At 43.6% G+C, this 288,358-nt stretch overlaps 2 protein-coding genes and 1 long non-coding RNA gene across 3 annotated transcripts; 1 reads left to right on the top strand and 2 right to left on the bottom strand.

Annotated features, from left to right (window-relative positions):
* Positions 1 to 62,820: 62,820 nt before the first annotated feature.
* On the bottom strand, positions 62,821 to 70,330 carry LOC123462802. The gene is made up of 3 exons (XR_006638534.1): positions 70,160 to 70,330; positions 68,604 to 68,724; positions 62,821 to 63,526 (listed from the first exon to the last, which is right to left on the bottom strand). It is a non-coding gene; the product is annotated as an uncharacterized LOC123462802 (long non-coding RNA).
* Positions 70,331 to 70,648: 318 nt separating this feature from the next.
* On the top strand, positions 70,649 to 83,909 carry Rcn1 (reticulocalbin 1). Its single transcript, XM_012949258.2, has 6 exons — positions 70,649 to 70,884; positions 75,219 to 75,412; positions 76,834 to 77,012; positions 78,491 to 78,551; positions 82,044 to 82,243; positions 82,766 to 83,909. The coding sequence occupies exons 1-6, from the start codon at positions 70,649 to 70,651 to the stop codon at positions 82,871 to 82,873; spliced, it is 978 nt and encodes a 325-aa protein (XP_012804712.2). The 3' UTR covers positions 82,874 to 83,909.
* Positions 83,910 to 89,627: 5,718 nt separating this feature from the next.
* LOC101605134 lies at positions 89,628 to 284,231 on the bottom strand (the record flags this gene model as incomplete). Its single annotated transcript, XM_045156986.1, has 3 exons — positions 89,628 to 90,911; positions 190,807 to 191,048; positions 284,169 to 284,231. Coding segments are annotated over 3 exons (690 nt in total), but the record flags the coding sequence as incomplete, so codon positions are not given.
* Between the last annotated feature and the right edge of the window lie 4,127 nt (positions 284,232 to 288,358).

Genomic DNA, 288,358 nt, shown 5'->3' with positions numbered 1-288,358 from the left:
GAGGGGGATGAAAGCAGAGCCCCTCCCAGGAAGAGAGGGTACTTAGCGCCTGAGGCGGGAGCCTCAGGGTCCAGCAGGCGCTCTTGGGACAAGAAGACCAACAAGCAGCATGGTTGAGTCAGGTATAAAACAGGAAGTTGAGAGCTGGCAGAGAGATGTAAATGCATAAGGGAGGGGGCTGTGTATCCAACAGGGTAATAGAACTAGATGTCCTCTAAGAACTTTCTAGTAGTCAGAGCATGGAACGCGTTTGTAAGAACAATGTCTAAAGTTGTACTTTACGTTCCTTTTTTTTTTTTTTTTTTTTGCTGAGCTGTGTAATTTTTCTGCTCATTACCTGAAACAATTCAGGGGCTCTAGCAGCTTCTGGAGCCTTAGATCAGGAGGCCTCTGGGGTAGAAAGAAATTGGAGTTGGTGCCCAATGGGACATCCCAGAGCAATAAAGGAATGGTAGTTGTGAAAGATAAACCACAGCCTCACGGTGGAATCCAGCTGAGATTTGACTATAAACAAAGAAAAAAAACCTGAGTCACCCCAAGAATCACCCCAAGATATTGAAAATACTCTTTCTTTCTGAAAGTGGATAAAGGTTTTAGACAATTAAAAAATAAAAAGCCTTCAAGGCTAGCCCACCAGGCTGCATGACTTGAGAGTATCCCCACGCCTGATATGTGAATAAAGGATTCATGACTTGATTCTTCAAAATTCTCTGGTAGTTCTTTTTCCTTTTAAAAAAGACACATATGTTTGGGGGATTTCAATAATTCCAATTCCTAGGATTCCAAAAAGCCCAGGAGCAGGTTCTCCTTGAAGAAGATCGAAAGCGGTTCAAAGGAGGTTGTTGTTTTTTGAGATAGTGTCTCCCTATGTACATCAGGCTGGCCTTGAACTCACAAACCTCCCACCTCTGTCCCCTGAGTGCTGGGACTGACAGGTTTGTGGCAGCATATCTGATGCTAAAGGAGAAATTTTGTCTGCAGAGGACGTTGGTTATTTGTAAATTGTGACACATTCAAACCTGACCAATCTCACCTCTTTGCTTGTATGGGTGGCAGGGGGGCAGAGGAAACAAACCTTGGGTTTACAAGCCAAACAGCCAAGGTTCCTGGCCTAGAGAGGATGGCCCTTCGTCGTATTGTGGATGGAGAGGGTCTTGCTTCCTCAGGCCCCTCGGCCTCCTTGGAGATCTGCTGCTTTCCTTTCTTCCTCAGTGGCCTTTTCTGCCTGGGGTTTGGGTGGAATCTATGTTTAATGGGGAGGCAGGAAAATAAGGCGTTTAAAGACAAAATTATACACCTTGAAACGAGCTGCCTCTGAGAGTTCTCTCATTCAGGAAACTTTGGGAGTGAAATGAAAAGAGAGATAACTTTCGGGAGCAGGTTTGCTCTTCTCTCCTGCCCTCCTCACCCCCCAAGGTCCTCTCTCCTTCATTCCCCACCAACCGATTCTGCCCACGTTGCTGGAAGCTTTTGAGTGAGTGTAGAATTCTGAACTAGCCCAGGCTGACGACGACAGGAGACAAGACACAATAAGCATTTCAGAAAACATCTCACAATGTGATCATCAATGTGTAATATGAGCTGGGGGTTAGTTAAATAAAATGTGAAAGTCATATTAATGAGCCTTTCGGCTGTCCAACATAGCATTTCATTTTCCTTTCCAAAGAGGCAGAGAGTAGGGCCAGCAAATAAATTATAGATGAAACCTCCATCATATGTTTATAAATACACTAACATTAGCATTTTACTTCCTCATAAATCTGCAGCAAACATTCAGGCACAAGATAGAAAGCCCTGTAAAACAATGATATATTCTCTGCTCGCAGGCATTGACTTGTGGCCCATTCACTCCTGGTGCTGTTCTTTAAACATGCTCCCTCCACTCATGCCCCCTCATTTAAAATCCATTTTAATTTAAAGATGCGCAAGGCAGTGCTCGTGGTACATTTACTCATCCTAGTTATACATCATGGAGCAAGGGAAAGAAAATTGTTTCATCTAGAGATACGGTTCAATGTGGTCACCACTGAACAGTGGAGTAATTACCATATCAGGCCCACTCAAAATGCACTCAGGGTGTTCTGTGACCTATCATTTGCTAATCTGCATAGTGAAGTATAGCTTCATAACTATAAATTGCTGACTTAATTAAAACCAGGACCTTTCTGTCATTTAATTACAGGGAGAAAGGTTATTGCTTAAATGCAATTTTCCAAATGTGATTTCTTAACAGTTATTAACTGCTTCACCATCATTTATTGTTTCAGATTTTTCAATTTGAAAATACTCCCTGTGACAGAAGTAATGACTTCATGAAAAACGCAATCTAGAGAGAGGCCAGCCAGCCCATTTGTTTCTCATAAGTGGAGCCGACAGGAAACTGGAAAATGTCACCAGAGGATCCCGGGATGACTCTCACTTTTAGAGAGTAATTAAAACCCAGGAGGTTATAGCAAAGATGGGGCAAGGTTTGCAGACATTTAAAAGGTGATACCTCCTTCCACTCTGGCCTGACAGGTGTGTTTGTCTTTTTAAACAGGGGAGTGGTAACAGGAAAGCTCAAGCCAGCCTGCAGCAGGGTACCAAACACTGCACCTCTGGTCTGCCACATACTAGGCACCAACTTGAATGCATAGGTGATCTTTGTAATATTTCTACAGCTCTCCTCCCAAGAATGCACTGCAAGTTTGGATATGATAGCCACATTATGAACAGTTCATAGTTTCATTGATCCCATGTCTTGCTTTAGTCCTTGGCTGGGTACAGCTTCTCTTTTTTCTCTATGTTATATAATGGGTAGCCTGGAAGTTACATAAGTGAATTCAGTGGCCAGTGGAATTGGTCAGTCAGCGAACCTGGACAGTTTAGCACCCACCATTGCTTGTTTGATGATGGGAGGCTTACTTATTGTCTTCCCTCCTTTGAGTGACAAATGGAGACTTGTAACATTGACAGACAGCCCTTCAGTTTACATTTTCGCTCTACCTCCAGTTAGAGCCAAGAAGTTCTCTGTGATAGAAGATGTGTTCCTGCCCCGGCCCCGCAAAGGCTAAAGTGAACAAATGCTTTCTGCCTATATGGACAGGACCAGCGCCACATAAGAACTGCCCTGCTTGCTGGCTGAAAACACCCTGAAGCTTAACTTCTGCTATTGAGTAGGCTTAAAGTTGATGTTGTACAGTTGAAGATGCAAACACTCTCCCAACTTCAGTATCTTTTAGCCATTTCTCTTGGCTTTATTCATTGTGGCAGATACATAGAATTGACTAATGGGGACATCATAAAATCTTAACCAGATTATTAATAATCCTTTATGCTTTCCATAAGCAGTGTGCTTTGCAATTTTCAAAATGTCTTCACATACTTTAACAATTTCACTTCAATTAAGCAAATATTTTAGTAACACAAATATTAGAAAGGCAGGGCTCCTTGCCCATATTCCATCAGGAGCAGACATTTGCTTCTTAATCTAGGTCTAGATAAGGCTGTACGCACATCTCTCTCACAGAACACATTCAAACTTGATCAAAGTGAGTAAAAATGAAGATGGTGTAAATATTTAGAGCTCTCAGAGAACCCAATACCAGTAATCAAACTCCATCCCAGTGTCAAATGAACTAGGACAGGAGAGCTAAGATCCAAGCTTCTTTGTCTCCAAGGACAAAATGGCATATCTTGTTTCTGTTTCCTCATGGGTTTTCCTCCCTCTTTCTTGGCCATTTCCTTTTCTTCCTCCTCTCATACATGCTGAGGTATGACCGCCATCTTGGATCTTCATTTCTACCATTGACTACCAACCAACCATCTCACCCACTTCTCATTACCTGAAGAGCTCATTTTTCTTAGTGTCTATTTAGGAAACAGCAAATCATGGGCTAGTGACTAGGAGCATCTTAGGATGGGGCAGGTGATAGCAAACCAGATAAGGGATTATAACTGGGGCTGGAGAGATGGCTCAGTAGTTAAGGCACTTACCTGCAAAGTCTAATGAGCCAGGTTCAATTCCCTAGTACCCACATAAAACCAGATATACAAAGTAAACGCATGCTCCTGGAATTCGTTTGCATTGGCTGGAGCCCTGGCACACTCATTTTCTCTGGCTCTCTTGTTTCTATCTACATTTCTGCTTGCAAATAAATTTTTAAAATTTTAATAAAGAACTATAACTGCTCTTTTTTTTTTTTTTGAGAAAGCAAGTAAACTAGCCCTTGGCAATTTGAGAAGACTGCTGAGGGTCATCAAAATTTATGAGACAATCAAACCTGCATTCTCTCTCAACCAGCACCTCTCCCAGAAGATGCAAATCTTGAAGTCTTAAGCAAGACATTATGATCATTCATACAGATATTCTAATACTTACATTTCACTTTCATCATAAACAGGGATGATGTCCATCCCTAACAATTGATAAGGGAACAAATTTAGTCAAAGGAGAAATTCCATTACTTTAAAATCAAAGAATTTTTTCCTTGGGGTAAATGGCTAGAGATCTCATTTGTACACTATTAGCTAATTAATCGATGATTAGCTATTAATATCACTTAACAGAAAGATGGCAGAAGAGAAAAGCAATGACTAATACATATCCAAGATTTTAATTTGGAACCTGAATAGTTTTTTTAATGTACCAGATGCACAAAAGTAACAATTAATTTCATTCTTGGTGGAATTGCTTTATGTGGTAGTGTCCTGTTTGGCCTGAGTCTGGTTCTGACAAGGATCAGAACCACTGGGCAGAACAATGTCCTAGAGACTAGCTTGAGAACTGAGCAGAGGATAAGATTTGAATCTGTCCTCACCATCACATATTACCATTTTAGAGAATGGCACTCTATATTTCATTAAGTAACTTGTTATATTAAAAACACCATTGTCTAAGCTGGTATATGTGATGCACAAAAAGATAAGGGAAGAGTACTGCTGGGTGTGGAGGGCGCTGGTTCTTTCTTAGTGGACACCTCAGTTTGGTTAACCACATCATGGCCTGTAGCAGCAATAACATCACACGGAAAACTCAGCCCAGCCTTCACACACAGATGAGCCCTGCACAGTCCTCCAACGCAAAAAGCTGGTCTGTCATTCATACACACTGCACTTACACTAGGCCAACTCTGGACCCATTCCTTCCTCCCACCTGTCAGCTTTGTCTTGTTTTTATAACACCTTTATTGAAATATTACTCATGCACTGTAAAATCCACCCATTTGAAGTATATAATCCAACGGTCTTTAGTAGGTTCAGAGTTATACAACAATAGATTTTAAAACATTTTTACAAATCACAAAGAAACCCTAAGGTCTGTATTAGCATTCATTCAGTCCCACTAACCCTACACAGATATGAATAATCCATGTTGGTCTCTAAATATTTGCCTAAATATTTAAATAGCTAAATATTCTAAATATTTCATATAAGTGGAATCATATAACATATGGTTTTCAGTGAATGGTTTCTTTCACATGACATACCATCCTGCGGGTTCATCCATGGATCAGAATTTTATTTATTTTTATTACTAAATATTATTCATTTATATGGAATACAACACTCAACTTACCATTCACTAATTGATGGACAATTTAGTTGTTGCTTTGAGGATATGAATAATGCTGCTATGAACATTAACAAACAAGTTTTTATGTGAGCATATTTTTTTTCTAATTTTTATTTATATTTATCTTATTTGAGAAAGATGGACAGATAGACAGACACAAAGAGAGTGAACATGGGCAAATCAGGGCCTCCTACCTTTGCAAACGAACTCCAGATGCATGTGCCACTTTGTACATCTGGTTTTACATAGGTACTGGGGAATATAGAACCTGGACCATCGGCTTTGAAAGCAAGTGCCTGTAACCACTGAGCAATCTTTCCAGACCAGTGAATATAAGTTTCCAACGTTCTTGACTATATACCTATGCATAGAACCATCACATTATTCTATGCCTTAGCTTGGATTTTAATCATCAAATTGATTCATTAGTAAGCAACAGAGACTTATTTTTCAAAAAATGCCTTACAAAATTTTTCAAAATTTTGGAGGCTGGAGGTCAGAGATCTTGCTACCAACATGCTAACATTCTGGTGAGGTCTCTGTCTTACATTTCACTGTATCTTCACAGGCAGAGAGAGAGGGAGATAGAGTGAGAGAGAATGAATAGGTATGAGCCCTGGTACCTTTTTATCAGGATGCTCATCATATTCCTGACCCTTCTCATGATCCAACCAGTCGCAAAGGCTCCACTTCCCACTACTAACACCACGAGTGTTAGAATTTCAACACAGGACTTTCAGGGGAACAAAAACATTCAGTCCATAACATATGGCAACTTACACTTGACCCTTCAGGGAGCTGCCAGACTATTTTCCAAAATGACTGCAGTATTTTATGTTCATCAATCCACTGCCCTTTGAATAAACTTTTTAAAAAATATTTTATTTTTATTTATTTATTTGCCAGAGAAAGAGAGAGAGAATGGGTGTGCCAGGGCCTCCAGCCACTACACATGAACTCCAGACACATGTGCCCCCTTGTGCATCTGACTAACATGGGTCCTGGAGAATCAAATCAGGGTCCTTTGGCTTTGCAGGCAAACACCTTAACCACTAAGGCATCCCTCCAGCCCTGTGTGGTGTGAGGTCATGAATACAATAGCCATGTCCAAAAGATAGCATTCCCCCACACTCATCCCCATCCTGTGGCTTTTACATTCTTTTAGCCCCCCTCATCTGCAATGTTCCTGAGCCTTGGACGGCATGACTACTGTCACTTTATAAGTGGGTTTTAGAGGCTCACACGGCATCTCTAGCCTTTGGTCTTTTCAAACCTGGGAGGATAAAACAAACCTCCACAGGAGCCTGACTCCTCTTGTGAAGAACCTCCAGAATCCTCATTTTGATGGCTCCTCTGAAACTAAGTGTTGGGAACTATGAACCAAACCTCGGCCATGTTAATAGAAACTGCCATATAGCAAGTTAAGTCTCTACTTCCTCACCTAATATTCAACTACCAGAAACAAAGACTGCCATATAGCAAGTTAAGTTTCTACTTCCTCACCTAATATTGAGCTACCAGAAACAAAGGGAACATATGCTTGGCTGATTACTCCCCCTGCTGCCGGTAGCTGATGAAGAAACAAAGGCATTGCAGCTTAACCAGTAACTCTGTGATCTTTGGCCTGATTACGTCCCCTTCCCCCTACAACCTTATATAAACCTACATGTAAGAATAAACTCTCGAGGCTTTGACAAACACCTAGCATGGTCTCCTTCTTGTGTCTGTTTGCCTTTTTCCACTCAGGTTAACTTCCCCTCAGGTCCTTGTTCAACTCCCCACTGGCCGGGGCAACTAAGGAATGTGTTTTGCCTTGTTCTCATGGATTTGATGCCAATTTAAAATAAGGACTGGGTCTGGAGGGATGGTGTGGTGGCTTGATTCAAGTGTCCCCCATAAACTTAGTTGTTCTAAATGATAGGTTCCCAACTGATGGAGATTTGGGAATTAATGCCTCCTGGAGGGAGTGTATTGTTGGGGGTCGGCTTATGGTGTTATAGCCAGTTTCCCCTTGCCAGTGTTTGGCATACTCTCCTGTTGCTATTGTCCACCTTATGTTGGCCAGGGGGTGATGTCCATCCTCTGCTTATGCCATTGTTTTCCCTGCCATTGTGGAGCTTCCCCTGGAGCCTGTAAGCCAAAATAAATCTCTTTCTCCAAGAAGCTACTCTTGGTTGGGTGATTTCTACCAGAAATGTGAACTGGACTGCAACAGTAAAGTGGTACCAGGAGTGGGGTTGCTGCTAGACACTTGACTGTGTGGCTTTGGCCTTTTGGAGCTGATTTTCAAAAGGAATGTGGGAGGATTTGAAACCTTGGCCTAAGAGATGCCTTACAGTGCTGTAAGTACAGCTTGATGGACTATTCTGGTCTGAGCTGAAAGACCTGAATGCAGTAAGAACTATGGACTGTGAGGTTTGGCTTATGAGGGTGAGAAAAAGCTTTGCCTGGACTGGGCCAGCAGTTTGTGTGAGAAGCTTGCTCTTGTGCCCACGTCCTGAGAAGTTGTGCAGGGTTGCTTTGCATAGAAATGAACTGGTGTGTGCAGAGGGATATGGCACAGAAAGAAAAATCTTTGGGTAAACTATTGCCTGTTCAACTGCAACTGAAAGATTACAATCTTTGAGACTGGGCTAGCTGACCTGCACTGGGGCAACAGGAAGAATGTAGAGTCTTTTGAAGGAGCCTGAGTGCTCAAGGAGTCCTGTTCTTCAAAGTCTGCTTTATTCCCCCCCGGATTAACAATTTGGCTCCCTACCTGGTATCATGGAGTATAAGAAATGCTGGGAAGAGGGTAATTGAGTTTGCAACACAGTCTTGTGTTTTGCAAATAGCCATGGGCAGTGTAAAGCAGGTTTTCTGGATGCCTGCATGGAGACCCCATGGGGCCATGAGAATGAACCATGGCTTACAGTGGAGACCCAGTGGAGATGCCAGGACCATGAGATGGCTGCTAAAAAGCTGCCGGCCCCAATGAAGCTTTCTAGGACTGTGAGTAGCCTAGCTGGAGGGGTGGAGTTGGAATGCCAGAGAATTATTGCTGGTTAGAATTATCGCCTTTGATCCTAGCTCTCGGGAGGCAGAGGTAGGAGGATTGCCATGAGTCCAAGGCCACCCTGAGACTGAATTCCAGTTCAGCCTGAGCTAGAGGGAGATCCTATCATGAAAAATCAAAAACCAAACCAAAACAAAAAACCAAGAATAAAAACACTTCTAACCCCCCCCCCCAAAAAAAAAAAAGAATTATCGGACTTAGAGATTTGTCACTGGCTAGAGTTTTGGACTTGAAGCTACAGATGTTTTCCCTGGTTGTTTTAAATCTTGTATTGGTTGAATGTTTCTTTGCTATGCCCAATGCCATCTTTTGCAGTGTGAATATTTATTCTGTGCCATGATGGGTTTTTTAAGGTTATTTTTTGGTATTATGGCTCAGTTAAAAGATCATGAACTATGGGGATATATGAACATCATTGGAATTGATAAAAAAAACTATGGGGACTTTTAAAGTCAGACTGAATGTATTGTATTTTACATCATGTATGGATGTCAGTTTATGGGGGCCAGGGGCAGAATGTGGTGGTTTGATTCAGGTGTCCCCCACAAACTTAGGTGTTCTGAATGATAGGTTCCCAACTGATGGATATTTGGGAATTAATGCCACCTGGAGGGAGTGTATTGTTGGGGGTCGGCTTATGGTGTTACAGCCAGTTTCCCCATGCCAGTGTTTGGCACACTCTCCTGTGGCTATTGTCCACCTTATGTTGGCTACAGGGTGATGTCCACCCTCTGCTCATGTCACCGTTTCCCCTGCCATCGTGGAGCTTCCCCTGGAGCCTGTAAGCCAAAATAAATCTCTTTTTCCCAGAAGCTGCTCTTGGTTGTGTGATTTCTACCAGCAATGCGAACCGGTCGGCAACAGATGGCTTCCTCAGGACCCACATAAGCCAGATGCACAAGGGGGCACAAGTATCTGGAGTTCACTTGCTGTGCCCGCTCTCTCTCTTCCCTCTTCCTGTCAAATAAATAAAATAATAAGAAAAAGATAAGGACTGTATAAGACACAGCACTAAATGAGTGGTCACAGTAGAAAACCAAATGAAACAATCAGTAACTGATATTATTCTCAAGAGATAGTCTAAGTGTTGGCAAGACTTTTCATGTCTTTGGGCTTATGACTTCTTACATATGTACCAATGCATGCCAGTGTGTGCACACATAAGTGCTTGCCTTCCTTCCCTCCCTCCCTCTCCCCACCTCCTTCTCCCTCTCTCTCTCTCTCTCATCACTTGGGCCAGTTATTGTTGTTGTTGTTGTTTTTCAAATAGGTACACAATTCATAAGTGCACTTTTTTTTCAACAAGAGTGAAAATTAAGCACTTGAAAGAAGTGGAGACTTGAAAATGTAACCACATCAAGTCCAACTGAAAAGATACTTTCACACAGAACAGCACCCCGAAGTAGGATGGACAAGGCCTCTGTGAGTATGCTCTGAGGAAAGACACCTCATTTCTGTGGATGGCAGTTGCCTCATGTTGTGAACTGTAGAAGTCCAAGCCACCATGTGGTCCAGTATCTGCAAAGAAGCACAAATCAGTTATTTTTTTAAAAAATATAGATGTAATTTTTTTTTGCAATATCTTGAGGAAAACACAAGAATGAGAGGTTTTGAATTAAAAACAAGTGCTAGGGCTGGAGAGATGGCTTAGCGGTTAAGCTCTTGCCTGTGAAGCCTAAGGACCCCGTTTCGAGGCTTGGTTCTCCAGGTCCCACGTTAGCCAGATGCACAAGGAGGCGCACGCGTCTGGAGTTCGTTTGCAGAGGCTGGAAGCCCTGGCGCGCCCATTCTCTCTCTCCTGTCTGTCCTCTCTATCTGTCTTTCTCTCTGTGTCTGTTGCTCTCAAATAAATAAATAAATAAATAAAATTAAAAAAAAAAAAACAAGTGCTAAAGCATCTTATTTTCCTGATTCCCTCTCCTGCTTCCTATACATACAAAAGGGTCCTCAGAGGTCTTTCCCTTTTATCAGGAAGGACCCCAAAATAAACTGGAACCCACAGCTCATGGAGCTTTTTTTCTTCTTTCCTATTTTCTTGTCCATTCTTTACTTGTGGACTGCAGTTCTGTCTTCCCCAACTCAAATCTTGCCACCTCTCTGGCTTCTCCCTGTCCCTCTCTCCCCACTTGCATCTCCTCTGTCATTGGTGTGAGTTCCAGAGAAGAGTGGTGTGTGTGTATATGTGTGTGTGTGCATGTGCATGTGTGTGTGTGTGTACTTGTCTGCCTGGACGAGTGGGGAGAAGTCAGAAAAAGGGCCACAGAGCCCATTATCAGGCTATTTAGATCACTGCTAACACTGATATGTCTAGACACACAGCCCACTCTCAACAAATTACTTGAAAAAGTAATATACATATTTTAAAGATCAGTAGGACCACCAAAGAGAGAGAGATGGAACATGAACTGCAGTCAATGCCCCAGTGACTTTCCATGAACCTATCTCAGCAAGGCCAGCCTAGAATTACAGTGCTTCTGATACTGGCTCCCAAAAGCAAAGCCCATATACTCTTACGTAGGAATGTCTTGAGTCTTGGTGCGTGCATAAAATAATAGCACTGGGTGAAACTGCCTCCTGGATCTGAGAACCAGTGATGAAGTCTATGAAATTTGTGTTTTGGAGTACATTGTTTGAAAGAGGAAATCCCTTCCTACCTGAGCTGAGCTCTAGGAAGCTAGCCTCTCTCATCTCTCCTGTACATAGGTGCCCTATGATCAGGACAGCCTTACATCCAGGGGAAGCAAGCATCTTCCAGGCTCATGAGCTCTGACCTCAGACCATGTCTAATTTAATTTGTCTCCCCTTGGGAGGGAGATGCTATGGTTTTCTTTTTATTCCCATCCTTCCTTTTCTTTTCTTTTTCTTTTTCTTTTTTTCTTTGAGGTAGGGTCTCACTCTGGTCCAGGCTGACCTGGAATTCACTATGTAGTGTCAGGGTGGCCTCGAACTCATGGCGATCCTCCTACCTCTGCCTCCTGAGTGCTGGGATTAAAGGCATGCACCACCACGCCCCACTAGAGATGCTATGGTTTTTATCTAACATCTCACCTGCCTGATCCTGTCTAGTAATCGGTCTCATTCCTCTTAGGTCAATCTGAGCCCCTCACTGTGTGTTCACAATGACTGGCCAGAGAGATGGATTGAGACTAAAGCTAATCATAGTGTGTCCTTGGGGGTTTCCCTAATACCATAAAGACATGCCATTCATTCTTGTATTTGCTTAGACTATCACTCTTCATTCCTGTGACTCTCCTCTTTTTTGGAGCTTAAATATAACACTGAATAGATTTACTGTCTTCCATGTCATTTTTAGGTTTTTGTTTGTTTGTTTTTTTGAGACAGAGTCTCACTATATTGTCCATGCAGTCCTCAAATTTGTGATCTAATTGACAACCTCCTGTGTGCTGGGTTTGCAGTACTTACCACCATGCCTAGTTATATCTATTTTCCTGAAAGTGACTCATGTCTGGTTGTGTTGGGAACAACTGTCTTTCATTGGCATGCCATGCCATCAAAGCATCCTTCATCTACAATTAGGGCTTTTGATATAGCCACAAAATTCAAATTCACATTGTATTCTTTTTCATAATTTCATTCAACATTTGTGTTTCTTAAATTCAGTCACAAGAAAGACAATACTTTTGTAAGTTTTGATTGAAACAGGGTCTCAAGTATTCCAAGCTGGTCTTGAGCTTACTATGTAGTTCAGGATGACCTTGAACTTCTGATCCTCCTAGACAATGAGTTTTTAAAAAACAGAAACAAAGTAACATTTTAACATCAGGTGATTTGACAATTCAAAGACATCAGTATACACCCTTGCTGTTTTTAAAGCATATATCCACACAGAGTTGTTTAATAATAGTATTTAGAATTATCAGCACCCAAATAATTTAAGTGTTTTAAAACCTGAAAATATTAAATTCTCTTGTATTTGAGGAAAATGGCAGTGCCCAAATATGTATCTTCTTTTCCCCTTTGACCTCAGCAGTATGAAATGAGGCATAGAAAATTTTCTTCATCTCCCATCATAACATGGGGACAGAGCAGAAAATGGGCTCAGACTATGCTAGCATTCCAATACTGAGTGTGGAAGGATAGTACAGTCATACTCAGCACCACTGTGGTACAGTACCTGAGTGGATCTATACCCCCAATAAAAGTACTTACTATGTGCTATCTCCTCATAATGCTTCTACCGGATTATGCACTAGCTTCTACAGCTTGCTTTCTTCCTTTTAATTTGCTAATTGATCTTCACCTTGTGATCTTCCCACTGTTACTTTGCCTTGAATGTTTTTCATCCCTTGCTTCTTTCATAATAATAGGCTATCAGCTCCAGTGGCACCTCCTCTAAGAAGCCTTCTTGGACAGCCCTCTCCCAGTTCTCTGAGACTGTGTAACAGATCATCCCAAAACAGTAACTTAAGATAATATTCACTTGACTCAGAGTCTAAGCAACTGGTCAGCAAGTTAGTTCAGAGTGTCTCAACTGGTCGCTATTCACTGAGCACCTCAAAGGCATCGCATGCATACCTGATGTCTTAGCTAGAAAGACCCAGGTATCTGGCATCCAATGCAGCTAGCTGCCCAGGTAGGTCTTTCTCCATGTGGTTCCTCAATGGGGTCTGTCCACACATTGACCTGAGATAGCTGACCATCTTACATTCAGATAAAGATGTCTAGAGTGAATGTCCCAAGAGAAGCCAGCCTGGCATGTATGATGCTTTCTGAGTATCACCTCCTCTCTATCCTTCCATGACAGCCACAAAACCCAGCCAGATGCAAGGGAAAGGGAAATTGACATCAACTCCTAATGGGAGTTGTAGATTAAATTTAAAACCACCATACTCTATTAAAAAAAAATCACTTCCCAAGCACTGTGCCATAATTCTTTGCACAGCATATTATTCTACTTTCAGAAAATGAGCTTAGTTGTTTACTATTGATTAGTTATTATTATTAATTTATCCTAATGAGGTTAAGTAGCTGATTTCAATTATTACCTCATATGACCAATTAGCGAAATGAAGTCAGTGCACATCCTGCCTTTTCTTGTTGCTTTTGTGTTTTTTTAATATTTTATGTTTATTTATTTATTTAACAGAGAAATAAGGTGTGAGAGAGAGAGAGAATGAGAATGGACACACAAGGGCCTCCAGCCACTGCAAATGAACTCTAGACGCATGTGCCCCCTGGTGCATCTGGCTAATGTGGGTCCTGGGGAATCAAACCTGGGTCCTTTGACTTTGCAGGCAAACACCTTAACTGCTAAGCCATCCCTCCAGCCCTGCTTTTGTGTTCTGAAATAGGGTCCCACTAGATAACCCAGGCTGGCCTTGATTTTCAGGTCCTCCTGCCTCAGCTTCTGAAGTTCTGGGGTTATACATGTGTACTACCACAGTAAACTTCTACCTTATTATCTCTTTAACCCCTAAAAGAATGCACCTTGTGAGGACAGGCACCTTCTGTGTCTTATTCACCACTGTATGGCACTTAGCAGGCAATAAACACCCAGCAAGTGAATGGATGCAAAAGAGCTATTGTGAAGAAGTCACTCAAGGAGATTGATATTTGCAGGCTCAATTCTGGATAAAGCACAACATCTTTCCTTCCTCATCCTCCTATTTCTGCTTCCCTCTTTGTATTCTTTCTCCCTCTCAAAATAATTAAGAGGCTATTTCAAGCCTATAATCCTCAGCATAATTATAATCCAGCCTTTCCCACCTTATCTTTGAGAACAAGTGAATTCAAACACACTGACTTCCCCATTCAGAAAAGCGGCAGATAGCCAGCCCAGCTTTGTTACAGAGTGTAGCTTGACTCGCGTCTGCCTTTTGAACCCTGAATCCTGTCTGTTTTTGCTTGCTTTGCCCTGCTTCTGGCGTTCTCTGCAGCCATTTAGGGGTGTTCATTAGCCTGTTCTCGATATTTCTGTCTTTGAAATTCAGCTCGAGACATCATGAGCTTTTACGTTCTAACTACATGTCATTGCCACCATTGTCTCTTGTCACATTCCTAATTCTATGTTCCAATAATAAAACTTCATTAGTGTCTGCACCTCCTTCCCCTTACCTTTGAAGCCCTGTCTTCTGGTGAAACAATTAGCCGTGCCCTGCATCCTATCACTTGGCTGGCTGACAGCCATGTGAGTGAGCTAAAGTGTGAGAAAATGAACATTTTTGACAATTTCCATTATCATCAAATGGGGATATTTACTTGTACAAATATTAAAGGTTATTTAAAGGTGTACACTGACTTCATTTCATTAGTGGTTTGTATAAGATAATAATAGAAAACAACTACCTAGCCTCCTCAGAATTAAATTACCAATTCATTTTCTGAAAGAAAAAAAAAATGCCATTTCTCCAGGCTGTGTTTATAACTGCTTGCAATGGTAGAAGAAGAAAACAAAAACCCATGAATATTTCAGATGTTCAAATGCTCTCATTGTCTGGCATAAATCAGACAATGGTCTATTGTTCTGATACCCTGACTGAGAGATGTCCAACCAGAGGAGACAATGCAATAGCAGTGACATGAATATAGGTCTAAGAGGGGAAGCAGAAGCAACTGTGGCTAAATCTTCTTAACTCTTCTAGTATACATAAGAATGTATGCAAATATTTACAAGGATAATCACTCTTATGTTATAATGACTAAAAATAAGATTAAAAGACAATGAAAAATTATATGTATCTAAGACTAGAGGCAATGTTTTAGAATGTTGCTAGATGAGGGTTTGAAGTAAAAATGATTTAAAAATATAGTGTGAAAGAAGTTTTAATGCCAAGTGAAAAATGTTCACTCTGTAATAAGGGGAAAGACCAAACCATAAAGAACATATATATTATGATATATTTTTTTAAAGGTTCCATTTATTTACTTACTGCAAGACAGAGGAAGGGAGTGAGTGTATGGGCACACCAGGGCCTCTTGCCAACACAAATAAAGTCCAGATACATGTACCACTTAATGCATCTGGCTTCATGTGGACACTGGGAATGGAACCCCAACCAGGAGGCTTTGCAAACAAGTGCCTTTAACCGCTGAGCCATCTCTCCAGCCCTATAATATAATATTATTTATCAAAGTTAAACATATATATTTGAATGAAAATGATAAGAGGCCCAGGGAAATGGCTCAGCAGGTAAAAGCCTTGCCACACAAGTCCAGAGGCCTGAGAGGGTAGAATTTGATCCCAACGCGCACATGAAATTCTGGGTGTGGCCACACATGCCTGTAACCCCAGACCTGTGGGGGGGCAAGGCTCCCAAGTGTTACAGAAAATGGCAGCTCCAGGTTAAGTGAGACTGTCACAAGGAAATGAATCAGAAGAGTATTAGAGAGGGAGAGGGGGGACACCTGATGTTCTCCTCTTGCCTTCACACATGTGCCCTCAGGGTGCAGCCCTCTTCATATACACTGCACACACACACACACACACACACACACACGCCATATGCCACCCTCCACCATACATACTACACACACACTCAAAAAGAAAGAAAGAAAGAGAGAGAGAGAGAGAGAAGAAAGAAAGAGCAAAAAAAGATAATAAGGAAATAGATCAAAATAACTTGGTAGTGGGGTGGGTAGCAGTCTCATTTTTGTGCTTTTATATTGAGAGGAAATTCCAATAATCCCACCTCATTTGAGCATCATCCGCAATGCTGCTGGCGGCATGTTCTCTTGCTGGGCTGCATCAGTCATTTCTCACAGGGCACCAGAGAATACCCCAAGGCAATTCAGCACATCAGTGCTAGAGCCGTAGGTATAAGTGAAAAGAGATGCCCATGAAGGTGGTTGTAATGCTCCCCAAGAAACTCTTTGTGATTCCAGGATTTAGTGCTTTGGAGTTAATCCTTCCCACTTGTTACCTTTAATGTTAAACCAGCAAAAAATGTTCTCAGTGAATTCAAGCATCTCTTAGAAAACTTGTAAACAACATTATCTTCTGTAAAAATATTGTTAATTTTTTATTTATTTATTTATTTGATAGAGAGAGAACAGGCCGGCCAGGGCCTCCAGCCATGCTGCAAACAAACTCCAAGGGCATGTGCCACCCTGTACATCTGGTTTATGTGGGTTCGGAGGAATCAAACCTAGGTCCTTTGGCTTTGCAGACAAGCACCACCTTAATTGCTAAATCATCTCTCCAGCCTGACATTGTCTTTTTTGAGACGAGGCTGCAAATTTGTTACATTTTTGAGGATGACCTTGTACATTTGATTCTCCTGCCCCCATCTTCTGAGTACTGGGATTACAGACAGGTTTGTGCTACCACACTTGGTTTAACGCAGGGCTGGGGACTGAATCCAGGGCTTTGTATCCCCACCTCCAGCCTTTAAGATATTAGCTTTTAAAAGACTGTGAATTGGCAAGTCTTAGTTCAGCCTATAAATCACAACCTTCCTCTACCTCCTTAATCTCTACACTCCCCAGAAAGCAGTATCTTAAACAACACAGAAAATTCTCAGAAGTCCAGGGCTGGTAAGGTATTCCAAGGATCAGTGATTCCAGCAGCTTTGATCCTGATGCTTCACTGGCAGCACACTGATTCATCCTGATAATCCAAGCTCCACCCACCATAGGACACCCCATCTTGCAGGCGACAGAGAGGAAATGGGGCCACGGAGTGTGTTCCTTGGGAAAAGTCATTCCATGGCACAAGGAAAAGTCCAGAGTCCTATTTTTCAGGAAGAAATAGAAGAGGACAGGGAGGGTGAGAATCAGCCATCCCTCCAGGCTCACAGGGAGACACGAGGTGGAGTTGACAAACCAAACGTAATTATGTCAATTTTTTTTTTTTTTTTTGCATTCTTTCTACCCAGAAAGCATTTCCTGGTGTTCACATTTATTTGAAAACAGTCTGCAGCATTCTGAGATACAGTCCCTCGGGAAGAAATACCACAGCTGCAGCAAATAAAGCAGATGGGAATTAAGCATGCTGGAGAAGCTCCAAAACACGGTCCCATTGTCCACTTAAGTGCCCACCCTACAAAGAATGTGGGCTCCAAAATAGAAACTTTATGAAACTTTGAAGCATTCAATTAATGTAAACCTTCATGAATAATGCAAGGCTGTGCACTAGGGTTTGATGCGCAGCCGAGAGAGAAGAAAGATTAGCATGTCCATCTTGGCTTTAAAAAAAATTAAGAAAAATTCAGAGGGAACACGGGCATTTTGGGGTGAGGCATGTGACTATTAAAAATGGCTGCTGCTGATGCATCTCTTGGCTGGGGGATGGGGCTCAGAACAAAGGCCAACAGGCTTGCCAGGAATATTCCTTGCCAGTGGGTGGGGGCTGTTTACCTAGGTTCAATTCTCCATGCAATTGAATAGGACAGATCAGGCCAGTCATACAAAGGTCACTTGCAGGTGTCCTGAAGACTCCTTTCCCCAAAGATCTCTAGAATGTGGTCTACCTCTGATCCCCCACCAGAAATCTTTCTTTAATGTTAGTGATTTGTCCTCTGGGTGCACAAAGGTGTCTGGGAGGGGCTGTGCAGAGAGATGAGTCCAAAATATAACCCCTTCCATTCTTCCTCTGAAAATGTCTTTGGAAAATTTTGCCATGAAATATTTCAGACTTACAAAAGATATAGTTTCCATGATATGAAAGATAAAAAGACAGTTTCACAATTGCCTGAGTGCACATCACCCAACTGAGCACACTATCAATAAGGCTGAGACCACTGTCCACAGCCACAACCCTTTCCTTGTCACTAAATGTCACTACCATCTTGGATATGACGTACATCATTCCCAAGCACTGGACGTTGCCTGAATGTATGATTTGCAACCCCTCTCCTCCATGCATCCGGCCTTTCTATTGGTTCAGGCCATCATCTTTTTCACCAAAACCATTCATTCAGCACACACAGAGTGCCTTCTTTAGGCCATGTGCCACGACAACAGTCTTCTGTGTCCTTGCCTCGAGTAGCCCACACTGTCCAGTTCCTCTACCCGAAAGCCGTCACAATAGTCTACACCTGCTCGGGAGCTTCAGATGGTTTCCTGTTGCCTGTATGAAGTTGTGGACAGTTATGTTCTTGACGCTGGGACAAAATGCCTGTCCAAGAGTAGCTTATTGATGGAAAATATTTAATTTGGCTTACAGTTTTGAAGAGGTTTCATCATGGTGAGGAAGGTGTAGCAAGCCGTAGCAAGAAGCCAGAGTATATCTCATCTCAAGAAACAGGAAAAAAAAAAAAAAAAAAAGACCAGCAAGTAGGGCTGGGTTGTGACATCTCAAGGCCCATCTCCAGTGACCCACAACCTCTGGAAAGGCTCCACCACCTAAAAGTTTTAGAACCTTTCCAGCTGGGGCTTAAGTGGTCAAACACACGAGCCTCTGAGGAACATTTTTCATACAAGCCACCATAGATGTCCCAGCTTTTTAGCAAAGTATCCAATGACCCCCAGAGAAGAGTTTGGATGAGGACTAAGTAGAGGTCTTCTCACCTTCACAGGAAGTAGGCCTGTGCGCGTGTGTTTGCATAGCTGCCACATGAGATTTTTGTGTGCTGTGTCTGCTCCTTTTAGTAGAAAGAAATTGACAGACTCGTTAAAATCCTATCTTGAAGCTTCTCTTCTTGGAGTTCTTATTCCTGTTATAGATAAAGATTTATCTAATCACTAAATATCTTTTTCTTTAAGTTTTAAGTAACAGAGTTTTGGTGTGAAGGTAGCCCAGGCCCACCTCAAACTCAGTAATTTTCTTGCATCAGCCTCCCAAGTGCTGAGATTGTAGACATGGCCACCACATTTGCTCTTCTCTAGCCTTAGAATTATTGCTGGGTTATTGTTACCCAGCCAGGGACCACATTTCTGCCTACCCAGTCTACAGTGTGATTTTTCGTTAAGTGAGTATGTTAACAGAGATAAGATATAAGTAAGACTCCTAGGGCAGCGATAAAGGAATTTCAGCTCTCATGATGCAACAAGAGCATCAGCACCAAGAGATTTGCTTCAGTGCCCAGGGTCCCAGGTTTCATGGGATCCCCAATGCACATGCTGCATGTAATGGGCTTATGTTGCAAGTGAGAAAAACCAAGCTTGAAAAACCCATGACTTTTTTTGTGACAGGGTCTCCCTAGGTAGCCTAGGCTGGCTTTGAACTTGTGATCCCCCTGCATCAAACTCTCTACTGTTGGGATTATACAGTCCATTGTTTCTAGCAAGCCATCTGAGAATTTATTTGTTTCTGGTGGTGTGTGTGTGTATGTGGTAGGGGAAAGAACAGGCCCTGTTTCATCTAATCCCCCTTTCCCCTCCTCTTACCTTGATAGTTGGAGTGGCAGCCATCAAGTGGAGTCCCGGAATACTTATGAACAGAAGAGTTGCCCACCAGCTTGGTGCAGCTAGCTGGAACCCAAACCATGGAATATTCACTTCGGGTTGCCATGTAAGGGGGAAATAAGCTTTGACTTTACACACCATCCAAAGAATTCATTTGTTACAGTGGCCCAGTCTACCTTTCACTAATACAGCATTTAACTGAAGGATTATGAAGACTTGATGAAATTTCATGGCTAATATTTCCGTGAAGTTTCCTGTAAATTAGGATCTAGATGAATGCTGTGTTAGTTCAATGATACTCAAAGGACACACTCCCAGTAACCCACTTCCAATGAGACCCCAATTCTAATAGCCTACTAAACTGTGAACTCATCAATGAGTCAACCTACTGCTGAGATGGGCACCCTTCTGATCCAGTTACCTCTCAATAGCCCAGTAGTTGAGAGCTGAGCCTTTAACATATGCACCCTTAAGGGGAACACTTCAGGGCTGGAGAGATTGCTAAGTGGTTAAGGCACTTGCCTGCAAAACTAAAGGACCTAGTTTGATTTCCCCAGGACCCATGTAATCCAGATGCACAAGGTGATGCATGTATCTGGAGTTTGTTTGCAGTGACTGGAGGCCCTTGGTGTGTCCATTCTCTCCCTTCCCGCCCCTTTCTTTCTGTAATAAATAAGAATAAAAATAAAATGTATTTTTTTAAAGAAGAATACTTCATATCCAAACAACCTTGGAAAAAGCAAATAAATTTCTCTGAGATCACCAGCTAGTACAAAACCTTGTCCCAAACTACGCTGTTAAGTAACTCCAGTAATCTTTAAAGATATACCTCATAATCTCCATTTCACAATTGGACATCAAAGATGTTTATTTTTATTTTTTGTTTGTTTTATTTATTATTTATTTAGTTGAAAGACAGAGAAAAAGGCAGAGAGAGAGAGAGAATGGGCGCACCAGGGCCTCCAGCCACAGCAAACAAACTCCAGATGTGTGCGCCCCCCTGTGTATCTGGCTAATGTGGGTCCTGAGGAATCAAACCTCGAACCAGGGTCCTTAGGCTTCACAGGCAAGTGCTTAACCACTAAGCCATCTCTCCAGCCCAAAGATATTTAAAAATAGTCTCAAGAGCTGGAAAGATTATTCAGTGGTTAAGGGTGCTTGCTTGCAAAGCCTGACAGCCTGGGTTTGATTCCCTGATGCCTATGTAAAACCAGATGCACAAAGTGGTGCATGTGTTTGGAGTTTGATTGCAATGGCAGGAGGCCCTGGTGCACCTACACTGTCTGTCTGTCTGTTTCTCTCACTCTCTCTTTCTCTACATCAAATAAATAAAGTAAAATGATAAACACAGCATAAAGGTTCAAGGACTAGAAAGTGGCTGAAGAAGGCTGAACCTAGGCCTGACTAGCGTCAAGGGCCTGCACAGCCTCAGTCTCCTCTCAGGCTTCCTGCTCTTCCGCTTCCGGTTCTCTCTTTTCTCCCACTGGATCATCATCTCTTCTCACCTTGTTTCCTTGCCACTGAACTCCACTTTCTTGCAGGATAGCACAGTGTTATGCAAAAAATACTGCAGCTAGGAGATTTGAGGTTTGGTTTTAGCTTAATAAATCATTTTCTCTCTGAGCCTCAATTTCGTCAGAGTTTCTTACCTATCTGATACAATTATTATGAGGTTCAATTAAAATAAATTGCATCATATGTCTTTGCACACTGCAAAATATTCTAGAAAGAGCAGATGTTACTTTGCCTGCATCTGATAAGCCAGCAGGTCACAGCGTCACAGGACAGCATCCTCCAAAGTGCATGCATGGGACGTAGTGTGGCCAAGTGATCGGATGTGCTGGATTTAGCAATGCTTATGATTGAATCCCCCCCAGAATTGCTGTATCAGAACATGGGGGTGGGCCCAGCATACTGTGCTCACCATGTCCTGCAAGTGATTCTAAAAAAAAATAGTTAAGTTTGAGGGGCTGGAGAGATGGGTTAGCAGCTCAGGCACTTTCCTATCAAGCCTAAGAACCCAGATTCGATTCCCCAGTACCCACATAAGCCACATGTAAATGATGACACATGCATCTGGAGTTCATCTGCAGTGGCTGGATGCCCTGGCATTCCCATTCTCTCTCTTTCTCTCTCTCATAAATAAATAAGTAAAATAAATTTATGAAATAGTTAAGTTTGAGAACCATTGGCACACATGCTCACATACATGTGCAAGAATGCACATGTGTGTTCAAACTCAGATGAAATCTGGTTTACAATATTAGATTTTGAAAAAGCCATGTTATAAGTGTATCTCTCCCCCAAATTTCATGTGTTGGAAACTTTACTCCCAACAGCACTGTTCAGAGGTGAGAACTTTTAGAGCCTCCCAAGGGGGCCAATCTCCTTTGGGTGATGTTGCCTCTGTTTAATAACTTCCATGTGTAATGAGCCTCCATGGGGATTCTGATGTCCTGGGAATATAGTCGCTGATGTAGTCCAGAAAATAACCTCAGTCAGAGAACACACATCTGTCCTCCTTCCCCTTTTCCTAAGTGATATCCATGGACATGCCTTATTTTGACTATTTTCTAAGGTCACAGAAAGTAAGAGAACATTCTGAAGAAACAGAATCTACTCTAGAAAATGTAATTTACCTACCTTAAGCAGTTCAACACTGATATTTGTGTCTTGCTTTCTTGGATACTCTGGCAGATAACAGCATACCCCACAGAGTGGCTGGCAGTGGTCATCCTCTGTTGTAGGAAGAATAACTGAAAGGTGAGCTGCCCAGCCCAAGCTGGTCTACCACAGGCGTGGCCCCGAGACTGCTCCAGAAGATGGTTGTGTATGGAGAACGCCAACTCCAGTTACCTGTTCCTCTAATTTGCCATAAGATGGTGCAGATACAGCTTTATTTTGTTTCAAATACCTCATCTCACACTGAAGTTTGGGACTCTACTTGCTTTTTCAAGTTTTGATATCATCCACTGTCTGGTGAGAAGAGAAATAAAAAGGGTGGGTCTTGCCAGGGTTTGGTGGCACTCCTGAGGGAATCGTTCATATGAGGCCTTACCCTGTGCCAGGAACCAGGCTGGAACCGAGAGAGCCGCTATTGTTAGCCTTTTCTTTCTGGTGTGGGCTTGAACTCACACCTCATCTCCCTTGTCCTTTGCCACTTGGAGGGCACAGTATCCTGCCTTCCTCAGTGGGGTCAGCAGAGCAAGCCTGGAAGAGAGATCCAGTGTCTAGTGGGAAGTCTCTGGGGCTTCTTCTAGAAGAGGTGAGGCAGGCAAGATATACTGTAGGGAATCACCCCAAAAGATATACTACAAGTTGTTACAGGTCTTTTATAGTGGAGAGAAATAAAGACACGAGAAAAGAGAAAATAAAGCAGAAAGTAAGAAAGGCAGGAAGGAAAGGGGGCCTGGAGAGATGGCTCAGCAGCCTAAGGACATGGGTTTGATTCCCCAGTGTCCACATAAGCTGGATGCACAAGGTAGCACATGTGTCTAGAAGTCATTTGTAGTGGCTAGAGGTGCTCTCTCTCTCCCTCTTTCTCTCTTTAAAATAGATAAAAATAAATAGAAGAAAAAAGGAACAAGGATGAAAGAAGAGAAGAGAAAGTGAGACTGAAAATGTAAAAACATACATACATTGTGATTAGTATCGAGGCCAAGACCCTGGAAATATGACATGAGGTCTAAACATGTTGAACCCACGTAACATGCATGTTAAAATTAATGACTTGAACAAATATTTAAGATGTATGAAGTTTTAAAAGCAAGCCTCGATCATCTGTGGTGTATGAAATTGCATATCACTAGAAAAAAGACTGTAAAAAAAGCAAGCAAGATATGAACCATAATTATCTCTAGGTGATGGGATCATGGGTGATCTTTGTATTTTCTTATATGAAGCTTATAAATTGCCTTAAATGGCCCTGGGTAACTCTTCTAGTAAGATAAAACGAGGCCGGGCCTGGTGGCAGATGCCTTTTAACCCCAGTGCTCAGGAGGCAGAGGAAGGAGGATCTCTGTGAGTTTGAGGCCAACCTGGGATTAGTACAGAGTGAGTTCCAAGTAAGCCTGGGCTAACGTAGCACCTTACCTCAAAGAAAAAATAAGGTAAAATGACAACTATTAAAATCATGATAATCCTGTAAAGTTCAAAACATAAATCTGAGACTTTTTCAGATTTTCCAGCAGGTGGCGCACTGGCAATGTTAGTGTCCTGGCCGTCACTCCACAGCCTACAGAATGTGGACGGCTGTGGAGTGGTCTTGCTGTCTGAAGGTGGGTGAGAGTCCTGGCCTGGACCGTGGGTGGGGCACAGGATATGTATCCTGGTGGGGAGGAGGTGCTTGGAAGAAGCCACCAAAACTAGATGCTGCCCACTCTCAGATTGCTAGAATCAAGGTTCATTTTTTTTTCCCCATCACAGAGGCATAAACTCAGAGATATAGGCAGACAGGTATTTTCCCTTCCCTGATTGATCCACCTAGTTTTGTCAGAAGAAAATTCAAATGAGCCTCTCTGGTGGGCATTTCTGGGCTGAACTGGCTTTGCGGTTTAACCAACCCCTGGTGGTGAATGAGATTTTGAGGCGGTGAAGAAAAATCAGGAAGTTTTCTTACCCACGGTGCTCTCTAGTCAGGGGCGTTACAATGAAGAACAGTAGGGAACGAGATGATGGGCATTTTAGTCAACCAAAATGAAAAGTAGAAAGGCAGAAAACTTAGCATCCAGGGTGGCATGACTTCCTGGGACTGGACAGAGACTGTCCCGGCCTCCATGTTGGTGGAGAAGAGGAAGAGATGAAGAGAGGGAGAAGAAGGGGCAAGGGAGGGAAGGGAGGAGGGAGGGTGGAAAGGGAAAACATCACAGCTCATCGTGGCAGAGTGAGCTGTCAGGGTCCCCTAGATTGCGGTTTCTAATTCTTATTCCACATCATTTGCATGGTGACCTAGATGCTTCATGGGGCTGGGGAGGTACTGGCCTGCATGTGGCACGCTGTAGATTGTGACTAAAGTGAACCCCAGCCCTGACAAACAACAGCTTTCAATCTCACACAGTGGGAAGAAACCACATAAAATGGCAGGGAGCCAGAACCCATGCCTCTCTCTCCACCTAGCAAATTCCTCTTCTCCCCTTCCTTACTCCTCTCCCGCAGTCTCCTTCTGCCCTTGTCTCGGGCTCTCCCTCTCTCTCTCCTTCTCCCCACCATACACAAACCTCTAGGCCCTTATGGGGTGTGGAATCCCATAACAGCAGCAACAACACAAGACTATCACACGTGAGGCCACACGCCAAACAGTTTGGCTCAATCAGTGTGTTTAGGCTTGAATTCCAGCCCTGCCACTTCCTAGGGTGCTAGCTGTACCAGATTACCCAAGTCCTCTGAGTCCACCTTGACAGCGGTCACACAGTGGCAATGGCAATGAAGATAGCACAAAGCCGGTGAGACCTTGCACGTAAGCCCTCAGCCTGGTGCCTGCTGTGAGCCGTGGTCAGGACACGCTGGCTGTACCTGCTTTTGAAAAGTGGCCGGGACAAGGTGCGAAGTGTGAGCACCAGGCTGGAGTTCCCTGACTGAGAGGACATTTCATCAAGGCCAGTTCTGTCCATTGATGAGATTTGAGCAACGAAGTCATTTTTGAAAGGTGTCAGTCTAGCCTTTGGGTTTTCTGTTTTGTTTGTCGAGGTAGGGTCTGGCTCTTGCCCAGGCTGACCTGGAATGCACTTTGGAGACTCAGGCTGGTCTCAAGCTCACGGCAATACTCTTACCTCGGCTTCCTGACTGCTGGATTCAGTAGGCTTCTTGGAGGGACTCTCTGAAGAGATCTGTGTAAATGGTTAGCAGAGACACCTAACCTTCTAGCTAATCAACAACCAGCATATGTGGTCGAGTAGCAGCCAATCAGAACGAAGGAGCATGGTTTTGGAGACTCCTGAAGTGCTAAACCCCTTCTGTTGGAGGTCAGGAAGCCAAGAGGACAACCAACTGTGTTGTTGCATTTTATTATTTATTTATTTGTTTGTTTATTTATTTTTGAGAGAGAGAATGCAGCATATCAGGACCTCTAGTCACTGCAAACGAACTCCAGATGCATGGGCCACCATGTGCGTCTGGCTTACATAGGTTCTGGAGAATCAAACCTAGGTCCTTAGGCTTCCCAGGCAATCACCTTCAATGCTAAACCATCTCTCCAGCCATGTTGTTGCATTTTGATAACCAGGTACATCACTACTGATGGATCCTCATTAACCAGCAGCTCTGGGTCAAGTTATGAGGTCAGTCCCACCTCTACATGGTCATTCCTTTGTCCAATGGATAAAGAAGACGGTCCATTTGTGAATATGGCTCCCTCAGTGAAAGAGAGCTGAGGAGAATGTGTGACTTGGTTCAGTCAAATTCCTCTTATTTGGGCTGGAGAGATGGCTTAGCGGTTAAGCACTTGCCTGTGAAGCCTAAGGACCCCGGTTCGAGGCTCAACTCCCCAGGACCCACGTTAGCCAGATGCACAAGGGGGCGCACGCATCTGGAGTTCGTCTGCAGTGGCTGGAGGCCCTGGCGCGCCCATTCTCTCTCTCTCTCTCTACCTGCCTCTTTCTCTGTCTGTCGCTCTCAAATAAATAAATAAATAAAAATAATTTAAAAAAAAATTCCTCTTATTTTTGGAAAGACAACTCAATGTGAAAATGGTTCACAGCTGATTCCAAGTATTAGGTAACTGGTGGGGGCTAAAATATCCAGGGAACCCACTTTGGGTGTACACCCATTTTGAGAATTCCTATCCAGCAAAATGTCTATACTCTCCCCAGAGTTTCCTCAGAAAGCTTGCAGGGACTTCAAGGAGGGAACCAGGGGTCTGCAGGAGTGTGGAAGGGTGTCAGAGCTTGCCCTCACACCCAAGGATAGTGAAACTCACCTCTGGAGAGCGTCCTGCTTATTCTCAGTGTGAATGGAAGGAGAATGCACAGGGCGGCGTTTTCTGAGGTAGGCTTGGTGAGGCTGGCAGGGCGTGAGCACGCATCCCTGACTGGGGGGCACACCATGCTCTGTGCGTACGTCAAAGCGGGCATTACCTAGTCAGTTCCTACGGTGGCCACATTTAATCATGGAGCCTAGACGCTTGATGGAAAGAGTGGTTCTGAAGCCGAGGCAGGGCTCACAGCGGAGATGAGGGAAGGAGAGAGTGCATGGAGACAGAGGTCCTTTGGGACGGATGCAAATGGGAGAGGCAGGTCGAAGAGATTTTACTCCTCCCCTGCCAAGCCAGCAACGGAGCTCCTGCAGCAGGCACACGTTAGGCTGAGAGCACTTGTTCCCAGGGTTTCCTTAGGAAGCTTGCAGGAGCGTTGAGGAGGGAGTCAGGGGTCCTGCAGAGGTGTGGAAGTAGTCAGAGGAAGGCACACCACTCAGAGACAGTGACTAGCCTCTAGAGAGCATGCCACCATTCACAAAGCTCCTCTGCTTCCCTAATCTTCCCAGCAGAGATTATTGTTCTCGTTTTGTAGGTAAGCAACGTTAAGACCCAGAGGGATCAACCCAAGGTCAGTTGTGGTGGGAACACGGTCAGTCATGATGGAGCCTGGGCAGGCTGGGTCATCATGTCAACTTTTCTGTCAGTTCAGATCAAGCAGGTGAGGTTGCTGGAGTGGCCCAAGTCCTTTGCCCATATCCATACCATGCTGTCAATACCATCAGCCCATTTACTGCACTTTCCAGAGGAGCCGTGGCCAGCATTGAACACTATAGCACACGCTCACACGCCCGCTCACTCACTCTGCATGCGCCAGTTGAGCCGGGTGGGGCTTCTTCCACAGGCTGCCTCCTTCTGAGAAACTACTAGAATCTCAGTCTGTTCTTGTCATTAGGAGAGGGGCAATGAAAGGCAAATGTTGCCTCCAGATACGAGGACACCACAAACAAACAACAGAAAAGATTCATGTGTTCAATGGAGCTGAATTTTAATTGATACTTTCTGAAACAGTGTTCTGAACCAACATCCATCAGCCCCCAAAGATGATGAAGGGGGTGTGGTTTAACGCCACAATTAGCAGACAACCCCACAACAAATACAGTAAACATTAATCATATTAAATATCGAACACAGGCTTTGGTACGCTTGAAGAGCAATGGGTTTTTAAATTTTTATTTTACAGAAGACAAAGCAACGATTGTGGAAGAATTATTGTAATGTCAGTACTGAAGAGAAATAATGTAACATTCGGAAATTTATATAAAAATTACAGCTTTGTTGTGTTTCATACTATATATAGTAATTTAATCATTTGCAGCTGATTAATTTCAGTGAAGGAAAATGTAACATTATGCATCCCTAATGGAGTTCCAGGATTTGAATTCTAATTGTGAGCTGGGAGCAGTTTAAGTCTAAATTAGCAATTAGCTTGAGCAAGGGACATTTAGGTCTAACCCGAGTCATCTGTTGACATGTACTAAGTCAACACAAGGGCAGAAATGAGCAGTCAGAGAATGCTGCCCACAGAGCCCTCTCTGCTGGCTCATCAGAATTTCATACGTTAGCAGAGTGCCACACTTCTTTAGAAAAGGCTCTTGTACAGTTTCCTCATCTCTCTGGTCTTGGTCAACATCTGTTCAGTGGGTGTTTGGGTTCTGTTTTACAGCAAGGAAACTGAGGAGCAGAGAAAGTAAGATCATTTTTTAATTATTTATTTACCAAGGAAAAGAGAGAGAGAAGAGAGAGAGAGAAGAGAGAGAGAGAGAGAGAGAGAGAGAGGGAGAGAGGGAGAGAATGGACACAACAGGGCCTCTGGCCACAGCAAATGAACTCCAGATGCTTGTGAATCTGGATTTATGTGGGTACTGGGGAATTGAACTTGTGTCCTTTGGCTTGCAGTCAAGCACCTCATTGCTAAGCCCTCTTTCTAGACCTAGGGTCATAGTGGAAAAAAGAAAAAAATATCAAAACATTTTGTGGCATGATTTAAGTCCAAGTGTCCCATCTTCCAAGTCAGTATTCTCTTAACATCTTCTCTGGAATGCATTTGGGTCTATTTTTTTACAGTATTTATTTTCTTTTATTTGCAAGCAGAGAAAAAAGTGAGAGAGGGAGGGAGGGAGGGAGAGAACAGACACACATAGTCTCTAGCCACTGAAAATAAACTCCAGATGCATGTGCCACTTTTTGGGTCTGGCCTTATGTGGGTACTAGGAAATGGAATGCAGGTCATGAGACTTTACATACAAGTGCCTTAATTGCTGATCCATTTCTTCAACCAACAGTTGGTCCATGTTGAGCTTCTCCAGAAGTGCCAAGATTATAACTGACAGGAGCAAATTATGATGACTCTATGAATGCAAACAGCCAAGAGCTTTCTTTACAAGTATTAGCTCTAGCAGGCTGTTTCTTTTCCAGCCCTGCAATTGGTACTGAAAGCCTTGCTCTTGGTCACAATACTTAGACCTTCTCTAAGATTGGCTCAGATGCCAGGCTTCTCCATGTTGTAGTCCATTTGGGTTTTGTTGTGGAGCTAAGGAGACTGAAGCCCTTCTCCACTCTGGTCTGCCTGGGTTGAAGCCTGTGACTTCTTCAAGTGTGCCTGTTCTGGGAACAGGGTTGTTTGGCTCTGTGTTTCAATGTCAGGGAGCCTATAGGAGCAGGGTCACATGTGGCCAATAACATCCTGGTGAGAGTGACAGAGTCGCCTCTGTGTGACAAGTCAAGGATCAAGTGTGGCACTCAGCACACTTGAGTTCTCCTCTCTGCCATGACGGTTGGCAAGGCTCCAGATGGGATCTGCTCCAACTTCTGGGTCTCCAACATAGAATGACATGGAGTAGATCCTCAGTCAGCTCACAGCAGACCTATAATGTGAATGGGAAATAAACCATTGCTGTTATCACCACCAATGTCCCTGGCATTGTTAGTACTGCTGTAGAAGTCACCTCTGACTTCTAATCCTGGGACTATTGTGGCCACTCATCTAATTCACTTTCTCCAACAGCCCTTAGGTGGTTTGAGTGTAGAACATCTCCCACAGCGTCACGTGTTTGTGATTAAACCTCACACTTAACCCCTAGCTGGTGGAGCCTTTGGGAGGAACACGTTGCTGAAGGAGATGTTTTGCTGAAGGGACGCCTTGTGGTGCTATAACCCAGCCCCACTTGCCACACTCAGCAAGCACACTGTCTCTACTTCCTCTCTACTGATGTGTTAATGTGTGAAGATGTGACACACAGCTCCCTGCCATGCTTTCCCCGTCATGATGAGACTTCCATTCTAAACTCTAAGCCAGACACAAAAATAAGTTGCTTCTGGCCAGGTGTTTTGTCCCAGCAACAAGAAAGTAACTGTCCCAGGTCCTCTCAGTGATAAATTCATATTTACGTCTCTATCTGCCTGGCTCCTGCTTTCCTTGCTCAAATTCTGATGGGATAGAGGTTGCTATTATTTATATAGCCTCACACTTCAAAGGGGTCCAGCCTGCAAAACTCCAAGTAATGATTAATCTTGCATCTCGGTCTACAGAAAGGAAGGTTGGAAGCAACAATGGAGAATGTATTGGTGAGTTCTGATGTTGTGAAGTGAGTGGAAGATTATTTAGATAAACGGATTAATCTGATTGAAATGGTTCCCAGTTGTAAATGTCAGTGAACCAGACGTGGTAATTTCTTGCTCATGAAGTAGTGTTAGTATGCATGTGATTTGAAGTTTATGTTAAAACACAAGCTTGGGCTGTGGGTAAACAGGGCATGGAGCCACCATGAGTGGGAACTGTTTGTGTCAAATATGGTTAGCCCAAGCAGGGTGATGGGCCAGAATCAGGTCCTACAATTTAGTGATCATCAGCAGTAAGGCAATGCCAGAAATGTTTTGTGAAGAAATTAACATCAAGCTATCTATAAACAACAGCCAGGCAAATTCCAGTGGCCTGTGTGCCCAAGGCTCTGCTTCAGTGCTTCAGAATAGCAAGTGTCACCTTCAGGGGAACAATTGCCTTCTGAAAATATGTGTGGGATTCTAGCAGACCGTTGCTGAGTCGCTTGCAAAACGGGTTGCTGTTAAAATTATTGTTCAAGAAAATGATTAAATAATGGGGAAACATCAAGTTAAAGTTTTTCTGTTGTGTTTCTTTCTTTCTTTTCTTGTTTTGTTTCTTATTACAGAACTTCTCAGAGACTCCTCCATAATCATGTTCACTGTGATTCTGTAGACAGGCTTACAGCATGCAACAGTGACTCAAACGTTTTTGAGCATAAAACTCCAGATACATAAGTGGATGGATAAACAGATGGGTGAGTGGACGGATGCATGGAAGGATTGGAGGCTAAAGGGATGAGGGTTGGATGTGGGCATGTGTAGACATGTATTTGTCTTCTCACTAGAATATCTGTAAATGGCGTAGGGCTGTCATGGATCCTTACGTATCTTGGACTGGATGACTACACCTCCCTTGATATGTACTCTTAGGATGCAAATTAAACCAGCTGATGAATGAAGACTTTCTGGAGCATAGAAAATACCCTTCCAGTCAAGTATAAAGGTCCATACCTATAATTCCAGCAGAATTCAGAGACTGAGATAGGAGTTTGAAGTTAGCCTGGGCTACTTATCTCACAAAAGGAAGAAGGGGGAGAAGAAGGAAGGAAGGAAGGAGGGGAGGAAGAGAGGGAAGAAAGGAAGGAACAAAGGGAAACACCTCCACATGAAAGAGGTTTAGCCGGGTGTGATGGTGCACGCCTTTAATCCCAGCAGTTGGGAGGCAGAGGTAGATGGATCACCGTGAGTTCGACGCCACCCTGAGATTACATAGTGAATTCCAGGTCAGCCTGGGCTAGAGTGAAACCCTACCTAAAAAAAAAAAACAAAAATAAGTAAATAAATAAATAAAATAAGAGGCTTAAACAGTAAGGTGGTCTCTTATCTCACATAAGAAGTTGCCAGGTAAGGTGATTTCAGGATGTTAATTTATTTCTCTTTGTTCTGCTTTTCCTCTACACAAAAGCAAATTTTGCCTCCTGGTTGCTAAATACTGCTGGAGTTTCCCACAGTCCTCCACTAAGTTAGAGGGAGCATTTCCTCCTGTGAGATCGGCTAGAAAAGGAGGTCTTTCCCAGTAGCCCATAGCCCCCAGGAGACTCCCCCAAGGTTTGGGTTGCACACCTGTGCTCTGACTCTAATGGAAGCTGAGAGGGGAGTGTTTGTCATTTTACGTCACCTAAGTAGAAGGCAAATCCTGCCAGCCAGAGATAGTGTGGTGGAGGAGCCTCAGGGGGACAATAGAGCAGATGAAATGTGATTGTGTGATCGTAGGGATTAGTTTGAGTTGGTAGTGAAGGCAGAGCTAATATCCTTCCACCCATGTAGAAGGGACTCATGAGGTTCTACAAGCTAAATCTCAGTGTCTTCAGTATGCAAGCCAAGGCATAGAAAGTAGATGGTATAGATTCCATAAAGTTCAAAGACTAGAGAGGACAAGGGTCCAATCTCAGAGTCAGTCAGGCACAGACAGTAAATTCTTCCTTGACCTTTTTGCTCTATTCAGGCCAGTTGGACAAGGCTCATCCACAGGGAAGAAGGCATTCTGTTATTCTTAGTCTATTGATTTAAGTGTTAAACTCACCCAGAAACACTCTCACAGAAACATCTGGACTAATCCCAGCCAAATACATGAGCATTTGGTAGTAGCCTTGTTAATGTGTAAAACTGACCATCACCGGCTAGAGAGATGGCTTAGTGCTTAAGACACTTGCCTGAGAAGTCTAAGGACCCATGTTTGACTCTCCAGATCTCATGGTAACCAGATGCACAAAGGTGAGGCAAGTGCAAAGTTGCACATGCCCGCTAGGTGGTGCAAGCATCTGGAGTTCAATTTCAGTGGCGGAAGCCCTGGTGCACCAATTCTCTCTCTCTTTCTCTCTCTAAAAAAATAATTTTAAAAAAGGTTTATTCAGTTGTCAGTGGAAGGCTGAGGACTTGGGGCTAGGTTCTATGTCTTCCCCACCCCCCCCCCCATGTCACTGGGTCACAATGCCTGGGCCTCCCAAAGCCTCACAGTGGTGGTAGTTGGGGGGGGGGTGTGGTAGGTATAAGGATTTTCCAGCTCTGACCTTTGAGAATAATTGCTGCTTAGTGCACCTGATAGCTACATCAGATTTTCTGTGCTGGCCTGTGGCCAGTGTGCCATTTTAGGTCAGAAGTGAACAAAGAGGAATACATCTTTTTTACCCCTCTTTGTCTGTTCTCTTCTGGAATTTTCTAGCCATGCCTAGGAGCGAGAACATGAGAAGAGATGGAGCTGAAGGGTTTTTCTTCCTTTCATCCCCCAAAGAGTGTGCACTTTAAAGGGAAAAGAAGATTCTGGTGATGACCAGCATCGCCAGTGATCACAGCTGAAGTGAATGGGAGCTGAAAGTTAGCATCACAAAGGCGGTGAATGCTGCACCAACCCTGGAGAATGCAAACCCCAGAGGTCCAGTCCCAGGCCACAGCTTAGTATGAACAGCGCAGCAGCTCCTCCTTCAACATGGGAACAGGTGTGCCACTTTGGTTGGAACACCAGATTTGGTTTGTGTTTAGCAATCACAATGGATGCAAAATAGCTTTCAGTTGTTCTCCATTAGCAAAGCGTGAATGGCTTGCATGTACTTAAATAAGTATATGAATGATGTGAAATTTCTGTAGAGGCACTTACTGATATATATATTCTATAATAAATCTCAAACCTAGAGAAGAATTAAAGGAATGAGTAATGAATATCTTTATATCCGGCACTTACCTTCACCAATTGCTGATGTCTTGCTATGTTAATGTTATCCTTCTCTTTTTTAAGGTTTCATTTATTTGCAAGGAGAGAGAGGGGGAAAGAGAGGGAAAATGAGCATGTTAGAGCCTCTTGCTGCTACAAACAAACTCCAGACACATGTGCTACCTTGTGCATCAGGCTTTACATGGTTACTGGGGAACTAAATCCAGGCCTTCAGGCTTTTCAAGCAAGTACCTTAACTGCTGCCCCATCTCTCCAGCCCTTATCCCTCTCTTTCTAGCACCCCAGAATTTCAACTTGGGTTTCTTCCCTGCCATCGATATAGTGACATCTAATGTTGAAATTGGGCTTGTATATTTTGAACTTTGTGTAAATAGGATCAAACATATATTCTTTTTAAGCTCCAGCTTCTTTTGCTTAACATTGTACTTGAGAGTTTTATTCAAGTCAGCCTGTGTGAATGCATTCTGTCTAGCCCTGTACTTGTGACCATGACCACATGGGACAGTGACGTTTTTGAAGTGTGCATTCAAGTTGTCTTCCTGAATGCTCTGTGATCTGGGCTCCTCTGATTGTTACCTCTTTATTGGTCTTGGCTGAAACATTTTGGCAAGACTATGACAAAGGCGCAGACATCAGTGAGACTTTGGTGGTTCCCACAACATCCCCTGAGGGTGCCATCATTGAAAATGCGATGTGCGAGTGCTTGGCTAAGCCAGACCTTTATAATTAACAAGCCATCTTTAGAAGGGTAAAAAGAGACCCTGTCAGTGTCCTTTAGTCATTGACTTTGCACTCAGTGGTTTCAGCATCTCTTGATATCCTTGCCCAAGCCAATTACTTCACTGGGGTTTGAATTCATTTTTTTAACCTTTTGTTGACAACTTCCATACATACAGAAAAACCATGACCATAACCCCCCCCCATTACCTTCTCCTTTCCCCCTTCCAAATTCCCCCTCCAATGATCCCTTCTTTCCAACTAGTCTCTCTTTTATGTTGATGTCACCATTTTTTTTTCTTTCTATTATACAGGTCTTGTGTAGGTAGGGTTGGAATTCTTAAAAAATTCTCTTGGGGAGATGGCTCAGTCAGCATGGGTATGAGGAACTGAATTCAGTTCCCTAACAGCTCTCATGTAAATGACAGGCATGTTGCTATGTGCCTGTGATTCCAGTACTGAGGAGGAAGAGATAGGGGTTCCCTAGGGTAAGTTCTAGGGTTAATGTGAGACCCTGACTCATTAAACAAGGTAAAGAGTGATTGAGGAGACAGGAATGTTGACCTCTGATCTCCACTTGCACATGTACACACACACACACACACACGTACACTCATACACACATACAAACACCTATACACACATGCATGTACACATATACATGCAAAGAAGGATTGGAAAAAACACTTCTTGGAAGACTAAGAAACTCTTGAGTTTCTTTTTAAAAATATTCTATTTATTTATTTAAGAGAGAGAGAAAGAGGCAGATATAGAAAGAGAGAGAATGGGAGTGCCAGAGCCTCTAGGCACAGGAAACAAACTCCAGATACATATGCTACCTTATGCACCTGGCTTATGTAGATACTAGGTCCTTAGGCTTTGCAAGCAAGTGCCTTTCTTTGAGTTCCATATTGGCATATCCTAATCCCCAGCCACAGCAAAGCTATGGGTGAGTGTGTAAGCATTCTTTCTTTGTATGTCAAGTTCCACTTTCTGCCTCATCTGTTCTGCACCCTTTTGTCCTCTGTGATGCGGACCCTATACTCTGAATTACAGCTCTGGAAGTGGGAGGTTTTGGTTGGGTGAAGCTCTCAAAGGTTACTGCTGTCTGAACTTCCAAGGAGGGTAGGAATCAGGAGCCCTCTGCCACTGCAGCCCTCATTTCTGGCTGAAGAGGTGTCTCTTACCACAGATGACTCTCCATGGTACGGCCCTCCCTGTTCTGACCCTCTGCTTGTTCCACGCCCTGGAAAATTCCATTTTGTTGTTGTTGTTGCTTCTTCTCTCAGCCCCACCCACACCTCTATGATAGTTTGTTTAAAAACATATAACTTTTAAATAAAACATCTGAAAAATTGATTGCTGCCAGGACTCCGATTCAGTGGCTTTTTCTCTGTATCATCTGTATCTCTGAATGGTGGGGTCTTAGTTTTACTTCTGTCAGGAGATTCTAGCTAGAAAGCAGGGCTCAGCCATAAGGAAATGACAGGGGCATGCAGCACTCCAGAGCTGTTGACGGGGGCCCCATGTCCACCTTGGGCTGCAGGGGGAGGGACAAGAAGAAAGGACAGTTATACCTGCAGACAGAGAGCATGTTAGAGCCTCTTGCTGCTACAAACAAACTCCAGACACATGTGCTACCTTCATTCAGAGAGGGCAGTAAGGCCACTTCACAGGAGCCATGGCCTTCAGGTAAGACCCAGAAGAATAAACACTGTGCCCACTGCCTCTCTCCTTCCCCTCAGAAGGGATAAAGATGGTTATCTCAGGACCCTGGTTAGTTAGTTCTCACATTATATAAGAGCTTGTGAGATTTTTTGGGGGAGAGGTTGCTGTTGTTGTTGTTGTTGTTTTGCTTTCTTCAACACTGTTTAACAGACAAAGAGATAAGTTTGAGCCCATTTCTTGCCAAGTGGTTGTGCTTCATATTGGCTTGATATCAATGACACTTAGTGACATCTCAGTGGTAAACAGGTTCTCTTGCCTAAATTACTAGATATGCCAAAAGTATAATATAAGAATAATATAGCCAGCAACTGTTCCCAGAACTTTAGTTGTATAAAGTACTCTACAGCAATAGGGATTATGAATGTCATTATCCTAGAGATTAGGAAATGGACTCACAGGGAGACATGCCTCTTGGGTGGGTCTGTGAGGATATTTCCAGGAAGGCTTGATGGAAGGAGGAATGCCTACCTTCAGAGAGAGGGCAGCCCTTCCACTGATGGAAATATATATATGATCCAGGAGAACGCAGTGCCTTTTGCCTGGCTGTCCTCGCTGGTCACTGATGTGTGCATCTACCTTATTGCTGTCATATTTTCTGGACCTTGGAACCCAGTTTCTTTACCTTTCCAACATAAACTGAAGACCAGCAGCTCTCTAGGGGTCCTCCAGGCCTTCAGAGCCACACTGGGACTGAGCCCTGTGGACCGAGCCACTGCCTGGTTCTCTAACTCTCCATCCTGCAGACAGCTATTGTTGGACATCCTGGACTATGTCTTGTAAGGTAACCTAATCAATCCCTTTCATGTTGATTCTAACCATTCTGTTCCTGTAGAGAATCCTGATCCGTGCAGAAGTTAAAGGAAATTAACCTGTAATAACATAGAAAGTGGTAGATGTTTGGCAAATGTTTGGTGTAAATTTATTACCTTGTTTCTTCCCCTTAAAATCAGAATCTCTCCACCAAATCAGACTCTACTTCACATATCCTCTACTCTCACTCAGTCCTGTTGCTGCAAGGCCAGGCAACATTTTTAAGTACCAGAGGAAAAACCATTTTGAGGCTGGCTGAGCAGTGCCTAAGCCACCAGGTACCTCTGTCCAACGTTCACATTTCCCATGCGTCATCTGGGCCCCCTAATTTCAACTAGGAGGAAAGGCTTTGGCTGAGAAGAGAGCCAATTCTCTGGACGTTTGGTATTTATCCTCCTGAAGTGCCTTCCTCCAGTCTTCATCCCAAGAGCTCAGATTTGGTAAGGACGTGAAGGGGCCTAGGACTCAAGCTGGAGTCCACTGACAGCTGCAAACTGCAACTAGCCAGCATTCCCACACGGTTGTTTCATTAAATGGCCAGCACCTGGCTCAACTGTGTGGAGGGCTAAGGCGTGTGTGGTAGCTTAAACGTGTGTCTCCAATAGACTCAAATGTTTTATTAAAGCCTGCAACTTGGATTTCCAGCCACCTGACTGGAAGAGGTGTCCCTGCGGGACTCTGAGGACCATCCCTAAGGGGTCTGGCGAGAGCAGAGCTGATTCCAGCCTAAGGGTGTACAGAGAGGTGTGAGTTCTGTCTGGGGCCCTGCTGCTTGCAGCATTTTTTGCTAGCTTCTGCTGCTGGCTGCTTGGTGGCATCTCTGCTTGCGTCTGTGAGAGGGAGCTAGCTTCTTCTGCCCATTATGGAACTTGCTCTGGATCTGTAAGCTTCAAATAAATCCCTTCTTTCCATAAATAGTGTCAGTTTGGATGTTCATCTCAGCAATGTGGAACTTACTACAAGAACTGGTTAACAGTTTTTGCCTCCAGAAATGTTCAAAGCAATCTATTAGTTTCTTGAATAGCCATATATGGATAGCAAGTTGTTCTCTTTCCTGATGTTGACAAGGATCTTATTCTTTTCTTTTTCTTTCGTTTTTTCTTTTTTTCGAGGTAGGGTCTCACTGGAGCCCAGGCTGACCTGGAATCCACTATGTACTCTCAGGGTGGCCTGGAACTCACGGCGATTCTCTTACCTCTTCCTCCCTAGTGCTGGGATTAAAGGCATGCACCACCATGCCCGGCACAGGATCTTATTCTTGAAGGGTGTTATACCCTCAGCAGGGTAGCTGGCGATTCAGGTATGGGCTGGTGAGAGGCACCTTACGCTTGCTATGTGCTCGTGGGCAAATCATGCCCACTCAAATGTTTCAGGTCCTCATCCTTAAAATCTGTGTATGTTACCTTATATATAGTACAGATTTCTTATGGAAGTTTTGTGTTCTTGTTTTGTTTTGTTTCAAGATAGAGTCTCATGTAGCCCAGAAGAGTCTCAGCTAGCTATGTACCCGAGAATGACGTTGAACTGATCCTTCTGCCTCTACCTCCAAAATGCTGGGATTATAGACATGTGCCACCATACCTGATTTATACAATGCTGGGGAGTGAACCCAGCGTTCGATGTATGAGAGTCAGGCACCCTTCCAACTGAGCTACAACCTCACAGGTATGATGGCACTAAGGATTTTAAAGTTTTTTTTTTTTAATTTTTAAAATTTATTTATGAGGGAGAAAGAGGCAGAGAGAGAGAGACAGAGACAGAGAGAGACAGAGAGAGAATGGGCATGCCAGGGTCTCTAGCCACTGCAAGCGAACTCCAGATGCATGTGCCCCCTTGTGCATCTGGCTTACGTGGGTCATGGAGAATTGAACCAAGATCCTTTGGCTTTGCAGGCAAACACCTTAACCACTAAGCCATCTCTCCAGCTCTGGCACTAAGGATTTTCGATAAGGAGATGGTGTTAGATTATCTGGGTGTGTGCTCAGTGCCACCATGAGTGTTCTTATGGAAGAGGGACAAGGGGAGATTTGGCAGAGAAGGCAGAAGGAGGAGGCTAGAGACCCTGGCATGCCCATTCTCTCTCTGTCTCTCTCTCTGCCTCTTTCTCCCTCATAAATAAATTTAAAAAATTTAAAAAAAACTTTAAAATCCTTAGTGCCATCATACCTGTGAGGCTGTAGCTCAGTTGGAAGAGTGCCTGACTCTCATCCATCAATTGATAGGAGTGGGGAGAGAGAAGTGAGCTGTGACATTGCTCCCTCCAGGAGACAATGTTTCAATTCAGAGGAAATGGCTATAGAGACCATAAACAGATTACTTAACCTTTCATGAGCTGTAAATGGATTAAATGAGATAACATTTGTTAGACAAGCAGAAGGTAGAAAACTTACAGGGGTAGATTGCAGCATCAGGAAAATTTCTTGCCTTATTTATTTATTTTAAATTTTTATTTTATTTTTACTTACTAGAGAGAGAGAGAGGATGGGTGTGCCAGGGCCTCTAGCCTCAGCAAACAAATTCCAGATGCATGCGCCACCATGTACATATGGCTTACGTGGATTCTGGGGAGTCAAGCCTGGGTCCTTAAGCTTCATAGGCAAGCAACTTAACCGCTAAGCCATCTCTCCAGCCTCCTATTCATTTTTTTAAAGACTGGATCTCTTGCTGAACCTAGAGTTCACCAGTTCAGCATGCCACGCCAGCCAGCAAGCCCTAGATAGGAATCCTACTTTCTCTGCCTCCCCAGTGTTGGGATTACAAGCATGTGCCCCCATGCCCAGCATTTTACATTTTACATGGGCACTGGGGATCTGAACTCAGGCCCTTGTGCTTTGCACACCAGGTACTTTACTTACGGAGCCCGGTTTCCAGCCCCTGGACATTTTATTGGCCCATAAAATTAAAACTTTTGGCAGGGGCTAGAGAAATGGCTCAACAATGAAAGGCATTTGCTTGCAGAGCCTGAGGTCAGGGTTTGATTCCCCAGTATCCTTGTAAAGCCAGGTGCTCTAAATGGTATGTGTTTGGAGTTCCTTTGCAGCAATAGGAGGCCTTGGTATGCTCATACTCTCTCTGTGCCTAATAAGTAAATAAAATATATTTTAAAAATTTGGCAACCAAGGCCTGGGGATGTAGTTCAGTGGTAAGGTACTGACCTAGCATACACAAGGCCCTGGGTTTATCCCCAGTAACCCATCCCATCTCCCATTAAAAAAAAAGAGAAAGGAAAAAATTGGCAATCGCTGGCAAGGAGGTATAACACAGTAAGAACAGTTTAAGCAAACGGAAAGTCACAACAGCACAGCACAGCTGCAGAGCCATGTTAAGGTCCGTGTCGTGTCCCCCGGCTAGGGTGATCTGCATGGCATTATGACGCAGACCCTGCCGGGTTGCTATGGTTATTTCCTCTTACCTATGTAATTATCTAGGAAGTTGCTGTCTTTGTGACACACCAGGTCCACGTGATGCAGATATTCAGAAAAGAGTGATTTTGTTTGTGTGTGGGTAACGCACGCACTAGCATTTAGCACACTGTGTGAATGCAGCTGCACGCACATGTGAAAATGCCTGTGCACACTGGAGAATCTCCGTTTCTCACATGTTCTGGTGCTTCAGCTAAAGCCCACACAGCTGTGGGGTAGGCAGATCTTGGCTGGGGAGCCAAACTTGGACTTTCTTTCTTAGCCAGGATCCTGCCAGTTGCTAGAAACAGAAGATCAACTTTAATAATAAAAGATGGCAGGGGGGAGGGGGAAGGGGGGAGGGTTGGGAATGCATCGGCTTATGTAACTGAGAAAGAAAGGTGTTTGTTCCAGGTACAGCTTACCCATGGCTCAGTAACAGTATCCGGCTCTGGCTTCCCTGACTCCCATTCATTCTGCTGAGCATGGGCTCTCTTGCTGTGAGGGATCCCTCATTCCCAGGTGGCTGCCCTCATCCTAGCTTTGGATCTACCAGGAAAAGGAGACATTGTCTTTCCTAACAGTTCAAAAAAGAAATCTGAATGGGTGTCACCATGGCCTGAATTTATGTCCGAGGCCTGACATGTGAGGGAGAGGGAGGGCTTCAGAATGAAGTCAGAGTGCAGAACTGAAGCCAAGGAGCGAGGCTAGCTAGGCTACTACTGCCATTCCAGAAGGAGAGTGTTGCTAGGAAGTTCTTCCCCACACAGGTAGTGTTCGTTCTTTCTCTCCTTTGGCTCCATCCCAGTTTGCTCTGGCCCACTGCTCTGTGATCCGAATGTCAATATCATCACCAAGACTTGCTGGCAAGCCTGACCAGGTAATAGGAGAAAGGAGGCAAGGTGAATGGGCTTAGGGGGAACAGGGCCCCCCAAAAGTAAACTAAAAGTGGCCAGTGACAATAAATATTTTTGAACCTATAGGGGGAGAAATGCCCCAGAGCCTGTAAAGAAGGAAGCAAATCTTCCTTATCTCTTTTTCCTCAAGTAGTCCTCACAGCCTCCACCTTGCTAGAGACCATAAAGAACAAAGGGAGAATCCAATTTTTCCTTATCTCTTACTTATCTTTTAAGAGATGCAAATATTCCCTTCCCTTGAAACTTGGAGGTACTTGGACACTTTGAAGGTAGGGGCTGGACTGACCAACTCAGCAGTACCACCCCCCATACAGTAAATTCCTACAAAAGACCCTAATCAGGGTCTCCAGGTGGGCTTTCCTGGTAACGCCCTCCTATCCCTTAGGTAGGAGCCCTGCCTTCTTTCCTTCTCTTAAACTCTAGAATCTGCATAATAAGATCTTTCTAGACTTTGCTCTCTATGGTCTTTGGAATTCATTCTTTGAAATTCATAACACTAGAACCGCTGCAAACTTGTAGATCAAGTGACTTCCTGTATTTCCAGTAATTTCATAACATGTGCCTCTCCCTTTTGCTATGAGATTGTTGAAACAATGATCCCCAAGAATTAGAATTTCCCTAGGAACCTTATGCTGGGGAAAGGAAAAGCCTAAAGCCCCAGTGTCCAACAGATGAGGAACTTAACAGTTCTCAAACTTGCCAGACAACCTTGCAGGGTAGGCTGCAGCCTAGACAACGATGGGTTTGCCATCTTGATCAGGACTGCTTAATTATGCATACCTCTTGCTTCTATTAAACCTAAACCTCATGTCAGGACCTGAAAGATAGACCAAGGGTGAGGGAGCATTGGGACCTCTTTGTTCTTTCATCCACTATATCCACATTGAACAAATCTTCTTTTTCTGTTTTTCACTATTTCTTGTTCTCTTGAAGATGGACAGCTGAGACTAGCTTCTAGTGGCTTCTAAGACCTAGGCTTGGAAGGCTGAAAGAACACCAAATCCTCCCCTCTCCCTGCAGCCTCTCAGGGAGTAACAACTTCCTGCTGCTACTCTGCCAGTCTCTGAGCAGACTCACGCCCCCTCTGTCCCCTTGACTCTGGCTTCATAGCTGTACTTGTCCTTTAGTCTTTCTATTTAAACCAGGAAATCAAACATATCCTAGAAGCTAAATGGAGCCATGATCCCCCATCATTAGCCACAGGGAACTTGTTCTAGGAATCCACTCAGATGCCAAAATTCTTGGATCCTAAAGTGTCTTATATAATAAAATGGTGCAGTAGCTGGAATGAAACCCATGAACAACCTTTCATATACTCCCAATCATCTGTATAAATAAACCTGCAATTAGTACCTAATAAAATATAATGTTATCTAAAAAGTCAACATTGTTTACATTGCTTAGAGAGTAATGATGAGGAAAAGAAATTTCAATGTAGCTGCAATAGTTTTTGACTATTTTCCATTGATGATTTTGGTATTCACAGATAAGGAGTCCCAACTGCATCCTCCTCCCAATCGCTTTTCATAAAAGTTCCATTAATCACGTGTATATGACTGAAGTGAGAGAACAGGAGCAAATTAGGCTCCTTGCCACCCCCCCCCCCCCCCCCACCGGTAGCTATTTAGCAAGGGACAAACCCTAGGAGAACAGATATCATCTTGCTTGTCCTGTCAGGCTAGAACCCACATTTGACCCACTCTTATTCTAGATGGTATCCAGCAACACTCCTTAGCACCACTTTCTTCTTCAGGTTTTCCTGGGGTTAGCCCATCTGTAGGCTGGAACTTCCTGAGTCAGTCCCTTGAGTCCATCAACCAACCAGGTCTCCTCCTTACACACCCAAGTCTGATGATGAGGCTCATCCTAATGAGATGTGTGATCCGTAAGTTGGCCTGAGATATATGTAAATCTCTCCCCCTTCTTTGCATATTGTTGGCTCCTCGCCCTTTTGGTAAGGTCTTGGCTGTTTCCCTACTGGGAGGCTCTTGGCCTCCTCTCTCCCTTTGCTAACTCTCTCTAAAGTAAATTTCATAATTCATAATTTACCCCTCTCTGAGTCCATGTTTTCAATTCTTTGTTAACTTGGACAAGGACCCAAAAGTTGGGGTCCAAAGTTCTGGGATCTTTGTGTACACTGACCCCTCCCTGAACTCCAAAAATCTCTTCAGAAGCATTGTCTATGGCTTTTAGCTTTGATGGAGACAGTATGTTACTTGCTGAGTTCAAATCCCCAGCAACCCTGTAAGAGCTGAGCATGGCAGAGCACACCTAGAATACCAGTGCTGGAGAGGCAGACACAGGAGGATACCTGGGGGCTTTCTGGCTAGCTGGTTTAGCTCAACAGATGAACACTGAGTTTAGTGAAAGAACTTGTCTCAAAAACATAGGTGGAGGGCCACTGAGAAAGACACCTAATGCTGACCTCTGGCAAACACATGTACTCTCTCACACACCTGCACAAGCACCCCCCCCCCACACACACACATGCCCACATTTGTGAACAATGCACACACAGGTACTGCACATGCATACCTAAAATTATCTGCAAAATTATTTACTATTTTGCCCTTTCTAGGTAAAAATTGTTAAAACTTTTGGGCAAATCTTCTGACAGATTTGGTTTCTTGTAGAGACCCTGTTTGTTATTTTATCCTAATAATATTTCAAGAGGGGTTTGAGCTTTGCCGTTGTGTGGGTATGTGAGTGCTGGACTGTTCCTACAAAAGCACAATCCTGCTGGTTCAGGAGCAAAACCACATCAGGGAAAGACAGGAGTCATTCGCGCGTTATTTTGTTGTTGTTGTTTTTGTGCAGTGAGCCCTGCTGTCTCTCACCTCTTGAGCTGAGGGCCTGGGACTTCAAATGTGCCACCATGATCCACTTGGATCCACACTCTTCCAGACAGCAGTGGGCCACTCCAACCTCACACCACTGAACGGGAAAATCAATATGTAAAGAGCCAAACCAAAATGCTGCGCCAGAAAGATGAGTATTGCGAGGTTTAGAAAATAAAAATGTTCTAAACAGATAAACAGTGAGCAAAGTGCTTTGATTTGTACTGTTTTCCAGCCCATAAAACCCTAATATCCACCATTTCATTAAGAGCTTCCACGCCACACAGCGCGCGCCTGCTGCGGCTTGGGCAGATTGAACGGAAGTGCTCTCGGAGCTGTGGACCCAATCTCTTGCAATGTTGTACATGGGTGCTAAATGGGGGAGAAATCTGATCCATCATGAATAGGCACCAGTTTAGGGGAAAACTAAATGCCACAGCTAAATGAACAATATCTATCATTCTGAAATGCAGCTCTTCCAGTCAATCAAAAATAGGTGGGTAGAGAACATTTATTGAAGTGAAGAAAAAAAAAACAACAACAAAAAAAAACTGGCAGTGAACACGTGTAACTAGATCTCCCAGCTTGCAGAAACACGGAGGGTTTGTGTTTTGAATAAAAAGTTCAGTGAAATAAATGTTCAAATGTTGTCTGAAAATGGTTCATTTGGACTCTTTGCCCCATCTTTCCTCCAAGCCAAATAGTACTCTGATTTATGATTATGAAACCCCTTACTAATATATCAAAGCTGCTTAGCCTGTTATCACATCCATTCCCATGGTGGCCCAATGAAAGCTTTACTGAGTGACCAGCAGAAGCCAAAGCTCTTGCAGCATTCTTCCTCATGATGGCCTCTGCTCTGTGACTAGGAGGCGGAGGCCCTCACAGGAAGTCAGCAAGCCTAACATGAATTCTGGGCTGTGAAGCTGAGAGGCCATGGACAAATTATGCAACTACTCTCCGAGCCTGTTTAATCTGTAAAATGGAGCCAGGAGCTCTGCTACTTTACTAATTCACATTCGATGACTATCTGCTAGGCACTTCTGATGCGCTGGGAAGGTGCTGGGTAGGGGATGATGTGGTCCCTGTCCTCAGGAAGCTCTCATAGTGGAAAGAGAAGGGTCTGGAAGAGCATCTGCTGGGAAGGGAGCTCTAAATAAATGAGTGAGTGGCAGAGGAGAAGTGAGATGGAGGATATTCTCGCATGGGGTAGGACAGAGGGAGAAAGAACTAGAGGTGCTGAAAGCATTCTCACAAGCCAAAGATGGCAGGTGGGGAGGCCAGAGCCCTGAAAAGACAGTACAGCTAAGTCAGACCCAGCTTCAAGGCCTCTGGATTCCGTGAAGAGTTTGCCTTGACCTTGAGGGTTTGTGTTGGTTGGCAGGGAGGCAGTGGTAGTCAGGTCCCAATAGTCTAGAAAGGCCACTCCCCCTTCCGCCCCAACTGCTCCAGTTGGAGGAGTTTCAAGGGGAGACTGGGGGAGGGGGGAGGGCAGCTATACAACAGAGGGAGAGGTAGGAAAGGTCAGGGACAAGGGACAAGTGGCAGGGGCAGAGGCCTGGCCCTGACAGGAAGATTTGATAGACCAGGAAGAAAAGGAAGGGACTTTCCTACAGACACTAAGGTTCTACCTTATGATACGGAGCAGGTAATAGTTAACTGTGTGAAGCTGGGCATGGTCAAAGATGACGCCTGTGGGGGAAGCACAAAGCAAGGTAGACAGCAGGTACTTGGTAAGTGTTTGCTGGTCAGAACAGAATCCTGTTGTTCTGGCTTCATTCTCCCACCCCCACACAGCTTTATGAAAACCCCGCCACCCCCACCTCACTGTACATCACTGCTGTACATCTTCTGAAATACCAATTTGTCTGTCAAATTTAAATGGCTCATTTAAATGGCTCTGGATTTCCCTAGACGCCACTCAAAAAGCCCCTTTGCTCAGCCTCCCTAATCCAATGTCCCAGAGCAAGCCAGCCTGTCCAGACGGTGGCCTCCAGGCCGTTACGGGGGCTGGCTCCCCCTGACCACATGCTTTCTTTCTGCCACTGCAAATTCAAATCAGAACCACCGCAGAAACCAAGGGAAAGAAAGCACTTCTCTCCTTACTCCTGTTGCTTCTGCTAACACAAGGCAGGGCTTCACCGCCCAACAACCGGGCAATGCATGGGGTCTACAGTTCAGGAAGTTGTGAGAGAGGAGGATCGAGGTAAGTTTATCTAGATTCTGGAAAAACTGACAAACAAGCTGTACTCTATTATGTTGCTGTAGCCGACTGGGTCCTTTAGACTTTGAAATGGTTTTAAAGGCATTAGTGGATTATGATTGTCAGAAAAAGAAGAAAAGTGTTTTTCTTCCCAGCCCTAAGCTATAAAACTACTATTCTTGTTCTCTGTGCAAATAATCCCACGTTAGTTTGTCTTGCTGGGAAATGAAGGTGATCGTTAGGAGTTACCAAAGATTTGCTGGAAAATGCTAGCTCACACGCAGTGGAAATTGAGTCTAAATGAGAAGGAAAACAATTAGTCCAAATTGCCAACCTTAGCAGTGCTGACTGACTGGTTGGCTGATTTTGAAAAACCCATTTTTATTCCTAGACTCAAAAATGCAAAAACACACAAACAAACAATAAGCACCCGTACCCACCCAAAATTATAGCTCTTGGATATGAAGCCTGAGGACATGGGGATTACTGTGGGACCACCACCTTTGAGAGGGAACCCCACCTTGGCGGAGCACCACCCTGGACAAATTGGGCCCCAGAACTGCAATCCATCACGACAAGGAAGCCACAGAGCCACCTCAAAGAGCCACAGCTCCGTGTTCTGCTGTCTGTCAACCATGCTTGTCCTAGGGACATGGTAGGCCTCTAGACCTAAGCTGGCTTCACTCCCCACCTAATACCAGGGCGGCATTTCTCACACAGATCCCACAATCCCCTGCACCTCCCTCATTAGAATCTTCAGATACCTGGTACATCTCCCTCACTTCCTGAGTCCAGTGCTAGCTGGAGAGAGGCCATTCTTCAACCTCAGCGCCAGGGACTCCAACCCTCCCCTCTGGGCTCACTGTACTTTCCTGCCATTGTTCTCAGCACAGGCCCCTGGGGGTATTCTTTCAATAACACTAATGTTCTAAATTTTCTGCAGCATTACTGGATTCCTCCAGTAAATCCAGTCCTGCCTGCCTGAACTCTGTCAATTCTCCTCAAACTATCTCATCACTCAGCACCCCCCCACACTTTTTTCGTTTTGTTTTGTTGTTTTGAGGTAGGGTCTTGCTCTACCCCAGGCTGACCTGGAATTCACTACATAGTCTTAGAGTGGCCTCAAAACTCATAGTGATCCTCCTACCTCTGCCTTCTGAATGCTGGGACTAAAGGCGTGTGCCACCATGCCTAGCTTCTAACACTGCACCTCAGCCCTAGTTCTCTGAGGAGATAGAGGCTACCAAATAGAAATGCCCTCCCTCTCTAGACATCAACCCATCCACACTGTCTACACAGGCCCTACCCATTCTCCACCTTGACTCTGAAACCCAACCCATTTCCTACTGGGCACCTCATTCTCTCAGTAGGTCTCCCCTCATCTATGTGTTCATTCACTTCCTTTCAGTTGAATCCCTCCCCTTTGGATCCTTTTCCCTCTGTAGAGTCTCATTAGAGAAATAAGCTAGTATAAAAATTCTCCCCAATATTCTAGAAGAATCATTACATCAGTGGTGACATATTCTATACTTAGTTGCCACGGTTGATGCTAACCTAATTTTGTGTATAAATCCTTAATAAAATGAGATTAACTTCCAACATAATTTTCAAAATGTATATGATCAGCATTTTCAAATATATCTGAAAATAGAGCAACCAATATAATGAATTCCTATTTATTCATCAGCCAGTGTCAGCAATTATTGCCATGCTCTAGTGTATATGTTTCAAAGAAAACTCCATATGTCCGGTAGTCACAGGCATGCATTTCTAAATGATAAGACCATATTTAAAAAATATATAAAGTTCAGGCCATTATTACCATAATTGCCATGATTAGCAATGATTCCTTAATATCACCTCTTAAACACTACATATTTTGTTTTCCAACTGCCTCAAAGATAACCTTGTGTTGTTGGGTGGTTCAAATTGGGATTCAAACAAAGTATGCATGTTAACCCTCATTGTTCTCTCTCAGTCATTTTCATCCTGATAGTCTCATTACCTCTATGTTGTCTAAATGGCAAAGGCTATTTTCACCTGAGGACTTTATGTTCATAATGCCAGTGAGGATGAGACAGCTTTCTCTTTCTTTCTCTTTCTCTCATCTCCCATCCACCTGCATGACATGCTTGGTGTGGCTGTTCTGGGTCTCTTCCCAGCAAGACTTGGATAAACAGAATTCTTAGGTGGTAGCTGACATCCCTCAGAGTATTTTAAGCAACCTGGTACCAACACATGATGTATCCATACAAAGTTCCTAGCTACTAATTAAAAAAAAAAAAAATTAGGACTGTAAGGAGGGAAAAGTGCCCTGACCCACTTATCATTCTGGTTGAAGCCTCTCACCAACAGCACAAGAATTCCAGCTTACATAATCACTGCTCAAAGGACTTCTCCCTTTTCCTAGGTATAATCGTACAATTTTCCAGGAAATACATAAAGGCACATCTCACTGACAGTAAAGTCATGTCCTATACCCTTGTACAAATGTAGTAGCTCCAGGTTCTATCTCATCAGATTGTGGCAGCTCTGGAGCCAGCCTCTCATCTCAACTGTTGAAGAGGGAAACAGATATAGAGGAGGAGAGGGTCCTCTTAGGAAGGAACCCATTAAACAATGGAATTGCAAACAGTTTCTAAATTGCTGTATAAAGTCACCAGCAGGACACTTGAACATGACTCTCAGAGCCGCCTATCCCCATACTATGGGATATGTTTCACTCTTTCTGAGCACCCTTATTTCTCCTAACCGTTGTACTTAAGCCTGTTTTAATACCTTTACTCAAATCTTCAACTCTGCTTCGTACTGGCTCTTATTGAAACTATTTTTTCCACATTGAAGCCACGTATTCTGAAATTAGCCTGACTTGAGGTCCTTAAAAGTCTAGGGGAAACATCTCAGGCTGCCCAGACTGACGGTGTAAAGTCCTGCCTCAGTCCCCTCACTGCTGACAATAATGCCCTTCCAGCTACTGATACAGACTAGAAGCAAGGCAGCTTTTACCTGGTAGGTAGGTTTAGTTAGGGTCTGGCCCCTACTCACATCTGAATCAGTCTAATCCAAGATGGATGAAGGCAACTACTCCTCACCAAGAACAACTTCCTGATTCTTCTCCAGTTTTGCAGGCTCAGCCCCCATGGGTGGGAGGGGCCCTTCCCAAGTCAATTTTCCTCGGAGACCATCAGCCATCCAGGTCCTTCCTTTCCGCGTCTGAATTTGGTGATGAGGCTCATTCAAACTGGATGTCTGATTCATGTAAATGGGCCTGAAACCCATGTGTGTGTGTGAGCCCCTTCTTTGCCCGCCTTTTCCCTTTCTGTATGTGAGGGCTTTTTTTGCGGTGGGGGGGAGGGGAGGACTTCTTTTAGCTTGGATACTATCCTGCTTTGCTTGTGCTCTTAATCCTCCCTAAAATAAATCTCATAATTTATCCTTCTCTGAGTCTGCATTTCAATCTTTGCTCACATGGATAAGAACTCGAGACTTGAGAGCGGCTTGCATGGGTTTCCAATCTCATAGAGCTCTCTCCCACATCAATACAATCTGTGAGTTGAAACACAGTGTAGGACGGTATCCAAAGGTGTGAATTTCAGGAGACCAATTCACTGGGGCCGTCTTAGCAGACCAGCTGTCATGCTTCTTCTTGAGCTTCCCAACAATTTCCAGCTCCCTTGTGAATGGCCAACTTCTTGAGACACTCTGGTCCTTGATTTTACAACACACCACTTTTCCACCTCTGGCAATAGCCTCTCTTTTGCTCTTTTTTGGCCTCATCTTCCTCTGCCAAGTGCTTCAGGTCTAATCCTAGGTTTCTTCTTCCCCAATGCCTTTTTATTCTGCCCATAATTTCAATTACATTCTAAAATGTACATGACTAAAATACCAATAACTCTAATTCAAACTTTCCCTCAGAGTACCATACCCTGCTTTCTCAAAACCTCACTTAAGTATCTTAAAGGAACACCCAACTTAGCATGTCTGGCTAAACTTAGAATCAACTCCTGTTCCCACCTGGTGCCCCTTGCAGAACTCTTTGCATCATTCAATGATGCCATTATCTAATCCCATTGAAGAGGCTTGAGGGATCATCCTTAACATTTCTTCTTCCTTTGGAATTTTATTCTATCATCAAAATAATCCTCTTAAAAATTTTCTTTTTGGTTTTTTGAGGTAGGTTCTCACTCTAGCCTGGGCTGACCTCGAACTCATTATGTAGTCTCAGGGTAACCTCAAACTGACAGAGATCCTCCTACCTCTGCCTCCTGAGTGCTGAGATTAAAAGTGTATGCCACCACGCCCAGCTTTAAAATTTTTCTAATCCCTCTTCCCCACCTCCACACAACACACCTGCTTCTATCTATACTATTGCTTCTCACCTGTCACCTTCTAGTGCTATCACTAGAAGACTGTGGAATCCAGGCTAAGCCCTTACAAGGAGACCACTCCGTACTGGCATTTCACTGCTCCCTACTTCAAAGTTGAATCTGAATATTTATTTTATCTATATCATTTATTTATAATTATTGCTTATAATATTTAAGATGGTATGCATTCATCAGCTTCCCAGCTCAAGTGTGGAACTCCAGCAATGAGTATTGCCTAAAGGAAATGCCTGCTAACAAGCCTTGCATCCCCTCTCTCCCTTCTAGAATCTGCTTTTCATACAGCAACAAGAGTCATCTTTACAAAATGGAAATGTGGATCATGCTCTGTGCTTTAAACATACTGACTTCCCATTGAGAATGGCTTTAAAAGAGGGGCTAGAGAGATTGCTTAGGGGTTAAGGCACTTGCCTGTGAAGCCTAAGGACTCAGGTTCAATGCCCCAGTACCCATGTAAGCCAGATGTACAAAGTGGAGTATGCGTCTGGACTTCATTTGCAGTGGCTGGAGGCCCTGGTGTACCCATTCTCCCTCTCTCTCTCTCTCTCTCTCTCTCTCTCTCTCTCCATCTCTCAAAAATAAATAAATTAAAATAAATTTTACAAAAGAATTTGGGCTGGAGATATGGCTTAGTGGTTAAGGCATTTACCTGCAAAGCCAAAGGATCCTGGTTCGATTCCTCAGGACCCACGTAAGCCAGATGCACAAGGGGGTGCATGCATCGGGAGTTCGTTTTCAGTGGCTGGAGGCCCTGGCACACCCATTCTCTCCCTCTCTCTTTCTCTCTCTCTCTGCCTCTTTCTCTCTGTCAAATAAATAAATTAATTAAAAATAAAAGCATCTATCACAGCCTCTAACAGAAGTCAGGAACACGTTCTATCCTCATCTTTATAGTTACAGCATTTTGACTATAAGTACAAAAATAGGAACTCAATCTTGTTTCAGCATAAGGAATTATTTTTTTTTAGGCAAGCCCAACAGACTGGCCATTTGTATTTTATGAGAGAGAGCAAGAGCAAGAATGAGTGTGAGACAGAATTGGCACACCAGGGCCTCCAGACCCTGTAATCGAACACCAGATGTCTGCTGTACCTTGTGTGCATGTGTGACCTTATAATTGTGTCACCTTATGCATCTGGCTTACGTGGGATCTGGACAGCATGGGTTCTTAAGCTTCATAGGCAAGTGCTACTAAGCCTTCTCTCCAGCCCTCAGCATAAATAATTTTAATATTCTGTCTGAAAGGATGCCTAGAGGTAAGATGGTCTTCGAGTAGGGTTAATTCAGAAACATAGTCTTTATAAAGGAAAGGGCTCTTCCCACCTCTCTGCTCTGCCACCACAGTTCTGGCCTCATCCTGAAAAGAGAAGATAGCTACGTGGGTTTTATTCTGCACATTCGGAATTGGCAATACTCAGAGGAACAAACAGGGAGTCATCTTTACTTGTGACTTGTTCTTAGGAATGAGCAAATTCTTCTTAAAAGTTCCCAAGAAAAATCGGGTGTGGTGGCGCACACCTTTAATCCCAGCACTTGGAAGGCAGAGGTAGGAGGATCGCCAAGAGTTCAAGGCCACCCTGAGACTACATAGTGAATTCCATGTCAGCCTGAGCTAGAGTGAGCCCTACCTTGAAAAAACAAAATAATAATAATAATAATAATAATAATAATAATAATAATAATAAAGAAAGAAAGTTCCCAAGAAACTTTCCTTCATTTTTCATTTGCAGGAATTGGATCCTGTTCTTATAACTGAACCAATGGGCTACTCCCTGTAATTGGGAGTGAAGTTAGTGTCCCTGACACAGAAGCCTGGATTAGGAACATGAGATATCAGGAAAGGAAGATAGGAGTAGGCAATACTGGGTGGGCAAGTCCAGTAGCTCCCACCTTGTGCCTCTCCAGTCACACCTCACTCTGTATGGCCCTGGCTCTCCCCACACAGATGCGCATGTGTCTCCCATCCCTGAGAGCTCTGGATTGCTTTCAGGAAGGTCTGTACCTGCTTGCTTTTGCTTGGGACTGATTTCCTGGGTCAATACAACTCATCTTTCCAACCCCAGCTGTAGCATCTCCTTCTCTTAGATTCTTTCCTAGCTTCTGTGATAAGACTAAACCTCCCAGCTATAAATACCTTCACACCCGGAGCCCTCCATGTAGCCTTCACCACTGCTGAGGTTTCACATTGACCTGTGTGATGATTTGGTTAACATCTGTGGTGGTGCGAGTTAGAAGGCCCCCATAAACTCATGCATTTTGAATGCTCGGTTCCCAGCTGATGGCAATCTGGAAGTGGAGCCTTGCCGGAAGAGGTGTGTCATTGAGGTCAGGCTTAGGGGTGTTATGTCCAGTTACTCTCTTGCTGCTGTTACCACATGCCAGAGGTGATGTCTAGCCTCTGAACATGCCTTCCATCATACTTCATGCCTGCCATCATGGAGCTTCCCCTTGAGTCTACCAGCCAGAATAAATCCTATTCTCCCACCAGCTGTTTTTGGTCAGGTGTTTTGCCCCAGCAATATGAAGGTAACTGCAACATCTCTCCCCACAACACTGAAAGCCCCAAGAGACAGGAACCTCCAGACCTGACTCTGATCACTGCTACTGCGCCCTCAGTGTTCAGGCAACAGTTGATGCATAATAGACCTTCATAGCAAACCAGGAGTTGTATGAGTGGACTGTGTGGTCAATTAAAGTCACTATGTGACTTAACCTAGGGTGACTTTTACCTGTAACTCATATAAAATATAGATCAGAGCTGAAGAAGTGGTTTATCGATTAAGGCACTTGCCTGTGAAACCTAAGGATCCAGGTTAGACTTCCCACAACCCATGTAAGCCAGATGTACAAGGTCATACTTGAGGACAAGGTGGCACACACGTCTGTAGTTAGATTGCAGTGGCTAGAGGCTATGGTGGACCAATTCTTTGTCTCATAAAATAGATATAGTTCAAAATGAGAAGCTTCTCAGAGTGAATGAGGACATTTTTCATGATTATCAGGACCACAGGGTGAAGAAGAGGTTTCCATGTAAGTCTAGATATGTATGGATTCACCCACTGTCTCTTTTTTTAAAAAAATCTTTTATTTATTCATTCATTCATTTATTATTTATTTATTTATTTATTTATTTATTTAAGAGGGAGAGAGAATGGTCATGGCAGGGCCTCTAGCCACTGCAAACAAACTCTAGATGCCTGTGTCACCTTGTGCATCTGGCTTGCGTGGTTACTGGGGAATCAAACCTGGGTCCTTAGGCCTCACAGGCAAGCATCTTAACCACTAAGTCATCTATCCAGCCAACCCACTATCTCTTAATATTGCTGTAGAGTCTTCAGTCCTTCTAAGGAGAGAGCATGGCATGGATTTCCAAAGGATTACATAAGGGTACCTCTCCTGGGCCTTCCAAAATAATCCATATTTCCTGGTTATACCTATGAAGTTTGGGACTATTGATACTATTTAGGCACAAATTCCCTTATCATCAATAATATAGAGCAGCTGGCTGCCCATGCTTCTGGGCAGCAATTTGGTAACTATCTCCAGAGACTTCAAAAAAGGGTATACTTTAGACCTAGAAATTTTGTGTTTAGAAATTTATATATAGAATAACCAGGTAACTACCAGAGATATTTGCCCAAGAATTTACTGGGAATAAAAAGTTCCAAGTTCCAGGCTGGAGAGATGGCTTAGTGGTTAAGTGCTTGCCTGTGAAGCCTAAGGACCCTGGTTCGAGGCTCAATTCCCCAGGACCCACATTAGCCAGATGCACAAGGGGCGCACGCATCTGGAGTTCGTTTGCAGTGTCCGGAGGCCCTGGCATGCCCATTCTCTCTCTCTCTCTCTCTCTCTCAAATAAATAAATAAACAAAAAAATTTTTTTTTTAAAAAGGTCCAAGTTCCAAGCCCATCCCCTGTATCCAGACTGCTGATCCCACATTTCCACTCTGTTTACTTGACACATGGCTTGCACATGGGACATAACAATCCATACATATTTCTACTTAGCCCTTGCTCCTCGGAACATCCTTGATAATATTGCTGCTAGCCTCCTGGACAGATCACCTGGGAGAGCCAACTCAGTCCAGTTGTCTCAGATGTAGCCAGCAGGCAACCAGCCCAATGCCCCAGAGCCAGCACCGCCAAAATGAGGAGGCCGCTCAGCCACTGGCAGCTGACCACACCACATGAGCCAGCCCAGCCTGATCAGTTGAAAGCCCACAGATCTGTGAGATCACCAAATGTTTATTCTTGTTGGCCATTGAGATTTTGAGTTTACTCATTCAAAGCATTAATACACCAATGGATGGCTGGAAATTTCTATCTAAATTTTCTACAATTAAAGAATATTAGGCAGCCACTTTGCTGTTATAGATGCATATTGACTTAAATGGTTCACAATGGATTAACAAATTGTAGTAGTGATTGGAAACAAGTTACAACATGATATATTTTATATAGGATTGTATATATATATATATATATATATATACACACACACACACACACACACACACATACATACATATACATATACATACATATGAATATATACATACATACATATGAATGTGTTAGATCTGGTAGCCAAGATGCTGACAGTGGCTATTTATAGGTGGTAGGGTTAGGGGTGGCTTTCATTTTTTGTTGATGTTTATTTATGGTTTGCTAATAATTTATAAGAACATGTGTCATTTGTAGTGTTAACCAGCAATGAATCATGCAAGCTATACATCTGACCATCCAGACAAGGTGTATCCACTGGTTAAATAGTGACAAATAAGTTTTGGGGTAACCAACTACTTTCTGATCAAATATGAAAAACACTCCATGGAAAGAAATTCATGCCTGTCGTTGAAAATTGAGTCAAAAGCTTATGGCTTGGAAGGTCGTAGGCCCTGGGGGGAAGCTACTCTTTAGCTGAAGGGATGCATTATCCATCCATCAAATTGTCCTCAACATATTTATGCTTATGTCCACAGATTAGTGATGTTCTCACTTTTGGGTAGAGAAGCATGATTTTGCAGATGGTGGTAACAACTGGGGAGACCAAGGACTCTTCAAGGTGCTGAGAAGTAGTGTCAGTTGAGTGGTAGGTACTGGATGAGAGCTCTCTATCACACCCAACGGGGTTGAAGGAACATTGTGGAGGAGGTTGTGGAAAGAATATTAATGCTGCTCTCACTGCTGGCCAGAGACACTTCTCTTTAAAACTGGTAGTAGATTCTGAGAAGACTCAAATTTAATCAAGGTGCTGAAAATATGAGGCTCTTGAGAGCTCAACCCTAAATGAAACACCTTCATCATACACTCCAAGGCTCAGGGAACATGGCAGAAGGGAATATGGAAAGAATGTGAAAGTCAGAGGGTAGGGAGGTACTTTGGGACACTATTCTCCAGGCATGAAGTGACTGGCGCTTTCACGACCTCACAGTGAAGAAGGATGTTCACATGCATGCACGTGCATGCAAACACACACACACACACACGGAATGAAACAGCAAAATATAAGATGGACTATTTGGAAAAAGGAGGTGATTTAGTGGAATGGGGGGTAGGGAGGGAAACAAAAAGCTACTGGGAAGGAATTATGATCAAATTATGGTATGTCCATATATTATTAAAATTCTTAGTGAAAAGAACAAATGTCATTTGTATAATTTTTCAAAAGAGGAAAACGTTCCCAGAGAATACAATTTGACCTTTGGTTTATCAGAAACAGCTCTGAATGGGGTTCTTGTTCCTGGGGCACCTGTGCAGGGCTGCATCTTATCAGTGCTTCATCAGGTATTCTTGGGGAACCCTGTGCAGGGGGCATGCATCTGTAGAGTATGCTTCTAGCTCAGTTTGAAAACTTTTTGCCCATTATTTCTTTGAATATTTTTGCCTCTTCTTCATGGACTCAGATTATGCATATAAGTTGTGATTGCCTCAAAGATCATTTTTCTGTGTTCATTTTGTCCATGTGCTTCATTTAGGATTGTTTTATTTATTTTTAAGTAATTTTTGGATTATCAGAGAAAGAATTGGGCTTCATTTCATAATATATATATATAATACTTTGCTCTTTTTCATCCATTCTCATACTTCCCAAACTTCTTCTTTTCTAGTCCCCTCTCTCCTTCCCAATAGCTCTCCCTTCTGCTTTCAAACACACACACACACACACACACACACACACACACGTGTGTGTGTGTGTGTGTGTGTGTGTGTGTGTGTGTGTATCCCATTACACTCCTTTGCTGTCTGCTCCTTTTGGATATGAGTCTCATTTAATTAGCTTAACATTATGATTTCTAGTTCCATTCATTTTCCTGCAAATATCATAATTTTATTCTTCCGTTTACCTGAACAAATTCTGTCTTGTATATGTACAACATTTTCTTTATTCACCTGCCAATGGATATCTGGACTGGCTCCATATCTTGGATACTGTGAATTGTGCGTTAGAATCTGTTGTAACACCCCCTTTTTCATCTCTAATTTTTTTCTTGAGGCAAGCCCAACAGACTGGCCTTTTTTATGCAAGAGAGCAAGAGACAGAGTGAGAGACTTGGTGTGCCAGTGTCTACAGCCACTGTAATTGAACTGCAGTCATGTGTGCTACTTTGTGTGCATGTGACCTTGCACACTTGCATCACCTTGTGTGTCTGGCTTATGTATTAGCTGGAGACTTGAACCTGAGTCCTTAGGCAAACACCTTAACCACTAAGCCATCTCTCCAGCCTGTCTCTAATTTTTTTTATCATTATATTTCTTTTGGATATATTGGCTATCTTGTTAATTTTTCAAAGAAGCTACACTTTAATCAATTCTATATACTCTTCTCTTAGTCTTTATTTCATTAATTTCTACTCTAATCTTTATTGTTTATTACCACAATTCCTTTGGTTTTGTTTCTCATTCTTCTAAGATTGTGACATACATGATCAGTTCATTTGTTTGGGATCTCTCTGATTTTTTAATGTAAGTACTCACAGTTACAAATTTTCTTCTTACCTATATCTCAAAGGTTCTGATAAATTTTCCTTTGCATTTTTAGGTAATTCTATGAATTTTAAAGTTTTCTCCCAAATTTCTTCTGTGATACTGTTCATCCAAGAATACATTATTCAGCCTATCTGTGAAGATTCTGTGGTTTCTCTTGCTATTGGTTCCTAATTCCATTTGTGGTCTAATAGATAGAAGAAATTCCTTCAACTCTTTCACATTTGTTAAGACTTGTTTTGTTACCCCAACTGTGATCTAGTTTAGAGAAGTGTTTATGAGTCTCTGAGAAGAATGTGTATTCTATAAATGTTAAATGGAATATTCTATAGATATATGTTAGGTCTATGTGTTTTGTGATGTCATTTTTTAAAAATTTTGTTTATTTTTATTAATTTGAGAGTGACAGAGAGAGAAAGAGGCACAGAGAGAAAGGAGAGAGAGAGAGAGAGAGAGAATGGGCACACCAGGGCCTCCAGACACTGCAAACAAACTCCAGATGCATGCTCACCTTGTGCATCTGGCTTATGTGGGTCCTGGGGAATTGAGCCACGAACCAGAGTCCTTAGGCTTCACAAGCAAGCACTAAGCCATCTCTCCAGCCCCTGTGGTGTAGTTATTTTAAATATTTTATTTATTTATTTGCAAAGAGAGAGAGAATGAGTGTGCAAGGATCTCCAGCTACTGCAAATGTGAGCACATGTGCCACCTTGTGCATCTGACTCTACAAGGATGTTGGGACTTGAGAGGCCCAGGCCTAGGGGAACTTCCTGAGCCTAGCTGAAGTTTGTCTCTGGCCAGCTAGGGCTCAGCAGGGTGCCAAATTGCCTCTGGCCTGCTACCTCCACAAAAATGTTAGAGTCCCGCCTGTGCTTAGAACCAATCATTTCAAAAGTCGCGATATGCTATTGGCCCTTACACTTCATCCTTTCCTGAGATCCCCACCTTCATTCTCAACATTATATAGGCAACCGCCTGTAACAATAAAGCGAGTTCCTGCTTCGACAAGACTCCCGACTCAGTGGGGTTTTCCTTCGGTGACTGGGAGAGGTTCTGAGCCCTCGACACTTCTCCTCCTCCTCAACCCCTTGGGAGGAACCAGCGGGCCTGGTCCTTCCTCAGCACTACCTGCCGGGGGGAGCCTGGCACAAGGATACTGGGGAATCAAACCTGGGTTGTTAAGCTTTGCAGACAAGTGCCTTAACCACTGAGCAATCTCTCCAGGCCCTGTGGTATAACGGGACTGTAGTATCTTTGGTGGGTTTTAGTGTGGGTGCTTCAGGAAAGGAGACAGTGGAGTGTGGAAGTCATCCACTATTATTGTAACACAACTGTCTGCCCTTTTATGGCTATTGGTTTTGTATGTAAAACTGGAAGCCCTAACATATGCATATGTCTTTTCAATTGTTACATCTTCTTGATGAGTTGTTCCCTTTATTAATATGTAGTAGTCTTGTTTCTGTCATATGACTGCTTATTTTCAGCTTCCACTTGCTTGATAAATTGACTTCCTACTTTGACTCTCAACCTTTGGGTGTCTTTCTTGAAGGTGTATTTCTTGAAAACCACAGATAGTTAGATCTTGTTTTTCAATCCAGTCAGCTGGTCTGCATCTTTTGCATCATTTTTTTAAAAAAAAAATTATTTATTACAGAGCGACAGACAGAGAGAGAAAGAGGCAGATAGAGAGAGAGAGAAAGAATGGGCATGCCAGGGCCTCCAGCCACTACAAACGAACTCCAGATGTGTGTGCTCCCTTGTGCATCTGGCTAATGTGGGTCCTGGGGTATCAAGCCTCGAACAGGGGTCCTTAGGCTTCACAGGCAAGTGCTTAACTGCTAAGCCATCTCTCCAGCCCTTTTGCATCTTTTTTTTTTTTTATTGGTGAATTAAGTCAATTTTACTTGAGAAAGATTTACTAATTTTTTTTTTTTTTTTTTTGAGGTAGAGTCTTACTCTAGCTCAGGCTGACCTGGAATTCACTGTGTAGTCTCAGACTGGCCTTGAACACACTGCAATCCTCATCTCTGCCTCCCAAGTGCTGGGATTAAAGGTGTGTGCCACCATGACCAACTAGATTTGCTAATTCTTATAATTTTAATTTTTCCAGTTGTTTTTCTGGTTGATTGGATTACTTTTTGCTTTTTCTTTCTCAACAAAACTTGGTGGTTTATTGGTTCACTGTTGGACACTGTGGATGCATGTTAGCTCTCCTCTGTTCATCTATTCCTCTCATGCAATTTATTCTTTCCAGTGATTCAGTGTTTGAGATTCTTGCTGCTTTCCCTGCATACAGTACTACTGTAAGTGTCTTCCCCAGTGCTGGCTTGATGGTCATGACCGGCCACAGTGTGTGTTTGTTCTGAAATGTCCTTGTTGGTATGTCAGTTGTAAAAGGTAGCTTTGATACATATAGCAATCTTGGTTGGCAGCTACATACTTTCAGGCCTTGAAATATGTCATTCCCTCCGTTCTTGGCGTTTAGGTTTGCTGATGAGAGAACTGATGTTATTCTGATGTGTTTCCTTGGTAGATGAGTTGGTTTATCCCCCTGCCGCTTCTAGCACTTTCCACTGCTTTGTATTTTTTACATCTTAACTATGTTGTAGAGAGGTTCTTTTCTGTTCATATAGATTTGGGGTTCTAAATGCATCTTCTGTTTAGATGTCTGGTTCTTTCTCTGGATTTGGGAAATTTTCTGATATAATTTCATTTAATATGCCTTTAGCTTTTATCCCTTAGGTTTATTCCGTTGAGCACAACCCAGAGTTCTTGAACACTGTGATTATGCCATTTATTTTTCCTTAAGTGATCTTTGAATGTGGCACTTCCTTACCCTTGTTCTCCAAGCCTTTCTTTCTTTTTCTTGGTCAAATCTGTTGGTAATGCTTTCTGCTGCTTTTCACTTCATTCAGTTAGTTTTTCATTCCAAAAATTTGCTTGCTTTTCTCATGAAGTCTTCCATTTTGCTGAATTTTTGTTTCATATTGATGTTTTTTTTTCTCATCTATTTTGACGACTTCCTCATCTGTGTAGCTGGCTCTGCTCTCTTTTTGATTTTTGATTTTGTTACTTCATGGCTATTCCCTCTCTCTATTTCTCTCTCTCCTTCTCTCTCTCTGTCTCTCTCTCCCCTATATTACTTCATGGCTATTCACTCTTGACCCCACATTGATTTTATTACTTTTTTAATCTACTAGTTTGTATCCTCTGTGAGCTCATTGTTTATATTTGCTAGTTAAACTAGCAAACTTTTGAGATCTTCATGTGGCTCTTCACCCATCACAATATCTTCAAATTACACAGTTGATAAGTTATGGTTGGTGGAGACATGCTCATGCTGCCCTGATTTTTCATATTTTCTGTGTTTGTATGTTGTCATATGTGCATATGTCATATATCTTGGTTTGGATGTCTCTTCTGGTTTTCTTTGGTGATCTCATTAGTGACCAGCCTGCTCTTCAAAACTCAATCCACATATTACTCACAGCACCTGATCCCCCTATACCTCAAAGCACGCCATCCCCATATTCCCCACAGCACTCCACCCCGTATCACTCAGAGCGCTCCATCCCCGTATAACCCACAGCACTCCACCCTGTATCACTCAGAGCGCTCCATCCCCGTATAACCCACAGCACTCCACCCTGTATCACCCAGAGCGCTCCATCCCCATATCATTCAGAGCACAGCATCTCTGTATCACTCACAGCGCTCCATCCCCACATCACTCATGGTATTCCATCCCCTATCACTCAGAGCCCTCCATCCCTGTATCACCCAGAGCCCTCCATTCCTGTATCACCCGGAGCCCTCCATTCCTGTATCACCCAGAGCCCTCCATCCCTGTATCACCCAGAGCCCTCCATTCCTGTATCACCCAGAGCCCTCCATTCCTGTATCACCCGGAGCCCTCCATTCCTGTATCACCCGGAGCCCTCCATTCCTGTATCACCCGGAGCCCTCCATTCCTGTATCACCCAGAGCCCTCCATCCCTGTATCACCCAGAGCCCTCCATTCCTGTATCACCCGGAGCCCTCCATCCCTGTATCACCCGGAGCCCTCCATCCCTGTATCACCCGGAGCCCTCCATTCCTGTATCACCCGGAGCACACCATCCCTATCACTCAAAGCCCTTGATCCTCATATCATTCTGAGGGGGAAAAAAAAATCAAACTTCTGTAGCCGCAATACCAATCTGTACAAAATATAGAAATACAACAAAAATCTATTAAACACCACTAATATTCCATCAACTATTATAAAATATAACATGGAAAACAAATGCAGCACCTACTATGAAGTGAAAGGCTATTTTGCGTAAATGTGGAAACAGTAAATGGATGAGTTAAAGGAAGGTGAGAGGGAAAAGTGAATGATAGAAGAGAAGTAAGGTTAATTGTATGAAAAGAATAACAGTGGAGAAAAATGTTATAGAGGGGAGAGAAAAGAACAAGAGGTTTAAAAAAATTAACAACAGAAAACCTCATGAGTAAGAAAAAAAATGACCAATGAGTAAAAATTTGTAACCAATGGAATGCTCTGAGTGATAAATGTAATAAGGAGTATAAAAACATCCATACATAAAAAATTGTTTCAAAGAACTCAATAAGGGGGCTAGAGAGAAGGCTTACTGGTAAAGGTACTTGCCTATGAAGCCTAAGGACACACATCGAAACCCCAGAACCCACATAAGCCAGATGAACATGGTGGTACATGCATTTGGAGTTCAGCTGCAGTGGCTAGGGGCACTGGAACCCCTATTCTCTCTTTCTTTCTCTCTCTTTTCTTTCTCTCTCTTTCGCTCATAAATACAAATTTTTTTTATAAAAAGAACTCAATAAGATAAAACAAAAATACCACAAAAAAGTGTGATAGAAAGAAAAAAGGAGATTAAACAAAGAAAAAGTAAAACAAATTATCCAATAATGAAAAAGCACAAAAGCAAAATTAGGCAAATATGTGAATTAAAATGAAAACCAGACACATGGTAGAGTTTTAAAATGATGCCGGGCCTTGCTAGTGGGGCCAGGTAGTGCCAAGGGAAGGACCAGGCCTGCTGGTTCCTCCCTAGAGGTTGAGGGGATGATGAGCTTAGGATCTGGCCACCGGAGAAAAACCACACTGAGTCGGGAGTCTTTTCGAAGCAGGAACTCGCTTTATTGTTACAGGCGGTGTTTATATAATGTTGAGAAAGAAGGCGGAGACTTTAGGGTGGGGTGAGATGTAAGGGCCAATAGCACACCGTGACCTCTGAGATGACTGGTTCTAAGCACACACCAGCGGGGGACTCTAACTTCCTGTGCGGAGGTGGCAGGCCAGAGGCCATTTGGCCCCCTGCTGAGTCATAGCTGGGCAGAGGCAGTTCGCCAAACTTTAGCCAGGCTCAGGAAGTTCCACTAGGCCTCACGTCCGGGCCTCTCAAGGCCCAACAATGGTAGAGTTTTAAAATATGATAAATGTACCACTGAAGATATAGTGAAAAGCAAAATGGGGAAACACAAGTATAACAAGGAAAAAGAGGAAAGAAAAGCTGAAGTGTTTGAGTGGTTTCTTCCTTTCTGGGTCCTTGAACATTGGAGGCTGCGGGCTATATGCAGGACAGTTGGAGGGTCAGTGTTCAGACTCAGTCGGAGGGTCATTTGAACTCATGGACACCTATCTTTTCAGTGGTTATGTGGTGCCAAGTGGCATCAGAAAGTGCCTGGCGCACTCCAGAGCTGGCTTCACTTCAATAGCTTCGCTTCTTTGCATACCGGGAGCCTCTACAGGTTATGGGTTTTCAGTCTGCAGGCTCCATATGTCTCCATAGTCTTCACTGGTCCAAACACTGTTCAAAAGTCCAAAGGTTCTTTTAAGACTCAAGACAAGTCTCTTAATTGTGAGCCCTGTAAAATCAAAACACAAGTTACATACTTCCAACCAATAATGACACAGAGCAAGCATTCCCATCACAAAAAAGGAGAAATGAAGACCGAGAAAGGAAAGACCAGACTGATTCAAGACCAAAAACCAGTGAGACAAACCTCAAAATCCTTCACCTCGGTGTCTGGTCCCTGGAACTCCAGATGAAATCTTCTGAGCTTGAGAGGGCTTCCTCAACTCTATCTCTCTACCTGGGCTGCTTACGTCCCAAGCAGAATCCACACCTTGAGGAAGCAGCTTTCTTTGGCAACTGTCCCTGTGTCCTGGCATCTTCAACACCCTTGGGTCTCTACTGAAATCCTGATTCATCTTCACGGCCACAAGCCATGGCTTCCATGGCTTCCGTGCAGGGACTACAACACTGCTTCATTCACATCACCTAGCCTTGGTGGCCATCTCCACAGCCGTGTCTCAGTCCAGTGACTGTCTATTTCTTGCATTTGTCATACTTCCAAAAATAGTACCAGGTGTGTGACACTGCCAATTCTTTTCTAATCTAGGCAGAATAAAGCCAGAATTTTTTTTCAACTAACAAATGCATTTTTTCATTCATTTTGATTATTTTTATTATTATCATTAACAATATATTTTGTATGGATACATCATATATTGGTACCCTCTTTTCCCTTGTCCCTGATCCCATTCCACTGGGGCCACTCCTCAGTGGGGTTGCAGGTATTCCCTATGGAATTGTGGTTTATGCTTTGTAGGAGTAGCAATCAGTTATTTGGAGGGGGGAGGGAATGTTTCTGGGTATAATGTCTCAACCTGTGGCTCTTACAATCTTTTTGTCCCCTCTTCTGCAAAAGTTCCTGAGCTGTGGTGGGTGAGTTTGAAGACTACTTCGGTGATGAGCTCTTAGGAGCCTTCAATCTCTGCTTTGGTAGGTGTTGAGCATCCTCAGGCTCATCATTGAAGCAGCACTCTTGCTCCTCTCCCCAGTTATTCTGTGGTTTCAGCTGTGGCTTGGCTGAAGCGGAGGGGTAGTTTATCTCCTCTGGTCTCTTGCTACTCTGCCCTTGCACCTTCCAAAGCACAGGATCCGCAAATTGGGGAACCAGGGACCTTCAATCAGGAAGGTGGAGCAAGGGGCCTGCTTCAGCAGCAAGCTCCCCGGGTCAGGTCCAGGCAGCCCCAAGCCAGCAGCAGGGGAACGAACCAGGAAGGTGGAATCCGTGCACATATCCTCCAGAGCAGAGTATCCTAAAGCCAGACTTTGAGGAGCAAGAAACTCTTTCAGCATTCAAAACAATCTGCACCCCTCCTATTATTCCCAATGCCAAGCCATTGGCCCATCGTGATAATCTCTTAAACAACTGAAGCTGAACCTGCCCAAAATTTGTCTGTGCTAAACTTCACATGGTTCCATGCCTTTCTGCTCTCCACTTTCCTCTGCCAAACATACCAATCCATTACTTTTAAATTCGCTTTGCTAAGTTCTCAGGATACCAGAAACACAGCAGAATATCATACAAACTTCCTCTAGGCTTGTTTCTGATGAAGTCCTTTCTGAAATGTAATGAGCTGAGCCTCCACAGCCCACACTTCTTTAAAAGAAATATTTATTCATTTATTTATTTATTAGAGAGAGTCAGTTAGAGAGAGAATGGGTGTGCCAGGACCTCTAGCCACTGCAAGTGGACTTCAGACACAAGCACCACTTTGTGCATCTGGCTTACATGGGTACTGGGAAATAGAACCTGGGTCCTTAGGCTTCACAGTCAAGTGCCTTAACCACTAAGCAATCTCTCCGGCTGCATTTTGGGCTTTCAATCATCACAAGAATGTCCCATCAAGCTTTGCTGATAGCAGCGTAAGCTTTCTCTAATCCAAAGTTCCACATCCTGCACATCCATATTCTTCATGCAAACCAGTTCCAAAAGAATAAAAATGGCCCCACTCCTTGTAACCAGTTTTCCTGTAGAAGTCATCTTCCCAGGTGTCTTGAATAGTCTCTGACTCTGTGCCTTCAACTTTATTAATATTGTCTTCAGCAATATCTAATCTTTTACTAATTTTTATAGAGTATTTTCCAACTCAGAGAATATCTTTTTTTGTAATTTTTCTTTCTCCAAAACTTTTAAAAATATATTGAAGATAATAGTAATCATCATTTAAATATTTTTCTGTATCCATTCTAACATTCAATTTCTATTGATGATTATTTTTCTCATTATGTTTTTCTGAATTGTACCTTTCATTCTTTTCTTTGTTTGCTGTTTTGTTTTTATTTTTTTATTTTTTGAGATAGGTTCTCACTATGAAATGTGGGTTGGCCTGTAGCTAGCCATCCTTTTGCCTCAGCTTGGGTTACAAGCATGTCTCACCATAACTAGTTCTTTGCTCTGTCTTTGATCCACTGTTAGAAATTGTGAATTTTACTTTATTGGATTCTATCTATCTATCTATCTATCTATCTATCTATCTATCTATCTATCATCTATCTATCTATTTATCTATCATCAATCTACTTTATATATTGCATCCATGTAAGTTTTCCTGAGCTTTTTCTTTGGGACAATATTAAGCTACTTAGAAATAGTCTTATCTCTTCAAACCTTGTCTTTACATTGGTGGGAACAGGTGAGTAATAATTAGTCTTAAATGGATTATTATGCCCCACAATGCCTAGCTATAACACACTGGGATACTTATAGGACTCACTTTGTTTATTTCCAGCATCCTTTATTATCTAGTGTCCACCATCTTGAAAACTATTTTTGCACTTGTCATGTTGGCTTGTTTGTTTCAAAGGATAGGGTAAATGTGGTTCCTACCTTACTTTATATTGATTAGAAACAGAAGTGGATAGGTATCATTAGCTTGTTATGCATTCAGATATAATTGGGGCACCTACTACACATCAAGATCTAGGCTAGGTAGAGGCTCTGCAGTGGCAAACCAAAAAGATAGGGTACCCAGTTGCATGGCGAATCTGTCCTGTTTTGATCAATGACTGTGTTGTCCCTGCATTTATGTGTATGGACATGAATCCGATGGGATCATTCTTCTCAAAGAATTCAGAATTAGGAGAGATTGAAGGAGATTTATTTGCACAAATCAGACTGTGAGAAATGTTATGTGTGAAACTCAAAGGACACTTTGAAGTAGAAGTGATTGATTTTGATTTGCAGCATAAGGGAAAACATCATGGGAAAAAGTGACATTGCAGTTGCATCTTGAAGAAAGACTTCCCATGATTTTGAGTAGTGAAGGGGTATAATAAGGCAGAGATGAACAATAGCTTTCAAACACATAAGCAGATAGTTTTGATTCCTGGTGGCATATTAACCATCTAGTTTGTTCTTTGCCAGTCAGACCCTCACCATGTACTTCACAGGACACTGTGTGTTTCCAAGCCCCATGGAGTGAACCTGAACTGACCTAATTCAACCATGAAATTTCCATTCCATTTGATCATCATCCAACCAGACATAGTCATGTGATCATATACTGGCCAATAAGATGTAAAAATTACTTATTTGCACATGTATTTGGGAGGAGGGAGTCAACAAGGCATGCCAGGGTCTCCTCTTGGTTCTCAAAAGCTTTCTTCCTAATGCAGGAAGGAAATATTCCTTTGTTTTTATTTTTGATATTTTATTTTTATTTATTTATGACATGGGGTGGGGAGAAAGAGGAAGAGAGGGAGGGAGAGAATGGGTGTGTCAGGGCCTCTAGCCACTGCAAATGAACTCCAGACACATGTGCCACCATGTGCATCTGGCTTACATGGATTCTGGAGAATCAAACCTGGGTCCTTAGGCTTCACAGGCAAGCACCTTAACTGCTAAGCCATCTCTCCAGCTCTGTTTTTTATTTTTGCTACTGATGGAAAAACAAAAGCAAAATCAAAGCTCAAAAAGCCTTTTTTCGTGAAAATGGCCTCACATCACTGGAATGGACCAATCTAATTCAGGAATAGTACATGATTTTGGTTTTAGTTACTTTTGGCTTGAGTTTTGAGGGTGTCACTTGAAGCCAATCAGCACACTCTGACCGATCAATTCAACCACTTGAAACTTGCTTTCTCTTTTCACCGGTTCAGGCCTTTACATGTCACTCCTCTTGCTTGTGGTTTGTTAGTCTCATCAAGAATGAAAGTTAACCACTGGGTGTGGTGGCACACGCCTTTGATCCCAGCACTCGGGAGGTGGAGGTAGGAGGATCACCATGAGTTCACGGCCACCCTGAGACTATATAGTGAATTCCAGGTCAGCCTGGACTAGTGTGAGACCCTACCTCAAACCCCCCCCCCCCAAAAAAAAAAAGAATGGAAGTTAACCTAAGAGAGGTCAACGCACTTGATAAGTCTCCCCATGTAAGAACAGGGGAGAAATGAAAAACGCTTTTTAAAAATGAAGGAATGTGGGCTACAGAGATGGCTTAACAGTTAAGGCACTTGCTTATGAAACTTTAGGACCTGGGTTCAACTCCCCAGAACCCACGTAAGCCAGACACACAAGGTGATGCATGCACACAAGGCGGCTCACGGGTCTGGAGTTTGACTGCAGTGCCTAGAGGCCCTGGCGCACCAATTCTCTCTCTCTCTCTCATGGAAAAAAAAAATGAAGGCAAGCAATTATGTAAGCAGAACCTCTCATACTTCTCAGTCATTTGATTGAGAGGACTGGAAGCTCAGGGAGGGTGGAGGGCTGAATATATGAAGGAAGGAAGTATAGGCAAATGGGGGGAGGGGTTACATAAGAGCCTCTGGACTCACCACACTCCTCGAATTCTCTGGTGACTCATTCCCATAGGAGCCAAGACTAACCCTGGAGCAATGTGTTGGAAGACACTAGTGTCTGGCAAGAGACTGACTATAACAAGGGCAAAGATACATCATCTTTATCCTCACAGCCTGGGGTAAGCAGGGCCCACTGTGGCAAAAGTTCTAAGTGGGAGGAATGCCACCCATCCCAACTCGCTTTCCCCTGCCTTTCTAATCCACATCCTGATTGACGGGTGAACAGACAGGGCGTAGTGTAAAGTACTTACACACCCAAAGTAATAGTTTTCTTTTGATAGAAATCCACATACCTCTGGATAGATAGAAGTTCAAATGTCCAGATCCACATGTCTCATTTCAGACACAACAGTTCTTTTCCGGAGCAAAATCTGCAGAGGCACCAAACACTGGATCTCCAGGTCTCACTGACAGCTGAAGAAGATGTAGTACAAGGTCACAAACAAGGGTATTTCCTCAAACTGCACTGTCCCCTGCTACCACAGGACCTTATCATCCCTTCAAATGGCCACATCCCTCTGGCTCATTTATTTATTATCATTTACTTTTAGTCTTCATTGTTTTGTCTTTTTAAAATTGCATTTTATCTTATTTAACTTTTTTTTTCTTTTTTTTTTTAGTAGAAGCTTTGTATGGACAAGTCATGTGTTGGTACCATTCCCCTCCTCCCTGCCCTCATTCCACTGAGGGCCCTCAACCGGGTTACTGGCATGCACCCTGGGGGCATGGGTTATGAGTTACCAAAGCAACAGTTAGTCACTGGGGAGGGACAGACAATGCCTCTGGATATTCCTTCCCACTCTGTGGCTCTTACAATGTTGGGCAATGTTCCCTGAGCCCTGGCGCCTGTGTTACAGTCTCAGTTTACACACATCCCTTACTCTGAGAAGCCCTTCCCTGACTGTCCCACTCTGATCACATGCACAGTTGCTCTTCCGAAACCGTGACTGTTTGGTTCCGCATTATACCTTTGGTGTTTAGCTGTAGCAGGCCCACAGGCATTATTTGCTCATAGAAAATGGTCTCTGTTTAGTACTGCTGATAATATCCTGGCATCCTGATCACACGGACAAGAACCAGTCCAGTGACCTTTTTCCTTCGAGGGTCAGGAAGGTGAGGGAAGTGAACAGAAGAAAACAGGAAGTGTCTGGTTATACAGCTCTCCAGGCTGTAGGGTGTTGGCTTCCCTATTCAACCACAAATTCGGTTTTCTAGGAAACTTCCACATGGGGCTTGTGGGCTTTGGTGGATCTTTCCTTCTGATCGTAGTGATAGTGGAACTTTCATGCCACCAGCTGTGTGATTATGTTTGTGGAAAGAGCCAACAGCTTTCAAATGAGTTTTAAAAGAGGATGGGGGGAGGCTGGGGGGGGGGCAATCAGTCTGGGAGTGGTGCTGTCCGGTATGACAGCTACTACTCAAGGTGTGTTTATTACAAGTTAAAGTTTCGACATTTCAGTTAGACTCCTTGTCAAGTGCCCAATGGCCACTCAAGTAGAGTGGGACAGAGCTTCTCTGACGGATCGCATTCATCCGGATTTAATATACTGATAGGCTTGAGTCATGTAGTGTTTTGTAAACTACATTGCCAACAGTTAGAAATGAAAGCATAAAAATATGAAGTGGGCTTGGGAAACGGGCCTTTCCGCCTCACTTCCCCTGGGAGCTGTAATGTACTGGACTTGTCACTGCACATAGGTCCCGGTCACATTGGAGTTAGGCGCTTGGGACTCCAGGACCTTTGAGATAGTGACCCTCCCGCCCAGTGTAGAGGACCACGCCCATCCCGGTGTCCTTCCAGGCTGACTTGCGTGAAATCAGACTTCAAATTGTCCTGACCAGAGCGAACCTGAGTTTCAGAGCACACGTCGGGCCAGGTCCCGGGCTGAGGTCGGCAGCGGAGGAGGGGCCGCGCTGCCCCCCACACTTCCCCGGGAACTGCAGGACGCCGTTGCATCCTGAACATCTGTTGCTTCCACAAAGAACTTCGGTGTCTAGCAGCGAGCCCTCCCCTCCCCTCGTCCCCAGCCCCGCGCGCCTGGGCCCGCCCCTCGCGATGAGTCTGGCGGGGTGGGGCCCAGGCGAAACCCGAGCCCGGCGCCCACCACCACCAGCAGCAGCGACACCACCACCCCGGCTGGCTACGTGGCTGGGCGGCCCGGGCCTCCCTCGGTGGCGGCCAATGGGCGCCTGAGCGGGGCCCGGGGGGCGCGGGGCGGGCCCTGCTGCGGCGCCGGCCGTCCCCTCCCCCCGCCCTCCCCTCCGCTCCCCGCGGCCCTCGCCCGCCCGCCCGCCCGCCCGCCCGCCCGCCGGCCCGCGCATCCCGGTCCTCCCGAGCATGGCGCGCGGCGGCCGCGGCCTCCTGCGCCTGGCGCTCGCGCTGCTGCTGGCGCTGGCGCTGCGGGCCAAGCCCACGGTGCGCAAGGAGCGCGTGCTGCGCCCGGACTCGGAGCTGGGCGAGCGGCCGCCCGAGGACAACCAGAGCTTCCAGTACGACCACGAGGCCTTCCTGGGCAAGGAGGACTCCAAGACCTTCGATCAGCTCACCCCGGACGAGAGCCGGGAGAGGCTGGGGTGAGGCCGCGGGGCGCTGCGGGGGGGAGCGGGAGATGCACGCAGGTGCCACGCGTGACCCGTGCGCAAAGCGAAAGCGAAATCGCCCTGGGGCAGGTGGGGGGTATCTCAGCGCCCGGGACCCCCGCGAGGAGGTCGCCGCCACGCCCCGGCCCGGGTGGCTCCCCGAGGGGAGGCGAGAACGTGGCAGTGACCGCGGCGGCTGGGACCCGAGGGCCCGCCTCCTCCTCCTCCTCTGGGTTGCATCAGAAGGGAGGGGAAGACCCTGTACACAAGTTCGTCCTCCTCCAGTGGCCCTTGAGTGTCCGAGTTCTGAGTTCTTTTAACCCCTACGCCCCGAGAGAGGGGCTTGAGACTTCTCAGGGTCTCAAGGATGAACAGAAATAGATGAAAGATGAAAGAAGGTTTCAGGCGGGGGAGTTAATTATTCTGGGCTGGGATGTTCTTGCCTTCTTTCTTAATCATGCCAGAATTCTCAGGCAGAGACATAGAACCGTGGTGGCTAAGGGAAATTTGGGGCTGGGCGACTGGGGCGAGGCGCAGGGATGGCCACTGGTTCACGATGTGCCTAAGACACTCGGTTCTTTGGTAACTGATCCGTTCGGGGTCAAAAGGCTGTAGAGAGAAAGTGCTGGTGTAATGTGAACTTAGCTAGGAGTCAGGAAACAAAACCGATGCATCCCATGACGTCCTCCTTGGTGTCCAGGAGACGTTTGGCTATTGTGCAGTTATCTAGAAATCCTTCCAGAGGAATTAGCAGCCTGTGTGGGTCCATGGGGAGGCAGGACCGGGAAAGGACACAACATTTATGCCTGCTGGTCACCAAAGCTTCCAGAACCTGGTTCCTGGGGGTGGCGCACGTTCATGTCCTGCTACAGTGAAAAAGAACACAGCTAGCTCTATACTCCAGGGCCTCCAAAGGCCACTGTGTTCAGAGGTATGGGATAAAAGACACCTATTGTGTTGGTGCACCATCTGTCTGTTGGGATTAAAAAAGATCTTTGAACTTCAAAGTCACCTCCAAAGACATTCCTTTTATTTGGCAAAGAAGTGCATTTTCTTCTTGTTTGCAACTTAACAACGGGAGCCATTGATAAGCTCAGTCTATTGTATTGCTTTGAAGCACTTGGAAACTGATGTATTTGGGGGCCCTGATTGTAGCCATTCCTTATTGCCCCTGAAAAGAAGGGAGAGAGGACTGAAGACTCATGTGTCTTCATGTAATGCTTTCATCATGTTGTTCATTGTTCAGCTTAGTGGCAGATAAAAATCTTGGTGAAGTCACTCTGGGTTTGGTCTTTGTATGAAGACCTTGCCTTCATTAATTTATTCATACAGCGAGCCTTGGGATGACTACTGTCTGCCAGACATCGAGTTTGACAGCTGGTAGGTTCAAAGCTGAACCCTCTTGCGCTAGGCCTCATGGTACTGCTAAACTAATGTGGAAGACTGACAGACAGACAGACACACATAGCTGCTGCAATGGTGGGTGTTAAACACCATGGCCAGTGTGTTCAAGAGAAGGAGTCTCAGAGGTGTTTGGGGTCTTGTGGGTGGCACCTGATAGGAGTTTATGAGTTATTCAAGGGTTGCTGATGTCTAATAGGGGGAGGATGTTCCTAAAGTGACAACAGCCCATTTAATGAAGGTTTTGACCTGTGTGTGTGTGTGTGTGTGTGTGTACGTGCATGCGTGTGTGGCAGTAGGGAAGAAATGGGAAGTGGGAGAAGAGGGGAAAACAAGGGCAGAACTGGAAGGACCTCAGACCTCATGGAAATGGAGAGTAGATGTGGGGTGTGTATGTGGGGAATAATCCCCAAACTTTGCTGGGAAAGCCTGCCTGACTGTAGAGTTGAGAATTGACCAGGGGAGGCTGAGGCAGCTGACAGAGAGGGAGGATCCAGATGTGGCAGTGCTCGTCCTTGACTCAGTGTGGTGGAGGGAGACCCAAGGATGATATCCAGATCTCGAGACCTGGACTACTAATGGTTTGTACTTGGTCCTTCCCCTGTAAGGTGAAATGGCTGAAGGTGGGCTGGGCCTTTTTGACAGTGGCAGGTCCAATCCGAAAGGGCACTGAGTGCGGTAAATGCAGCTCATTGTCTCAGTACCTTCTGAATCTGGGCTGTTGAGGGAGGAACATGGCTGGATCCAAGCAGTTTTGTCCCTGCTTCCAGTCCATCTATTCTCAAGATGTGAGCACCAAGGCCCTGGAAACACCTAAGTCGGAGGGCTGCTGAGTGGAGCCATAGGCTGCAGTCCGTGTCAACGTCGCCTTATACAATCTTAGGAAAAATGTAAGTTACTTGCCAGTATTTAAAATTGGGAGTGCTTTCACATATCTACCCCAGCTCCTGGTTTTTCTGGGCCTCCACTTGGGCAGCCTTGATGGCAGCTGCCAGGGGACTCCTAGCTGCCTGAGGCCCATCCTGAAGGCTTGGCTCCTTCTTGTTCCTTGCTCAGTGTTGGAGTTTTTCTCCACATGTGACCTACATCTTTGACTTGAGTGAGGAGGGGCACCCAGCCTCCCCTTTATTCCTCACACATTCCTTGAGAAGTTGATGATCCAGTTTACAATGGGGAAGCAGGCTCACGGAGTCAGTCACTTGCTAGAGGTCTCACAGATAGTGGGGACCAAAGCCAGGACAAGGAACCAAGCATCTTGGTTGAAGCATTTAGCTTCTACCTGTATGATGTCTGCCTTTCCTGGTACTTGGGATCTTTCAAGAGAGAGGTCAAACTCACATTCATAATCCCAGTGAAGATTTTGGGAACACCTGCTATGTGTCGGGCTGAACTGTGCACTGGATTTATTGGTGTAAATTAAAGGCTGTCCTTTCCTCAGAGGAGGGCTTCATGGCCTGATGTTGAACCTTTGCTAACTTGATGTTCTGCTTTTTGGTGGCTTTGGATAACTGGCGGCCATGTTGCCACTGTGCCCTCAGGACTGGAGTAGCATTTGACACATAGGTGGCCTCAACGCTTCACTGTGCTGAATGAGCTCTGCTGTGTCTGGCTGAGTCTTCCCCAGGGAAGTCAGAAGATGCTTGAGGTTTACTCATTCAGTCTCCACTCCAGTATCTTCAGTGTCAAGATTGTGTGTGAGGGCTGGAGAGATGACTTACTGCTTAAGGTGTTGGCCTGCAAAGCCAAAGGACCCAGGTTCAAGTCCCCAGAACCCACATAAGCTAGACATATAAGGTAGCACATTTGTTTGGAGTTCATTTGCAGTGGCTGGAGACCCTGGTGGTGCACCCATTCTCTTCCCCATACCCTGCTTCTCTCAAATGAATGAATAAATAAAATATATATGTATACATCTATATATTTTAAAGATTGTGCATGAAGGGAGACTAAAGCCATTAGTAGTGTTCACAGCTTCCTGAGACAGAGGAGCTGGGACTCCATGGGTTCATGTAGGAGATTTTGACTTTGTTCATGACATCACCATCAATACCCTCCCCCACAAAGTGGGCAGCTCAAAACTATCAAACTACTTAGGAAGAACTAAGAAATTCATTTCCCACATTTAATTAATCAGGATTAGCTGTCAGTCAGAATTTCTGTTGAGAAGAAAATTTACCACTGGGGTTGACAGAATTCCAGCCTCAAGGACACAAACAGAATGGTAATTGGCTTGTATGACCAAAACAAATGGATGACTAGAATGAAACTTCTTTTAAGTCCCCACACAGAGATGGTGCTCCTAGCTTAGGACCATCTGGCTTAGAGATGGGCAAAAGGTCTGGTCATTGAGTCAGGTTTCTGGAAGTTGTGGCATTGTCCAACAGGATCTGGTTTCTTCCTGCTTTTTACGTTCAAATCTTAAGTCCAAAGTGGTGAGATTTAAAAACTAAAACAAATAATACTGCATATAATTTTCTGTGTTTTCCCATTGGACCTGAGGCCAAGAAATACCCTAGTTGTACCTAACATTGTGATCCTGGAGAAGTTATTTCATTTCTAAAGTCTACAGGGAGGGAGTTAAATGACTTCAGGAAAGAAATAGATTTCTTCTAGAACAAGTCTAGTCAACTAGTAGAGCTTGTCTTCAAAGCACTGTGCTAACAAGACATCTGAGGTCACATATAGATTTTTCAGGATGTAGAGGCACGGTCTATTCACAGTGTCTGCCAATGGCATTAATTAGAGAGTGAGGTGGTGACAGGAATGGCATCCTTAGAAAAGGAAAACTTTAAGGCCTTCACTTATTCTTTTTAGTATTATGTGCAAGCGGTGTATATTTCACTAGCCCAAGGTCATAGAAGCTTTTATCATATCCTTGTGTTCAATTTCTTTTTCTTTTCTTTCCCTTTTTTTTTGTTAACCTACAGGAAGATTGTTGATCGAATTGACAGTGATGGAGACGGTTTTGTCACCACTGAGGAGCTGAAAACTTGGATCAAACGGGTACAGAAAAGATACATCTATGATAACGTTGCTAAAGTCTGGAAGGATTATGATAGGGACAAAGATGATAAGATTTCCTGGGAAGAATACAAACAAGCCACATATGGCTACTACCTAGGTAAGAGGTTCTGTAGCAGCCATCACACAGTGGGGACATGGGTAACGCTTCTTGCGGGAGATGGGGAGGCCTTTCTCAGGGAGGTGTCACAGCCTCCAGAGCAGAATCTGATATGTGACATCCTTCCCAGCCACCTAAAAGTGTACTGAGGTGGTTACCTTACTTGAACTTACATCTCAGGGGTACACAGAGAGAAGAAAGCAGAACATCTGTGTGGCTGGGAGACACTTTTCATATGGCTACTGATGTTTGGATAGCAAGGATTGAATGTGCTGGAGCAGTCAGGGAAGCCTTTCTGGATGAGGGTGGTTTAGAAGCTGGGCCTTGAAGGATGGCTTTCTATTTGGAGAGAGAGAGGGCTTTCTGTTTGGAGAGAGACAGAGCGAGCACTGTGAGGAAAGGTGGGCAAGTTGGAAGGGCAAAGGCCCAGTGCCTTCCCAATGGGCAGGATCTGAATATAGGGTGGAGTAGATGGGAAGACCAAGGGAAGAGTGTGGTACCAAACCACTAGGTTCCTGGCAGATAGCCAGGGGACAGATCTAAAGAGAAGAGCAGATGCACTTGCAGTGTGTGCTGGGACCCAACAAGCCTATATATGTCCTAGATCAAGAAATGGTATGATGGGGGTTGGAGAGATGGCTCAGTAGCTAAGAGTGTTTGCTGCACAAGCATGAGGACATGAGTTCAAACCCCAGCATCCATGTGAAAAGCTGGGCAGGTGGTACACACTTTTAATCCCAGTTCTTGGGAGGCAGATTTAGGAGGATCACTATGAGTTCAAGACTAGCCTGAGACTACATAGTGAATTCCAGTGCTAGTGTGAGACCTCTACCTCAAAAAACAAATAATAATATTTTTTTTAAAAAAGCCAGGCATGGCTAGACATGCCTATAACTCCAGTGCAGGGATAGAGTTGCTGGGGTCTCCTGGTCAGGTAGTCTAACTGAAAATCCACATGAGCTCCAGGTTCAATGAGAGACCCAGCCTTAAGAAAGCAGGGTGGAAGAGCAACCGAAGAGGACACCCAGTGTTCTTTGGCATGTGCACATGGCACACATCTGTACCCAAATGTGCATGCACCACACATGTGCACATGCACACCCACACATGCGCACGCACACACAAAACCTATACACACACACACCCCAAAAGGGAATATGACGAAGTTGGAATTGTGCTCACAGAAGTGTGGCATTGTGTGGTCTCTAGCCTACGCTCCTTAACATTTGTAATAAAGCCCCTCTTGAGGTATTGAGGTCATGGTTATGGGATGACTTGGAGGGACAGATACTGGAGGTATTCTGAATTCACATGTTTTAACAAACTTGGTGGGTCAGGGTCTTTTGAATGTGAGAATTGAGTGATCTAGAAAGCAGGGCTCTCAAAAACACAGTTTGAGCATTTCTGCACACATCTTACAGGAAACCCTGCAGAGTTCCAAGATAGTTCTGATCACCACACCTTCAAAAAGATGCTACCACGTGATGAAAGAAGGTTCAAGGCTGCAGACCTCAATGGAGACCTGACGGCTACTCGGGAAGAGTTCACCGCCTTTTTGCATCCTGAGGAGTTTGAGCATATGAAGGAGATTGTGGTTTTGGTGAGAACAGAGCAAAGCCTCAGTGGGGAAGACCAGGGAGGCAGCTGTCCCTTTCTTCTCAGCAGAGATGCTTTTCAGCCTGAAGGGAATTGGGGAGAGATTCTGAAGCTAAGTGTTGGAAGCCTAGTGACACAGGAAGTCAGTCCAGATAAGGCAGATGCTGTAACACATAGCTCCGACTGAAAGCATGTAACACAACCAGAGCTTGCTTCTTCCTTGTACACAGTCCAGTGCAGATGGTTGCCAGCAGATTGGTCTCCTGGGCAGCTCTTAGCTAGTACCCAGCCTGCCTCCATCTTTAGCCATGCCATCTTATGTTTTCAGAGTCATCCTGGAAATAGCCAAGTGGTGGTCAAGGGGAAGAGGGAATGAAGAGAAGCTATATTGTGTCTTCACTGCTGTAGCCAGAAAAAGACATGTCCCTATTTATGTTCCAGTGGCCCCTCCCAGATACACAGTGTAGACATGTGCCAGAAAAAGCTGATGATTTAGTGGGCAACTAGCTAGTCTGCCCATTTTTTGGGGGGGGGGTTGTTTGTTTTTAGTTTTGAAGAAATAAAAAGGACTGGGGAATTAGACATCATGTTCTTAAAACCTTATGGAAACTTAGAGAAAAACAATGTGGCTAGAAAGGATGGTACTCCTAGCAGCAGTTCAGAGGATGATTGGTTCAGATAGCAGACTTTGAAGCATGACTGTGTTTGTAAGGTCTCTGAGTGTCATCACTTTCTGTAGTGTCCTGCTGGGTTCCACATGTCTTCAGTATTCATGATATTTAAGTGAATGCCATCACCTGTTTCTTGGGCAGGTATCGTTAGCCAGTTCCGACTGCAGGCCAAAGGTGGCCAGAGCTTTTGTTTATAAGTCTCTCTGGCCTACTGAGCTTTCTAGTCCGTGGAGTGTTCCACTCCTGCCCTTGGTTTCTGTCTTCCTACCCTAAGGGCTAGACAGTGGCTCCAAGGATCATTTTTCATGAACACCCAACATCCTGCTAGTGATAGCTAATTTACCAGAGGATAATGATGACGGAATTTGCCACAGGTAGAAGGCATACATTCCAGATTGGTGCTCTGCGCTTGCTTCAACTGCTGTCTTTGTGGATGTCCTTGAGTTGCTTGGGCCAAGGAACAGTAGTAAACTCACTGAGTTGCTGATGCCGGAAAAGAATCCCAGCTACAAAATGACAGAATAGATGCATTCACAAATTAGCTAGACTATTCACATTGAGTTCTATGTGGCTTTGTTTCCCTGATGCTAGCTCAGTGTTCCTAGCCTTCATTCCAGGAATCTACTTGGGTGAAATTGTGGGGAGCAAAGATGGAGATAGAAACCCTTGTCTGTTTTTTGTGATAAACTGATCCGCAGGGCACTGAGAATGAGGCAAGAGTCATAAATCCAGGCAGGGGTGGGTAGAAGCATTCTCAGATTTGCTTAGAACATGTGGCCATCTTATGTTCTGTGTCCCTTGTCCTTCGTAGGAAACACTGGAGGACATCGACAAGAATGGGGATGGGTTTGTGGACCAGGACGAGTACATCGGTGAGTGCTGGCTGTGGTAGCCCAGCCGCCCTCTTTTGCAGCATCTCTCTATGCAGCTTACCCACACTTGGGCTCCTGCCCTCATTTGGACATCTCTCCATCCCACTTACCCTCACTCAGGCTCCTGCCCCTCCCCTATCCCTTTCAGCTGCTGCATCAGATCTGGTGGTGTCTCTGCTGGAACCGCTCAGAGGGGAAGGCCCTCCAGCCCGATTTGTCACATCCGCCTACTGGTGCAATGTAAGGAATTAAGTCTCCTGCACAGGAGGAGATGAAGGGCTGCTGGCCAGCAGCTGGCCTCACAGCTCTCTGAGGCACTCATTGTCACACTGTCCAGGAGATGGTATTGGAGAACCCACAGATTCAGTGAGACTAGAGTGGACAGGATGAGGGGAAGATACTAAAATTAGACCACAGGGTCAGCCTAGCTTAGAAACCCCGAGTAGGCATGGCTGTGATTGATGGAGCTGTTCATATGCCTGAAGAACAATGTCCTTCTCAGAGAGGTAAATTCATCTTCAGTGTGCGTAGTCACCCATTAATTACAGACATGCTTGCTTCTGATATTCCATTCTTGGGTTGGAAGTACCGTATCCAGCATTTTCTCTGGTAAGGCTTCACTTAAGCAGTAAATATCCAGGAGTGTGTGTCCAGTTAACCTTGACTACTGGCTGAGTGAAACTCAGGTCCGCTTTGTGATGAGAGCCCTTCCTGGCAGCTGGTAGTCCCAAAGCTTAAAGGGCCGGAGCCAGCAAGGAGGGAATTTTCATTTGACCCCTACCAACTGAGGTGCCTCATCTTCAGGCTCCAGTGTCATAACAGCTCTCCTTTTTCCACCTCAACAAGTAAAAGCTGGAAAAATCATTCAATTCAGTTTAGCCATTGACCTCTGAAAGAGAAATGGGATGATTTCTTATGTGTATATGTAACAGAGGCAGTTAATTACCTTTAACTGTAAAACTGTAAAACCTTAAATTGCCTCATTCTCTGGCTTGTGATTCTATTTCACCATCCCACACACCAGAACAAGTACCTCTGGTAATGACGATAATGACGAACAGTGTTTCTGCAAATCATTGAAAATTATATTTGGTTCTAGAACCGAACACTTCCATCTGTTGTTGGTAGCTCTTGCAGTAGTAATTAAAGTGGTCTTGGTGGCACTAGCTTTGTAGAAGGATGCTGGCAGCCACCTCCTCCCCGGTGCATGCAGTGGACCTTTCCTCTTGTGGGGCGCACATGGGAGGGGAATGTTCAGAGCCCTGGGACGTGTCATGGTGACAGCCGTGATAGAATTAGAGCGACAGAAAAGGCTGCCTGATAAGTGTAGCGCTTTTTGATTAACAGTGTGTGCTCTTCCGGATCCTCTTGAACTTTACATTGAAATGGTGGGAGTCAGGGGTGAAGCTCTTGAAGTGGCTTTGACGAAAACGTTCTGTTCTACCCACTGAGCGGAGGGAAAGGAAGTGTCATTATGCTTGACAATCAAATTTTGAGAGGTTTGCTGTTTGTAGGTCAGGCGGTGGTACCGTGGAAAGAGCTGTGGCATTAGAAGCTCTGGCTTCTCCACACACACACTGTGTGATCCTGGGGGAGTTGTGAAATCCCTCTGTGCTTCAGTTTCCTCATCTATAACATGGAGACAAACAGTACCTATTCTTTTTTTTTTAATATTTTTTGTTCATTTTTTATTTATTTATTTGAGAGTGACAGACACAGAGAGAAAGACAGAGGGAGAGAGAATGGGCGTGCCAGGGCTTCCAGCCACTGCAAACGAACTCCAGACGCGTGCGCCCCCTTGTGCATCTGGCTAACGTGGGACCTGGGGAACCGAGCCTCGAACCGGGGTCCTTAGGCTTCACAGGCAAGCGCTTAACTGCTACACCATCTCTCCAGCCCCCGCCCCCAAGTCTTTTATATTTTATTTATTTAATAGAGAGACAAGAGAAAGAGGCATCTCTCCAGCCCAGTACCCATTCTTATAGAGGTGAACCAAACTCACATTAACTAATGAATGTGACAGCCCTTTCTCTATTGTGGCACACATGTGAGGCTTGAGGGTACCTTGTAACCACCAGTGCTTTCCTTGTGTTCTTTCATGCACTTCTCTGCTCCTTCCCCCGGCCAACATGTTTCCCTGTATTGAAACTTACCACAAAGAACCCATTTTCTATATTGAAATTTCATTATCTTTTTTCCTTTATTGTATCTTCATTACGGAAAGCTTTATTTCACATTGAAACTTAATTACAAAGAGCTGTTTTTCTATAAGAAAAAAATTTCCCCTACCTATCATTTTTTAAAGATTTATTTATTTTCTATTTATTTAGTTGTTACAGACAGAGAGAGGGAGGGGGAGAGAGAGAGGGAGAGAATGGGCACACCAGGGCCTCTCGCCACTGCAAACGAACTCCAGATGCATGCGCCACCGTGTGCATCTGGCTTACTTGGGACCTGGAGAATCAAACCTGGGTTCATTCTTAGGCTTCACAGGCATGCACCTTAACTGCTCACCAGTCATCTCACCAGCCTCCCCACCTATCATTTTAAAAACTGTACTCCTGGGCTGGAGAGATGCCTTAGTGGTTAAGTGCTTGCCTGTGAAGTCTAAGGACCCAGGTTCAAGGCTCGATTCCCCAGGACCCAGGTTAGCCAGATGCACAAGGGGGCACATGTGTCTGGAGTTCATTTGCAGTGCCTGGAGGACCTGGCAAGCTCATTTTCTCCCCCCCCCCCCCCGCCTCTTTGTCTGTCACTGTCAAATAAATTTAAAAAAACTGTACTCCTATGAAACAGCCCATAGGATCTAAGGCCAGTGTCAAAACAAACAATGTATAAATGCCTCTTTCTTTTCTCTTTCCCTGCCATTATGTAAGGTAGGGATAGCGATCTGTTGTATAGCATTGTTGTAAGGCTCAAATATGGCGATGCATGAAAGCCCTTTGGAAGTGAGACCAGCCGTAGGAATAAACAAGGTGGTGATGACTTTGGGTTGGAAGCAAAGCACATATTCCTCTGCAACAAGCACAGACTAGCTGTGGGTTTCAGGGTAAGGCTGCGCCTCCGTGGTTTCATTTGTAAACAGCAGCACCTACTTTATAAAGCTATTAAGGAAATGAAGTTTAAAAAAATGTATGCTGAACACTTTATAATGTGTCTGGGCTGTACAGAGTGCTCCATGCTTATTATTAGCTTTCACCTTTACAGTGCCAGTTTGGCATAGAGACTTTCCCATAAATAGACCATTTGATCTTCATTATAACAGTGCAGTTTATTGTCCATGATCTCCACAAACTTCCGGCTCCGTCACTGAAGCCTGGTTTCGTCTCCCATCTTCTCATCTCAGTCTTCCTGTTCCACACGTAGCCTTTGTAGTGGTTATATCGTTACGTCATCCCACAGTACTAGCCGCCAGCTGTGAGTTAGTTTTCTTAATGGTTTTTCTTAATGGTTTCAATGTCTTCCATAACCAAGAACAACCTTTCCTTCCAGCGGATATGTTTTCCCATGAGGACAGTGGCCCCGAGCCAGACTGGGTTTTGTCAGAACGGGAGCAGTTCAATGATTTCCGGGATCTGAACAAGGATGGGAAGCTGGACCAGGATGAGATTCGCCACTGGATCCTTCCTCAGGATTATGACCATGCTCAGGCTGAGGCCAGGCACTTGGTGTATGAGTCAGACAAAGACAAGGTACTTTCCATGCTTGGACTGTTAATACAAGACGGGTTTTCTTTCTTCTTTGGAGATAGTTTTGGGTCCGCATGGCCATGTCCCTATCTACTTCACCATAGAGACCTGTAAGTTGAGCTCACACCATGGCAACCACTGTGAGCAAACTGGATCCAGTCATAGGCTAACATCATTTCACCCACTAGTATGAAATCAATTATGTTTGATGTAGACAGAACATGGATTTAAGAAATAAACCCAGTATATCCTGGGATAAGATTATTCTTCCACTTATCTAGTCATCTAGGATAAAACTCAGAAGAGCCCTGTTACTCAGGTTGGGCGGGTTGGGTGCTTCTGTACAAAGTCGGAAGCTGTTGCCCTTGGGGTTGGGATTGGTAGATGAGAGGGGAACCAAGGTGCTTCTGAATTGCTAGATGTAGTATTTAAAACACTGGAGATCGATGAAATGATGTGGGCATCTTGCTAAACAGTAGACTTAAAGCTGCCAGGGCTTCCGTGACAGCTCTTCTCTCTCCACAGGATGAGAAGCTAACTAAGGAGGAAATATTGGACAACTGGAACATGTTTGTTGGAAGTCAAGCTACCAATTATGGGGAAGATCTCACAAAAAACCATGATGAGCTTTGATGGAAACTCATCATGAGGTGGCAGCTGTCAGGGGCTTTACTCTGTTGCCATGCAGGTTACTACGGTTGTCAAATTTACAGTAGTTGTGTCCCCCAAAAGCAAGATTATACCTCAGGTTGGGGTAAAAAAATTATTTTCACTCCATATTTTCTGGAAAATGGTAACACTTTTTTTTCCCAGTAAGTTTTCTCTCAAAACACATTAACATCTTGGAAAATAGCAACGTTCTATGTGGGACACATTGCTATCATATGAGTTTTTAAAGTTTTTACCCCCACTAAATTTAAAGGAAAGCAGGATAAAACTCAGAAGAGCCCTGTTACTCAGGTTGGGCGGGTTGGGTGCTGTATACAGAGTGACTGCTACGTATTTGAACTGTTAGGCGTTTTAAAGTTGCCGCTGTTCCAACAGTTGGTGAAGAAAAATCCTGATGAGGAACATGTGGTTGTGTTCTCATTTTTTAGAAGCAAGTCTGCTGTTTCAGTTTTTTTTTTTTTTTTTTTTCTTGACCTTCTCTGTTGAGTTGTTACTGTAATCAGAAGATAAAACTTCTGTGTGCTTTTTCTGTATGGACCTGCTAATGTGCACAGTTAATCCACATCTTTGTTTTGTTTTTATAAGAAGCAACAAGAAAGATAATGTGAACAAGAAAGGAGTTTTAGAGGTTGGGGAACGATGAATACCAGGTATTTGAAGGACTATAGGAACTTGGTAAACACTTTAAATATACTTGAGAAGGGTTTTCTGACATGGAAGTAAGGTAGGTCTGATTTCTGAAATAGTAATAGAAATACAGCCCGTTTCCTCAGTCTTCCGTGAATGAGGCTGTGGGGCAGTAGGGAATCCAAATGCAGTGGCGTTATCTGGTCAGTCCTGGACCCTTGGACCTGCCCCCACAGTGGCTTGTACCTTGCCATAGGGACAAGGTGATATTCCAAGCCGTTGGCTGAACTGATAGAAACAATTACAGGTTGAAATTCCACCTTGTACGTAGGAAATGAATGAAATAAAGGATACTCTAGTGTGTCTTGTGGTATCTGTTATGTCATTCTTTTTTAAAATATTTTATTTCTTTATTTATTTGAGAGAGAGAAAGAGAGGAAGAGGCAGAGAGAAAGATAGAATGGGCGCACAGGGCCTCCAGCTACTGCAAATGAACTCCAGATACATGCACCCACCCTCTTGTACATCTGGCTTAAGTGGATCCTGGGGAATCGAACCAAGGTCCTTAGGCTTCCCAGGCAAATACCTTAACTGCTAAGCCATTTCCCCAGCCCTGTGATGTCATTCTTATAGACTTCAGCAGCACAGCCATGAATCAGATTACTTTTGAATCCAGTTACAAAGACGTTCAGATTATACCCACATCTAGTCGTTTAATCAGCATACACTTAATGTTCCTCCTTTTCTGTGCAATTAGGGCACCTGCCATCATTTTAACTGGGAGATCTTTCTGAGACAGACATACTATGGCCTTATGAGGTCCCTCCCTCCGTGATGAACAACATCTCTTTACCCCTTTCTTTTAACCTTCCTCCCCCATATTCCAGCCCCACTGACTCTGGTCCTTAAAATTGCCAAGATTAGGGCCCTTTGCACCTGCTGTGTCCTTAGAGCCAAGTCACACATCTCCCACATCCTCAGGTAACAGGCTGTGTTTCTTTCTGTGAGGCCTTCCTTCCAGATCTTCCTATTTAAAGGAACCTCCAGTTAGGTCCCGATCATGTCCCTGTTTAATTGCTTGGTATATATTACCATTTGTATATTTTTATATTTGTTTCTAGTAGCCACTGTCCAGATGACTACAGTGCAGGTGGTTTGTGGTGACCATGATTCTGATGGCCAGAGTGTGAAATGGAAGTGTCAGTGTGGCTATGCTTCCTCCAAAGGCCCTGGGGCAGAAGCTCTGTTTTTCCCACGTTTTAACTCCTTCACTCCTATCTGTGCCTCTGGCTTCACATTGACTCCCTCCCTGTGTTTGAACCATAAACTCCTGTATTCTGAATGTTAGGTCCCCACCTGATGATGGGAATTGGAGAGTCTGGAGGAGGTGTGTTGTTGGGGGCAGGATTATGGGTGTTGTAACCAGTTCCTCCCTGCCAGTGTTTGGCACACTGTCCTGCTGCTGCTGTCCACCTGATGTTGGCAAGGAGGTGATGTCCAGTTTCTGCTCGTACCACGTCCCCCCTGCCATCATGGAGTTTCCCCTTGAGTCTACAAGCCAAAATACACAACTTTGCTCCCACCGTCAGGTGCTGGTCCCAGCACTGTGAAGGTAACGGCAACACTTCCCTACAAAGACGTTTCTCGTTGGTCTTGGAGCCTTTCTGCATAGTCCATATGAGCTCATTCTCAATTCCACTGTGATGATTTTTTTTCTTCCAAATAAGGCTACACAAGGGTCAGATGTGGGCATATGTCAGGGTGGGCACCATTCCACCTACTACAGCATTTGACATCTTGTTCGTGCCCTCTCCCCCCAAATTGGAATACTTCGCAGGTCCTGGACAGTAAAGTAGATACAAAAAACATTTGGTAATTATTGCCAAACAAATGAGAAGCTGGTATTTTGTACTGTCTTTGCATGCATGTGTGTGTATTTGGCATGTGTGTTTGCGTGCATGTTCATAGGTGTGTGCGCAGAGGCCACCTGCATGTGAAGGTTGTAAGTTAACGTTAGTTATCTTCTTCAGTTGCTCTCCGCCTTGTTAGAAACAGGATCCCTTCTCTGAACCTGGAGCTCATTGACTTGGCCAGGCTAGCCGTAAGGATCCTTCTGTCTCCACCTTCCCAGTGCTGGAATTACAGGCAGGCACCATGGCACCTGGCTTTTATGTGGGTGCTGGGAATGTGAACCCAGGTCATCAGACTTGCATGGTAAGCACTTTACCCACTGAGCTACCTCCCCAGCCCAGAAATTGGTTAAGTTCCATCAAAGGGAATATTCATCAGGAAGAAAACTTATTTATTAAAATAAATAGCTAACATCCGCTTTAGCACCTTGCACAGGATTTCATATACTGTTTCAAGGTCAGAACACAAATCTAGGTGTTTCTGGCTCCAAAGATCTCTGATTTAGCATGACATTGTCCTGCTTTATGTCTCTGATTCTCATGTGTTTCCTCTGTTTTTCTCAACATGATGTGGTTTGAAAATGAGAATAACTCCTCTTAGCTAGAGATAAGCTAATGCTTCTCTCTTTGTTTCTCTCTCACTAAGCTCAGGTTGACCTTCTTCAGTTCAACCCCTGATTGCTGCCTCCGTCTCTGAAGTGCAGTGTGTATGACTGTGCTAAACAATCAAAACTGAGAAAATGATATTGTATAACCTGATTATAAGCATAATACTTTTACAGGGTACTCACGTTATTTTTCCCCGCTAAAGAGAATATTGGCTGATTTACGAAGCTGTATATAGTTGGGCACTAGGTATATTTGGAGCATTAAGTTTTTATTTTCAAGTCAATGCACATAGGAAGAATAATACTCAAAGACACTTGAGCTTCTGGGGCTGAATTTAACACTATTTGAAGAAAAAGGAAAAAAAAATCCTTAGCCAGGGGATATAACTGTTAACATGGTGATTTGTAAAACCTTAGATTTCTAATAAGGTCTGACTGTGTCAAGAAAAACATATTTTGTTTCTAGGTAACATTTCAAATCTTATTATAAACAAACACTACAAAATTGATTTGTAATGAGAAATACTGTGATGTCACAAGGCATTACTTAATGCTTAATGTGACTGAAAGCATTAATTGCTAGGAGCCATATTCTGTCTAAGCAAAACCTGAATGCACATTTTGTGCCTCATCTCTTACTATAGGTTTTCAAATGAATTCGAGTGTAAGAAAAGGTAGTTAGAAAATCTGCAGTATCTGAAGGTCCTCTTCACCTGCCTGGATTATTGCAGTTGGTGAGTTGTCAGCAATCACGCAAGTCCTGGCTGATCAGGAGTGCCCGGTAACCAGCACGGGGGCGACTTGTTAGCTGCCCGGCTACAACATCTAGGAGAGAGAATTGGCCATTGACTGACAATTTGTTTTGAAACCTCTCTAGGTTTATTTAGTCACCTTGCTAAAAACATCCCAGTTTCCTCCAAGAACATGCAGTTGAGATTTGGCTTGCTTTCTGTAGTTTTAAAACACGTTTATAGTGCTGGAATTTCACACTAAAATCCAATGAGGTCGTAATATCCACAACTTTGGCTCACACTGAAGCATGAAAAATGTAGCATCGGAAAGAGTATGTAAGCAGCACTTAAAATTGTGAGATTTGCCCAAACCTGAGGTTGTTTCTAAAGAAACCACCCCCACTGTCAATTCTGATGAATTCCAGGGGACACAGGAGGCCTAATGCATCCCAGTACCTCTTCTATCTTCCTAACCACTAAACTTTTCTCACATAAAAATAGAAGAGTCTGATTCACCACACAAGCACATCCCAGAAGATGAATGTAACTTGGAAGGGCTTGTGTAGTAGTCCACGTGGCATTTCAGTTCTCCTGGGATTGTCTCCCAGGCATGGTGACAATACCTAGACCTTTCTTGTGCTAACGTCAGAACTTCCCTATGAAGTTGATATTTATGACAAAGATGGAAAACTGATTTTATGCTGTGGTGACAAACAGCCCTAGATTTTGTTTTTCCACAGCCAGCTGCGGCCTAGGCAGTTGTTCATGGCAGCAACACAGCAATGTTGTGGGGGCTCAGGAGCGCTTTTCCATGTCCTGCCGTATCTACGAGAGAGCCAATCACAGCAAGAGAATGCTGCCCCATGAAAGTGACTCAGGCCACTCATGCCTCTGGCCCAGAGACCAGGGAATTGCCACTCTGCTGCGCAGGGCCTGTGGTCATTACAGCACCATTTCCCCCATTTTGCAAATCAAAGAATTACAAAAGGTAATAATGTCCAAAGCCACACACCTCATAAACAAGGATGACTATATAATTGTCCAGGTCAGGACACATTTACCAGTGAAAGGGGAAAGTTTTGTTTTAGGTTTTTTTGTTTTGTTTTGTTTTTTCGAGGTAGGGTCTCACTCTAGTCCAGGCTGACCAAGAATTCACTATGTAGTCTCAGGGTGGCCTTGAACTCATGGTGATTCTCCTACCTCTGCTTCCTGAGTGCTGGGACTAAAGGTGTGCACCACCATGCCTGGCTTGAAAGGGGAAAGTTTTAATCAGTATCTCCCAGTCCTGGGCCACCTTCCCTGCCCACTTTGGGATTTAGAGCGAGCCATTCCAATCTTCTTGCTCTGCTTCTCCATGGGGGTTGAAGAGTCAATGGGCTAAGGATGTTTGCTGAACCAGACCCAGTGTCACCCCTTCTAGACTACATGCCAAGCCTCCACAGGACTCCAGAATCCATGCCCAAATGACCTCAAACCTCTTCCAGAACCTTGGTGAGCTCCCTCCAGGTAGGTCTTCTGAAGGTCAGGCAGTGTCAGGTGTGTGACTTTTCGTTCCTCAGACTAGCCTGCAGGGCGGACCCAGTTTGATCCTTCAAGCTGGTATGTCTTCACAGCTGCTTTGGTTTAAACATGTCCCTCTAAAATTTATAAACTGGAGCCTAAGACCAAATGTGATGGCATTAATAGGAGGGATTTTAGGACGTGATTAGGTCAGAGGATCAATACTCTTGTAGAAGGGACAGAAGGAACCAGCAGATGGTAGAGTGACCCATCAACTGTTTTTTGCTTATTTGTTTTTTTTTGTTTGCGCCTACCTTAAAAGAGTCCACAGAGGAGGGCCTGCTGTGATATTGGGACAACCAAGACTGTCCTGGGTAAACTAAGACATGTAGTGCCTCAGCTTCGAAGGCAGGTACAGGATAAAATCCAGGTCTTGCAAGGGACAGTCCCCCAATTTCTTAGTCATCCCATTACATTGCCTCTGATTTAAGAACCTCCCAGTGAAACCACCACTCTGATCACCACAGTGCTTCGCAGCTGCTGCAACACAAAAACTCAAGACTCTGAGACTCTGATTGTGACGAGACGTCCCTGCAGGTTACGCTCCTCTTGAACATGTCCTTACTGCCGAGTGGGATAACAACAACCATCATCGTCACCATACCCAATGGCCAGTGATGGTGTAGCAAGGGGAAATGACACATGGGCAAGTCCCTGCAGCACTGAGGTAATGCACAGACGTCACAACTGTTTCCCACTGACCTATCTCAACCAGTCGAGTGCCAGAGGTCGGGTAGATCAGTGCTGCACAACCCAGGCTTCCGGACTTCCCCCATCTTCGAATTATTACAGGAAGTACTTTTAAATCCTCAAAATGCATCTAGGCAAAATCAAATGGACTTAGTTGACACTTGGCCTTTGTTCGTATCATGCATTGTATGGGTACACCAAGACTATATGTATATGTGGCAGGGATTTGGAACTCAATTCCCTAGCACACTTGAGAGTCTGCACATATTTACAAAGCATTCCATATCCAACTGGAAAAGATCGGAGGGGTCTTGCTTTCCAGATGAAGAGGTAGCCTCAGAGACTGACCCTACAATTTGCCCTATCAGTTTGAGGCAGAGACAGACCTACCTTGGACTAGAACCCCTTGCTTATCCTCCAGTCATTACCTTTAAAGCCTCTCCATTCTCATCTGAAAAATGGTGACAAGCCCCTCTGCTTGAATACTCACAGGTATCTGTTAAGGTCATGGCCACAAAGCATGTTGTATGGTCAGCACTAAGCGCAAAGCTAACCATTGCTATTATCACACCAAAGTATGGTCTTCACACAGTTCAGCCCCAAAGATTCACTTTATTCATTTACTTGTTGGCATCACTCCATGACACTAGTGACTGATAGAGGGTTGTTGTTTTAAACATATGAAAGAAAGGTGATTTTTCTGGCACTAAAGCTCACATTAAAAAATAGGGGTTAAGGGCCAGTGTCTACTTACTAAAAGAAGTTGAGGACAATTAATGAATGGACATAACAGATTAATGAACCCATATCAACGAGAAGTATTCAGCCTAGCTGGTAAGATATTGGCAAAGAAAAGTGACATGGGTCTAGAGAAGCCAGCACTGATCTGCTGGTAGTAAGTAACACATAGCTCACGTGTGGAAACACCTCCATGACCACAGGCCGGTCTGGGCTGAGAGCTGTGTGGTCAGGAAGGATATCGGGTTGGAGGTAGGAAACCTGGTTGGCTTCCCTGAGGCTATGGCTTTACTCTGCAAACTTCATTTCCCTTTTTTCTTAAAGAGAAGTTAGAATGGTATCTGCCTCAACTCTGAGAGGAATGCTGGATAAAAAAAAAAAACTTGGCCCATGGCTGATAAGACATCATGAATGGAGTTAGATGATTCTCCTATAAAAAACTGTTAAGGGAGCTAGGGAGAGATGGCTCAGCAGTTAAGGCACTTGCCTGCAAAGACTAAAGACCCTGGTTTGATTTCCCAGTATCCATGTAGAGCCAGATGCACAAAGTGGTGCATACTTCTGGAATTCATTTACAGCAGCTAGAGGCCCTAGCATGCCCATTTTCTCTTTTTGCAAGTAAATAAACAAAAATATTTTAAAAATACTTTCAAGGGACTGATAGTCATTGTCTGGACAGATATATATGCTAAAGAATTAAGTTGCACAGAGAATAATCAAAATTTTCTTTTAGGACATTCCATGTTGCATAAATCACACTGAGGCTGGCCTCATTAGCTTTTGAAGTCCTCTCCTGAAATCTTCAGGAAGTTCTGCTGGCTTGCTGGTGGCTGGATTCACAAAGACATGGACTGAGGAGCCTGTGGTACAGGCCAAAGTGTCAAACTCTGCCAACCTGGGGTGGCCAAGGAAAAATCCGTCACTGAGGTCACAGCAATCTACTGAAGGCGGCTCCTTGGAGAGTTTCGGTGGAAAGAGAGCCAGTCGGTAATGCACGCTGGAGCGCCCCACTTTCTCCACAGCCAGGGCAGCCACTGGGATCTGAGGGAAGCCAATAGGTGTGTGGTAGCTGCACTGATTGGTCACCATGAACCCCACTATGGGGGACGTCAGCAAGCTGGTTTGCAGGCCACAGTACCTAGGAGGTGAAATCACAGTGCTTACTCCAGGTCACCAGGACACTGTCCCGTACCCCAAAGGCAGTGTGCTTCAGCAGCTCAGGGCCTTAGCCCCAAAGAGCCTCAATTCAATCCCAGTTCTGTCACCTACCTGTATTCCTTTGGGCAAGTTATCTAACTTCACTGTACCTCAGTTTCTACAACAATGTAATGCTTATGACCATAGTATTGACTTCACAGGCTAACTCAAGAACTCAAGGATGAATGCTCACCATTTACTATTCCAACAGCTCCTAGACATGCTAAGTTATCATTAAATAGGAGCTACTTTAATAGAATTATGCCCATCTTTTCTTTGTCATGAGGAGTCAGCGGGAAATCTCATTTATTAGGTACAAGTTACTGAATCCCTTATCTCTGTTGCTAGACTCTAATCTCTATGAACAGGGGCTGTAGCTCATTTACTTCTTGTTTGTTGACTACAAATGAATGACACTTGAGATAAACTTGGAGGTCAGACAGAATAGGAAATAAAAAGCATCATGTTTAAGCCAGCCCCTCCCTCCTCTCTACAAGAGACCCATTTGTATTTAAACATTTTCATTACCTTTGTCTTATTGTGGGCTTTTTTTTTTTTAATGAAGATTGAATGTGAAGATTCATTGTAAGAAATAATTATGGGTTATGTAAAGGTTTGACTACAAAGGTGTTCATGGAAGCATTGTTCGCTGGGGATGGCGGGGAGTGACAGAAGCAGGCTCCACATTTCCAGTCAGAGAAGGCACTGCGACCTACCTTTGCTGCCCACCAATGTCACCCAAGGCAACATGTGACATGCTCACTTACTTCAATGGAAAGCTGTCCAACTACCAAGATCAAGTTACAGAACAGTGGAAAGTATACCATGTGCCCTCATTGTTGCATAAGAAAAATCTTAGTTTATGTATAGATGGCCTACAAAAAGAAAATTGGGGGCCTGGAGGGATGACTTCATGATTAAGGGACAGTTAAGGCACTGCCTACAAAGGCTAATGATCCAAGTTTGATTCCCCATCCCCATATAAAGCCCCATGCACAAAATGTCTCATGCATCTGGAGTTCATTTGCAGCAGCTGGAGGCCTTGGTGTGACCATTCTCTCTGTCTTCCTGCTCTCTCTCTCTCTCTCTCTCTCTCTCTCTCTCTCTCTCTCTCTCTCTCTCCCCTTGCATATAAATGAATAAAATTATTTACTTAAAAAAATTTTTCAAATAAACTACAAAGTGTTCTCAGTAATGATATGGCAGTAGGATAATAGAATTCTTTTTTATCTTTTACTTGTATGAATATTTTAAAGTAAGCATGATTTTTTTTTGAGGTAAGAAAATGATCTTTTAAAAGAAAGAGTGAATTTCATTTCATTTTATTTTTTTAATTAGTTTTCTATTCTGCAAGTACAGGCAGTTTGGTACCATTATTAGGCTCACCCGTGACCTACCCCTTCCCATTGGCCCCTCCTTGTTGAGGTATGTGAATTTCATTTTAAAAGGGGGAAAAAATCACTCCAATGGTGAGTGGGCTGGGCAAACGAGGCTCCTTTGGCCCATGCTGGCTCTGCCCCTGCTCTCCCTTGGGCATCCTGAACACTGTGAGAGGTGTTTCAGCGTGTTTAGCACCACCGCCCAAGTGGCTTATAAACATAGATATTTACTTCTCACAGCTCTGGAGCTGGAGTATCTAAAACAGAGACCCCAGCAGACTGGGGTCCGGGAAGGGTTCATGTCCTGTTTCACAAACAGCCTTGATGGGTTCTCACAGGGTGGAAGGGACAACTGAAAGAGTTCTCTGGGGTCTCATGGATAAGGGTATGGATCCTGCTGAGGAAGGGCTGCCCTCATGACTAACCACAATGTCCAAATACCGGGGTAGTCTAATACAGCGCAGTCAGAGCTGGGACACCACAACCAGGGCCTAGCGGAGGAAGGCGGAAGCTGTCCCTAAGATCCAGCGAGAATCACATGCTCCCATGTCATTCCCAGAGCCTCTCTGTTGCAGGTGTGGTCAGTAAAGAATCGGAGCCTCTTACCTCCCGGAGAGTAATATTTCATGAGCTAGCTCCTTGTTTGCTGGGTGAGCCCAGCCACAATGCTTTTAAATAACTGAAACGCAGTACATTTGGACAAAGCTGTCCATTGAGCACCTAGGATGTGACAGGCCTGTATGAGGTATCTAACATTTTCTATTCAGTTTTCAAGTCAACCAACAAGGCAGCACGTGCTTCCTGGATTTTATAGAGAAGAAAGTAAATCAAAGAGTTTGAATACGTTTCCCAAGTTTTGCATGTTACAAATACTGGGCTTCGATCCAAACTCCTGGCTCTACTGATGCAAGTTCACATTCTTTGCCCCATTCCAAATTCCTAGAAGAACAAAAATCTGCATTTTAGGCAGTGGATGAGGCATTTTGTTCAAGTGTTCCTGTGCCTTTGGAACAGTGTCATACACACTTGGATAATATGTGCCACGTTTGCAAATTCAGATGCCAGTCTGACTGGACTGGAAACAATAGGGCTCCCAGTGAGAATTGTTTTCACTGTTGCTTTCATTTTAAGTCTTACTTTTTCCTAAGTTTGTATATGGATTTTTTTAAAAGTTAACTGTTCAAATTGTATTACAAAAGCAAAGCCAGTTTTTCTGGCTGTAACATGGGTTGTAGTCTAGGTGAAGAAGTTCTTGGGTTGGATTCACTCACTCAACAACCTCTATCACTTTCTGTTAGATGCTGAGCGCTGTGTTTGTGTATGCACTTCCCAAAGGCCCAAGGCTTAAAGGCTTGATTCCAGGGAGGAACTACTGGGAGGGGACAGAACCCTTATGAGTTAGGACCTAGTGGGAGGTCTTTAAGTCACGGGAGGTATACCCTCAAGGGAATTGGGAGACCCTGGTCTCTTCCTCTTCTTTCTGTTGCCTGGCTGTTTTGTGGTAAGTGGCTTTTTCTTACCCATGGTTCCACCATTGCCAGGGGCCCAAAACAAAAGGACCACGAACAGGACCCTCTAAAACTATGAGCAATTAACCTTTTTTTTTTTTCTTTGCAAGTTATCCCAGCTATTTGGTTACAGTACTATGAAGCCAACTAATACATTGAAGATATGTCTTTGTGCATGAGAGAATCTATTTCAGAAGTTCTCCTACAGTTGGGAATCCGTCAGCTTTTACCTCTCCCTTGCATGATGCTCCCTTTTGGTCATAGAAGAGAGGAAAGATAGTGATTTCCCTTCCACTCTGTCCTTCTTCTCCACATCTTTTCTTCCTTTCCTCAACAAATATTATTTGGATACCTACTATATCTCCAGCATGTGCTAGACAAGCAGAGAGTGTGGCGGAAAAGCAAGAGAGCCATGTTCCCCTGATACCTGTAGCATCGGCCTCCAGAGGAATCAATGCTGGATGCAATTCCAGAGAGAGTACAGGGCCTCCGACAAGTCTCAGGCATCAGAGAAGTGACAGCTTAAAAGGACATATGAAAACAAATGCAGCAGCTACCCAAGTGAACACGAGGAGGGAATGTCTTTTGAGAGAAAGATCACAGAGGAAAGCCCAGAGGTCATGGAAAGAAGAGCTGTTGTGGAGACAACAGAAGTTTCAGGGGCTGGAACACAGGCTGCAGGAGTGGATCGAAGGCAAAATCCAGACCCAGAAGGGGTTTTACATTAGAGAGTTTGGATTTTCTCCTGGGCAATAGGAAGCCGGCACATGCCTGCAAAGGGGAGGCAAGATGGGAATTTGTTAGTAAAATGATCAGTGGCTTCGGATGGCACAGGCTCCACTGGCGATAACAATGTCTGCGGGAAAAGCAGTTAAGTGTCTTCATAGTCCCAGCAAAGACGACAGTGGCTTGGAGCAGGACAAGAGCAGGGCTGAAAACCACCTGGCTGACTTGAAGAGAGAAGTATAGGTCTGTGGACAGAATGAGTGGACCCGAGGAAGGAGCCAGGATGACCCCCAGACAAGGCTTTCTGCAGTCCACTTGTGGCAGGAGGGAATGGTAGAGAGGCTTGGAGCACACAGGCGAGGAAGGACCGTGCTGAAGAGGCTGAGCTGAGGCATGGGGAGGGCAGAAGGGTCGGCAGTGGGAGGCCTATGACTGGCTCATGTTCATACACGCGGTGCTGCCAGGCTTCCACTGAGCACACAAACGAGCTCATCCCAGGAGGCATTTGGATATGTGGGTCTGGAGCTCAGAAGACAGGTTTGGCTGGAGGTAGAAGTTGACTGCCACAGTTATATCTAGAGTCAGGAAACAGGCAGGTAACGCAGAGCGTTGGAGTTGGCTGTAAATAATCCGGTGAGGTGGGTCTGTGGGGAGGAGGATGCCGGCACCCAGTCTGATACTCAACTGCTAACCCATATCCAGCCCATATTCATACTTCTGAACTGTACTGGGCAAACGCATGTGTGGCCAACATGGGTTTGTCTTTCAAGTTCCTGAGCTGGGTTAATTGGTAATCTCTAATCTCTGGGTTAATTGGTAATCAAACCATGGGAGAAGGAGATACTGGTTTGGAATGTAGAAGGGCTTGAACTTGAGCCCAGAGATTCAGACTCCATATAGAAAACTTCCTTCAAAAAAGCTCCCAGTTAATGCCTTCTTGGGTTACAACAAGTGACTATAAGTGTTTGATTCATGTAAAGTGAATGCTTATCGCCATGCATTTTGTTTCTTGAGCATTTATACATGTGTGTGTGTGATGTGTGTGCATGTAAGTATGCATGTTCACATGTGTATGGGAATACATGTGTATGCAGATGGAGGCCAGAGATCAATGTTGGGTGTCTGCCTCAATTACTCCCAGCCTTACATTTTTAGATATGGTCTCTTGCTGAACCCAGGGCTTGCCAATTACAGTAGCCTAGCTAGCCAGCCTGCCCTAAGGGGTTTTCTATCTCTACCTCCTCAGTGCTGGGATTACAGGCTCATACACCTCACTGGCTGAGCCATCTTCCCAGCTCTCCCCTTCTCTGCTTTTTTTCTTTAATTTTTTTGTTTATTTAATTTGTTTATTTAGTTGAGAGCAACAGAGAGGGGGCGGTAGAGAGAGAATGGGCGCTCCAGGGCCTCCAGCCACTGCAAACAAACTCCAGACACGTGCACCCCTTGTGCATCTGGCTAATGTGGGTCCTGGGGAATCGAGCCTCGAACCGGGGTCCTTAAGCTTCACAGGCAAGCGCTTAACTGCTAAGCCATCTCTCCAGCCCCACCCCCCCTTCTCTGCTATTTTTATCCCTGACTTGGTAAACTTCGGAATAAAGGAAGGTCTGAGTTGTAAGTACACTTGGGAATCATCTAGCACTGGAGGCCTCAATCCTGATGTTGGATCAGAACCTAACAGTGGGGCCCGTGCAATGTGCAGATGCCAGGCACCCTGCCAGGCAAGGAGGGCTGTAGGCAGCCTTGCCAGAAGCTGCGAAGGACTGTGAGGCACGTGGCTAATACAACACCTTCTCCTCTAGGGTTCCCCTCAGGTAAGGAAATAGCCCAGACAAGGAAGTAAGCTGCTCAGTTGCTAGGCTAGAAAAGGGAAGCCCCTTAAGTGAGCCTTCTTTACCTCCTCCCTGCAAGACTCAGCCTCAGCTCCAGCTTGAGGACCCACGAGTCTCTTGGGTATTCACTGTTCACAAAGATGGGCACTGCCCACCATGCTACCCTGAGAATAGTCCCCACTCAAACTATCTGGCTCAGTCTCACTATTTTCCCTCTCACTCAAGTGCCCGTGGATTTATAACTAGGCTCTGCCTGGATCCCTGAGTTGAACTCGTGGCCTCACTCTGGCTTGTGCGAGGACCCAGCCCTGCCACCTACAGAGATTAGAAGAGAAAGTGCCTGTCAGGTGGGAGGCCAGCAGGCAGATAGCATTGCTACACCTTTTAGAAGAGTGTGTCTATTTATGTACTTGCTATAACTAGCATAGGACAGGCTACAGCTTGTGTTCAGTTACCTGGAATGAATACCAGAACAGCAGACTAGCAGGAAGTCCCTCTCCCTCAACTAGAGACAGGCTTGGCAGCAGGAACCCAGGACAGGGCTGAGTCTTCAGGGAGCATCTCACAGCAGCTGAAGATCCAGCAGCCTCAAGAGATTAAGGTGAATTGACACCTAAGGATGTAGTACATGTGGCTCTGTGTAAATAATTTATCCTTTATCAAGCCTATGTGGATCTGCCATCACGGAATAATTTGGGTCTACAGAGCCCAGGAAGACTAACGGCATACCAGCCCCTCCGTTAGCCATGTATACTAATGCATCATGGGAGCTAGACTAGGAGCTCACAGCTTCCGGTCATTAGGTCTGGCTTTGAACAAGAGCCGTGCTGCACATACTAGGCCAGTGCTCTCCCACTGAGCCACCTCCGCAGCCCCTGTTAAACTCTAAGTACTTTCAGGGAGAGCTGGAGGATGTTTCAAAGGGAAGAGAAGACAGGGCCAGCAGTTGAGCTATAGGAAGTTTAAGCAACTAATGTGCATAGTAAATATCACAGAATTTAACAAACATCCACTGCATCAGCATAACAGGAACTTGCTCAAGACAAGCCTAGGTCCCTTGGTGGCAATGATTCAAGCATAACCAATTTATGCTAAGACCTCCTCAGCAGGAACTGATAACACAACTTAAAACGTTCATGTTTCACCAGTTTAACCATACCCGGGAGGCTGGTGCTGGTGCTACCACAGGGTTTCTTCATTAGTGGGTCTCACACTAATCAAATGGGATGATTTGGGCAAATACTTCATTACAAACTGAGTGCGCATTTGCAGGAAAGTGATATGTGGTTGTGTGGGATGCCACAATGAAGGAGCCTGCTCTGGCAGGAGACAGGGTGAAGTGCAGCAGAGAGGACTGGAGGACACAGGAGGCAGATGCGGCTGTGTGACAAGACCACAAGGCAGGCAGGAAGGATGGGGTTGGAGGAGTTGGGAAAGGGAGGCGGGACCCAATCGTATACAAAAGGTGTTTTTATCTTGACAGAATGGAGGAAGGAGGTGGCACATTTGTGTTTGCAGTTCAAGACCAGCACTCTAGCAAATGTAGTGGTGAAGGCAAGGTGAATGCAGACCACTGAGTCGACGGGCAGTAACGGTGGAGGAGGAAGCATGGCTTCCAGAGGTCTGCAAAGGGGAGCTGGGCCTTTGCTGGCCGGCTCCCTGCAGGTCAGCGTTGACAGCAGCAGCACTATGGCAAGAGCATGTGCCTCTACCACCTCCTTTGGGTCTCTGAGGCCACAGAGGAAACCACAGCACCCCCAGTATAAACATACAGCACACGCGTTACGCTCGGCTTCTGGCCCCTCCTCCCGCCTGACTACGCCTGGGCTCATGGCCCCTTTTCATGGGCTGAATTTTAGGTCTAGTATTTTTAAGTACTTCAAGATGAATGTTCTTCCAAACCTAGGGGAAATGACCACATAGATAAATAAACGCATTCGAAATGCACATAAGCAAAGATGGAAGTGGAGGCAACACTTTCTGACAGTCTCATATTTTTAGCAGCCATGATCTGAAGTGTACTGAGTTCCCTCTTTGATTAGTTTCATGTTGCTTTTTAGCACATTCTGGCTCTATTTTCAGGACAAATGATATGCTAGGTAACAAGAAAAATTTCTTAGACCTAAATTCTAGCAAGATGTGAGATTGAGAAAATATCTAATAAGCCTTCAGCCCATGTTATGTTTATCTTGCCACTTGGCAAAATACCAATATAAAAATAAAAATGATGTTTCTAAACCGTGTTGCCTAGCTCTAAACATAAGAAGCTAATAGAATAAGCTAGCCATCATTCACATTAGGAAAGTGTTCAGACCCAGTTGGTTGTAGACAGTAGCTACTGCATTTTTTGGTGCACGTGTAATGGGGTCCCAAAGTGTGAGGAGAAGATGAAGATAATGAAAATCATCTTTTCTCAGAGCTAGACAATTGCTTTGCAATAGTGTTCTCACAGGAAGTTCATTTGGATAAATCAGTATCAAAATGATGAGGAAATCCAACATGTTTCAAGAGGCTCAATCTATAACAAGCAAAGGAAGAAATCCAAATCTGTTCAGAAGCTGAATGTCACAGGATTGGATGAAATGTTCAAGACAAAAAAAAAAAAAAAAAGGATACAAAACAAAGTAATAAAAATGTTTTGAGTAAAAATAAGAAGACTGGACATAATGCTCAATTAACAGGAAAATGCAATCTTCAAGAATGAACGTGGTAGATGGTGATCTGATTTTTTTCAGACATCAAGAAACAGAATCTGGGCTAGAGCAGAATCTAGAGCAGAATCTAGGCTTAGCAGTTAAGGCGCATGCCTCTGAAGCCTAGGGACCTGGGCTCGATTCCCTTGTACCCACCCACGTAAGCCAGATGCACAAGGGGCCACATGTGTCTGGAGTTTGATTGCAGTGGCTGGAGGCCTTGGTGTGCCCATTTTCTTTATCTGTCTCTCTCTCCCTCAAATTAATGAATAAATAAAATATTAAAAAGAAACAGAATCTGCCATGAAAGACGAAAGAGGCTATGGCACACAGAAGCTTCGACCCCAAGCACAAGAGCTGTGTCTTTGCCTTGCTGTAGCTCCTCTCCACATGATGGACTTCAGTGGCAGCATCTCTGAGCAATGATTACCAAGCAGCTGGATAACCCCCAAATTAAGCAAAGCAGGGATCTGATCATCATTCTTGGGACCCACCAGTAAAGAAATGAGAAGCTAAGATGAGTTTGGGCAATGCTTTCCATGCCACAGCAATGAGCCAGGTCCCTAAAGTGCTGCACCCAGGCAATAGTGGTGGGCATGTGTGGAAAGGTACAGCAGTCCCAAACCCTACTCTGAATGCCACCTGGCAGAAAAGGCTTAATACACCTAAATGGTTTAGGATCCCAGTGTAACAAATACAACTGGCTGAAGTCTTTTACCCTCATAAGGCAAAACTAGAGAGGTAGATGACCTAGCCTGTACGAAGAGTAGCATTTTTGTTTCTTTGTCTGTTTAATTACCACAGGGTAATGTTTGAGTTGAAGAACCAGCAGCCTGTACCCCAAGAAGTAACTAAATAAGGCAGGTGCCACAGTTCAGAGGATCTCTACATCTTCTCATGCATTTAGGTATCTTTAAAACTTTCCTATTACAGCCAATTAAAAAATGAGCTATGCAACTAGAGAGTTCTCAAAAGAAGAAATACGAATGGCGTATGAGCATCTAAAAAAATGTTCTACATCACTAGTCATCAGAGAAATGCAGATTAAAACTACATTGGGATTCCATCTCACTCCTGTCAGATTGGCTACCATCATGAAAACAAATGATCATAAATGCTGGTGAGGATGTAGAAAAAGAGGAACCCTTCTACACTGTTGGTTGGAATGCAGTCTGGTCCAGTCATTGTGGAAATCAGTGTGGAGGTTTCTAAGACATCTAAAAATTGATCTACCATATGACCCAGCTATAGCACTCCTAGGCATATATCCTAAGGACTCTTCTCATTTCCTTAGAAGTACGTGCTCTACCATGTTTATTGCTGCTCAATTCATAATAGCTGGGAAATGGAACCAGCCTAGATGTCCCTCAACTGATGAGTGGATAATGAAGATGTGGCACATTTATACAATGGAGTTCTACTCAGCGGTAAAGAAAAATGAAGTTATGAAATTTGCAGGAAAATGGATGGATCTGGAAAGGATTATACTGAGTGAGGTAACCCAGGCTCAGAAAGCCAAGCATCGCATGTTCTCTCTTATATGTGGATCGTAGCTACAGATGATTGGGCTTCTGCATGAGAAGGAAAAAACTCAGTAGCAGAGGCCAGTAAGCTAGAAAATAGATATAAAGAGAAGAGAAAGGAAGGGAGGGGGTACTTAATAGGATGGTATTGTATATATGTAAGTGGAAGAATAGATTAATGGGGATGAAAAGGCCCAAAATGAGGTCTGGGGAAGAGATTGAGTAAAGGAAAGGTGGAGGGACAGCTAATCAAAATCTAAGAGGATATAAATAAATTATATGTAATCCTACTTTTTTGGACAATGGAATAATCAGGTGCCATAGGTCATTGCTAGAAAATTTTCAGTGCCAGGGATGGGATATATTCCAGTGAGTTGTTGGCCAGGGAGGTTCCTGATGCCCCCAAAAACATTATAGGCCATTGCCAAGGCCCTTGGTTTCCCACCAGGAATAGATGATAATACCCCATTGTTGAAGACTCCACACACTTAGGCTGCAAGGCCACTGAGAAATCCTGCTGGAATTGAGCTGATAACCTCCTCCATGTAGACCAGCTGACAGAAAGCTGGAAGAAGCCATTCTGCATGCAATTCAATGGGAGAAAGAGAAATCACCAGCGAAGATACTCAGTGTGGATACTGCAAGCCTTACATTTGACCAGCCAGGCCAAATGGCCCAACGGGTGCAATAGTGGCACATCTGTTATGGGGGAAACCAACTACCCTGTAATTGGACTGGAGACCTGCTCCATGGGAGGGAATACATCCCTGATACTGAAAACTTAAAACAGGGGTAGTCATGAGCCTTAGGGGTGTAGCATCTGCTGCTGTCTAACTAAATGTATATACTATGCTTATCAAACTGCTCAGTAAGCACTTCTGTTAATGTTCCCACCTTTATATTAATGCTACTCTCACTTTTGGTAGAGAATCTTCTTTTTTCAGATAGCAGTGACCTTGGGACAATTTAGAAGGTATCACGATGATGGAAGGAAATGGCCACAGTGCTCTATCACACCTTCCAAGGCTCAGGGTCTATGCGGAAGAGGTGGCAGAAAGAATGTAAGAGCCAAAGGAAGGGCAGGACTCCATACACATGCTCCCTCCAGACACAAAATGGCCTGGTTATCCATGTCCTGACACTACCTGCCTAAGACCATCATAAGAGGAGGAAAAGATCATGACATTAAAAGTAAAAGAAAGACTGATTGAGATGGGGAGGGGGTATGGTGGAGAATGGAGTTTCAAAGGGGAAAGTGGAGGGGAGGGAGGTTATTACCATGGCATATTTTTTATAATTATGGAAGTTGTTAATAAAAAGAATTGTAAAAACAAAACTTTCCTGTTACTTTTTTCTTCCCAATTTTTAAGTAATTAACTGTCATACAATGAATTCATGCACACTGTAGAGTAAGTGGAAAATACAGATGAAAAAAAAAGATTTAAATTCTCCTTTATGGCACAACTAAGAAGTAACCAGAATTAGCATTTGTGTGTATCCATGCTCATGTGTGTGTGCACACACATGTGTGCATGCACACGTGTGTGCCACAGAATAACCTCAGGTGCCATTTACTTTTTTTTTCTTTTTTCTCTCACTGGCCTGGAACTCACCAAGGAGGCTAGACTAGCTGGTCAGTCAGCCCTAGTAATCCACCTGTCTCCGCCTTCACAGGGCTGGTATTATCAGCATGCTGAGCTAGTCCTATTGCGCCAAATTAACATTTTTGATGCATGTCTTTTCAGGCATTTTAAAGAAAAACTCATATTACCCCAATGAAACTGAAATCACACTGCAATTGGCTTTCTTCACACAATTACATATCACGAGACTGTTTCCATGCTAATAAAGCACATTTCTTATCATGGCTGCCAAGTATGTAATTCTTTGGGTTTATCAACATTTATTTAATGAATCCAAAGGCAATTTCTAATTTTCTTCATTCTGAAATCATAGCAAATGAGCAGAAAAGTTTGTAAGCATAGTACACTGGCTCTTGTGTGTCTTCTATACAGAGTAGTCCAGGTTTGACATCTGTCACGTGTGCCTTATCACTAACTTGTCTTATTGAGAGTAGGTCATACCTAATCTGTCACTTGCCCCTGATCAGTTCCATGTGTATTTCCTCAGAGCAAGAAGAGCCTCTTTCCATGACCACATGGTCTTTAGCATTGGTTGGATGCTTGCTGTTTAATCTACAGTTTGCATTCCACATGTGCTACTTGTCTCAACAATAGGCTGTGTATAAAAAGGAAAGAAAGAAATATTTTTTTTCAGGGAAAGGCCTAACTCAAACTGGTGATTCCATTTAGTTGCCACAGCTCTGTCTAGTCTTCTAATCTCGAGCAATCCCCGAGTCTCTTCTAATCTTTATAATATTGACTGTTTTAGGAACACAGAATAGTTACTGTATAATTCTTTCATGTACATCCACGAGAGACAAAGAGAGTGAAAAAAGAAAGAGGCACTGCTAGGCAGTAATGGAAAGTTCATTTTTCCATGATGTCAAGGTCTATTATTTCTGGGATTCACCCAGGACTAAAAGGATTAAGGAATAACCTAATGTAATTAGCAAATGATCCTGATTACATTTCCTTAAAAAGAGCACATATACAAGCGACACCCCAGAGTCCTATTCTACTCTGTCTAAATATGGGTAAGTCTCCTGAATTTGGGATTCTACTCTTAGAAATGACTGCCAAATCTGTCTTTGCAGAGCTGACCATTTGCTATAAAGTTTTATTAATAGTGAAAGTGGTAATTTTTAAAAACATTCATGGAACATATTTAACCTACTTAGATGACAAAATATTTTTGAAGTACACAGTACATTAATTATTTTAATGTCAAGTATTCAGGTTTGTTAAATAATGTTCTGTACTCATTTATTCAACAAAAAGACACCAAGTGTCACTAAGTCTCAGGACACAAAGGAACCAACACAACCCTATGCCCTCTTTGAGCTCCTGGTCTAATGACTGGGAATCCTGTAACCAGGGGCTGGGCTGCTCTGATGGGCCAGGCCTGGGTAATGTGCCCAGGCCCAAACCAATCATCACTGTAGCCAGAGGCCCAGAGCTCTTTGGTTGTGCCTTCTTCCTGTTAGAGGTGAGCCAGCCCTACCTGAACCACCCATGGGAATGAGAGAAAGACTGCAGGTTTTAGAGATTCATATCTTAAAACATGTCCATTCTAGCTTCCCTTCTGTCTCTTCAAACCAGTTTTCTGTCTTCAGTCAGCACAGCGGAACAAACATTGCCACAACCACCTGAGATTGCATTCGCTGTGAAGAACTAGTTGTTTCGGTGGACATGGGAGGCAGGAAGACTAATCACAGGACACAGAGATGACGCATCACACTTGTCCCTTGACAGGATCAGCAGGTGGTGACATCACTCACCAAGACTAAGACTGTACAAGGAATGCCTGGCTTGGGGGGCAGGTAGGAGAGAAATGTTTCCTTCAAGGTTGAGCAGCCTTGCCCTGTCTCTGTCCCACCATGTGGTCTCCCACATGTGGCTACCTTGGCTGTTTCCCTTTCCATTTTTATGCCATGCCGTGATGCCACCAAGGAAGTGGGAGCAGAGCTCACCAGATGCCAGACTGTTTAGCCACCAGAATAATGAACAACATAAACTTCTTTACAAATTAACTCAGCTTCAGATATTTGTTATAACAGCTATGATGGATTAAGACACTATCCAAGGGTTTGCCCTCAGGTTGAACTTGGTACAGGTCAGAAATGGCAGCATAACCACCCTTCACTAAGATGGATGAGGTCATAGAACACTATCCTAGCCTTTTAGACCCTTCATGGAACAACTCAAGTGTGTTCCATGATAGCTCTTAGTCAAGTCCCAATGAGCTGAGCTCCAGTTGCCCACAGCAAGGGCTGTCTCACTAATGTCCTCTGTGCTGGCTTCCCTTGCTTAATCATCTCACCTCTCCACTTCTCTCCAAATGTGTCCAAAGATCCTACTGCAGTCAGATTCCCATTGCTGACAGAAATCACTCAACCAAGGGCAGCTTGTGGGGAAACAAAAGAGATTTATTTTGGCTTACAGTCTCAAGGGGGAAGCTCCACAATGGCAGGGGAAAATAATGACATAAGCAGAGTGTGGAATCACCCCCTAGCCAACATAAGGTGGACCACAGCAATAGGAGGAGAGTGTGCCAAACACCGACAAGGGGAAACTGGCTATAACACCCATAAGCCCGCCCCCAACAATACACTGCCTCCTGGAGGTGTTAATTCCCAAATCTCCATCAGCTGGAAATGTAGCATTCAGAACACCTAAGTTTATGGGGGACACCTGAATCAAACCACTACATCTCCCAAACAGACCACCTACATCAACCCTTTGTATCAAGGTCTGCTTCTAGGAAGAGCCAATGTAGGTGCATAAAGAAGGAAGCTACATGGAGAAGTAGAGCAAAAGCACGAGGAAATGTGAAGAAAACTATGGTTTCCAAGGTGCAAGGAAGGAGAGAATTGCAGAGGAGGAGGAGAGACTCCACTGGAATCATTTGAACAATGAGTCATGTATTGTTGAAATAATAAAATTCCAAGTGCATACTCCTGCAGAGTTTGCATTATTATAACTCCAGAGGGTTCACTCAGGAAGACTACTTGTAGGAAAAGAATTTATAATCCCCCACTTCCCAAAAAAAAGGACCCAAATTACCTGTGATGCTTGGAGCTTCAGTAGGACATATAGCAAAGTGCAAAGTGGGCCTTAGTAGGCCTGTCAGGAGCCATGTGTGCCCAGCATGGGAAAGTAGGATGCAGAGGCCCCCAAATATTTAAGTTTTGTGGAAGGCTGATTCATGATTAATGGTCTCCTATATTCATGTCATTGCCTTTTTATAAATGTTTTTTTAAAATTATTTATTTATTTGAGAGCGACAGACACAGAGAGAAAGACAGATAGAGGGAGAGAGAGAGAATGGGCACGCCAGGGCTTCCAGCCTCTGCAAACGAACTCCAGACGCGTGCGCCCCCTTGTGCATCTGGCTAACCTGGGACCTGGGGAACCGAGCCTAGAACCGGGGTCCTTAGGCTTCACAGGCAAGCACTTAACTGCTAAGCCATCTCTCCAGCCCATGTCATTGCCTTTTAATTTCATAGTCCCAGTGTCTATGACTCTGGGCAGGCCTTGTGATACACTTTGGGCAAAAGGATAATGGAACCCACATTGTGCAAGTCCCAAGACTATGTTTCAAGAGACCTCACAAAGCTGCTTGCTCTGGGAGATTCTCCTTCTGCCATAAGAACAAGCCCAGGCTATCCTGCTGGAGCATGAGACACATGGAGCAGGGCCGCATCATCCCTATGTCCCAGCCAAACCTGGCTGAGAGTCTAGCCATAGTCAGTAAAGGCACAGACTTACCACAGGTACAGAAGCAAGGCCAGATGTGACTAAACAAACTATCTAGCAAAGATAAAAAATTCAGCAAACAAAATCAGACATTACTGTTTTAATTGAATTTGGGGGTGAACAAGAGCTGAGGTTCAAGCTTCACACTCCAGCAGTGCTATGTGATTTACTGAGGCTGGCAGCTGTATCTAGAAGGTTGGGCAAGTTAGTTGGGGACCAAGGTGAGAGTGGTTAGGAAGCTGCCTTGGAGGGGCAGAGAAAAGCAGAAGAATGGATAGATGTTTATGAGGTACTGCTTCCACGGCAGGTACTTTGCATATTAAGACTTTTACTTCAGAAGCACCCCAAGAGGAAGTATTTGGAATGACTCTGACCACCATGCAGTGTTCTCCTGAGCCAATGTCTGGGTGGCCATGATGACCAACTTGAGCTGATGGTGTTCCTTTCCTTGTTGGCTGCATTGTACGTAAGGAAGTACTCTGGACTTGATAACCCCAGCATCATTTGGGGGTTCTTCAGCAAAGCAGATGTATCTAGAGCTCACTTAGCTCTTTGTATTGTTGTTTTAGAGACAGGATTTCACTGTGTAGCACAGGCTAGCCTGAACTTCTCCATATAGTCCAGGCTGGTCTCAAATGCACAATTCTACCTCCACCTTCCAAGTGCTAAGATTACAAGTATCTGTCAAAAGGTCTGGCTGCCCTTTCATCCTTTGAGGTTTGTTTATTTCCCATTGTCCCAGGTCAGAGAACTAGAGTGGGGTGGGTTGAAGCCACAGGTACCTGGAGTCCCCACATCCACTCTCTCCACTTATGCTCAGGTTCTGGATGCAGTCACTTCTGGAGGAATTCTCCTTCAAGGGACCTGCACTGCTCCTTTGCTCCTTGCCTGCCATTGGCCTCTGTGGTGGTTTGACTCAGGTGTCTCAAATAAACTTATGTGGTCTGAATGCTAGTTCCCCAGCTGATGGCAACTTGGGAATTGGAGCCTCCTGGAGGTAATGTATTATTGAGGGTGGGCTTATGGGTGTCATAGCCAGCTTCCCCTTGCTAATGTTTGGCACACTCTCCTGATGTTGCCTACCTGATGTTAGCCAGGTGGTGATGACCAGCCTCTGATCATGGAGCCCTCCCATCATGGAACTTTCCCTCCAGTCTGTAAACCAAAATAAACTTTTCACCATCAGCTGTTTTAGGTTGGGTTTCTGCCAGCAATGTGAAGCTAAATGAAACAGCCTCTCACATTCCTTTGCTAGTCCATCTCCATCAAAATCACCAGCCAGGAGAGATGGCTTAGCGGTTAAGTGCTTGCCTGTGAAGCCTAAGGACCCCAGTTCGAGGCTTGGTTCCCCAGGTCCCACGTTAGCCAGATGCACAAGGGGGCGCACGTGTCTGGAGTTGGTTTGCAGTGGCTGGAAGGCCTGGCGCGCCCATTCTCTCCCTTTCCCTCTATCTGTCTTTCTCTCTGTGTCTGTCGCTCTCAAATAAATAAATAACTAATGAACAAAAAAAAAAAATCACCAGCCATGCCTTGTCTATCCAAACTCCAGTAAGGAAATGGCTTCTATTTTCCCCAGGAAGAAGTTCACACCAGTTTGGAAGAGCTAATTTTATTTTCATAACTTTTACCAATTGGTTGTTAAAGATGACTGCTGTATCAGTTACTTTTTTGTTGCTGGGACAGCATGACCAGAATCAGCTTAGGGAAGAGTATTGTAGCTTACAATTGCAGAGGGTCAAGTCCATAATGGCAGAGGAAGCATGGTAGGAGCAGGAAGCCAGAAGCACATTGTAACACCCACGGGGAGTAAGCAGAGAAAGAACAGCAAGTGGGGATGGACCATAAAGCCTCAAGGCCTACCCCTAGGGACAGGCTTCCTCCAGCAAGACTCACCTCCTGAAGGTTAAGTATTTAAACACATGAGCTTATGAGGAACATTTTACATTCAAACCACCACAACAATTTAAAACTTAAATTGCATATCTGTATAATGAAATATAAGTTATTAATACAAAGTAAAAAGTCCTCAAAATTCATCATTCCTAATTATTTTACTACATTTTCTTTTATCTATGCTCTCATGCTGATTCACATCTATTATATCTTTACAGTGTGAATATTCTATACCAGGAAGCTCCTTCCAGCCCTGCCTTTCCTGATAAGCCACAGTACTTGAAACAGGCCACAATTAGAGAGACAGGGAAGGAAGGCAGAAGCTTCTCCTGTTAAGGACCAGGTATTAAATACTGTGGTGTTTGGATCATATGGTTCTTGCACAACTGCTCACCTGTGCCCTTATAGAACCAAATAGCCACTGGTGATTCAGAAGCAAGTAGGCATAGCCATGGTCTGGTGATTGTTACCTATAAAAATAGGCAGCAGGCCAGAGCTGGCAAAAGGACCATGATTTGTTGATCCTTAAACTACAGACATAAGAATACATTTAACATGCACATTAGAACTAAAAGCACACATGTCTACAGCATGGAGAGAACAAAAATAGAGAAAGTCTTCTGGTATTCAAAAACTTACTTTTTCAAGCTCAAAACATAGTTCCTACTCATTAACATAAGCAAAAATATCAGCCTGCATTCAACGCCAGCAGTACATTGTGTCAAATGCAGCTAAAGATTGACTAAGGACAGAAGAATTCAGCCAAACTCGTAAGAACTTTCTCCAAGAGCTAATTGCCTGTATGGAATTTTCAATAAGGAACATTGTAGGCTTCATTATAATTTATAAACTGTGTGCCAAGGGTCTTTTGTTATTAGGAAAATTTGCATTGACTGTATGCACGTACGTGGAAGCTGGTTGTTAAAACTGCACACCAGTCCTCAGGAGGCACTAGGCCCTGACACAGAATGGTAGATGTAAATGGATCCAAAGGAAGGGCACTGTTGCCAATTTCCCAAGCCAAACACATCCGAATCTCCTGTTGGGTCTGTTCAGGAAGCCTCGTACAACTCCATCTTATAGACAAGAAATATGAAGCTCTTCTTGAGTTGTGTTCCTCATTATTTATAGCACTGAAAGACAGACCTAAGTGTTTGGCTGAACAGTGAGTTCATGTTGTGAGGCTACCTCACTAGAAACAGCGTAGTTTGTGCGGAACACAGTAGAGCTGCTAATAAAACTCTGTTTGAAAATGGGCTAGAGTCTTGGCAAAATTCCCAGGGGAAGTCCAGGCAGCCCTTCAGGAAGGGGAGGCTGTGTACACACAGATGCAGGTTACAGATGTGGCTAAAAGCAGATTTTATACATGCAAGGAGAGACAAGGGGATTCCAGGATCAGATCTGTGACAGTAAGCACATTACAAACCATCAACAACAATATATACTGATATGGACACTATGAGTGCAAGCATCTGTAATCCAGTTAAAATGGTTTATGTTAGAAAATGGGCATGCTTTATAAGCAGTCTCTAGAGTTTAACAGGAGGTTCCAGGCCATGGCTGGGACCCTTGTGGGTTAATTGTGAGAGACTTTATTCTTGCTATGGTCACAGCAAAGGGAATAAAGAGAGAAGAGTGTACAGTGAATCTACTTTGTGGAAGACCACTAGCTAGCAGAAATAGAAAATGGCTCAGGCCATACCATTCCTGCCAGGGACCTTGTATGGCCTCTAGCAGCCAAATGGCACTGGCTGGAAATATCTCTGGAACCTGTGTGTACCTCATTGAGGCACCTGATTAAGATCAATAGAGTCTCTCTTTCCCTCAAGGCTCTCCCAGGTTCCAGGAACAGGCAGCTCTAAAAGCTCAGAAGAGGTTGTGGAGAGATGGCTCATTGGTTAAAAACACTTGCTGATACACCTACCAGCTTAGTTCAATTCCCCAGAACCCATATAAAAGCTGGATACAAAGCGATACACATATTACGAGGAGAGAGAAATCTGGAAGCTCACAGGCCAGCTAGACTGGCTCATGTAGCAGCAAAATGAGAGACCTTGTCTCAACTAAGATGGGAGGAGAAGACCAACACCCCGGTGTGGTCCTTAAACTTCTACATGTGCCCCTTCACACACGCACATACATGTAATACACAGCTATACATAATAATTTTTAAAAGCTATAGAGCAAGGGAAGTTTGTATGCAGTTAAGGTGTTACCTCAAAAAACTCCAAGTGTGTGCTGGAGTGATGGGCTCAGTGGTAAAAGGAGCTTGTGTGCAAGGCCTAATGATCTTGGTTCAGTTCCCCAGTACCTACATAAAGCCAGATGCACAGAGTGGCACATGCATTTGGAGTTTGTTTGTAGTGGCAAGAGGTCCTGGTATGCCCCTTCTCTCTCTCTCATTCTGTCTCTCTGCTTGCAAGTAAGTAAATAAAAATACAAAAAAGTTTTAAGTAGTGAAGCAGTGTTCTCAGATATTAGTCCTTTCCTGCTTCCTATCTAGCTCTATATTCCTTTGCTCCCATGGATACTTCCTGCCACATTAAGCAGAAAGTGTGACAGGTGCACCTGGACTCTGCATAGCTTCACATTCCCCTAAGAAAACAAGAGCTCTAGTCTACTCACATCTGAGTATAGTTCCTCATTTTGACCCACTTTTAGTCACATGCACATGAGTACTATGTCAGCTACTTCCTTGTTGCTGAGACAAAATACTCAACCAGAGCATCTTAAGAAAGGAAAGGGTTTACTTTGGGGTTGAAGTTTCAAGAAGTCTACCGGGCAGGGAAAGCAGGGCAGGAGCAGATAGCTGGTGTCTTGTCATCACAGTAGCAGGGAGGAACAATCAACACTAAATGCACAGCTAGTGTCTCTTTTGTATACAGTCCAGAAACCCTATCCATGGGACGCTGCTTTCCAGTTAGGGGGATCCTCCCATCTCAATTAACCTAGTCTAGGAAATCCCTCAGAGATATGATCAGAGATTTATTGCCATAGTGATTCTAAATCCTGTCAAGTTAAAACCCAAGAATAACCATCACAAATTCATCTGTTGTCAACTTGACATTCAAACATAACACTTTCAAGCCATGGCTTTCCACCTTTTGTCCCCTCAGTCTCATGGCCATTTCATAAATGGTATATGAATTCAGTCCAACTTCAAAAGCTGCCCATGGTCTTTTACAGTCACAAAACTATTTAAAAGTGTAAGTGTAGAGTCTCTTCTGGGACTGGGGTGAACGCTTAACTGTGAACTCCTATAACATCAAAACATGAGTTGCAGACTCCAGTATATATGGGAGTATATCCACAGCCTTGGAATGCTAACATCCTGAGATTTCCACTGAAACTTGAGCTCACCTCCATAGCTTCCCATGGTGGCCTTACAGGGTTTCCTTGTAGGATTCCAAGTATTCCTCATGTTGCATATACTCTGTGGCTCTATGGGACCATGGTGCAATACTCCATGGCCTCTGTATTGCATTCTTCATTCTCCCAAACAAGTACCACATGGATGGTACTGCTGACAAATTGGGACGAAACATGATGCCCATGGAACACAGCTGTAGCAGCTTCTAGATGCTGATCTTACAGTCTTCCTTTCAGCCCTTTTCCTTTTGAAAGAATTCATGTTCAGACTAACTAGAACCTTCAATGGGTTAGGACTTGTTCTCAGGGCATCTTTATTATTGTCCCAGTGCACAGTGTTAATGGTGGTCATCTCTTTAATAATTATAATTGAAGCAGCAGTCTCTGAGCCTGGGATAGTAAATTCGTTCATATTTATTTCCCAGCCAAACTTTATATTTTTCATATCTTTTGGCTTTGCATTTTGTTGTCTTTCATTGTAGATTCGAATCAGAGTAGCTAAAAGAAACCATACTAAAAATTCAATGTTATTCTGCCTTGAAATTTCTTCCACCAAATACATTAGTCTATTACTTTTAAATTTAACTTTGCTCAAGTTCACAGGACAGAGGCAGAATACAGCTAATTTCTTTGCCAGGATATCACATGAAATCCCTCTAGCCCAGCTCCTGGTAGTCTATATACTCCCCTGAGACCCCACGAGCCAAGCCTCCACAATTCACACTTCTCTCAGCTTTCTTATCTTTCAAACTCCCAGCAGAATTGTCCATTAAACTTTACTTACAATATTGTAAGGTTTTTCTATCCCAGAGATCCAACTCCTTCCACATTCCTCCTACAAACCAGATCCATGTGGCTAAGAACCACATGGTCAACAGCCCTACTTGTTGGTATGAATTTTCTGTATCAGTTACCTTCTTGTTGTGGGAACAAAATACTCTACCAGAGGCATCATAAGAAGGAAAGGGTTTATCTTCACCTTCAGTTTTCAGAAGTCTATTATGGCAGGGCAAGCATGGCAGGAGCAGACAGCTGTCATTATGTCATCACATCAAGGAGGAAGTTTAGTAAGCCATGGATGCTGGATGCTTAGTTCTCTCTTTTTATACAGTACAGATATCTAGCACAGTGGATGGTGACACCCACTTAGAGTGGGTCTTCCCACCTAAACTAACCTAATCTAGAAAATCCCTCACAGACATGACCAGAGATATATTTCCATGGTGCTTCTAAATCCTGTGAAGTTGATAACCAGAGACTAACCAATGTAGTACCATGCCTACTCAGGTCTGGGGTGGTACTATACTACAGGATTGTTAGAGCCACATGGACAAAAGAGAGTCTAGTCATCCAATAAAAAGGGAGTCTAGTCATGTAATTGAGGGAAAGGATACTAGAAAAATAAAAGCAATAGCTCCCTGATTAGTAGAATTTTCCATGGAATTCTCAGATAAAGAGCAACTGATAACACCAAGGCCTCAGCAGGGCCCTGAGTATCCTGGCAACACAGAAGCAATGCATCAATGACAGTCATGGGATGACTGCTTCATGTATTAAGCACACACATTCAAGCTGGAGAGATGGCTTAGCGGTTAAGGCATTTGCCTGTGAAGCCTAAGGACCCTGGTTCGAGGCTCAATTTCCCAGGACCCATGTTAGCCAGATGCACAAGTGGGTGCACGCATCTGGAGTTCATTTGCAGTAGCTGGAGGCCCTGGCATGACCATTCTCTCTCTATCTATCTTTCAAATAAATAAAAATAAAATATTTTAACTCCACACATTGTTGCTCCAGTGTCTGTGATTATATCATCCTCATTTTACAAGGGAAGAAACAAAGGTCTGGACAGTTAAATAATCTTCCCAATGTCATACCAATGACAAGTGTCGAAGGTGGTAAAGGGTGGCATAGGTGTTTGCTCCAGATATGAAGAAAGGGCTAATTTCTGGTCCCTTTTCTTATCAGGCTTTGCTGTCAAAGCCTGGCAAATATTTTTAAATATTTTATTTAGTTACTTATTTTAGAGAGAGAAAATAAGACATGCCAGGGCCTCCAGCCACTGCGAACAAACTCCAGATGTACATGCCACCTTGTGCATCTAGCTTAAATGGGTACTGAGGAACTGAACCTGGGTCCTTAGGCTTCACAGGAAAGTGCCTTAACTGCTAAACCATCTCTCCAACCCTTTACAAATATTTTTTAGTGAACCTTTCATCATGTATTTTTGGGCTCTTTTCAGAGCTCAAAATGGAGCTTCTCTCTCAACTCTGACCTTTGAGGGCAGGGTATACTATATTTCCATGACCCTAAACAGATGTGGCAAAAGATTGGAGACCTGGGCAGAGGTGGCACCGTCTACACTGCCCTGACAGTCACCAGGTCCCTAACCAATCCACCCCAGGCTTTGGGCATTCTCTGCTCACACATCTGGATAACAACCAGCACAGATGTTTCAGACACACCAGGCCAAAAAATAAAGAGAAATCAAGAGAGGCTGGAGAGATGGCTTAGCAATAAAGGGGTTTGCCTGCAAAGTCTACCTAAGGACCCAGGTTCTATAGCCCATTACCCACATAAGTCAGATGCACTGGGTGGCACATGTGTTGGGAATTCCTCTGCAGTGGCTGGAGGAACCTGGCACACCCATTCTCCTCTCTTTTTTTTTATCTCTCTCTCAAATAAATAAAATAAAATTTTTTTAAAAAATCAAGAGAATGTAGTCAGTCCTATCTTGTCCCCCATTCTGGTTTCTGATCTGTCACCTGACCTCTAACCAACAACTTAACCTCCACTAGCCTTAGTTTCCTCCTCTGTGAAACATGTACACACCCTGTTTTGAAAAACACACTAAACAAATACATAATGTCCATGAGATTTGCTCAATCCACACCTCCTGTTCCTTGTGGTCTGATTCAAGGGTGGACAGCTGTTAAGAAACTATTGGTGTCCTATAGGGAAGTTCAACAAAGAAGGGTAGGGATTGTTGTCATGCTATGGTGGGGACTTGAACTGAAAGGCACTTGGCAAATGGGTCTAGAGCGGCTATTCAGACCCAACCCCCAAAACAAATGAGCAGCAGAAGCCAGCAAAAAAAAAAAAAAAAAAAAAAAAAAAAAAAAAAAAAAAAAGAATGAAATATGGAGCTAGGATGAGGCTAAATGAGCAAGCAAGAAGCAGAAGAATAAACCCACAAAGCTGCCTCCCAAATGATGGGGAAAGAATCAGAGCAAGCATGCCTTTAGCCTTCATGCTTAGCATGTGAACACTGACTGTGTCCTCATAGCCAGCCTGGGCAGTTTTCCTCTCCAGGGGTCAGAGAAATGCATGCAAACCAAGAAGAAATGACTGTTAGGAGAGTTTTTCTTGAACACAGTAGGTACTCAATAAACATAGTTTCTTTCTAAGGCTTGACTGGGGGTCATAAGCCACATGCAAACAAGTCCCACTCGGGTCCTCTCCCTTCTTCCCTTCTATCCCCCAAGCCACAGCCATGCTAACTCCACAAGATATACGGCACAATTAGTGTGCACCTCTTAGCCTTGGCTAATTACCTCTTTTATCAATTAAAAATACTTTCCCGTTAAGCCAAGGAGTTGGGAGGAAGAATGGAGCCTCTCCTCTATTTCTAAAACCTCTGAACATTCCACCAAGATAATGTCACTGATTTGGTTAATTTCAGGTGCACATCAGGCTATTCAACCTAGGTGGATTTAATGACTCTGGACAGGTTGGGCGATGAATGTCCCTGTAAATCATTTATAATTGCAAGCATAAAAATTAAAAATCAGTCTGAAGAGCAAGATAACATAATGCTAATGATGGAGAACAGTCATCTGCAGATAGAGTTTCCCGGCTTTAATCAGGCCCGTGTGGATGACAGAGCACTAAGCCTCTAGGGGACTGTTCTGGGAACAAAAGGCTAGGAACCTACTTCAATCTTTAATGACTTGCTATGATAAAAGAAATTAACTGAATTTTCATATTGTAATTATAAAACTTAATAGGGAATTTTTCCCCTTCATACTTTTTATTTTCTTCCTAGTCGAGATAAACCAATATCCATTCTGTTCTCCTTACAAGGATGACTTAAAAGGCCATTATGTTTAACCCTATCATCCTGAAAGTCCAGTTCATAAATTATACCCAGAAAGAGGCTTCAACAGCACTACAGTGGAGGCTTGAAGACATTTTGAGAAGTCAGCACCTTATCTGGCGATCCTGTGGTCCTCTGTATTTGTTCACGTTGGCATCCCTATGACCAAAATACCTGGACAAAACAATTTAAGGGAGGAAAGGTGTATTTTGATTCATGGTTTCAGGGAGCTTTCAGTCTATCATAGTGGGGAAGGCATGGTGGTAGGAACATCTCATAGCCAGAGCATGAGGCCACAGCTTTTCACATAGTGCCCTGAACCAGAAGTAGGTATAACCTTCAAAGGCCCACTCTTTTTGCCCTACTTCTCCCTACAAGACCCCACCCCCTAACACTCCTATAGTCTTCAAAACCACCGTACAATAAGCTCCACACATGCCTGTGGGGGAGACTCCAGAGTCAGATGATGACACTCTCCAGGTGAGTCAGAATCAAGATGGAGATGAGCAGGGGCTGGAGCAAAGACTCCATGGATACAGTGCCAATGATGCCAGCATGAGATCCTGGGCTCAGATCCCCAGCACCCACATGAAAGCTGAGCAAAGCGGAATATATCTGCAATCCCAATACTGTGAGGTGGAGACAGTAGCTAGCCAACAAGCCTAGCTGAAGTAGTCAGCTCTGGTTTAGTGGAGAGAACTTGTCTCAAAAGAATAAGGGAGAGCTGGAGATATGGCTCAGTGGCTAAGTGTGCTTCCTGCACAATCACGAAGGCTTGAGGGTGCCTGAGGCTGACAGAGTTCAAATCTCCAGATCCCACAGCTGTGCATGGCCACATGTACCTATAACCCAAGTCCTTCAGGTGACAGCCAATATTCTGCTCCCACTACCACAGACAAGCATTCCCCAGTGCAAGCGAGTGTACACAGCACATACAGCACATACACCACACAAAATACACACCTCACACCAAACACACACAGCACATTACAATGCAAAACAAAACAAAAAGAGTACAGGATGGTTAAGGTGGGACACTTGAAACTGACCTCCATGCATACATGGACACACCCCCATCCCACATGTACCCACACACATATATGACACAAACATGCACACACAAACATGGAAATGGGCAAATAAAGCATTAAGCTCATTCTTCATGGTATTTATGAATCATAAATGGCACAACTCTACCCCTTACCTTTTCTGCTGGATGGACACCTCATCTCATTTTCATCTCAAATTGAGATGGTATTTCCTCCAGTAAGCCTTCTCTGATCACCACCTTTTGAAGACCTTTCCTACTCTGAGAGCTTATCGGTCTTACAGGTTTCCTCTGAACTTTTTACTGAGCCTAGTCCTAGGCTAACCACTCTGGGTCCTAATGTAAGAGAATTGTAGTCTTTACTACCAGTCAGTAAGTACTCTGACTCAACAGTGAACCTATGTGAACACCACGGCTCATTAACATCCCAATACTGTCACCTTGCAGACACAGAAATTACATGTAGGGTGATGCAAACCTATCTCAATTCAAGGTTAACTGGGAGAAACCACTGAGGAAAGAGGCAAGAGAATGGTAAACCTGTAACACTGGTAAATACAAACAGGAGATAGGAGCATGGTTGTTTTTGCCAACCGATAAGCTACTTTAAATAGAGACACAATTCTTGCTCTTCATAATAAGAAAAAAACCATGGGGTATTTTCTCTGGAGCTTTTAAATATTTCCAACAGCCCTCGATAAAATTATAGTCTTTTCCTGAGCAGCTGGGGTGATATTGCTCCATGTAATTTCCTCTCCACATGAGTTGTATATATTCACATTGTGAGGTGAATGAGGAAAGGAGAAAACCGACTTCGATCAACTTAAAGCACAACAAAAAAAGTCAGAGGTTCCCAAGAGATAAGATATTGCTGGCCCAAGAGGAGTCAGGCTAACTGCTCTGCCCAGCACCATGCTGCCATGGGGGCATGTGTAGTCATTCCCAGGTAAGAGGAGCTGGGCAGTCAGCCTAGCTGACAGCCATAGGACTTGGATAGCCTGTCACTCTTCCTGGGCTGGTAGAGGCCCTGATGTCCTGTCACTCTTCCTGGGCTAGTAAAGGCCCTGATGGCCTGTCACTCCTCCTGGGCTGGTAGAGGCCCCGATATCCTGTCTTATGTCCTGGACTAGTGAAGGTCCTGGTATCTTCATCACAGTCAAAGCTCAGGCCCAGAAAACTCCTCCCAGCCAGAACTTGGTTACTCTGAGATATTCCTGCCTCTGCAGATTACCTCCTGTCAAGCACCTTGAGGCCAAAAGGAAGTGGGTTCCCCCCCTTATGGAGACACTCCAGCAGTGGGTTGACCAGCCTGGTCCATAGCGATAGTACTTACCCATGGTCATTTTGGACCCATGGGACTATTGACAATTTCTGGAGAAAGTTTGGTTGTGAAAAGGAGTTCTGGTTACTGACATCTAGTGGAAGGAGCCTAGAGATATTGCTAGGTATGCTGCACTGTAATACACAGAGCATCCCCACAAAAAAGGGGGTTCTTCATCTCAAAATGCCAACTGAACTGATCTCAAGACTCAAAGGTTCCTCTCTGTAGCAGAAGCAACCTTGCTTTATATTGGTGCACCTCAGTGCCCCTGCTGAACTGGGGTCCTACATGACTGCTTGCTGTGTTAACTCAAGTGAGCCACAACCCTTCAAGCCTCAGTTCCTATAAATGTAAAGTGGAATAAGTAGTGTACTGGGAGAGAATTCACTGAGTTGAGAGCTGTAAAGAACATAGCCCAGAACGGGGAAATATTCTGTGGGTAAAGTGTTCATAGCATAAGCACGAGGACCTGAGTTCAGATCAGCGGCACCCACGTCGCTTCCAGGCATCATTGTAGCACACAGAATCCCAGGGCTGGGGAGGTGGAGAGAGGAATCCCTGGGGGTCACTGGTTAGCTGGTGAGCTCTCGGTTCAAGAAGAGACCCTGGCTCAAAGAATGCAAGTGGGTAATGATCGAGGAGGATGCCTGTGGTAGTTTGAATAGATGGCTCCCAATAGATTCAGTTTTATTCAAATTCCATACTAAAGATATGCAGAGTGTTGAGCTCTAACTGGGGGGCCTAGAGTATGCTTGCTGGTGTTGATGGTGGATTCTTTCTCTGCATGAACCTGTGAAAGAGGGCCATCTTCCTTCACCATTATGGAACTTTCCCTGGATCCATAAGTTTTAATAAATGACATTGCTCCCATAAACTGTGTCTGGTTTGGAGGTTCATCCCAGCAGTGTGAAGCTGACTGCTACAATGCCTTGAATCAGCTTCCAGCCTCCATACACATGCTCAAATATGCGAACACACACATGAACATGCATACACACATGCATGCACACCACACACACATACACACATGAACCAAAAAAAATGAATACAATTCAAATTATGATCAGTCCATGCATGGCTGTTATATAGTAGCATTCTTATTTTGTTTTTGTTTGTTGGCTTGCTTTGAATCTCATTATGTAATCACAGGCTGGCCTTAAACATGTGCTCTTCCCGCCTCGGCCTCATGAGTGCTGGGATTATAGGTGCGTACCTCCACACCTGGATTTAGTGTTGTTGTTGTTATGATGAAAATTATGTGTCTGTGAACAGAAGTGGGTTGCATAGATCAACAAGTTCAGAGTGAACAAGGAGCAGGGAGGATGGGGGAGTTACTCATCTCTCAAGCCAAAGATTCTGGAACATGTGCTTGCCATCATTCTGTCCCCTTTCTCCATCTCATCACTGAGTGTCTGTATGTTGGCACTTTTCATACTGAATCACAGAAAGTGACTATTAACCTCAGCTGATATTAATCATATATGACAGAAAATTCCCACTCTGATCAAACTTTCATAACATATTAGGAGAAAAAGGCCCTCTCCTGCCTCATACAGCCCAATCTCCATGTTGTCTATAAGCAAATGATAATAACAGCATCTGCCCATCTGCAAAAGGCTCCTTAGCACAGGCCAGTGATAACATGTAAACTGGAATTGCATTCCAAATGATAAGGCTGGCCTCGATCAAGTGATCAGTAGTAACCATAGTGTCCTGGACATTCCTGAATTCTGGCCAAAGTGCTGCCCACAAAGGTACCACATCTGACATTAGATATTGGGATTTTAGAGTTAGAAAGACCTCAGTTCCAATCCAATTCACTCTCTTTTGTTATCTAGCTTGTGGAAAGGACTACAAATATTCCTTAAATTATATAGAATTATGTCCCAAGTACACATAGAAAATATCAAATTAAAAATGCATTGAACACATATAACCTACCAACTGCCCTATTATAGCCACTAAGTGCACTAGCGAATGGCAGAGGTTCACCCTCATGATTGCAGACCAGCCTTGACCTGGGCCTAGACATGTGGCTGTTCATCATGTGAGAGGCGGCTGTGTCACATATCTCAAGCCTAGGGAAGAATGAGTTCCACTGTATGTGTCTCACTTATGCAACATCACAGCATCAAAACTGCTTTTAGGGCTGAAGAAATGCCTTAGCGGTTAAGGTACTTGCCTGCAAAGTTAAAGGACCATGGTTTGATTCCCTAGGACCCACGTAAGCCAGATGCAGAAGGTGGTACATATATCTGGAGTTCATTTGCAGTGGCTGGAGGCCCTGGCTTGCCCATTCTCTCATTCTTTCTATCTCTATCAGCCTCTCTCTCTCTCTCTCTCTCTCAAATAAATAAATAAATAAATAAAAATAAAATATTAAAACCTGTTTTCAAACCATGAAAAATTGGTGTCTCTCTCTCTCTCTGTCCCTGCCTTTTGCTTACTTAATTACATATAGTATCTACACAGCAAATTCACATCACTTATTATTTCCATCTTCCTCCCAAATGTGACATAAATCTTAATTTGTAAAAATTACTAATGCATATTAGCCCTTCACCTTGAAATAATGTATCGGATCTCTAATGGACAAAGCCCAGAGATGTTGCTAGGCATGCTGCAAAATACTTAGCAGGAATTATCTGGGCTCACAGTTTCAGTTTGCATCCATGGCTCCTTGGTCCTGTCACTTTGAGACTGAAGTGACACTGAATGTCACCATGGGAAGCACAGCAAAGTCTAGACTGATGGTTATTTTCCCTTAACACCCCAGTGTCTTCTGGCCTTAAATATTGCTTATTAAAAATGGTACTGTAGCCGGGCATGGTGGTGTACGCCTTTAATCTCAGCACTTGGGAGGCAGAGGTAGGTGGATCACTGTGAGTTCGAGGCCACCAGGTCAGCCTGGGTTAGAGTGAGACCTTACCTCAAAAAAAAAAAAAAAAAAGGTACCATATGCATAAAACTTACCATGATGTATCTGGCTGTGAATCTTTGTTACTGTGCTGTCTTTGGCATGAAGGATCCACCTGAGTATACCTGTTTTCTTTCAGTTTTTCCCCAGATTTTGTTTCTACATCATTTCCTTTGTGGTCTTTGATTTATATTGCATTTGTCTTGGCTTTTAAAACGGAATCACATTGTTTTGTTAAGTTAAATATTCCCTCCATTTATGCTGCTTTCTGGGTCAATCATTTCCATCTTCCAAGCTGCATTATGATATAGTCTATTGGGTTTGGGGTTCATTGGTTATATCTATTTTTTATATCCAAAATTTCTAATTGGTTATATTCCACTTGTCCATTTGGTCTTCCATTTCTTGCTTGCCTTCCCTTGTTATGAAGCCCTCCATTAAGATTACCAGATGCAAGTACATGTCACCAGAGCTCCTCCCACTTTTAATGATGCTGAGGGCTCTGGACAGAGACTGTTAGGGGTTCTTCCCCTGTGACTTGTGCCCCTGCTTCCTCATGTCTTGATGGTCCAGTGGTCATTACTGTATATGGAAACAGATTAGCTCCAAAATGCCTATGGCAAGAATCTCAGTCAAATGAGATTATGGGAGCAGGATATAAAAATAAAAGTCACAAGTTACTCTGCAGTGCTCTGACCCTTGATGGAGAACAGCTGGCATCCAAATTTAGCAGCTTGCTCTCCTAAACGCCCTGGGTCTGAGCACTTTAGGTGAAAGACCAGGACTTAAATACATGCAGCATCCTGTACAGCTCCACTGTATTCCGGTGTCACCACCTACAGTGTCTCCCTGTGTGGATGTATCAGCTCAGGGCCCTGTTGATCTCAGTCTATTCCCGTCACATCACTTGCATGAAGGAGAGACACCTTTCCCAACAAAATCCTTTTCACCCAGGAAACTGAATTAGGGTCAAAGATGTATGTGCCTGTGAAGAATCTAGCTATAAGGTCATGTAGAATTAGGGGCTGAGGACACCAGTTGGGGCAGGGGCAGGAAAAGGCCATGCACAAGTAGGGAATCCAATCGAAGTCACCGAGAGAGCCCTGAAACCCTGCCTGCCAAGCTGTGTGCCCCAGGGGTTGCATCGTCTTCAAATATGCATGAAGATGTCACATGGGTTACGAGTGGGTCCTGTGTGCAAGTGAGAAGATGGTCTACAGAGGACAGAATGAAGGATCAGCTTGAGGAAAGGGGTGGCCTCATAGAGAAAGAAGGAGTTCCTAAGAGTTATGGAGCCCTGTGCTCCCCACAACACCCAGCTCTGCTCCTTACTCTTAGCTTGGGGAGATATGCAAAGAACCTCGAATTCAATTCCTAATCTTTCTCCTTTCTCTCCTCTTCCAGTCCTCCCTTCCTCCTTATCTTTTCCTTCCTTCCCTCCCTTCAGCATACCAGGCAAATGCTCTACCACCACTAACTACATCCCAGGCCCCATAGCCCCCATATATTCAATAGTCATTAATGAGCAAGTTTCGATTGCTTGCAATTACAAATATCCAGTTATGATTCAGCTTGCTCTTGTCCATTACTGTATGCTCAGAGCCAACCTGAGCATTTGCTCAAGAAAAAGGTGCACACCTCTAATCCCAGCACTCGGGAGGCAGAGGCAGGAGGATCGCCCTGAGTTCGAGGCCACCCTGATACTACATAGTGAATTCCAGGTCAGCCTAGGCTAGAGTGAGAACCTACATTAAAAAAAGAAAGAAAGCAAGAAAGCAAGAAAGCAAGAAAGCAAGAAAGCAAGAAAGCAAGAGAAAGGAGAGGAAAGGAAAGGAGAGGAAAGGAAAGGAAAGGAAAGGAAAGGAAAGGAAAGGAAAGGAAAGGAAAGGAAAGGAAAGGAAAGGAAAGGAAAGGAAAGGAAAGGAAAGGAAAGGAAAGGAAAGGAAAGGAAAGGAAAGGAAAGGAAAGGAAAGGGAAGGAAAATCCTACCAAACAAACCCATGATGAGAAAGTTATGACATACATGGCTTAAAAAAGCAGCAGCATCTCTGATGCCTTTCCTGGATCATCTGGGCCCACAGAAAAATGATGGCTTTCTCTGATGAAATAAAATCAGCAACTTCATTTTTTCAACAGAATTAATTGTGAAATTTTAACAGTGCAATGATGATACAGTATAAGCTCTGATATGCAGAGCTGTGATGTCACTTTGTGACATGATTTAGATATGAGGTGTCCATGTCCACAAGGCTCACTTATGGAAGGCTCGGTCTCCAGCTGGTACACTATTTTAGGAGGTGCTAGAAACTTCTGGTTGTGGAACCTACTTGGAGGAAGTAGCTCATCAGAGACATGTCCTTGAACCCGTATCTTGTCCTTGGGGTTCTCTCCCTCCCTCCTTTCCTCCCTCCTCCCTCTTTCCCCCCCTCTCATTCCTGTCTGCTACATCCTTTGCACCATGATGGACTTAAGCTTCTCTAACCATGAGCTAAATAAATCTTTCCTCTTGGGCTGGAGGGATGGCTGAGTTGTTCAAAGGTATTCACTTCAAAAGCCTGATGGCCTGAGTTTAATTCCCTAGTACCCATGTAAAGCCAAACACACAAAGGGGCGCATGTGTCTGGAGTTCATTTGCAGTGGCAGGAGGCCCTGGTGTGCCCACTCCCTTTTTCTCTCCCTCCCTCCCCCCTTGCGTTCATGTCAGCTATTCTGCCACAGCAACGAGAATGCTAACACACCTGGGAAAAATAAAATTTATCTCAGAAGTGAAATAAAACTGAATTTTTAAACAATGTCTTTGAAAATGTTTTACAAAGTAAAAAACACATTAAAGAATATTTTAAATTCTCAGTAGAATCATAGATATTACAAATGTGCCTGTAAGAGATCAGCCCATCTAGAACTATCGAAAGCAGCAGTCCAGAGAGGGGTGCTAATTTGCAGAAGGTCACACAGCCAGAGTAAGAGAAGAAAGTCTGTATTATGAATATTTGGTCTCTGAAGGCCCTGTTTTTGCTATAACTAGTTGCCCCTGGCAACAGAGGTTCTTATCCGTTTCTCATTTCTCTTCTGCTACTAATTGAAAAGATACTTTTTACTACATCCATTGAAACAGTTCTCATTTACTACTCTCGGTCTTTTAACCCCCGTCAAATGGTTGGAATAATGACTGCATTTATGCATTTATAAATTGAGCATACATTTAAGAAACAACAACCCATCGAATACATCAGCTTCACTGCAACTCCATTTAAAAAATTTTTAAATGGCCAGGTTACCAAAAAAAAAAAGTGTAATTTTCTACTGTATTATTGCCTGTGAAATATTGCAAGTGCACAATGTAATTACCTTAATGCTATTTTTGATATCATATCAGCAAATTACACCGAGTCCCCACTGTGACACTTCTCTGAGGGTAAGCATTATCCTGTTGTGAGTGTCGGTCCCTGGGGAAAGCAAACGGCTTGGATGCTCCAGCAATTAGCCACCCTGAGCCTACCAGGAAGGCCTGATTTCTGAACCACTCCTGGAATGTTTAACCTGTAAACATCTAGAACACTTGCCTCCTGTTTGTTTGTTTTTTTCCCAATTAAGCCCCAGAGAATCCTCTTTATGTAAGCCAAGAATCATTTTATATAATAAGAACTTTTTTCCCTCTATTCTCCTTCTTAATCATCAGCAAATCCTCCTCTGCTATTAAAACACACACCATGCATAGTAGAAAAAGAGCTAATAAATGTATGCTGTGCTGAGGACTAATACCCTAATGCCAGGAGGAGAAAAGCGCACACAATGTGATGTGTTCGAAGATTAGCTATCTTCATGTGGAGCTAACAAAAATAATAACTTCCAGCAACCTTTGAAGACCAGTGTTTCCTAAGGTTCAGAGCTATTAGAAGATTTTAAATCATGAAGGGCTATAAAAAAACCACCCACACATTTAAGCTTTGCAAAATTACCCAGATATTCTGGGTTTAAAAACACCACCGAACTTACAGGCTTGGAGAAAGCTAGCTGGGAAACGGCCCCTCTGGGAATTTAATTTTTAGCATACAGAATTTCAAATAGCCTCACTCCAAAACAAAAGACTCAGTCCTTATCTCACTCTCACTGAGCAATGATAAAAATTAGCTGGGAAGACTCTGGGATTTGAATGCAATTGTAACTTGTCAACATAGTTTAGCCTTCTGCCGGAATTCTGTAAAAATTGAAGCTTTGAGGCTAGAAATTGTTCAAAAAAAGGGGAGCTTATTAGTTCTCTTCAACTTGACAGCTTTTCTGAGCTTAGCTGTAAAGGTAAAAACAATAAGGTCAGTTACTAGACCCTGAGCATCCCTGCACCCTTGCCTACTAGACTATCATCCCTGTATCCTCCGTGACTAGACTCTGAGTGTCCCTGCCTCCTTGGTTACTAGACCCTGAGCATCCTTACACCATCAGTATCTATTTTAGGTAAAAAACCATCCCTTAGGCTGCCATTCCATCTGGAAAATGTAATTAATAAATCATCACCTCTCAGTTCTCACACTGCCTTAGAGAAGAAGGAGGAAAAAGAAGGGAATGCTGGAATCTATTATATATCAATCTTTAGTGTTTCTTATGTAGTCTCTGAAGTACTTAGTACCTCTGGCTCTCTAGGAGAGCCAGGTACTTGGATTTGCATGAAGAAACTTGGCTCTCCCCCTCACAACAGAATTCTCCTATTCTTCCTATCCATTCAGTTCCCAAGCCCAGATTTATCACATACACCGTTCAGCTTTCCTCCATGATGCTGGAGGGTGCTTTGGTGTGGATCTTGAATGTTTCTGGTATTTGTAAAGGAAAGCTGACTAACAGAGGGGAGACTGAAGAACAGAAACACTTCACAGAGCCTCCGTGGTCTGACTAAAGGCGCCCTCCTAGCATGTCTTCCAGAAAGCCCAAGGGGAGGAGACCTGGTAAGGACCCTGTTCCAGGGCCAGTGTTGCAGTTACTTTTCATTACTGGGACAAACACCCAACCAGAAGCAGCTTGTAAACGAATAGGTTTGGGCTGGAGGGATGGCTTAGCAGTTAAGGTATTTGCCTGCAAAGCAAAAGGACCCAGGTTCAATTCTCCAGGACCCATGTCAGCCAGATGCACAACAGGGCGCATGCATCTGGAATTCCTTTGCAGTGGCTGGAAGCCCTGGCACGCCCATTCTCTATCTCCCTTTCTCTGTTAAATAAACAAATAAAAACAAAATAAAATAAAATAAAATAAGAATAGGTTTATCCCATGTTTACAGAATCCAGAGGAAGTCCCATCATGGTGGAAGAAGCAGGCCCACTCCCATAGATCCATAGCAGAGAGACCCCCAAACACCCAGCAAACACCAACAGCCAGCATTTCAGCTTTTTACACCCTTTGGGGCTGAACTACAAGACCCATCTGCAGTGACAGGGCACTTCCCCAGCAGTGAGCAGAGAGCAGTGACTGCCCACGCCCAGGCAGTGCTCTCCTTCTTGTGCGCCCGGGGACCCCAGCCCATGGAACAGTACTGCCTACAGTTATGATGGGTCTTCCCACCTCAATCAACCTAGTCTCTCACAGGTATGCCTAGAGACTACATAATCCCTCACAAGTGATTCTAGGTCCTGTCAAGTTGACAGTCAACCATCACAGCCAGATACTGGGATGAGCTTAAGTTGTAAATATGACAAACAGATTATCACGCAAAATCCTTGTGGCTGTGTGAACCTGGGTGAGTGACTTCAGCTCGCTCAACCTCAATCGCACTTCAGAGTAATTCAGTGATGACTGATCAAGAGGAATACATTAGCTGGAATAGAAGCATTGCTGTCTCCCCTGCCCCGCCCCCACTGCCCGGAAACAATGCAAATATTTTTTTACTCATACTTTCTTGTGTGAGAAAAGTGACACATATGAGATGTAAAAGGCTGTTTCATGGTCAAGGCCTTTGTTCTCCACTACAGTTGAAAGTACTGTTCAAGATTTTATCATTGTGAAAGTTCCACTCTACCTAATTTGAATAACCTTTTTGCCACCTTCCAACCCAACTACTTGGCTTCTATATAAAAAGGCTTACCTTTTTATCGCAGCCCTTTTTAGTTTTCTTTTCACATATTTTATTTATTTGAGAGAGAGGGGCAGAGAGAGAACAGGTGCATCAGGGCCTCCAGTCACTGCAACTGAACTCCAGACACATGCACTCCTTTGTACAACTGGCTTACATGGATCCTGGGGACTCGAACCAGAGTTCTTTGGCTTTGCAAGCAAATGCCTTAACTGCTAAGCCATCTCTCCAGCTCCTGTTTTAGCTCTGCATTAACATATTTACTCACTCTGAACGTAGTCCTGACTAATATCTGAATTTGAGCAGTGTGGTTAAACATATACATTTATACATGTAGTTTCATTTTTCTCCATACCAAACTGCATTGTTTGTCCGTGGGTTTCTGTGCCTTCCTGCTTCCCAGTGCCAGGTATTTGGGATTAAATCCAGCCTGAAATGTTATTTGCTCTGTTTAGTGCTTTTATGATGATTCTCTTATTATCTGCATGAGCTTCGGTGCTAATTGTACATTACAATGGCTGTTAGCAGGCCGCCAGTGAGCAAGACAGGAGTGGGGGCTGGGACCGGTGCAGGGCAGGCCTCCTGAAAGATGCCAAAAAGGGAAGAGAAAAGAGAGCAACCTTGCTTTACAATTCTCTGAAAACTAGACCTCCTACTGCCCCGAGGGCCAAACTAACTCTTCAAGGGCATTTAGCAAACTGTTCTTCTATGAGAACGTTTCAAACAGGAAAATGAGTGTTATTCCTAAAACCCAATAACACTAACTAAAATAAACCTGAGTCCTCTCTGGAATCCTCAAGTGACTATGTTCAAGGACTGTTTCAGAAGAGAAATACATAACTCAAATTATGGAGCACTTCAAAGACCTGGATGATAGCTATCATATCAATTTAAGCATAAAGATTTAAAGAGCCAAATACATTTTCAAATTTGAGCTTAAGCAAAAACATTCAAAAATCAGTTTTCTGCTATTTATGCTAATGTAAGAATTCACAGGAACAATTGTGTTCTATCTTCTACAGAAGCATTTCCAGTATCTAAAAAAATCACAATGACCCTGACATCGTGATCTATACTGAAATATTCTACTACATTATGCACAGTTTTCAAGTTATCCTAAAAGGCCCCATATGGTACTAAATTGCATCTATAGAAGTATGATAAATTGTACACAGAAAAAAAAATTATGTAATACTTCCTGGCATTTTTATTAGCTTAAAAATGATTTTAGCATTGACTTTTTACACGGGGTAATGAAACACAAATTATAATTAGAAAACATCTTGGTGTTCATTCTCAAATTCATCTTTTGCAATTCCCAGTTTCTTGACAATTGCTCCACCACTGACTATGAGGGACAATCAACTATCACCAGCCTGACGCTTGCTTTGCCCACCTAGCTCTCGTAGCTCAGTTCTTTCTGCATGTCATCCAGATCACCCAGGGGAGAAGAGGCGGTGACATGAGGCCGTCGAAGTCCATGCTTGGCTCCTTCACTGGTGGGAACACCTTCCAAGGTTCTGGATATAATTTTATCTATAATTTTGCTTGATTTTATGCAAACATGTCCTCCCAAATGCACTAACACTGAGACTGCCCCTGGGTACTGTAGACAAGCATGTGAGCTAAGACATAGTGAGCAAAAGGCCTGTCCTTCCTGAATTCCTTTATGACAGTGCACCAACCAGGACAACACCACCTCACTAGCTTTTTTTTTCCTTTTTTTTTTTTAAATTTTTATTTATTTATTTATTTGAGAGCAACAGACACAGAGAGAAAGACAGAGAGGGAGAGAGAGAGAATGGGCGCGCCAGGGCTTCCAGCCTCTGCAAACGAACTCCAGACGCGTGCGCCCCCTTGTGCATCTGGCTAACGCGGGACCTGGGGAACCGAGCCTCGAACCGGGGTCCTTAGGCTTCACAGGCAAGCGCTTAACTGCTAAGCCATCTCTCCAGCCCTTTTTCCTTTTTTTTTTTTGAGAGAAAGTCTTGCTCCATTATGGAATCCAGGATGCCTCTGAACACTTTATCCATTTGTTTCAGCTTTCTAAATGCTGGTAGAACACGCAAGAGCTATCACACCTGGCTGGTCTGGCTCTCAAGAGTTTCAGAAGGTCTATGTGGTGACAGCTTGCTCACCAGTTTAGAACATGAAGAACAAGAAGATGGTGGTGGAACCTTTGAAAGGTGGGGAAGGTCTGCAAGTAATTGGGGCCTTTGAAAAGACCTGTAAGTTCCAGTTTCTCCCTCCTCTTTTTAGCTTGTTGCCATAAGATAAGCAGTTTTGCTACATGCTGCCATCATGATCTGCTGCCTTGCCACAGGCCCAGATACAATGGGGTCAGTTCATCACGAATCAGGGTAAACCTTTTCTCTGTGTAAGTTAATTATGTCAGGTTTTGGTTACAATAATGGAAACCAAACATGCCAACACAGTCACAAAGTGATAAATAGCTGACCTTAGGTGTCACCAAGCTGGAGGGTGAATCTCCTTAGAAGGTGTTGGCAAATAGTATAGTAAAGGCGGGTTTGATAGAATTTTTTCTTTATTTCAAAAAAAAAAAAAACCACATGTATTGAGGTGCAGTAGCATGGTGACAGCCTACATTCCCAGCACTTGGGAGGCTGAAGCAGAAGGATCTCAAGTTTAAGGCCAGACTGGGCTAAGAAGTGAGATTCTACCTCAAAACAAACAAAAACAGAAAAAGAAGATGTTATCAACACTTTGCCTGCTCTTACTTTTTCTGTGCAATGAAAATTAGCAGATGTTTCTAAAGTGAACCTTAGCATTTCAAAACAATGTTTCCTAACAACTTCAAGTATGTGGGTAGATCTTTACAAAATTTAGACTTGCAAAATGGTTCACAGTTGACATTTTTTGGTTTTAATATTTTATTTATTTATTTATTTGAGAAAGAGAGAGAGAATGGGCACACCAAGGCCTCTAGCCACTGCAAATGAACTCTAGATGCATGTGCCATCTTGTGCATCTAGCTTACATGGGTTCTGGGGTATCGAACCTAGGTCCTTAGACTTCGCAGGCAAGCACCTTAAATGCTTAGTCATTTCTCCAGCCTCACAGCTAACTTTTCGTATAAACATTTGAAAGTTTGAAGAGATTACATTTTCTATTTTACTTTGATTTAATATATTAATTTTTATATCACATTTAAATCCAAAATGGCTTTCAAACACCACAAAAGCGTCTAAAATATCTGGCTTCCTTTTCATTTTTCTTTCAATTTAGAAATCAAAATTCTGCAGGATTCATGAAGTAATTATCTCTGTGCTGACGTAAAGTATGGGGGGTATTTTTTTAACTATTGTATTCTCTAACTTAGATCTTCTTATGAATAGAGTATTAAGGAGCTGGATGAAAAGATTTATTTCATTGATCACCTGTCCTTTCACAAAACTCTGCTAGTAAGAAACTCACATAGACTTCAGAATAATTTTCTTTTTGGAAACCAAGGCTATCAGAGAGGCAAAGTAAGTAGCCCAAATCAAGTTAAGTAGTTAACTACAAACTAAATAAGTACAGAGTCCCATCAGTTCCATTAGTGGAAATTATATTATATATATATATATATATATATATATATATATATATATATATATATATACACACACATATATATACATATACACACACATACATATACATACACACAACTGTTCTCATTTACAGGCTCTACGAAAAGAAAGTAAGGAAAACATCAAATTTGTCATCCGTAGTCCTCAAGAACTAACATATGAAGCTTGACAACTCTACAACAAAGAAGGTGGGAGGATATGAAAGATAAAAAGATGAAAAAGAAAGGCAACTGGGCTGGAGAGATTACTCCGTGGTTAAGGCACTTGTCTGCAAAGCCAAACAACCCAGGTTCAACTCCCCAGTACCCATGTAAAGCCAGATGCACAGAGTGGCACATGCATCTGGAGTTTGTTTGCAGTGGCTAGAGGCCCTAGCAAGCCCATACATTCTCTCTCTCTCTCTCTCTCTCTCTCTCTCTCTCTCTCTCTCTCTCTCTCTCTCTCTCTCTCTGTGTGTGTGTGTGTGTCTACTTGCAAATAAATAAATTATTATATTTTTAATGAAAAGCTATAAACAAGGTATAAACTTTCCAGCTCTGCTCATACACTCAGTTTAATGGGTGTGTGAAGACAAAACAGTATCCTATAAAATGCTGAAGTTTGGGCTGAAGAGATGGCTTAGTGGTGAAGACACTTGCCTGTGAAGCCTAATAACTCAGGTTTGATTCCCCAGTACCTACAGAAGCATGTGCAGAAGCACAAGGTGGCACATGCGTCTAGAGTTTGTTTGCAGTGGTTAGAGGCTCTAGTGCGCCCATTCTCTCTCTTTCTCTCTCCCTATCTGCCTCTTACTCTTTCTCTCTCAAATAAATAAATAAACAACAATTTTAAAATGCTGAAATTCTCAGTCTACAACTAAAAATTGATTAAGGTTATTCAGTCCTGCATCCAATGTTTGACTAAAGTTTGATATCTGAGAAAGCAATAGGAGGGCTGGGGATGTAGCTCAGTGGTAGGGTGCTTATTTATCATGCAGAAAGCCCAGGGTTGATACCTGCACACCTATTCCCTCCTCTCCCAACACACACCAGTGACTAAGAAGGCAAGGCATCTTTTCACAAGAAGCACGGGGCTTGCCACATTCTGGTTCCATGCTGAGTACAAGAAGAGAAGAAAGTGTCGGGGTAAGACCAGGACAACATCACCTGGGATGAATAGAAGAATTCTGGGGCTACAGATCAGAGTCATTTCTTCCAGAAAGTGATGCTGATCAGAGGGATCTTGTGGGGATAGGTAAGTGTCCACTAGTCATAAATCTAGAAACTGACAGAGTGAATGGTGAGTGGACAGAGGCTAAAACACTAAATCAAAACAGATGGACAGCTTGGGCCAGAGAACAAGTCTCTGAAATGAGTCTGGGGTTCGATTTAGGCCTTTGGGCATGGATGAAGAATGACATTTCACTTGATTTGGTCTTGGGAGGTGGTGCCAATTCCTTATTAAACTGTCAATCTTTCTCAATGTCACCCCTAAAGATCCTGATCTGGTGAGTATGCCAGTGGACTAGAAAGCTACAAGTTCCAACAGCTCTCCTCAAGATGTAAACACCTGGCTTGCACTCACAGTTTCTGGAAATTTGGTGCCATTAGTGCTGATTAACACATCAGTGGCACCACAGATTTCCCCACAAAACTACACTGAATTGCTAACTTGGTAAGTAATTTGAAGAAAATGTCCATCTTGAAAAGCACTTATTAAAATAGGTAGTTACTAAGCTGGGCATGGTGGTGCATGCCTTTAATCCCAGCACTCAGGAGGCAGAGGTAGGAGGTATGCCATGAGTTCGAGGCCACCCTGAGACTACATAGTGAATTCCAGGTCAGCCTGGGCCAGAGTGAGACCATACCTCAAAAAACCAAAAATAAAAAAATGAAAGGTAGTTACTGTTGATTAACCAAGCTCCCAAACAAAAAGTCACTAACTTTATTTTAATTGTTTCTTCCTAGAACATCATCTCTGTGCCATCCATCCATTTACTCCTTTGGAACTGCGAAAAAGGTAGGAAAACAATTCAAATGTGACCCCTCCTTTAGGGACAGGACATGGGGAATTCTCACAGTCATGCAGTGGCATGAGCTGTTCACTTATCTGCACCCAGCTTGAGAATACAAGAAGATCCAGTCAACCTAAAGCATTAAGTTCTTGTCTGTGCTCAACTGCATTTCCAATAGTAAGCACCTACACAGGGTCCCAAGTGCAGCCCCTTCCCACCCTGGTTTCAGGACTAAGCATGGAAGACACATCTGCATATGGCATCTCCTCACTCTGTCTAAGGAGGCAGTAAGACAGCATTCCTGTCCCTCTGTCATACTGTATACTTACAACAGGCAGGCAGCTCACCTGGCTCTGGCATAAAGGCATAATGTGTAACATAGTGTGTCAAGTCATAATAGGTAGATATCATCAGCAAAAAGTCAGTGCAACAACTGAAGTAGAACAGGGTATGGAAGACATACCTACCACCATCCGATGCCCTGGAATATCCTGACATTGGGCCTGGGGAACTAGTTTTAAGCAAGTCCAAGAGGTCATTCAGCACAACATCTCAAGCAAACCCAGAGATCGATTGTTTGAAAAATAGCTGCCAAACTTGCAGACCTGTGTACAATGAGCAAGTTTCTCTGCACAGAGAGGTTGAGGGGTTATATTGCCTAACTAGACCTAGACCAAAAGTCAACCAAGGTGTGGTAGCAATATGCCCAGGCCGTGATGTGCTGAATAACATTCACACAGAGTAACACACCTTGGCAACCTGGACCAAGAGCTTTCTCTCTCTCAATCTCAATCTCTCTCTCTTTCTCTCTCTCTCTCTCCTCTTACCATTGGGTTCTGAGTCCCTCCTGAGTCTGTAGGCCCTCCTGAATCTGTAGTCCCCTGCTACTCCACAAGTATCCTTAGGCACAGACAGAACTATGTCCAGATCCACAGAGATGGGGCCCAGGGACAGACAGAACTCCCTTCCCCCAGGCTACTGAAGACTACCTTCCACCTGCTTCCTGTCTGAGCCACCTCTCCTGAACTTTGTCCCTAGGACTGTCATCTTCTTGGGGGAGACAGCACTCTCCTTCCTCAGACCCCACCACGTCAGGATCACGTCTAGATCACGGCCCCTCACTTACAGCAGAAGTAGAGGTCACGGGTAACTGATGACAGGAATGTGAATGGCACTTCTTAGCAGTTAAGCGCTTGCCTGTGAAGCCTAAGGACCCTGGTTCGAGGCTCGACTCTCCAGGACTCATGTTAGACAGATGCACTTGGGGGTGCATGTGTCTGGAGTTTGTTTGCAGTGGCTGGAGGCCCTGGCACACCCAATCTCTCTCTCTGTCTCTCTCTCTCTATCTGTTGCTCTCAAATAAATAAAAAGAAAAAAGAAAAAAGAAACACAACATGGAAGACTCTCTGGGCCAGACAGTAACAAAGCAAATAAAATGTTGTCTCAGTCCTCTAGGGGGTTCTATGTGGTAAAACTCCAATGTGAGCCACATGTTCAATGCTATTTTCTCTATTACTAGCCACATTAATAAGAATAAAAAGAAATAGGTACAATTAATAAGAATAATAGATTTTATTTAACAAAGTCTCCCCAAAATATCCTTGGCTCAACCTGTAACTATTATGAACATTCATGATTGAGCTAGCTCATTTTTTTTTTCATACATCTGGAAAATCCCTGCGGATTTTGCACTTACAGCATGTCTCAATTCACACAAATAACATCCATAGGAAGCCACTGGTCAATGCACTGGGCTGGGCAGTGCCCAAGAATTCCCATCCAGTAGAGCTACTTGTCCCCAGAACCTCTCATTACCTCTACAAGTAAAATGATGCTCAGACCCAGGAATGCTCCTTTGCTCATGGCACACTGGCCCAGGACATTTCCAGGTGAACTGTCTTAGACCGCCTTCACCATAAATTGATTAACTGCTCTATAAGAGGTAATGGAGCAAACTCAAAAGCATGGAAGTGGCATGACCTGTGCTGGGCTGGGTCAGCACTACACACTATGTGATACAGAAAGTATCACCAGCCTGGAGGGTGGGGGGGAGTCTGATGTTTACTGTCGTAGTTTGAATCAGATGTTCCCCATAAACTCATGTGGTTTGACTGCTTGGTCCCCAGCTGGTGGCAATGTGAGAGGTGATGCCTTGCTGGAGGAGGTGTGGGCCCCAGTTTGCCAGTGTTAGCTAGATCCCTCCTGCTCAGCTCACTCCCTTGCTGCTGCTTTCTACCTGCAGTGGCAGAAATGATGTCCAGCCTCTGCTCTGCCATCTTTTCCTTGCCATCATGAAGCTTCCCCTTGGGGCTGTAAGTCAAAATAAATCCTTTCCTCCATTTAGCTGTTTGATCCAGTGTTTTGTTCAAGCAATGTGAAGGTAGCTACAACATTTAATTTTCATAAGGGCTGAATATAGCTGGTACTTCCACTCCTCAGTGGCCCTGCCAAAGGCCTCCACAGATGTCTGGCTAAATTATATTTTATTACTAATTTCTCATTGGTGGTTATAATGTATAAGACATGTTGGATATTACCAGTTAGGGAATCTTCAGTTGCAAATGACAGAGAAACCAGTTTGAACGAACTCACACAACAGGTTATGGGCCAGAGCTAGAAGGCCAAGAGAGAATAAACTGCAGGAGATATTTCAGAGTTTGAGCTGTTTCCAGTCTACATTTCCCTGTGCAGTGTAAGCTCCAGCAGCTCCAGGAAATCACCTTGAGTCTCAGGACAGTTTCCATAGCAGAGGTCTCTCAGCCACTAGCAAAGCTCGTTCCACTAGCTCCCCACAAATCCTAAGATTCACTTTTGGCCTTTGGCCACAACTGGATCATGTGTCCACCCCTGAACCAATCCCTGCAAATGACTCTTAGCATCCCCAGTTGCTTTAGGCAAATCAGAACTCATCTTAGAAGCTGGAGGAGAGGTTGCTTCTAGCCAAACAATATGGGCAGAAAGGAAGCTGGGTGAGTCCCCTGGAGGAAAAATCAAGGTTTGTTCGTAGCTGGGGCTGGATACAGGAGCGGCCTCGACAAATGTCCACCACAATCAACATGACATGTCCAAGCTTGTTCCTTTATCTTGCCTGATGTGTGGGTATTCAACTGGGGAATTGCTGAATTCTCTGGTAGCTTCAACTATGTCACTCAAAATTAATTTCAATCTGTCCAGAGAACTGTCATAACCATGGGATTCCGTGGCAGGGGAAAACTCTGCTCAGTCAATGCTCCTAAGACAACAGGCCTCCCATCTTGGCAGGGTTTCCCCAGACTGCTGCACTGAAAGCCCAACTGTTTACCCAGGGGCAGTATAATACCAATGCCTCATAAAAGTTAAAAATTGCAGGACAGATTTTATGAACAAATTTTAAGTGCTAGTAACCTGAAGACTACACAGGTAAAAGTCTGGTGGAGCATGAGGTTGCCATGTCATTCAGCATCTAGCGAAATGATTTCAGGAAGCTTGGGATGTCAAATTTCTGTGAAGCATTTTTAAAATAATTTTTTCTGAAGCTCCTTCTGGTGGCAAGCCTGTGCCATGTGCATAAGGGATTCTAGGGCCAAGGAAGCAAGGGACACACTTTGACAAAGACTAATTCTGCATACTGGAGTATTCCCCCAGCATCTTTCTGCTCCAGAAGACTTTAAAATACCACATTCATTTACAAGATGGAATGTTCCTCCCAAGTTTATAATCTGTAGCAATCATTGTAATTAATAACTGCTGACATCCACCAAGGCAGGCGCTGTGTCTGCCTATTCTATACATCATTATGTGCTTAAGTCCTGGCACACAGTAGGTACTCAGTACACACTGGATGTAATGAAATGAGAGTGGATCCATTTCATAGAAAGCAAACTGTTAGAAATCACAGGCTCAGTATAAGATGTTTCCACGCGTTCTATAAATCCTCTAAATACTTAGGACTGAAATGGGGGGGAGGTGGAGGTGGTGGCAGGGAAAAAAGTCTGAGAACAGGATACTTAAAGATGGCCGAGTGCAAGAACACCAGCAGCTCAGCAGGGCGGCCCCAGTGCATGGAGCTAGACAAAGCCCCAGAGAAAACATAGGTCTGGTGTTGCTCATGGCGAGGCACCTCAGCAGCACAGCACAGTATGGTCTTACACAACAGCAGGAATGGAAAAATGCCGGGAGCAGAGATGAGTGGGCAGTTAATTCCCCTTCAAGGATTACAGGTGCAAATGTTGCATTGCATCTGGTTCCTCCTGCCATTTCCACAAAGGTCTCTAGAGATGTGGAGGAGGGTGAGTGGGAGGGGAGGAAGATCAGAGGCACACTGCTGGTCCCAATCCCCAGGGCCTTGAAGGGTGACCCATCTGTCTTCATGGACGGCTGAGTCTTCCCTATGCCTTGAGGACCCCTGTGCATGGCCCATCATGAGTTCATGGGTTCCCAGTGTGCCCGATCAAAGCTCCATCCAGGAGACAGCAGAATGGCCCAGGAAATGGGAAGTTAAGCAAAGAGTTAAGGAAGTTGGTTTTTCATCTTCAGTGTTTTGTTCCTGGCCAAAAAAAAAAAAAAAAAAAAAAAAAATTAATAAACAGTGCTGAATTCACAAGGACTGCATCTTCTCTGCTAGATAGATCTGTTTTTGCCACATGGCTTTCAGTGTTCCTAATGAACTGTTAACAAGCTGTCAATTACGTGCACAAATTAGGAGAGATGGCATGGAAAGGGTTCTCTATCAGGATGCATGCCTAGGCTGTAGGCAGCAGGCCCTGACAGCTGCATGGCCTTCAATCTGGGCTTCCCAACGATACCTCTGATCTATACAGGGAAAACATCTCAATTTGGTTCTAGTTTAGAAGGGAGAAATCAGGGTATAAAAGATAAAATAAAAATAAGTTCTTAAAAAAATAGTAAGTACTAGAAATCTGCTAGCAAATCAAATGGTTAATGCTCTACTTCAACTTATAAACCTGTTTAACTTAAATGGGTCCTGATGGAAGGCTTGATATCATACGACTTTTATTGTCATTTCTTTTCCAGCCAATTGGTTCCGTAGGCTTTTTGCTGTTTACTGGATTCCCACTTTGGGCATCGGAGGGAGGGAACCTCTACACAAAGGAAGAAAACTACAGAAACGAATAACTAACAAACTTCAGATGTAATTATTCCTGTGCTCTGCCTGCCACTCTGTCCCCAGAGAGTTGCCAGAAAGTACAGCTCATTAAAGAAGCCCTAAATCTCCCCAGGACCATTTGACTGTCAGAGAGGAGAGTGAACAGGAATCCGGAGCTCTTCACAAGTGCTGAGAAAAGACAAGCAGATTGGCACATTCCCGGTGGCAGTGGGAAGTTCTCTCAGGCACAAAGGGACCTGAAAGGTTTCCTAGCAGAACTAAGAGAGAAAGGAGACAAAAATGAGAAGTACTTCCTGGGTGAGAACCATTGGGAGGATCCCTTGCACAGAAATAAGACAACAAAAAGACCAGTTACTGGTTAACTCTGAGAAAGAGCTGATGGTCTGGGAGGGATGGGCAGCACATTAACAGAGTGAATGAGATGGCCCTGTCCATGGGTCTGTGGTCAAAAGAGTCCCTGGGAGTCACTCTGGAAAGGAGGCTGCCAGGAGGAGCTTCCCTAAGCACATGGGGCTGGTGGGAAGCAATTGTTCCCATTGCCTCCAAAGCCAATCATTCGCTAAGAAAGACCTGGAGGGGCTGGGTGGGAAGATTTGCAGAGAAAATTCTTGGCTGACTCATAGAACTGAGTTGTATGACTCACTTTCTCCAATGCCTGGAAGGATGAATCCAAGCCTAAAATGAAAAGATTCAAGGTGAGGTCACTTGATCCCTTGGGGGCAGGTACTACAGAGGAGCGCTCAGACCATCGGTCAGATCTCTGGAGGCTCAAGGAGGCTTCTTCCCCATCTGGGGCCCTGCTGTCCTGCCTCTTAAATCTTGGGTTTCTCCCTCTGGTTAATCAGACCTTGAAGACTCCTGTCCTTGGGTCACCCGGTGTATGGGCTCAAGCTTGATCCCTTGGTAGCTCTGTTCTTAGCCCTTCACCCTCACCCAGATGGAAGATCCGAAGGGGCAAGCTCATGGCCCTGCTCTGCCTCTCACTGTGCGTGCCTGGACCTCACCCACTTTAGCTTCCTCTTCTGGTAACAAATTAAGGATGAAAACCTGCATGAGGCTCAAGTGGAAACATTATAATCCAGGAGGCAAGAAGCCAGAGGCTGCTTATTTCTCCTCTCTGACCTCCCCAATCCCCACAACACGCCTTTTAGCCATGGAACTATCTTTTTCAGATCTTAAGTGAAGCTCCAAAATGGACAATGGAGGACAGACAGTTCTGGGGCCATGAAGAAGGGTAGAGATCTCATGCCCTTGGCTATGTCCTCTGGGTTCAAGGTTCCCGGCCTCAGAGTTGGAAAACTGCTGCTCTTGACCAATACTTACTACTGAGCAATTGCCTTTTGGGAATAAAATTTCATGTTATTACCTGGAACTGAATGAAGATGCCCTGCACTCTTTGATGTGTGGCTTTTGGTTGGGTATGAGCCAACATCAACTTCTTTGAACACACTTACTCCAACAACCTTACACCCTTCAAGCTCTGTGTTTAGCCAAGTCCATTTCAATCTATCACCCTGCTCCTTCCTTCTCTGACCCTCAGGCTACCAACCTTTTAAAGGAAGTGTTTCCTCACTGGTACACACATGCATGCACACACACTCACACTTAGGAACTAGATAAAGTTAAATTTTCTTAAAATGAACCTAAGAAAAATGGATTACAGATTCACTAACTAGAACTCCTTTCACTTCCTCAATGATCCCCGTTACCAGCCATATTTCCAAGTGATCACAAATAACATGTCCCCTGCTGACTGATGTTCTTGGAGTTTAAGAATGGATGCTAGGTTGCTGCACAAAGGAGGGGCTGAGCAGGTTTGGGCCTGAGCCACGCTGGCTGGCAGAGCTCTGAGCCACACTAGCAGTCAACGGGGCCTGGTCCAAGATTCCACCTGAAGGAAATAGTTCCTCAAGATCTGTAATGGCCTCCAAGTTGCCTGCTATCCACAATCTCAGGCAGACCGCATGAAGCGGCTCTTCTTTTAGATGAAAGTGCTCAGAAGTCATAAGGCTTCCCTGTCCTCACAGTGACATCCATCGTATGTCTTTGGAAAGAGGGGGAAGTGTTGTCTTACCATATCGGTGATCTTCTTGGAAACTCAGCCCTTCAGCACCCTCACCACCTCATCATCATAACAGAAATTTCACGGAAAAGTTATGATTTTAGGAGCAACAATTTTTCTCCTGAAAGCCATGAAGACCAATCTCTGCCATCTCCTCCTGTTAATATAGTCACAAATTGATCCAAGGAACTAGAAATGGGTGTAGCATGGGGACAGGAAAGGAAAGAAAAGAAGAATAATTGGAGAATAAAACATTTTCTATAGAAACAGAAACAGGCCTACAGGGGCCTGGCCTCCATCCATCTCCCAAATTGCAGCTTCCACTGCAGACATTCATGGCTTTCTTGTGCCCTCTAGTGGGCAAAGGCACTCAGTGTCTTTCCTTGAGTGACAGCCAGACTCTCTGATGCACTTGTCGGCCTTCTTATTACATCATGAATTTTGATAAGCCCATTAGCCAGCTAGGCAGCCAGGAGGAGGATGTCTTTCTCACTTGATGACTACACAATGAGGAGTAATATATTTTAATTTAAACACCATAAACCTATTGAGTGCTTAATTAACTTTAACCGTCTTTAGGGGAATGAAGCCAATTTGAGGGGGTCAAAAGGAGTTGTTTCAATATCAAACAGTTTTACATAGTCAATCCATTCATTCGGCCTACAGCTACTGATTAACACACAAAATTAACATGTTAGTAAAAATTCATATTCAGGCCTCTGGGGAAATTAAGATGCGCATGCACAGGGCATGATTAGCACGGCTATTGTTTTCTCCCAACAATATAATTTAATGGGTTTTTAGAATTACAGAAAGAGAGACTCGGTGCTGGTTTGAATTGATTATTTACCACAAAGCTTTGAAATATAGAAACGATAGAAAACATCTCAAGCCAAAAGGGCCAGCGAACAGAGGCAGAGGAGCTCAGAGTGAGTGGGGCTTCCTAAAGAGTCTGGCCAGGGTGGACTGATAGGAAGGCAGCCTGGGCTCAACAGCCAGCCAGGAGCTGGGCCAAGAGGACTGGGGAGAGGTTTGTTGGCTGCATGGAAAAACACAGTAAGCTCTTCCCAGGGAAGAAGAAATTATTTTTCATTTAAGATTTAATCACATCACACAGAAAGCCTGTTCCCTAAGAAGCAGTGTAGTCAGGTTTCATTATTCATGTAACAAGAATAAATTTAAAAGATTATATTATTTTTTTACAAGATGAAGAGTTGATGAGAAAGAGCACAGAGCAAAAGAGTTCGCTGAGCTTCCTGCTAGCCAAAGGGAAACTGCTAAATGCACTGGGACATGGACATCCCATTAGCTTATGGCAACATGTGTTTGACTGAACAGACATCTTTCCCTCTTTGAGCTGAATTTGAGAGCAACTGATTATATGGTCACCTAGGGGAAGATCACTGAGTTAGAGGATTGTCACTGCATTTAATTACAGTCCAGCAAAAGGTACCAACGTGTTCTCCTACCTCTGCCTCCTTATGTCTGTCTCTGGTTTGCTTTCCCTTCTCCTGACTCTTGGTCTCCATTAACTACTTTGTATCCTCTCTCTGTCTTCCAACAGGATTCAGAAGATAAAAATGTTTCAAGTGAGAGACAGGTGTGGGGAGGTTTCCCATGGCCATCTGTGGACATGAGAGCCGATGACCATGGGCTCACACTGAGTCCTTCCGACATCACTCTCTATTGGGCTGACTTTGTTGGTTAGGTGTCTCCCTCTTCCATCTGACAGAAGGGGCTGGTCCTCTCCAAGCATATGCTCTGGGAGTTCATACTATGGCTCCTTCCTCTCCTCTTATCCTAGTTACTGAAAAGTTTTTACCACAGAATACATGCGGGCAAACTCTACTCCATTGGCGAGTGAGGGGCTAGGGGCTGAAGCAGTTATAAATCAACAGAAGGCAATATGGCTGCCCTGGAGGTCTGATATGATCACCCAAAGGCCTTCCTTCAACATTTTGACATATTAGCCAAAAGTCTTCAAATGCCTATGTTCCTTGAACTATATTTATTTTTCCAAATACAGAGTTGTGGATGCATTCATAAATTAAACAATATAGATAGTAAGTGCAGTATTAATTAGTGAAAAGTTAGAAGCATGCTTAATAATAGATTGATAGTTAATGAAATTATGGTCACTATTCATGGAATGCCATCAGTCTAAATTAGACTAATATTTATCAACACAGAAAATGCTCATTCTTTATTATTAAATCAAAAGAACATAGAATATAATCATATCTAACATATGATCTCATTTTCTTTAAAAAAAATACACGTGGGCTGGAGAAATGACTCAGTAGTTAAAGTGTCTGCCTACAAAGCGTAGCAACCCAGGTTCAATTCCCCAGTACCCACGTAAAGCCAGATACACAAAAGGAGTTCATTTGCAGTGGCTGGAGGCCCTGGAGTGCCCATTCTCTCCCTGCTTGCAAATAAATAAATAAATAAATAAATAAATAAATATATATATATATGCATATATCTATATATACATGTATCTATCTATCTATCTATACACACACACACACACACATACACACACACACACACACGTGGATGTACAGAGAAAGATGCAGGATAGTCAGCAAGATGCTCACAATCATATCACTATTGCAGTTGTGCTTTCTAACTGCAGTGTCTTTCTGTCAATCTGAAATTCTAGAATGTCTAACAATAATATTGTTATGCTTTCACAAAATGAAAAGGGTACTAGGAATTATTTTTTCATTTTTCCTCAATCTGAGCCCACACTAAACCTAAGCTGCAGGCTCTTCTCACACTTTCGTACAGACACTGCCTTGGAGCATAAGTAACTACAGCCTTATTTGATTTTCTTCTCTGATCTAAATACTTTGCCCCACTTATCTGCCAATCCTCCTCCCACACCCCAGTCATGGTCAGTTTCTCTGATACCCTTGACATATTCAATCAGTCTGAGTGTCTGGGTTCCATGCGGTATGGGATTCTCCCCCGCCCCACAGGGAAGGTATCTTGAAAGCAGTGTACAGGTTATGGGGCTCTGAAGACATTACCCACAGAGCTCTTCTGCTTCATGGACAGGGGAGTCCAGCAGGGACTGTGCATACAGCTAGGTAGTGGGAAAAGACAGTGGGCTAACCAAGCAAAGAGATTTCTAGATGGTGATACACGCTACAAGCAAAGGGCATTTCCCAGCATTTCTTCAGATAGTGTGGTCACGACACTCAGTGTTGCCCAGTGAGTTGTGTGCAGTATGTTGTGGAGGCTGCAGGAAAGCTTCAAGGATGATTCCTGTGTGGAAATTCTGCCTGCCAGCCCCTACTTCCTCTTTCCTGCCACCATGATAGCAGTTTCCCCCAGTCATGAGTGCCTTCTGGATGAAAGCCGTGTCTAGATGGAAGATGAAATATGGAGGAAGCCCCAACTGCTTACCTCTGGACTTCTTTTATATGAAAAACACTGAAATTCTCTTTAAATCCTGTTAGTTTTGATTTTCTGCTCTATGTGGTCATTTCTATTTCTCCAAGCTAGAGTGGATGCAGTTACTTAGGAGGGAAAAATCAAAGAGGAATAGGACTGGAAAGTTGGGGTGGCCAAGAAAGCAAATAAATACTTCAGATACTCCTTCTGGGCTTTTATGTGCTATTATTTAAAGTCATAAATGCTGACATCCATTCCATGGAGAGAGGAAATACCATTATTTCAAGCATTAGCACACAGCACTGTGGAAAGTTATTTCACTTAGAAGATGTTTAACATGGGTACCATAATTGTCACTTAATGGGGCAGGGTACCAAGAGAGACCCGCCTTTGTATGCAGGGCCTCTTCTCAGCAGAACACAAATATTTCCTTTTATGTTTAGGAAAGGTAATTATGTCTAATGCTGATTACAAGCCTGGATACTACCACAACGCTCATTGCTTTGTGACGGCTTGGTATTTCATTATTTTTACAAAGGCTGTAGCCCCTCAAAGGCAAAGTATGACTCCCAGAGACTCTTTAGTAAATGCTTCATCACATCCATCTCAGGACTGGTTAGTGTTATGCTGGTGTAGGGCAAGGCTTCCAAAGTAGCTTTGTCCCCACAGCCCTTCCTGAACTGAAATTTTCAGCCACCATCCCTTAGGTCTGCCATGTCCTCCTCCTGCCAAAACACCATTAGGGCCCATCTCTGGCCTTACCATACTACTTAGTGCTAACCTCTTTCATAATAACAGTTCTTATTGTTTGAACCTGAAATGTATCTGACAGGACTGTGTTTTAAATGCTTGTTCCCAAGCTGGTGGTGTTATTTTGGCAAGCTGTGGAACTTGTAGGAGGTGGGGCCTGCACGGTGGAAGTGGGTCAGCAGGGATGGGCCTCGGAAGGTGACACGTGACCCTTGGTCCTGTCACATTCTCTGCTTCTTGTTCTGCCATGATGTGAACAGCTTCTGTCACATCTTTCTTTCCTTCTTCCATTTTTAAAATACCACATACTATTCGGATTTTACAAAGTAGTGCAGAAAGGGAAAGGCTGGGAAGTAAGGGGAGATGAAGTGAGAAGTACACCACATGGTGCCCAAAAACCCATGTGGGCCACGTTGTAGCTCAGGAGTCCGTGTGACCAGATACAGATCTGGGGGGGAAGGTGTGGAAAGAAGAGGAAATAGAAAGTTCAAGGAGCTCCCGCCATGTGGGGAGGTGGAGGAGATAAAAAACTCATGTGGAGAGTAAGGGCTAGGGGGCCCTCCCAAGCCAGCCCAGGCCCAGAGGAAGGAAAAACTTGCCCACAGCTCGAAGTTCCCAAGTGATCAGAGAGCGAAAGCCTGCCCTCCCCTTGCAAAGGTATTTAGAACCTTAGGGTGGTGGGTGTCTTTTGGTCCAGGTGAGCCAGAGGGCCAGCTGGTTGGTTAGGACTAGGGGCTGTCTCAGGAGGAGATTAGCTCTGGCACAAGTTCTGGAGGCTGAACCAATGACAGTTTTAAATCCTATGAAAGACCTCCCTCCCAGGAGGGGTCCTGACTGTGGAAAAACAGTTATTTGGAACAAGGCAAGAGGTAAGACAGAATTGGATTGTCACAAGACTGAGCATGAGCTGGCTGAGATTTTCTTCCAGAGCTGTACATCGAACGGCACAGTAGTGTCTGACATAGTCTGAAGAATTTACCTGTTCCAGCATGCTCTCCTTGAAATGATGGACTCTGCAAATCATGAGCCAAAATAAGTATTTTTGTAAGGTATTATGTTATTTCTGAAATATACTGTAATTAAAGTGCAAAACTCTCAAGTACAATAGCTACCATCATTTGATTCCTTATGAGGCCCCAGACTCTGCACTAATCAGTGCTCTGGGTAGATTACCCCACACAGTCCTCACAATTGTCTTAATAGGGAGGAACATGGACTCTTCATTTTATAAGGAGGATATTAGAAGTTAACAACTTGCCCTTAACCTTGCAGTTAGTAAAACATGAAGTGATTCAAACCCAAGCCGTCTGGCTCCTACAAGCCAAGTCACACTGTTGCAAGAACTCATGCTGTTTTGTTTTGTTTTTGATTTTTTGTTTTTCAAGGTAGGGTCTCACTCCTGTCCAGGCTGCCCTAGAATTAACTATGTAGTCTCAGGGTGGCCTCGAAATTATGGTGATCCTCCTACCTCTGCCTCCTGAGTGCTGGGATTAAAGGCGTACACCACCAAGCCCAGCTTCATGCTGTTTCTTATACCATGTTCTTCCCACTTCCTACAGTGCCCGGCCAGCTGAATAACTGGTTTGTCAAGTATCAGTTTATTCCTACCCAACTACCTGGGCTTGTGTTAAAAGTCATCACAGGGGCCTAGAGAAATGGCTTAGTGGTTAAGGCACCTGCCTGCGAAGCCAAAGAAGGTTCGATTCCCCAGGATCCATGTAGGCCAGATGCACAAGGTGGCGCATGTGTCTGGAGTTGGTTTGCAGTGCCTAGAGGCCCTGGTGTGTCCATTCTCTCTCTGTCCGTGCCTCTTTCCCTTCTTCTCTCAAATAAATAATCATAAATATTTTTAAAAATCACCGTAGGAAAGTGAGAACTAGTCTCCATGCCTAGATGCAGCAGTTCTAGTAAGATATAACTGGAGCCTGCTTTTTGTGAGAGTGGCCCCACCACTGTGGCAAAGAACCCGCTTCGAGGTGCTTCTGAGTGCTAAAAGACATGTAGTGGAAACAAGAGTCACATTTGATTTCCTCTGAATTCCTCACAGATACAAAAGAGAACCAACAGTGGCTTGACAATGCATAAGGAACAGCCACTTGGAGGAGGCCCAGCCTAGTGCCCATTCTAGAGGAAGTCAATGGCTCTGGACCATTCCCGATCTAGAGGGTGTCCATGAAAAGGATGGAGAAAAGCAAGGCAAAGATTGGTCCAGGGCTGCAGCTGTGGCCAGGCAGGGCTCAACCAACAAGGAATTTTCTCAGTCGCACAATGTAGTGTTCCTTCGCTGGGCAGGAGGAGCAGAACTAGATAGGACAAGGGAAAGAGCAGCAGAAATGGAGAAATCAGGCCTGTTGTCGCCCTTCCTGAAAGACCTCCAGAGAGAACTCTCCACAGGGTCTCTGTCTCTCTATCTCGTTATCTCTCTCACTCACCCTCTCTCCCCTGCTTTCTTGCTCTCACTCTTTCTTTCTCACTCTCCACCTCACTGAGCCCCTCAGTGCTGGTGGATGTGGCACCCACAGTGGGGAGATGCCCTCTCAGCATGGACACAGGAAATGCCGCCATGACAGAAGGCGATGCCAAATGCAAAGCATGGCTTCCAACAGCAGCACCTGGTCTCCTGGCAACTACTCAGCCAGGCTTGGAGTTAAGCCTGAGCGTTTTTGTTCCTGAGTTGTGACATCTCCCTCACTCTACCCTTCACATCAGTTTTTTGTGGGTTTTTTTTTTTTTCCTCTCCAAATAGTGTCCTCTTAAAAGCTTCCCTGGATGGGGCCAGTCCTGAATCATTGCCCTACAAACCTCATCTCTGACTTCTTAGCCAACCACAGGCTGAAACTGCAAGTTTGATTTGTGAAATGGAAATGAAATCCCCTTTTGTGTGGCAGTCTAACAAGGCTGCTTTTGTTCAGGTTGTGTGATTGTGGGTGGCTATCTGGCTCTTCAATGGACATAAGGCATCAGGATGGCTGATCGTCTAATGAGGAGCCACTGTGAGACTTTCGCACTATAAGGAGCAAGAAGCAGGTTGAGGAACACAAGAGAACTATCCACCAGTCAGGTGCAACTTGGACCACAGTCCCATCCCCTCTCCAAGGTTCTACCTTTCTAGCCCACAGTCACTAATCTCTGAAAGTCCCATGACCTCAATAGCTACTTACAGCGTCTTCTATGTGTCCAGCACCAGAATTCCAACCTTCCACATTCTTTGTCTGAGATGTCTAATGGCCTCGTGTCTCCCTTCCCTACCAGCTCTTTCCACTCTGCAGCCCCCAAACCATAGTGTGAGCATGTCTCTCCCACTGCCTGATTCGTCAGCACCATAACATGGTCAAAATTTACTTTGGCTAGTGTGACAGTTCCTTCATCACCTTCCTCTTTCTTCTTATCCTTTTGTGAACCTTGCACACCGGCACATTTTTGTTTGTGTTGCTGCTCCTGCCTGAAGTCTGCTCCCCACAACCTTGTGTGGCTCACTCTACATTCTTTGAGTTCTAATTCAACACTATCATCTCAGGAATGAGGGTCACCAAAGGCTCAGCCTGCTCCAGCATGAGTCAGTTACACCCTCCTTTGAGTTTTTATCCTAATTGTTCTGGCGTCTCCTTGGTGTGCCTATGTGTTCTTTGAGTCCACCTTCTGGGTGTGAATTCACCTTTGTATTGCTGGCACCATGTATGGCATCAGTCTTATACAGGGTTCAACAGTTTTGAGCAATGAGTTGTAATGAAGGAGAATGGTAGACTATAGTAGTCTAGGAGCCAGACCTAGGTAAAGAAGAAAACCTCTCCCACAGTGCCTCCAGAGGTCCTCATTCTCAGGACTGTCCCCTGCCAGAGATAACTTTTGATTGCCAAAGTGTCATCAATGAACTTGAAATCTAGAGCCTTCTCATTGTGCCTAATCCTGTCTTGCACATCCTGAACCATCCATATCCTGAACCATGCCTCCTTGACGTCTGAGTTTACTTCTTCAGATGCCCACGCCCGAAATTACTCACGTGGACCTATTCCCAATTCCTCCCCTGCTTCTGGTTTGGCACTGATAGAATTCACCTTTGTCTTAAAAGCCCTATTCACTCAACTTCTTTATCAGTTATTCTTCAAAAGACAGTTTGAATGAGTTGTTTCGTCTATAGCTGTGTGACTGCAGGCTTCTACTGAGCAATGCTATTGAACTGGGGGAAAGATAATGAAATATGGTCATGCCACTGCTTCTCATCACTGCAAAACCAACTCAACAGAAGCCACTTAACTCAGTTCTGTTCATCCATTCCCACTGTCACTGATAGCTGATCAGCAATAGGGTCCTGATAGTCTCATTCACACAATCATCTCCAACTCCCCTTTCCTTTATCCACTTCCACTGTCCAAAGCAGGAACTCCTCATCCTCCACACGGACTATGGAAGTAGTCTCCTAAAAGATGCTGTCCCAGAAACCAGCCTCTTTTCCCAGTCGCACTGGAACCAATTACCTTACTAAAACACAAGCTACTATCACTCTCTGACACAAACCCTTAGACTCCCCTCTTCCCAGCTGCCTACAAAGGGTAATTCAACTCCTTCAACTGACATTGAAGATATTCTTAACAATCCACTCCCAAGTGAATTTTGTTTTCTCACCTGCCTGCAAGTTCCTTGCCCACCTTCCCACTGATATTATCATTGTTCCTTTCTTTCTTTAAAAAATATTTTTTAATTTATTTGTATATAGACACAAACAGAGAGACAGAGGAGAGACAGACACATAGAGAGAGTGGGTGAACCAGGAGCCTCCAGCCACTGCACACAAATTCCAGATGCATGTGCCCCTTTGTGTGTCTGGCTTTACATGGGTCCTGGGAATCAAAACCAGATCATTAGGCTTTGCTGGCAAGCACCTTAACTGCTGTGCTATCTCTGTAGCCCTCATTTCTCCTTTCAATCCAGACTAAATAGTCCCTTCTCTGCAGGCAAAAGTAATCCTTCCCTTCACAACACTGCCGCAATACAAAGTTCATGTCTTAATGTATTTATTCTGCCTGGCATTGCATTTAGTTGTTGCTTTCACAGAAGATTGGCCCTGCTAGATGGCAAAATCTCAAGGGTAGAAAACCTGCCACATCTACCTTTGCCATCTTCCATGTAACCTTGCCAGAATAGATGCTCAGTATATTCCTATTAACTGCAAATAAAACAAATGGATCAAAGAAGTTATGACTTCCACTTAATAGGTTCATATGGGTTTATAAGCCACAGTGGTCAGATCATGGCACAGAGCTGCCCCACATGAGAAAATGGTTCTTAAGGAATTTATAGTGTGTTTGAGATAATATAAGTGGATGTTCAGACAATAAAATTCACATAGTAATATAAAGGGAAACAATGTGCTTCAAGCAAGCATGCTAAATGAAGCAGAGCCTGCACACAATTTATGCAGCATCTTGAGGTATTCTCATGCCATGACTCTGAATCACACATGTGGGATTTAGAATGCATGGTGGAAATAAGAGCTTCTGAAAGCCCTAGAATTATGGTATGTGATGGCTGGATTGCACCCTCATGATCATCTCTATTGAGACTCTCCAGAGACAGCTCATTCCAAAGGTAATGAGGGCAGGATTAAGCAGAGAAGACTCTGCCTACATTATGGAGCCCTGAGGGGTCAGCTCTCACACATTCAGAGCCCAAGACCCTGTCCAATGTAAAATTCAAATCTTCTCTCCTTAGGTTGGCATTCCAGACATATCAACCAGAGTACCAGCCATCGTTATATCCCTTGATGTGGGAGGCTGTCCAAGGCTGAGCCACAGGACAGAACCACAAACTGGACTGTGGCTGGGCACTCAACCCAAAGCAACCCAATGCTAGGCTGACCATGAATTTTGAAGTGGCCAAGACAATAACTCGACTTAGCAAGGTTAACAAGAACCAGATGAGCCACTAAAATTCTCTAGAATATACATAGAATACTCAAGAGCTAATCAGAATTGGGAGCAGATTTAAAATAATTCTCAGAGATGCAGAGAATGCGAGAGCTGTTGTGTGACTTTTCCTAGGGCAACCGTTCCACTTAAGTCTGGCTTGGTGACCCAAGGAGTTTACTGAAGGTACTTACAGAAGCATGGGTGACTCGAAGGCAACTGATTCACCAAAATGTCCACCTCAGCAAAGGTGACAACTCACAAAACATGTGTCCCTATGACTCCTAGGCCAACACAACAAACGGAGATTTAAGAACTCTAGGCTAAAGTCATAAGAAAATGAACAAGATCTGGGGCACATAATTGCAGTAATAACACGTTACTGGACATAGAATGACTTAACAGTTTCTCTCTGGGCACCGCTCAGGCTTCTAGATATACTACAGTGGAACTCTGAGGTTCTAAGACCTAGAATGATGCCAACTTATCCAAGGCAATTAACTATTAACAGCAAACATATCCCAGCCTTCCATTCCTCTGAAATGTCACAATATGACCATGCATTTTACAGGGTGGAGTTTTTTTTTTTTAATCACCGATTCTAAGTACTTTGGGGTTGTTTGATTATAGTTTCAAAGTGTTGGTAGAATTGTGAGCATGCTCATGGCATTCCAGCCAGCCTGGTGGCTTTTTAAATCCAGTCATCCCATTTAGCTTCTTTCTAACCCAAATGGCTGTTTTCTCTCCACAACGGCCAGTTAGGGGCATGGGCTCAGGTGGAGAACACGTCCAGACTGCATTCTCTTGGTTAAGGGAGGGTGTTCCCACCAACTCATGGTCAGTGACTGAAAATGCTCAGAAAATATCTGGGAAGAAGGGATTGCTAAGCTGTGTTTCCTCCTGTATAAGATGGAGCAAATAGCACTGGGCAGCCAGTTGCAAGCACTAAGCCCCCAGTCATCAAAGGCAGCTATCCCTCCATCTTTATGACTTAAAGTCTGCTGGTTCTTTCCTGATTCAGAAGAGTACCATGATTTCCTCCTCAATCTTCCCTCTGCCAAAGGGGCACTAACAAGGATTCTCTAATGTGCTGGGAATGGAGTGAGTTTATTTTCCTGAAACTAATTAAAAATCAAAAGTTCTGCTATTATTTTCAAGCCAAATTTATGCTCATCTGGGTTTCTTGTTTTGCATTTTAATTTGATACTGCACATCTCAGACTTACAACAGGAGTGAATTTGGGCCAGCATCTGCCTTGTTATATTTTCCTAGCATTCTCTACTTATCATAAGGGCCTAATAAATGGCAAATGAACTAAGACAAGAAACATGACCTGAGGTTTTAGCTGCTAGGTTTCCTGAAGATGAAAATGAATTACACAAACATGAAAGCTTTCTGTTCGTACTCTGACCCACAACTGGACATAAAGGTATCGGGATGAAAGAGTTTAACTGTAGCCTCAAGTTTTCATCTCCTATGGCTGCTAAGAGAATTTCCATATAGCAGAGAAGTAAGTGAGGTCAGTTCACAGCAGCTTCAGGAAGGCAGCATGCTGGAGCCGAGCAGCAGAAGGCTGTCTGCCAATAAAGGTGAGCTCAGTTCCAAGCTTCATTCACCATCTTCTAGCTGCATGAATTCAAGTCTTGCATTTCTCATATGTCAATGGACCATGGTTTATTGCTGCTATGGGTCGAATTTGGATGTAACTTTCACTCCTGCCCATTCACATGTTGGGATGCAAAACCTCAGTACATCAGAACATAACCTTTTTTTGTTTAAAAAAATTATTTATTTGAGAGAAAGAGGTAGATAGAAAGAGAGAGCGAAAATGGGCATGCCAAGGCTTCTAGCCACTACCAATGAACTCTAGACACATGTGCCATCTTGTGCACTTGGCTTACATGGGAATCAAACCCAGGTCCTTCAGCTTCACAGGCAAACACCTTAATCACTGAGCAATCTCTCCAGCCCTAGAACACGATCTTATACAGCAATAGTCTTCACGGAAGCAGTGGTTCAAATGATATCAGTATGTGAGCCCTTCTCTAATATGACAACTGTCCTTATAAACACTGGAGACAGTCACACGTAGATGAGCGAAGATGTGTGAAGCTGAAGGCAGGGACTGGGCTGGGAACAACAAGGCTTTCCAGTAACCCCCGGAAGTTAGGGTGTTCTGCTAGTGCAACCATAACAAGTAATTCTTCTGTCCTGCAGGATTACCATGAGGAACAAGGATGAAATTCACATTCCACAGCTCACGCTGTATTAGGTCAAGTTCATAGATGTTGTTATTAATGATTACTAAAACAATGCAAGTCAAACTCAACACAGATATAAGATGAGCAGGTATACTAAAGACAAGACATGCTATCTAGTCTGAATCTGCAGCAACCACCTAACTGACATCTATTTTTCCCCTGAGAAAATCAGTAAAATAAAACTTAGAGATACAGATGAAATAGGCAAATACCTATTTATAATAGTTAACTTAGTTACATATACACATGTAAATTGCTTTATATACAAAAATCACATGCTGACATAAATAATTCTATTCCTATTTTCATATTTTCCAAAGTGATTTTATTAGCATAAGCTTTTTTTTTCTACTAGTGTTTCCTGTTTATTTGAAAGAGGGAAAATGGGTGTGCCAGGGCCTTCAGGCACTGCAAATAAACTCCAGATGCATATGCCACCTTGTGCATCTGACATACATGGATCTTAGGGAATTTAACCTGGATCATTTGGCTTTTCAGGCAAGCACCTTAACCGCTAAGCTGTCTCTCTGGCTTATATTAATATTTTATAGAGTCAGTTTTCAAAAAATTTTCATCTTCCTTTCCATCTAGGAATTTGAGTCTCAGCACTTCTGAATCTGTGTATGCTACTAACACAAAATTTCATCCCAGTTCACAAGTATTATTTTCACATACCATTATAACTTATCTCTTTTTGCATTATAATTTACATGTATATTCATGATCTTCACTTTGTAACCACTAATTGCACTGCTTTATAATATGACTTCTAAAAGGCACATTTATAACAACATCTAACACCTGCTATTAGGAAGTCACGCTCAAAGAAATACTGTAATTCCAAAATCAGCACAGGCAGTCTCTCTAGACATCAAAAGCTAATGTTGATTTAGGTAGTTGAAAGGGAGCCCCACACTATGAGGGAATTTGAAGGATCTGAAAATAGAAGAATTAAGAAGAAGGCAACTCCTTTCCTGAGGGGCAGTTCTGGAGAGGAACCCAACACTACAGCTCAGACACCAAGCAACTAATGCATTTTTGGATTTACTAATCCAGATGCCTTTTCCCTACCCCAGTGATTCTCTCCCTTTGATGCTGTGTTTGAATATCACTTCTGTCTGTGCAGCATCCCACCTAGACTGTGCCGCTCACCGCCCAGCTCAGCCCTGTACACTTGCCAATCCCGCAGATCTCCTTGAGCTCTGAGACTAGGCCCCTGGCTTCACTATCCACACATACGTCACTTTGTTTCATAAACAGCACTCCTTCTTTTCTTTAATGGATGACAGAAAATACCTTGATTTATTTCTTCTTATTATAAAAAAATTTTCTTGTTATACAAAGATCAAATTTGTTGGAAACATTTTGAGATTAAAGTATATTCTCTAGCCAAAAGTACAGTAAAGGCCTATAATTAGAGGCTGAGGCAGGAGGACAGAGACTTTGCAGATGGCCTGGGCTATAAAGTGAGACCCTGTCTTGGAAATAAAAGGGAAACAGGAGAGATTACTCCGTGGTTAAGGCACTTGTTTGCAAAGCCTGATGGCCTGCATTCAATTCCCAGTAAAGCCAGTACCCACGTAAAGCCAGATGGTGTATACATCTGGAGTTCATTTGCAGTGGCAAGAAGACTTGGCACTCCCATTCTCTCTCTCTTCCCTTGCAAGCAAATAAATAAATATTTTAAAATATCTTAAATAAAAGGGAGACAAGAGGGGAAGGGAAAGGAGAGAGATAGAAAATAAAGTGCACCCCCTAAAGGTCCCCACTATTGATTTTTAGAGTATAACTTCCATTGTTGTCACTGCATGCACACAGTCATGCCCATGTATGCACACACACCTATTCACCCAGACATGTTTTGAAGCAGGTTAAGAATCACACTCTGTATGTTGTTTTATAGCTTGCTCTTTTCCCTTCACACATTTACCCTTTGTAATGTAAATGTGTATCATAATTTTAATGGCAGTACAGTATTAGCATATCAAGTGTACTTATTCTCCTACTATTGGGCTGGTAAATTGTTTCACAGTTTTCATAATCATCAGCAATGCTACAGTGAAAAACCTTGAAATTATAGCTTAGATAGGTGATCATTTCTCAGGATAAACTCTAAGAAGTAGAATGATACACTTAATGTCAATTTTACTTTCTCCCAGCAATAGTGCCAAAGAATGGCTACTTCCCTGGGTCTTCAACATTTATACTGTTATTATTATCTTTTTTTTTTAATGAAAGCACACACACAAAAAGAAATGTTCTACTATTTTGATCCTCATGTTTATTACTAAGGAGTTAAGACTTCTGTTTGGAAAACCCAATGAATAACTATTCATTGTACAACCCATTATTATACAACTGTTTATATTATATTAAGTATATTTGAGGGCTAGGGAGATGGCTCAGCTTGTCACAAGCAGGAGGGCCTGACACAGCTGAGTCTGATTCATGAGAACCCACATAAACAAGCGGGTGTGACCACACATATCTGTAGCCCTAGTCCTTGTGGGGCCAGAGAATTGCTGGGGCTCATGGCAGTTCCACATAGAGAGAAAGACTCCATCTTAAGGAAATACATGGATGAGTAATAGAAGAAGGACACCCAAAATTCTCCTCTAGTCTCCATGTGCTGATGACACATGCATACACCACAAGCAATACATACAGTATACCACATAGATGCCACACACAATATATTTATGAATATACGAGTATTTAGTATACTGTGATATCCATTGTATTGTACTGCAATACATATTTATTAAATTCCCAGTAAATCCTTGCAAAATAGCAATGCTAATACTGATTGTGTGTAAGGCCCTGTCCCCAGCTCATCTTGCTGTGGTCCCACCTCCCTTACCCACCTGGGTATCTTGTCCCCACCCACTAATTCCACTGATTAAACTGAAGACTTTGATTGTTTCTTTTGGAATAATCATGAGTATGTTTGAAACATGATTATATTTTGAAGTAATGTTCATATTTTTAAACATTTTCCATCCTTTTTTTCCTCTCTCAATAATCCTGTGAGTTTGGCACTATGCTTTACAGAGGAAGAAACTGAGACATGGAGTGTCTGGTGGTTTACTCAACAACACAGATCTATGACGGATGGTCATAATTTAGATTTTTCATCCCAAACCATCCACTACATCATGCTGCTAATAGCTAGAGCTACTGCAAGGATCACTTAATGTCCTTCAAAAACCAAAAACAGAACTGGAGCAATGGATTAGTGGTTAAGACACTTGCCTGTGAAGCCTAATGGCCCAGGTTATTCTACCAAGAACCCATGTAAGCCAGATGCACAAGGTGATGCATGAGCACAGATCACAGTAGCTAAGGCCCAAGCATGCCAATTCTCTGCACCCCACATAAATAAAACAATAGTAAGGGTCAGAGAGTAATCCAAATGTGCCTTGGAGCCCACATTGATAAGGGTCTGAGGGGAATCTAGAAGAATCCTTGAAGCCCAAAGCCTGAGTTTGTGTTTGTATTTAACCAAGAATTGAGCAAATCAAACTGAAACAGATAAGTATTAAATTAATATATTTATTTAGGGAAGTACATAACCAAGGGAAGGAAAATTGACACACCTATGTGGTCCGAGAACCCATGTGACGGGCTTGAAAGAAGTGTGAAAAGAGACTTAGAAGAGGAAGTACAGACAACTCCTGCCATGGGGAGGACAGACAGGGGTAGAGAGGGGTCAAAGGAGGTCTCCCCTCCCCCCAGCCCAGCTACGCCAAGAGGAGGGGAGACTAACCAGAACCGGGAGGGTCAGGAGTGATGAACGGGCAGCCAAGAAAAAAAGCTCGCCCTGGTAAGGGCTTTTATAGCCTTACTGTAGTGGACTTTACCTTCCGGCTCAGGTGAGCCAGAGAGACAGCTGATTGGTCTGGGCTACAGGCTGGGTCAGGAAGAGGCCAGCCATGATGCTAAGCCCTGGGTCTGAGCTTGACCAACCACAATACCAGGATTAGATGTGAATTCTAGAAAATGAGACCTCTTTCCCAGGGAGGGGTTTGGGTAGTTTATAGCAAAACAGGTTAGGCAAGAGATAAGAGGTCAGATCATACTTTGAGCTCTAGCAGAGTGAAGCCTGCAAGGATAGCCCAGTGACAATCCAGCTTTTTTACTTTCAGGGGTCCAGTCATCCTAAATTATCTAACAAAGCTGTCCCACTCCCTCTCAACATGCTTCCACCCAGTGCTTCCGCCTCTCAAAGAGTCTTTGAGCAGGAGAGAGCAGGGCAGTGTTGAAGGAGAAACAGAAGCAATATAGCTTTTTATAGGTTGTCAGCCAGGAGCAAGGCTCAAGGACAAGGAGATGGCACTCCGCCTGCCTTAGCAAAACTAGAGATCACGGCTGGAGAGGTGGTTAGCAGTTAAGGCACTTGCCTGCAAAACCAAAGGACCCAATTCAATTCCCCAGGACCTACATAAGTCAAATGCACAAGGCGGCGCACGTGGCTGGAGATTGTTTGCAGTGGCTGGAGGTCTTGGTGTGCCCATTGTCCTTTTCTCTCTCTCTCCCCCTCCCTCTTTGTCTGTCTCTCTGTCTCAAATGGATAAATGAAAAATAAAATGCTCAAAAAAAAAAAAAAAAACAAAACTAGAAGTCAGTGTCTGATCCAGTCTCCCCCAAGATGGCTACCAGCAATTCCTTAGCAACAGCACCCCCTACTTCTTCCTCAGTCTAGCACACCTTGTGGGGACTGGCCCCTACTGGGTCAGCTCCTTGAGTCCACAGACCAATCAGGTCTCTCCCTCAGTCACACCTCTGTCCAACTACATGAAAGGTCCTGCCTCATGGGTGATGGCTCTCTAGGCTATTCATTCTCCTGGTGCCTGAATCTCCAGGTCTCTGGTAATTAAGCCCTCCCCCTTCTCAGCCTGACTGGGACTGGGGAAGAAATTTATCTTCCTTCTCACCTTGTTAATTTTCCTTTAAACCTGGGCCCTTTCTGAACCTTTCGGCCTTGGCTTCGTGCTGTGCCTTCCACATCTTCTCCATGGGCTTCTCCTCTGGACATTTCCTCCCTATGTCTTCTCTCCATTCCCTTTCCAGCTGGGCAAAGAACTCCCTCTGGCCTGAGTCTTTCTAGCCTTCCCCTGGGCACCAGTTTCCCCTAAACGAACCTCAGAATTCATAATTTACCCTTCTTGGAGTTGTTTTCTCAATTCATTCATTCATTCTTTCTTTTATTTGAGAGAAAAAGAGAGAGAGAGAGAGAATAGGTGTGCCAGGACCTTCAGCCACTGCAAATGAACTCCAGACACATACACCACCTTTTGAATCTGGCTTATGTGGGTCCTAGGGAATCGAACCTGGGTCCTTTGACTTTGTAGGCAAGCACCCCACTAAGCCATCTCTCCACCCCTGTTTCCTCAAATCTTTGCTAAAATAGACAAGAACCTAAAAGTTAGGGTTCACATGCTAGGGGGACCCCTACATACCAAAATCCTGTCACAGTGTCACAGTAAGAGGTGGGAGTCCCTGTAGCTAAGGTAAGAGGAGGGAGCAGAGCAGCATCTGAATTAGATGAACAATTCCATTTAGAAACCTAAACTTAGAACCTGTCTTGGACAACAGAGAACAGAGTGAAGTAAGAAAGGAGGGAGGAAGAATTAGACCAAGAGCAAATAAGGTGGGTAACTACTTGTGATGTTCTAGACTTTGTACTATGTGGTTTTTGGTAAATCATATTACCCTGTCCTATCAAGAAAAAAAAAAAATCAAACTGGAGTTGCATCAGTTCAGGACACTTATAATGCAGTCCAGAGGCCTTGTTAAGTTTGGCCTCAGTCATGACCCAAGCTGAATCTCTGAAATTGATCTGCAGACTGTCCACCCTGCATGTGAGCTGGGCTGAATTGCAATTTCCTGAAACATTGTTAACCTTTTCTGGTTCTTCTTTGGTACACAGAACCTTCCCCACAAACTACTTAGATACTGATATGGTACCAAGTTCTTTTTTTACAAGACAGCTTACTTTTTATAATGTTATTACTTATTTATTTGAGAGAGATAGATAGACAGAGAAAGATGCAGACAAAGAATGAATGTGGATGCAGCAGTGCCTTCTACCACTGCAAAGGGACTCCAGATGCATACACTACTTTGTGCATCTGGCTTTATGTGAGTATTGGGGAATGGAGCCTGAGTCATTATGCTTTGCAAGCAAGTCCTTTAATCATTGAGCCATCTCTCTAGCCTTGAAAGCTTATGTTTTGCCAGTACCAACCATAGCTCCTAACAACTGATATAATTGCCAACCTCCATTATCATTAAAGCTATAAGTACAGCCTATGTTAAAAAATCTAGAAGTCCATTTTTAAGACTGCCTGAATCCGTACTTCACTGGTTGTATTGCTAGTGAACCCCAACACTAATTGTAATTTTCTCTGCTCTCAACTAGGTTTCTTCTTGGTCAACAGTTCTCATGACTATCTTGGGAGACAAGAATTAACATATTTCATGTGTGCAAGGTCACACAGCAGTAGGGTAGGGCTTCACAGCCAGAAATAAAATCCCCCAAATTCTAAGGACATGCTTGGGTGGGATGAAGGATAGAGTGTTGGAACAAGGCCCTGAGTTTCCAACCTCAGTGCAGCCAGTGCTCCACACTGCTGCTTACAAAGAACCCTAGGAAGGGCTCACTGGGACGAACAGGTTCACTTGTTGTTGCTTTAAAAATAATTCATATTTGAAAACACAGTACATCTAGTTCATTCCTACCACAAACTATCCATCAAGTCTACTAAATAAGCATGTATGAATCACATATGGCGTGGTGTGCAGGGTTTCCTGTGCAAAGACAGCAACGGTAGCATGAAAACAAAGCAGGCATTAGACACTGCCCTGGTCTCACACTTCCTGCATTCTAATGGACAGGAAGTGTGACAGCACTGACCTGCTATGGAACAAGGCAGGTGTGGTAAGTGCCATACAGAAGCTGCAGGAAACAGGGGATGGATTTGTTGCAGACGCACATCGGAGAGCTCCCGGAATGTAGGAGAAAAGGGAAAGAGGAATAGATGCCCTTAGCAAAAGCAGAACAGATGCTGAGTGTGCTGTGGGTAGGGGATACAACCGTCCTTTTAAGTCACAGGCATGGTGAGGGGCACTGCAAGCAGAAGAGAAACTTCCAGGCTGTCAGCCAAAGCCCCAAGAAGCTTCTGTCCCCTTTGCCATCCCCACTAGTCAAGCTAAAGGCCTGAGGAGAAGAAACTGAAGATGAAGACAGAGCCCACAGCAAGCTCTGTGCCCCAGCTTCGACCCAAAATGCCCTCTGCTGAGCCAGTGTGAACACTTGCTCTACAGCGGGGCCAAAAGAGCCTCAGAGTGAGACAGGGCGGCGTCATGCACGTAAAACCAGCTGTATGTCCTTTTTGCCCTGAAAATTTTATTTTTCTGAAGAAGATATGTCTGATTCCACAAAATCTTGTAATGTCATAAATGTCCTATATACTGAGGCTCTTTCCTATCATCACACACTGTGGAGCCATTCAAGTTATTGTTGGAAAAGAATATTTAGTGCCATTGAAAGATGCTAGTCAAGGAGGATCACGGACTATTAAGTAAAATACAGTAAATTTATGAAATACTGTTAGTGTATTTTCCAGTTTTTGCAAAAAAGTATGAATACGTGTTGTTCCTGAGACAAAGCACCTGACCAAAAGCAGCTGATGGGAGGGAAGGTTTTAATTTGTTTGTTTATTTATTTTTATTTTGGCTTATAGTCTTGAGGCCTTAAAGGGAAGCTTCCTGATGGCAGAGGAAAGCATGGCAGGAGCAGAGGATGGGCATCACCTCTGCCACAGCAAGTGGACAGAAAACAGCAGCAGGAGAGTGAGCCGAGTTCTGGCAAGGGGGAGCTGGCTATAACACGCCTTAGCCCACCCCCAACAACATATCTCCTCCAGCACAGCTCCACTTCACAAACTGCCATCAGCTGGGACTCAGCATCCAAACACATGAGTTTATGGATGACATCTAATCCAAACACCACACATGAACAACAACCAAGTGTTCATAGAATCTATATGAGTATGAATGACTGGTACTCCTAGTGAAAGTTTCTACAGTAAAAAAATTTCTACTATAACTTTTTACACAAGACATCATGTCCATATAAACATTCCTCCCTTCCAGTGTCAAAGACCAGCAACAGGTCTATGGCTGTCCATAGTCTTTAACATCACTATTCTGTGGATGCCTCCCCAATATTAAAGCTTATTGGATTTCCAGCTGCCTGGCTGGAAGAAGTGTCACTGTGGGCAGATCCTAGTGTCCTTCCCTAAGGTATATTTGGAGGTGGAACTGGAATTTCAGCCTAAAGATATACAGAGTGCTTGAGCTCTTCCTGGGGGCCATGGGCGTGCTTGCTTGTGGTGCTGCTGGTGGTATGTCTCTCTGTATGAATTTGTTAAAGGGGGCCAGCTTCTTTCACCATTATGGAACTTCCTCTGGATCTGTGAGCCAGAAATAAATTTCATTCTTTTTTGATGTTGTTGTTGTTTTTGTTTTGTTTTGTTTTTCGAGGTAGGGTCTCACTCTGACCCACTATGGAGTCTCAGGGTAGCCTCAAACTCATGGCAATCCTCCTACCTCTGCCTCCTGAGTGCTGGGATTAACGGCGTGCACCACCACGCCTGACAAATTTCATTCTTTATATAAACTGTGTCTGGTTTTGAGGTTCAGCCTAGCAATGTGAAGCTGACTAAACATATGCCCAGCTCATGACTGGACACAGGATTAAGGGTGGGGCATCAGAAGTAGAGATTGAACTGTGACCTGGGAACGCATGCCTCTCCAATGTGCCATTCTACTATTACTACTTCATTTACTGGTAGGAAGGTGTTGGTGCTCAACTCATGCATAGTACAGTAGGCTATTCCTTAATATCAAGAGCAACTATTAGTTATACATTTCCTACATTCAGATCTCTGGGCCAAGTACCCTGCAATCATCTCACCTGTTCATCAACAACTGTGAAATATGGGTGCTAAAGTTAGGTATCAATATCTTCATTTCACAGGCCAGGAAGCAGAGGTTTCTAGATAAAAGCCACTTGCTCAATCCCTCATCATTAGAAGATAAAGAGCCAGGTTTCAAAGTCTAGTCTGTCTGCTTCCAAAGTCTTGAGTCTTTATGTCCATGCAATTCTGTCCTTCCAAAGGACTCCTCTGTCAGTATTTATAAGGAATTCATATGTGCTAAAACTGGTCTTCCAAAAGCCTTAGGTGGGACAAAACCTCCTATGTTTCTAGAGATGAGGTAATAGATGACAACTGAAAGGACCAAATAAATTACATTAAAGGCAATGGCAGTTGTCTATGTGGAGGTGACAGATAAGTTTACTGTGGTAATCATTTTGCCATGTACACATATATCAAAGCATTACAATGTACATTATAAATACATATGTTTTAGATGTCAATTATTTCTCAATAAAACAGGAAAATTAAATTTAAAAACAAGGGTAATACAGTGCTTCAAGTTTCTTATTCCCTAAATAATTTACTTCATTTTATCAACTGTATACATTTCAGCGAGGAAGAGCAGTGACACTGCACAGCCACAGCCTGACGCATCTGCGCAGTCCTTGTTGGGAAGGAGCGGGCAGTCAGGGTGACTGGGAACCTGAAAGTTTAAAAAAGAAAAGGCAAGAAAGACTGCACTTGCTAGAAATCAAAGATGATCTGACTTCTTACCTCTTGACTAGTTCCCTAGATCTGTTTTTTTCACGAACAACTTGGACCTCTCCTTGGAGGGAGGTCTTTTGCAGGATTTAAACATTGTGATTGGTCAAGTTCAGCTCCCAGAACTTGGTGTCAGGGGTAGACTCTTTCTGAAACAGCCCCCAGCCCTGAGCAATCAGTTATCCCTCTGCTTCACCTGAGCCAGAAGACAGAGCCAACCACTATAAGGTTATAAGTAAAGTAAGGCATGCTCTCTGAGCTGCCTAAACACTCCAGAACTTTCAGCTGTTGGTGAGTTTTCCCTCAGCCGAGCTGAGGGGAGAGTCCCTTAGCCTTTACTCTAAATGGGCTCTTTATCCCCTCTAGCTCTTCTCAGGGCAGGAGCCCTTTGAACTTTCTTTTCTTTCCACAGTTTTTCCAAGCCCTTAATATGGGATCTCTAGCTACCTGAGCACCTTTCCTTGGCTTTGTACTTCCCTCCATAAATACAATAAAATAATAATTATCCTTCTCAGTCTTTTCTATTTAATTCTTTGATTAAAATTAGAAATGAACCTAGGGTTTGGGGTTCAAGGACTTTCCTAAACCGCAAGGGCCGCATTACAATGTCACCTAATTGGTAGCTTGAAGCAGACTATGGTGGAAATATTTATAGCACAAAAACTGGCAAGCACTGCAAACAACACTCAACTAACTGATTGTTTTTGTTGATTTCTAGAGTCAGGGAAGGGATGGGGAAAATGTTAACAATTAAGATTAACCTAAACTATGCCATCTTGGTAGCTGTTACATAGTAAATAGTACAAATGATACAGGAAATGTTCTTCCAGTGTGAAAACAATTACCTGCTTCACTAAGGAGGCAAAAAAATATTATTCTGACACATGTCTCTGCTGTGTCACTTACACGGGAATTGTGCTCATTTATTAGTGATATGAGAAACTTCCTTGCTGAATCAGATTATAATCTGACACTTATTTATAGCATAATTTTTACCAATTTTTGATTGAATGCAACTATACATTGGCTACTGGAATACAAATTATGTTAAAATCAATGATAATATTGCATGATAATTAACTGACTATAGGAGGTTTACAGTAAAATGAGCTGTATGTTTTTGTTTTATTTATAAGTTTTAAGCTATTTTTATATCAATAAAAACTATAAATTTTTTTCCCTGTCATGTTGGTTGGTAAGCATTTAAAAGCACAATGTAGATGGAATCACAGTCAATCCTCACGACTCTTTTAGTGACAAAAATCTTAGAACTATAAAAACCAAGTCCTCAGGAATCACAAGAAACCCCAAGAGAAACATTACAGATCTGGTTCCTTCTCAAAATCACACCTAATTTCTTGAAGACACTGTGAACTCTAGTCTTTCCTTTTGGAAAGCTAACTATAGCTCTGGAGAGATGGCTCAATGCTCAAGAGCACTTCCTGTAGAAGCAGGAGGACCTGAGGAGGGCTGATAGACAGCTTGACTTTGACCCCCAGGAGTCACAGAGACAACTGGACAAGGTCACATGTGCCTATAACTCTGTAATACCAGTCTCCTAGGAGAGCAGAGATCAGAGAATTGCTAGAGCTTATGAAAAAGAAACAGCAAGCTATGGGACAGTAAGAGACTCCAGCTCAAATAAGAATGGGCAGAGCACCCAATGACGTTCCAGTACAGCCACCTCAGGTGGGCACACTGAGTCCCTCAGGTGAGTACATAGGATACCAATGGGCAAATGCATGTCATATACCATATACACACATCAGCACAAAAGGAGAAAAGGGGGGAAGCTAATTACACTTAACAGAATTAGAAACTTTCCCCTAGAACATTATCTAGAAGCAAAATAAGCTTTCTAAAACAAAAACCATTCCTGAGCCTTAGGGAACTATATCACAGTCTCTCCTCAGTGACATGTGGACCCTTTGCTGCTGCACTTAAGAAACACAGTCAGTTCCTGACTTATACACCTATCTTCACTGTTGACCATGAGCGCCATGAAAATGGAGGGGCTCACAGACATCCTTGGCCCAGCCAGAGTTCAATGTCCTTTACCAACGAGTGTCTAAAGTGAGAGAGACCAAGAGAGAAGCAGGGAAGAAAGAAGGCGCTTCACAAATCTGGCACTGGCAGAATTCACACTGGTTTCCCTGAATTATTTACATATTTTCTGCCTCAATAAGGTTTAAGAGCAATGTTTGGTCATATCCAAGTACATGCAACAGCAGGACAATTCAGAAGGTCATCTAGACTTAAATGAACATACTATATATGCTTGTTAATTCTATGACATAAGGTATGTGACTACCATGATTAATGAACAATATGCAGGGAGAGTTCATTTGGACACAGGGCCGCCTTTGCAAATATGATGCCTCTCCTAAGACCTAGATATATGAGTCAAAGATGCTTCATAAGTATAACCCAGAACCTGACTCTTCACAATTCTGTGTGTGTAGGGGGAAAACAGCCTGCCCTTAGCTGTGTCTCTGCATGTGATGGAAGCAGGTTCACATGACAATGTTATCCAGAGGTCCCACTTACTTTGTTTCGGAGTATTTGGGAATCCAGGCCCAGGTCACTTTAAGGATGAGAAACTGAATGCAGAGGGGTGACGATTATGCTCCGGAACACCACTGATACTGAGAGCCTATCATCCAGCACATGCTGGAAGTTCTGCACTTATAAGGAAGGCAACAGGATGGACAAGGACTGATAGGTGGATTAGAAACTGAAACATAATGTCACTTACAAAAACTGTGATCCAATACTGCAAAACCAATGTCTGAACTGTGTCCAAAATTAAAAATAAAACATAAATGAAGGGATATACTTAGATATTTAAGTTAACCATAATAATGGTTATAACATAATGGAATAATAACATAACATAATGGAAATAACAACATAAAATGAGACAAGAGAGCCAGGCATGGTGGCGAATGCCTTTAATCCCAGCACTCGGGAGGCAGAGGTAGGAGGATCATTGTGAGTTCAAGACCACCCTGAGACTCCATAGGGAATTCCAGGTCAGCCTGGGCTAGAGTGAGACCTTACCTCAAAAAGCCAAAAAAAAAAAAAAAAAAAAAAAAAAAAAAAAAAAAAAAAAAAAAGAGAGAGAGAGAGAGAGAGAGAGAGAGAGAAAGAGACAAGAATTTGCTTTGGGGTCCATATGGAAAATAATATTGGCTCCCCCTTTCCTGATTTCTATGCTTCCCACAGCTTCTAATTTTTTCTTTCAGTGACTGGAAACCACATATGCAATTGTATTTTCCTTAATTCTCTCTTGCTAGGAGCTGGGATTTTTCTGATATAACAAGCTAATTAAAACCACATTATTACAGCAAAGGTTGTCTTGCAACTCACTTGGCATCAAGGGGTTAGTCACTCACATTTAATATACCACCTTAAATAGGAGTTATGAGAGCAAGGCACCAGCTTTTAATGGCAACCTTCCTAAGATGGTGTGACTTCTTCGGAGTACAACAGTTAAAAAAAAAAAATAAAAAAACCATGCAAATGGAGATGAATGGTACACAGGCCACCAAGGTAATTAAAAATGTATTTTCCATCTTCTAGTAATTGAATTGTGTACAAGCTGCAAGTTAATGAGGTCATCTACCCTCGAGCGCTGACAGGAAAGCAGGAATAATTATCTTTCAATTTTTTCTTATGTAGCAATTAATTTTAACCATTCGCCTCCACCCTACTTCCACTCCCCTCATCCCAGTCAGTCAAAGTCATCGCTAAGCTGAATTGACAGGCAATTGATACGGTGGTGGCACGGAGCTGCCGAGGCGGGCAAGGTAATCAAGGGGCTACAGCTGTTGAGGGCTAAGCGCTTCCAGGTGAATGTCGCCTGAGATTTTGCATTCTGCCACTCGGAGGACACGGGGACACACCGCGGTGGCTGACAGAACATCTGGTGCCAGGTGGGCTGGGAAGGGGCACTGCAGAATTGGGAAGGCAACAGAAGGATGGACACGGGTTGATGGATGGACAAGAGTTTGAAACAAAATGTCACTTATAAAAACTGTTATCCAAAAGCAGGAGAGAAATGTTCAGCCACTTGTGAAACTTGTATGGAGTTTATGGCACCATTGAACCTTGGAGATTTTTGACTAGTTCTTAAGAGGCCTACCAGGCATCTCTAGTAGAACTTATAGGCACAAAGAGTTTCTTCATGCATTTAACTCAAGAAGCACTCATCGCTATTGTTAGCGTTCTCATAGGTCAGAGTAGCGCTGGGAGAGATTCCTTCCACTTCCGCCACAGCTGGGCTGACATGGTCCAGAGTGCGTCACATTCCAACAGGTGTCGATGAAAATGTGCCCGCCTGTGATTCTTGTCTGGTTAATATCTAGAAACCCTAGACTCAAGACTTGGCTCCTACTTGTCTGTCTCACCGGTACAAATGTAGAAAAATACCAGTTTTGATAGGTTTCAACAAATGTGCCAACTTGACTGGACAAAGGGGTGCCCAGAGAGCTAGCATTAGCATTATTTTTTGATGTTTCCAGGAGAAACTGGCAAAATTATCAGGGCTCAGTAAGAACGGCCTCACTTTGTAAAAAGGCACCATATATCTATTAAGGGTCCATGTGAACAGAACTGCAGGAAGGGGGAATCTCTCTGCTAAAGTTGGGAAGCCCATCTCCTCCTGACCTTGAACATTAGAACTCTGCATCCTTAGGCCTTCAAACTCCAAGAATTATATCAGCATCCCAGAGGCATAGCACTCTCATGCCTCTGGAGGCACATGGGCATACACCAATGGGTTTCCCTCATCTTTCCTATTAGATACCTGTTTTGGGGCTTCTCAGCTATGATTACACAAGCCAGTTCCATGTATCTGTCATCCATCTATATGTCTATCTGTCTATCTATCATCTATTTATCTTAGCTATATCTACCTGTTTAACTGGTTCAATTTCTCTGTTTCTCAGTTTCAGACTCCTCAATAATTAAAAGCCTTCATTAATGAACATGATCCATATTTACTAAGCTGGACAGGTCTTGATTCCAAGTAAGCTCTTAACACCAAGTTCTATGAGAAAAGAGCACTTAACAATAACATTATGCAAGCATATTGCTCAGTCTACCTTTCTTGTTCTGATGCATTCCAAACTACATCCTCATTCTTTTTTTGAAATATATTTTTTATTTATTTTCAAGGGGAATGAGGGAGAGAGGGAGAGAAAGAGAATGCCAGGACCTCCAGATGCTGCAAATGAACTCCAAATGCATGTGCCACTTTGTGCATCTGGCTTTGCATATGCACTGGGGAATTGAACCCAGGTGGTTAAGGCTTTGTAGGCAAATGCCTTGACTGCTGAGCCATCTCTCCAGCCCCTGCACTCTCATTCTTGAGCATGTTCCTATACTTAAGATAACATGAGCCACTTGGTCATGGCATGCTTGGGGTAAAGGAAGGGGTAGAGGGCATGTATGAGTACCAGAGCTCTCCCCCACTAAGTTGCCTGTCTTATACTCTTCTTTTCCTCTGTATGTACCCAAGATACTCACATGATCCAAGAACATAGACGCCTCCCATTCAGTGTGCTTCAGTGACTGTGGAGTCACACAGGAGGCTGAGGGTCAGAAAAGGAAGCAAGAAGCAACACCACCAAGCAGTGTAGGTTCCTTCAAGTCCTATTGAAAAATGTATATGGAGGGCACAGCATCATGAGACTAGGTTGTCCCTTCTCGAAGCTTGGCAGGCTTTCAGAAGAATGCCACACTGGGAGGAATAGGTGCCCGAAAATCCTTACATTCTCACAGATACTTGCACAAAAAGAATTTCCTTTTGAAAGTACGGCTTAATAGTTTAGAATTAGGAAGAACAATTAGTTGGCCCAAAGCCAAATAACATTTCTCAAACATTCTCCTTCAAACAGTCCCTGAGGATAAAAGAAGGGCAAGGTGTGGCCCCTTTTGCCTTTGTCCTTGGGCTTCTATTGGCTCCTCATTCTCTAATGTCAGAAGAGAGGGCCCATTGAATCAGTCCTACTGTGATCTATGCAGAAGAAGGGACTCAAGGGGACCCTAGAGGCCTGTGACAATGGCCGTTTTTATCTGAGACCTGAATTAATCCCAGGGGAACAACCTAGCATGATCAGCACTGATTGTGTTAGGTTTGCTCCTCCTGTAGTTAAACACACAACAGCAAAAATCAGAATACAGGGAGGTCAGCAGATACACACCATGCCATGGTCACTGCATCCTCACAGGGTTAACTCACTGCCCTTACACACCCTTGTCTTCTGAAGAGGTCAGAAACTAGCGACAGTTTATATCCTACCATGTGTTAGGAAGTTTATGTGTATTTATTCAATTGATTTTCATAGCAATCTCATGTAGTACTAAACCCAAATTTTTAGATAATGCATCTTGAGGCTTAGAGAGCTGAGGCTTATGGGATTTACTCAAAGACAAGGGGTTTTAACTCAAGTCCATCATATATGAGAGCCCATGCCTTTTTCTAGCTATCACCACAGCGGACTTAGCAGTGTGGTTTTCATCTTTTCTTTGGTATAGGATTCTAGCCCTGTGCTCATTGCAACATCTGCTTCCTGGAGAACTGAGATGTCCCGTGATGCCTAATGCCCATAACTGGTGACCTTTGTGTTGACTGTGGTCTTCTTCCTTTACTACAGGCCAATTCCACAAGAGAGGACACACATACCTGTCTCTAAAGCTCTGGTGTGAATTTGTGTACATATCAAGTCAGTCCACTTGATTTATATGTCTGCCAGGAAGTACTGTGTGAGGAGGGAAAAACATAACAAGAGAAAGGGCCACATAAAGAGACTGGGGTAGAGCATTGTAGTAGAAGTGAAGGTTCTCCAGAGAAACACAGAAACACACACAATGGCGTGGGGGGCAGGGTGTGTATCATGGGGGATGCTGCTTGTTCTGTGAGAGAGATTGGTTACAGGACCCCCTGTGGATGGCAGCATCCACAAATGCTCAAATTCCTTGAAATGACATGTGTTTGTGTATAACACACACATCCTTTCATATGCTTTAAATTATTAGGTGACTTATAATATCTAATGTAACTTTTTACTAAAGTAGGTGTTATACTGTATAGTTTAGGAAATGACAAGGAAAAAAATCTGTAATTTGTTTTCTATCTGTGAGTGGTTAAAATATGTGTGGAATACACACAGAGTCAAATATGTGTGTGTATGTACATGTGTGTGTACATGTATGTATGCATATATATATATGTATACCTATATATATATACCTATATATATATATACATATATATATATATATATGGAGAGATTATACATGCTCACATACATAGATTTTTTTAATGAATTAGTCCACATGATTAAAGGGACTTGCCAAGTCCAAAGTCTGATGCGAGAAGTGGACATGATAGAGACTCAGGGTTAAGTTGCAGTGTAAGTCCAAAAGCCATCAGACAAGAGACCCCGGAACAGCTAACGCTGTAACACAGTTTGACCGTCACCTGAGACAGACTCCCTCTTGCTCAGGGCAGTCAGTCGGCTAATGTATTCAGGCCTTAACTGACTGGATGAGGTTTACTCACAGGATGGAGAGCAATCTGCTTTAATTAAAGTCCACTGACCTCAGTGCCAATCTTTCCACAACATCCTTATACAACCATCTAGAATAATGCTTGACCAGCGATCTGGGCACCCTTACTTAGTCAAACTGATACATAAGTGAACAAGGGTCAGCAAAGCTGATGTCGTCTCAGTGCATCCCCCGAGTCAGGACACTGGGGAAATAAGGTTGACACAGCTCCTTCACCTCATTCATCTAACCCTTCCCATGGTTCCTGCTCCAGTAAAATGAGGAAAAGTGGAGATAAGCTCCCCGGATGTACACAAGGAAAGACAGTGGGCATACAGTAAAGGATGTAGAAAAATAGTTTTAAAGACGTGAGATGGTGAGCCACGCAGATGCTAGAGGAGGAGAAGGCTAAATCCGGAGGAGCATGCAAGGATCAAAGGACCCAAGGCTCTCGAACGTTCTCCAGCAGAATCATAGAACCTCAAAGCTGGAGAGATGGATGTCAGAGCTCCCCACTGCTTATGCACAATAGAACAAGAGGAAATGACATGGGTTGCGCTAGTTCATGGCACTGCCAAAAACCCAGGTGACCGTAACATACTGTTCACTACAAACTATGCACTAGCGCTTAGTTCACAGAGAGAAACTGGGGCTCAGTGAGGTGGGCTATCCTAGTGGTATTCACAAAGGCTGGAGCTGGGATTCAAACCTGGCAATGTCTGGTTATGATATGTGAACACTTATTCTCCACACTAGTCAGCCTTCCTGATGCAGTTTCTGGAATTCTCAACTACTGCTACTTACAGCCTTACTGGGGAGAAAAGAAATGTCCTAGACAGGAGGTGATTCCGCCTAACTCTACAACACAGAGCTATATAGAATCTCAAAGCTATACAAATCTCAAAGTGGGGGACAAGACTATAATCAGGTCCTTGGAAAAGTCTGTGAATGTGCACAGGTGTGCGCACACATGCACACACATTCATAAAAATGCCCCTGAGCAGACGGCATGGGTTCTCGTGGCTCTGTAGGACGAAGGGGCCACCAGCAGGATACTCTATCGTCACCTGCTAGAGACAAGCTGTCCCACCCCCATGCTGGGCCCTGGAACCAGTGTACAATCAGACACAAAGGAGGCCAGCTTCATTTCAGCAGCCAAATTGTCAAGCAAAGAAAAGCCTTCCTGGGACAACAGATTTCTCTGAGGAGAATACAAAAGGGTGGACAGGTGGCTTCCCATTGAAAAGCGTCACCCACAACGTCCCCTCTAGACTCTAAGCTGCCTGGTCAGACCTGGAAAGAAAAAGACATGTTGGCTTCAAGCACAGCCATATTTTGAAATGTAAAAGTATATTTTGAGTTGTTTGGACATTTCAACACAAGAAGAAAACTTCTTGGAAGAAGACAGATGGTGGTGGTGGTGGTGGCAGTGAGGATGGTGAAGCTAGTAGTTCCTAACAACAAAAACGGAGGCTGCACGTTACTGAGCACCTGCTACCTGCAAGGAACCGTGAGGTGCACGCTTTCTCTGACTTGGTCTTGCCAGTAGCTTCATCCTATGCAAGTCCCCCATTTTATACAAGAGAGGGAACTTCACGAGGTTCATTCACTTCCTCAAGGACATCTAGCTAGTAAGCATGGCAAGTGGGGTTTAAGCTGAGTTTACCTGATTCCAAAGTGTGTGCCTCTATCAGGGTGGCGCGCACGCGTGTCTGTGTGTGTGTGTGTGTGTGTGTGTGTGTGTGCAGATGACCTAACATAAAAACTAAAGCACCCAAAGCAATTAACTCCCCAGGAAGTAAGAATGACTCCAGGGTACAGAGTCAATGCAGATTCTCACCCCTCTTTCTCCATTGCAGGCCCACATGACTGGGTTTGTATGGGGAGTGAGTGTTCACGCTCCCCTGTGCTCAAAGGCAATAGAGGGAGACCCTCTGCCCCTTTCCTCTTCAGCAGATTTTCTCAGCTGTCCAGATATTGGTAAGACGTGGGTTTCTCAGCATTCCGTCAGCCCCTTTATGATGTCCACCCTCTGCCCTTCCCATATATGCTTGTTAGAACTTAGATGTGGTCACTTTAAGAGATCCATGCTACCTGGGTTCCAAGGCTAGATGGGAAAGCAACATCTAACCCTTATTGACAAAGAAGCTCAAGGTCACCTAAATTATGGCCTTGGGTTCTATCTAGTGCCTCTGTGGCTTTCAGCACATAGTCTGTGACATATGGAGTAAAACTTCCCCATGCCCAAAAAGTTATAAAAAGCAAGACATGGGCTGAAGAGATGACTTAGTGGTTAAGGCACTTGCCTATGTAGCCTAAGGACCCAGGTTTGATTCTCCACAACCCACATCAGCCAGATGCACAAGGTGAACCATACAACTGGAGTTTGCAGTGGCTAGAGGCCCTGGTGCACCAATATTCATTCATTCATTCATTTTTCCCTCTCTCTCAAATAAATAAAATAATTTTAAAAGGCAAGAAGTTTCCTTTGTCCTTTATATCTCCTCCTCCCCAGGTACTTCTCCACATCCCTCTCCTCCCTCTGACTGGCTGTCCCTCTCCTCCTCCCCAGGTACTTCTCCGCATCCCTCCCCTCCCTCTGACTGGCTGTCCCCCTCCTCCTCCCCAGGTACTTCTCCGCATCCCTCCCCTCCCTCTGACTGGCTGTCCCCCTCCTCCTCCCCAGGTACTTCTCCGCATCCCTCCCCTCCCTCTGACTGGCTGTCCCCCTCCTCCTCCCCAGGTACTTCTCCGCATCCCTCCCCTCCCTCTGACTGGCTGTCCCTCTCCTCCTCCCCAGGTACTTCTCCACATCCCTCCCCTCCCTCTGACTGGCTGTCCCTCTCCTCCTCCCCAGGTACTTCTCCGCATCCCTCCCCTCCCTCTGACTGACTGTCCCCCTCCTCCTCCCCAGGTACTTCTCCGCATCCCTCCCCTCCCTCTGACTGGCTGTCCCCCTCCTCCTCCCCAGGTACTTCTCCGCATCCCTCCCCTCCCTCTGACTGGCTGTCCCCCTCCTCCTCCCCAGGTACTTCTCCGCATCCCTCCCCTCCCTCTGACTGGCTGTCCCTCTCCTCCTCCCCAGGTACTTCTCCGCATCCCTCCCCTCCCTCTGACTGGCTGTCCCTCTCCTCCTCCCCAGGTACTTCTCCGCATCCCTCCCCTCCCTCTGACTGGCTGTCCCTCTCCTCCTCCCCAGGTACTTCTCCGCATCCCTCCCCTCCCTCTGACTGGCTGTCCCTCTCCTCCTCCCCAGGTACTTCTCCTCATCCCTCCCCTCCCTCTGACTGGCTGTCCCTCTCCTCCTCCCCAGGTACTTCTCCACATCCCTCCCCTCCCTCTGACTGGCTGTCCCCCTCCTCCTCCCCAGGTACTTCTCCACATCCCCTCCCCTCCCTCTGACTGGCTGTCCCTCTCCTCCTCCCCAGGTACTTCTACAGTATCCCACCCCCATGAGACCTGAAGCATCCCAATTAGCTGAAAATGTTAATGCTCATAGAAAAATGGGGATTTTTACTAGGACACTCCAAAGGTGGCTTCTAGGTCATTGAGAAGAGAGGAGAGATGTGTTTGAAGCCATTCATATTACACTGGCAGGTAGCTGCCATAATTTGCAGCTCATATCACCATGATGTCAACACTAATGACAACATCTACAACTAGTGTTGTGCCAAGACCCCTGACCAGGAGCCAAGACCCCTGGTCACCCAGGAGTCACCTAGAGGACCGCCACAGAAGCAGAGATACTCGAATGTAAAAGCAACAGGTTTCTTTTAATGTCAAGCTTAAGCAGGGTCTCTATCCACACGGACCGATGCAGCGGGAGTGGGAGAGAGCCCCGACCTTCTAAAAGTAGGGGTTTATAAAGGAAAAGAGTGGGAAGGGGAAAAAGGCATCACATAGCATCTTTTAAAATGATTGGTTCCAAGAAGGCGTGCACGGGAACATTTCTAGTTGCTCATCTCTGGTCAGCAGACTGCTTGTAGATCCTATCTTTTTCAAGGGGCCAGAGGCCCCCTCAGCTAAATATTTCTGGAATGTCCTGTTGAGCAAGTGAGCATGAGTTACAGAAGCAAAGGTCGGCACTTTAATCAGTTAGTTCCTTATCTGAGCCGAGCCCGGGATCCTCCTTTGTTCACAATGGTTTGTCCTACAATGGCAGTGTCATTGTTTAATTAGTTACATGTTATTTCTTTTTGGTCTCTCACTAACATTTAACATTATGTGGCAAGCATGTTTCTGAATGATTTTCAAGGATTCCCTAGTTAGTTCTCCTATTGCCACCATACTCCAGTGAGGAAACGGATGCAGGGAGCAGAGGGCCTCTGCCCTCTTGTCATGACTGCAGCTCGGGCACTGAGCTCCAGAACTTGCGCTGGTTAACTGTCACTCACATAGCAAAACCACCTGACTCCTCCACACAGCATACAGCTTGCAGAGTGTAGTGGCTTGAATGTAAATGTAGGTTCCCCATAGTGGCAAGTATTTTTGATCAAGATGAAGCTTCCTTCTTCATCTTCAGCAGGTTTAGGGTCATGTAAAATCTGTGCAATATTCAGTAGAAACTATATGTTTTGAGTTTTATCTTTCCTGCACTGGCAACACACAGCATGGTCCTATTTCTTGACAATGGTCCTATATTCTGACATGTTTCTAGTTCTTTGTTTGTTTGTTTGTTTGTTTGTTTGTTTGCTTATTTTTCAAGGTAAGGTCTTGCTCTAGCCCAGGCTGACCTGGAATTCACTATGGAGTCACAGGGGTGGCTTTGAACTCACAGTGATCCTCCTACCTCTGCTTCCTGAGAGCTGGGATTAAAGACACGCACCGCTATACCCCGTTATGTTTCTAGTTTTTGACAGTAGTGGGAAGTCAGCCACGTATGTGGTCAGGAGGGGAAAAACAAAAAATTCCGCCCATTGGATTGTGTTGCTACACAGGGATGCTTAACAAATTAGATGTATTGAATTCTGCTCTGAATTATAATACCTCCAACCTGTGAGGGTTATATAGATGTAGCCCTATTGTAAGGTGTAAAAATGTCAATATATTACTTTCCATTTGGCTCCCATTTTTCTCTCCTTATCACAGGAAACTGTTCCTCCCAAAATGGTTCCTTAAACTATTCTATTCTTGTACCTTTTTTCCAGGCCATTATATTTCTAGGCAATTTGGGAACCCATTCAGAGACAGAGGGACAGGCGATGTGATCGAATATCACATTACACAGCTTGTCCACTACAGAAACCACAAGAGCCACGACCGACCACTGTCCCCAAATACACTGGCACTGTGCTTGTGATCATGGCCTCCACTGATGTGGCAGATTTTCTTCCTTACCTGCAGCGCTCTTGTCTGAGTGAAGCAAGGTGAGTGAAGTAAGGGTTTCATTCCCATGGAAGTGACAGTTTGAACGTGAAAGTTCTCAGCAACTGGCTACCCCTGCTCAAGAAAGGACAGGAGAAGAAGTTGCTGGAAGAGGCTTTGCCCAGGGTTTTCATATGTCCAGGTAGGCTTTGATAGCCTGGGTGCACGCAAATTATGTGAAAAAGAGACCATCATATGGGAAAGGGAGCCTGACAAACAGTGTCTCAATGAGGATCACTGCTCCATCACTCTACCTTGACATTAAGAGCAGATATAGGGAAGAAAGTAGCCTTTAGCTGTCTCAAGACCTGGAGGGCAGGATAAACAATTTGTATTCTGTGGATTTTATTCTTCATCTCCAGATACTAGCTAAGGTCATAGCCAGGAGCTCCTCCTACCTCTTTCATCATCACCAGTGGGATGTAGCAGCCTCACTGGGTGGATTTCACAAAGGTCATACATAGCTCAGCATGTCAGCAGTTGCCATTTTGTAGCCTAGGGCAGGTGTACTGACAGAGCTGGGGCCTCCTACCAGCTTCCTAGGTGCAAGGGAAGCTGGGGAAACAAGTCATCTGGTTCTGGGTCTATATGTTCTGCTTCTAAACTGCATGTTAGCAGAGAGAGAGGAGGGCATCCTGCAGCCAGGGAAATATGCTCAGTAGCTGAAGCCAGAAAAAAAGGTTAATATTCACTAACCAAATGAAAAAAAATCCATAATCTGCAGGATTATCCTTCACCCTATGCATTATTTTACCGTCTGTGGTGAACACAGCATTAGAACCACATTATACAAATAATCATACCAACCCCCACCTCCAGAACTTGCCACTAATAAAGCCCAAGTCTCAGTGTCTGGAGACTAATGGCTATCTGATACATCTATTCTAAATCTGGATGATTTAACAAGATGTTGCATTACCTTCTGGTTGCTAGGACAAAACGCCTGACCAAAAGAGCTAATGGGAGGAAAGTTGTTTATTTTGTCTTACAGTCTCAAAGGGAAGCTTCATGATGACAGGGGAAAGCATGGCATGAGCAGAAGCTGGACATCACCTCTGCCACAGGAGGTGTAAAACAGCAGCAAGAGAGTGAGCTGATATCTAGCAATGGGGAGCTGGCTATAATGCCCTAAAGTCCACCCCCCAAAACACATCTCCTCCAGCAAGGCTCCACCTCCCAAATGGCCATCAGCTAGGGCTCAAGCATTCAGAGCACTTGAACTTATGGGGGATATCTGATTCAAACCACCACACAGGGGTTATTAATCAGTGTCTATATCTTCCTGAGTATTTCTTTCTTTCCATGCAATTCCAGGGGCTACAGAGCTTCTGCCCAAAGGGATTTTAAGCAGCTGTGAAATTTACTGGGGAGGATAAGGTCTGTGAGCAAGGAGGTCTTTGGACTGAGACAACTGCACTTCATTCAATACATACAACTGGATAGCCTGATATTCTAGCAGAAAATAGAAATCTTAAAAGAAACTTGTACTGGGTTACAGAGGACCCCAACAGGCCAGGAGTTACCCACAAAGAACACAGATAAGACCCTGGTTGCCCTCAAGCTACCCACAGGGAGAGGCCAGGGAACTGAGATAGTTTCTTGCCCACAACTTACCTCCAGGGAGAAACCAGGGAATAGGGATAAGTTCCCCACCTGCTTTGAGAGTTACTAATAGTCTGGGGCTAACTAGAACAAGATTTACAATAGATTTAAACTATGTAACTGCCTGCTCATGCCAGGTATGCATCTGTAACCTTGCCTGCTTGTAAGCAGAAAGATATTAAAAGCCTCTCTTGCCTAAGCCCAGGGCTGACACCATTACAGAGTGATCAGGGTGTCAGTCTGCTAGTGTGAAGAAATCTTCCTCTCCTCTGTTGGAAAGGCTCTGAGTCTCAATCTGTCAGGACATCCCCACAACAACATCACCAACTCCCAAACAACCCCAGTTTCCCAAAGCAAACATTACAGGCTTTCTCACTCTGAGAGGTAGCTTTATTAGGCAGTTCGGGTGACTGGGCCCCTAAAAGTAAAAAAGCAGGAAAGCCTTTGGGTCCATCCATGGAGTATCCAATTGCTAGAGATCCAAGTATGATCTCACTTATCTCTTCCTGAGATCTGTTTTTCTACAAACAACCCGAGTCCCTCCTGGGAGGGAGGTCCACTTTCCTAGAATGCAAATCTAATCCTGACATTGTGGTTGGTCAAGTTTAGCCCCCAGAACTTGATGGCATGGCTAGCCTCTTCCTGAGCCAGCCTCTAGCCCAGACCAATCAGCTGTCTCTCTGGCTTACCAGGGGAGGACAAGCTCTCTTGGCTGGCTCCTGAATTTCGAGGTTCTGGTAAGCTTCCATCATCTCTGCCCAGCTGGGCCTAGATGAGGGGAGACCCCCCCCCCCGCTTTCTTTACTCCCTCCTTTTTCAAGGGACTAATTAGGTAAATAGGAGAAGTAATATCGGACTACTTTTCTGATTTCTAACCAAGTGACCCTCACTTTCTGGGGTTCCTGGATGCCCTCCTTCAGGTCCAGAGAAATCCTCAAGGTGTGGATGGATAAGGAAACAAAGGAAACCAAGAGAACCCCGGAGGCTGTCAAACATCCCCTTGATCTCCCCCTTTGAGATGCATCCTATTTGCCTGACTTAACTTTTTTTTTTTTTTAATGCTTCTGATTGCAAAACATTTGTATTCGTTAGAAGGACTGAATATAATTACTTCCTTTTTGTCTCCAAAAATTAAGGGTTTTTCAATAGCCAACGAAGCAATCCAGGAGCTGGGGTGGGGGCTGGGAAGAGACCCACTCTGCAAAACCAACATGAACCCTTCCTGCCACTGCAATAAGGAAAGCCCACCATCGCTGCGCTCCATGATTAAAGTGACTGCAAATTAGTTTCAGCAAAGGTCTTCCCCCTCAAATTGAAAAGCCCTGTGTAATGGAATTTCATAGACGCTGCTTTGGAAATGACTTCATACCTCACTCTGTTCAGAGCTGAAAGTGGCACATGCCATGAATCCTAAGAGGCTGAGACACTCCTGGGGCTACTGAACCATCATCTCAGTCCTCACAGACTATCTGAAAACTCACACACTGCTCGTCCTCCCGGAGAGTTACTTAAAAACTGTGCTTTGTCTCCCACAGGCTCCAAGGGGCTTCTGACCACAAAAGGAGTGTCCAGTATTGTGTAGCTGTTTCCTCCAAATTTAAACATTCCCTCCTGAAGGGAGCAGTTTCCTAAGACTGGGGAAGCTACCCAGACTTATAAGACTCAGGAAGTTCAGAAAGTTACGACCCAGAGGCCCTTCCCCAAAGTTATAAAGGCAACCGGTGTGGAGAGGTTACCAGAGCACCTCAGGTGGCTTCTCGCAACTTTAATTCTATTACCTGAGCCCACCAGAATTCCTTGGACTCCAATCAGCATAGATTCGGTTACTTGACTATCTAAATCTCAGGGCTCTCCACAAACAGAATGCAGGACAGATGAACACTGGAGGGAGGCAAAGAAAGGCAAGGACAAAAAGGCAAGCCCACGTGGATACCTGTGGTGGTATTGTGAAGGCATTAGACAAGGGGAGGAATCAAATCTCAGGTCTCAGTTATCCTTGCTTCACTCATCACTTGGATAAGATCATGTCACCTGCTCAACACACCTCAATTCTTTTTCCTCCTGAGAACATATCTAGACTACATTCCCAGTCACCTTTTGACTCCGATGTGGCATCTGCAAGGCAGAGCGTGGGTAAAACATGGTGCTACTTCCATGTCAGATCCTACGTGCTGCCCCTCCCCCTCCCACGAGTAGTCAGTTTTCAAGCAGGGACCCTGTTGTTCCCTTTCCCCGGTGACAACTGGGGATGTCTGCAGACATTTTCAGCTGCCCCAGCTGGGAAGATGTGCTGCTGGTTAGAGGATCAGACTTCCTGCCTGCAGTGCATGCAACAGCCTAGCACACAAAGAATCCCTCAGACCCCAAATTCTGACAGAGCTGCTGTGGAGAAATCCTACCTTGATGGCGCTGGGCCAAATGGTGGCACCTTGACTGAGTAAATGGGGCAGGATGCCCCCTCCCCACCTCATCCACGGACCTACAGCAGCCAGTGATTTGAGCAAAAAGAAAAAAGTAACTTTTATTGTGTTAACTCGCTGACACTTGAGGATAGTTCACGAGAGCCGCTAGAACTGTTTACTTTAATGAAGGCAAACCAGTAGAGCTTAGCCCTGGTGTGCAAGACAAACACGCTAGCAACCCAGCCCTCTCGCTTGACAGGTGCCTGAGGACTCCGGGACTAAGTGCAGGGCAGAAGACGCCTGGCCCTAAGCCTGAGTCAGGAGGCCCCAGGGCGGTGGTGAACGAGGTCAGGCACGCAGTGGGCGCCACATACCTCTTGCCCTCTTAATGACCCACGAGGGCGCCTCTGGGGAGAATCTCTTTGCAGCTCAGCTCAGGAACACAGCAGGAGCCTAACACCTGACCAGGAAAGACCCGAGGCAGAACCTGCACTAACTCTCGTTTTCCTCTTGCACTTGTCCTTTTTTTGTGTGACAGTGACTGGCTGGCGATAATCAGCAAGGTCCCTTTAGTGTATGCTCTGGTCTTGCTGTGACTAATAAGATGATTGGCTGTGTATTATCCTTTTTATGGTTGTCCATTATATCACCCTAACATAAAGTAATTTAATTTCAGTAGGATAATTAGGGTCTCTCTAATCTAACTGATAGTCTGAATGAAATGAGATTCTCACAGGGAGATTTGTGTATCAGGAGCCTGGTGACCTCCGGCCCCAATTTTCACACAATGTATTAATCTGACAGCCTGACTTCCCAGGCATACTGTATCCATAGTTTCACAGCCTGTGGGTTATAGAACACACCCGCAAATGGGATTACTTTATATATAATGAGATTTTCTTTGGTCTAAGGAGACAGATCATTATATTGTAACTGAGTCCTTCAGACTGGCCGGTTATACATATGTTAACTTGAGCCCTGAGACACAAGTGCACTGATGAAGTATGTTTCTGTGTCGGGTGTTGGAGATGCAACTCAGCAGGAAAAGTACGGTCTTGTGATATGCCAGCCTGCCTGGGCCAGCTCAAGGCCAGCCTACGAGGGAAACCCTCAGCGTGGCTGAAGGCTCTCACCTGCTCCCCTGGGAAGGCTACAGGAAGAATTTGCTTCTTGAGTACGGAGAGAGGGGGCAGGACAGGAAAGAGACCCCTGGGAAGAAAAACTAGAAGAGACTGCTGGGGGTCAAAGTCAATATTCTGAGCAAACAGGGGCTTTAAGTCCTATTTTACCTGCTTTCCAGCTCCTCAATGACCCCCTAGTGGCAGACCCACCTAACTTATGTCCTCTATCCTGGCCCCAAACGTCAGTGCTTGAATGTTGTCCGTTTTTCATGCCACTCATCAGAGGCAGGACACCGGCTCTTACAGATGTCTTTTCTTAAGCTTCTTTATTGACAGCTTTCATAAACAATATATCATGATCGTAATCCCCTCCCACCACACTCCTCTTTTCCTCTCTCAGATCTCCCTGTACAGAATCCCTTCTTTCCAACGAGTCTCTCTTCTATTTTGATATCATCATTTTTTTCTCTCCTATTATTCAAGCCTTGTGTAGGTAGTGTCAGGCACTGGGAGGTCACAAATATCACGGCCACTTTGTGTCTGGAAGGAGTATTGTAAGCACTCCTTTTCTACTTTGGTTCACAGATTCTTTTTCGCAAATACATTATTTATTTGTTTATTTACAAGCAGAAAGAAAATGGGTGTACCAGGGCATTTAGCTACTGCAAAAGAACTACAGATACATGCACTACTTTGTGCATCTGGCTTTACATGGGTACTGGGAAATTGAACTCAGGTCATTAGGTTTTGCAGGACCTTAATCGTTGAGTCATGTCTCCAGCCCAGTTCTTACATGCTTTCCGCCATCTCTTCCACAATGGTTCCTGAGCCTTGGAGGGTACAAAAGTGATGTCTCCTTTAGTGCTGAACACTGCATTGTCACTTCTCAGAACTTTGGTGAGTTTTGAGGCACTCCAGTGGTCACCTCTATCTGTTTTCTTTAATCAGATGAGCATTGGGAGACCCAACTTGTTACCTCTTACTTCTTTGGCTTCCAGGAAGCCAAGAGACCAATGTTACACTCAGTTGCAGCAGCAGCATTACATTAGGGTTTTCTGTCCTTTCACTTATTTTCTACTTTCCTACTTTCTACATTTTCTATTTTTACTAAAAATATTTATTTGGTAAGATATTTTAATAAGCAAAAATACAACATCAATGATAAAAACACTGCAGTGGGGGTCTACTAAGTGTATTATTACAAACATCTGGGTACAAGACACCAGCCATCTTATAAGCACTGGGTATCTCACAGCAGCCTGTGGAAAGTTCTAGTACTATTTCCATTTTAAAGACAAGGGACTGAAAGCAAAGATTCTGGCTCATGTAAAAGTACACATTCAGTGAGGGGGAGAATCAAGATTAAGACCTGAATAGCTTGGAATCAAAGGCTGCCTTCTTAGACTACAATTTTTTAGCACATGCTATGTACCATGTAAGGCAACAAGCTATACAGTGAGGCATGAACGGGCCTTTGGGCCTGCGATGGCAACATTTTGCCTTGGTGATAGGAAGAATTCTTTGTGTTTTGTCCTGGCTGTCTTTTCCCTCGTCCTGTGAGAGGGGCTTGAAGATCCACTGCTTGGAGATTCTGACACATCCACACACTTGGAAGACAGAAGAAGCCAAATTCTCGCGAGGCAGCCTTGGCCAAGAGGTGGGGAGGGAACTCATAGATCGGTGTCCTGCTTCTTTCCTCTGAGCAGAGAATTCTGACCTCTGTTCTCCAACTTCCTCAATATTTCCCAGGGAGTCTAACTCCTCTGGCTGTCAGCTCAGGAATATTAGGTTGGCTGACTGCCAGCCTCCAATTTACTTAAAGGGTCCCAACTCGCTCTAGAACAAACCACCTGCAGGAAGATCTGGCCTCAGCTCTGCTAGGAGAGGGGACTTGACACTGTACTTTCTAGCTTGGGAAGCTCAGTTTAGTACAACACGTCACTACAGGGAAATACGACCAAAATAAAACGGAACTCTGTGAGAATTTATGATTAGCCAAAACATGGACATAAACCATAAAAGATCAGAACATAGATAAAACGGCGTAAGGAAGTGATGACAGAAAGCTGGCTGGAGAGGCTGGGAGATGGCTCGGTGGGCAGAATGCTTGCATGATCGTAAGGATCTGAGCTCACTCCCAGAACCCACATAAGAGCCAGGTGTGGAGCTGGAGAGATGGCTTAGCTGCTAAGGTGCTTGCCTGTGACGCCTAAAGACCCATGTTTGAGTCTCCATATCCCACATAAGCCAGATGCACAAAAGTGAGGCAAGTGCAAGGTCACACATGCCCACTAGGTGGTGTAAGCATCTGGAGTTCAATTGCAGTGGCTGAGGCCCTGGCATGCCAGTCCTCTCTCTCTCTCTGTCTGTCTCTCTCCCTCTCACTCTAAAATAAAAATTTGTGAAAAGCCAGGTGTAGTGGTATATGTCTGGGGTTTGCTGACTTGATAGTATAGCCTAATTGGTGAGCTCTAGGACCAGTAAGAGACTCTGTTTCAAAAATAAGATGGAAAGCCAGGTGTGGTGGCACATGCCTTTAACCCCAGAACTCAGGAGGCAGAGGTAGGAGGATCACCATGTGTTTGAAGCCACCATGAGACTACAGAGTAAATTCCAGGTCAGCCTGGGCTAGAGTGAGACCCTACCTCAAAATACCAAAAAAATAAATATACAAAAAAACTAAGAAATATAAAAAAAAAAAGATGGAGAGCAATTGAGAAAGATTCATGATACTGATCTCCAAGCACACATGTTCCCATGCACATATGAACACACACACACACACACACACACACACACACACACACACACACACGCAGCTGGCTAGGCTTTTGGGTGGAACTTACATGCAGTCTTACATGCAGTCTTACTTACATGCACATCCCCAGCAGAGAATCATGTCCCACAGAACCTAAGATATTTGCTTTCTGATTTTTTAACATTTTTAGTTTGTGGACCCCTGGTAGAAAATATTCAGGATGCTATAGCAATGCAAGGGCTGGGGACAAATCCTCTTTGAAAGATGACGCCAAGAGCAGTACAATGGCACCTGTGAGAGCAAGTTAGAACTCCAGCACAGATGTCTGGGTTTCTCATGACACTCTGGGGATATTTTTGAGCATGACACTGAAACCGCAGAATTCAGTATTGGACACTGCTCCGTCTGGTGCTCTCCAAAGACCTGATGACTACTCCAAGAGGTGGGGGATGTAATCCAGTGGGAATATCTAAACGAATCCATTTTTCATTACTATGTTGAAATACCTGAGGCTGGGTGACTTTAAAAACAGTTAGACATCAGGCTAGCAGGATTGCTTAGTGGTTAAAATGTTTGCCTGTAAAGCCAAAGGACCCAGGTCCAATTCCCCAGGACCCACGTTAGCCAGATGCACAAGTGGGCGCAGGCACACACACACACAATACCACATACATATGAGTACACATACGTACAAACACACATACACACCTATGTGGGGGGGGGGTGCAATGGTTAAGGGTCTTTTATCCTGCCTTTAAGGGGACTAAGTTCAGTTTAGTTCCTAAAAGGTAGGAGCTCCTTTCTACTATCTCACACACTGTTCGCAGTCTGACACCATCCCAGCAATTCCACCCTCTCATAGGGGTCTAGCATTCTTACTGACTCGGTCCTCTTCCTGCGCTCTGCCGCTCATAGATCTTGCTCTAGGTGGTCTATATTCACAACAAAGAGTGCTGGTGCCAACTTCTCTCCTGAGAGTGCCAACGTAGAGGGGTCAAGAACAAGCAAACATCAAAGGCTTAGCAGACAGTCTAAGAAAATCCGCTTCAGTGATTACTTAGCAGGAAACTACTACAGCACCAAGAGCTGATACGCAAATCCAAGATGCATGCTGCTGGGGCAGGGGAGTCCAGATGAGTTTATTCTCCTTAGGAGTGTCACGATTCCCCGACAACACTTATTTACATTCCTTGCTGGTCTAATGAACTAACGAAATTGGCAGAAGCCAATTTCAGTCTGGAAAAGACGAAACTTAACCATTATTTGGAAAAGAAAATGATAATGTCAAGTTGCTGGCATCAAAGGCTCCCATGCCCTTGGCACATGTATATGTGTGTGGAGACATGTGTGAACCTGCACGTGGAGGCCAAAAATCAACATTGGGTATGTCCCTCAATTGCACTCCACCTTATTCTTAGAGACAGGCTCGCTCACTGAACCTAGAACTCACCTTCTTAGCTAGACTAGTGTTGCAGTTAGTTTCAAGTTGCTGGGACAAAACACCTGACCCAAAGCAGCTGATGGAAGGAACAGATTTATTTTGGTTTATAGTCTCCAGAAGAAGTTTCATGATGGCAGAGGAAAACAAAGCATGGGTACAGGCTGGATGTCACAATCTTGTTACAGCAGGTGGAAAATAGCAGCAAGAGAGTAAGCTGAGCTCTGGCAAGGGGAAACTGGCTATAACACCCCTAAGCCAGGCCCCAGGAACACACCTCCTCCAGTAAGCCTCCACCTCCCAAACTGCCACCATCTGGGGACCAAGCAATTCAGGACACTTGAGTTTATGAGGAACATCTGATTCAAACCACCACCACTATCTGGCCAGCGAGCCCCTTGTTTCTGCCTCCTACTACTAGGACTACAAGAGCACACCTCCATGCCTGGCATTTTACATGGGTCTTAGAAATCTGAGCTCAGATCCTTATGCTTGTGGGCCAGCAACTTGACCCACTGAGTTGTCCCCACAGACCCAAGAACCCAATTTAAATGCTTTGAATTTGTCTATCAAGGCTAAGGTAGAAGGGAAGATAGCCATACTGACTTCCCCTTAAGAATAAAGTAGTTAACATTTACTTAGTATGTGCATGTTGTCAAACACCATCTTGGAAGCTTCCCATGGCTTAGCTCTTGAGTCCTTATGATAATCCTCAGAGACAGAACCCAGCATGACTACTGCCTCCCATGTTACCCATGAAGCAACTGAATCTCCAATGAATAAGAATTATGTCCCTCAGACATTGCTGGAAGAAGCAGGTGTCACCTGGCAGTTTATCCACTGGTCGTACCCGCACCCTGAACCAGCACACCACCTGTCTCCCTTCACTGGCCAGTCCCCAGTTCCTGCCTGGCACGCCTTTCCAGTTTGGCCCTGATACACTTCAGGATAAGTTCCTCCGTCATGATAAGCAGAGCCTACGATCTCTGACAGCTGTTCCCTGCTCTTCATCATCGTCTGAAACAATCAGTACGCATTAGAGAGTACTTTTCCCTTTACAAAGGTGATAATTAGATAACAAGCTGAGATTAAAGTAATTACAGTTAGACAGCTGGTGAGGCAGCACAGTCATGTTGAAATATTGTTGGTACTTCAGCATCTGGTTCTAATAACAGCATAGGCTAAAGGATTTTACATTAATTACAGAACATAATTTAATATAAACATATTTAATTACAATTGATGAGCGATAAACTGTTCAAAAATTAGCTTAACCCATTCCGTGTGTCAAAACGATGAGAACTTTGGGCAGGCTGTGGCCTATACCACCATCTTTCTAACTCTCCACAACTTCGTGGTTCCCTCTTCCAGATAAAGCCCCCCTCAAAAAAATTAATGTTCAAGGTGGGGCAGTTGCTGGGTGTCCACAAGTCTGTGGCATACGCACAGTGCTGAAGACCCTGGGAATGCCAGGGGGAAAGGAAGCTGCATGCAGCCCGGGCTCAGGTGTGTGTCTGGAGCAACTTGCGTTCCTCTGGTTGCCTCAGAAAGCCGACAATTTTACCCTCCTTTATGTGTTGAGGCCTTTGTTTCTGACAGCTCATGCACAATCATCAGATCTCTTCGAGAATGTTTAAAGATAAATCCATCTTTACAAAATCATGACTAGAAAGTTGCTGGGCACAAGAGTCTGGGTATTTTCCCAGTGTAAGAATTAATGTGTAAGAATAAGGAATTCAGGCTGGAAAGAGGGCTTAGTGGTTAAGGTGCTCGCCTACAAAGCCAAATGACCCAAGTTTGATTCCCCAGTACCCACATAAGCCAGATACACGTGTGTCTGGAGTTCATTTGCAGTGGCTGGAGGCCCTGTCCTGGCATGCCCATTTGCAATCAATCAATCTATCTATCTATCTATCTATCTATCTATCTATCTATCTATCTATCTATCATCTATCTGGTTATCTATTTGTCTTTCTCAAATAAATAAATATAAATAAGCTTTTATTTAAAAAATAAAAGAACATAGCCCTCTGCGTGAGGCAGAGCATTATTATGGCAGATTCTCCTTTGCACGCCGTCAGCAACAATCCCTGCTCCCACAAAGGGCAGTAGTAGCCTCTGGAATCCTGTTTTAACAAACCAGGATCACATAGACACAATGTCCACCAGGTAAAGGATGGTCTTTCCATACACTCCTCTGTGAACGGGAGACATTTAAAAGCCAGACATTGCTAAGTCTCAATTACATTGACATGACCCATGTGTCAACTCCAAGAAGGTCCAAGGCTGACCCTTCCTAAGGGACAGTGTATGGCTCTGAGCGAGATGAAAAATTAGCTGTCCAGTTTCTCTATTTGGCAAAATATGGGAAATTACAAATGACCTCAAATATTATCTATGCCTTTTGCAGTGGATTTTTTAAAGGCACACATTGTCCTAAAAGTTTAAATGAATGCATTAAAAGGTAGTTTGTTGTTCTTAGGCAAGCAAGCGGAATCTGCTTCTAGAGAGATGATGACAGGTGCACAGAAAGTAACATGAATGTGAAGACCCAGGACCGTGCAAAGCACAAGAGCCAGGCACTCTCAAGGGGCAAGCTGTTCTGCACACTTCCTTTTGCATAGAGAAGAAAAGTTCCTTAACAGCCAGTCTGCGATCTGAGGAAGAACCCTCAAGCACTGCTACAGATTAAGCCCTTTTGCAAGTGAGGAAGGGGTAGGGATGCAAAGCAGCCAGAATAGCACTTGCTACTGACAATGTTCACATGAGGTTTGTTATTAAACTCAAAACTTCAGTAAGCCAAATGAGAGTAGCAAGAAAGTGAGAAGACAACTCAGGATAGGAGAAGAGTTACAAGTTATAGACATGATAGGGATCTCATGTCCAGAATATTTAAAGAATGGTTACAACTCAACAAATAAAAAAGTAAAAGATTTCAATAGATCTTTTTGTTTGTTTCTTTCTTTCTGTCTCTCTCTGTCTTCAATAATGTAGTCTCAGGGTAGCCTCGAACTCACAGAGATCCCCCTACCTCTGCCTCTCAAGTGCTGGAATTAAAGGCCTGTACCACCATACCTGGCTCAATAGTATTTTTCTAATGAAGGTTATGTATACCAAAGGCTAATAGACACATGCAAAGGTGCTTGGCATTATTAGGTACCAGAGAAATGTAAATTGAAAATGAAATATTTTCATTCACACACAACAGATGGCTATAATCAAAAAGTGTTGGTGAGGATGTGGAGAAACTGGAATCCTCCCACACTGCTGATAGGAAAATAAACAGCACAGCCACTATGGAAATAGCTTAGCAGTTTCTCAAATAGCTTTATATAGAGAGTTACCATGCCACCGAGAAATTCCATTCTATGCATATACCCCAAAGAACTGAAGAGATATCCATACAAAAACTTGCACAAAAAAATATTCATAGCAGATCCATTCCAGCAGCTGAAAGTGTGAACCTTCTGTCACTTGATGAATGCATAAACAAAATGTAGCATATCCACACAATGCAACTGTATTCAGATATATAAAAGAAGAACTCATACAGAAACTCAAAAACATCAAGCCAGAGCCTCAAGTTGTACAATTGTATTTATATGCAAAGTTCAGAAGAGGCAAGTCCATAGAGACAGAAAGCAGATTAGTGGTTGCCAGGTGGTGGCAAGACAAGAGAACTGAGAAGAACTACTCACAGGCACGGGGTTTGGAGATATGCACACTATAAACACACCAAAACCCACTGAAGTATTTTCGTAAGTGATTAAAATAGGAGAGATGGCTTAGCGGTTAAGCGCTTGCCTGTGAAGCCTAAGGACCCCGGTTCGAGGCTCGGTTCCCCAGGTCCCACGTTAGCCGATGCACAAGGGGGCGCACGCGTCTGGAGTTTGTTTGCAGTGGCTGGAAGCCCTGGTGCGCCCATTCTCTCTCTCTCCATCTGTCTTTCTCCCTGTGTCTGTCACTCTCAAATAAATAAATAAATAATAAACAAAAAATAAAAAAAAAAAAAAGAAAATAGGAGCTGGGGAGATTCTCAGTTGGTACAAAGCTTTCCACACAAGCATGAGGACCTGAGTTTTGATCCACAATACCCCTGTAAAAGCTGGGTGAAAGGCCTGTGGCCTCAGAACTGAGGGGTGGGGGACAAGAGACAGGAGGGTCCCCAGGGTCTGTCAGCCAGCAAGGACAACTACATCAGTGAGCTTCAGCTTCTGTGAGAGACCCTGTCTAAAAAATAAAGCAGAGAGCAACAGAAGAAGATGCCCGATGTCAGCCTCTGACCTCCACATGCATCCACACACAGACACACAGGCAAAAGTGGTTACAATGTTGTTTTGTGTTATGTAACCGTAAATAGTATCTCAACATACTTCAAGGCTGTCAATCTAGGTGAAACTGTGGAACTTTTTAAAATTACCCTATATATCTATTTAATATATAGCATTTCTATTCATAGCATAGCACTAACTATAAACAAGATAGTCCAAAGGTTTTGTTAGTAGAAAAATGTAGTGCTATTGTATTAAAGTATTCTCAAATTAAGAACTACCAAGTTTCAGAGACAATTCACACCTGCACATGAAAACACATACATATTCTGGCCTATCATGGAGCCATTAATATGATTGTGATGACATAACACATAACATAGAACTAAAACAATAAAAATAAAAATAAGATGTACATTGGGTTCGAGAGATGGCTTAGCAGTTTAGGCACTTGCCTGTGAAGCCTAAGGACCCAGGTTCGATTCTCCAGATCCCATGTAAACCAGATACACATGGTGGCACAGGTGTCTGGGCTTTGCAGTGGCTGGAGGCCCTGGCACACTCATCACGTTCTTGCTCTCTCTCATGTGCTCTCTCTCTCTCTCTCTCAAATAAATAATAAAATATAAAAAAAATTTAAAAATAAGATGTACATAATCTCTATATTCTTATTTTGTTGCTCCTTATTTTTTAATGATATATTTATTTATTTGAGAGAGAGAAAACAGGTGCACCACAGCCTCCAGCCACTGCAAACACACTCCAGATGCATGCACCACCTTCTGCATCTGGCTAAAGTGGGTACTGGGGAATCAAACCTGGGTCCTTAGGCTTTGCAGGCAAGTGCCTTAACCATAAAGTCATCTTTCCAGCTCCATTGTTTTTATTTTTTTTTTTGGTGGGGGGGGGGACGAACCAGGTCTCACTCTAGCCCATACTGACCTAGAACTCAATGTACAGCCCAAGCTAGCCTCAAAATCATGATGATCTTCAACATAAGCCTCCCGAGTTTGGAGGTTATAGGCAGGTGCGACTATGTTACTCCTTTCCTCATTTTCTAATTGCTCTCTCCTATGATATTCTGACATTCTTCACTTGATCTTAGCCAAAAGGACAAGAAGCAATATTCTGATATTCTTGGTAATTTTAAATAAGCCCCTAAAACTATAAAAGCTTATTTCTAATCAACAGTTCTATCAGTGTATGGGCTGGAGAGATTGCTCAGTGGTTAAGGCACTTGCCTGCAAAGCCTAACCTGGGTTAGATTCCCCAGTACCCATGTAAAACCAAATGCACAGGGTGGCGAATACACCTCGAGTTCATTCGCAGCAGCTGAAGGTACTAATGCATCCATTCTGTATCCCCCTCTCTGCTTGCAAATACATAAATAAAATGTTTTTTAAAAGTGTTTCATCAGTGTAGATATAATTTAAGGAATAAAGTCTGAAACTATGAACTCTGAAGCAAACAGATCCTGCTTTTAAGTTCTGGAAATGTCGCGTAGTTCAGTGTGATTTCAGGTACGTGGTCATTTTGCTCATTGTTAGTTTCCTCCTAACTAGTAAGATACTAGGAACACCTGTCTCAGAAGTTGTTGGTAAAACTAACTGGGCATACAGGTAAAGCAGTTTGCATAATCTCTTTCATATAATAAAGTCTCAATAAATAATAGGTACTTGGTCCTTGGATAGGCCTGAAATAGGACAAGCACCTGACAGCTTCACTACAGAGATCAGAAGTCTTAACCTCTATTGTTTTCTTCTTTTTCTTTAATAATTGGGAACTTTAATATACATAAGCATATAGTAATTTGATCATGTTCCCATCCATAATCCTCTTTTGTTCCCTCTCTCTTGCCTAGGTCTGGAATTTAATCCTACTAGGGAATCATGGGAAGCTGGGTAAAGTGTACATTTCAAAGTTATCTCAGCCAAGAGGGGAGGAAAGTGGGAGACTTATTTATCAATTCCTTCAGTCCACAGCTCAAGGCTGCTCCCAGAAAGACATTAATTCATCAGTACTTCTGGTCTTCCTATAACAGGGATTCTTTGGACCTAAGAAAGTCCTTAGTTCTGTGCCTCAGTGTGCTCCAAAGGGCCATAGACCAGGAGTTCATGCTAAGTGGTGACAATTTCTGCTGATCTCTCATAGAGATCAAATGAGAAACTGAGTAAAATGCTTCACAATTTTAGATACAAAGAAAGCTCTCAATAAATATGGGTTATTTGTACAGAAGTTTCAACTAGACAAGTAGACAATTTGATTAAAACTACATAACCAACACAAGGTGGAATTTATGCAGATTTCTCAATAGGACACACTCTTTCAGATAGATAATTAAATTAACCAAATATGTACTAATCATTCTTGCAAAAACACATTGATCAGATGGTAACACAGTCATTGAGGCACTGGGAGACTATAATAAACATCTTCACATCTTCCCTCGTGTGCCCTCTGTGGGGAAAGCAGCTGTTTCCCCTCACAAAAAGGCCTTGAGGGTTGATGTTAATGTCTGCTCAAGTTGCCCGGCATCTGAGCATTCTGTGGTTTGTTGTGTAAGTGTTTATTTGAGACTCAAATAAACAAACACATTTACCGATAATTGAGTGCAAAGGACCAAGATAGTGAGCACCTGAGACCACGGGAGAGCCGGCGATGATGTCTCACCCGCAGGTTGGTCCTTTTCTCTCCTGTGGAATAGCGCAACATCCACCCGATTCAACAAAAGGGCTGTGCTAGCGGAGGGATGCTCGACTCACACGCAACCGAGGGCACGCGAGACCGTCGGAGGGAGACTGCGAACCCGTGCCTACCTGATCAGATAGTGGTTGATAATAGTGTCGAAATAGCTGTAGTACACAACATTGTTCACATGGCCGTACTGGTCATTGTCCTGCCACCTGGTCTGGATAGGCAGGAAGTACTCATAGGCTTCAGGCTGCCGATGACAGTCCTCAACTCTCTGGTTACCAGATGACGTAGTCAAGAAACGGTTGGTGTTTCCAGAAACCAGCCTCCAGACCAAGGAAGTCATAGTAACTGCCGACTTAGGTACCTTCAAGGAAAAGTGCAACCATGGATATGAATGTTTGTGAGAAAATTCATTTTAGTTTTAAGCAACTGAATTAAAATTTGGCTACTGGTTTCAAAAGGACACTAGATTTCTTCCCTAGAAAGTAAATCTTTCACTATAATCTAGGTCTTTATTACAAACCCTATATACATTCTTTAGAAACTCTTGATTAAAAGATTTGGGGCTGCAGAGATGGAATAGCAGTTAAGGTGCTTGCCTGTGAAGCCTAAGGACCCAGGTACAACCCCCCAGTACCCATGTAAGGTAGTACATGCATCTGGAGTTTGTTTGCAGTGACTAGAGGCCCTGACATGCTCATTCTCTCTATCTGCATCCTCTCTCTCCCCCTCTCTCTCTCTCTCTCTCTCTCTCTCTCTCCCTTTCTCTCTCAAATAAATAAATTGATAAAATATTTAAAAAAAAAAACTTTGGCATATGCTGCCAGAAACAGGTAAACCCTTTGTTCGAATTTTACTAGATGGAACTTAAAGTATGTTTGTGTGGAGATCTTTTGTTCCACAAAGTATTTTGTGTGTGTGTGAGAGAAAGAGAGAGAGAGAGAAGGAGGGAGAATTGGCATGCCAGGGCCTCCAGCCACTGCGATTGAACTGTAGACACATGAGCCACCTGTGCGCATGCATGCCCTTGCACATGCGCCACCTTGTACATCTGCCTTATGTGGTATTTGGGGAGTCAAACATGGGTCCCCAGGCTTTGCAGGCAAGTGTCTTAACTGCTAAGCCATCTCTACAGGCCCCACAAAGTACTTTTAACAAGGTAAAATATGAAAAGTCTATAAAATACCCAAGAGTATAAAAATAGAGCTCAGGTTATCAATATAAAATAAAATGTCTGCAAGAAAACATCAAGTGAGCCTGCCAAATACAAGTTCTAAAAAGAAAAGTATAATAATTATTTAGGGCTAGAGATATGGCTCAACTTTCAAGGAGCTTACCTGCAAAGCCTAACAACCAGGGTTTGATCCCTCAGTACCCATGTAAAGCCACATGCACAAAGTTACATTGGGTAGAGGCCCTGGTGCACCCATACACACACATTCTCCATGTGTGTGTGTGTGTCTCTCTGTGTTTGTATCTCTCTCTGTTTATATCTCTCTGCTGGCAAATAAATACTTTTTTAAGTTTTTAATAATTTTTATTTATTTATTTATGAGAAAGCAAGAGAGAGAGAGAATGGGCACACCAGGGCCTCTAACCACTGCAAACGAACTCCAGATTTATGTGCCACAATGTCCATCTGGCTTACATGGGTTCTGGGGAATCAAACCTGGGTCCTTAGACATTGCAGGCAAGCGCCTTAACCACTAAGCCATCTTGCCAGCCTCTAAATTCTTTTTAAAGTGTAAGTGTTTAAACAAATCGTGTCCTACAGAAAACAATTCAATATGCATTTACAAAGAAGAAAATCTAATATCTAACAACACCCACTATTAACAATCATTTCCACATACATTATTCTAGTCTTATAGCTGTAGGTATACATTTTTTTAAAATGGGATCCTAGTATATGTGATGTTTTGTGCTCTCTTGCACTTAACAATAGGTCACTAATGTGCTTAAATATTTTTCTGTATCTTTGAGAAGATTATATTCCATTATATCTCATTGCCTTTGATATCCCCTATTGTTGTTTATATAGGATTTTGATCCCAGTTTTGCTCATGAGATGGAGATCTTTACAAAGAAATTTGTACATGTATTCACAATTATCTCCTTAGTATAAATTTCTAGATGCGAAATTGCTAGGTCAAAGGACAGATGAATTAAGGATCTGGATAAAAATTAATGCCCTCCAGAAAGGCAATACCGATTTATCCCCCCTTTCCCAGTAATGCATGAGCAAGCCAATTTCCCTGTCAATTGTAAAATGCTTTGTCAATTTCACTGTGTTCTCTCATTTCCATACAAATTTAATGAAATGTGTTAAGTGTAAAGATGACTGCTGCTACTAGCAATGACAGAGTAACTCATATCAGAAAAGCCCTCTGTGAGAACATCTGCAAAAGGCAGAGATGTCAAAGGCCAGCTTCAGGAGAGTATTAGGAAGTAATCGAGGCAGACTTTACAGGCTACAACCTGGGGACAGGGTGACACATGCAAATGAGGTAGTCATTTGCCACTGCTGGTTCTCCTTGGGATACTGGCCCATTTCCTGTGTGGATAATACAGGCTGCAGGGACAGCAGCAACCTAGAACTTGCTGTTTGTTTGTTTTTGCTTTGCTATGCTGGGGATGGAACCCTGGGCCCTAACACGGTATACAAGTACTCTACCAGTGAGCTATGTCCCCAACTCAAATTTGTGGCCTCTTTGTGCTGGAAGAGGACACAAAAATGGAGAACAGCAAGCTGCAGAAAATGAGAGTAACCACACAGCTCCCATGGAGACAGGTGATGAGTCCTTAGCGCTTGGACTAAGACAAAGAAAGAACCCAGCATGAAGCAACATCATGAGGCTGAGTGTCTAACAAGAAAAGAGGATCCCTGTGGTGCTGAGGATGCAAAGGTGAGCTTTGGATACTGCTGGGGAGTGAGACAAAAAAAAAAAATGGATGAAAAGACAAACCACAGAATAGCTACAAATCACATACTGAGTATAGATCTAGTATCCAAGAATGCTTACAACTCAACAATACAAAGATAAACAACTCAGTTAAAAAGTGTTGAGTGAACTGGAGATGTTCTCCTTCAGCTGAGACTTAAGATAGACTACAATATCTCCAAAACCTTTGCAATTCGTAAGTCCAGCCAAAAATGCAAGACCTTCCAGGAAAGAGGTATTCATGACAAAAACACAATAGATGTTTTACAAATACAGTAAAGCAGTCCTACAGACTAAAATCCTGATGGTCAGCATGCACCACAGACAAAGGACAAAACAAAGCAAGACATCTTGCCTTGCTGCCCAAAGGGTTCTCAGATGGGAGTGTGAGGATTGAAACTGATAGTGGGGGCTGAGGAAATAGCTTGGTGGGTAAGAGCACTTTCCACAGATGTGTGATTGCCTGAGAGGGCTGGATTCATTCTGAGTTCAATTTCACAGCACTCACATAAACAGCTGGGCATAGCCATGCATGTCTATAACCCCAGTTCTAGCAGAGACAGAACCACTGAGGCTTGCTGGGTAGCCTGTCTGACTGAAAACGGCAGCTCCGGGCTTAGTGAGGGATTCCATCTCAAGGAAACAAGCAGGTGAGCGATAGAGAAAGACACCTGACATTTTCCTCTGACCTCCACACATACACACATGGGGCACAGGCATCTTCATGCACACATGCATTTACTATACATACCCACACCACCGTACATACTACAAACATATGCACAGCAAAACCAAATCCATGTTACTGTGTGGTTGCTGTGACCAAATACCTGACAGGAAGCAGCTTAAGGGAGGAAAGGGTTTATTTCAGCTCATAGTATCAGGAGATTCAGCCCATCTTGGTGAGAAAGGAAGGCCTGGTGACAAGAGGCTCGTTGGACACATTGCATCCTGCTGGGAAGCAGAGAAAGAACAGGAAGTGGGGCCAAGTGATAAAACCTCAAAGTCCTCCTACAGTGAAGCTCTCTCTGCCTCCTAGGGGTTCTACAATCTCCCCAAATAGGCCACCAACTGGGGATCAACACATGAGCTATAGGAGATATTCCACAGCAAAACCCTTAAATAGACAAATCAATAAAGGTCACAAGCAAACAATGCACAAAGTAAAATTTCAAAATATACTTTAAACATGTGACAAGATTGATGGCTTCATTCATTCAGAATAACAGAAATGCAAATTATGAGTACTGAAAAAGCCAGCTTTCAATTATCCATTTTGGCTCATATTACAGAATTTGACAGCACGTTCTCTTCATGGGCTCACAAGAAAAGTGGTACTCTCATACATGATTGGCAGGAATGTCCCCACCTTTAAGGCAAATACGATAATATCTGGTGTTAGCCTTTGATTCCCAACTAAGAACTCACCTTGAAGATATATTCTTATTTTGCATGACTATGTGTCTGTGGCATGGGTGATGCGTGTTGTGTGTGGGTACATATGTGGGTGTGGGTGCATGTATGTACATGTCTATGGTGGCAAAAGGTTGATGTCATGCCTTCCTTGATCCCTCTCCATGTTATTTTGTTGACACAGGGTCTTTTACTTGAAATAAGAGCTCACTGACTGGGCTAGTTTATCTAGCCAGCTTGCCCCAGGAATATCCTGTGTCTTTCTCCTGAGTCAGGGCTGCAGGTGGGTCACCATGCCCACCTGGCATTTATTTGGGTGTTGGGGATCCAAATTCTGGTCCTTTAGATTATGAGGCAAGCACTTTATCCACTAAGTCCTCCCAGACTTTATACCTTTAATAATATTAAAGCACCCATGGGCAAGGTACAAAAATATTGAAGGAAAAACACCTATAGGCAATTGTTGAATAATTATGGAATGTTCATATGATAAATACCACACAGCTCAAGAAAATGTATATGAATTATAAAGTACATAAAATACTACCAAGAAACCAAATAAGTCAATAAATAAATATATTATGAAATGAACAGAGTTCTCAAACGATGAAACACAAATGACCAATAAACATAAGAAAAATGTTGAACCTAGTTAGCAAATGGGAACGCAAATTAAAACAACTGGGAGATGGTATCTCTCCCCTGTCAGAATGGCTATCAGTAAGAAGACAAATAACAACAAATATGATGAGGTGCAAAGCAAAGGGAATCTATACACTGCTAGTGTTTTCCACTATGGAAATCAATATGGAGATTCCTCAAAAAGAAAACAACTAAAAAGAGAACTACCGTATGACCTAGCTATGCCGTTCCTGAAGAAGTGGTGCTAGTACATACGTGTGTATCCTGGCTCTATACAACTAGGAAAGTTATGGAATCAACCTCGGTACCCATCAAAAGACTAATGAATAAAACATTGGACCACAAAAAGAATAAAATTATGTCAGTTACAGGAAAAGAGATATGACTGGATATCAAGTTAAGTGAAATAAATCAGATTCAGCAAGAGAAATACTACATTTATGGATCCTAGATTTTATACAGAGACATAAAATCACACATGTATATAGCACATAAAGCAGTAATAATGAGAGGGGAGGTAGGAGAAAGTAGGGTGTTATGGTTATAGTACATGATATACTAGTATTAAAATGTCGCCATGAAACCCATCACTATGTACAATGAACATATACAAATTGAAAAAGATATGATATGAAGTTCTTCCTAGAACCTATTTATTGTCAACTCTCCAAAATGAATGCATAAAAGAGCATGCAATTCTGTTTCTATGCTTAAAAAAGCACTAAGAAGAAATAATATGTGTATTTATTTATTGATACTTATAAAAAAGAAACTTAGGAAGATTAAAGTAAAAATGAATGAGGGCATATACAAGGTAGATGGCGCAAGGAAGGGAAAGTCATACAGCTTTCTGCATACACCTTCGAGTGTCATCTTGGGTTCTGGATAATGATATCAAATTAATAATGGAGGAGATATAAAATGGAATATAAACAGAAACAAATGAACTTAGTTATAATCACACAAAGGGGAAAATATTTTTGACTAAACAGTCTAGAGTAAAAAGATATGTTAGCAAATACTGAACATGAGCTAGCAGTTATGTTTGTATAAGGTTAGTGATGTTGAACCAGCTTTTCACGAATCTAAACCTGAGGGAATGAGCAGACACAATGAGGGTAATGTGAGCCAGATTTCTCACCTACAGAAAGGACTTAAAATGCTGTGCCAAAAAGAGGAAGACTAAAATTAACCTCCTACAGTTAAATTGAACTTGGGTTATCAATGAACTCACAGATGAGGGAGAAAGAGAGACAGACAGACAGAGAGTGTTATGCTGTACTGTGCCTAAGCACAAAGGCATGCCAATAGCACCTAATGAATACCATCATCACCAGAAATGAACCAGGACTCTTTGAAGACATGACTGATTCAGGTCTCAGAAGAGAGGAAGTAAAAGATGATCCTGGAACACCCTGCCGTGCCAGAAAGTAAAGAGATGCTCAAATGATGGGGCATAGCACGTGGTTAACTGTGGAACACACAAACATCAAATCCAAAATGAAAGCCTTCAAAGCAACAAAATAAGACATCCAATGAAAACACCAGAAGACATGGCATATTTCAAGTATGTAAATAATACAATCCTCAAATCCAGCACCCACAGAAGCTATTCATGGCAATGAAAGTAAAGTAGTTATTTTTAAATAATGCCATTTTCATTAGCGCTTGAAAACCACCTAAGAATGTCTAAAGTCAAATGCATCAGATGCCTGGGAATAAATCTAACAATAAATATGCAAAACTATACATTAAAATCTCTGAAGCATTGCTGGAAATAAGAAAGGATGACATAGATGGAGGGACAGACCATGTTGATGAACTGAAAGATCACATGAAAGTCAGTTCTCACCACCTGAGCTACAGGTCCAACAGAAACCCAATCAAAATCCCAGTTAGCTTTGCTATGAAAATAAATCAACTCACCTTGGGTTTTATATGGAAAAGTGATTCAGGATAGCCAAAACCAATAGGAAAAAATTGGTAAACTTACATTATTAAACATTACGATTTATTATAAAATGTAAGATAGTTAAAATAGTGGTATTGGCATATGATAGGTAAATAGATTACTGGAACAGAACAGATCCAGGATATAAGACCACCTAATTAATACAAGTACAACTGGAATACAGTGAGGAGAAATCTATTTTTAGTAATGAACATTACCATATCTCAAAGTATACCCAGAAGTTATTTGCATAAATGTCCAAGGAAAAGCAAGACCAAGGCTCTTAAAAAGCAAAGGAGGATACATCTGTAACACTGAAGTATGTGGGCTTTTGGTCAAAGGATACAAGACTTTTGTTAGGAGGAATGAACTGAACTGACCTACTGTGTAACACAGTGATTATAATTAATAATAATGTATTCTTGAAAACTGCTAAAAGTACATTTAAGTGTTTTCATCACTAAAAATAAGTGCATGAGTTGCTGTATATCTTAATTAGCTCTATCTACCATTCCACAATGTATACACATTTTGAACTATGTTGTACAAAATATATGTGTGATTTTTGTCAATTTAAAGTATCACTCAAGTAGCATTTACCATTAAAGAAGACATCACTAGTTCTAACTTCTGGTGCGCACGTGTGTGTATGACTGTGTTGTGTATACTGTGTGTGCACATGTGAGAGAAGATGCACACACCCATGTTACACGTGAGGAGGTCAGGTCTCCTCCTCTATCACTCTTCTGCTTTGCTTTGAGGTGAAGTTTCTCAGTAAACTGTAGCTGTCATTTTTTTATCATACCGGCTGACCAGGAAGCCCCAGATATTCTTCCGTCTCTACCCTACTCAGGACTTGGTTATAGGATGCATGGATATGCCCAGCTTTATACACGGGTGCTAGGAATCAAACTCAGGTTTGCATACTAGCATGGCTTGCACACTGAGCCATCTCCTCCTGCCTCATAACTTCTTTAAAATTAAGAGTGTATTTGTGTGTGTGTGTGTGTGTGTGTGTGTGTGTGTGTGTGTGTGTAGAAAGAGATAATAAATACATATGCTCATGACATAGGAAGATTTCCAATAACTTAATGATGAAAAAATATAACTCATCTTAAAATAATTTGAATAGGTACTTAGTGAAAGAGGCTATCCATGGCCAATGAGCATACTAAAAGTTACGAAATGTTATTAGTTACCAAAGTTATGAAAATTAATACCACCATGGCTTACTTTTTGTTTATTTACTTGTATGTGTGTGTGTGTGCGTGTGCGTATGCATACATACAGACACACACACACACACACACACACACACACACACACACACACACACACAGATGCCAAAGGTGGATATCAGGGTGTCTTTCTCAATCACTCTCCACCTTGTTTTTGAGACAGTGTCTCAGTAAAACTGGAACTCACCAATTTGTCTAGACTAGCTAGCTAGCAAACCCCAGGGATCCTCCTGTCTCTGCCTCCCCAGTGCTGGGATTACAGGTACATGGCACCATGTCCAACCTTTTATGTGGATTCTGAGGATCCAAACTTAGGTCCACATGCTTACACAGCAAGCACTTTACTGACTAAGTGCTTGACGTATTTTTGAAAGCCTTCAAAACAACTACAATTTTACTAAATATTGGTTTAATTTTTTTATTTTATTTGTTTATTTATTTATTTATTGTGGGGTTTTTTTTTGAGGTAGGGTCTCATTCTAGCTCAGACTGTCCTGGAATTCACTCTGTAGTCTCAGGGTAGCCTTGAACTCTCAGTGATCCTCCTACCTCTGCCTCCAGAGTGCTGGGATTAAAGGCATGCGCCACCACACCCAGCTTTTTACTAAATGTTGTAAGGATGGAGAGCAACTAGAACTCTAATAATCTGCTGAAGAAAATATAAGTTGGTACATATAGTATAAAAATTGACTATGCACCAAAAGGCAGAAAATCATCCACAGCAGCACTGTCCCTAATTGGCTCAAGCTGAAAAGAGAACAAATACCCATCAATTATAAAATGGCTTAATAAACTGTAGTATCTATGTGTGATAAAACAGTACACAATGGAAGATAACGTCATTTTGCTATACAGAATAACAAAATCTTACAGACAAAATTTTGAATAGAATTTGCCAAACCTACATAGTGCAGGGGACTTCCGGTCAAAATGGCAGACTAACTACACTTGAGCTTCGGGGATAAAGCCAGGCAAGAATTGTGGGGCTCCAACGCTATCAGGTGCCAGCAGACCTTCACTGGTGGGAGGGGGTGTGCATATTATGAATTCTGCCCATTTCTACACTCTCAGGAACCCTAGTGGCCCCTTACACAGGGCCCGTCTACTCAGGTTGTCTGAGGTCGGGCAGGCAGGGCCATTCCTTGTAGGCCTTTCCCCACACCTCCTGCCTCAGATAGGGGAACAACCCCCTGAGAGGGCACACACGCTGCAGGAGCCAGGGCCCACCCTCTCATCCCCGCTCCCCCACCCTTACACACACACACACACACACACACACCAGCAGGTCTCCCAAACCCCACACGCCTGCGCACGCCCTGGTGCAGGCACCCCGCACGTCCTTCCCCACCGCAGGCACCACCAGCCCTGGCAGATCACTTTAGCCTCAGCCATATCTTCTGATTGCCGGCCTCCTGTGCACACCGAAGCCCCACAGCCAGCCAACGCTGAGACCCAGGTCCAGACTAGTCGTGGAGCCCTGTGCTGCAGTCAGGTTTGCATTGCTAGCAGAAATCACCTGACCAAGAACAGCTTGTGGAGGAAAAAAAGGTTTGTTTTGGCATACAGGCATGAGGAGGAAGCTCCATGATGGAAGGGAAAAATGTTGGCATGAGCAGAGGGTGGACATCACCCCCTGGCCAACATCAGGTGGACAATAGGAACAGGAGAGTGTGCCAAAGACTGGCAAGGGGAAACTGGCTGTAACACCCATAAGCCCGCCCCCACCACTACACTACCTCCAGGAGGCTTGAATTTCCAATTGTCATCAACTGGGGAGACTAGCATCAGAGCACATAAGTTTATGGAGGACACTTGAATCAAACCAGCACACCCTGCAACCTCCACCACCCCTCCTCCCCTTCTAGCCATAGCTGGCAACCACCAGCCTTGGGGAACCAGTGAGTCTCCCACAACCTGCTCGGCTGGGTACAGTGGGGGAGCATGGACCAGTGCTACTGCCCCTAAGCCCTAAAGTCAAGGCATGGCTGTGATTGAGGCCAAAAGAGATTCGGGACCTCCAGCCGCAGCTAGCATCAGAAATTGGTTATGATCCACGTTGATCTGTTGATCAGAGAGTCCTATGAGGTCCCAAAATCAAAGCAGGCTTCTGTCAAAGCACTTGATTACTGGTCTGAGGTGAAAGGCAAGACTCTATTGCTGAAGACACATGCTGCCAACACAGAACATAAAGAGATCTGGCTGGAATCTGGAAGGAAGCAGGGTCCTAGATGGTTAGCCTGTCATAGTGCTGGGAAGCCCTATATGTGCTGTGGGGGTTGAGGGGGGATGGCTGGCAATGTGGTAAGCAAGCAGGAGATGCTGCTATGTGAAAGTAACCAGCCTGACAAAATGTACCCACCCGTGCAATGGTGGTACCCAGCCTAAGTGGGTAACCAATGGCTTTCTGATAGGTTAAGAAATCTGCTCAGAAGTAAGGAACCCATAGCTAGAACTGAAAACCAAATTAGGATCTTATGAAGACCAAGATTATGGCCTCCAATTGCACGCTCCCACTAGTCTTTGGCCAAAAGAGGGGCTACTTGCCTCAAAATCTCTTTAAATTATTGATGCTCATACCCTTGGACCTATGCTGGTTTCATTCTCTGTTGGAGAACCTGCTTTTCTTTTTCAAAGGCAGCAAGAACCCAGGACGACCAAAATCTATCAACAATACAAGAAAAGATAGCTGACTCCCTATGAGGAGGTGACCACCCAGCACACATCAGCCAGGGTCCAGGAGAAACCACAGAGGACTTGGTGAGATGAGCGAGAGTTCTGCTTCCATAACAAGCCTGAAAATCTGTGCCAGGGTGATGGAGACAAGCACTGACAATGCTCAAAACATACCAAAGCAGAAGTCCAGAAGCTTCTGAGAGCTCAACACAAAGTAGACTTAAAACACACTCAAGTGCAACTCAAGGAATTATGAAGAAGAAGGGGTGGAAAGATTGTAAGAGCCAAAGGGTGAGGGGGGAGTATCCAGAGGCACTGCCCCCTCCACGATGACTGACTGCTCTCACAACTCATAACCCATAGCCCATGGGGAATACCAACATTCCCACCGAGGAAGGCCTTTAGTGGAGTGAGGGCAGGAAGGAGGGGAATGATGGTACCAACACATGATGTGTCCACACAAAGATTCGACTTAATTTAAAACAAAGAGGCCAAACCAATACCTACTGCATGATTCCACTTATAAAAATGTTCTAAAACATCTATAGTGGTGAGCATCAGATGGTGCTACTTCCAAGAGCTGAGTGATAACAAAGAAGGGTCATGAAGAAGGCTTCTTTTTTTTTTTTAATATATTTATTTATTTGAGAGTGACAGACACAGAGAGAAAGACAGACAGAGGGAGAGAGAGAGAATGGGCGCGCCAGGGCTTCCAGCCTCTGCAAACGAACTCCAGATGCGTGCGCCCCCTTGTGCATCTGGCTAACGTGGGACCTGGGGAACCGAGCCTCGAACCAGGGTCCTTAGGCTTCACAGGCAAGCGCTTAACCGCTAAGCCATCTCTCCAGCCCATGAAGAAGGCTTCTATAGTATTAGGGATGTTCTATGCTTCTGTCTAGGAGTAGTGACAGAGGCAGCTTATGTTGCAGAATTAATAAAAATGTATCAAGTCTTACATTTATGAATGTTTTATACATCAATAAAAAGTCCCCCCCCAAAAGCTATGTGGACACAAGGTATATGATTTAAAACATTTATGACTGCATAATATTATGTATCTAGTGTCCAGACCAGATTACTTTCTTTTATGTATGTGTGTGTGTGTTTATGTGTGTTTATCTGTATGTGGGAAGGTACACGTCTGTTTGAGTATGAATGTGTATGTGTGTATATGTGAAGGCCAGAGTACAACCTTGGGGTGTTATTCCATAGTCACTGTCCACTGTTTTGGAGACAGGATCTCCCATTGTCCTGGAGCTCAGATTAGTGAGTCCCAGAGAAGGACCTGACTATCTCCACTTCCTCAGCACTCGGATTGCACACATGAACCATGGCGCATTTTTTTAGGTGAGTGTGGGGAATTGAACTCAGGTCCACATGCTGCAATGGCAAGCACTTTACCAACTAAACTACATCCTCAGACCCTAATTTTCATTTTTTTAAAAAAAATTTATGTTCATATGCAGAGAATTTCTCTCTTCCTCATTCACTCCAAATGCAAACTCAAAACACCTAAGAAAAGCAAAATTCTACGTTTAGTCACATACTCAGAGATAATCAACTAATAAAGATAAGATGCTTACTTTGTCTCACAGTTTCAGAGGATTTAGTCCACAATCCATTGGCCCAGGAAGACAGAGAGAGGAAGAAATCAGGCCCAACTATCCCATTAAAAGTACACCTCTTGTCCATGGCCCAAGACCTCTCATTAGGCCACACCTCTTAAAGGTGCTAGTACCATCTCCCAATAGCACCAGGATGCAAGTTGCCTTTTAACACGTGGGACCTTGGAAGACATTCAAGTTCCCAACTATAGGATCTTCTGTGTTCACATCAAGCCTCATTATCGTGATGCTTTTTGGATGTGTGCATATTCATAGTTACTAAGGGGCCCTGGAAGAACATGGACTTTAACTCTCAGCTAGTGGAAGAGAAAGGATGGCGATCTGAAAATAACCCACCACCCAAGTGACCTTTAAAACGAGGCTTTTAAAATTCTACATCCTTGCTTTGAACTCTCCTAAGACATCAGCCTTCATTATCTGAGCTTAATGGTGACACATCAGCTAGGGCTCATCTTGGGACGATGAAATTCTCCGCAGGAAAGAAGGCTCAGCAGGGTACTGGGTACAGGTGGCATTTTGACTACCTGCTATGAAAAGAACGGGGAGAAATCTTCTTTAAAACAACTTGGCATGACCATATTATTAAGGAGGAAGGGACAGTGGCATGACACAAACACAGCCAGTACTGGGACCTGCCTGGCAGCTATTCCAATATGACAAATAACCTGAAGACCATTCTAAAACCCTCTGGGAATGTGTCTGGAAGTCACTTCGCCACAAAGAAAGTTGCCATACATGAATACTTTCTGAAGTCTAGGAGTGGGGGAGGGGCGGGGAGGTGGATCCCATCTTACCAAGACACAGTCTCAGGGAGCCGTGAAGATATTAGCTATTTTACTCAATTTATTCCAAGCTGAAACATAATAGTACATTATAAATCTGTTTTGATTTTAGCTAATCTAATGAAAAAATGTTCATCTTTTTGATAAGTGCTCATTAGCCATTTTTTTCTGACATAAACAGACAAGAAAGATGTTCTTCTACAGCTTTTAAAACCCAACTCAGCTAATTACAGTGCCATGACTCAAAGAACAAATCAGCGTGCTGAAGTTTCTCACTTGAATTGTCTTTATAGTGGAATTAAATCTCTAACAAAAAAATTAAAAGGACCCCAGCAGTGTATTCTACACTTAGATGGAACAATGTTTAAATAAACAAAGGCCAAATTCCAGCACCTGATACAAGTTTTTCATGCCAAGTCCTGGATTTTGCTGAGAGAGGTCAATGTTTATGTGGGAGTGGAAGAATGCTCCCCCTCCTCTCACAGTGATGACTTTCAACAAACAAATGACCCTACTTCATCCAGCCCCTTGTAAGGACAGCAATTATGAAGCAGAAAACATTCAGGCAAGGTTGAAGCAAAACTAGGACCAGGACGTGTGAACCTGAGCAGGCCATATTAGAGTCTCACTCACCTCTTAGCTGCTTGCAGCCTAGGCTTTTAGGACTATGAAAGGATTTATGTTTTTTGGTTCACAGCATTAATCTAGTACAACATGCTGTCTGAGTCTAAAAAAAAATTCATACCTTTACCCCAAAATATTTGATTTTTTTTTTTTTTAAGTACTTGATTTAAGCTCCAGGAAACAAATGAACTAGCACAATCTGACTTTGGGGGTATCTTAAATTTAAAAAATTACCTTGCCTGGCATAAACTATCCCCATTTAACCCAGATTACATCACAGAGAAGAGTAAGAAATATATCACATTTTTCTTGCTCCAAGAAGCCAGTATTTATGTTTTATTTAGCCATCATTAATGTGTGTGTATCCATGCACATGTGTGTACATGCTTGCGGAGTCCAGAGAAGAACCTCACATGTCGTGTTCAAGAACACTGTTCACCTTTCTTAGAGACAGAGTCTATCATTGGCCTGGAACTTACCAATTAGGCCAGACTGACTGGCCAGTGAGCCCCGGGGATCCACCTGTTCCTACCTTCCCAGCACTAGCATCTCAGGTGTGCACAACCATGCCTGACATTGTTCCCGTAAGTTCTAAGGATCATACTCAGATCTCAGACTTGTAAGGCAAGCAGTTTACAGACGGAGCTATCTCATCTGCCCAGAAGCTAACATTTTTAGTGCTCACATGGAGTTTTATTAAAGTTCATTTGAATGAACAGCCAAACAAGAGAACTGTTTATTACTGAATTCATTCAATGGTGGTTGCCTGAGTGAGCTTCATAAATGGTTTCTCCAGCATTGAGCAGTCATTAAACGTTGGATAGTATGATGCATTGTCTACTTAATTGGATTTACAATCCCTTTGGAGGTTGATGCTGTATATCTCTGAGTGTTTTCCAAGGGTGCTTCCAAGGAGGCAAGAGGATCACACTGAATGGTCCTATGATGGTAGGTGGTACCATCCCATGGAGTGGGTGAGAACCCCATGGGATAAAAAGGGAGAAAAATAAATAAATAAAAATTTAAAAAGGGAAAAAAACCACAAAGTCAGCTGAGTGCTCTATGCCTTTTTTCTGCTTCCCGGCCACCACAATAAGAAGTATTCTGCAACACATCCTTCCTCTCCACCATGAGGGTCTTTCATGTCTATAACAGTGAACAAAATAAATACTTTCTCCTTTGAGCTGTTTCTCTTGGGCCTTTCCTCTGTTACAGACATTAAGTAGAATCTCTTAACTCTGGAAATGAATGTCATGGGTAGAAACAATACTAATGACATTATGAACATCCATGAAATGCTATCTGGACAGTGTTAGCACAGGGCCTGACATATTATCAGGATTCAGAAATGTAGGTGATGTTAAGCTCCCCCCGGGAGGACGTGAGTTGCAAGGGCCTCCCTGCTCCTCTTCCATGGCATTCTGTGTGTCGTTCTCAACGCTCAGAGTTCGCAACATATCAGACTCAGGCATCGGGCATCTCACATCTTGACCTTGTTATGACAATTTTGACCTGATCAAGCTCTTTACTAAACCTTAGCCCGACATACAGGTGTGAATCAGAAACGCAGTATCCAGTACATTACAGGGTGCTGGAAAACTACAACTTTTCTATACTTCAACTTCTGACTTTATGTTGCCACTAATACTGCTTGGAGCTATGGAAATGTTTACTATGTTTTAAGTGACAGAGTGAGCTCCATGTGAGTTACTATGGTTTGGGCTAAAGTCAATGAAACCATCAATGTTTTTCAACCCTGTCAAAACACTTTATTCCTATGCATTGGTATAAAAAGTTGTTATTCCACTATTTTTTTTCAAATAGAAAGCTCTTTTAATTATTTTTGTTTTATTATTATTATTTATTTATTTAACAGCAACAGACAGAGAGAGAAAGAGACAGGTAGAAAGAGAGATAATGGGCGTGCCAGGGCCTCCAGCCACTGCAAACGAACTCCAGACATGTGCACCCCCTTGTGCATCTCACTAACGTGGGTCCTGTGGAATTGAGCCTTGAACCAGGGTCATGAGGCTTCACAGGCAAACGCTTAACCGCTAAGCCATCTCTCCAGCCCTATTCCACTACTGATTGTTTGTTGAGCTCCAAGCAGTTCATGAAACTCTTGAAAAGACAATTCTCATTTAGTCCTCAGACAAGCACAGATGGTGTACTGCCATCCTGACATCATCACAAATGGAGGGACCCTTACCAGACAGCAAACCCTCCAGTGCTTTGATCTTGGACTTTCCAGACTCTGAATTATGGACAAATTACCCAGTCGCAGGCAAATTGTCTTAATAAAAGGCAAGAACTAAGACCTACCAATGGTGACATAATTCATACTAATCTGACTCCAAAGTTTATATGCGCTTTGTCACAAAACTATGCCTGTAGAAGGGAACCACAGAAATTATCAACAAAAACATACACAGGGCACTCACATCAGCAAAACTACTTCCAGGGATGGGGAGGCAGCTCAGTGGGTAAAATGTTTGCCATGTAAGCATGAGGGCTCGAGTTGAATGCCCCGAACCCATGTAAAAATCCAGGCATGGTGGTGCACTCTTGTGATCCCAGCACTGGGAAGCGGGAGACTGGCGGAACCCTGGGGCTCACATGGCAGCCAATCTGGCCTCCCTGGCAAGCTCCAGGCCATCAGAGACTTTGCCTCAATAAAGGAGGAATGATACCTGTGGTTGTCCTTGAGCCTTCACACACTTGTGCACACACCCATACCACATGAACACACACACATGAATAAAAATAAAAGCTAACTCCAGAGGGGACACAATTACATACCACCTGATGATTACTCTTATCACTTTGGAAGTCACAAGGCCACTGCTTAGCCAGACTGTTCTTTCAGGTCTAGCTGTATATGTTTATTGAACAGCTAGGATATAGTGGGCACTGTGCCTAGAGATAAAAATGAAAATTGCTTTGTCACTTACATTCTCAGTCACTTCCCCCAGTATTCATCCAAAGCAGACTTCAGGCTACCCTCCCTCCAGTGCCATGCTTTGGATAAGAACAGTAGACTTGAAAAAATTTAAGTGAAGTAAGATTTTCCTACTCACGGTGCAAATAAGTTCTTTTCCCCCATGCTGTCTTCTTTTTTTCCAAGACAGGATCTCATTATGCAGCCCACACTGGCATAGAATTTACAATTCTCCTGCCTCAGTTTCCCAAGTGTTGGGATTATAGGCATATGCCACCATACTCAAGTTTTCCCTGTTTTTTTTATTTAGATAGCTTTGCTATCTACAGTACACTGGTGATGTGTTCTAAGTCCCGACCATGGTGAACCATTATATTTCCCAAGTCATTGACTTGTTTCTGGCCTCCACACTTCTGAACATGCTGGTCCATCTGTACAGCATACTTTCCCACCTTAAAGTTTCAACTTACCATCTATAACTAGCTCAAATATCATTTTCTTTATCTGATGCTACCAGATCACCTCCCCTCCTCTGTGTACAATTTTTTAAATAATCTATTTTTATTTTTATTTTTTAGAGAGAATGAGAGACAGAAGGAGCATGAAAAAAAGACAGAGAGAAAAAAATTGGTTTGCCAGAGCCTCAGTCACTACAATTAAACTAACAGATACGTGTACCACCTAGTGGGCATGTGTAACCTTGCACTTGCCTCACCTTTTGTGTGTCTGGCTTACATGGGATCTGGAGAGTCAAACATGGGTTCTTAGGCTTCACAGGCAAGCACTTTAACTGCTAAGCCATCTCTCTAGCTCTGTCTACAATTTGTCATAACCAGTGACAGAGGACCATCTCTTTCATTAATTCTTTCAACAAAAATTCCTGGAGTTGGGACACACAGAGCTAAGCAGACAAATGTTCCTTCTCTGAGAGTGCTAACTTTCACACATGAGAAGACAGATAGTAAAAATAAACAGCATACCAAATAAGTAAGTTATTCAGAATGTTATGTTGGCATATGGTAAGGAGTAAGGAAGGTATGGTGCAGGGAAAATTGTAATTAAAAGCAGTGGACAGTGCTGAAGACACCAAACACTGTTGGCATGGACCATGGAAGAGACCTGCCCAGGGGAAAGTGGCCAACATCTGTCCAAGCAACTCAAAGTCTAAGTGACGCAAAAGCAAACAACATGACGTGATGCTCACACAAGTGCAATAGTGGCACACAGCCATGGTGGATAACCAACTACTCTTGGATTAGCTAAAAGATCCATTCAGTGGAATTGAAACCATATCTGGAACTGGAAACAAGTCAGAATTATATCCAGATAATGATTCTGCATCCCACTGTCAACGTTCCACTAACCTTAGCCTCTAAGAGTATCTAAACCCTTTTAATTCTCTCTAAATTAATAATAGTTATCCCATTTAACTGGCTCTGACTTCATTCTCTGTTAGAGAATCTGTTTCTCTTGTTCAGATGGGAACTGAACCTGAGGAAATAAATGACTCAGCACTCTCCACCCCAGCCCCAGCTGAAACCACAGAGAAACTGGGGAAATGAGCAAAAGTGCTTTCTTAGTTAAGCTGATATCAGCACAAGGGTGATGGAGAAAGATACTGAGGACACTCAACACCTACCAAATCAGAGATCCAGATGCTTCTAAGTGCCCATTACTGAAGTAGACTTAAAATGCTCCCAGGATGGCTCAGGGAATTTTGCAGAAGAGGGGGCAGAAAGATTGTTAGAGCCATAAGTTGGGTCATTTTGCACAGAGACATTGCCTCTCTCCACCCCATAATGTACGACTCACAATCCCCATGGGGTTTACCTGCATCCCCAATAAGGAAAGCCTCTTTAGAAAAGGGTAAGGGAGGAAGGAAAGGATGGTACCAACATGTGATGCTTATGTACAAAACATGTCCATATCTAATAATAAAAATAAGTATAAAAAAGAAGTGGACAGATCTGAGCCAATTAAGGAGGTGACAAAGTCATGCAGGTAAGGGCAGCTACATACTTTGCACTACTTTTCTCCACTTACCATTTTGTAATTTCTAATTCATGCTTCAGAACTTCTTTATTAAGCTGGGTGCTTAAAGAACAATCTAAGTGAATATTTGGTAACCTCCTATCTATCCAAATGATGTCCCTGTTCTCTAAACCAGTGATCTCCAAAGTGTGGGATGTACACCAAAGAGCTCTTCAAATGAACCAGCAAGGAGAATTATGAGAGGCAGGAAGGTATTCCAGCTCTCCTGACTAACTTAACTGCTGAATATCAAAACTAAGAAAGTAGTTACTAAAAGACCATGTTATGTGGCTTGGTGCTAACATCACACCGTCACTCACAGAGAAGGGGTAATTCCATTCTACACAGTGGTGTCCCCACTTGGACAAGGCCCAGGATAAGCAAATTTAATACAATATGTTATCTTCTCTTAAGCACATAGACAAATGTCTTTAAAAGATGCTTTCAAAAGACAAATCAGCAAGCCCAGGGATTCTCCTATCTTCACCTCCCGCAGGACTTGAGTTACAGGCATGAGTGGCCATACCTGGCTTTTTATCTGGGTGCTGGGGATGGAATTCTGGTCCTCATGTTTGCATGGTAAGAACTCTTATCCACTGAGGCATCCCCTCAGGTCCAAAGACCCAAGTGCAAGTGTGGACTCAGAGCCATCCCAGCAATGACGAGGCATTGCTAACGAAACCCTGTATCTCAATCCACTTCGCAGAGTTCCACTGAACTTCATGGAAATGTCTAGAAGTTTCTTGGAGACATTGTTTACTGCCTGTCCAACATCCATTCTCACATTCTTCCTTACTAAAAGGAGAGATGGGCTGGAGAGATGGTACCATAGTTAAGGCACTTGCTTGCAAAGCCTGATGGCCAGGGTTTGATTCTTCAGTGCCCATGTAAAGGCAGATGAGCAAAGTGGCACATGCATCAAGTTAGTTTGTAGCAACAAAAGGCTCTGGCGTGCCCGTATTCTCTCCCTCTCTCTTTCTCTTTCTCTCTCTCTCTTTTCAAATAAATTGAAAACAATTTTTAAAAAAGGAGAGCTAGATAGATAGCTTAGTGGCTAAGGTGCTTGCCTGCAAAGCTGAAGGACCTGTGTTCAACTCTCAAGGTCCCACATAAGCCAGATGTAGTGGTGACACAAGTGCGCAAGGTAGTACATGCATCTGAGGTCCCACTGCAGTGGCTGAAGGCCCTGGCGTGCCAATTCTTTCTCTGTCTGTCTCTGTCTCATAAAAAAAATTTACAAAAGAAAAAAAAGGAGAGATGTGTCGGGCGTGGTGGTGCACGCCTTTAATCCCAGCACTTGGGAGGTGGAGGTAGGAGGATCACCCTGAGACTAGAGTGAATTCCAGGTCAGCCTGGACTACAGTGAGACCCTACCTCAAAGAAAGAAAGGAAGAAAGAAAGAAAGAAAGAAAGAAGGAAGGAAGGAAGGAAGGAAGGAAGGAAGGAAGGAAGGAAGGAAGGAAGGAAGGAAGGAAGGCAGGCTAGAGAACTCAGGAAACACTTTTGCCCTATTAGGCCTCTCTTTCCTTCCTGCATTAGCCTGGAACTCTGACTAGTGAGGCACCATACCCCTCTCTTTCCATCTGTCTGGAATTCTGATGTAAAACTAAGGACAGCCATACTGTGACCATGAAGCAAGCATGAAGACAGTGCTCATTGATAACAATGTCCAAGGAGAAAAATGGAAGGAGTCTGGAACCATCCCAGAGGTGGAAACAAAAAGATGGACTATTCAAGCAAGAACTGAAATCAGGTGTCTAATACCTGCAGCCAAACACAACTCTTTGGAGATTTATAACTTAATATTCAAAGACAAAAAGCCACACATCAATGAGAAATAATGTGCTTTTCCTGAAGTTCTTCCAAGTGGCTGAGATTGAGCTGGGCGTGATGGTGCACGCCTTTAATCCCAGCACTTGGGAGGCAGAGGTAGGAGGATCGCCATGAGTTCAAGGTCACCCTGAGACTCCATAGTGAATTCCAGGTCAGCCTGGGCTAGAGTGAGACCCTACCTTGAAAAACCAAAAAAAAAAAAAAAAAAAAAAAAAAAAAAAAAAAAAAAACCAAGTGGCTGAGATTACAACAGAAAACAACGTGGAAACTAAGACATTTCCTAGTCATAAACATTTCCAGAAGATATGCTGGCTGTTCATTCAACATATCACAAAGATTTATTTATTAACTGACTACTACTGAAATATACATTTTTTTGTGTATGTTTGTGGTGTGTGTGTGTGTGTGTGTGTGTGTGTGTGTAGATCAGAGGTCAACATGGGTGCTTCCTCAATCACGCTCCATCTTATTTTTTTTTATTTGAGAATGACAGACAGAGAGAGAAAGAAGGAGAGAGGGAGGGAGAGAGAGAGAGAAAAAATGGGCCCACCAGGGCTTCCAGCCACTGCAAACGAACTCGAGACACATGCATCCCCTTGTGCATCTGGCTAACGTGGGTCCTGGGGAATCGAGCCTCGAACCAGGGTCCTTAGGCTTACAGGCAAGCACTTAACCACTAAGCTCTCTCTCCAGCCCCCCACCCCACCTTATTTTTTTATACAGGATCTCTCACTGAATATGGAACTCACCAAATGTGGTAGCCAGAAACTCTAAAGTATCTCCAGTCTCCACCTCTCAGAGCTAGGATCACAGCTGTGCAACACCATACCCAGCTATGGGGGCTGGAGATTCAAACTCAGGGCCTCATGCTGTGTGACAAGCACTTTACCAAATAAGCTATCTACCCAGCTCCATAAAATATATTTTATAATGTAGAGTCTACATGAATCAATATCTAATTGATTTCTTAAGCTTTACAATGAGATATAGATAACAATAGGCTTCTGAAAAGAATGAACAAATTAGTAAACTTTCTGACAGGAGTGAAACAGTACAATAATATATCTTTTGCCTTTCTACTTAAAATCTGCATATTAGAAAAATGATATGAAAATAGAAAACAATAATCAAACAGTAAAAGTAAATAATACTGACATATACATTTAATAAAATGTTTGAACACTAAAGAAGAGAGAGCTAAATGAAAAATTCATCTTTTCAAAGGTTATCTTTAGCCAGGCTTGGTGGTGCATATCTGTAATCCTAGCAGACAGGTGGCTGAAACATGAGGATGGCCAAGAGTTCAAGGTTAGCCAGGCATGGTGGCTCACGCCTGTAATCCCAGCATTTGGGAGGCAGACGTAGAAGGATCAGCATGAGTTCAAGGCCACCCTGCTACTACATAGTGAATTCCAGGTCAGTCTGGGCTAGAGTGAGATCCTACCTAAAAAAAAAATAAAAAAATAAAAGAGTTCAAGGTTAGCCTAGGCTACATAGAGAGATCTTGTTTGTCTCAAAACAAAACACAGTCTATCTTTATAGACAGTTATTGCCCTCAGGGTTGGGAGTTCCTGCCTTGACACTGGACCATCAGACTAGCTGAGGTCTCCCTATGGATCTTATCTGATCATTTCCCATACTTTTATAATTATGTTTGGCAGTGTAATCATTTAATGTCTATCTCCTTCTATCAGAGGCTTTTTGAGGGCAGAGAGGCATCATTTCTCTTTGCTTTACATGCCCGATGCTATCAGGCACTCAAGAAATAGTTGAATGAATGAATGAGTGTGCATTCACAGCTATCAGAATAAAGGTCTGACTTTAGGACTTCTTACATACAAACAAACATATAATTTAAATACAAGTAATCAATTGAAAGTTAAATAACTAATTTAGTGGTCAATTTAAAGTTAAAGTAATAAAACTCAGGCAAACTGAACCAAAACATGTGTTTGCAATTTAATGCAAAGGGCTGGCAAGAACACAAATTGTCATGCAAAAAGAGCCACATCTATTATTCCAAGCAAGGCTTTCTTGTTCCCTGAGTCACCAAAGCCTAGGAATACAGTCCTGATCCACATGGGCTTTTAGAAGAGAGGAGGAAAAGACATCTTGTCCAAGGAAAGTTTTCTGTGTTGCTATTCCTTATCTCTCAAGGCTTCTCCATAAACAGAGGTGCTTTGTTGAAAAGCCCACCTGGAGTAGAAAGGGCCATCATAAGCTACCTTCTTCTGATGAAGAAACAAGTGATTTGTAATAAGCTTTTTCCTGTACTACTACAAACCCCAACACTTGATTATGTTATCCTACAACATGAGTGATGGAGGGGACACTGATGATTTCTTCCAGCCACTGCAGAAAAGTGCATGGGTACCACAGGCGAGCACATGGAGAACTACATCAGCACATTCAAGGGTATATACCACCCACACCATGCCATACAACACATGCACACACACACACACACACACACACACACACAGACACAAACATCATCTTCAAATGCATGAACAGAAGAAAAACTTTGAGATAAATAAGACCTATATTGGAGGTATACCATTGTACTCTTAAGGAGAACTTTCTTGAATTCTAGAGGAAAATAGCCAGCATGGCAAAAGCCTAGAAGCCACAGTCCCTGGGGTGATCAAGGCCATCTGACAATAGCAGAAGTGTGTCCCATGGCACACAAAAGCCCAGCCTTCTGCCATCTCAGCTTAGCGCCTCATCGTTCATCAGCAGACAACAAAGGACTTCATTCACAGGGCAAATCTATGTAATATTTTATGTGATGATATACATGTCTGTTTAAATATATAATAAGCATTTTTATATACTACTGCTTCATTCTAAAAGGGATTCAAGGTGACTTATGATGGTGTATACCAAAAGTAAAATGCAAGGTAGCATACCATAGAGAATGGATCTGGAAGATAAGTATCTTCTTGTTCTACCTTTTCTCTTCTCCTTGCACCCCCTTTTTTATTGTTTTTTTGTTTTTAAGGTAGGGACTTGCTCTAGTCCAGGCTGACCTGGAATTCACTATGTAATGTCAAGCTAGCATCAAACTCATAGCGATCCTCCTACCTCTGCCTCCCAAGTGCTGGGACTAAAGGTGTGCGCCACCACGCCCGGCATACCCCATTTGTCCTTGGTAGTCCCAAGTCATAAATGTCAACCTGTGTAAACTAATACCTGCTAAAATGAATATGCTTGCCTCTGCTCTGGCAGCCTTTGCGCTCAGCTTCATTTTTTTCTAGCCTAGTTTCTCTAGTTCTTCAATCAGCCCTTAACATCAATAGTATGTTAGTGCCAGAAACACACCAGCAATAAGCAAGGCTACTTCCCCAGAAGACTTTGCCAGCCAGTGCCCACCGTCCTTCCAACAATGAATGGAAAGACAAAGGCTGGTAATGTTGACTTAGAAAGGAAAACTTACAGGAGGTAGAATTGCCATTTCTAAAAACTCAAAAAGTTCCATATGATTTGCTGTTTGGTTTCAGCTTTTAACTATGCTATTTTATGTACATATTCATTTGAAGAGGTGGCAGCTTCCTCCTGACTCTAGGTTATCAGTTACGCATGAGCATAGAGGAGGGTGGCAAGTGAGAGCAGAGTGGCTTAATGAAAGGATTTTAGAGTCAGCCATCTTTGTTTCAAATCCAGGCCTCTCTATTAGATATGACTTTAGATTAGTTTCAATTAATGGAATGAGACTTTGAGCAAGTTGTTTAACATCTCTTAGCATAAATTTCTTCAGCTTTAAAATGAGGAATATTAGTATGTAGATGGCATGATGTATGGAAAATGCTCAGCACAGGGGTTAGCAGATAGCAAGTACTCAAGCAATGGTAGCTAGTTATTGCTGAATACATGCATGCTTGAAGAGAAGAATGGAAAAGGAAATGTTGACAGCAGTGAGCTGAACTGTGGTGTCATTACCATCATCTCTGGGAACAAACTAGGAAATTCCTTAGTTTAAAATCTGAGTTCATTAGTAAAAAGAATAGGGGACTGGAGAGATTGCTCAGAGGTTAAGGCACTTGCCCGCAAAGCGTGATATCCTGTGTTCAATTCCCCAGTAGCCATGTAAAGCCAGATGCACCAAGTGGCACATATACCTGGCGTTCGTTTGTAGCGGATAGAGGCACTGGCATGCCCATTCTCATTCTCTCTTTCTCTCTCCCTCTCCCTCTCCCCTTCTCTCTCCTTGCAAATAAATAAATAAATAAATAAGAATAGGCTTCTAACATTCAAAACACTTAACAAACTTACACAAGGGCTGGAGAGATTGCTTAGTGGTCAAGGCGCTTGCCTGAGAAGCCTAAAGGCCTATGTTCAATGTCCAGAACCCATGTAAGCCAGATGCACAGTGTGGCACATGCATATGAAGTTCATTTGCAGTGGCTGGAGACCCTGGTGTGCCCATGCTCTCTCTCTCTTTCTCTCTTTTAAATAAATAAAAATAAATAAAAGACACACAAGAAAAATCTGCAAGCTGAGTATGGTAGTCCAAGCTTGTGACCAAGGTCAGAAGGATCAAAAGCTCAAGGCCAGTCTGGAGTACACAGCAAGAATTTGACTCAAAACTTCCAAGGGCTAGGGAAAGACACAGCTCATTGGTAAAGTTCTTGCTTTATATTTACAAGGCCCTGGATTCCATCCTTAAAGCCAGGGGGAAAAAAACCTCAAAGCTTCAACAGTGTGGGATGAGCTGCTGTTGCAAGTGGCTGCTCCACATGATCCATCATGCTTGGAAGAGGCAGGGCTGAGTGTCTTATAAACTGCCTTCCTACTAGTTCTCAATTTGAATTAAAGCCAGACACACAAGTGGCTCATGCGTCTGGAGCTTCTTTGCAGTGGATAAAAGCCGTGGCATGCTCATAATCACATTTTCTCTCTGTCTCAAATAAATATTAAAAAAAAAAACAAAAAAACAAAACTGGAGAGTCAAAGCAAGAGAACCATGCCCCCTGGAAGGTCCTTCCTGGTCAGTCCAACACTAGAAGAGTAGATTAGAAAAACCTAAGGCAGTTTTCCAAAGCACTGCAAAAGTAAGGGATTCGAAGACCAGACAAGCAGAGCTAGAAGATTTGGCTTGGTTCCTGGAAAACGAACCCAAGTCTAATAGACAATCAATGCAAATCTAATTGACAATCAATCAAGGTTCATTGTATTCTAGATCATGAAAACTTCATGACAGCACAAAGCAGGTACTGAACTTGACCCCAGAAATAAGAATGAGACAGCTAAAACAGTGAGGTCATCAAAGATGGCAACGGCCTCAAACTTCCTGTTTTATGTCAGGAGTACGACTCTGAAATGTCAGTATTTTTCATCAAAGGTAACAGCAGGTTTTCCTAAGACCATTGTTGCAGAAGGCAATAGATGGTATTTCCAAATGTGATTCCTTTGCAAAATGCTCACTAGAGGAATGAGAAGACAGACATCCAACACCAGTCCTTATTGCATAATTTAAAAATAAGCTTTGGTTGCTTCCCCCCGCCCCCAAAGCTTTTCTCCAGTTTCTTACAGAATAGTATTAACTTTTGTTCCCAGTCAAAAGCTTTTTTTTTTTCTTTTGGTGCATTTAGTCCCGAGTTGTCAGGCTGCCTGCAAATTGCAATAAAGCAAGCTGAAGCCTCAGAGTAAACAGCATGTGTTCAGGACAATGGCAAGTGCAGTAAAGGGACTGTCAATATGCACACTGTCTGTCAGGGCGTTTCCTGGCTGTTTCTCTGTTTTATTCATTTATACTAATGTGTGGACAAGAGGGTTGAAAACATTTTGCTACAAACAAAACCCTGAGATTTTGCTGGTAATTTCTGAGCTTATCCTTAGGAAAGAAGCTACAATCTGTTTTCAGACAAGAGTAAATCACTTGCAATTCGCTTTGAAAAACAACGACCAATCTTCTTTTAAATTGCAACGCCAGAGCAACTAGATTGTGATTTACATCAGCGAACAAAATTAGCCCAGGTACACCAGGGTAGAAGGAGAGCCAGAGCAGACATTGTGGCAAATAGCCTATGAATTCAAAATGTAGTCTCTATTCCACCCACAGCAGACTCTTGATTTCCAACAAATTATAGAAATAAACTGTCAGTTCAAGTGTGTTTCGCTGATAAACAAATGTTTTCCACCAACCACTTCATGACCATATTTTCAGTTAACTTTCAGAATTCCATATAGGATTGAGAATGACAACAACTCTTAGCAACAATGACCTTAGGCAGGGCTTTAATGAAGGACAAAAACGTCCACTGAATTCCAAGTTGGTCATATTACTCATCTTAGTAGGGCCTGGGGAGGGGATACTAGACCCTCAGAGAGAAGCAGAAAGGGACTGACCACAGCAACTAAAATATGTCATCTCCAGGTAAAACTCCTCGGGATTCAGGTTCAAGTTGTATTCCTGAAGTACAAACCAAGCACAATAGCAAGGAAAGGCTTGGCCAACCACCTTCGTTGAAGCTAAATGAACTGACCATTGGAGATGGACTGAGGCCTACTAGCTGAGATTCCTTTGTTTCAGTAAATGGATCCATCCGTTGTTCTTAGAAGCCGGATTACAGGCCTGGCCTCCGTTTCCATAAGACTCAGTACGCCTTGGGAAAATCATCAGCCTAGATCCATGAAGTCTTCTCTTTCGGTTCTGCTGGCAGAGGATGGAGGGTTTGGTGGGGAGGGAGGAAATCCATCCTGATTGGAGGAGCTTCTATTCCACAGAGAAGCCTTTATCTCTGGCAAATACGTCCACTGGCTGGCTGGTCGGAACCAGACCTATCTCTCCAAGGCAAGGGTATTTCAGGACTCAGCCCATGGCAGCATCTATTGAGTCCAAATCTTTGCCATCAATAGAACACAGGTTTGTGTCATTCCCCTGTGAGAGGCATTGGTCGCAGGTGAGGGGACATGGCCAGAGATGAGGGATCCTTCTACAAAATGCACTTGGCAAAGATTCGGGCCAAGAGAAATAGTGAGGGGAGATTTATACTAATTAAACATCCTCATGCTAAATCATATCAAAGCACTAAAATATACCAAGTGCTGGGAAGTGTTATCAAACTGAGAGCAAAGTGCTTCTTCAGTACAGAAGGATTCAAATTCACCATCTTTTGGCAGGGAGCGGGGATGAGGACTGTGTGTCCACAGCCAAAGCAGATCATTCATCGTCAGTGACAGTGGCAAGTGAAGGACACTGGGATTTAAGACCGCCACACACCTGCCAACAGGAGATGAAGACATCGGCTGTAGTGTGGGACTAACAACAGACAAACAAAAACCCTTAAATCACAGAGTTAAAAAGTCACAGAGGTCAAAAGGAACCATTTTATGAACAATGATTATCTAATGCACTTCCCAGTGCAGAAAATGAGAATGCTAAAGAAATTCAAATCTGTCCAGAGACTTCATTCCAAGGCCCAAGGATGAGCTGCCGCAACGTACACAAGTGGGTGTAAAGTCAATGGGATTACATTTTCCTAATTATTTTCTGCATGAGCTTTACAGCACACATACACAAAATGAGATCAGCCGGGACTTGCCTCTCCAACCAATCATTCAGATTTAAACATTGCTCACATAAACAAAGGGGGGGTGGTAGGCGTGGGGGAGAGAGAAGCACAGGCTGGGAAAAGACAGAGAAGGGCTTCTTCAATCACAGTTGCAAGGAACAAAAACCTGGAGGGGGAAAAGAGTTGTTGGACCGCCACCAAATCTCCCCCACTGGAGACAAGGGCCCATCTGCTGAGCTCGGCAACTTCGCTTTAACTACCATTCAGCTCGCGTCTCTGCAGAGATCTGTCTGCGGAGCTGGCAGATGGACCCCTGCTTCCCTGAGTCGCTGTGTTATTTGTTTAATAAATTTAATTAATATCCATACTGCATGGATTGCTCCCAGAAAAGAGAACCAAAGTGCTCTTTCCCCCAATAGCTGCCTTATGAGTGATTTCCCAGAAAAGAGCAGATAACGGTGCCCCAGGGCCACTAAAAAATTAAAAGTACCATGTGCTTCCATTACTTTGCATGGATTAATTTTTTGCTGTGCACTAATATATTTTTGATGGGTATGAAAGCAAGCAATTTCCCAAATGGCAGGGTTTCTCTTCTTTCAGGTCAGTTATGTTTGTCAGAGTGTTTTTAGGAGAACCAAGTGTATTCAGCACGTCTATCTCTTCCTCCCAAAATGGAGAGTCATGAAAGGAAGAAGGCTCACTTTGGCAAACAGCTGGCTCCGTGAGCATTCTTCACAGTGAACCGTTCCTGGTTATACTGAACTGGCGCTCTCTCCTTCTACAAAGAGGCGGCCGTTGTCAATATAAAGGGGGGAAAGGAGCCTGCAAGCAACAGGTATAAACTTTCCTCGCCTTCAACTAGACGTCCCACAAGACACACACACAAAAAAAAAGAACAGTCCTCAAGGACTGGCAAGTGCTATGAAAAGGGGGTTCTGTGTTTGAGTGAGTCTAAGCAATATTACACCAAGGAAGGTTAAACAGTTTTCTTTGGCATGTGCTAGCCAGAGCTGTGAGCATTCCTGCTGAAGAGGATGGGGCCAAAACATAAAAGACAGTATTTATTAGTCTGGGGAAATAGCTGACTTGCCCCACCAAATGTGAGTATCTGAGTTGAGACCCCCAGAATTCACATGCAGCTGGTTGCTATAACACATGTGTGCTCTGTAATTCTAGTGCACCGATAACAAAAAGGGAGGGGGAAGGCAGTAGAATCTGCTAGAAGCTCAAAGGCCAGGAAGGCTGACAAGCACAGTGTGAACAATGAGAAACCTGGCTGCAAACACCGTGCAAGGCAACGACTGCTGCTGGAAATTGTTCTCTGACCCCCACGCATGCGCTCTGGCAAGTGCGCCCCTCCCCCTTACACACACACACACACACACACACTTTTAAAAAAAAGCTGGGCTGGAAAGATGGCTTAGCGGTTAAGTGCCTGCCTGTGAAGCCTAAGGACCCCGGTTCCAGGCTCGATTCCCCAGGACCCACGTTAGCCAGATGCACAAGGGGGCGCACGCGTCTGGAGTTCGTTTGCAGTGGCTGGAAGCCCTGGCGTGTCCATTCTCTCCTCTCTCTCTCTCTCTCTCTCTCTCTCTCTCTCTCTCCCTCTTTCTCTGTCACTCTCAAATAAATAAATAAATAAATAATGAACAATTTTTTTTTTAAAAAGCTGACAATATTTACCAAAACTCAGGTTTGTCTGCTTTATCACTATATTGCCAGTGCCTGGCAGAGAGTAGGAGTGCATTAACACTTTTTGAGTGAATGAGTGAATGAATGAGTGAATGAGTGGGCAAAGAAATGAACCTTCAGTGGTTTTACTTAGGGATAATACTTGGGCACCTGAACTTGACCACTAATGATACTGATATGAAAGGAAAGGAGAGGAAAGAGGAAAGGGAAGAGGAAAGAAAAGGGGAAAGGAAAGGAAAGGAAAGGAAAGGAAAGGAAAGGAAAGGAAAGGAAAGGAAAGGAAAGGAAAGGAAAGGAAAGGAAAGGAAAGGAAAGGAAAGGAAAGGAAAGGAAAGGAGGGAGAAAGGAAGGAAAAGAAGGAGGGAGGGAGGGGACACACACAGCATATACATACTACACACACAAAACAATGAATTTCTACACTAAATGAGAAGTAAAAGTAATTGAATCAAACATTAATTAGAGGGGTCTTCCCCCTCCAGATGTTATTCCCTGGAATAGGTTTATTCTGATTCCAATCATGTACTATATACCCTAAACAATCCCTATATCTGTTTCTTTTTATGTCTTGAAAACAGGACTCCGGAATGTTTAAAGTTCTCAGAACCTCTGCAATACCCTAATTTATCTGTCTTTGATATGCTTAATACCTTTCTAGAAACCGAGTAATGAACTCAACTCTATCACAAGCATTGAACTGGTGAAATAAAAAATTACTCTTTTCAACTGACTACATTAGTTGCAAAAGCTTACAGAAGCAGGATTATTTAAAGAAAGGAGTTTTCTGGTAATCTTAAACTATTACACTGAAATTAAACTTTGATACCAAATAATATCCAAACATTTAAATGAAAGTAGATTAGCCCTACATTTACAGCAAACCTCCATCATCCACTGTCCTTATCCGTTTGTTTCTACAATACCCAACACTGTGGATGCCAAATGCATTTGTCTTTCTCCTATAAATCCAGGTATTGCAGCCCTTCCTGGTCATGTGATATGCAGTGAGAGAATGCACATCATGATACTCTATCCTCCACAGCCATGATGAGCACCGGGTAAAAATCTCCCATGTCGATCAGCCTGGACTAGCAAGTTCTAGGAGAGCTTGGGCTCTGTAGGGTGAGCGTTTCAAATATATATTCCTAACACTGATCATGATAGCAACAATAATAAATATCTCCTCCAGCACAACAGGCTGTTAACATTCTAAAAACTTAAAATAAAAAATGAAAAGCTGCTCCTGGTGAGTTTAAGCTGCCGATTGAAATGTTTAAAGATCTCAGAAGAAGACTTTACTCACACTAAAACCTTCAAAATAGGGCTGGAGAAATGGCTTAGTAGTAAAGATGCTTGCCTGCAAAGCCCAAGGACCCAGGTTTGATTCTCTAGTGCCCACATAAGCCAGACACACAAGGGGGAGCATGCCTCTGGAGTTCGTTTGCAGTGGTTGGAAACCCTGGTGCGCCCATACTCCCTCTCTCATTTTCTCTCCTTCTCTCCACCACCCCCCGAAAAAATAAATAAATAAAGGGTTAAAAAAAGTTAAAAGCAAAACTTCAGAATGAGGGCTAAGGAGATGGCTCAGTGGATAAAGTGTTTGCCACTCAAGCCTAAGTACCCATGTCCTATGTCCAGACTCCACATAAGACAACCAGAAGCCATAGAAGGCTGCAGAGATAGAGACAGAAAAATATCGCAACAAGCATAGCAGCCAGCTAAAGTGAGAACCAGAGAGACCGAGAGGGAGAGAGATGCTGCCTCAAAAGCGAGGTGTGCTGGGCAATGTGACACACTCCTTTAATCCTAGCACTTGGGAGGCTGAAGTAGGAGGATCACTGTGAGTTCAAGGCTACCCTGAGGCTACATAGTGAATTCCAGGTTAGCCTGGGCTAAAGCGAAACCCCACCTTGAAAAACCAAAAATAAAAAAGTGAGGTGGAAGACTAAAACCTATACACAAAAGTCATCCTCTGACCGCCAGATGTATACCCACACTCATACTCACACATGCCTGCACAAAATTTTGTGCAAAAGGAAAATTAATGTCAGAGTCAAAATAGAGACCAGAGAAGACTCATAAAAGCAGTGCAGGGGCCAGAGAGATGGCTCAGTGGTTAAGGCACTCACCTGCAGAGCCTAACGACCAGGGTTTGATTACCCAGTACCCATGTGGAACCAGATGCACAAAGTGGTACATGCGTCTGGAGTCCATTTGCAGTGACTAGAGACACTGGTGCACCCATTCCCTCAGTTTGTCTCTCTTTTACACCTCTCTATGCTTACAAATAAATAAATAAAAGTAAAAGCCAAACCAACTGTACACAAAAAAAATTTTAAAATAAAAAGCAGTGCAGTTTGGTGTGGTGGTGCCTGCCTTTAGTTCCAGCACCCAGGAGGCCAAGGTAAAAGGATTGCTTTGAGTTCAAGGCCAGCCTGAGACTACATGGTAAATTCCAGGTCAGACTCAGCTAGAGTATGACCCTACCTTGGAAAAAAAAAAAAAAAAAAAAAAAAAAAAAAAAAAAAAAGCATTGCATTTAAAATATTACCTTCTTTAAAGAAAAAATATATATAATTAAGAAACAGAACTTAGAAGTTATTGTGGGTTACATTTTAGAGAATTTGGAAAAATGAAGAGGCAGAAGAGAAATATTTAGTTTATTATGTGTAAGCATAATTTTCAGTACTTACAATAATAACAAAAATAGTTAATGATAGCTAGCATATTATATACCAAATACAACAGCAGAGTTGTTTGTTTGTTGAGAAAAAGTCTTGCTATACGACCCAGGCTGCCCTTGAACTCAAGATCTTCATGCCTTGGGTTTCTAATTACTAGGAATATAAGCTACCCTCACTTAACTTGTGAAGTACCTTTATATGGATATGTATTTTTCTCAGTAAGTATATTATTAAAATCCTCTTATGCATGTGTGTATAGTCATGTATGTGCAAGAGCATGTGTGTGGGGGCACATGTACATGTGTATGGAGGTCAGTGGACAATCAGAAATGCTGTCCATCTTTTTTTGAAGTAGAGTTTCTCAATGGCTTGGAGCTCACCAATTAGACTAGACCAGGCTGGCCAATAAGTCCCAAGGATCCTCCTGTCTCCACTTCCCCAGGACTGAGATTACAAGTGTGCACTGCCACACCCTGAATTTTCACATGGGACCTAGGGGTCAAATTCAGGTCTTCATGCTTACAAGTCAAGCACTTCAATGACTGAGCGTCTTCCCAGCACTACAACTATGGTCTGAAATTTAAGGGAACTTTGGCTCAGAAGGTTAAGAAATATGCCAAAGGTTACTAGACCAGGAAGTGCATAATGGAAACCAAATTCAGACCCTGCCCATCTGACTCCAGAGCACAAGCTCACAACCCACTCTCAGTCCTCCTCTTTCCTTTGGTATGTTGCCTATGCCAGAGTCCAGATATATATATAGTGAGAGTGGGAGGAGGAAAAGTCTCATCCATTGAAGATAAATTCAGATAATTCTGGATTTTCTGTTTCTTTCTGGTGTGTGTGTGTGTTGTATTAATATATGGCAAAGGCAGCAAGTTGCTTTGACTAAAGGTTATAGCAATTAGCTCTGAACATCAATTTGCCGCCCTCATCATTTTGATGTTATCCAAACGGGTTTCGCTGTCTTCCTCTACCAGACTTTGTTTTAATAGTTTTCATGTAACCTAATCTCAGAAGTGATATCTATCCCTTTCTCCATATTGTGTTTGTTAAAATTGAGTCAATGGGTCCAACTTACACTCAGTAAAGGAACTAAACAAGGTGAATATCAGAAGGCAGAGATTATGAGAGAGCATCTTAGAAAGTGTCTCCTATAGAAAGTAAACAGTGGAGTACTTTTGTGCTTCTGAGGGAATACAAAGAGAAAGGCAGAGAGAGTCAAATGAACATCTACAAAATAACCTTACTTCCCAATATTCCTGTTTCAAAGTTAAATGAACACATTCAGGAAAAGGTCCATTTATCACAAATATTTTCATTCATAGTAGAACTAGACATTGGAACTCTTTATAAAGATAAATAATTTAAACTGGGTTGGGAAATTTCACCAAGACCATAGCCAAGCTCCTCTGCCTCCAGCAAAGACACACAGAGAATAGAGATTAAGACAATCATTGTTCTTTTCTAATTAAAACAATTCAGCATTGACTGTTAGAGGCTATTTTAGGAACATTTTCTCAGGCTAGAGCAGTGAAGAGCGAATTCACTTGCCCACAGACACAAGACGCGTTGTCTAACATCAGCTCTGCTAATGACAATGGAGCGATTTCAGTCTTCATGTGCCTCCCTCCTTTGTCTCACATTTCAATTGGTCAGAATTTGGGACAGAAGAGGCCTCACGCGGGGCCACTGATAACAGAAGCCAATGCTTACAATATACAACACTCCTTCCAGAATTTTAATTTCCTGAAGGAAAAAAAAAAAAAAAAAAAGGAGAAGGGTGAAAAAAAAGAACATTTCTAATTGGTAGTCCACTTACCAGAAAGAAACAGAAAATCCAGAATTATCTGAATTTATCTTGAATGGATGAGACTTTTCCTCCTCCCACTACCACCAGTTCATTAGAAGGGAACTTACTTCAGTTGCGATTCAACCAAAATGAGGATCCATATGGTGAGTTAGGTTCAGTTATAGAGAAACAACATTCCATTAACTGTTTTATAAGGATGTATACTCGTACTGTATAACCCTCAATGAATGCCAAGAAGGAAAAAGAAAAAGAAGTACGGCAGTTAAGTTGAAAGGCAAAAATTTTGCACTAATTTTTGAAGAAAGCCACGTGGTAAAGGAGAGAGGGAGAGAAGAAAGGAAAAAGAATTGGGGAGGGGGGAAAAGAAGGAAGGAAGGAGAGAGATGTAGTCTCAGATTATGTAGTTGTAAATAAACAAACCTGTTAACTCAGTTCTAATAACACCATTGTTTTGGTTCCTAGGGCTGCCTGCTTTGCTTTACTGAGCTATAAATAACAAAGAAATATCTACACTAAAAATGTAAATACTTCAACTGCTAAGTCAGAAGATCTCATTGCACAAACTTTTCTACCTTCTTCTAATAATTCCATTTGAGTTCTTTTTCAGTATGGAAGAACGGAGATTGTGAATTCAGAAAGAGGAAACAGATGAAAAGAAGCAACACAAAATATCATTATTTCAGCTCTAGTATTGCCATCCCAAATGACATTTCAACACCAGAGACTTCTTGCTCCCTAATCTACCAACATTTACTTTTAACGCTCCTTTACAAACCCATTTTGACACAAATTCACAGAAAAATCTATGTAAAACATCTCTTTCAAATTGTAACTCATCTCACAGTAACATGTTTGACTAAATTCCAGTTCTCAGTGTTGAGGCCTTTCATGCATACTTCTATCTCCAAGCTTTAAAAACAATATATGTTTATGTCAACAGATCCAATTTTATATGAGATGCAAAAAGCTTTCCTACATATTCCACCAACAGAGAAAACAATCTAGCTTTAAAGCTGCCCACTTTTCCTTAAATTATGGGTAGCCTATGCAAGTTGAAAATGTCTGTCGGAAAGCTTACTTTAAAGCCAGAATTAATTCTGGATATTTTAAGATAGCCACCAAAATTCTTTCCTTTAACAGGAAATTTAGTTCCTTGGGCCTAGGTCCCTCACAAATATGAAGTTTAGAAATATAATCACTTCTCTTGTCTTTATTTCTTACTCTCATACTCAAAATGACTGGCTTGATGTGGGTACATTTTCCCCAAACATTCAATATACCCCTCATTGTAAAATACAATGTGGATGTTCAGAAAGTTATGAGTCATGGAAAATAAGTTATAAAGGCTTTCTCTTCTAAATGAAATAAAAGGATTTATTGCCAACTTCAGGAGATAAAAGTTGAATCTGTCTTCCTGCAAGCCGGTGGATCAATTTTATAACCTCCTACAAGATTCTTCTTAAATAATTTGCAAAAAAAATTAGCATAGCCTTCTCCAAAAGAGCTGAAAAATAAACCATCCCACTGTGTTTCTATAATTCACTGGTGAATTTCTGAGAGAGAGTGGATAATTTTCTTGTCAACAGAAAGATCCAACTTAATGCTCCTCCTATTCAATTTTGTATTTAAGTGACACCTTGTAGTTTAAATAATAAACCTTAATCAAATAACAAAACAAGGCAACCTCTGACATTTCATTATGTCACAAATAAAGGAGGTAGACACACACGCGCACGCGCACACACACACACACACACACACACACACACACACACCCTTTTCACCCCACCATCTCCCCAAATTATTTCTAGGCCTGTTTGTGGGACTCTGTCCCCTGTCAAGAGTCTGGTGGGCTGGATAGAAAAGAGAAAAGGAAAAGAGGAAAGGTCCAAGTCTACTATTTCACTATTATCTTAGTCCCGTGTGTTCCATCAGAAGAGTTTTTAAGGGCCGGAGAGATGGCTTAGCAGTTAAGCGCTTGCCTGTGAAGCCTAAGGATCCTGGTTTGCGGCTCAATTCCCCAGAACCCAAACCCAAGTAATCCAGATGCACAAGGTGGAACATGTATCTGAAGTTCATTTGCAGTGGCTGAAGGCCCTGGTACACCCATTCTCCCCCCCACCTCTCTCTCTCTCTCTCTCTCTCTCTCTCTCTCTCTCTCTCTCTCTCCCTCTCTCTCTCTCGCTCTCTCTCTCTCTCTCTCTCTCACACACACACACAAATAAATAAATAAAAATGAATTTTTTTAAAGTTTTAAAAATTTCATCATAGTGGTCTGATATTGACAGTGACTCATAAGAAAGTAAGTGTCCAGCCATAAGCAATTTTTTGCATGTGCATGTGTGTAGTAGGTATGATGTGGAGTGTGTGTGCGTGTGTGTGTGTGTGATATATGCACATGTGTGTGTACATGTGTGGGCAGATTCAGCCCCCCATGTGCATGCAGAGGCCAGAGGAGGACATCAGGTGACCTCCCATCACTCATCCACCTGTTTCCTTGAGACCGAGTCTCTTCTCGACTCCAGTGTAACAGTTTTCCACTAACGATAGTCGATGGAGCAATCAGATGGATGTACAGACTCCTAAAGCGTCTCAGCCAAGTGTGCTTGTTGCAGACACTGCAAGCAGAGACTCCCCTCAGTGCTCTACGAAGACTCCCTGGAGCTCGCTTGATTGTGAGGAGGATTCTCAAGATATGGATTTCACTGAGGCACTAAGTGGATGGAATCGTATCAGTATAATCCTCACAGCTTTCTGCCATATGGGATCCTGGATGATGAGCTGAGGCTGCCTCGCCATGGGCCTGAAGCCCCCCAGTACGTTTCACACGGGTCACCGCATAGGCATCAGATGGAGGCACTATGTGGTCACTCTCCTAACAAATAGCTCCAAACCGCCTATGTCAAGGGAAGGGGCCACAGCTCCCATTTGCAATCTCCCGAGCCACCCTGTCCCTCTGCACTGGAGGATCAATAGAGAGACGAATGAATTGTTTACTCAATTGTGCTGTGCAGGCTGAATAATTGCTCGCCTTCCAGGAGGGCTTTGTAACCAATGAGATGGCATTGGATCTGCCAAAACCTTCACCTTGAAGCCAACATCCCTGCTGCCAACTCTCCTATCACACACACACAAAAAAAAAATAAAATGGCAACTGTGGCTGTTATTTGCAGAGGAGGCAAACCCATGGTAGAAACAGCAAAGATGATGGTTTTCAAAACAGAAAACTCCCCACAAGGCAGCCCGTCATCAGAGGCTATCTCTGTATTTAGCAGTGTGGAACCTTTAAGGTCACAAGCCCTGACTATACTCGTTCACATCAAGATAGCGCACACGTGGCTGAGAGTCTCCCTCAGCACGAGCAGAGTTGACCCTCTACATAGCGTGCTCACAGTTTTAAAGAATAAATGGGATATAAAACAGGTAAGGAGCGGCTTTTAAAACACCAGTGAGCAGCACAAAGTCTAGAAAGATGGAAAAAAGCATGCTTGAGCCATCCATAATACTTGTTTCTAGAGCAGAAACTGCAGTGTCTCCTGGTTATTTTCTTATTTTAATCTAATCACTTTTTTGTTTGGTTTGGCTTGGCTTGGTTTTGGAGACGGGGTGTCACTATGTAGCCCAGGCTGGCTTTGAACTCCTGACTTTCAACCTCCTGAGTGTCAGGATTACAGGTGTGCACTCCCACACCTGGCCTTAATGTATTTTTTAAAATCTCTTTGCAAGCAGAAAAAGACAGACACAAAGAGAAGAGACAGAGAGGGAGAGAACAGGCATGCCAGGGTCTGTCTGAACTCCAGAAACATACATGTGCCTCTTTGTGCATCTGGGCTTTACTGGGGAAGTGCTTTAACCACCAAGACATTTGTCTAGCCCCTAATGTAGTTGTTTTGAAGAGGCAATGCATTCAAAGAATAATACTGAAAAGTCACACTCCTGCCCGGATTTTGAGTGATTTTCTCTTTCTTCCAGCCAACCCTTGTTGCTGCATATAGTCCCAAATGTGCCACACCTCAGCTTACAATGATTGAACTTGATGTTCCCCAGCTCCACAGTGCTGTGAGAACAATGTGCACTTGGTAGAAATGGGACTCGGAACTTGACATTCTGACCTTCTCCTGGCTATGACCCTGGGAGACAGCCGTGAGCAGCAGTTCCCAATCAGCCATGCCAGCCTGAGGGGAAACAGCCGGAACCCTGCAGAGCACTGTGTTGCCAGCATTTTTGGATACTGTATCTTGTGTTTTCAGGTTCCACAATGCGTACAAGATACCTGTCCATGTGTGTTCATGTGACAGTCAACATTTGATTATGAAACTGGTTTTGGATTCGCCAATTATGCCCATCCATACAGAGGCTGGGGTAAGTGCTGCACGCATGTTTACAACAGGCCAGGCTACTGTATGATGTTGTACAGGTTACTAGATTAACTACACCATCCACTGATGTCACTCGGATGGAGCTGTCAAGATGCAATCCCATCATAAACCAAAAAGCATCTGTAGTTCTTATGACTTCTCCCAGTTCCCAAATCTAAATACTCAGTAGACTTGTTTTGAAATAATTTTCTTTCTATGTGTTCTCTCCCATTGTTCCCTTACAAATGTTTTATATCTTGAAGCAGTTTTTCATTAATGATAACCAGTGTTGCCTTTTTTTTCTAGAATATAACTACATACCATCAGAGTCTGAACTTTTCCAACTGGCCATTTCTTCTCAAATGTACTGATTCAACCCATGTATCAGAAGATGCTATTTTTACGCAAACAGCCTTCAAAAGTCAGGAGGTTTTTAAAAAAATGGAAAATATTTCCTTGACCGCACATTGACGTTTTAATAGTGTTTGCATCTTGACAGGACATTGCTCTGACTCCATGGTGTTTTTCACAGTTAGACTGTACCAGAGGAGCAATATTTGCCTGGAATGTGCCCATAACTATCTTTGGGAATAAAAGAGATTCTGTGCTCAGAGGTCTAGAGGGAAGATACAGAGGGACTGTGCGCAGTTGGGGAGGTTCCTCAGAGCCCTTGTTGCCAAAATACTCCAAAGGAAAGAAAAATACAAGTTTTAAACACACCACATCCATTTTGTTTTCCTTACCAAATCTAGCTAGTTCTATGGGTGTGTTTGGTTTTTTTTCACTAGACCCATGTTTTCATCCTGATCTTGTCATAGCTTCAAATTTCCCTTTATCCATTCACCGGTGACTCAATTTCCTCATTTATAAAATTAGAGCTTTACCTTGATAAGCTCTCAAGTCCTTTTAACCTATATCATTCTATAAGTCAAAGATGCAGCATCTCTCCTATGGCTATAAAACTCCTTTGACTTCCCACAACTTATTTTCCATGAGATTAAACTATACTTGTGAATGTTTTAAAATCTTTATCACAGAAGAGAAGCTATGACAGAAGGCAGTCGTCATTTGATGCAGCCTTCACTGCCCTCCTTTGCAGCATTATGATTCCTTTGGGAAGCAGATTTAAGTAAAACCTAGGGGGAAATCTCCCAAGCTACATCAGCTTAAGAGGAACATGGAGGGCTGGAGAGATGGCTCAGTGGTTAAGCGCTTGCCTGTGAAGCCTAAGGACACCGGTTCGAGGCTCGGTTCCCCAGGTCCACGTTAGCCAGATGCACAAGGGGGCGCACGCGTCTGGAGTTCGTTTGCGGAGACTGGAAGCCCTGGTGCGCCCATTCTCTCTCTCTCCCTCTATCTGTCTTTCTCTCTGTATCTGTCGCTCTCAAATAAATAAATAATTTTTTTAAAAAAAAAAAGAGGAACATGGAGTATCCTCCTGTCAATATATCATCTTACGAATCAATAGATCCACAGGACAGGCATATTTATGATTTCTCCCATTTTCTCCCCTGGCACATCCCTAGCCAAGCAACACAAGAAGAAAAGAAAAAAAGATAGTGCTAAAATTCATTCATTCTAGAATTGGTGTCCTAGTAAGATGTAGAATAATTCCTGCCACCAGGTCTTCTGCTCTTCAGCTTTCCATGAAACCTTATAAATTCCACATTCTTGCAGTAACTACCTTTTCTACTTAAGTGAGTGGTTTGTTGCATAACAATCTTTACTGCAAGATGTAATGGCTAAGCTAGTAAACACTTATTTCCATTCCCTTCTACGTGGTGGCAATGAGGCCCACTTAGACATCTGTGACCAGCAGACCAATCTGTTGGAGCCTCACTGACCCTGGATGACTCCATTCACTCACTTTTTGGAAAATGACTCATCAGGTGAGAACCTTGGTTCTCTATGTGGCCTGTTATCTTCTAGTAAAGTGAACTGGGCTTCTTCAGATGCAGCAGAAATGTTCTGAGAAGATGAAAGTAGAATCTGTCACTTCCCTTCTACCACAGTCTGTTGATTGGAGATAGCTTTAAAGCCAATCCACATCACAAGGCAGGAGGATCACTGGACGTGGTGGCACACACCTTTAATCCTAGCACTGAGGTGGCAGAGGTAGGAGGATCAGAAGTAGGAAGATCATTGTGAGATTGAGGCCACCCTGAGACTACATAGTAAATTATAGGTCAGCCTGGACCAGAGGGAGACCCAACCTTAAAAAAAAAAAAACATAGGTGGATAGAATTCACCACTTAATGGGAGAAGGGGCCAGGAACCCTTGCCCAAAAAGAATGGATAGAGAAAGAAATGACCTACTAGGGACAATCACTATGGTAATCTACCATGAAACCCCATAACCAATGTAATGTAACCCAAACTACATTAAGTTAAGGCCCCACAGTGAGTACCAACAACCCCACTGAGGAGAACCCTCAGAAAAAGTAGATCTAGGGGAGAGAGGATATAAGACTATAATTAAAGAAATAAACTAAATACATTAGATTGTTGAGACCACAAAGTGCGGGACATTTTCATAATTTGTACCTCAACACATTACTGGATTAACTGGAAAGAGCCCGGGTATCATAGTAATGGGGCTGTGAGTAGCAATGCATTTAAAGTGAAACTGCCTTGGATCGAGCTCTACTAGTTACTTAGTGGTGTAATTTCAAACTTACATAATTGCTGTGACTCTCACTCCCTAAATCAAAATGGGAATGATAATATCTGCCTTAGGCTGCAAAGTTGTCTTAAATCTTAAAGAGTATCCACACTTGGAACACTATAGTACTACAAGACCATTAAAATGGCCAGGCAAATAGAAACTGCAAAGTTATCATAATAATTAATGATAAAAATCATCATTTTTCCTTGACTTATGGGAAAAAAATTGCCAAAACATTAAAAACTCCACTGGTTATTTAATACATAGAAAAATAAAAAAAAATAATAAAGCTAATGTTTACTTATTGAAAGCATTATGGACACTGAGAATGCAGGGCCTGATTTAGTTACTTTCTAGTCATCTTATGACTTACAACATGAGCCACCACCATCTCTAGGCCTTGATAAATTGTCACACAACCTTTCTACCTTTGGATATGCTCCCAACATCACATCCCCTGCTCTTTCAATATCATAAATACTGCCAAGGGATACTTTTATGTGAAGAAGATTTTTGCCAGAGTCACTTCCAGCTAGGCTAAATTTATCCTTTGTTACGCCATTTTCCTCTTAGATATAAATAAATTTGCCTTGACTATGCTCTTCTGACCACAGGTCTCTCAAAAATTAGTACTATCAACATCCCATGATCTGCCTTTTATTCCATAACACGATTTATGTTCAATTTGAACTTCTTTTTCAGAATTTTCCTTTTTATTTCCTTTTCTTGTACTTTGATTCCTTCTCTCTTCCTTCTTTCCTTCATTCTTCTCATTCCTTCCTTTCCTCACTCTTTTCTCCTTCCCTCCCTTCCTTCATTTTTTTAAGATTCATTTATTTATTTATTAGAGACAGAGAGAGGGAGAGAGAGAAAAAAAATAGATATACCATGGCCTCCAGCTACTGCAAACAAACTCTAGATGCATGCACCACCATGTGCATCTAGCTTACATGGGACCTGAAGAATCAAACCTGGGTCCTTAGGCTTCACAGGCATGTGCCCTAACTACTAATGCCATCCCTCCAGCCCCCTTACTTCATTTTTACCAATTACCTTATTTAGTTTTTCATATTGATAAAATGTCACTTGGGTATGTCACTGGGAAACAAAGAGAGGCACTTTGCTTGTGAACTGAATAACAGGTGTGCAGCAACAATCCCCAAAAGATTTTACAGCACAGAATATGATGTGCATTTATTTCTTACCTGGTGACTTGTAGCCTGAAGAGCTACTTACAATTAATATACATGGAATTGTGCATAACTATGCAAAACAATGACTGCCTATATCAAAATTATTTAAAGTTATTTATTGCAGGAGTTATTAAAGAGGAAAAGTCAACCCCATTCTTGTGGTATTAATGAAGGTGGACTTAATTCACACATATACTGGGCACAATTTTTCTCTTTGTTCCTGTAAAGTCCAGCTGATAAATCCTAACTATAGGCAGCCAAAAACAGAGCAGGAGAGACTGAGCAAACAACTACATTTAACTGTTCCATACAGAGCAGAATTGAACCCAAATTTCATCTCAAAGTGAGGAGAGATAATGTCCAAATTAAGTAGATCTTTTTATTCTCATTTATTTCCAAGACCAGAGAGAAAATGTTTCAATGCAGTTTTCCATGAACATGGCTGGTGGCCTTTGAATACCCACGGCCCCTTGTTTCTTGGTATTTCCACATCTGGCTGCACATGCTGCCACTTAAAACAAGACGCCATATTACCAACATTCCTTCTAGATATCTAAATGCAATGAGATAGAAATGTGGGGGCTTTGGAGCTGACATGGTTGGGAGAAGCAGCCTGTTATAGACATTAGAAAAGGGCATCCTAAACTATAAGGCACTGTGGAGTGTGCAAGTCAGGCATTAGCACAGTGGAGCATAAACCTAGAAAGAGCCCAACTCGGTCATGGCTTTATGAAACCTACCTGCTCTGGCTGCCTCTGCCCACATTTCTTTTTCTTTTTTTCCAAAATGTGTAGCCCAAGCTGGCCTCAAACTCCTGATCCTCCTGCCTCCACCTCTTCAGCAATATCCTACTGGCATGCGCCACCACAATCGGCTGTCTACATTTCTTTAAGAATATCTAGGCACTGCTTTTAGTCTTTCTTCTTAGCAACATCTTACAGCAATTTTTTTTTTTTTTAAGTAGAGACTATAATGGAACTACCGGCCTACTCTGAAATGCAGAATAGGAAATGAAAGCATAATTGTACCTTGAAATCCTTAATAAACTGAAGTGCTTTTGATTCTATAGTGACTATTTGGGAAGGAGATGAAGGTAGTTCTGCTTCGGGTAGGAGACTGCCATGGGGGGAGGGGGGCAGCATTTCAACTAACATTCCATGAACACTGTCTTTTCCTATTAGGTATGAAACCACTTTTAAGTGAGTGTTAGGAATGGCACAAGTACTGAACAAATGCTTTCTGAGAGAAATGAACCTTTCAACTACAAGTGAAAGAAAGAACTTAGAATAGCTTGAGAGGGGAAGTAATAAACTGTGGCCTTGATAAATCTTACTTCAGGCATGGATGCTCAGGCAAACATGGTACCATCAGAGTCCTGTCTACATCTCTACTCAGTTTTCTCTGAGCTACCTTAATGCTCTGTTCTTGTCTGTTTGCTTTATAGTGTTGGGAGCTCGATTGAACCCAGGGCATTGTACATGCTAGGCAAGAACTCTACCACGGAGCTACACCCCTGTGGTGGTTTGATTCAGATGTCCCCATAAACTTAGGTGTTGTGAATGCTAGGTTCCCAGCTGATGGATATTTGGGAATTAACGCCTCCTGGAAGGAGTGTATTGTTGGGGGCGGGCTTATGGGCTTTATAGCCAGTTTCCCCATGCCAGTGTTTGGCACACCCTTCTGTTGCTGTGGTCCATCTTATGTTGGCCAGGGGGTGATGTTCACCCTCTGCTCATGCCATCGTTTTCCCTTGCCATCGTGAAGCTTCCCCTCGAGCCTGTAAGCCAAAATAAACCTCTTTTTCCCAGAAGCTGCTCTTGGTTGGGTGATTTCTACCAGCAATGTGAACCGGACTGCAACAGTAAAGTGGTACCGAGGAGTGGGATTGCTGCTAGACACCTGACTGTGGCTTTGGCCTTTTGGAGCTGGTTTTCAAGAGGAATGTGGAAGGAGTTGAAACCTTGACCTTACAGTGCTCTAAGTACAGCTTGATGGACTATTCTGGTCTGAGCTGCAAGACCTGAATGCAGTAAGAACTATGGACTGTGAGGTTTGGCTTATGAGGGTGAGAAAAAGCTTTGCCTGGACTGGGCCAGCAGTTTGTGTGAGAAGCTTGCTCTTGTGCCCACGTCCTGAGAAGTTGTGCAGGGTTGCTTTGCATAGAAATGAACTGGTGTGAGCAGAGGGATACGGCACAGAAAGAAAAACCTTTGGGTGAACTGTTGCCTGTTCAGCTGCAACTGAAAGATTACAACCTTTGAGACTGGGCTAGCTGACCTGCGCTGGGGTAACAAGAAGAATGTCGACTCTTTTGAAAGGGCCTGAGTGCTCCAGGAGTGTCTTCTTCTTCAAAGTCTGCTTTATTCCCCCCTGGATTAACAAATTGGCACCCTACCTGGTATCGTGGAGTATAAGAAATGCTGGAAAGAGGGTCATTGAGTTTGCAACACGGTCTTGTGTTTTGGAAACGGCCATGGGCAGTGTGAAGTGGGTTTGCTGGTTGCCTGCATAGAGACCCCATGGGGCCATGAGGATGAACCGTGGCTTGCAGTGGAGACCCAGTGGAGATGCCAGGACCATGAGATGGCTGCCAAGGAGCTGCCGGCCCAATGAACTTTCCCAGGACTGTGAGTAGCCTAGCTGGAGGGGCAGAATTGGAATGCCAGAGACTTGTTGCTGGTTAGAATTATCAGACTTGAAGATTTATCACTGGCTAGAGTTGCTAGACTTGAAGCTACAGAGTTTGATGTTTGCCCTGGTTGTTTCAAATCTTGTATTGGTTGAATGTTTCTTTGCTATGCCCAATGCCATCTTTTGCAGTGTGAATATTTATTCTGTGCCATTATGGGTTTTTTGAGGTTATTTTTTTGGTATTATGGCTCAGTTAAAAGAGCTTGAACTATGGGGATGTATGAACATCATTGGAATTGATAAAAACTATAGGGACTTTTAAAGTCAGACTGAATGCATTGTATATCATGTATGGATATCAGTTTATGGGGGCCGGGGCGGAATGTGGTGGTTTGAGTCAGGTGTCCCCCATCAACTCAGGTGTTCTCAATGCTAGGTTCCCAGCTGATGGATATTTGGGAATTAATGCCTCCTGGAGGGAGTGTATTGTTGGGGGCGGGCTTATGGGTGTTATAGCCAGTTTCCCCATACCAGTGCTTGGCACACCCTCCTGTTGCTGTGGTCCACCTTCTGTTGGCCAGGGGGTGTTGTCCACCCTCTGCTCATGCCATCATTTTCCCCTGCCATCGTGGTTCTTCCCCTCAAGCCTGTAAGCCAAAATAGATCTCTTTTTCCCAGAAGCTACTCTTGCTGGGTGATTTCTACCAGCAATGCGAACCGGACTGCAATAACCCCTAACCCTTGCCTTCAGTTTCAGATTTACCACATGGATGTTATGTCAGCCTCATAGTTCATTTTCCAGCTTAGTAATTTCCATGAACAGAAAATTTCTTTGCTCAAAAGTCATAATTACCAGACGTGGTGGCGCACGCCTTTAATTCCATCACTCACACAGGAGGCTGAGGTAGGAGGATAGCCGTGAGTTCAAGGCCACCCTGAGACTACACAGTGAATTCCACGTCAGCCTGGGCTAAAATGAGACCCCCTCCTCAAAAAGAAAAAGGAAAATAAGTCATAATTGACTTAAGACTAGACTAGCCTGAAACACACAAGCTCACGGTTCACCCAGCCTCTGGGAAATATGAATGTCCAGCCATGGGGCCACAGAGCTGAGGCCTGGCAGGGGATGTCTGCAAGGAAAAGAGGGTTTTGGTTACCAAGAGTAAAGGGCCATGGGAAAACAAAAATTACAAATGCCCATGATGACATCAACAATCAATATGCTATATTTTTAATGGAAACCTTAATGGAATTCTCGGTCCTCTCTAAATCTCAAAATAGGAAACAGAAACACCACATTTAGTAAAATCCATTAGAAAATGATAGGAATTTGATTTGAGGTCTTAATCTAAAATTCTAATAGTACAATACTCCAGCAAATTACAATTCTAGCATGTTTGTACCTTCACTAGCTTTTTTTTCCTTCTTTTTAAGATATGTCTGTTCACAGACAGCCTCATCAGACAAAGTAATAGCAAATGAAGGGAAAAGCATAAAATGTTTATTGAAGTAGATGAAGGCATGTAAAGAAAAATTCTTCATTAATAGCAGAAAAAAATCTTTCTATATATTTAATGTTTAGGTGACATATTTCTATTTCAGGAGAAGTAAACATTATAGTCATGAATAGCAAATAGAAACACAAACTCCATTTATTTGTAAAATAAACTCATTTTCTTTTCATATCAATGCAAAAAATGACCCAATGCCATATGTTCCATTTGCCATGTTTCTGAGACAGCAAAGCTATACAATTTCTAGATCATTAACTTGTCTTCCTGGTTTTCCGAGTCTTACAGTTCTGCGAGGTAAGCGTTCACTCATTCACTTTGATAATGCTACCCTTTACACGTTTCGTATTTCACTTGCTCATTTACTCCACACAAAAGCAGCCAGCAGGTAGGGCGAATGAGAAAAGGACCCGCCCCACAGCTTCTCTAAACAAGCTCGACTCAAGGCTATATTGTCAGTCGTTTCAAGCAAGAGTGGGGTTATCTTTTATAGATGCTAGTTTAAAGGAGGCATACATGCCCCCTCATTTTGTATCGCTAGAGCCAGACTAAATACCACAGTGCTTAGCACAGCACAACGGCACTGCATAGCACGTCAGCTCCGTAAGTGGTGGGTGGCTGACAGGGTAGAGGAAAATGTGCCTTAGTCATGTGGGAATCACGAAAGGGTGCCTGGAGGGTGAAGACTGGCTTTAGGTTATCTACATATAACCAGTCATATAAAATTCTGAAACTAAATACGAAAACCACGCCTGAAAGAGGTTACATAAGTACCGCTCTCTGAACCTTCCATTTTTATCACATCGCTTACCTTATCCAGGGAGATTTTGAGGCAGCTTAATCCATTCAATTGGTTGGATAGGAATGAGGTCATTTTGAAGACAAACAAGTACTCAACCGCCAAGACCAGCTAAGGAGCACACAGTTCAACAGCTCCATCTATGTAACTTATAATAGGAAGCCATCAGTTCAGGCTTACATAAGAAATCCATCTGGGGCTGGAGAGGTGACTCAGCGGTTGCTACCACATGCTTACGAAGCCTGACAGCCTGGGTCTGATTCCTCCAATACCTATGTAAAGCCAGATGCATCATGTGGCACATGTATCTGGAATTCATTTGCAATGGGAAGAGGCCCTGGTGCACCCATCCCCAGTCTCTCTGTGCTTGAAACTAAATAAATAAAATATTTTTAGGCTGGAGAGATGGCTTAGCAGTTAAGGGGCTTACCTGAAAGCCTAAGGACCCATGTTCAACTCCTCAGATCCCATATAAGCCAGACACAGAAGGTGATGCAAGGGCTCAAGGTTGTACATGTACACAAGGTGACACAAGTATCCAGAGTTAGATTACAGTGGCTGGAGGCCCTGGCATGCTCGCGTTCTCTCTCTCTCTCTTTCTCTCTCTTTTTCTCTCTCTTTCTCTCTCACTCTCTTTCATTTAAAAAAAAAAAAGGCCAGTCTGGTGGGCTTACCTCAAAAAAAATATTTTTAAAAAAATCGAACTGAAACTAGTACAAAAACTATATCCACAAAGAACACTTACATGTGTTAGCAGGATATAGGAGCAAACAGTACCGTGGAGCATAAGAGAATGCAACAGCCCGTGACAGGAGCAAGCTTACACAACTGCTTTTGACAGGGACATGCATAGTAGCCAATGTCAAAGACCATTATTGCTCTATCATGCACGAATCATTTAATACCTAGTGTTTGGAGGCTCTCAGATCCTTTCTAGAGCAGTTATAACATAGACTAACAACAGTCCCATTTTATAGAGGAGGAAAGAAGTCCTCAGAGAACTATTTAATTTTTTTATTTTTTATATTTTTGCAAGCAGAGACAGAAGAGAGACAAAGAATGGGCACACCAGGGCTTCCAGCCACTGCAAATGGACTCCAGATGCATTTGCTACTCTCTGCATCTGGCTTTACATGGGTACTGGGAAATCAAACTCAGGTCACTAGGCTTTGCAGGCAAGTGTCTTAACCACCGAGCAATCTCTCCAGCCCTTGGAGAAGTGTTTTAAATGTATGCAAAGCCACCAAAGTAACCAACACAGCCCAGGATTTTAACTGATCTGATCTCATGTCCAGTCTGCGCTCGTCACTGGCAATGCTTTCATCTTCCGTATACCATAGGCATCCGCACATTTACTCTTCACCTTCACCTCCATGAAGTAAATGTCACCGCCACTTATCTAGCGAGAAAATCAAGATGAATCATCAGCCCCTGGCTCTCTCTAGTGGTAATGCTGAGATTGGGACTTGTGTCCACCTAACTCTAGGACTCACAGTGATAGATAAGATGCCACAGACTGTTCCTCATCATGGATGCCTTTTCTCCTCCCCTTCCTCATCAAAAACTGTACTTGTGCACTTCTTTTGCAGTTGGATAGAGCCACTGATTATGTTCTCACCAAAAAACATGAGCAGAAGCCAGTCAAACTTCTGAATCCAAAGAGCATATCCTGCCCCACATTTCCTTTCTCTTTCCTATGAACGGGAGCTCAGACTAGCAATCATATATAGATGCTGACTATATTCGGACTATATAAGAGCTGGAATATTTAACAATCCAGTGGTCCAGAAAGACTGTATGGAGCAGTGGCTGCTCCATAGAGCTGGGACTTATACTCCTTGGAACTGTTATATGAAAGGAAAATAAACCAAATACATTTCTCCAATACTTCTAATTAGACTACTTTGTTACAGCAGCTTAGATAAGCTCTAATTATAAAGCCAATAGGCTTTATTGGGGTAGCCAAGCATAAAAACAGCCCAGTGACTCGGAGCACCTCCCCTTCCCTATAGAGCAACATCCAGCAAACCCCCCCCCCCCCACTTCCTGGACCTACATACATACCTGTGAGTAATTTGTGGTCAGGAACTTCCTAGTAGAAGGAGAAATAAGTAAGTTCGGTTTAAGCCAGAATGTGGCACAAGCTACATTAGGTTAAGGCCAGTCTGTCTTTGGAGTGACTTGTCAAGGGAAAACCCCTATTTACCAATCATGAGTATGCAGGATTGGGTGTCCTTATGCTTAGGACTATGAGATGAAAGGCTTGCACCAAGCAGATCACCCAAGTTTACAGAGCAGCCCATCTGTCAATCAGAACAGGATCCACCCTATCATTGCCCTCGGCGACCTGTTCCTTCCTGTGCCTGAACTCACCATGCTCGCTGGCATCCATGCCCAAGTGGAATGTATTGTATGTTTTTACTCTCACTTTTAATGAATGTGCACTTTCACTACTACCATTCCATGTCTTATGTGACATTTTTGTTTGAGACACGAAGAACCTGGACAACATGTGAGGGACATCCTGAGACCCAACCTCTGGTAGCACTGTCACATAACAAAAAGAGGCCACAGACTCCAGTAAGGTCAGGGTTGGCAGCTAAGAGGCATAAGGAAATCAGTCACGATAATATTCCAATTACTTTCCCTTATTATGCTTAAACTGACCAGCTATATGTTCAAAATAAGAATGTTTAAATTAGCTCTTGGTAGGCTTCAACAAAACAGTCAAGCTAGAATTCAGTAGAACATAATATTAAAACTAAAATCCCCTTTAAAACAGGATTACTAGGGCAGGGGAGATGGCTCAGCAGATAAAGTGCTTGCTGTGCAAGAATAAGTACCTGAGTTTGAACCCCCAGAACCCAAAGGCCAGACACTGAGGCGGGCATCTGAAATCCACAAATGCCTACAGTGGGTAGTGAGATAGAGACGTGGGAATCCAAAAGAACCTTGCTGGGCCAGCTAACCTGGTAAGACAGTGTGTGGTGACAATGAGAAACTCTGCCTCAAATGAAGTGGAAGACAAGGATGACACCTGAATGTTGTCCTCTGACCTTCCCATGCATGCCATGGCATGCAGATTCCCTAGTGCGTGCACACCCATACACACACACGCACACACACACACGCACACCAGAAGAAAAACAAACAGGATTACTGAATTAAGCCCACATCACCACACTGCAGCACACTACACCACTATGTCTAGAATCACCTCCATCATCTTCAATTAAGCTCTACAATGCATAGTCACTTTCTTAGAGAAAATCATGTAATGCATATCTCCTTGATCATTTCATTGAAAGATATCAGGGAAGACTGAAGTGGGGAAAAGTCTTCAATTATTCACTCTCTTTCAAGTCTCTAGTTACCCAAAGAATCCATAAAAACTTCCAACCGAATCTGCAAAACAGTGTTACAATTTTTTTTTAAATTTTTGTTCTTTTCGTTTTTGAAAATTTGAGGTAGGGTCTTCCTCTAGCCCAGACTGACCTGGAACTCAACACTGTAGTCCCAGACTGGCCTTGAACCAACAGCGATCATTCTAGCTCAGTCTCCCAAGTGCTGGGATGAAAGGCATATGCCACCATACCTGGCTAGTTTTAATTTTTGTAATGTGAAGAAAATACATTCCTATCTACTAAAATAAACATAACTTTTAACATTAACTTCCACTCTGATGATACAGTAAAAAGTATTATCTAAGTCAGCATACAATAGAGACAGGGGCACGTCCATGTTTATGCCATCACATTCACAATAGCCAAGCTAGAGAATCAGCCAGCTTAGGTGCCCATCAACAGATAAATGTGTAAATAAAATGTGCCATACAAAGAGTTATCCCATTTGTCTGGTACTAACATTACTCTCTGTTTAGAGAATCTGCTTCTCTTTTTCAGATAGATGCTGATCCTAAGAAGAGAACCACCCCATCATACCTCAAAAGGGCCCCAGCTGAAACTAAGAATAATTGGCAAAACGAGCAAGGGTGCTGTTTTCCTGATGAACCAGATACCAGCACAAGGATGAAGGAGATTGACACAGAGAGCAATCAACTCCTACCAAATCAGATATCCAGAGACCCAGAGTCCCCCAACACTCATCACTGAAGCAGTCCTAAAATGAACCCAACATGGCTCAGGGAAATTTTGCGGAAGAGGGGTTGGAAAGAATGTCAGAGCCACACGTTGGGTCATGATACACAGTCATTTATCCTACCCATAACTGTGGGCTAACTCCACAATGCATGACTGATATAGCTCAACAAGGGGAGGCCAGTAGGAGGGGATAGGACATGGACGAGCCTAACAATGGTACCAACTTGACTGTATTCACTGAGTACAAAACTAACTTAAAAAATTAAAAAATAAAAATAAATAAAAAAGAAACAACCATAAATTAAAAAAAGAAAACAAAAAAAAATGTGCCATACATATGTACATACATAATGGAGTTCTATTTTGCCATGAAGAAGAATGAAATTACGTCGTTTACAGGAAAATGGATAGAATAAGCCAAACTCAGAAATAAATATTACATTTTTCTCTCATGTGCAAAATATAGGTCATTTTTAAGTCATGAAAGTAGCGGGGGGGTATTTGGGAAGAGAAAGGGGGACTAACGGGAGGTGGAAGCGGAACAGAAGAAGATGACGGAAGTGGGCGTAATGGTGACAAAAGTGCAATATACCCACCTATGAAAACATCATTACGAAATCCATTCTATTACACATGGACAAATGCTGATAGAATGTGTTAAGTATATGCATATTTAAAGTTATTATGTTTTCACAGATGTCCACAAAGAAGAAGCATAAAGAAGGAAAAAGCTATATAAAAAAAATATATCAGGCCAGGCGTGGTGGCACACGCCTTTAATCCCAGCCCTCAAGAGGCAGAGAGGTAGGAGGATCACCGTGAGTTCGAGGCCACCCTGAGACTCCATAGTGAATTTCAGGCTGGCCTGGACAAGAGTGAAACTCTACCTCATAAAAACAAAAAACAAAAATGATGTAGATAGGGATAGGGATAGGGATAGGGATAGGGATAGGGATAGGGATAGAGATAGAGATAGAGATAGAGATAGAGATAGAGATAGAGATAGAGACAGAGACAGAGACAGAGACAGAGACAGAGACAGAGACAGAGACAGAGATAGAGATAGAGATAGAGATAGAGATGTCAGATGATAGTCCATTCCTAGGGGAAAATATAAGGCTAATATTCAAAAGCAACCCCCCCCCCCAAAAAAGTTCAAAGGAACTTCACTGAAAAGGAAGTTAAACATTTTCTGATGTTTTTCAAAGAGATGATGAAGCAGCTATGGATTACAGAGCCCAGAACACATCCAAGAGAAACCAGAACATGCACAGAGAACCCCACGCAGTGCCGAGCGTTACGGGAACAAGTTCTACAAACAAAAGGATGCCATGGAGGAGCAGACAGGCAGAGCCAAACTGTGGACTGCTCAAAGCTTACTGACTAGATTTCCTCTGAGTTAATGGTATTTTTAATTCCAGCTGCAAGTACTCCAGTACAAGGAGGCTAAGCCCCGGTTACAAGTGCCGTAGACTACAGACCATGACTGTGTCCTGTGTGATTTTCCATGCTTATGACATGTCTGAGAGAAATCATTTAAACTGGCCTCAGCCGCTTCAGTCACTGGGCACATAGCTTCATCTCTCTTGGCCAAGGTGAAGTAAAACATCCTGACAGGAAACATGTGGCAAAGCAAAGCTGCTCACTTGTGGTGGCCAGGAAGTGGTATAAGGGGAGAGGAAGGGCCCGGGACCAAATATACCCTTCAAAGTCACCCCCACGCCATCATGATCCACTTCCTGCAACTATGGCCCACCTCCCAATAGCCTATTCAGCTATGAAACCATCAATAGCACTCCAGCCACAGACCAAACCTTCAACACAGTAATCTGATGACTTTATATCCAACTTGAAACCCATCCTGTATGTAAGACAAGACAGTTTTAGGACAGCCAGAAAGATTTGAATAGAATTGCATTCTATGGATTATCAAGGAATAACTCATTTTGTTAGGTATCATAATGACACTATGGTTATATAAGAAAACACTCATATTTTCTAGGGATGCTTAACAAAGGACGTAGGAACAAAAATAACATAGCATTGGGATTTAATTTAAAGTAGCTCAATCACAATAAGAGCCATGACAACACTAAAGAGTACAGTCCCAACACTTACTAGCTAAACAATCTGAGGCAAGCATTTAGCCTTTCAGTGGCTCAAGCTCCTCTGGTTAGTACATGATCACAACAATCACAGTTATTTCTTGAGCTCTGGTGAAAATCCAATGAGATTAACTATGCAAGTACTCAGTACAACACTTTAGCTATAATTATGATTATCATTAACAAGTATGCTCTTCAAATATGACCCCAAATCCCATTCTCCAAAGCAACCCCTTTCAATCTTTTTCTCTTAGTTTCTTTCCATGTTCTCTCTTGCCAGCCTGCTTGCTTCTCAAAGAACACACCCAGCATGGCAGGTAGCCACCAGCTGAAGGGAGAGTGCTGTCCAGAAAGCCAGATGATCCAACTCAGAGATGTCCAAATGTGCTTTCAGGCCACAACCCTTTGGAAGAGCTTTTTAATATATAGGCTCCTTATGAACTACTCAAGGGCCCCTGAATTGGAATTTTGAAAAATGTGTTCAGATTATTAATATTTTTATTTATCTATTGTCAAGGAGAGAGAGTGAGACAGACAGACAGAGAGAACCAGGACCTCTTATTGCTGCAAACAAACTCCAGTTGCATGCACCACTTTGTGTATCTGGCTTTACATGGGTACTGGAGAATGGAACCCAGGCCTTCAGGCTTTGCTATGAAGCGCCTTTACTGGCTGAGCCATCTCTCCAGTCCTGGGTTGTTTTTTTGATCAGTTTTATGTTTTTTGATATGACCAGTCTACACTGATAAGACAAACCAGTTTTCATGAAATACTACTGCTCTCCCTTTCTGCCTGTTGTTGAATCTATTCCCCTGTTACTTCTCTGGTCTTGGAGAAATGACTATAGAGTTGTGCATGCCCCTGCCCCTTGCAGTGGAGTTATGAAGGTGAGCAGAACCCCCTCTGGACAGAAGTGACAGCACTGGTCAGTGGTTAGTGAAGCAAACCCAAGACTCAGACCATGCAGCCCAACCCAGTTCAACCAGAGTAATTCTGCATTGGTCTTGTTTTCCACAGTGTGCTTCCTTGTACATTCACTCAAAGGAAAGGTTCCACTGAGAGAAAAGATAATTTGGAAACTATTACCTTTTATAGAATTATAACATATATCTTCATCAGCTGTGTTTTAGCCAAATAGAATTGTGCAGACCTCTCTGAAAAAAAATATAAATATCATCTGTAATATGGATACCACACAAAGATATCTTATGAATCTGAATCCAGGATAGCAAAAGCACAACTCCTTCCCCTCCAGTAATCTCCCAGAACTGGTTAGTGCTCTCCTGTATCTCCTCTACTCCACCTCAAGGCAATACGAGCTCCTATGCTGGAATAAAGGAAACTCTCCATGTTGCCCAAAAGGGATGTCCAGTCTGTCTTTTCCCTGACCCACATCAACCACACCACAGAGGTCGGCAACAGTGGAAAGGGATTGTTGCAGAGGCAGACACATCAGAGGCAGGTGCCAAAATAAACATTTTTTCACATGAAGAGGTCTATCAAGCTGTGTGTTTTGAATTTCCTTGAGAAGTTATTGTAAGTCTGGGAGAACTGATTGTTATAATAATAACCAGGGGGTTGGCTAGCCTGGTAGCTTCTGCATTGGTGAAGTTAGTACTGGACATGACTCAGGCACAGGAAGGGGACCATGTGTTGGCCTTGTCCTCAGCCTTATGACTACAAAAACTCAATCAGACACAGCAAAAAACCCACCACTGCAAAATGAAAGGACTGTTCACTAGTTGGTTTGCCAGGGTTTTGTTTCTCCTCTCTTTAACCTCTGTTTAACAAGGTTTCAGGAGCTAAAGCAGCCAAACATTCTGGTCTCCTGAACAAAGACAAAACTTACTTGTCTTGAAAGAAATGCAGATTCATCTAGGAAAGAAGAAAAAAATGGTGCTAATGAGTTGAATCAATTTTTTTTAAATTCATAATATACCTACTTACTTGAAAACAAAACATCCTAAATACAAGTGGCACACACTACACTGTCTGTCTTAGACTCAAACATTTCACTCAGTCTCCTAGCAGCTCTTAAGTAATGACCTATAATGTGCTCATGTTTGCTTAAGTGGCTTGAACAAACTCCCTTTGCAAAAACCTGGGCTCACTACACTGTACTTATTGATATAGCAAACTTGGACTCAGTACTTCCTCCAGTGTTCAGGGTTAAAGTTTGGAACTGAAGAGGTGAGGAAGTCCTGCTAATTACAGGCGACCATGCCTAGAGCATTGCAGTTAATTAAGGGCTTGCCTCCTCACCACTGCATTTGTAGCATTAACAGCTTTTATTCATTTGCTTATTCAAAAAATGACAGCCAAGTGCCAGACACTGTTCCTGGCCTCACTTCTAGCCACCCCACCCCTGAACTCCAAACCTTCCAAATATACTAGGCTGCCTACAATGCCCAAAACATGCAGCTTCTCTACGGCTTCCAGGCCTCTGCCTGAAGGTCCTTCCCCTCCACGACAGAGACAACGCATGTGCATGTATGTGCACCCGTGAACATACACATGCTCGCTCACCTCATGTCTGCCTCACTCCCGTCCTAAATACCTGACTCCCTCAGCTCAAAGGTCATTTCTTCCCTGAAGCCCTTCTCAGTCCCCCAGGCAATACGTGTTGCCCTAGGCTCGTATCGCTCCATGGCGAGACCTGCTCACATGTGTCAAAATGAATCAAGCTCAAAATGCAAAATGGAGGACAAGTGCAAAGCTGAAAAGCCATGTTGATAGTAAGGACGAACCACAGAAGCTCACAGCCTGGAATATTATTCATGGATAGTGCAGACAGAGCAACAGCATAAGACCACACATGGACCATGACAGAGATGTGATGCGCCACCTCCACTCTGAAGAAAGAAGGGAGAGGGGGAGGCAGAGCACTGCATGTTCCAGTGTCTTTCTTTAAAAGGGGGATGAATGGGCTGGAGAGATGACTTAGCAGTTAAGTCACTTGCTTGCATAGCCTAAGGACCCAGGTTCGATTCCCCAGTACCCGCATAAACTAGATGCACAAGGTGGCACTTGAGTCTGGAGTTTGCTTGCAGTGGCTGGAGGCCCTGCCATGCCCATTCTCCCTCTCTCTCTTAAAAAGAAAAATAAATAAATAAATAAAATATTTTAAAAGGGGGATGAAGAAAATTTGACACAAATATGGTACAATATGAAATCTGGGCTGTGCATGCATGGGTTGGCAAACATTTACTTTCTCATCTAAATATTATAAATAGTCCACAGTTAGATGTCATATTTCAAATAAACTTAAGACTAGAGAATTAATGTTTCAAGTATATTTCAGGAACTGGATATTCAGCTCTTTTATAGAACATTTAGAACCTTCACTTAGTGGTCTAGGGGGTAAGTATAGAGGTGAGTGGAAAGGGGCAGTTGAACAGGCATCTAGATAGATCAACACTTATATAGATAGAAAAAAAATTTTAAAGTCATTTAGAGAAGTCAAAGGTTATGAACGCCAGATAAAATGAAGCGCTCAGGCTTTGTAGTCTGAAATCCCAGCTCCATCACCTTGTAGCTTGTTACCTTGGGTACGGCCACCCTAAGAAGCGCACAACACTCAGTGTGAAGGCACCCCCTGGTGTCACACAGTGTTATGTCTCTGAGGAACTCCCAGAGTTCCCACTGATTTTTTCATTTGTTAAAATGAGGTCAACCTAAGCTGCTCAGTAGGAACTTTCTGAAGGTTAGCTGGGACAATATGTGTGAAGTGCTCAGCACAAGGCTTGGCAGACAGTAAGGAGGGAGAATATAGCCAGCAGAAAATAGGCATGGAGTCCAATGTCAACGTGCAGTAGCAGTTCTAGCTGTTGCCCTACCTGCCTAAGGAGAAGATTTAAAAGCGGACCCCCTGCAGGAGGAAAGTAGCAAATGCACACGGGGGTCTTCCTGGCCGGTCTGGCTGACAGGGATAACAGTCTTTCAGTAGAGAACAGAATGTGACAAAGCAAAGCCTTCAAATGCAGTGTTCTAGGGCTCACCGGAGTGCCTCAAGGAGTACTTCTGTGACACTGCAGATGGGGCTTTCTGTGTCCTTAAGTGCAACTCTCTCTCATCCTCTAGGAAGTCGGAATAGCCTACGGATGTGACCAATGAGGACGGTGACCAAGGCTGGGCCTGCGGTTGGTCTTCGCTGCAGTGGGTTTCTGGGACTTGTCCCCATGGGGCAGATGGCACCAGATGGTGTGATGCTGTAGAGGCAGGTCAGTTGTCCAGTTGGGAGAGAGATGGGGCAAAGTTAGAATGAGCCCGCAGGTGGGAGGCATGGTACGGAAGAACGCAAGCATGCAGCTGCTTAGATACCAGCATGCCCTTCACCCACTGAACAAGAGATTGAAATGTTACCCTTTACTGTGAAGACTGCGGGAAAGACAAGAGGCTGTGTCAAGGCCTCAAAGCCATATTAATGCAAGGGGGATGACTCACTGGGTAAAACACTTTCTGCACAAGCAGAAGGACTTGAGTTCAGATCCCCAACACCCATGTTAAGTGCCTGGCGTGGTAGCGTACACCTGTAATCCCGGTGATGAGGAGGCAGAGACAAGGAATCTCTGGGACTCGCTGGCCAGCTAGTCTAGCTGCATCTATGAGCTCTAGTCTCAACAATTGGCCTTGTCTCAAAATAAGAAGAAAAGGAGGAGGAAGAGCAAGGAGAAGAGACAGTGATTGAGGAAGACTCCCTGATTTCAATCTCTGGCTTCCAGGTGCGTGCACACACATATACACACAGACACGTACATACGCACATGCATGCATACATGAAGACACACCAAGGCTATATTGACAAAAGAAAATGAGGAAAAACTCTCCCCATATAATGCCCCCACAAATCAAAACATGAGGACATGAGAGAAAATAGAATGAGGCTGAGGTTTTAGACACTAACTAGGCCACCTTTTTCCAAGAAGCTCTTTCCAGCTCCCTCTGGATGGGCAGAGGGAGGGACGCAGAGGCACACCTGTATAAGTGGGTTTGTAACTGATGCCATTTCATTCCCTAGTAAAATGGGTTAATATGGGTTATCTATACTGTGACAGTAGACTCCAGCAAACGTTCTAATTAAGAACTCAAGCTAGCTTTCAGTGATTTCAAAACTGCCCAAATGTAGACCCCCAAAGGCCATCTGGAACCTGGACTTATGCCCGGACAGCAGTGGCTAGTCCTTCATTTGACCTCTGTGCCCTACCTATTCAGAGAGAGAAAGGATGACAGTTACACACTAGGAAATGCTGTCCTCCCATTCTCCACACAGACATTTGCTTTTATGATTTTGTCTTCCTTGCTGCTACTGACCATGTTCATAAAACTACAGGGTTTTTTTTTTCCTGGTTCTTTGGCTATTTAAAATCAATTGGCATGAGCATTTATATAACTATACATTGATGTCTCCATCCATATGCATAATACTCCAGCAAGAAACAGCAGAAAGTACTGCAATTTTTTTTTTTTTTATTTTTACCTAGAAACTATTTCATTTCAAGGGAAAGAGGCATTTAAAAAAAAAAAAAAAAAAAAGAACTACAAAATCCAGAGGGAAGAATTGTCAATAAAGCCAAACCACTCACACTGATTTATCATTGTATTTCTTCAGCCATTGCTTGCTTCAGTAGCTTGTCACTTGTGTGTGTGCGGAGTGGGGGGGGGGAATCATCTAGATTATGTGTATTAAAAAAGAAAACAGACCTGCCATGGATTTCAAACTTCAATCATAAAGCGCCCCCAAGTGGATACTTTTGAGAACTATATCAAGAAAGCTGTCTGATACTGAGTCTCAGCCTTGCTTGGCTCATGATGGGCAGCTGTGAGCTTGCTCAGGTATCACTTTGTACATAGCTTAACAAGGTTAGCATTGCAGAAAAGAATTCCACAAATATTAAAAAAATATATTCTGCGAAACACTCCTAGCTTCCTGGGAACTTAGCTGGGCTTTAGCCTCCTGTGGCTATGGTAGATCTGCCATGACTAAGAAGACCCAGGGATATGGTGCTTTACAGCCACTCGGGGTCAAAATAATACCCCTGTGACCCCGTTGGAAAGGCTTCCTGGCCTATTTAATTGTATTGCTTCGTCCACAATCTGGACTGATTATACTGAATTACTCAGCACCCCTGGTAAGCCTGTCACTTAAATTTTAGAACAAATTAAGTGTGTTGAAGGCTTTGCTCTTTCTCTCTATTAAAATATTCATATCTACTCTAACAACCTGATAAAAACTGGCTAAAAGCCTTGCTGGCATCCCCATCAGGGAGTGGCATTTTTAATGAACCCATGAACATCATAAATAAAAAATAGCTGGTCTTAATAAAGAATTGATTGAGGGCTGCTCTGGCCTCAGAGAGGTGTCAATGGGGAAGCCACACACAACCTTGAGACACCCCTTTCAGCAATGGTGTCACTCTGAGCCTGAAGACAACAGCCCCCATCCCACAAGCAACTATAAACAAAGAATCAGTGGACTTCCCGAATAAGCTGAACCACAGGGGTCATGAGGATGGATGGTAAAGGTAGAAAGGAGGGTCTTCTAGGAGTATACAGGAGTCTGGGGGAGGGAGCATTGGTGTGGGTTAGGATAAGAGCAGCAGCCAGAATCTCCAGAACACTTCCTGAGTGCTAAGCATGGTCCTCCATCACCCCTAGGAAATGGGTAGTTTTGTAGTTACCCTTGTTGTTCCTGGGGTGAGCACCCGACCAAAAGCAGCTGATGGGAGGAAAGAGTTTATTTTGCCCTACAGTCTTAGGGGAACCATCTTGACGGCAGGAACAAATGGTAGAGCAGAGGCTGGACATCAGTCCATGCCACAGCAGGTGAAAGACAGTAGCAGCAAGAGAGTGAGCTGAACTCTGGCAAGGGGGAAGCTGGCTGTAACATCCCAAAGCCCACCCCCAGAAACACCTCCTCCAGCGAGGCTCCACCTCCTGAACTCCCACCAGCTGGGAAGCAAGCATTCAAAACACATGAGATTATGGGAGACATCTTATTTAAGCCACCATAGGTGGGTTGACTCCTTGTTATAATGAAGGCAAGTGGAGTTTCACATGAGCATTAGGTGGAAAGGTCTGACTCTAAAATTGCCTTCTAAATGCCACAGGCTTCATAGGTCTCAGAAATCTGGCATAAACCTCTTCACTTTTTCACTGCCATTGTTTTGGACCTAGAATGCTAAGGGCCACATCAAATATGAAACACATGCTCACACAACCTTTAAGATGGAGGCAGAACAGCAGCCCTGACTCTGCTACTTGGGTCTCTTATGAGATCAGCCAGTTTTCCTTACCACTCTGAACCTGTAAGACCCTTGCTGCAAAAAGGACTTAAGTCAGCTAACAACACTTGCTGAATTGAAAGGTAGTCAGGGGCTGGAGACTTTTCTTGTTTTTGTTTTTGTTTTGTTTTGTTTTTTAATTTGAATCAGGTTCTCACTCTAGCCCAGGTTGGCCTTGAACTCAAGGCAATCTTCCTACCTATATAAGTGCAATGGGATTACAGGAGTGAGGCACCACACCTGGTTTGATTCAACAGAATTTTTTTTTAAGTTAAATAACAAGCATTGCCAACAACCTGTGGGAAAAAAATACAGCCATCCTATGCTGCTGGTGGGAATGCAAAATGATCAGCCACTTTGGAAAGTAGTCTAGGCATCCCTAAAAAATTGGAATAAGGGGCTAGCTAGGGGGTGGTTCAGCAGTTATAAAGGTGCCTGCTTGCAAAGCCTGCTGGCCTGGGGTTTGATTTCCAAGTCCCACACAAAGCCAGGTGTACAAAGTGATGTGTTTGGAATTCGTTTACAGTGGCAAGAGGCTCCAGCATGTTCCCTCTCTCTCTCTCTCTTTCTCCTTCTCTCTTTCTCGTATGTATGTGTTTCTCTCTCAAATAAACAATTTTTTTTTTAAGTTGGACATAAGGGTAGCAGAAGCTCCACAGCAATTCCACTCCTAGGTGTGTACCCAGGAGAATGAAGACTTAGAGCTACACAAAAGCTCATACACTGATCACGAACAACATCGTGCAAAATAGCCAAAAAGTGCAAACAACTCAAGTGTCCATATCCAGATAAACAAAATGTGACATCTCCATATCATGCAGCAGTATCATTTGATTCCAGACAGAAATGAAGTACTGTATGTGCTACAGCATAGATGAGCCTTGGCAACATCACGCTAAGTGAGAGAAGTGGCCACAAGGAGTAACACAGGACAGGACTCTGTGCACGTGGAGAACCTAGAACAGGCAGACTTCCAAAGGCTGAAGTAGATAGTGGTCACCTCTGGATGGGGAAATGAGAGCATGCAGGAAATGTTAGCTAAAAGGTATAAGGTTTCTTTTCAGGGTGATAAAATGTTCTAAACTGACTGGAGGAGGTTGTGCAGATCTGTGACTATACTAAAATCCACCAACTTGTACCCTTTAAATATGTATGAGGGTATTTTAATGGTATGGTCTGTGGATTATGTCGTGAGAAAACTGAGCCTCCCCCCCCCAAAAAAAAAGGAAGAAAGCCACCTGAATGGGAAGAAAATTCCAACTTGCAACAGAGGGAGTGGCTTAGTGGCTTCTGTTATGGAGCATGTGTTGGGGAGGGCAGCCCCTGAATAAGAAAGAGGATGGAAAGTTGAAATTGGAGGGCATCAAAGATTTCAAAAATGTCCTTACCACAGGCCAGAGCTTCTCCTCACATATGCTGTATGTCCCATGAACACACGTCTATTCACCCCAGTTAGGGCACAGATGACAGGTTACACCCAAAACAGTTGTGGTGAACCAATCAGGTTACTGGGATTACTTACAGAGCAGAGTTAGGGGTTGCTTACAGGAACAATGAAGACCCCAAAGCAGCCACACCATGGGGAAGTCTCACCCCATCTTGGATGATGACCTCCCCCACAGTCCGGTGGAGCTCCCGTGGGGATTGCCATCTCAGACGCTCCTCCCTCAGCCTCAGGATGAGGGCTCACCTACAGAGCATGGACAACCCAAAGGCAGCTACATCACCAAAAAGTCAACCCCAGCACAGGCAACAACTCATGGAAACTGCATCTTTGCAGCTCCCTGCACAACCTGAAGGCACACACATGACCTGCAGGCAGCTCGCCCACAAGCAGTTATTTTCCTTTATATGGCCTTAGGACTGGATTTTCTAACCTTTATCCAGACTTGTTGACTTCCTGAATCTCCTAAATTTCCTTCCTCCCTCAGAAAGGAACATTTCAACCCCTAACTAACAGTGACATTGGTCAAAGTCTGTCCTTAATCATTCATATAACCTTGAGGAGTGGTTGTGTAAGCTTTAAGTTTCAGGTCTCCCAGACTTGACTTCCGGAATCCTTAGAGCCTCTTTCCTCTTGTCAGGAGGGAATATTCCAACTCTCAGAATCTGCTACACAACACTGTTTTATTTCACAGTGAAGATTGATGACACAGATTATTTTCCATGGTACACCTCAGGTACTAGGAAAGTCTCAGAATGAGAATGACAAAGTCAGCAATCAGACCTGACTTGGCAAGTGACTTAGCAGGATTTTTCAAGCTATGTCTCACCCAGGGAGTTGGATATCACCTTCCTCTTTAATGGGGACTGCTGGGTCCACAACCCAGATGTTCTGATTCTATAAGTCTGAGATGCCAGAAACCCTGTACTGTTTATGTCTCCTTCAGTGTCTGCCCACAAACCAGGACTAGGTTTTCTCACCTCTGGGTAACTACCCATCTTAAAATAGTTTTTTAAAATATTTTTTCTGATTTATTTTTTATTTATTTATTAGAGACAGAGAGAAGGGCAGAGAGAGAAAGGGAGAGAACGGGTGCACCAGGGCCTCTAGCCATTGCAAACAAACTGGAGATGCATGTGCCACCATGTGGTTTACATGGGACCTGGAGAATCGAACCTGGGTCCTTAGGCTTCACAGGCAAGAGCCTTAACTGCTAAGCCATCTCTCCGGCCCTTCAAATAGTTTTTGAAAGAAAAGAGTAATAAGACACAGGCTGGCCTTGAACTGACAATAATCCTCCTACCTCTGCCTTCCCAGTGCCTGTGCCACCAAACCTGGCTATAAGACACAGTTTTTAATTTATAAGACTTTTTGGCTTCATGCTAAGAGAAAACATGGTAACTACTTACTAATGGGATTTCATAATCCTGGTGTTGGCATAAAGCTAATTTTTTATTTTTATTTATTTGAGAGCGACAGACAGAGAGAGAAAGAGGAAGAGAGAGAGAATGGGTGCTCCAGGGCTTCCAGCCACTCCAAACGAACTCCAGACACATGCACCCCCTTGCGCATGTGGCTAACGTGGGTCCTGGGGGATCGAGCCTCAAACCAGGGTCCTTAGTCTTCACAGGCAAGCGCTTAACCGCTAAGCCATCTCTCCAGCCCCAAAGCTAATTTTGAAAAGGGTAAAAACATCCATCTCTACATCCTACCAAGTCTCAGTTTTGGTTAAGTGTTCCTCCCACATCTTTTAACTTGTGCCTCAACTACTGCTAAGCCTCATGGATCCTTGACTATCACTGACTTTCATCCTCTCCATGTCACCATGGAGATGAATAAGTCTTTCTAGGAGGTACGTTTCATGGCATTGAGAAGAACAGCTGACAATGGATGTCTTCAGTTGTAGTTAAATTTATCTCTACATTTATGAAGAAATAGCATTTACGCTGAAACTGGAGCTATGGAATCTTAGGCCTTTTCTAACCAGAAAAGGAGTAAATCCATAATCCTTATTGTAGAAGTAATCAAGTTAGTGAGACATCTGGCTGAAAAGAACATCAGTAGTCGACTTCAGGCCTGAACCATACACCAACTTGACCACAGCTAAGGTGACAAGGGAACATCCTATAGCTTTTGCTGCCCCTGCAAAGACTTAACCATGCTCAGTTCCCAAGCTGAGGTTAACAATATTTCCCACACAACAAGGGGCTATCCTCTAAGTTCAAGGGAAATGAATATTGGGTTTTGAATTTCCAAGGATAAGTGGCAAACCCTGGCAGATCCCCATCAGCACCTCCTAAACCAGGGAACCAGATGTTCACCAGCAAGTTCATGACAGGATGCAGCTGGCTAGCAGAATCTGGACTCATAGAAGTTAGGACAGTTCTCTTACATAAGAACAGTAGAGGGCTGGAGAGATGGCTTAGCGGTTAAGCGCTTGCCTGTGAAGCCTAAGGACCCCGGTTCGAGGCTCGCTTCCCCAGGTCCCACATTAGCCAGATGCACAAGGGGGCGCACGCGTCTGGAGTTCGTTTGCAGAGGCTGGAAGCCCTGGTGCGCCCATTCTCTCTCTCTTCCTCTATCTGTCTTTCTCTCTATGTCTGTCACTCTCAAATAAATAAATAATAAAAATATTTTAAAAAAAAAAGAACAGTAGAGTTTATATAGAAATGTCTCTCAAGGCATTCTTGATGTGACAATAATAACATAACATAGTATAAGTATGCAAAATTTCAATCGAAAGATTGCCCAGTGTGTGCCTGCTTCATCCCTTTCACTCCAAGAACTTGGCCATATCACTGAACTTCTCTAGAAAATGGAAAAATCAACCGCCCTGCTTACCTTCCAGTCCTACCTGAGCTTACATGTGTGAAAAGGTAAGTTTTGACCAACTCTGCAGCATAAAATGTTTTCATGACTATATTGTGTAAGGTTGGGTTAACAGTGACAATCCCAAGCATACTCATAGGATAATATCAATAGCCACTGGTCACTGAACACTTACCAAGAGCACTGCCAAATTCTTTTTTTTAAAAATTGTGTGTGTGTGTGTGTGTGTGTGTGTGTGTGTGTGTGTGTGGTGTTTTGAATGAAGTATCTCCCATAAGCTCATGTGTTTGGAATGCTTGTCCCCAGCTGGTGGCAGTTTGGGAGGTGGAGGAGGCATGTCACTGTGGGGCAGACCTTGAGGTTTGTCAACCAAGCCCACTGGGTGTTCAGAGCTACTTCATTCTTGCTGCTCCTCGTCCTGCTGCTGATGCATGAAGATGGGAGCCAGCTGCCTGGTCTGCCATGCTTTCCCTATCTTGATGAAACTTCTACTTGAAACTATAAGCCCAAAATAAATGCTTTACTCCCATAAGATGCTTCTGGGTAGGTGTTTTGCCCCAGCAATGATAAAGTAACTACAGTAGCATGTATAGTGTGTGTGATGTATTTGTGTGTGTACGTATGTTTGTGTGTGTATGCCCTGTGCATGTGTGTGGAGGCCAGAGGAGAACATCAGATACCCTTTATTGCTCAGCCACATGTTTCCTTAAGATGGAGTCTCTGAACCTGAAACTACTGGCCAGACTCATCTGCTTGTATGAATGCTGGGCAATCAAACTCAGATGGTCCTAGACCCTCTCAGTTCCTCATGCTCTCATAGCAAGCTCTTAGCCACTGAGCCATCTCCCCAGCTGCAGCCAAGTTCTTGGATTTAGTCCTCCATGAATGCTTCAACGAAGGTATATTATTATTCCATTTATAGAAGAAGAAAGGAAAGCACAGAGACATTAAGCCATTTACATAAGGCTTCCATCTATTGAGCACCAAAGACAGATTTTGAACTTGGACAGCCCATCAAACAGTCTCTCTTTATTCTTGGCTCCTCTAGTGGATGGGTTCCAAATGTCAAGTTATTAAAATAGGAAGTAGGGGTGGACTTCTTATAGGGGGCAAAGGCTTAGTACTGTGGTTTTAAACAGATGTATAAATCATTGCCAGATACTGTGTTCACAGATTCTGTTTACCTTCTCTCCATAAAGTGTCTGACTCTTTCTGGAAAGACTGAGCCCACCTTGGGTTGCAGCTCAGCATCACCACGTGCACTCCAATGTTGCACTTTTATTGCATTGTGAATGGCTTATTAAGAGCCGCTTGACTGGGAGAAGCAGGCTGCTCATATCTACAACAATCAGAAAGAACAAGCAGCTTGTCTCTGGAATGATATTTCACAAGGTCTGTGCAAATTAGCCACAAAGTGAAGAAACTCTGCAAGAGGGAACATGCCTGCATGTTTAAATAAATCTATGGAAGTTATCTTCTGAGATGCACTTTTCCTCATCCAAGAAGAAGACCCCAAAGGGAAAAGTCAGCTTTCTCTCTCTCAGTGTAACTGTGAATCAACATCAGATGTGTTGGAAGATGAGTCACCACCACTCCCAAAGCCAGGGGGACAAGGCATTTACAATCACAGACAATAGATGCCCTTCAAGTCAGCAGATTTAGAAAGATTCCCTCAAGGGAAAATGACCAAATTCAACTTGGCTGTTAAACAGGAGGCCCATCCCTTCAAGTAGGACAATCACATCCCAAAGTCTATCTTTGCCACAATTCCCTTGAACAAAGCTTACATAATGACTTGCTTCACTAAGGTGGGCAATGGTTGCCAGAACTCCAAACCTTCCATCAATGCTCTGAGGCCCTTCATGAGCCAACTCCACTGTCCTGTTCTCCTCTCTTCTGCTGACCCAGCAATGCCACCTGACTGGCTCCATCCATGTTGGTCACTGCTGCATGGTCACAGTGCCTGGCATACACAGGCATCAGCACTTGCTTTGCCTTGAATGAATCATGCTCCTGTGCATCTCTGAGTCTAGGTTCAAGCTGTGGTTTCTGACTGACTTACCTTTCCCATCCCTTTGCTAACTGCTTCTCTTTCTACAAGAACCAGCTATGGATTTCTCCTCAGCTGGGAGATTACCCAGGACCCTCTCCCTGCTCTAAAATTAGGGATATCATTTCTCCCAAAGGTCCTGAGTCTGGAGGACAAGACGTGGCACTTGGTTTTGCTTTAACAAATACCCAAAGTTACATTACAAATGTTTCCCCTCTTCCAGAAGTCACTTAGTCCATGGAGAGATTAGGTGGGTGGTTGGTGTCACCTTCTCAGAAGACTAAAAAATGTGTCAAATTTCCCAGGTCATATTAAAGTGGCATCACTTTCCCTGTCTCCCAGAATTCTGACTGCATCTAAAAGTCAGGGCTGGGTTGCAAGACAACTTCAGCCTCTCCTTATCCGGGTATGGAAACTGAGGCTCAGAGAAAGGTGTAGTTATCCCAGACGACAAACAGGAGGTTTGTGGCAGAGCTCACATAAGACCTTGGCTCATCTCCAAACTCACTGACGTCCAGCAATTTCCTCCAGATGCCTTCTGTGACTTTTATCAAATTGACAGACATCTCCAGGTATCAGAGACAAACCTCAAGACCTAACTAGCCATCAGCCCAGATTTCTCTAAACCTTGTTCACAGGCTTATAATTGTCTTCACCTCTATCTCAATACCACCTTTACTATTATTTACTTATTTCTTTACTTCATCTCACTTTTTCTTAACTTCTCAAAAACACAACATAGGGGACTTCTGGGTAAGATGGCAGCATAGGAGTCACACCAAACCAGCCAAGGGAGGGATTTAAGCAAAATACACTCTTCTTCTGAAAAGTGAAGGTATATAGGTTTTTATCAGCCATAGCGGAGAAGTAGGAGAAACCAAGATCTACCAGAAAGGAGGAAACCAGCCTGAATCCCACAGAGGCGTTTGCAGCCCCAATCCGTGCAGATCTGTGTGCCTGCCCAGCTGAGCTGCAGGAGCAGGGACTAAGAAGGGGATTTTCCAACTCCATCAGCCTCCCCACTAAGTCCAGAAACCTGAAGGGGCAGATAGCAGGGGCTACCTGAGGAGCTGCTGAAGGGGATTCAGGCGGGACTGCAGGAGCAGTTCCAGTACAACTCCAGGCTTCCTGCACTCTCCATCCCCCACCATCAGAACCACGAACCTCTGAAAAACTCATTCAGCCCCTGGCAGCAGGGCATCCAGCACAGCTGATCAGAACACCAGGTCCACAGCACAACACAGAGTGTTCTAAGTGGGCACTCAGCATTGATAAGACTGGAAGTCACACCAAAAGGTAACGAGGCTGACTGACAAAAAAGCAGATACATAGGCCTGCACGGGAAGTGCTAATCTCTCTTTCCATGTCAGGGCAGATTAGTGGTTACATATTCATGGTTCTTAAACTGTATTTGGGGTTTGACTATTGTTGCCTTTGACGCTTTCAAATTCATAAGGCCTTTGTCATCTTCTGTTATTGGGAGGCAGAGTCTGATTCAGAGCCAGGCTGACCTGGAACCCATTGCAGAACAGAAATCTCAACCTCCCAGCTGACAGGATTAAGGGTGTAGAGCAACACACACCCTTAGGGATTTTGGTTTGTTTCGATCCTGACACTTGCATACTCTGTGCTGGTTTTTATTGAATGTAGATATTGCTCAGTTAAATTTTAGAATTTTGCTAGTAAGTTGCTCCACCCAGCCAAGTAGAATACTTGAACAGCAGGCAAACTCAACACCTAGGATTACTTCTGCGGTTGGATTGGAGTACAAGAGCTACACTTGGCACCTTAAACTCCTACGTTGATGGTTCATAAAGCTGGATTTTCAAGTCAAAGAAAACCACACATTGGAAATAATCCTCTACCTTAATGTTCTTCACTGATGACTAATAAATTAAGAACAAACTACAAAATTAATTACCCTTTCACCTAGCAAAACACTGGTGACTCCATCTTAATGGCCTGCCAGTGACGTGCAGCTTTACCCAGCATAATGGATATAAATGTGCAACACGGTAGGGTAAGTAATCTTCACACAGCTGTCACGTGTCACCTAAACTACATGGGCTTCTATTAACTGCTTCCTTCACAGATATAAACAAAAAATAAACAAATTTTACTCATAATATCTGTCTCATTCCCAGATCTTCGAAGAAGGCAAAACTCACCTGCAAACTCACAAAAGAATACAGGCATGTGTTCTATAGGTACAAAGCTTGGCTACAGAGGTAAATAATGTAGGTCAAAGTCATCCAGGGATCGAAACGTCTTCAGGAAAGGAAACAGGAATGTGAGGTCATGTGAGAAACATGAATGTGGAATCCAGTGAGTCGTCTGGGTGGCTTATGTGTCTGCCAACCCCAGGCAAGGTGAAGCTGGAGGAGTACAGCTGGCATCACACCAAGGCGAGGCTGAAGTTAGCTACCCTTCCTCTTCCACATGGACTGGGCAGAGTGCGGCCTTCTACCCACATTCCTGAGGAGTGGTAGGTAACTCAAGGCCAAAGGACCAGGGATTCCAGAACATCACTAGGAGCCATGCTGCCTGAACATAGAGCTACGTAGCCAACATCAGCCTAAGGCTTTCTCACCATTTTAGAAAAACAACAGATGCTTCTGTGAACTGACCTGGATTTATTCGCATCTCTAATGTGTGTGAGTTGGATGTTTTGCTGTCCTTTATTGTAATAATACTCAATACTGGTCCAGCTCTGCTCTAAGCAGTTTCTATGCATTCAATATATGTAATATGAGTCACAGAAAGTTTGACTGGGAAGGAAGCTTTATCTACTGTGATGGAAAAGCCCAGGACCTATGTCAGAAGCACTGAGTACTTTGTCTGCTATTAGCTGTAAGTCCTAAGAGGGGACTGTCACTCTCTCTGGGTCTGTTTTCTTATTTGTTAGGAAATGAGACAAAAAGGGGGGGTGGGATGATGAATTGGTTTCTACATGAATGCCAACCCTGAGCCAGCTGAGCTGTCTCAGATACTATGTCGACTAGGGTTGGAGCCAACCTTAGTGCCACCACTGATTAGCAATATCTGCCACTTACACACTTAGGAGCAAAAGCGGACATGTCACATGCCATATTTGCCATCTTTAGACTAAAGCATTTATATATGGTTCCTGCACAAGTGTGTAACTAAATATAGCCCCTTATAAATTAAAATATAAGGATTTGGGTGGGAGAGATAGATAGATAAAGCACTTGTCACACAAGTGTCAGTACCCACGTTTGGATTCCCCGGAGCCCTTATAAAAGCCTGACTGGTGGCATCTGTAATCCCACTATACCTACAGCAAGACGGAAATGGGGACAGGAGAATCTCCCACCAAAGCTCATGGACCAGCCAGCCTGTCTCAAACAAGGTAGAAGGTGAGGACCAACACCCACATGTTGTCTTCTGTCCTCCAAACAAGTGTGACAGTACATGCACACGCACATACATACACATAAAACATGAAAATTCTCTTTGGAACTTCACAGTCCTCATTTTCGCCATGGAGGATATGGTCTACCAAGTAATCTAATCTTAAATTTCAGTATCCTTAGCTACAAAATAAGAAGAAAAATATCTGACCTAAGACTGAGGAGATGGTTCAGTGATTAATGGCACTTGCTTGTAAAGCCTACTGGCCCAAGTTTGATTCCCCAGCACCATGTAAAGCCAGACAGAAAAAAAAATAGCACAAACATCTGGCATTTTTTGAAGCATCTAGCAACCCTGACCTACACAGATGTATGCACGCGTGCCCACACACACACACACACACAAATCAAAATATTGCTTTTTAATTTTGACCTATATAGCAATCTTTTTTTTCACAGCCTTACTCACACTAGGCAAGTACTCAACCACTGAGCTTCATGCCTAGGCCTTTTTAAATACTAAAAGACCAAGTGTAATCACTGGCACACGTTGACATTCAGTTAAATTGAAGCTACTATTGGTATTTTCATCACCACCATTTGTTTATCAACCTCAAATTACATCTTCTGACTTAGGATTCATAACTAACATGCACACGTACACACACAGGCTTACAATGAAAATATTTGCCTTTAAAGAATAAACTTGAGCTCCTTCTCAAAATAAATCATTGAATTTGTTTACTTACCTTATCCATGAGAGAGAAAGAGAGAAAACTGGCATGCCAGGACCTCCATTCAGTGTAATCAAATTCCAAATGCATGCACCATCTTGTGTGCATGTATGACCTTGTGCGTCTGGCTTATGTGGGTTCTGGGGAGCCATAAATGGGTCCTTAGGGTTTGCAGGCAAGTGCCCTAGCCAATAAGCCATCTCTCCAGCCTTAAATATTTTATTATATGAAATTATACCAATCATGTAAACAAATAAGGAATATTATGATGCACTCGCATGAACCCATAGCCATGCTTCAAGAATTACCCATCAGCTCTTCTTGTTTCATCTATATCCTCACCAAATTGACTCTCTGCAAACCAACATGCATTTTTAAAAGTAGATCCAAGATATAACTCTTCATCTGTTATTATTTCTTTATCTATTTCTGAACAATAGATTCTGAAGTTTTATAATGACAGAGATGTTTATCAGAGAAAACGACAACTGCAGAGTATGGGTGAGGAAATTACCTCTTCACCTTCATTCACGTTCTAGAAAAGTTACTAGCAAGTGTTTGATGTTAAAAAGCAATCATAAGGGGCTGGCCCAAGAGGCCACGTGGGGAAGGCAGTATGGATTGCTTAAAGTGTATGATGTTAAAAACAATCATAAGGGGTTGGCCCAGGAGGCCACGTGGGGACGGCAGTATGGATGACTTATTAGAGCTATACAAAATGAGTTATTTCATTTCAGATATTTATGACACTGTTAAAACACTGAACACATCAACATCAAAATTAATCATGGATAATATTTAATTAGTGCTTGACAAGGATCAATTTGGCAACTCTTTTTGTTCTTTCCCCTTCCCCTGAATAGAAAAATACCCATAAACTAAAGTGTTTTATTTTTCCCATCTGCTTCTGGTAAAGTGCATCACTGAATTGCTAACTTCGTTGCGATCTCCTGAACTTTCGTATACCCAGGTAATTAGACTCAGATGCTGTCCGGACTGCGATTGTAAATCAAGCCTGTGTGTGTAAACAGAGAGCAGAATGCTCACAACAAGACGGGTGTTGCTGCTTCTCACGGATCCAGCGGAGGCAAAGCAGAAAGCTGTTCTCACAGCACTCCTGGGGCAGAGTGGACCCTCACCTCGCCAACCATCAGAAACACCTGTCATAGGCACAATTCTTTTTTTTAAAATTTATTATTGTTCATTATTTATTTATTTATTTGAGAACAACAAGCACAGAGAGAAAGGCAGAGAGAGAGAAAAAGGGAGAAAATGGGCACACCAGGGCCTCCAGCCACTGCAAACGAACTCCAGACGCATGCACGCCCTTGTGCATCTGGCTAACATGGGTCCTGGGGAATAGAGCCTCAAACCAGGGTCCTTAGGCTTCACAGGCAAGCGCTAACTGCTAAGCCATCTCTCTAGCCCACAATTCTTTATGTACAAAAGAAGTACCATCCTCCTGGGCACCCAAGCATAAACTTCTGCCCAGAGGTCCAGTAGGTACACCCAGAAGGTACCCGTCACGGCGTCTTTCTAGTCAGATTGTAGACAACCAAAGTACTTGGTGTCCTGAAGATATGTGGTGGAACTGGGCACCACTTCCCAATCTGGGCACTTTGTTCTACAGGGTAAAGATTAGAACTTTTCATTCATTAATTTGTAACAAACATGCATTCATTTAGCTTTGACAAAACAGCAATATTGTTTCAGCTATTGTTTTTTAAATATTTTATTTATTTATTTATTTGAGAGAGAGGTAAAGAGAGAATGAGACACAGAGAGACAGAGAGAAAAAGAGAGAGAATAGGCACTCTAGGGCCTCTAGCCATTGCAAACGAACTCCAAATGCATGTGCCACCTTGTACATCTGGCTTTATGTGGGTACTGGGAATCAAACCTGGTTGCTAGGCTTTGCAGGCATGCGCCTTAACTTCTGAGCCATCTCCCCGGCCCTTCAGCCAATATTTGACAAGCTTCTGGAATTTGTGATGTCTGAAGGGAAATGTTAAATGGTTGGTTTTCATTTGAAGTCAGGATGCCTACGTAAGGGATCTCTTTTTCTTTATGTTTGATTTGTGCCACGTAAAAGTGGGGTTGAAAGGCCGCCTAAAGCCAAGCCCCATCATCCTGGGGCATGCAATGGACTTTTCATTGAGGAGCTTCATATGCCATACCTGAAATGTCTTGTATCTAGTATGTGTGTCACAACAACCCTGAGCTGGTGCCAAGGTGGTTCTGTGATGTTTCCAGAACCACTGGAAAGAGTCCCAACTTAGATCTTTCTGACCTCAAATTTGATGACACAAGCTAATCTTCTAAAATGCATCATCCAGTCTCATGACAACTGACATTCATTGAAGAGTGTCACTAAGAACTTTATAGGTGTCCCCTCAGTTTTCACTCTACATTGTTTATTACCATTTTAAAGATGAAAAGAAAGAAAAAAAAAACACGAGGTTTAAAAAAGCTTATTTAACTTGCCCACTGTCATACCAGGACGTGATGGGGATCTCCTCTCAGTCATTCTGTTGCACATACCTACCCACAGGTAAATTGGGGTGCACCCTCACTGTTTCACAAGATATTTGATGCTCCGAAGTCTCATAAATTTGTCAGTCCTGCTGAATACCTGGGTAAGTGCTTGATGAATCTCACAGCCTGGAAGGGCACAAATCATTAGAATTCAAAGTCTTTCACAGCAAGCACTCAAGTCCAGCAGAACTCATAAGGACAAGAAGCAATGGGAGAAGCTATGGTTGGATGATTTTGCACAAGGGGAAGGAATGGTGCCCTGGGAAAACTGGCCAGAGTTTATCATGAAAGCTATGTTCTTAGAAGATACTATTGGAATAAAAGCACTATCTGCTTCCCCTCCCTCTGCCAAGCCCTGACTCTCCCTCCCTCCTGGCTGGAGACAAGGTCAGCTAAACTTGTTTCTGCTTCACTAACTTTTCCCTTTGCAACCTGATAGCTCCTGAAAACAAACCAACGATTATGAGATCATTCAAAGTATGTGATTTTATTTAAAGGAGGGTCCTACACTGGGGGTGGGTGGTAGGCCTGCTCATGGCCCACCCATGTGCCAGGTGAGAATCTATTCACCAGGGTCTCTGTCTCCCCAATATCTTCTTCTGGCTGTGGGTCCATATGACAGTGCCTGACTTCTGCTCTGAACTCACATCATGCTGGGTCAGCCCACATAGAACTTCATATGTGGCATTTGCTGCCTCAGAAAATGAAAAATCAGTGCTTTACAGCAATCATCACCACCGAAACCAAGAGAAGACTTGAAATGTGCAGGGCATTGAAAAAGGAAGAAGAAAGCCAAAAATGAAAAATGTCTGGACTGTCAAAAAAACAAAAACCTAATAAATTGGCATTATTGTAAATGGCACTGCATGGCAGGAATACACTAAGGAAAGGGTTGACCTAAGATGTGATTTATAGGCACTTCAAATGCAGTACAGGAAGTTAACGGAAAAATTAGGGTGCGAGGTCACCGAGTAGGCAAGAGTCAACTTAAGGGTAAAGTTTAAAACTTGAGGAAAGGAGCACACAGTTCAACTTGCCATATTAAATTAAGATCTGTCCTCACTCTGAAGAAACAGGAAAAGTCAAATATTAAGGTGTGTATGTTATGAAAGGCATTTTCATCTCCACACACTAAAGGCGTTTTCTTCTCAAAACAGAATACTTGTTATAGAGTAAGAAGGGATGCCAAAGGGATGTTTCATGAGGAAAAGAGGAGGTTTGGTGCAACCCATCAATCAAGTGTTATCATCAGTCAGTAATGTGAACAAACAACATTTAGTCAAAGGGCTTTACGGGCTCTCTCCCAGGAACCCTAATGCATTTTGTCATTAATGTTGTGTTGCTTCTTTTTTTTTTAATTAAATCATCTGAATTGGTTTGGACAGTGCCCAAGCTTACCGGAGACCAGGAAGAGGCATCAAAGGCAGACTGCCAGTGTGCCAATCAGGGCTCCTCTCGGGAAGGTCATCCTGCTCTACAGGATTTGCATTACCACTTGTGCTCCATGCCCGCCCCATCCCCCGACATGCACCTTAATATGAATGCTTCCCAGTGAACCACTAGAGGGAAGAGCGTTTCGATGTTAATAATTGCTCTATCAGGGCTGGAGAGATGGCTTAGTAGTTAAGGCGCTTGCCTGCAAAGCCTAAAGACCCAGGTTTGATTCTCCAGGCCCCACATAAGCCAGCTGCACAAGGTGGCGCATGTGTCTGGAGTTCATTTGCAGTGGCTGGAGGCCCTGGCACACCCATTCTCTCCCTCCCTCCTTCCCTCCCTCCCTCTCTTTCTCTCCCCTGCCCTCTGTCTTTTTCAAATAAAATTTTTAAAAAAATTTTTTAAAGAAGGCAAAAAAAAAGCCGGGCATGGTGGCGCACGCCTTTAATCCCTGCACTCGGGAGGCAGAGGTAGGAGGATAGCCATGAGTACAAGGCCTCCCTGAGACTACAGTTAATTCCAGGTCAACCTGGACCAGAGCGAGACCTTCCTCGAGAAACCAAAAAAAAGAAAGAAAAGAAGGCAAAAAATAATTGCTATATCAACTCAGCTTCCACTGCCGGAAGGAATTGCAAGAAAAGTAGAAAGTGCATGATCCTGCCCCCTGAGCCAAAATCCACATAAAGTAAAACAGCCAAGGCCTAGAAAGGTTCTATGCTCTGCCCCAGGGCACACCACGCTACAGCAGCCAGCCAGGTATTGATAAAGGGCCGTTGGGAGGGGCTGCAAAAAGGAGAAGAGAGAGTGAGGTTCAAAGATGAAAACAAACCAGGGAGGGTTTTCTCTAATACAGAACACTCTCCACTCACAGGCCATGGCAGCTCTCTCCTGCAGCTCTGCCACCACTGTGAGGTCACCTGCATGGACAGATGCTAGGTGAGAAAAGCCAGGAGCATCAACCCTGGGCCTAAAGCACCCCTCCTTTTCTGCCCACATTCCCAACTCTCTGCCAGCTGTTAGCCTGGGGTAACCAGGGTCAAATTTGGAAGTAGCATCTTGAGAGCAGCTGGGATATTATGGGGGGGGGGCGGAATAGGAGCCAGGAAAAACCCAACTGGGTCACTGGGGCTTGGTCCTGGGCTGCCACTTATAGCTCCTGCTAAGTCCAGTTGCTCTGGCCTCTAAGAGGTATTCATGTGACAAGTGAGGAGTATTCTTGAGAGAGTGGATCTCTGGGTCCTCACACAGACCCTGCCTACCTATCCTCCCCTTTGCCCCACCCCCCAGTTTGAGGCTGTGAACACAAGCTTTGGGTAATTAAGAGTCATCACCACCCAGCCCTGATGTCAATCAGACAGAAACCTGATCCCAGCCAAGGGTGTGGGAGGAGGCAATGGGAAGCTTCATTTTTCTTTCCAAGGCCAGGTACAATTAAAACTCTCACACAATGACTACAGGAACTTCTTAACCCCTGGGTTCTTAACCTATTTAAAGGTGAGCTGAGGCTGATTAACTGCCTTATAGAATCACTAGGGGGCTGGAATGAGATAATGAGGTGATCTGTGTAGAATCCATTTTGTTGGTTGTAGAGTACTCCTCAACTTGCTGTGAGTAAATCCATGATAAAATGAAACTGATGAATTGAAAATGCATTCAGTACACCTGATCTAGTCAACCTCCTAGCTCAGCCCCAGCCTACGTTGCGTGTGCTCAAAACACATGCCTCAGCCTACAGCCTGACTAACCCATCTAACGATCAAGTGTTGAAGCTCGTGGGATTGACAGAACACTGCGCAGCAAAATGGCATATTGGCTGTTAACGCTAGTGGAAGTATGGCTGCCTCATGCTGCGGCCCATGGCTGCTGGGTAGCAGCGTGATAAATATCTTGTTGTGGATCAAATTCAGTGCAGCTTATAAGCTGAAGGTGTGTTAATGTCTGTCATAAAGCTTAAAGCGTGCGCCTGTCTGTACTTGTGGGTCAGTGGTACCTGCAGAACCGCAGGGGGAGAGGTCCACTGCTGCTGCCACGGCCTCATTCCCACCAGAGTGGGATGCATGCGAGTCCACCTAAATTCTGGAAATTTAGGGTCTCTGGAACCCTGATGCAACACACACTAGAATCACATCTGCCACTCGAGCAGCTGTGGCCAATATGGCTAGCTCTTCCTAAACTTGTGGACACTTAAAGCCCCCAGAGCTTTTTCACAAGCACAAGCACAACTTTATCACTCTCCTTTGCCCTTAAGAGAGGATTTTATACTTTGTTCTCAGCATTGTCGGGGAGACACCCCTGCCTATTCTGAACCTCCATTTTGTCATCAGAGGAAACTGCCTCCCTCCCAGGTACATGTTTCTCTATGCTGCAGAGGCAGAGGAGGGTCCAGGGCAAAGCTAGGTGCTTCGAACATCCAGCTTCTTCCCATAGCCAAATCACAGAAGAGGGGAAAGGATTCTTCAATCACAGCCAACATCAAAGATGGAACAACAGCAATGATGGCCAAAGGGTCAGAGCATCCTGTTTATCCTTGGGACTTAACCGCTCTTCTCCGTTTCCTTGTCTGTACAATGAAGATAACAAGGATCCCCTTGACAGAATACAGTAAATCTCCAGGCGTCCTCTCTAAAGGGCAGGCACCATGCCAGCAGCTTTGCATGTGGCATCTTGTTCTCACAACCTTCTTGTAAAGGGATTATTATGATCACCTTTTGCCAACAAGGAGACTGAGGCCTAGGGAAGCTACGCAGCTTTTCCTAAACCATACAATAGGTCAGTGATGAAGTGGGGACCAAAACCTCCCTTACCTGCAATGTCACTGCCAAAGTAGATGAGATCATGTGGATAAATATCAGCCTAGGAACTGACATGTGTGAGAAGTATTGTTACTGTTAGTATGCCATGTGCTTCAGTCCATCCAAGGCCTCTCCCTCCTGCTCTGTCCTCTATCACATGCTCACAGTAAGTCTTCAGCACAGCAGGACACACAGAAGGACAGGTTCAGGGACCTACAATTACTACCTGTGTGACCTTGGGAAAATTACTTAAAGTTTCCTAGCCTCGGTTTCCTCAAATGTACCACAAAGGCAATAAGAGCACCTCTATGCCTAGTTTGGCTAGTAAGGAGAAAGTTAAGTATTTCCTTAAGTGTCTATATAATGTAAATGACAATACCCTTAGGCATGTAGGTATGGGGGCAACTTAACATGTGTCTTACTAAAAGATTCTTCTGAGACAAAAGCATCATCTTTGGGTTAAACTAGGGCTCTAGAAGCCAGAGTAGCCACTAACCACCCTACCCTGGATGGACACGCACCCCCTCAGCACTTTTCATTGGAGCAGAATTGCCTTTGAGACACACTTGATCATGACTCTTAATGTTTGCTGCCCAGGGGCAAACCAGTGGGACCACAGGAAAACAACCTCAAGAGAAGGGCTGTGAAGCTCAAAGAAAAATACATATAGAGAATGCTTTCAGGGTTCAAAAGAGGCTAGAGAGGGGCTGGAGAGATGGCTTAGCGGTTAAGTGCTTGCCTGCAATGCCTAAGGACCCTGGTTCGAGGCTCGATTCTCCAGGACCCACGTTAGCCAGATGCACAAGGAGTTCATTTGCAGTGGCTGGAAGCCCTGGCGCGCCCATTCTCTCTCTCTGCCTCTTCCTCTCTCTGTCACTCTCAAATAAATAAATAAAAATTTAAAAAAAAAAAGAGGCTAGAGAGATGGCTCAGAGGTTAACAGTACTTCCTGTTCAAGCTTGAGGGCCTAAGCGGGTCTGATATCACTAGAGTTCAAGAACCATACAAATCGATTGGCGTGACCACACATGTCTGTAACCCTAGTGCTATAGGGGAGCACAGAACCCCCAAATCAACAGATCTTATAAAAAAAAGAGCACAAAAAAAAAGACAAGCTCAAATAACAGTGATGGATAAGGACACCTATTTTCTGCTCCATCTACTGCAGGAGGTACATGTGCTACACTGGCACATATGTGTGCATACACACACACCACTGACACACAACCCATGCAATTTTGTTTTAGATTCAAAAGTACAACTGTAACGATCCTTTCCCCATCCATACACACAGAAGCAGCCATCAAGGAAAGGTTACAACACACAGCATTCCAGGAAGTGACATGACTTGTAAAGAAACTGGGGGCAGATTATGTCTGTCACTCATTGTCTAACTGGAATTTCACTCAATGACTAATGATCACGCCTGGGGGGAGCTCCAATTTATGCACCATTTTCCTCTTTGTGGCTTACGATGAATGGGCATTACCACCAAACCTAGTCTAGCTGTGACTGGCTCTGTTGTCTGCATTTCTGGTTTAGGCCAAGTTCTGCATTAGGACCTGTCAAGATGGAGTAAGTCATGGTGGCTCTGTGCACAGCAGTCATCGACCCCAGGACCAGTGCGGGGGAGGGCTTCACACATGATCGGGATCGTCCTCTTGCAAGGAAGGTGGAGGACTATATTGCTAGAATTGAATAAGCAATGCAAAAGAGAAGCAAAGAGGGCCTTCCGAAAGACCCCCAGTAGAAGTGGGTTTATTTAACATCCTAGGGCTGTCTGTATAATAGTAACCCAGGCAGTGGTGTCTGGAACAGCCCCACCTCTTAGAACTTTGCACAGCAGATGGAGCGACACAGCTTTACAGCAAAGTTACTCATGTCTGGCCCTGTTCACCGTGTCCTCAGAAATACTATATGTTATCTTGTGCCTGTTTGTTTTTATCTGTCAGCGTGGTTTATTGCTAAGGAAACATGGTGTCGCTGTCTCTTCCCCACAATCAAAGTGGCTTCATTAAAGTTAACTGTGTTTGACTTAACAGAGATCTCTTGCCAAAGTAACCCAAGAAAGCCCATGCTGGCTGTTATTTTTCCGGCAGTAAAGGTACCACATGAATGCAGTGGCTGCATTAATCTTTTTAGGAAGATAAAAGGAAAAAAATAAAAGCACCCTGTATGACTCTAATAGGTCCTCAGTCCTACACCTTGGATTCATGGTGCTAACTCTATTGCCTATTGAAATAGGGTGCTCAACTAAATGACTGGGTCCCGACCTTGCAACTCAAGGCTCTGTGACCTAGGGCTTGCCACTTTACCAGGCTGAACCTCGGTTTGCTCGTCTTAGGAAGCAGGGGATGGATTTGGAGGGAGCCATTTCTGCCCACACGTAATCTAACAACACAGCTGGTGAAAGCAAACTTATTTGTGGCTAAAGCAAAGAGACCAGAAGTTCCACCTTCCCAGCATCTCTCTCCTGCCCAGACTCCACTACTTAAGCCCCATTCACTACTTTCAACTGTGCTGTCAAATATTCCATCCCCATGGCAACACATGCTCTCAGGCAAGTTCTATCACCACCATTTAGGGTTTGTTTGTTCAGGGTATATCGAGCATCGCTGACTTCAAGTCACATAGCCTCCACACCCTGCAGGACAGGCTGAAGCTAGAAGTGTGATTCTCTGTAATGCATCCTCACCCAGTGGGCTGCCCTCATGGGTGAGAGAAGCAACAAGAGTTGCTTTTATTCTACCTTAGAAAAATTTCTTCTCAGAGGCTTTATATAAAGAACAAATGAGAAGTGATTCTCCTTCTCATACAATTGTGCATACAGGGGTGCAGAATGTGCCTCATGGCACATTCACACCTCCTTCGTATCAGCCAGAGCCATGCAGGCTGCCTCATGGCTGGATCAGGCCATCTGCCTCAGTTTTCTCTGTTGTAGCAGCCAAAGGACAGATCTAATGCCTAGTAAACAAACAAATACAGAGCAGAGGAACCTAGGACCAATGTTCCTTTCTTATAAGAAAGAAGGAATCGGGGCTGGAGAGATGGCTTAGAGATTAAAGTGCTTGCCTACAAAGCCAAAGGACTTTGGTTCAATTCACCAGGACCTATGTAAGCCAGATGCACAAGGTGGCACATGCATCTGGAGTTCATTTACAGTGGCTGGAGGCCCTGGCGTGCCCATTCCCCCCACCCACTTTCTCTCTCTCTCTCTCTCTCTCTCTCTCTCTCTCTCTCTCTCTCTCTCTTCCTCCCTCCCTCCCTCCCTCAAATAAATAAATATATTAAAGAAGGAAAGAAAGAAGGAAGGAATCTAGGGTTGGAGAGATGGCTTCACAGTTAAGGCACTTGCCTACAAAGCCTAAGAACTCATGTTCAAATCTCCAGGTCCCATATAAGCCAGATGCACAGTGACACAAGCACGCAATCTTGCACATGTGCACAAGGGGGCGCACATGTTTGGAATTTGTTTGCAGTGGCTGAAGGCCCTGGTGCACCCATTCTCTCTCTCTCTCAAATAAATAAAATAAAATAAAAAACAAGAAGAAATATAGTCATTTCTCCACACATCCCAACACACACACACACACACACAGCTCATTGGATCCCTTGTACAAGTGGAGAAAATCATGAACACTATTCCCCTTAAAGGCTGCAACCAAGAACTCTCTCTCTCTCTGACTTCCCAATCTATTTTCTATCACATGAGAGGGGAAGCTGAGTCAAAACCTGGAGAGGTGGGACAGTGAAGAAAGAAAAAAAGAGGGCAACGACTGTCACTGCCTTTAAGATGCATTTATAATTGGCAAGTTGGTGGCCAAATCCAGTATCACAGGAAAAACCCCACCAAACATCTTATACAAATGCAAAACTAGGGTGTCCTTCAGAGTAGACTGTCTATGTATGTGGGTCACACTTAAATAGGTCCTAGCATAGAGCACTGAAGAGCCACAAACTGTACGTTTAGTTTGTACTTTTGATCCAACTCTCTGAAGAAGAATATAAAACTAAAGCAAAGAGAACGATTCATCCATTCATTTATTCAGCACTGTCCATGCAGTCTTTCTTTACCTGAGTAAGAGCGAAGCACTTGAGCAGGGCAATAATGAAAAGTGCTTTTATCTTTATCTGGTTGTTACTGTTCAACTCCATAAAAATTTAATTTTTATAGTACTTTAGCATTATTTTTCAACAGACTGTTCAAAAGAAGAATGAAAAGCAAAAAGAAAAAGAAAAAAAAATCCATAGAATTTCCCATAAAGAGTCTCACGATAGCCCCCTAACTTGGTTGAAAAATATATATGTGTGTGTGTGTGTGTGTGTGTGTGTGTGTGTGTATTTGAGAGGGGGAGTCAGATAGAGAGAGAATGGACATGCCAGGGTGCCAGGACATCCAGCAACTGTAAACAAATTTCTGACATATGCACCACCTTGTGCATCGGGCTTACATGGGTACTGGGGAATGGAACCTAAGTCCTTTGGCTTTGCAGGCAAATGCCTTAACTGCTAAGCCATCTCTCCAACCCTGAAGTATATATAGTCATGTGATAAAACAGAAACATAGAAAAATCAACTGACCTGCCTAGTGACTACCTAGTTCAGGCAGTGGTTAAAACTGAAATCATGTGACTTCTGGTACCATGGCCCTTTGCGTCTAACTGTAACCAAATGATTATTTACAATGACTAGACAGATATCACAGATTTTCAAGGACTCTTTCAACTTCAAACATCCTATTCCTTTCTTTTTTTCCAAGTTGGCTTGTTAGACCAGTGGTAATTGTTCCTGCAATATAATGACAAGCTTGTTACAGGTTCAACGCTCTAGTTTCATGGACTGTCTTTATGTCTTCATAGTGGGTTGAAGTCAAAGTTTTACTTTATAGTGTTAAGATTCTGCAGCAATTTCAATTTCCCAATCAAACCCTCCTATGGTGTAGAAAATTATTTTACTACCCACATCATTTAAGCTGCAAACTACCCTGACATTCTTTTCATTAATCTTCTTCCTGTTTCAAACCCTTCCATCAGACATTTCTGTTAGGCCTCTGAAGGATCCCATATGCACACTGCCAGCACAGAAATGTGTGCTTTTTTGGTTCACTGGAATTCTTCAGAATATCTGGCATGGAAAATACTGGCTTTGACTGAAAGGCTATGATTTTGGTGAGTTCCCATTAAGCTAAGTGAAAGAAATCTATATTTAAGAAAACAGTTAACACATTAAGATATAGTATGAGAAATGGTCCTTGTTTTTGAAGCTACTTAAGCAGATGAAAATAAGCTGCCTGTTATAGAAAAGCTGTTCGTATTAGTAAACTTCTTCACTGCTAAGTAGAGGGGATAGTTTCGTACATATGTGCCCAATTAGCCATGAAACCCGAACTAGACTTGAGCCATGCAATTCGACCATCCGCCTGTTGATGCTAAAACATAGATCCTATTAGCAGGAATGTAATTTAAATGGTTAAAAAGTGGCAGAGTTCATAACACTGATTTGAAAGAGTTTGAAATAAGAAACTGTTGCACACCAATGCCAAATAAGTTTTGAGTTATGATTTCAGCAGAGAAATAACTCAAGCTGATAATTAACACTGCACAAACACATGACACGTTACATTATATATGACATTCAGTCACACCTTTTTGCCAGTATACAGGAAAATACTGTCTACCGTTCAGAGGAAAAAGCCATGCCAGTCTTCTTGAATTCTAGCTCCTGGGTGCCTTGGCAACACCCGGAATCACTTTCCCTATTCAACTTTGTTATCATTAAAATGAATTATAATTCAAGGTAGTTTCTCCAACAGCAATATTTAAAAAGCTCCACAGAATAGTTTACTAGTGCAGAATAGTTTACTAGTTACAGAGAAAAGCACAAACAAACCAATATAATCACTTCTCTCCATGTGACTGGTGCTCAGATCTATGAACTTGTTGATATGGGCCTAGTGAAGACAAGAGACCACACGAACTAGGAAGAAAGACTTCAGGTACGATTGTCCTCATTGGAGATAAAAGCACATGCATACGCCCAGCTTTATCTTCTAACAGCACCCTACATGTCCCTATGATGGAGCTGAGACCATCAAGAAGATTCTGGTGAAACGATCTTGCTTGGAGATTCTCTACTCTGGGTGTTTGCTATAGTGAAACACTTATGGGGGCCAGAGAGATGGATCAGCAGTTAAGGCACTTGCCTGCAAACCCTAATGACCTGGGTTTAGATTCTCAGTTCTCACATAAAGCCAGATGCAAAAAGTGGCACATGCATCTGGAGTTCACTTGCAGCAGCTAGAGGCCATGGTGCACCCAGTCTCTCTGTCTGTCTCTTCTCTCTCTCTCTCTCTCTCTGCTTGCAAATAAATTAATTAATTTAAAAAATTTTTATGGGACTGGGGAAATGGCTCAGTAGTTAATGGCACTAGCTTGCAAAGCCTGCTGACCCAAGTTTAATTCCACAGAACCCATGTACAGCCAGATGCAAAAAGTAGCACATGCTTCTAAAGTTCATTTACAGCAGCAAGAAGCACTGGCAGGGCTGGAGAGATGGCTTAGCGGTTAAGCGCTTGCCTGTGAAGCCTAAGGACCCCGGTTCGAGGCTCGGTTCCCCAGGTCCCACGTTAGCCAGATGCACAAGGGGGCGCACGCGTCTGGAGTTCGTTTGCAGAGGCTGGAAGCCCTGGCGCGCCCATTCTCTCTCTCTCCCTCTATCTGTCTTTCTCTCTCTGCCTGTCGCTCTCAAATAAATAAATAATTTAAAATAAAAAAAAGAAGCTGCACTGGCATGCCCATTCATCCAACCCCCCACCAACCTGCTGCCATATACACACATTCAAATAAAGAAACATTCATAAGTTAGATTTGAAAACTGTTAAGTATTTTGTTTTAATTTTTTTGTTGTTGTTCATTTTTATTTATTGAGAGTGACACAGAGAGAGAGAGGGAGAGAGGTAGAGGGAGAGAGAGAGAATGGGTGCGCCAGGGCTTCCAGCCTCTGCAAACGAACTCCAGACGTGTGCGCCCCCTTGTGCATCTGGCCAACGTGGGACCTGGGGAACCGAGCCTCGAACCGGGGTCCTTAGGCTTCACAGGCAAGCGCTTAACCGCTAGGCCATCTCTCCAGCCCGAAAACTGATATTTTTTAGAAGACACACTACATTCTAATCTCAATGAATTCTGTCATCTTCTTAAATGGCCACAACACAGGATGCTGCAGCTACTCTCTGGCTTGTGGAATCAACTCCAAATTCTGTTGGCTCCAGTTTGCCAAATTCCTTCTGGCTTCATAGTCACTGGGAAAAATATCACATCACCACTGGAAATACAAATAATAGGTGCCTTGCTTGGCTAAGATCAAATGAAGTGTTGGTTCTTACTGGTTTAGAATAGCTACCAAGGATCTGATCTCTAGAGAAGCTCCCCATCAGAGACTGACCAGTATCTTCTACCTGGTGTCCTGAAAACATCTATTTTCTTAGAAGAGAGGGGTAAGAAATAGCATGAAATTAGTGAAACATCTATTGAGGTTAAAACAAGCCAATTACATCATCACACCTCCACTCCAAGTGCACAAAACACTATTATGGCTTTAGAAGAACAATAACAACTGAAACTCGAGATTGTATTGTTGCCGGCATCCTAGCCAAGGCCACGCTTGTCCCCTGCTTCCTACTTCTGCTGCCTCTCTTCAGAGCTGCAGTATATCTCAGCTGGGCCATTTCAGAAGCCTCCTACCTGGCCCCTCTCATCTTGCGCACTGCTGAGGATGGCTGCCCACCGAAGAGCTTGAATTCCTGATTCTTACTGTCTGCCAACAGAATTAAGGTGACATTCTTTAGACTGGGATTCAAAGCTTCTTAATATTATTTCTCACTTCACTCCAAGCAATCAGTCATTAAGGCCCACTTCTTTCTGGATAGATTCCTATGGTTTTGCTTTTATAGGGAGTTCCCATACATGCAACACTAACCCTCCTCCCATTCTATCTCTTCATCAGACCTCTAGCCAAAATCCTCCCCATATTTAGAGGCTTTCATGAGATAAATTCCACATCTAAAATGAAGAATGATAAATGTCATCTGTTACCATTGTGCCTGCTGCTGTATATCGTGTTAATCTTCAGACCCATATGGGATTTTAACCATAGTTCTCATATTAATAAAACTGCTTTTATTTCATAGTTATTTAATAATATGCATCAAATCCACTTAGAGACTATGAACTCCTAGTAAAGATCTTATTCCACTCACCTTTAAATTCTCCATGTTAGAATAAAAGGCCTACCTTTAAAAACCAAAAACTAAGGCTGGAAGAAAAGGTTAAACACTGCCTCAGGCCACAAGAGGGCACAGTTAAGCTACTCTGAGCAGAATTTTCTAACAGTAATATAAAGGTTTTACAGACTTTTCTCCCTCCAAAGTGCATTTGAACATTTATTTAAAGTAAACATATGTTACATATGATTATATATGCATACGTGTTGACCTATAAATATGGTTCTAGTATAACAAACTTTTAAAAGTAATAGCCAAAACAGAATTTATATAATCCAAGTTTGGTAAAATATCAGTTCTTGGGCTGGGGAGATGGCTCACCAGTTGAAGCACTTGCCTGCAGAGCCTAGGGACCTTGGTTCAATTCCCTAGTACCCACATAAGCCAGACACACAGATGTGTCTGGAGTTTACAGTGGCTAGAGGCATTGGTACTTCCATTCTCATTCTCTCTCTCCCTCTCTTTTTCTCTCTCAAATAAATAAATAAATAAAAGAGCTTGTTTTAAAATATCTATTTTACATTTTCACAGGACAAAAAAAGAAAAGGAACTCTGGGCTGCAGAGATGACTTAATGCTTAAGTCACTTGCCTATGCAGCTTAAGGACCCAGCTTAAGGTTCTATTCCCCAGAAACCATACAAGCCAGATGTACAAGGTGGCACATGCATCTGGAGTTTGTTTTCAGTAGCTAGCGGCCCTGGTATGCCCATTCTCTCTCCATCCCTCCTTCCCCAACCCTGTCAAATAACTAAAATATGTTTTAAAAGAACTCTGGAAGATTATCCACAAAATATATTCAGCAGTTATCTCCTGGGTCTCTGGGGCAAGCTTTCTATTCTTCCATTTTGCATGTCTGAGTTTTATGTGTCCAATGTATATCGATTTTATGATTATGATATTTACTTTAGATAAATCTCAAAGTATTAATCTTATTTCTCTTGCCATCTCATCTCTAATACCATGCCCAATGTTCTTAAAAGTAAATACAGGCTGGAGAAATGGCTTAGTGGTTAAGGCACTTGCCTGCAAAACCTAAGGACTTATATTTGACTCTCCAGGTCCCACATAAGCCAGACTCACAGTGACACAAGCACTCAATGTTGCACGTGCACACAAGAGGGCACACGCATCTGGAGTTTGATTGTAGCAGCTGGAGGTCCTGGCACACCTATCCTCTCTATCTGTACCACCCACCTCTCAAATGAATAAATAAATATTTTTTAAAATCTGGTACTTATTTCTACATGTGTCTGGAAATCAACTCAAACCTAATAGCTCAGCCAAAATTATTTGGTTTTCTCTGGATCAAATTCGTTGAGGGAGAAAAGAAGTGAATAGGAAGGTGGCCGAAAGATGGGCTATTTAATGGTTCTCCTTCTACTCTACCAAAGCCCTTTTCTGCTATGCTCTCATCAACTCTGAGTATGAACCAATAGCAGCCCTCAGATGCTCCCAGAAAGCAACCAAATTCCTTCTCCCTATGGTGCAAGCCTGGATTTCCAACCAACCCACAACTCTTCTGGACCCAGATACCTAAGGCCTTTCCAAGACCCAGATAGCACAGGGCCTTCAAGCTGAAAAGTCACCCCTCAGATAGCCTCTTTCCTTCAGAATTAAAAGGAATTCACCTGCCCCCATCAGGAATCATTGCTTAGTTCTTCCCACAAGAATCCCAATGTGCTGCAGGCCACTGAGAAATCCTGCTGGAACTGAGCTGATAACCTCCTCCATGTAGACCAGCTGACAATAAGCTGGAAGAAGCCATTCTACATGTAGTTCAATGGGAGAAAGAGACACAACCAGTGGAGATACTCAACAGTGGACATTGCATGCCTTATAATTAGCCAGCCAGCCCGAATGAGCCAACGGGTGCAATAGTGGTACATCTGTCATGGTGGAAACCAACTGCCCTCCAATTGGACTGGAGGCCCGCTCCATGGGGGGAACACAACCCTGATACTGAAAACTTAAAACAGGGGTAGTCATGAGCCCTAGGGGTGTAACATCTGCTGATGTCTGGAAAAATGTATATACTATGCTTATCAAACTGCCCAGTAAGCACTTCTCTCAATATTTATACCCTTATATTAATGCTACTCTCACTTTGGGTAGAGAATCTTCCCTTTTCAGATGGCAGTGACCTTGGGACGACTCAGAAGGTATCACAGTGCTGGAAAGAAGTGACTGGAGTACTGAGTAACATCTCGATCACACCTTCCAAGGCTCAGGGTCTGGCAGAAAGAATGTAAGAGCCAAAGGAAGGGTAGGACTCCTTATAAACGTGCTCCCTCCAGACATAAAATGGCCTGGACATCCATGACCTCATAGTGCCTTATACTACCTACACAAGACCATCATAAGAGGAGGAAAAATCATGACATCAAAAGTAAAAGAGAGACTGATTGAGATGGGAAGGGGTTATGATGGAGAGTGGAGTTTCAAAGGGGTAAGTGGGGGGGTAGGAGGGTATCAACATGGGTTTTTTTTTTAATAATCATGGAAGTTGTTAATAAAAAAAATTTTTTTTAAAGAATCCCAATGTAATACACTGCAGCTATCTAAGTCCACTGAAAATGTGGAATTAAAAAGCTTTTATCCTCTATCTAACTTGACTCTGAGATGGCTTGTGATTTTTCTATCATCAGCTCAGATGTAACTCAAGCAAACCCAAGAGGAAATCTCCAGCGTCTGTGGATGGGGAAGGCAGCTTCCAGCAGAGGCTGAAGAACCTAGTGAGCACAGCAGGAAGGTGGCAGCAACCGCAGGCACAGACAGATGAATGCATAAACAGAGCACGGTGTGTCCACAGAAAGGAGCATGGCTCAGCCTTCAAAAGGAAGTCCTGGCATGCTGATAACCTCGAAGACTAAATGAAACCAGCCAGACATGAAAACATTCATGCTTAGCTTGACGTGGTGACATACACCTTTAAGCCCAGCATTCAGGAGGCAGGTGTTAGGAGGATCCCCTTGAGTTCAAGGCCACCCTGAGACTGAGGTCAGCCTGGACTAGAATGAGACCGTACCTTGAAGAAACATCAGCAACAACAAAAAAAGAGGATTAGTGTTTGCATGGTTCCACTTATCTGAGCTACCTGGACGAGTTAAATTCCTGCAGAGAAGGCAGAATAGAAGGACTGTGCCAGAGGCTAGAAGGGAGAGGCAATGGGAAGTTACTGTTGAGTGGGTTCGGAGTTCCAGTCTACAGGATGAAAGGAGTCCTTGTTGAATGTGGCACCAAACACCTAAAGACGGCTTAAGTGGTAAATTCATTGATACATATATATTATCACAAGTTTTCTTTATTTCTAGGATGCCTTTTGGTAAGCGGCTAACAGTGGAATGGAGGTGTCTTTAAATGTCCCCTGGAGAGCTTGCAGAGAGCTACCGGTCCACTGGGATGATCATGCCAGAGCCCTGTTCTAAAGGAAGCAATGTCCAAACAAAAGCAGTAGCTGAGGCCCATGAAGGAAGAGTGTGATATTCTTCAGAAAAGAAATGTCTGAGCAGTATGCCAAGTCTTCAGACACACAGGTGAAATCCTCACTTGGACTCCTTTCAAAGTTGATACTGCATGTCCATAGGCTGGAAGCCCAAGGCCTAGGAGAGTAGAAGGAAATGAACAGATGCAGCTCTTGGGGTTGTACCCAGAACCCTGGGCTAGGGTTGCTGCAGAAGGCTGTAGTTACTGTGGGGAACAGCCTACAAACACGCAGCACTCTGCTCCCTCCTTAATAGTAGACCTGTCTATGGCTCCATTTCTCCAGTGCCAAACTGGGTCCTGAAAAAGTTTAGGAAGCAGGAAAGAGGGCTTTCCATGGTCACCCTGGGAACTTCCAGATGATGCAGTCGAAGGGCTCAGCAAAGTCTTGTGGTTGAGTGAGTTATTCAGCCTCACTGTCGTCATCTGTGAACTGGAAGTAATAATAAGCACTTCTTCATAAGGTCATGCAAAAACAAGATAGGTTGCCCAAGTTAATGCCTCGCTGGTCTTTGGCCTGTTACAAAGCAGCACATGATACACGGGACAGTGAAAGTTTCATACTTCCATCATATGCTGAGCAATACTGAAACATATACAAAATTCATGGGAAGTATAAAGTACTGCAGTATGACCAAACCGAGTTTATGAGGTATTTACTTTTGAAGCATCCCATACACTTCTTCTAGTCCCCCTCTCTTCTCTCCCACGTGAGATAACGCTCACCTTTTCTGTACTGTATTCTTATTACTATCTGCCAGACTATTCCAGGTACACGAAATTCAGCCCTTCAAACCCTCATGACAACCCCTGTTACAATATTAGCACTTGCATTTACAGATGAAGAATGTGGGAGCAGGAAGTTGGCCTCCTGCTACCATATTCACCAAATCTAACAGTTTTTCTTTTCTTTTATTTATTTTTATTTATTTGAGAGAGACAGACACAGACACACAGAGACTGAGTTATGGGCATGCCACTATAAACAAACTCCAGATGCATGTGCCACTTAGTACATCTGGCTTCGCATGGATACTGGGTGGTTAGGCTTTGCAAACAAGCTCCTTAATGACTAAGCCATCTCTGCAGCCCCAAATCTAACAGTTCTGCACTATCATAGCCAGGCTTGAAATACTATTTGAAGAGCATCTCACATTTCCTGTTTATAACAACACTTAGCAAACAGCCGTCAAGTGCCAGTCGCTGGGCTGGACATTCAAAACTCCAAAAAACTTCTTTCCCAGCTGGTAGCTTCCAGAATATCTGATCTCACACCATCACGAACTGGCCAATCAGGCCCTAGGGAGGTGGGGAGCTATAGGACCCTGCCAAGGCAAGGGATGATAAGACACGTCTCCATACTGCCCAGAGGTTCTCAACAACCACCAATCCACAAAGAGCCACAAGAAATCCAAAACTTTTTGTCCCAACCCGACTTCCTCACAGCAAAACAGGCATCCACAGGAATCCATGGCCTTTGCCAGCAAGCAAGCCAGACTGCAGCTTCGCAGCCCTGCCCAAAAGGAAAGGCCTTGGCCTAGCAGCATCTCGTTCCCCTAATTATCCCCTGTGCCTGGAGTCCAACATAAACAGAACATCTTTCAGCAGCAGCTCCCACCATGCAAGAACCTTAGAACCTCACACTGCAGCCAAACACTGGGAGGTGCTAAGTGGTCAGAAGGACTGTGTGGTGAGCAGTCCCCAGACCTGTGGGTGAGAGAGTCCCAGCTGCTGTCTAGACCAGAGCCAACAGAAACTGACCTAGCTGCCTCCAGGGCCCAATCCCCGAGGTGGGGGGGGGGGAATGGGACTCTGTAAATGGGATCCTAAGCAGAGAGTCACACTCAAGCCAGCCAGGGGACAAAGGAAAGGATGAGGGACAGCAGACAGTAATGTCTCCTCAAAGTTACATTAAATATTGCAAATTCTTTTAATGGTGTTTTTAAATACCAGCTGTGGTTGACACTGGAGGTATAGAAGTGGTAGGGATAGGCAATTATCAAATTAATATCACTTTAGATAGTGGCTAGTGCATTGAAGAAAATAAAATGAAATGTCATTATTGTTGTATGGTAAGGTCCGTGACATGGTCATGCGAGCTGAGATCTGAGTAAGGGTGTTCCAGCAATGCAAAAGCAAGGGAAAGGCTTAGGAGACAGAGGGACCAAAGTGCAAGACCCCTGAAGCCTCTGGTTAAATGCAAGGGTTTAGAAATTGTTTTACTAGCCAGGCGTGGTGGCGCACACCTTTAATTCCAGCACTTAAGAGACAGAGGAAGGAGGTGAATTCAAGGCCACCCTGAGACTATATAGTGAATTCCAGGTCAGCCTGGAGTAGGGTGAGACTCTACCTAGAAAAACAAACAAAAAAGAAGAAGAAGAAAGAAGGAAGAAGGAAGAAGGAAAAGAAAAAAAGAAAAGAAAATGTTTTACTAAAATTTATTTGTCTCAAAACTCCAATATATGGTAGGGTAAGAGTTATTTTCTTAAAGTCATAAAGATCGAAGTACTAAATAAAAAAAAGAAAATTTGATTTGGCTTTAAACAAAGATTCAGCAAAAGTGTACGTGGATTATGCTATTGATACATCAGGATCTTTTTTAAAGCCTTTCATGTCCTTTCTCCTTTAAACTTTTATAATACAGGCTAAAAGCTTGATACAGTCTTTAACTTCCATGCCGCGAATTGCGCAGGAGCTCTTCCTCAGAACTTCTAACGAAGCCTTCTCTTTCTTCTGTTGGGATGTAATTTACCTCCCTTGCTCCAGAATTTGAAATGAGAATTTGGTACGCTTCTAATTGCAGCTAGGTAAAAATTACGTGTGCGTGCGGTTAAGGAAATGGGCATATAGGAAGAGGCAGTCGTTTTTCGATAATCCTTTTGGTGTGGTTAAAACAAGGAAGAAAAGATTTCAGCATGCACAAAACTGTACAAGTCAGTCACTTTGTCCTCAGTGTTAATGAATGTGTTTTTTAACTGCCGTTTATATCTCAGTTGCTAACATCCCCACAACCTAATGCTCTCAAGGCTACAATTAACCTTGAAAGGTGCAAAGGACTCTGCGGCCCCTGGCACGGCCGGCGCGTCTGCGCACGCCTGGTCCACGTGCAAGCGCTCGTGGACAGAACTGCTCGCGGATGCTTCGGGGGCCCAGGCCAGATTCCTTCCTTGGACGCTGATTAAATAAAACCAGGTGCGCGGAAGGCGAGCCTTTGGGGACAGAAAAGCCTTTGCTTGACCCAAAGCTCCCCCTTCCGGTGTGTTTTCTAGGGCCCGAGGGAAGCGCGCCGCTTCCTGGGCCGGGCTTGGCAAGGGCACGAGGTACCAGGGCAGTGCCTGAGGCTGGGGGCTGACCAGCTGCCGACGAGGGGCGCGGCCCCCAAACCGCGACGCAGTGCCGAGCGGAAGAGAAAGGCCGCGGGGATGACCTTGAACCCCAGCGCCCCTCGCCCGCGACCCTGCGCCGGGCCAGGGAAGCCCGGGGGACCCGCCGCGCTTACCGTGGGCGTCCGGCGTCGCTGCGGCTCCGGGGCGGGGCGGGGCGGGGCGGGGGCGGGCCCGTGGGGTCAGCGGGCGGGTGACGCGGTGGCCCTGCGCTGCAGCACCGCGCGCTCCCCGGGATCGCCGAGCCTTTGCCCCCGGAGCCCGCGAGCGCCCCCTGCGGGCGATGGCCAGGCGGGCAGGTTGCTGACCTTGTCCAGCCCTGGGGACACTTCAGATCGCTAAGACTCCCCGCTGAGCCCAAGGCTCCAGATTGAGGGCTGTGGGTTTGGATCAAAGATTTGAGCATGTAGACTCCAGAATTGGTCACACACCCTTCAAGCGTAAGTGGCAACTTCACACTGCTTGAGTCCAAAGAGTAGAGCTGGCCCATTTCTGTTGTTTGTTTTTATTGTCCCCGATTACTGTATTTTAAAACCTATTCCTGGCCTCTCGGTAGCCTTCCTGCCTGAAAACCCATGATTTCTGAAGGGATTGCATGAATCCCAGACGTCCACAGGAAAGAGACAACAGGCCAATCAAGGACAGAGAGCGCTGTCATCCTAAATATTTGCCTGATGGGACTGTGCTAATTAAACACACTATGGTGGGTCACCTTGATGAATAAACTCTTCACACCTTACTTAAGAACTTAAGACCAAGATCCTGTGACAGGTAACAGATGAATTCAGGATTTTCAGATTCAAACCACACTGCTGTAATTTCTGACAAAACTCTCAAAACCAGTTTCTCAATTTGTGGTCCATGACCAACATCAAATTTCCCAGGAGCCCTCAATATAGGTTTTAAGATTTAATATCTGCACCAAAGCTAAAGGGGTTGGATTGAAAGAACCCAGGCTCAGCACTCTGCCACGTACCAAGCTTGTCTTGTAAGATGTCTTCGAGCTATACTTAAAGAATTACTGGACTTGGCCCTGTATTTGACTTTGGTGAAATGATGCCTTTCTTTGCAAAGCCCTTCTTCCAAAGGAAGCCCAGGGGTTGGGGAGTGGAGGGAGGTACACTACAAAATTTGGCTTCCAGCGAATATTTCAGAGTCATGAATTTTTTTGATACAAAATTATGCCAAAGCATTGCTTCCCACTGTATAGTACTCTAAGCATGTCCTGGTGGTAAGTAGGTGGATTATGCTGGTCTTCTTACTAATCTCAGGCTGTTGATCTTTCTGAGACAGGCATCCCCTCCTGTCCAGAATTTTTCTTCTATGACTTCCCTCGAGCCATGATGAGCACATCTTTCCTTAGAGAAATACAAGCAGTCTGTGAACAGTGTGACTTCCAAACTGAACTGCATAAAAAACACTCTGTGGGGCTTTTCTCTGTTTTTTAAATTTTTATTTAGATTTATAAGTATATTTTATTTTTGATTTTTTTGATCTTTAAACATGATAAACTATGGCCAATTTATTTTTTTTTATTTTTTTTTATTTGAGACAGAGAGGAAGAGAGAGAGAGAAAAAATGGGTGTGCCAGGGCCACTAACCATTGCAAATAAACACCAGACACATGCGCTGCCTTGTACATCTGGTTTATATGGGATCTGGAGAATCAAACCTGAGCCCTTAGGTTTTGTAGGCAAGTGCCTTAACCAGTAAGCCATCTCTCCAGCCCTATTGATTTATTTTTTTATGAGAGAGAGCAAGAGAGAAGGGAGAGAGAATGGGCAAGCCAGGGCCTCCAGCCACTGTACTCCAACTCCAGATGACTGCGCCACCTAGTGCTCAAGTGCAACCTTGAGCTTGCATCGCCTTGGAATTGAACATGGGTTCTTAGACTTCACAGGCAAGTGCCTTAACCACTAAGCCATCTCTCCAGTCTTCTGTGGAGCGTTTCTAACTGGTGTCCAGCCCACATGGCACCCCATGGTTCCCAAACACCCTTGCAGACCTTTTGCTCCCTGGAATGAATGAACTTCTCACAGAGAGTTGTTGAAAATAGCACTGAATTGAAATTGAGGAAAATGTGGGTGTCAATGGTTTTTGCAATTAAAATGTTAGATGGCTATTGCTTGTAATATAAAGAATTTGGAGGGCTGGAGAGATGGCTTAGCGGTTAAGCGCTTGCCTGTGAAGCCTAAGGACCCCGGTTCGAGGCTCGGTTCCCCAGGTCCCACGTTAGCCAGATGCACAAGGGGGCGCATGCGTCTGGAGTTCGTTTGCAGTGGCTGGAAGCCCTGGCGCGCCCATTCTCTCTCTTTCCCTCTATGTGTCTTTCTCTCTATGTCTGTCGCTCTCAAATAAATAAATAAAAAATGAACCAAAATAAATAAATAAAAAGAGTTTGTCGTAAGAATCAAATGAGATTATATGTGTGTGTGTGTGTGTGTGTGTGTGTGTGTGTGTGTGTGTGTGTGTTTAAAAAAAAAAGAATTTGGAAATAATTGAAATTTGTGCAGCTATAAAAAGTCGGTTAAGGGGCTGGAGGGATAGCTTAATCATTAAGGCACTTGACTTCAAAACCAAAGGACCCAGGTTTGATACCCAGGACCCACATAAGCCAGATGCACAAGGTGACGCATGCATCTGGAGTTTGTTTGCAGCAGCTCGCTGGCGTACCCATTCTCTCTCAAATAAATAAGCAATTAAAAAATTTTTTTAAGTTGGTTAAATAAACTATGATACATGAAAGGATACAGGAAACCTGCTAGCAATCATGTTCCAAAGAATGTTTATTGAAGTGGAAAGAGGTATTGGGTGTGTTAAGTGCAATATGCACAACCTCTTGCTTTTGGTTCAGAAAACAAAATCTAATAGTAACTGAGAGGATCAGAGAAAGCACAATTCTAAACTAGTGGTAGTGGCACTAAGAGTGTCCCAGTTTGCATTACAGAACTGGACACAGGGGAGAAACCTTCGTTTAGATACCTTCTCCAGTTCACTGCACTGGGCGACTGAGCCTCACCCTAGAAAAGCACTGGTAAAGTTAATTACTTTACCTTTAGTTGCATTAGAAGCACGAGGATTAAGTGACACATTACATGCAGCCTAAGCCCTCTTCTCTCCAATAGACTGGCAGCCTGACATAGATCCTTTGGAGAAGAGATTGAAAGCTTCCTTTTTGATAATCTGACCAGCCAAAGAGAAAATACAAGATACATCAGAGATTTCTGATCAGGTCCCCAAATATCACAGTATGCTGACACCCACAGTTGATAAGCCCATCCATGAACACAGCTTCCAATCAATCTTGTCCTGCCTCTCTAGGCAAGTACCAAGAATCACCAAATATTAAAAGAAAGATTTAAATATTAAAGATTGAGGCAAGAGTAAACAGAAAAAATCAACTTGGAAGAAATCAAATCTATAAAGGAAAAAAAATGTTCTTATTTTTCCATTAAAAACTTCAGAAGATGGGCTGGAGAGATGGCTTAGTGGTTAAGCACTTGCCTATGAAGCCTAAGGACCCCAGTTCGAGGCTTGATTCCCCAGGACCCATGTTAGCCAGATGCACAAGGGGGCACACATGTCTAGAGTTTGTTTGCAGTGGCTGGAGTCCCTGGCACACCCATTCTCTCTCTCTCTCTCTCTCTCTCTCTCTCTCTCTCTCTCTCTCTCTCTCTCTGTCTCTCTCCCTCTCTCTCCCTCTTTCTTTCTCTCTCTGTCACTCTTCAGTAAATAAAAATGAACAAAGAAAGTTTTTAAAAAAAAAACTTCACAAGATCAGCATTCATGAAATGAAACAGGCCATAGTTTGGGTTTTAGTTTTTAAAGAAATGAGAAGACAAATCTCTCAGGTATCAATTATATGGCCACATGACTGAAGGGATAAAATATGTAGGTGAGGGCTGCAGAGATGGCTTAGCTGTTAAGGTACTTACCTGCAAAGCCAATGGACCCATGTTCAATTCCCCAGGACCCACATAAACCAAACGCAAAAGGTAGCGCATGCATATGGAATTCATTTCCAGCAACAAGCCCAGGCACTCTCTTTCTCTCTCTCTCTCTCTCTCTCTCTCTCTCTCTCTCTCTCTCTCTCTCTCTCTCTCTCCCTCTATCTCTGGCTCTCAAATAAGTAAAGCAACTAAATTTTAAAAATTAAGAATATAGGTAAATATAAAGGGCATAGCAGCACTAGGCAATGGGAGGCAATAAAGCCAGACTTATGGAAGGCTTGAGCTTCATACTCTGATCTTCATTTTATAGAAGAGGAATATAAGTCCAAAAATGTGGTTCCTGGCTGCCCTGGGGC

This window comes from Jaculus jaculus, chromosome 8, assembly GCF_020740685.1.
Source record: "Jaculus jaculus isolate mJacJac1 chromosome 8, mJacJac1.mat.Y.cur, whole genome shotgun sequence".
Taxonomy (NCBI): Eukaryota; Metazoa; Chordata; class Mammalia; order Rodentia; family Dipodidae; genus Jaculus; species Jaculus jaculus.
This window is presented reverse-complemented; position numbering and strand designations above follow the sequence as displayed.

Excerpts from the sequence above, each read along its gene's own strand:
- Rcn1 (XM_012949258.2), top strand. The coding sequence starts at position 70,649 with ATGGCGCGCGGCGGCCGCGGCCTCCTGCGCCTGGCGCTCGCGCTGCTG. Across the intron at positions 75,413-76,833 it reads CACATATGGCTACTACCTAG|GAAACCCTGCAGAGTTCCAA; the intron begins GTAAGAGGTTCT and ends CACATCTTACAG. Across the intron at positions 78,552-82,043 it reads GGACCAGGACGAGTACATCG|CGGATATGTTTTCCCATGAG; the intron begins GTGAGTGCTGGC and ends CTTTCCTTCCAG.